A 288,358-nucleotide genomic window follows, 5' to 3' on the forward strand; every position below is an offset into this window, starting at 1 on the left:
TTTACTTACTTTTTTACTTACTTACTAATGGCTATTACATTTGTGTGTTTGAATAAAATAATTATGCCTTCCCTCCATTTATATTAGTGCTGAATTAGCAGTGAGTACCTCAATATTTTTGGCATTTAATCTATAACTATATTCAGATAATATTTTAACAATGCCTTATGAATGTGGTAAAATGTGCCTGTAAATGTCTTGGTTAAGGTTCAAGTATCGCATACAATGTTAATGAAGCAGAAACATCAACTTTATACCCTTGTATATCTGCGCCATCAGCCCCTCCGACCACCACCTATCATTCGCGCACACACCACTTTCATACTAGGCAATGTGGGTGAAGTGTCTTGCCTAAGGACACAATGACAGAAGTTGGTCTGAGCCGGACTTGATCCGCCGACCTTTGGGTTGGGGGACCAACACTCTAACCACTGAGCCACTGTCACCCCTGCTGAATAGCTAAAGAAACATTAAATCTATCAACTGGACAAAACATTGCAGGAGTGAAGAAGTTTGGCTGCTCATCCCAGCTGCTTCTTCAGTTCTGGTCAGATTACTGCTGGACACTGCCTTATATCTGTCTGAAGGAAGGAGCTAGCTACATTGAAACTCAAACCACCTATTGTTTCCAGTTTCCAGCTTGTACTGGAGATGCTAAGTGGCTAACTTGTTGACAGATCTTTTGCTGTATCATGGGTATATTGAGTCCATAAATCTGTTGTCTCTCGTGGGAACAGTTTGTGCAAGGCCATAAAAGAGGAAAAAGGAAAAAGGAAGAAAAAAAAAAACATTTATAAACTCATATAGACCTCACACAATCATCTCAGTTATTATACTATGAAATATACCAGTGCTGCACCAGGGACCCTCAGTTATTGGACAGAGCAGAAAGTTATCCATTACATGCTAACAGCTAACCAACCACTGCAGACTGCAATACTGAGGGAATTCTTCATGACCATAAACCCAGACCAAAGCATGAAACTGAGTGAAAAATACACTTCTATCACTATATCATGTAAACAATCACATGTTTAAATGATATAGTGCAGATATACATTTACTGAACAATTTATTATTCTTGAATTTATCTTAAGGATATGCAGACTTTGACTGTGATAATATTCAAACACCATCTAATTACACTTGACTGGTGTTTAAATAGGCACGTTTAAAGGTGGGGGACCAAACTTTATTCTTGTAAATGACATTTTGTGTTGTAATGTAACTATATGAAGGTATACATTTGTGGACCACTGTGTACTGTGTACTTTACTGACTGATTGCAAACCCAGAAGTAAGAGAACATACTTGTTTTTTGAAGATAAATTAGGCTTTTGTTGATTTGAAGTACAGCAGTCCCTCACTATATTGTGGTTTACCTTTCACGGTCTCGCTGTTTGGAAGATTTTTTTAGTGCAGTTATGCATGCTTTTTTTTTTACAGTGTATGAACGCACATTCTGTTCTGCATCCTAATTGGCTAACGGACTGTAGACCATTGTCAATCAATCTCCTCCGTGCCGTGTCTCCTGTACAGTACAGAATGCGTTCAGACAAATTTACATAAATGTTTGATCGGCACTACAGTGGAGTGAAGAGGAGTGGTCAGAAAAACTATGAAATACTATAATAATTAATTAAACAAGAGAGAAATGTGAGACACTGTTAATGTCTGTCTGAGAAAAGTGTATAAAGTGTGTGGTGAGGGGTACATATATAATAATTGTAAAAAAAAAATAAAGCTGACTACTTCGCGTATTTCGCCTATTGCGGGTTGTTTTTAGAATGTAACCCCTGCGATAAACGAGAGACCACTGTACTAAGACTATAGAAATACTTCAGGTATTCATTTTTACTACTGCTGCCACTCCTAGCACTATTATTCTAAACCATACAAAAACTATCCCAGAAAGGTCTTATTTTGTCATAACGGGTGGGGTTGGGAGGACCAAAGACCTGCAGACTTGGGGCAGATTTGCAGTGTTTATTTACAAAATGGTGAAATTCAGTTTTTAATAGTTCATTTAACACACACGGGGAGCAGGGAGCGGGAGGCAGACCAGACAGGAGTAGTGCAGAGCAGGGCACGGAGACAGCCAGGTCCGGAGCACGACGGGACCAGGGTCAGGGCCAGAGATGACCCAGCAGGAGTAATCCAGAGAGCGGGAGACCGGGCAGGAGACGGGAAGCAAGCCGGAGACCAAAACGGGACAGGAGGCAAGGCAGAGGGGTGGAATGAACCGGAACTGGAGCAGGACCGAGCGAGAGCAGGAATCTGGAAGGTGGTAAAAATTCAATGAGTAACAGGCATACAGGTAACAAAATGTCGTAACGGTGGGTGTAGCAGACCAAAGAGTGCAGACTCGGGGAATATTTACAGTGTTTATTGTACAGATGGAGACAAAATACAAAACTGAGGGTTGATCTGATGGTGAGCAGGAAACCAGGTGCGGGCCAGGATCCAGGAACGTGGAGTGCAGGGAAAAACCAAGACAGTACCAGGGCTGAGAAGCAGGGTCGGAGCAGGGTCGGAGCAGGGTAGAAGCAGGGTCGGAGCAGGGTCGGAGCAGGGTAGGAGCAGGGTCGGAGCAGGGTCGGAGCAGGGTCGGAGCAGGGTCGGAGCAGGGTCGGAGCAGGGTCAAAGGCACACATAGGATCTGGCACCAAACACAGATAGTCCAGTACGGAACAGAGTGAAGCAACACAGGCACGACAGGAACACAGGAACACAGGGAACAACAGGAATGAAGGGACGACGACACAGACAGGGTGAGGACACTCAGACGATCTCGCCCTGAGTGTCTTCTCCCAGCTCCTCTTATCCACGGCAGGTGTGGTGATTAGCCAGATGGACAGCAGGTGCACATGGGAGGAGCCGAGAGTTCAGTCCAGCTCCGGCAGGTGAGGGAGGGAAGGAGCAGGACAGGAGGTAAAACGTGGAGCGGACAGTGCAGATCATGACACAAAATTGCAAAAACTAAGCTGGAGCATCACGTTGACACGCGGACGATCTGGCAGCGAGTGTCTTCTCCCCGCTCCTCTTATCCACGGCAGGTGATGATGATTACCCTGATGGGACACAGGTGCACGCGGGAGGAGCCGAGAGTTCCGCCCAGTTCCAGGTTCAGGCAGGTGAGGGATGGGGGAGAGCACACAGGGAGGCAGAACAGGAGCAGAGATACATGCCTCATGACATATTTATTAGGCCTTATTTATTGAGTTTGCAGCAGCTGTGTAGCATGAATCAGTATTCAGTATTTATTCATTGTTCGAGCTGTACAATTTGGGAAAAATATATAGTAATATTTTAAACCCACCTAGAAGACTACAGCCCCTGGCTGCACTTTTAATGTAGAATAAGACATTTTGTTTGAAGATTTTGTAAATTCATTATTAGTCTACCCAGTACATTTTCTTATTGTCTAATCTTCCAATACTAGTAATACTTGTTACTTGCAGTAACAGTGACAGACGACTCCAGGTAGAAGTTTACAGGAAGCCTACACATACGGACCAATACCTGCTGTTTGATTTACACCATCCACTGTAGCACAAACTCGGAGTGATCTGGACACTACACCACAGAGCTCAAGTAGTGCCTACAAACACAGAGGGAAAAGTAAAGGAGGAGCAACATGTAGAGAAAGCCCTCTCTGCTTGTGGATATCCAAAATGGGCCTTCAATAGATCTAAGAGAGATTAAAAAACAAAACAAAACAGGACAACAGGCAATCTGAACCTAGAAGGAGAGGTGTTACCATCCCTTACACTGCGGGTGTGTCTGAAAAACTTCAGAGAATCTTCAGACAGTATGTGATTCCTGTCTTTTTCAAACCCACAAACACTTCAAGGCAAAAATTGGTTCACCCTAAGGACAAAACCCCGAGCCATAAACAAAGTAATGTAGTCTACTCCATTCAGTGTAGTGAAGAGTGCAGTGAGCGTTACATTGGAGAAACTAAACAGCTGCTCCATAAGAGGATGAACCAACACCGGCGGGAGAGTTCCTCTGGACCCCAGTCTGCTGTGCATCTCCATCTTAAAGCCACTAACCACTCCTTTGAACATAGTGAAGTTCAGATCTTAGCCAGAGAAAAGAAATGGTTTGAGAGAGGAGTTAAAGAAGGTATTTTTCTTAGGAAAGAGAATCCTTCCTTAAACAGAAATGGGGGCCTGAGACATAATCTCTCCCCCATCTACAACTCCATCCTCAGACCCAGAACAATGAGAACAATAGCAGGGTCGTTAAGGGCTAGGGTAGTTTCAGCTATAACTGGAGACAATAGTTGTTTACAGATTCAGGGTAGTTAGCCCCTCCCTTCAGATAGATTTAAAGGCAGTGGCCACCAGCATTCTGACCAGAACTGAAGAAGCAGCTTGGATGAGCAGCAAAACGTCTTCTCTCCTACAAGATTTGTCCAGTTGACAGATTTAACTTCGTTGTTTGCAATAACTACTTCCTGTTTTTTTTTTCCAAATTAGTTCCTTGAATCCTTTAGAGTTTTCCACATTGTTACTGACAAGTTCTTCAAATCCACAGCATCGTGACAGCGACAGTTGACAGTGAAAATACCACACAAACTATTTATTTTGAAGTATTTTTGACTTACTTTGACACATTGACACTGCAGAGGTGTGATTGGCACTTGTGCAGTTATTCTTGGTTGGTTCATAGTTCAACATCATAATCTGTTTTGATCAGTTTGAAGAGCCTTACTTAGCTTAGGTTTGTGGCTAAATATGATTATAGAGAATACACTGAAGTCATAATTAATATGCATGGGGGATACTGAGTCCAGATTAGCAGGAAAACAAGCCGAAGACAATACCAAATCATTTACTATGTGCTGATAATATGTAATACCCAGATACTAACTGATGCAAAACTAGTATTGATACTAAAAACACACACCCCCACGCGCGCGCGCACACACACACACACACACACACACCCCACACACACACATAAATAAGACATTTGAATAGTTTTTGCAAGATCTTGATCAAAAACAATGATAACATTAAATGGGTTGTGTGCAACTTCAAAAACTGGTATAGAGAATAAAAAAACAAGTTTGAAATTTTTTTTTTTTTTTTTTTTAATTTTATTTATTTTAATTAGGACAGTGCATATTAATCAACATGTCAACAAACAGCATCAATGTAAATATGCCGGAATTAGCACAATAGCTACTTTACACCCGTTGTCCTAAGGCAGGTCAAAAACAGGAAATTTAAAGAAACACAGACAAACCAAAAGTGCACATAGACATGACAACAAGTGAACCACAATAGACCATATTCCGAGTTTAAGATGTCCCAGGAAAAAAAAATAAAATAAAATAAAATAAAAAAATAAATAAAAATAATAATAATAAAATCTACATGTGTGAACATGTTTGATTATTTTTCAACCAGTGTTTCAGAGTGTTCTTGAAGGTTGAAAAGGAGCCACAGTTCCTGACATGGGCAGGTAATGTGTTCCATGACTGTGATCCTCTGACAGATGTCACCATTTGGCCAAACCTGGTCCTGCGTCTCTGTACGGTACAGTCTCCTCTGGTCAATGCTCTGGTATTAACTCGGTCAGTCGTTTTTTTACTTATAAAATCCATTAATGGTGGAGAAGCAAGTCCATTTAAAACTTTAAAAATAAGGCAAGCATCCATAAATACCTGATAACTTTCAAGATCCAGAATGTTATACTTACTTAAGATATTACAATAGTGATACTGTAGAGGCTTTTTATCCAGTGTTTTCAATGTTTTTTTGAAGAGGGACTTTAGGGGCTTCAGGGTGGCCTCTGATGTGTGAGACCATGTGGTATAGCAGTAAGACATGTGACTGAATATCATGGCATGCATATACGCCTTTGCTGATTCTGTCGTCAGATAAGGTCTTATGTAGTTTAGTATTTCATTTTCAAGGACTCAAGCTGAGGAGTAAAGTAAGTAAAGGGCCCATATTACATTATTTTCTGATCTCTGTTCTAATGCAATTTCCTCATCGCAAACAGACCTGCAGTTGTTTTGTTTCATTCACACATGTTTAACACACAAACCCTGCATATTTGACTGAGTTCTTCCACTGTGTGATGTCATCTGGTAATACAGGAAGTGCTCCACTGTGCTTATAAACTTCACACACCTTTACTAGAATCATTTGGATGATCTCAATTGAACAAAAGGTAAACGGAGCTGTTAACTAGAAGACTACCACTTCATGACATTACAAGATACAACAGAGCATTTTGAGCCTGAAGATGTAGACAGACTAATAATAAAAAGTTACTGAAATATGTGTGAATGAAACAAAACATAAATCCAGGTACGTCCTTGATGAGGTAACAACATTTTAACATTGCTAAAAAGTCAATTTTGTGTAATATAGGACCTTTAATATATAAATGTAAGAAAAAATTATTGAGATAATTAATAAGCATTGAGGGATATTAGGTTGGTTTGAGCAAGAAAACAAGCCTTTTTACTATGCAATGTTTTTTGTTTAATCAAAAGTAGTGATGATGTTAAAGAAACTACCATTCAACCATCAAAAATTGAATAAAATTTTAAGATTTAAATTGCAGAGCAACTGATTGGCGATACTCTGTGCCGCTATGTTCCTGTATTCCCCTTCAAACAACTAACCTTATAGTTTAGAACTGTACAAAAATATTCTGAAATGTGATTTTTTTTATTAGTTTGTCAGTTCAGATTTCATTATTTTTTTTTATCAATTCTTTCTGGACGTGTTTGAAATGTTAACTTTGAACAGAATCCTATTATTAAAACATACATTTTAAATCTAATCTTAATCTGAATAAATGCAATTGACACTTTGCAGTGACATCATGCTAGGGTGCTTCTGCATGTATGTGTTTGGAGGAATGTTTAGCAGTCACTATGGTGACATAAATTAGCAAACACTGGCAAAAAAGTTTGAAGATGAAAACTCAAGAAAAAACACAAAATGTATTCAAACACATTTTCAAGAGCCTGTGATAAAAGTTTAGGTGTTTCATTTTCATCAGAAATGGTGCGTGTGATGAACTGAAAAAAACATTGGCTAATGCTAGCTAGCGTTTGACTGCAATGTTATTTGAAAGAGAGATATTTAACAGTACTTAAGTCATTTCTTTCTATTCAGAGTGTGTTAAAAGAAACCTCAAATTAACGTCTAACTTGAGTAACAGAACTTCATACATAACATTGCCCTCAGCTAGCATCACACCCCTAGGGAATGTTGATGACATGAGCTGCAAAGTATCAGTTTTATTTTTATTTATTTTTTTCCAAATCGCTCAGCCTTAAAACATGATTGTCAGTCTACACTTTTATTTTCGCAACATAAGCAGGACTTGTATCCAGCCTCACCTATCCCTGAACTCTTGAACAGATGGAGAGGGCCTGGTTGGGTTTGTACCCACGGCGCTAACACGTTTTTGGGGCTAAAATGGGTGTCAGGGACCATAAACACAGCGGCTCCATGAAGATGACAGGTGCAGTCCTGCAGAGAGGACAGGTGTGACCCTGCAGGATCTCTGTCACACGGGCTAGCTACAAGAGTTCAAACAGGCTACAGGGAATACAGGCCACTGTTGCTTCAGCGCCACTGAATACTGTGATTTAATACATCCATCCATTTTCTTTGCTTATCTGAGACCGAGTCACGGGGGCAGCAGTCTAAGCAGGGACTTCCAGACTTACCTTACCCCAGACACGTCCTCCAGCTCCTCTGGTGGGACCCCAAGGCGTTCCCAGGCCAGCCGAGAGACAAAGTCCCTCCAGCGTGTTCCCTGGGGTCTCCTTCCAGTGGAACATGCCCGGAACACCTCCCTAGGGAGGCGTCCAGGAGGCATCCTGAGCAGATGCCCGAGCCGCCACAGCTGGCTCCTTTCGATGAGTAGGAGCAGCCTACTCTGAGCCCCTCCCATGTGACTGAGCTCACATGCGCACAGCCACTCTGTGGAGGAAACCCATTTCCGCCGCTTCTATCCGCAAATTTTCTCCTTTTGGTCATTACCCAAAGCTCATGACCATAGGTGAAGTTAGGAACGTAGATTGACCGGTAAATCGAGAGCTTTGCCTTTCGACTCAGCTCCTTTTTACCACAACAGGCCGATACAGCGACTGCAGACATTGCACCGATCCGCCTGTCTATCTCACACTCTATCCTTCCCTCACTCATGAACAAGACCACGAGATACTTGAACTCCTCCTACTTGAGGCAAGGACTCACCACCAACCCAGAGAAAGCAAGCCACCTTTTTCCGGTCGAGAACCATGGCCTTGGATTTGGAGCAGCTGATTTCCATCCCAGTTGCTTCACACTCAGCTGCAAACTGCCCCCAGCCTGCTGCAGGTCCTGGCTCGATGAAGCCATCAGGACAACATCGTCTGCAAACAGCAGAGATGAAATCCTGTGGTTCCTGAACCAGCCTCCAGTTCCCCTGTGGTTCCCCTCCAGCCCCTGGCTGCGCCTAGAAATTCTGTCCATAAATATAATGAGCAGAACAGCCCCTAGCAAAGGGTCCCAGACCCCATACTCCCAGAGCAACCCCCCAAAGGACACCACGAGGGACATGGTCGAATGCCTTCTCCAGATCCACAAAATACATGTGGACTGGTTGGGCAAATTCCCATGAACCCTTGAGGACCCGATGGAGAGTGCAGAGCTGGTTCATTGTTCCACGATGGGGACGAAAAACCACACTGCTCCTCCTGAATCCGAGTTTCGACTATCGGCCAGATTCTCCTCTCCAGTACTCTGGAGTAGACCTTACCGGGAAGGCTGAGAAGTGTGATTCCACTATAATTGGAACACACTCCAGTTGGTGCACTATCTAGTACCCCTCCCAGGGTCTCCACTCCCCACATCGCTCCTTTGGGCTGAGTCCGGCTAGGCCCCGTGGGGGAAGGCACCAGGCACTCGCTCTCGAGTACCCACCCCAAGCCTGGCTCCAGGGAGGGGCCCCGGTGACGCCGCTCGTCATAAAGGGCTTTTGAACCGCTCTTAGTCTACGTTGCCCGGCCAAAAAAGAAAGTCACCACCAAAAAATAAAAAGTCACACAGTCTAATATTTGTTTGGACAGCCTTTAGCTTTGATTACGGCACGCCTTCACTGTGGCATTGTTTTGATAAGCTTCTGCAATGTCACAAGATTTATTTCCATCCAGTGTTCATTCATTTTTCACCAAGATTGATTGATGATGGTAGAGTCTGACCGCTGCTCAAAGCGTTCTCCAGCACATCCCAAAGATTCTCAATGTGTGAAAATGATGACTCATGCTCCCTGAACCACTCATACTTTGAGACCGATGAATCCTGGCATTGTCATTTTGGAATATGCCCGTGCAATCAAGGAAGAAAAAAATTCATTGATGGAATAACCTGGTCACTATTCAGGTAGTCTGCTGACCTCATTCTTTGAGCACATACTGTTGCTGCGCCTAGACCAAACTCATATCTATAGGCTTGTACCTATTTGCTTAGTTAAATTCAGGTGGTGACTTTTTTTTTTTGGCCGGGCAGTGTTTGAAGTAGTTAAGTTAGTTACTGGTCATGGGTAAGTTACTGGTCATGGGTAATAGCAGGTTGTCACCTTCTTGTCTCCACAGAGATGGTGCAACCAGGCCAAGTTAAAAGTCAGATCTGTGGAGAGCTGAGCAGTAAAAATTGATTTTTTAAAAGGTATTTTTGAGCTAATAAAAAAGTCTAATGAAAAAATGCTAGATAGTTTAATGCCATGCTGTGGAATATTTGAAACAATGGAGACCAGCATTTCCAGGAACTGTTAAACTAATACAAAAATCCCATGCATTTCAGAACATGATTGTAGAGTCTAAACTGTTTTGCCATGTGTAAATTATGCTTTAATTTTATTACACACTGACCTGCCCCAGAAATCTGACCAAATCTCATTGAAATTCTGTTTACAAGTGAATTGCCTCTTGGGTGTTTAAACATGTGGCTAATTCTGTACATATGAATGGTCTCCTCTCATTCTGCTCATGGTTTTGTTTGTTTTGATTGTGAAATGTTGTTGTGGTCCGAAGTGTGAACAACATGTGTGTCACTGTTTTACTGTTTAAGAAAATAATTATTTGATTTTGTGAAATCAATATAATACAATTTTAATTTGGGTTTATCATCCAGGCGTATAGTTTGTCCCTCTCTGCGAAACGTATCCCTTACTCTTTTTCTCTCACCCTCTTTTTCTCACCTCCTCTCTTTCTCTCTCTTTCCCCTATGTCAGTCTCTTTTCCTCACCTTCTGTCTCTCTGTCTCTCTTGTCTCTGGCCCCCCTCTCTCTCACCTTTTCTCACTCTATCCTCTCTTGTCTCTGTCTTTCTCTCTTCCCCACTCTCTGTCTCTCCTTTCCCCTCTCTCTCACTCCCCCACCCTCTCCTTCTTTCTCCCCCCCTCCTTCTTTTCCCCCTCCCTCCTCCCTTTTTCTCTCTCTTCCCTGTTTGTCAACCCCCTTTTCCCTCCATCTCTTTCTCCCCCCTCCCTCTGTCTCACACTCTTTCCTCTCTCCCTCCCCCCTCCCTTTCTATCTGTCTTCCCTCTTTGTCAACCACCCCTTCCCTCACCCCAGTCTCCACCCCCCTTTCTTCCCCCATTTTTCTCTCTCCCATCACTCTGTCTCTCTTGTCTCTTCCCCCCTTTCTCTCTCTCTCCTCTCTCTCTGACCCACTTTGTACCTTTGAACCTGAGCAGTAGTGTTGGTCTCTCCTTGGCTGCTCCTCTGGGACCCAGGCTCTGAGTCTGTGGGTTTGTTGGCCTCAGTTAAAAGAGCGTTTGGTTTTACACATGGGATTATTGTGTCTGTGCATGCTACTACAGGAAAGAGAGAGAGGAGAGAGAGGAAACAGTGAGTAGAGTGGGAAGGGAGGAGAGAGGGGCAAGGGAAAGAGAAAGGAGATAGTTAGAGGAAGTGGGGAAGAAGGGACGGAGAGAGATGAGAGGGCAGAGCAGAGAAAGGAGGAAGGGAGAGAAGGGGGAGACGGGAGGAAGACATTGAGAAAGAGAGGGGAGAAGGGCAGAGAGAGGAGGAGGATGGAGGGAGAGAGGAGCAGGAGAGTTCAGTCATCCAGGTCATGGTTTAGTCTCACTAAATTTGACTAAACATGATTTTAAAATTATTATTGGAAGAATATTCATTTCTGGTGTATGCGTCAAAGAGGACCAAGAGTTTGAAACATAAAGTCAGAAGGGTTTTAATGAGTTCCACACTGGTAAAGTGAACAATGAAGTAACGGACTCTCCGGAAAGGATAGGAAGAGAGCCCTGAGATGTGCATGCTGACAGTTTTTATAGTGTCTCTCAATGTGTGTGTGTGTGTGTGTGGGGGGGGGGGGGGGGGGGGTCTGCATGCTGTTACACATTAAGAGACTTTAGGCAAGGTCGAACAAGGTGAGTGGTTTACAACCCTTTCAGAGTGGGGGTCACACATTCCTGAGATGTGGCTTTAACCAAAATGACCAGAACATAGCTGTTGTCTTATTGTCCACAGTCCTCGTAATTTCCCATGCTGGTCCCCATAGTGTTTTTGTGAGCCCCCACACATTCCATATCCACTGGTGGGCACATATTATTAGCATTAGTAAATCAAAATACCAGTTTGATGTAGTGCTGCACTGCTAGAAAATATTAATTGATATTAATTTATTTTTTTTGTTTCTTTCTAGACTTTTTTACACATAAGTAGACTGTTAAGACAAAATTAGTTGTGGATATTTCTTCCTCCAAAGTCTCTGGCCTGCTCTAAATCACATGACGTCACGGGGAAGATTTTAGACCTCTGCATTCAAAACCCCAAGCTGATCACTGACCATTGCAAATGATTAAAATTCTCTTAAATGCTAAATTATAAACCATATAGTTGCATTTATTACATGGATACTCTATACTATAGGTACTGAGGTACTATAAAAATGTTGTTCCTCTTCCTGTGTCTTGGTTACCTTTAACTTTGTTTGAAATGTGATACCACACTTTGCTATACTTTATAAGTATGTGCGTTGCATTGTGGGTAGGTTCACAGATGATGGATGGGTGCAGGCGTTGTACCTTTCCTTTTGAGTCCAGATGGTGCACACATTTCCTCTTTGGCTTTGACTTCTATTTTAATTGAACCAAAAACGTTTTTAAACCAAAAAAGTTATTGGAATTGTTCTCCATCAAACACATAGCCAGACTTTGATCACTGTAACCTGCACCTGGGTCAAATCAACAAGGAATTTGTGGGTTATTTTAAATTCAATTAGCATTTTTTAAAATTTTTTTATATTTTCCATAACATGATAAAAGTTGCCACGAGATAAAGTAGAGAGACACAGGAGGGAATACAGGGAGGGCCTTCGTCACACAGGGACATTTCAGAACATGGTTGCACAGATCTACACTACCGGGTTGATAGTAAACCGGACATTTTGTGGTACAGAAATTTCAGTCTTTGTGATTAATTCATCCATTCAAATTGTGAGTTTGCTTCGATTAGATTACAACACTGCTAAAGTTAAAGTTAGTTAGTTAGTACTTTATCCATGTGGGTATTTATTTTTTATTTTTTTTATAGATATTGAGAAATATTGAATTCACTGTGATGAGTTTAGAAGCTGTAATGTAGCTAGTGCATTACATGGGCCTATCCTTAAAGATCACGGAAAAGAAGACAATACACAAAGAAGTTTAAAATGTTTTATTCATCAAAGTGTTTGTGTATCAGCTAATTGCTTGTAATTGAATTGTTGAAGTTCAGCTTACCCATATTGTATGTCTAAGGTGTTGCGACAAAACGAGTCCCTGGGGAGCCAGAGTACCTTAAGAAGGTTCCAGGGCAGAAAACTGTGTGCTAACAAGGAGGGGTATCAAGTATTTTAGCTTTTTGTGTATCTAATTTGTGTTCATGATAAAACAGATAAATTTAATGTAGAGCTCTATTTTTACCAATCAATTTGATTGAATAAATATTTACACTGTTTTGTTAGAGCTAACTTTTAACTTTTGACTTTTTATTATTGAATGTGTGTAAAATTACCTGTGCTACCGAGTGCTATGGTCATTTCTTGGTGCACAAAGTTCAATGCTTCTCCTTCTGTATGCCGTTAGTTTAGCTGCTTTGATGGTTGTGCGGCTCAGACAGGATAAACACAGGCTCTGATCTGGCAACGCAAGGAGAGAGGGCCCCAAAGCTGGAAGGAAGAGAAACTATAAAACATTTGGTTTGAATATACGTGTATTAGCAGGGAAGGATGAAAAGCATAAGACAGGCTGGGGGAGGTGGTTAAAGATGTTCTAAGAACTAAATTAAAGGTACATTATGTAACTTGTCTTTTCCACGGAATCTGTGTGATTCCATGGAAATAGAAGTTAAAACCATACAGAACATTCTCCATGGAGATGGATACGCAAGAATCAGGTTTGTGGAGATGCAAGTCCGCTCAGAGTAATTCAATTCAATTCAATTCATTTTATTTTTGTAACGCCCAAAATCACAACAACAGTTGTCTCGAAGAGCGTTCATGTTTTGGTTGATGGGGGAAACCCGAGTACCCGGGGGAAACCCATGCAGACACGGGGAGAAACATGCAAAACTCCACACAGAAAGGCCTGGGCGACCTGGGGATCGAACCAAACCTTCTTGCTGTGAGGAATGAGTGTTGCCACTCACCCACCATGCTGCCTACACACAAAAACAAACAGGAAAATCAAACAACAGGAAAAATCAGACAAAACTAGAAAAATCGGCCAGGCGAGGAGGAGGGAGGGGGGCGGAGGAGGGCCAGGCGAGGAGGAGGAAGACCAGGCGAGGAGAAGGAGAGCCGGACGAGGAGGAGAAGAGCCAGGAGAGGGAGGCGGGTGGAGGAGGGCCAGGCGGGGAGGAGGAGGGCCAGGCGGGGAGGAGGAGAGGGTCCAGCTGTCATCGGGGCATCTGAAAGAGTTACACTCCACAGGGGGAGTGGGACAGGAGACAACATGTGAATAGCATTGCTGATGAGAAAATATGAGGAAGCAGTGGATAGTGCTCAGGTTGCCATACTTCCCCCAGCTTGTTATCTCCTACTGCAGCCTATCTTTTCCCGGGTTTTAATGTCACTCCCAGCCAATGTGGTCATAGTTAGTTCGGAGTGACATTAAACTAAGTAACCTGGTCATAAGCTATACCAAAGAGGAAGGTTTTAAGCCTGGTATTAAATACAGAGACTGTGGGGGCCTGTTTAACATCAGCAGGGAGTTGATTCCATAGCACAGGAGCTTGGTAACGGAATGCTCTCCCTCCCACTGTACTTTTGGACACTCTAGGAACCACTAATAGTCCTGCATTCTGAGAGCGGAGTGCTCTGTTTGGCTGGTACGGGACAATAGCATCTTGCAGATAGGATGGGGCCATACCGTTTAGGGCTTTGTATGTCAGGAGGAGGACTTTGAATTTGATTCTAAGTTCGACAGGAAGCCAGTGCAGATATTTTAGTACAGGACTGATGTGGTCTCTTCTTTTAGTTCCTGTTAGGACTCTGGCCACTGCATTTTGGACCAACTGGAGGCTCCTTATAGTACTTTTGGGGCAAGCGGCGAGCAGAGAATTACAGTAATCAAGCCTGGAAGTAACAAATGCATGGATGAGTTTTTCAGCATCATTTTTAGGTAAAATATTTCTAATTTTAGTTATATTTTGCAGGTGAAAGTATGCGGTTTTACAAGCTAGGTTTTTATGGGCTGTGAATGAGAGATTTTGATCAAATAGGACTCCAAGATTTTTTACAGTACAGAAGCTATACCCACATTGTCGAGTGAGATTATCTGGGCCGACAGAGAATCTCTTTGACCTTTGGGACCAACGACAATGACCTCTGTTTTTTCAGGATTTAAGAGCAGGTAATTCAAGGTCATCCAGGTTTTGATGTCCTTCACACAGGCACTGAGTTTATCTATTTGATCAGTCTGATTTGGTTTCATTGATAAGTACAGCTGAGTGTCATCAGCATAGCAGTGAAAATTAATGCCATGATTTCTAATAATGTTACCTAATGGCAACATATACAGAGTAAATAGGATTGGACCAAGCACAGATCCTTGTGGAACACCACAGGCTACCATTTGAGACCATTTGAGAGCGGTCCCTCTGATTCCAATGTCACATTCTAACCTCTGCGGTAGAATGTTGTGATCAATGGTGTCAAACGCTGCACTGAGGTCCAGTAGGACCAGGACTGAAGCCAGCCCATTATCAGCAGCTAGTAGTAAGTCATTTGTTACTTTAAGCAGTGCAGTCTCTGTGCTGTGGTGAGCTCGGAATCCTGATTTTCAAATATATTATTGTCCTGCAGGTGGCAGCAGCGCTATATCACCACAACTCGTTCTAGAATTTTTGAGAGGAAGGGAAGATTAGAGATAAGTCTGTAGTTGGCTAGTTCATCAGGATTTAGGTTAGGTTTTTTCAAAAGGGGTTTAATCACAGCATACTGAAAGGACTGAGGAATGTAGCCATTTTCTAATGACATATTTATTATGTTATGGATGGAATCTATTATTAGGGGCAGGGCTTCTTTGAGGAGTCTGATTGGAATAGGATCGAGCATACAGGTTGATGGTTTGGACGACATGATGGCTGAGGTAATCTCCACCTCATGAACAGGAGTAAATTTATCTAATATTATTAGAGGATCTATGTGGGATATTGGTATTACAGACTGGATTTGCTCAGAGCTGATTTTTGGAGTAATTTTGTTGATTTTGTCTCTAATGGTTGTAATTTTGTAATCGAAGAATTGAAGAAAGTCATCACAACTAATGTTCGAGGGGATAAGAGACTCATTAGCAGTGTGGGAGTTTGTCAGCCTGGCTACAGTGCTGAACAGTAATCTGGGGTTATTTTTGTTTACTTCTAGTAGATATGAATAGGTGAATCTGGTTCGGGCTTTCCGCAGAGCGGTGTTATAAGTGAGCAGGCAGAGCTTCCATGCCTTCAGAGACTGCTCAGTGCGCGAGCGGCGCCAAAGCTTCTCTGTGCGTCTTACATGTAGTTTGAGTGTCCTGAGCTGTAACGTATACCATGGAGCCGGAGGTCTTGGTTTAATGCTTTTCTGTTTTAGTGGAGCTACAACATCAAGAGCAGATTTTAAGGTGAGCATTTTTCTGTCAACCAATTGATCAGTGACTGAAACTTGTTAATATGTTAATATAAAACATGTTAATATGTTGTTTTGGGGCGAATATAGCATTTTCAAAACAATAAAAGGTAACATGGCGAAATGGTGTAAATATGTTATGTGTTAGCAGCCCCATAGAAGTAAAATAGCGTCTCTTTAACCATCTTGAATTGCAATGACGATATGCTTCCAGATTCTTATGATTTCCTTGTGATGTTTTCATGGTCCGATTGCTCAAAACTACAGCATATGTTGCACTGGGGACCGTCTGTGCTCTCCTCACGTGGACGCTAATTGCTTTGCTAAGTCACAGTCCGTAGCACAGTAACAAGCTAGTTACCTTCTTCTGCTAGCTAATACCTTCTTCTGTAAAAGAGACTTGTACCTGAGTATTATATGCCCCATTTATGCTCCCAAAATGTTGTCACCAAAATTAACAAGCTAGAATTTCACCAAAGAGAAAGCTAGAGGACATTTTGGGGACTTAACGATGCAACGTTAACTTTAGCCAACTTAGCTGTAATGACAAAAGCAGTAAGCCTAAAAATAAGCAATATGCCTAAAATTTATGGGATCCTTAATGGGATTTGGGATGTAGCAGAGTAAGACACTGTATTGTTGACAAAATTACAAATTAGACAGAAAATTCAGCATTTTAGACAAGTAAGGAATGACTAAAACCATTTAGGTCAAGGCCATGTTGTGCAGTTGTTAGAAGTTGCATAATAACTGGATGATTGTTAGTTTAAGTCCTACCAGAGACACTTGATTAGTACTATTTAGCATATCAGCTCAGACTTAAATCATTCATAGTTCAAGCCTATGTTTATTCAGATGAGTCTCTCTCTCTCTCTCTTTTTCTCTCCTTCCAAATTTTTCTTTGTCTCTTTCCTCTTTATCTCCCTCTGTCTTCTCTGAGCATCATTCTGTCTCGCTACCCCCCCCCCCCCCGCCTCCCCCTCTCCTGTATGTCTCACTATTCTTTACACTCCCCCCCTCTGCCGTCCTCTCTTTCTCTCTCCCTCTCTTTCTCTCACTCACTCTCCATCCTTTTCTCTCTCTCGCTCCCTCCCTCCCTCTCTTTCTCTCTTTTCTCTCTCTCCCCCTCTCTCACTCACTTGCCCTCCTTTTCTCACTCTCCCTTTCTCTCTCTCTCTCTCCCACTCGTTCTCTTTTCTGTCTCTTCCCCACTCTCTTTCTCTCCCTCTCTTTCTGTCACTCACTCTCCCTCCCTTTCTCTCTCTCTCTCCCTCACGCTCTTTCTCTCTTTTCTGTCTCTCCCCCACTTTCCCACCCCCTTTCTCTTCCAATCTCCCCACTCTCTTTCTCTCACTCCCTCTCTCTCCCTTTCTCTCTCTTTTTTTCCTTCTTTCTCTCCACATTGTGCGAGTGGCGCTGTGTTGTTTTTTTTTTTTTACTAAATCTTTGAAGTCTGCTCCTAAACTGGGTCTGGCTCAGGTCTACTTTAATGGGAGAGATGAGAGGATCTGAGCAGAAACCTTACTAATGTGGTAGTGACGGCTCCTCTGAGTATTTTTACTGCAATTAAAAAGTACAACTTCAAGTTTTGAAAGGAGTTTGTGGGTAATTGGGCACTAGGAAATGTTTAGTCGTTTCTTCTTCAGCACAATGAGAGCTAGTCAACAATGAGTAAAAAGTAAACCAAGAAATACAATCTGAATACAAATATTAGAATTAAAACTAAATAATTATTCATTGTTTAAACTTTTATAAAATATAAGTGGAAAGAAATGTGTGTGTTTTTTTACTAGCATTGATGAAAAAAAAAAAAAAAAAAAAGAAAAGAAATGGGACCATTGCCGAATCCGTATTATCTTTTTGTAATGGGTGGAACCACTTGGTGTCGCCCCTGACCCAGAGTGTTATCCCAGAGTGTTATCCCTGTTTGACAGTCGAATGCTAGGTTCCTGTGGGTGGCCAGGGCGTTAGTTGGGTTACTTATTTTTGATGATTGAGCCAACGTTGGTAAATATGTTTTTTTATATATTGACTGATTGATCCATTTTGTGTGATGAAGATGAATGAATGGGCATGGGAAGTGTGGCCTTTTAATGCTTTTATCCATCCAACTTCCTCTTCTTATCTGTTTGCGAGACCAGCAGACTTCCCAGACTTCCCCCACCCCAGACACTTCCTCCAGCTCATGGTGGGACCCCAAGGCGTTCCCAGGCCAGCTGAGAGACATAGTCCCTCCAGTGTGTTCTGGACCCGAAGGTCGGAGGATCGAGTCCCACTCGGACCAAGTTCTGTTGTTGTGTCCTTAGGCAAGACACTTCACCCACATTGCCTAGTATGAAAGTGGTGTGTGCTCGAATGATAGGTGGTGGTCGGAGGGGTCGATGGCGCAGATTGGCAGCCTCGCTTCTGTCAGTCTACCCCAGGGCAGCTGTGGCTACAATAGTAGTTTACCATCACCAAGTGTGGAAATGAATGAATAATGACTGTAGTGTAGCGCTTTGAGAGGCTTTGACAAGCCTGTAAAGCGCATTACAAGTGTAAGCCATTATTATTATATTATGCCTGATGTTGTTTTGAGTTAATTCATCTAATTCCAGTTCTTTTGTTGTGCATCTTATAGAAGTAGTAGAACGGACCTGTGTACAGTGTTTTCCAGCATCCTAGTCTATGTGTTTTGGATTTATTCAGATTGTTGCATAAATAATTTTAAAACACGAATGGATAAAAGTATAATGGATCTGCATCTAAATAACATGTTAATTTTTATTTTTATTATTAAAATTGTGAATGGGAAAAAGTCCTCAAAATGTTGTGTTGCATGTAACATGAATACTACTACTACTGCTACTATTACTACTACTACTACTACTACTACTACTACTACCACTACTATGTTACTAATCGATAATACTGCTAATAATACTTCTACTTACTAGGTCACAATAATTTCTATAATGACTGAAATAATATATTTTGGGGCTCAGTATTCATCATTTGTACATTTTCTTTGCTATAATGGGGAGATTCTTGCTATTTTTTATGTAAAAGAAAAAGTAGTAAATGGTAAATGGTCCCATATCTGTTACTTAAAGTGCATTGCTTTGAAAGTGGTAACTTCTATGGTTATTTATTTGTTCATTATGTTATTTTTCACAGCTCAGACCTTTTAGTGACCTTTTTATGCTTTACTGGAATTATCTTGCACTATTGTCAGTGGCATAAAGTAGTTTCAATATTATCATTTATCACAATATTGCACTATTGATTTGCAGTTTTGAGTAATTATAATACCTGCTGCTAGATAACTTTTCTGATGGAGGGCCCACTTTGCCTGCGTGCTCCCCGGTATGGTATTAAACTTGCCTATCCATGGTGACAAAGGTGATGCCAGCAGGCCAAGTTACAGGCTAAATCTGTGGAGAGGTGACCCCACTCACAGTAAGAATGCACGTTTTAAGGTATTTTTGGACAATAAAACACTTGTATTATGCTTATCTAACCTGCAGTTAATCAATTACAATACTGTGGAACATTATGGAAAAGTTCAATAATGCACCTTTAAGCATTGCATGTATTAATATTATCAGCAGTTTGTCAATATTGTACTATATTTCGTATATTAACATGGCCCAGTAATAGTGTTCTTCTTGAAGTTATAGACACAAATCCTCCGATGGTTTTGGTATAAATCCTTTATTAAATAATCATAACAATAATTATAATAACAATCATAAAAAGAGCATTTCTGTACAAAGCCCCTTTAAAACAAAACAGCAGTCTGAGCAGTGCGAAAAACAAGGGGGCGTGTGGTCCTTCCTCCCGCCACCAGGGGAAGGTGTCACTGTTTGTGTGTGTCCAATACTGGCTCTGAAGGCCTAGGCACTTTGATAGAGTCTGCGGGGTCCAGAGAAGAAGAGCAGGTCAAAAATATAATAAACCAAATGTGAAATTCAGGCCTCTCAGCAGCAAATGGTATCCATTCATTTGTAGAGCACCTCCTAGTGGTGTTTGTGAAGCTGGGTTAGGCACTGGAGTAGGGAAAATTTTATTTCATCAAAACATTCATTTAGAAATGTAAAAATCAATTAACAAGTCTTGATTAAAACTATGACTTTTTTTTCTTGGTTATTTGGTCAAAATTCAAAATAAATATATATTTTTTAATCTGCAATTGGCAAAAAGTAAAACAAAATGTGTGCATTTCAAATACATTGTCAATTTGTGGAAACTGGTTCATTTTAAGCAATGTCTAAATTAGGTTTTTTACATTTGTCAATCTTCCCCATCCCATCTGCATAACCCCAGCTTCCATTGACATGTTTCTTACTTTGTACATTTAAATCCACTGTGTTTATGAAATAAGGGGTCAGTGAACATGCGACACTCTCCTTCTCATGGCTTCAGTCCATTCAGAAGTTTGTGTTTCAAAAACGGTCCAAAATTATATAAAATCATCCCAAAATGTAGAATTTTTAGGGGTATAGGTCCTTACTTCCATGGCTTTTATATGCTCCACAGGAAACTAGTGTCTTTCCTTGTCACTCTAGGCTATTCCAACATTTTTGACTTTCCGATGTGCATTTTTCCATCTTAAGAAAAAAAAAAGAAGTCCATTTCACAATTTTATCGCAATCCATAGGTTGCAAAACTCTGTTAATCCGCCATTCTTTATAAACAAGACAGGGGACAAGGAACAACAGTCTCCAACAAAACAATTAAAAACATAAAATTGCTTTAAAAAATGTACAAAATGCCTCTCTTAAGTCTTTCTACCACATTGGCGCCAACATAAAACAGTGCAAGGAAAGTCTATAGACTAAAATTACCACAGAGGGTGAAGTTTCGATAGGTGTAATAACAAAAATGGCCACACAAAGGAGCTATCTAGGCCACTTTCGCTGACAATTTCTAACTTCTACCATCTTTCCAAAATAGCTTACAATATCCAAACATTATTAACACTTCCAGTACTTTGTGATTTCATTTGAGGCCTTAAATAGCTGACAATCTTTGTTTCTGTCTGTTGTACAAAGAACTGTCTACTTTTGAGGCTTGTTCGTTGAGGAGTTAACATATCGGTCCAGCTTGCCAACATTTAAGCTATGATAGCAGTGTCCACTTTTGCCCGATATTCGCTTCAAATTGTGATTGCGTACTTTGAAAATGGTTGCCGTTGTGTGTTTTGTATTACTGGTAATACTTTAACGTTTTGACATTTTTTATGTTTGTCTATCCAAAATACAGAAATACCACAAGTTTGCATGTTTCAAGCTCAGTTTTTGTTTTAATGGAAAGCCTTCATTCCCAAGGACAAGAGTCCAGATATTCTTTATTGATGTTGTAACCTTGTTGGCTGTAACTTAGTCCTGCATTGTGTAGTTTATCTATTCATAAAATGCCCATGTTTTTGTAAAAATAATAAAACTTTTTTCTTATAATTGTCACACTTGAATTGAATTTGAAGTTCAGATTAGATATTTGTTTTCATGCTGTGCAGTCGTGTATTTGGGCGAGATTGGCTGCAACTTCGTCCACCATTTTGTGGTTTGTCTATTTGGAATAATCAGAAGATTCAGAAGAAGTTTGACAAAATAGCCGCAATTTGAAGTCTAGATTTAATTTCTTTTCACACTATGCAGTCGTGTTGTTGGTTGAGATTGGCTAAAACTGCATCCATCATGTTGTTTATTGTTTTATCAGAAAATAACGCCGTTTTTTATGGATAGGCTTCACAAAATGGCCGCTGTTTCTTGTCCATGTTTTGACGTCTAGATTTAGTTGATCTTCATGCTTCTGTACAGGTAGTTGAGATTTTGTGGTTTGTCTGTTTAGGAAGTGATTTTACAATAATATTCCACAAAATAGCCGCTTTGTCCATCATGTTTTTGTCCAAATGTTAACATTAGTTTTTACCTCAAGTAATGCTAAAAAGAGGGAGCCACTATTTGTGTTCTACATTCTCAATTCCTTCATGCATCTGCGTTGTTGGTTGAGCTTTATCTGCCATTTTGTTTTTCCTCCATTAAGGAAGTAATCCATCTTTATAGATATATTTCCACAAAATGGCCACTGTGCCTTGTCCATATTTCTTGTCCTAATTTGGTATATTTTCATGCCTCTGAGCAGCAGTGTTGTTGTTTGAAATTGGCTAAAGTATCATCCATTTTGTGGTTTCTATACTCAGGAAGTGACTGTACAGAAATAGTGGATGGTACACAAAATGGATGTAATTTATTGTCCAAATTTTGTTTTTGTTCATTCCACCGTCCTGCAGCTTTGTTGGTTGACATTGGTTTAAACTCCATCTGCCATTTTGTACCTATTCAGAAAGGGTCGTTACAGTTATATTTCCACAAAATGGCAGGTGTTTCTGGTCCAGATTTTGTAAATTTTTAAGTTTTCGTACAGCAGCATTGTTGTGTTTTCTGCATTAAAAAAGTAATCTGTCTTTATAGATATAATTCCACATGTCTTGTCCTGATTTGGTCCATATTCATACCCCAGTACAGCATTGTTGTTGGTTGAGTTTGGATTAAGTAAACTTTGTTTTCCATTTTGTGTCTATTCATAAAGTGTCTCTTTACAGATATAGTTCCACAAAATGGCCGCTATGTCTTGTCAATCTTTCTTGTCCTGATTTAGTTCATTTTCACGCCTCTGTACAGCACCGTTGTTGGTTGAGCTTCACTTTGTGCTTGAGCCCATCGTACAATTCGAAGTTGTAGTTTTCAAGCGTTGTTGATGATCTTGATGACAGACCACTGTAGGAACATGTGCAGTAGAGGAGCAGACCTGCGCACACAGCTCCCAACAGGACTCCTAGAGATGACATGACGATGATGGTCACCAAAATAGGGTCCAGGGTATAGAGCCACGAGTTGTCCTTCTCTGAGACCAGTGTAACTGGAGGGTCTGAGGAGGGGGAGGGGGTGTTCCAGTCTGAGAACGGGAAACCTGCAAGAGAAATGAGTCACAAGTTAGGCTTGCATTGCTGAGCTTCAGATGACATCACACCATTTAGTTGTAATACAGGTAATTTTTGGATCTAGTCACTAATAGAAATCAACAGGTTCAACATTTGTGCATTTACCTTTTAAAGATTTCATGGCAAAGTACAATGTAAGCAATGGGAAAATCCATGCTTATAACGACTAATAAGATTAGTTGTTATAATATAGATCTATGGTTATAACTCACAGAAAATGTACGAGGAAGGTTGAAGTAAGAAGCTAGGCTAGGCTAAGACAGCAATTAGAGATATCTACACAACTCTAGTTTAAACTGAACTTGAGGACAGGTTAGAATTTTATGGTTGCCTCAGTATTTAAGCTGCTCTTGAGATTGAAAACTGTTCATGTAACAAGAAGTGTGCGGTTAGCATGCTGGCTGTTGTTATTCAGGCTCAGATTTTATTAAAAAATCCAAAAGTGGTGCCATTACAAAGACGTGATTGAAGCCATAAGATTAATATGACAAGTTTGTGGAGACAATCCTTAAAAAATAATGGTTCAACATTTATGGATCAGAAGTGCCAAAAAACTGTGAATCTCTCATAAAGTTATATAGGCCCCATACCCCCCATCTGAAATTATAACATCAAAGTCATATTTTGTGGAAAATGTACCTCCATTGAGTGAGTTTCTTCCACTGAAAAGTCGTCCATCTCCAGACTCCACTGGTTTTCTCACTTCTGGAAGAAAACAGAGTAGCACTTTATACCAGAAATGGCCAGATAAAACATTATGGGTTTTGTTGGGGAGAAAACTTGCAAACATACAGCACTTCAGAGTCACACTGTGATGGAACATTTATGTAAATTTGGCAGAAACCATTCTGTACTGTACAGGAGGCACAGCGCGGAGGAGATTGATTGACAATGGTCTACAGTCCCTTGGCCAATCAGGATGCAGAACACAATACGCGTTCATACACTCTGATAAAAGCATGCAAAATTGCACAAAAAAAATACACGAAACAGTGAGACTGCGAAAGGTGAACTGTGATATTGTGAGGGACAACTGTAATAAAATTTAAACTTGATTTCGATACTAAGGAATAAATTCGATACTCAATATCGAATCTGATGTCACAGTAATTAAAAACACACTTTCTTCAGACAATAGAAGTTGATTTTCAGCATTAAATGGTAGTACTTTCTTTTATATTAACATGTGGCATGTGTAATCTCTCAGTCGTTCAGGTAGGTTCCACAGTGGTCCATGGGCGTATATTAGTCAATGTGATCTTGTTCTGATACAGCTCAAGATAATTCTGAAGCTTTTCAGGAAAGGTTTATTACTGTCCTGTGAATGTGACTTTTTTAGTATCTGATTTTCAATAGTTTTAACAACCCTACTACACACATACCCATTTTTCCAATTCCCATAATAGTGATTACATTTTATATTTTGTAGTAATGACAAACAATTTTAATACAAAAATATGACTTTATTCATTGACAAAAGACTCTAGTGATCCATTTTAAGTCAAACACACCATCACATATTAACATAGTATGGCATAAGACTGTTCATTCAATAAGGATGCATTGAAATCAACATTTCACTCTTTCACAGTGTTACATGGACTTAGACTTATTTGGACAGTGGTTGTATTGAGGTCCTATATCACACATTTGTCTTGCTTTTTGAACTATGGCTGAAGGATTTGGGGAAAAATATCAATTTATGATTTTTCTGACAAGTATTGCAGATGTGATTAAATTCGTGATTTCAGTTTTAATAATGGGATTCTGTTCAAAGTTCACATTTAAACACATCCAAAAGAACTGACAAAATTACTGAAATATGAACTCACTAATACAATTTGATTATGATTAATCTTGCCAGCCTATTTTGGGCTATTCTGGACCTTGTAGCATTGTCATTTCTGTATTGTAATGTCAAAATAAAATGTGTTGGATTAATTTAAAAATCTTAATTGATATGAAATTGAAAAATGTCAGGAGAGAGTGCAAATACTATATTTTGGTGTGTTACAAAGAGTAGTAGTTTCTGTGGTGCTAAAAAATTGTAGCTAGCTTGTAGGGCTGTATAATTAATCAAATTTGAACGTAGAGGTTTACTTTTACTGTAAAAGCATGGAGCAGATGGAAAACATTGGAGGAAGAAATTTGGCTAGCCCAATTGGTAGCTATTATGTCATGGTTAAGTGCAAGCTAGATTAGCATAATATAGGACCTTTGAAAAGTAAAGTTTGCGTTTTTGTTGATGCACTTCCTGGCTTGAATTCAAAATGGTGGAAATGTTTTGGCAAGGCACAGGTCTAGATTGAGTAGTGAGGTCTCCAAAGGCCAATGCGTATATATTTTTACATCCCAGAGTAAGAAGAACGCTTGGCAACAGTTTTGGACCAAGTGTGGTATATATGGGACAGAAAAGTGCTTACTGTAGCTTTAAGAAATGTTATCAGCCCATTAACTAATTACTATGATTAGCGGCTTGGCGCGTGAGATGGGGGAAGGAGCTAGGTTTAAAAGCATTAAGCTAGAGGGTGCCAAAAGGAGTGTCTGAAGCTAAATGGGGACAAATTGAAATAGGTTTTTGCTGATAAAGAACAAGTGCAGTTTTGCTGACTGGTGCATAGTTCATATTTATTTTAGTTTCTGTAGTAAAGTATATTATAAAACCTGTAGCTTTAATTTACTAATGGTGTATTCATATGGTAAAGTAAAGAGGCATATTTGAAGTAAAAGATTAGGAAGCAAAATATATCTATTTTGTTTGGTTAATCATTTAAATGTGCAATATGTAACTTTTCTGGAGGACAGCACACCACCCACTAGTCTCTATGGTGAAGTTATTGCTTTGCCTGGAATGTTTCACAGTATGACATTAAACTTGATCTATCTTCATAAAGACAAGCGGGTTCTATCACAGAATTAATGCATGTTTTTCAAGGTACTTACTTAACAAGAGCAACATGGACAAATTTAATACCATACTGTGGAACACTTCTGACAGAGCAAATACATCTCCATGGAGACAAGCAAGCAGATCCTCTACCAGAAAAGTTACATAGTGCACAACTCAAAACTATTTAGGGCTGCAACTTACAATAATTTAGGTAGTCAACTAGTCAAATGATAATTTCTATTTGACAGTGAGACTTGTAAATACATTATCAACTAAATAAAGGTTGACATGATGACTGAAGGCTGAAGAATTAAGAATATTAATTAATTAAGAATATTTATGAATAATGTGTATTATTAATGAAAATCCACAGTTTATTCTTTTTTGCCATTTTGAATTAATGATGTCATGGTCTGTTATAAAAAGGTCTTTTTGTGTGTCTTTGAGTCTGTATAAGTTAACAATAGCAATTATTTTTTAGAGTAGACTAGTCGCAATTAGGGGCGCACGAATACAATACTGGTATCAGATATCTGTGCCAATATTGAACATTTTGTTGGATTGGATATCAGCTTCCAAGATATCAGTTCAATTGATATCCCATTGTGGTATATTAATTGGTGTAATAAGACGATTTACTTATCAGTACTAGTCCAAAATGTCTCTTAATATTAATATTTTTATAAGGCTCTACTATATTTATAAACATATTCCAAGATGATTCATCGGGCTCAAATAGTGAAAGAGTGGTTCAGGGAGCATGAGACATAATTTTCACACATGGACTGGCCCTTGGCCCTACCCTTGTCTCAGTTCATATTGAATATCTGCAGATACTTAAAGCCGAAGAACCGAAATTGGTATCGGAACAGAAAAACCTGGATTGGTGTGTCCCTAGTCACCACTGGTCAATTAATCATTGCTGCAATAAAGCACTGGACTATTGCATGTAAACTAGTCAAATTCGAACTTCAACCATTTTAACTTTTTAAACTTATGTATCCATGTTTCAGTTTATGTCATGTAGAAATTTAAAATGCTATAACTGTCTGCATCTCACACAAAGCCTCCTCCTCTAATCTATCAAACAGCTTGGGCTTTCACTGTTTCCTCTTGGCTCCTCTCTGAGTTTGCACATAACATCCTCCTTATGGCACCCAGCTGCTCCTGATGCATTGTGGGAGATGTAGGATTATAAATCAGCCACAGATGACAGCTCACAGTTGGAGATATTTACACCACCATCAAACCATAACAAGACCATATTCAAAAACGCAATGTACAATAGATTTTATGTGTTGAGCCAAAATGGCGGCTACATCCATCAAAGCCTGATAACTTTATTGCCAAAAAGACAAGACGATTGATCAAATGAAGTTGTTATTCAAATGCGTAGTAAGTGGTGTACTAGATTGAGGACATGCAGAATTTAAATTAATAATACAAATAAACAAACAAACAAAAAAAACAAAACACATTGGTAGTAGTAACAATAGGCTGTTTAGGCTGGTAGAGGATTTGAAGACATACTGGGGTTTGATAAATTTAAGCCAGATGTCCTTCCCTTGACATTTATCTATGCCAACTAAATATTCAAAATCTATGACAGCTTGTATAAATGCATTTCAAATAGCTGGCTTTCATATGAAATTACAACTTCTATATTTAAGTATATAGTGTGCTACCTGTTGTCTTCATATATTTATGCTAGCATATTTGGAAGGACACACACAAGCTAAATTCTAAAATTATCAGTTAACAGTTGAAAACCAGAATTGGGAATATTTCTTAAATAAATACCTTCTGAAAAAACTCTGATGTAATATTAATAAATGTTAAGTTTGATAAATATGTTGGTTAGCCCATTCAAATCGGTACAGCGTTTAAAATGTGTATGCTTATTATAAATATAAATTACAGTCTTATAGCAATCAAGAAGCAATTTGTGAAAATTATGGAATTCCCTGGTGTGATGTCATAATTAACATTTTAACCTTAAAAAAAAAAAAAAAGAGTTTGTGATAAGAAAAGTATTATAACATAGACCCAAAAAACAGCATAATATGTGTCCTTTAAGCCTGTATGGCCCTGCTCCTGTCTAGACTCTGAACCACTGCATCATTACAGCATTGCTTTGAGTTGCCATCACAGCACTAATTGTATTATTTGAGACATAATGTAAAAAACAAATAATATAGTTAACATCAACTGGGTCTGTCCAGTTGTTTGAATGGCTGTAATTATGTTATTGTCATGATGTCAGTTTCCCTGTCCTCCCGTGCTCTCTCCCCCTCCCCTACCTGTGTGTCTGGAGCTGGGTGGAGTGCCTGACTCCTCCCGTGCACACCTGGGGTGCATCAGCCTAATCACCACCACCTGCTGCTGAGTACAAGAAGGCTTGGCAGTCTACACTCGGTGCCAGACCGTCCGCGTGTAAAACGTGAATGTTTCTTGCTAAGCTTTGTTATATGGTACTTTCCGGCAAATGCTCATTTGGATTTATGCACCCTCCAGATTCCTGCCTCTACTCGCCCAGCTCCTGCCGCCACGTTCCAGTCCCGGTATCGCTTCCAGCTCGTCTTGTCTCCTGCTCGTCTCGTCCCCTGCTCGTCTCGTCTCCTGCTCGTCTCGTCTCCTGCTCGTCTCGTCTCCTGTCCGGTCCTGGTCTCTGGTTTGTCACCCGCTCCCCGCTCTGGTCTTCGTCTGATCCGCCTGCCCTGGTACCGCACCTGCTTCGATCCCCGTCCTGGTCCTGTCCTGCCCGCCTCTACCTGCACCGCACCCGCCTGACCCGTCTCCCGCTCCCCGGTTCCTGTACCTGCTCTTGTGACCTGTTTAAAGACTGCATTTTCACCGCTGTAAATAAACACTGTTAAAACTGCTCTGGTCTGCATCCTTTGGTCCTATCCGCACCGTTACGACAGTTATACAGGCAAAAGCAATGCATTTAAGAATGGACTTCCTATAAGCTGGACTCAAATAGAATCTAATGTAATATGGCCTTTCTTTAACAATCCATGGGGTTCAGAGTGATGGGAATATGGGACTATTGCTGTAGCGACAAACAGTTTAAAGCAAAATATTAGATCTTTTTGAATGGGAATAGATGAAACCAATTAATTTTATAAAGTTTAGCCACTGCAAGACACTGTAAAAATTAATGAATACAACTTTGAGAATTTGAGTTATTTTGGCAAGTATAACTTGTTTGACCTAGTATCTCAGATTGCAATAAGATGATTTTCTTTATTTTTTAAGGTTGGCCATATTGCTGAATGGAAGATCAGCTGATAAAGAAAAACAAATGGCGAACTTAAATGACTAAAATTGAAACCAGAATTGACCTAAAACATGTTCATTAATCTATAAAAATCTGAATTTAAAAAGGCACCACGCAAGTTTTTAGGTGGAGGGTTTTTTCTCTATGAAGATGTTGTTTTTGCTTGGAATGTCGCACTAGATGGCATTAAACAATCTCCATGGAAACAAGCAGGAGATTCTACCAAACCAAGTCTTTTTTTAGCCATGTGGCCACAACTAACGAGTAGTAATCGACTCAGTTTAATGCTATGTGGAACATCCCAGGCAAAGTAATAACATTCCTATGAGATAAGCAGGTGACAAAACCTCCACCAGAAAAGTTACACTGTGCAGCTTTAAATTATTCAAGACTGGTAGTTATTTGAACTCATATCGTCTATTTGTTTATTGCAGTGAATACCTCTATGTAGCTAGAGCTGAAAATAACTAGTCTAGCGGTTTGATGTTGACAGCTATTGCATAATAAGTTCTGGTTTGGGACCAAAATGGTGTCAGGAATCCTCTTCAGTGGTGCCAGTCTTAACATGTGACCGTTGTCGGTACATTTATTTTCCCACAATCCTTTACTCTGGTCTCAAGTGTCTTGATTTAGCCAGGTTTGGCAGAAATCCTCTTGTCTCCAAAAAGCAAATTTAACATTGATATTTGAAAAGGTAGGGTCCATCATGTTACCAGTTTTAGTCCTGGTTTAGTTTTCATTTAGACCTGGTTTATGTTGATTGAAATTAGTTGGAAATGAATTAAATCAACCAAAACATTCACACTGTTCGGTTCTTGCTAATTAATTTAAGAATTTGAACATAGGCAGCAGTAGTGTAGTCTTGTAAAGCAATTACTTAAACCAAACGGTGGCCAGTCCAGTTCTTGCCCAAATACATGCCATTGTTGTGTCATTGAGTAACTTATTGTCTGTACTCTAGTCATAGTAATATGACAGGTAATATGATTGTGACAGGTAGGGCATCAGGCTTAAATGAAAATCTGTCAAATCAGTATTCGACAATCTCTGATGAAATATGGAGCAGTTGAAGAAAAACAGAAAATTCAAAATATTAAACAATAATCAGGGTAGAACATGTCCTGTTTGGATACAACTGTTTAGAAAGGGCATCCGGGTTAGAATACAATCTAAAATCACCATCATGCAACCCAAAAAACGTGTTGTGATTTGTAGATCAATCTTAGAATAGAGTTGGGGAGGGCATCTGCCAAATCACCATGCAACAACACCTGACAGTTTTTAGCAGTGTGTCCAATGGCAATATCACATAGCTGGGAGGGCATTTGGTAAAAAACAAAACAAAAAAAACAATTCCAATTCAGGCATTACATGTGTCCTGACAGGGTTTTTTGTGGTGATATTGATTAGCTGGGAGGGCATCTGGTTTAAAACAAGCAGGCAAAATTATTTGAAGCCTTGTACATATTGGGAAGCTAATTTCAGAGGTTTCCAGTGGTGAGAGCACATAGATGAATGGGAATCTGGATTCATTTAGAAGATTTTAAGGGTACAATTTTATAGATAGCTTAGGAAAAAAAAATCAGCATATGTCCTCGTTTGTAGACCAATTTTAGCAGAGGGTGAGAGCAGATAGCTGGATGGGCATCTGGCTTAATTCTCCTAATTTTGGGGGGCAGTTTGTTTTAGCAAACTGTCCAGTGGCAATGGCAACTAGCTGACAGGGCATCTGACATAACATCTAACATAAAACATCCGATTGAAGCATCGCATATGTCCTTGTTGGTAGACCAATTTTAGCAGGTGTAGATTGCAGATAGTTGGATGGGCATCTGGCTTAATTGTCCTTGTTTGGGTGCAAACTTTTTTTAGCAGAGGGTTCGGTGACGATCGCGACTGTCCAATCTAACCGTTAGCACTGGTTCGACCCCTGGCGTAGCCATGCTAGAGGACCAATTAGCATACTGGAAGCACTGGGAGGAGCTGTGGTAGGCTACGGAGAGCTGGTTCTTCTTAGATGTTGCTAGGTGTTGTCGACAGCAGCACAGCGCCCTTACCAAGATGGCCGCCGCAAGGAGAAACAAGGCGCTCCCAGCAGCGATAATGTAATACCAGTGGATGGGTAAGGGAGGGACAGGCACACCTCCCCCTGGTGGAGAGAAGGAGAACAGTTGGCCAGAGGGATAAAGAGGAGTGTCGTGGGTACAGGCTGCAGGCAAAACACTGCAAAAGCCAATAGCTACATTGGGTTCAAATGACTTGAGTTAATTAACTTGGTTTTATTGATTTTCAACTAGGTATTTATCAGGTGATGATTTTTTTAAAATTCACTTCAAGCTTTAATGGAGGTGTGATTTGCTTTACCCGGAAAGTTCCACGGTATGTCATTAAGCCAGGATGCTGGTCAAAAACTAATGGCTATGAGTTCAAATGATTTGGATTTATTGAGTTGATTTGAATTGAGAAGTTCCAACTAACTTGATGTATTTATTGAGTGATGATTTAAAGTGCACTATGTAGCTTTTCTATATGGAGAAGTTCCACAGTATGGGCTAATGCCATCACCTGCTAGTTTCCATGGAGATGGACAAGACACTGGTACAAATTTGTGGAAAGCTCACAGTAAGAAGACTTTTAGGTATTTTTGAAAAAAACACAATAGGTTTTAATGTCATACTGTTGAACATTCCAGGAAACAAATGATTTCCATGGCATCAAGCTGAAAAGTTACATAGTGGATCTTCAATATACTTTAAAGACCATTTATCTGCCAGGATAAATGGTATTGTAATGGTAATGATATATTGGTTTTGGTATTGGTATTGGTAATGATATTTTTTTCTGGGTAACATTGAAAAAAGACTACAAAACTGTAATTGAAATAATAATATGTGTACCTTTTCATGAATAATTTTTGAAAGAAAATATTAAACATCTTTCAGAAATGTATTGAAACAAGATATTTTTTAAAGATAATAAAACAAGACAAATCTACTTAAAATTATCACTTAAGTAGCTATTTGTTTTAGCAGTGCAGGCATGCCGGGTGCAAAAATAAAAATAACATAAAAAATAAATTAAAAAATGCATCCAGTTTGTTGCAGGTCAGAGAGTTCAAACCAAAATCATAATCGAGATTGTTAAGTGATGATGTCACTTCTGGGCCCAACTGTCAACATCACAGCTGATTTCTAGCATTGTTTTTGACACTATGCCACGGTGCTGTTTACTTATTCACTGAACGAAATAATTACCTTTGAAAAACGTATGTTTAAGCACAAATTGTATCAGATATGTAAATAATCTACAAATACAGAATCACATAGGATTACCAGTGTGTATATCACACTAACTGCTGGTCACTGCTAATGCTAGCTTAGCCTTCTTACCTCAACACTTTCTGTCACACACCTTGCTAGCTTTAAGCAACTGCAATCCCTTTTATTTTTATTTATTTATTTTTTTGTAATGAGATGTGTTGTTACTAAAAAAAAGACAAAAAATTAAAAAATGTCAATTGTTTTTGATTCTTGGACCCAGAAGTGACATCACACTTAACAGCCATATTGATTTGAGTTCAGTCAAATGCAAGACTTGTTCCAATGTAAACCAGTGCATTTAAATGCATGACCAAAGGGTCTGAAAGGCATAGCCAGAATCATTAGTTTAAGCGTCTTTGTTGAGCCATGCACATCTGCACATCAGGCCAATGGAGATTCACTATTTAGTTAAGTTATTGTTTTGTTTCGTAATTTCCTTTAAATGGACACTCCTCTATATTATCTGCTTGCCAAATGTGTCTAACCACCAGTATACACTGTAAAAAATCTAAATAAGTTACAGTGAATTCAGATTTTTATTTGAGCAATTTGTACTAGCTGTCCCCTGCATTTATCAGTTGCTTCTGTATCTAATATATGGTATTTACATAAAAACACACACAGATAACACAATAGTTGAACCTGATATTAGCGACATTTTCCTATATTCATAAAACCATAAACCGCATCTCACCTGAGAGAAAAGAATTTAAAGATGCACTATGTAACTTTTCTGGTGGGGGGTCTGCCACCATAGAGATGTCTTTGTCCTATAATGTTCCACGGTATGGCATTAAACCTGGATATTTTGCATTCCTTTATTTAAGTGTTTTTTAAAAATATCAAAAATATCTTGGCTTGTAACTTGATAACATTACCTGCTTGCCAAGTAGGTGGCAGACCCTCCATGAGAAAAGTTATAGTGAAACTTTAAGTGAAAGCCTTTATGAAATCTCAAATGAATACATACAACTACTCAAACCAAGTTAATTTCAATTCAAGTCATTCTAACTTGTACCAGTATTCTTTTTTTGCAGTGCCAGGCCCCATCCTCCAAAACTTGGTACAGCACCAGCTAACCACTCTGCCGCAAAGCTTGCCAGAGCTGCTCAGGTCTGGTCTGAAGGAGGGGGGAGACGTCCATATGTGCCCCAGATCAGTGAGCCTTGGCAGGGGAGGGAGTGAGGCAAGCGGGGGGGGGGGGGGGGGGTATATTTTTTGGAGCATGTCACATAATTAAATGGTGCGTGGGTGGGTGCCTTCTCCAGGCAGTGATGGGAGGTGACTACTGCCTGCTGGAGCATTCAGTACAACTGATGTTTCATTTAATCATATGTAGAGACATGTTATCTTTAGGTTTTCAGACAGTATAATGTAGTGTCTTTCTCCCAGCATCATGTGTCCAAATAGTATGTCAGAAAGAAATGTCCAAAAATCCCTGATCATTTATTTCTGTTGGTGAGAGGGTAGTCAAAAGTGTCAAAAATCAGATACTAATAAATACTAAAACTAGTATTGAAACTAAAATCACATTCACAGGCCAGAAATGAACCTTTCCTGAATAGCTTTAGAGTGATCAGATCAAGTATAAGACCTCATAGGCTAGTATACAACCATGGACCACTGAGGGATTAAGACTACATGGTAATATAAAAGAAAGTACTACCATTTAATTTTGAAATTGTATTGTCTAAAGAGTGTTTTTTATTATCATTTTGGAATCAGTATTGAATATCGAGTAGTATCAAAACATCACTAATTAGTGACAAGATCCATTCTTGGCTATATTTATCCAACCACACCAACATCTACAGATTAGCTAGAGACAATTGACCTGCCCCCATCTCAATCTACCACTACAGGGATATAGGAGAATGGGAGGGCATCTGACACACAGGTAGAAATTTTCTGATGTCATCTGAACCCCAGAAAATACTTGTATACATATTGCATAGTACATGTAGCTTAGCAGTGTTTAGTTGAACAATGTTACGTAGCATACACGATGCACTAGGCATAGCTATATAATAGTGCTATAAAAAGCCAGTTGCCCCAAGATTTATACAATTGAAAGATTTAAGAGCAATCACAAAACTACGTTCAAAATCATGCATAAAGTTCAACAAAAATGTCACTTCAGACAATTTTTTTTAACAGTTTTTTTTTTTTTTTTTTTTTTTTTTCAAAGCTTAAATGCAATGCAAAAAATAATCCAAGATGCAACATAAAAAAAAACAAAAACTGTAGATTTTGAGATTTATGTTTAGTATAATCTTGTTCACATGCATTCGCTAATCTATTAAATGCTATTAATTAACATGACCAATGACCAATAGCCTGGCAGCCTCATTCTGTTGCAGCCAATCAAAACAGACCAGGAAGTAAGCAAGACAAAATAAGGGAGTTGTATTGTTAAACTCACCGGTGACTTCAGGAGAAAAGGCTGCGATTGGCTCTGTAAAAAATATGACACAGATAAAGTTTTAAGATGAGTAGAAAGTCAAAACCAAATGTCACCTAAATGCCACAGCATATCAAAAAGGGAAGAGGAAGTTTCTCAGAATTCCTCTGAAGGTTCAGAAAATGTATGGCCTTTACTGAAAACTGAAATTTTTTAAAGACGTGAGATTTTGAGGTTAATATAGTAGGTTATAGCTGGGTTTCAGATAACATCACAACATTCTACAAGCCAATGTTTAATATAGATGGAGGCAGTAAAAATTACTGTATTTTCCGGACTCACACTTTTTTTCATAGTTTGGCCGGGGGAGCGACTTATACTCAGATGTGATTTATATGTTATACTGTCACACTGACAACTGCTCGAGGTCACTCTAGGCTTGTGTACCAGTATGGAGTGGTGCTTCATCTACTTCCGGAGCAGGCGGAGTTGTTCAGAAGCGACACAGAGGATGAAACTGGTCAGCTTGTTTTTTATTCCATAGTTATCTGATTAACTGTTAATATCTTACATTAACATAGCAGACACAGATTCAGTTCACTGTCTATGCTTCATGTATGCCTTTACGAATGTGTTATGTAACGGCTGATTATACATGTTACAGTTCACTTGTTTGACCAATAGATGGTGTTGTTGTGTTTTGTAATACCTGTCAGAAAATGTACTTGACTCGTTTTCTTTTATACATTTCATATTTAATTTCCTGTTATTTATTTAAGACCATAAAGGTCATAATTTTTCATTTGGAATCAGGAGTGAAACTCTGTTTGGTCTAAGGGGGGGAAATAAATCAATAGAATTTGTTTTTTTGGCAGAGTTTGGTTCATATTATGTGTTAGCGTCCAAATTTACACACATACGCTGCAGACTGTGACTGAATGTGGATATTATTAAACACAACACTTTGACTGTGAGACACTGTAAAAGTCCCGCACTGGAGACACTTTCTTCACACATACACATACACATTTCAATACAATTCAATTATAAGACTAACAGGTCATCATTGACACTAGCAGTAAAATACACTTAATGTCCCCATGTCCAATACAGTATGTTTCCATGTTAATTCAATTGGCAGCATTTACGGTAATGTTTTATCTCAGAACACCCTGGTCACACTGACTGTGCAGCATCTTACGAGTTCAGATATTCTACCTAGCAAGCGTAAACTCATCATTTCCCACCAAACTGGAACAATATTGTAAATTATTATTATTAGTTTATTTTGTCATAAGTCTAGTTTAAGGTTATGAAAACTACTTCCTGTTTTCCGGTTCAGCCTTTTACGCTAATGTGAAGTCTTACCCGAGAGAGCACTATTTAAGAAACAATTGAAAAGTAAGTTTTCGATTCCCTGGTTTGTTTGCTAGCAGGCCAAAGTGGTATGTATATTTTCCAAGTGTTCATATGCAGTTTTGTGTGTATATGTAATATGAGTCAGAGCTTATGTTATATTTGATGTGTTTGCTAGTTCTACGGTGTGAACTGTGATAAAAAAAAAAAAAGAGTAAGACCACAGTAAACATCAGTGACAAGAACTCTCGTGTCTCTCGTCTTTGTGGTTACGTTAGCATAGCATATCTGATTAACTGTTGATATCTTACGTTAATATACAAGACAGTTCATTGTCATGTGTTACGTTAGCATGCTGTACTGCTATTCAGCCTGTTGTTGTCTATTTTTTGTTATTATTATACCTTGCCTTTAAAGATAAAATGTATGTAAATGTATGTAAATGTAAATATGTTCTTGGTCTCCGATTTTGTAAAATAAATTTCCCCAAAAATGCGGCTTATAGTCCAGTGCAACTTGTGTATTTTTTTTTCTTTATTACGCATTTTTTCGCTGGTGCGACTTATACTCCAGTATATGTATAGTCCGGAAAATACGGTAATATTGTTAAAATGTAGTAAGTTCTTGGGTCTAATCACTAATGGAAATGATCAGTTTCAGTATTTGTGCATTTACCTTTTGAGTATTTCATGGCAAAGTACAACGTAATCTATAGGGAAAACAGTCTCTTTCCCCCATCTGAGGGTATGACATCACATTCAAGATTCTGAAAATCACCCATTTTAAATTTGACCCAAGCTATATTTTTTAACTGTTTTAGCTAGTTGTAGTAGCATATTTGTGTACCCTTAAAATAGAAGATGTTTGGACAATGCCATTGCAAGTTCACGTTGGTAGAGTGGTACTTTGCTATGTTTTGATAAGTTGACACATAAAGGTCCACTATGCAACTCTTCTGGTAGGGTGTAAGTCTTCGAGATATTGCTTTGCCTGTAATGTTCTACAGTATGACATTAAACTGTGCAATTTAGCTTTTTGGTGTCACGTGCTTGTCTCCATAGAGGTAAGTTTAAAGCCATATTGTGTAATTTATAAAAGATTATAATAGAGTGCCACAGTAAATTTTAAATCTTTATCAACTGAAAAGTTTGATTGGATAAAATTCCTTCCAGATAGGCGTTAACCAAGCTCTACCCAGAACTAAACCAGGACTAAAACATTTCAATATACTCTCCTGATTCTATATTTTGCTGAGAGAATATCCAAGATAGCCAAACTACATTTTCCCTCAAAGAAGTAGGATCTGGGTTCGCGTGGGGGTGAAACTGTTATTTCAAGTTGTTTATCGTCCACGTCCAGTTTTTGACGCAAGAGAATTTTTTTGGCTGTTGACGCAAAACATAGCTTCAGACTTTGATGAGTTGGAATGCAAACAAGAAAAGGGTCTGCGCGTGTGAAGGGGAAATGAGAGGAAAAGTGTCCCGGGAACTGGCAACGCCAATGCTGTGTGAACAAAAAGTACTGCAACGCCTGATAAGAGACATCCCAGCATGCAGTGGGGGAGACATTAGGGAGGGAGGTAAAAAGGAGGTGGAGACAAGGAAGAAAGTGACGAGTTAAAGATAGAGTAGTAGAGAGAAAGGAGAGGGGGAGGTAAGATAGAATATCTTATGGGGGAGGGGGGAAAGAAGGGAGAGGAGGAAGGAAAGAATGATAGAAGCAGGGAGAGAGGAGGGATAGAATGGAGAGAGGAGGAATAAGAGATAAGGGAAGGAGGGATAGACAAAGAACATGGGGAGGATGAGAAGGGAACAAATGGTAGAGGGGATTGGTGTTAAAGGAGAGGGGGAAGGAAAAAATTATAGAGGTACAGAGAGGAAAGTAGGAACTGATAGAGAGAGCGAGGAGGAATATGGGATAAATAGGATGGAGGTAGGCCAGAGGGGTAGACAAGGATGAACAGGGGAGAAAGGAAAGAATGATAGAGAAGGGGAGATGGTTAAGAGTAAGATAGGATGAAGGGGGAGAGAAGGAGTGAGAGGGTTAAAGACAGAGGAAGAATAGGGGTGGGAAAGGAGAGGTACAGATGGTGGAGGGAGGGGGTAGAGAGAAGAGGGATAGGGGGAGAGAGAAGGAAGGAAAAATGCCAAATAGAGGTAGGGAGGAGTGAGTTAGGAAAGGGAGAGGAGGGAGGGCAAAATAGGATGGAATGAGGCAGGGAGGAGGTAGAGAAGTAGAGGAAGTGAGAAAGCTGTGGTGTTTGTAAGCAGTCCTCTCCAGATTGGCTTTAGTGAGTCATGATGCTGGAGAGGATGACATCGCTTTTGGAAACGAAAATACAACCAGTGAAAAATGGAGCTCTGGTTTTCAAATGCAAATACTTCAAATGACTCTGCATCTGGGCTTGCCAAATGTGATGGAAGCAATGCTCGCAAACTTTATATATTTTGTCACTATTTAAGTTCACATTTCAGTTCATGCAGTTTGGAAGGTTAATGTTTGTCAGTTGTGCAGATTTAGATGGTGTAATAATTCTTAAGTCTTCAAATAATGACTTTTTTTTTTTTTTTTTTAGGTATTTTCCATCATTTTCAAGGACATCAAGCAAGTCTAAAGCTATATTGTGGAACATTCCAAGCAAAGCAATGACATCTCCATGGAGACAAGCAGGTGGCAGACCCTCAACCAGAAAAGTTACTTAGTGCAACTTCAAGATAACGGAGAAACTAAATATTCAGAAAGTTATTTGGACAGTATTTTGTAACTATTGTAAATATTGAAAATAAACCTCCAATGTATAATACTTCTTTGTGCAATAGTGTGAAGTAAGTCATGGGCGAAGTAGGAGAAAGTAGAATAGTATAGTAAGTATTTTCAGATCGAGTAAAATGTTCACTTTTTGTTTTGACTTAAAGTATATTTAATATTTTTAACTGAAGTTTATTTCTAGTGCATAAGCTATCAGTACCAGTTTTTTTTTAGCAGCAATAATAGGTGTAGTAGCAGTATATTAATGTGTATTTGTACATTGTGAAAACTGTACTTACGTGTGCAGTCCTCTAGGGGGATTCCTGAGCTCATGTGGAGGTTGTCAATCCAGATGTGTCCCCGAGTGCCATGATCAAAGACGCCCTCCATCACCACCTGAGACAGGAGACTTGAGTTAGTCCTAGGTTAGGTCCTGGCTTATTTAGACCTGGTTTAGATCAATGTTCATCTTAGTAATGTTGGCCATAGTTTAGTCCTGGGTTTATTCTATTTTAGTCTTTTTTATGAATCATACATAGTCCTGGGTTAGGTCTAATTAAGTTCTGGTTTTGACCATTTTTATCAAGATTTAGTCCTGGGTTAATTTAATGTAATCAAAATACTCAATATAGTTGGCCATAATTACAACTGGGGCATACATACTTAAGTCCAAGTCTAATCCTGGTTTAGCCTTGGTTAATTTCTGGTTAAGTCTGATCATAATTTAGGCAGGCTTTGTCCTGGTTTAGACCTGTTTAGTCCTGGGTTAGTTCAAGGTCAAATCTTGTATATAGTTGGCGATAATAAGTCCTGGGCTCAGAAATAGTTTGGGCTTTGCTTCAGGTCTAGTCTTAATTTAAATCTAATTTAGTCCTGCTTCAGTCATGGTTTAGTTCTAGTTGGTCATGACTCAGTCCTGGCTGGATGGAGTAGTTCTAGTTAAATACTTAAAGCCAGTTAAAACATGCTAAAGTTCTTGTCATAGTCCTGGCTTAGATCTAGTTCAGTCCTGGTTTTCACAGGCTAGTCCTAGTTTAGCTGTGGCCTCCTTCTGGTTTAGTTACAGGTTTAATGTAGTTCACCCAGTTTAGTTCCATTTGTTGCGCTCTTTACCACTGGCATATCCTCCAGTCTCCATATAAAACTATAATTCTTACAATTGCTGGGTTTCAGATACATCACAACATTCTATAGGCCAATGATATTTAATAGAGACAGGAGCATCTGTAGCTGTAGTATTATCCAAAAGCAGTTTGTACTGTTGTAATACTGTGAGGTCTTGGGTTTAGTCACTAATAGAAATGATGACGTTCAACACTGGTGAATTTATCTTTTGGAAATTTCAAGTACAACATAATCAATAGGGAAGTCTGGCCTTTAGCCACCAGAATTTGATGAAAGTGTACCATTTCTTTTGAACATTTTTATGGCAAAACATTTTCTGCTACTTTCCATTCTGCCCTCTCTTTGTCTTGAAACCCCATTCAAAATCACATCTCGTCCCTGTTGGTTTTCATTTGTCAAACGCGTCAGCTCTTGTTAACTTCCTCCTAAAGACGTGGGACTCCCACAGAGATGATTGCTCTCCAAATCACAGACGCCATTTTGAAGTTTCATTTGGCTCCTTCTTGTCCCTCTTCTCCTGCCCTGGTTTCGGATTGGCGCTTACAAAGACCCATTTCATTTCCCTGTCTCTGTTGCATTGTGTTGGAGAGGTGTTTGAACATAGAAAAAGTTAAATTTGGTGCAAAGTTGCAAATAGGACAGAAATGGGACTAATACTGTTCTCCCTGTTCATTTTTCTATATATTGATTTATAGCTTTTCTGATGAAGAATACTCCACCTGCTGGACTCCATGGAGATGTTAATACTTTGCCCAAGTTCCACAGTATGACTTTAGTATGACTTACTGTATCTACCTATGGAGACAAGTAGGTGATGCCAAGGTCAAGTTACATGTCAGATGTATGGAGAGGCGACCACGGTCACATAAAGAATGCATGTTTTTCAAGACATTTCTTACCTATAAAACATCAGGAATTCAATACATGCAAAATAGGTTTAAAGTCTTAATGCCGTACTGCGAAAAGTTACACACACACCTTTAAAGAGCAACTAAACTCTAAATCCACAACAACAATTATCTACTATTTCTAGTCATTTCTGGATTAAGCACAACCTAGGTAAATTAGCAGATTTCTGCTGGAAAAGGTTTGTGCTGCTTCTGTAATTTCAAGTACTATATTACATCACAGAAGACTGCCCTGATTACAGCCTAGTGCAGGGGATGGCAACCCGTGGCTCCGGAGCCACATGTGGCTCTTTCGTCCTTATACTGCAGCTCCATGTGGCTTGGGAAAATGATGTGAAGTATTTAATAGAAGTGTTTTTTATTTGTATTAGTTATTTTTTTAATTGTAGTTATAAATTGGAAGATTATTGTGATGTTGAAATTGAAATATTAAAATAAAATAATATTTTTGTATTTTTGTCGCTCAAAATAAGCGTCACACTCGCGGAAGCCAGTACACCTGGGTGCTGTGCATTTATCGAAACTTTACCATCCCCGACACCAACATAAACCTGAAGAAATCTGTATTTAGAGTCCTGTCGATCTTCAGATCTGCATACGTATGTGAGCCACTATTCTTGACCATGAACTATATTAAAAACAAACAGCGCTCATGCCTCACAGACGACAATCCTGCGTAAAGATGAAAGTGACTTTGTACAGCCCTGATTTGCAAACGCTGTGCACAGAGATTCAGGATCAGAAGTCTCATTAACCAGATAAAATAAATATTTATGCAGATATTTTGCAAATACTATAGTTGTTTATACAAAGCGTAAAGGTCAAGATCTTCAATATCTTCATTATAGATGTCAAAAAGTATTTGTGGCTCCCAGTGTTTTCTTTTCCATGGAAACCGGGTCCAAATGGCTCTTTGGGTATTAAAGGTTTGCCGACCCCTGGCCTAGTGTTTCTGATCACAAACACCTGGGATAGTGTAGATACCTGTTAGACCAATTGCACTGTTCCTTATACATCCTTATACCTCACACCAAGTACTGCACAGTTTAGCAGCTGTATTTTAAATGTGGCTATGGTTTAGGTGTTTAGTCTTTAAACATAAATCGCAAATCTAATCACAATTGCAATACTCACAGTAAAATTTATTGTGCAACCCTAATATATAGGCTTTGTATTTACTTGGAAGTCTTTTGGAGATCGGGGCAGTACAGTCCTTCCCTCCTTCCACACTGGCCCCTGGTCATTGGTTAGGGTCCACAGTAGTGTCTCGTCCAGTTCGTTGTCTCGGAGTATGATGTTCAGATGCCCTTCCGCATCACCCCACATCTGATAGGAGAAGATGAGACAGAGGGGTCCAGTGTCAGCCCCCACCACTGGACTGAACAGACGAGCACGTTGTCTCTGGGTCTTCATGTTTGCGTCGATGTGCAGGTAGCTGTTCAACTCTGTAAATAAAATAAATTAGGAATTTAAGTAAAAAAAAAAGTATTTTGTTTTTATTGATAATATGTAAAAGGTCTTGGTTCAGTGCAGATTGTGTGGGGTGTTCCCAGTCTCCCTGATTTAGTCCTTGTCCAGACCTAGACCTTCAGTCCTGGTTTAGTCCTGCTTTAGTCCTGGTTTAGTCCTGGTTTAGCCATGGTTTAGCCATGGTTTAGCCATGGTTTAGCCCTGCTTTTTCACATTTTTCCACTGCACTATTTGGCAGTAAACTCTGTGGGATATTCTTGTGTTTATTTTTACAGCTAGAGTCTAGTACTATCTTGAGACCCAATCACCATTTGTCACCACAGTAATGTCCACTTATACTTCCATGGAAACAACTCCCTCCATGTAAAACAATGGGGCCATAATAATTATCTACAAACAGGATGGAACCACTTCAGTTCACAATACACCACTGTACTAAAGGGTATACAGTGTCATTTGTACTGTTTAAATCCCTAAGGACCAGTACTGTTCCGCTGGCTCACAAGTGAATGACTTTAAAGGAGGAAAAGGAACCAAAGGATGTTTAGTTTTACAAATTGGATGTTTCATTGTGAAGGGAAGCAGTGAGAATAGAGTCAAAAGGATTCTGCCAAGTGGAGCCAATGGGAAAATGGACTGAGATTTGAAGACTAAATATGATAAAATATTGTTTGAATCTCAGTAGAAGAAATACAGGTTGTTGTTGGTATTAGTAGCAAGTGTGAAAATTGACTGGGATTTGAAGATTAAATCGCCTGTTTTATCAAGATGACAAAGGATATATTTTGGAAGAAATATGAGTAGTAAATCTTAATCACAGTAGTAGCAGCAGTAGTAGTAGTAATGGTAGCAGTAGAAACAGTCAAAGGTTGTGGTAACAGTAATGGTTTGAGTACAAGGTAGCAAAAGGGAACATGGACCACGCCACATCTGCAGATTAAAAGGCCCTGTACACAATTTATGTGTTAGAGCAAAATGTGCCTTGCCCCAGTAGAGATATATTGTATAAGCAGCTCTTTAGGTCAAAAAAAGTCTGCTGTGTACTGCCTGCACCTAATTATAAAGGTGTTTTATTGTCCAATAATCAGGAAGTGCATGTTGTTATTCTAGTTGTTAGCTTTACCATCACGGCAAAACTCCACTCTGGTCTCTGAGAGATGTGAAAAGTGCTTATAAACTCACTGTGGTGAATAATTAGGATGCTCAGAATGCATAAGGTAAGTGAGGAATAACTTTGGAACACTGCAAACTGATAAAACGAACTAGCTCTATTTTTGATGTTTAAAAAATAAAAAATAAAAAATCACATACAGTGCCTTTAACGAGAGACATTTGACCCTGGCCCCATCTCAGCAGCTAAACAAAAATTATATATACAACCAAGCTAGCATTATTGCATTCATTTTAACTCCATCCATCCATCCATCCATTTTCTTCCGCTTATCGGGTCGCGGGCCGGGTCGCGGGGGCAGCAGTCTAAGCAGGGACTCCCAGACTTCCCCCACCCCGGACACCTCCTCCAGCTCCTCCGGTGGGACCCCAAGGCGTTCCCAGGCCAGCCGAGAGACATAGTCCCTCCAGCGTGTCCTGGGTCTTCCCCGGGGCCTCCTCCCGGTGGGACATGCCCAGAACACCTCCCTAGGGAGGCGTCCAGGAGGCATCTTGAGCAGATGCCCGAGCCACCTCAGCTGGTTCCTCTCAACGTGTAGGAGCAGCGGCTCTACTCTGAGCTCCTCCCGTGTGACCGAGCTCCTCACCCTATCCCTAAGGGTGCGCCCGGCCACTCTGCGGAGGAAGCCCATTTCAGCCGCTTGTATCCGCGATCTTGTCCTTTCGGTCATTACCCAGAGCTCATGACCATAGGTGAGGGTAGGAACGTAGATTGACCGGTAAATCGAGAGCTTCGCCTTCCAGCTCAGCTCCTTCTTTACCACAACGGACCGATACAGTGACCGCATCACTGCAGACGCTGCACCGATCCGCCTGTCAATCTCCCGCTCCATCCTTCCCTCACTCGTGAACAAGACCCCGAGATACTTGAACTCCTCCACTTGGGGCAGAGACTCACCACCCACCCGGAGAGAGCAAACCACCTTTTTCCGGTCAAGAACCATGGCCTCGGATTTGGAGGAGCTGATTCTCATCCCAGCCGCTTCACACTCGGCTGCAAACCGCCCCAGTGCCTGCTGCAGGTCCTGGCTCGAAGAAGCCATCAGGACAACATCATCTGCAAACAGCAGAGATGAAATCCTGTGGTTCCCAAACCAGGCCCCCTCCGGCCCCTGGCTGCGCCTAGAAATTCTGTCCATAAATATAATGAACAGAACCGGTGACAAAGGGCAGCCCTGGCGGAGTCCAACATGCACTGGGAACAGGTCTGACTTACTGCCGGCAATGCGAACACAGCTCCTGCTCCGGTCATACAGGGACCGGACAGCCCTTAGCAAAGAGCCCCGGACCCCATACTCCCAGAGCACCCCCCAAAGGACACCACGAGGGACACGGTCGAATGCTTTCTCCAGATCCACAAAACACATGTGGACTGGTTGGGCATACTCCCATGAGCCCTCAAGGACCCGATGGAGAGTATAGAGCTGGTCCAGTGTTCCACGACCAGGACGAAAACCACACTGCTCCTCCTGAATCCGAGGTTCGACTATCGGTCGGATTCTCCTCTCCAGTACCCTGGAATAGACCTTACCTCATTTTAACTCATCATATTAAAGTAGCATCTGTATTATTGCATTCCTTGTTTGCAGTCTGCTCATAATATGCTCCGTAAATAGCCTGAAAGTATTACGATTGGTTTCCACTGCGGGAAGTAGACAAAGGCGTCGTATGTGGCCCAGCAGGGGGTTTTCGACTCCAGTACAACAATACAGAGAGGTAATGTGCCACAATAGACTTTAATAGAGTGTGAAAGGCAATGCAAGAAATGTAGAGGAGGATGTTCAAGTGCATATGGAAGGTTTTCATGTTTTCCTAATTCTGACTTGGTTTGGTGGGATAGTACCTGTGGTCAACATTTATCATAGTTTTACATCAGTTAAGTGACAGTTTGTGAAGAAAAGATACAGTTAGCTAAATGTCATCAACAAAAGAAATTTCATCCAAAATGCAGAGACAATTTATGCACAAGGAAGACATTTTTTCTGACAGTTTAAACATGGTTTAAATACATAAAGGTGTTTATGAGGGGCGACAGTGGCTCAGTGGTTAGAGTGTTGGTCCCCCAACCCGAAGGTCGGAGGATTGAGTCCGGCCTTAGGCAAGACACTTCACCCACATAGTATGAATGTGGTGTGTGTGCGTGAATGATAGGTGGTGGTCGGTGGTCGTCAGTCTGCCCCAGGACAGCTGTGGCTACAATAGTAGCTTACCATCACCAAGTGTGGAAATGAATGAATAATGACTATAGTGTAGCGCTTTGAGAGGCTTTGAAAAAGCACATTACACGTGTAAGCCATTATTATTAATAAAGGTGTGGTCCTCTATTTTATTAGTCCAATCATAACTATTGGAATTTAGACAAGTTTTGGCTCTTATTTACATTATGGTTGCTAGGCCACAGTTGGAATTACCAACTATGCATGTCATATCTGCTGTCTGTGTCCAACCAGGAAGTAAAATCATAAACTTAAACTAAAAGTAACTTAAAAGAAACTTAACTTAACTTAAGTACTTACTCGCAGGAGAGAATGAATGCAGTGTATGTGACGTAGTTTAAGAAGAAGTATATCATGTATGGTGCAATTCATACAGAAAGTAATTCAAGTGCTAATTTACTAATAATGGTATATAGTCATGCTCACTAGTAACATCCATCCATCCATCCATTTTCTTCCGCTTATCCGGGGCCGGGTCGCGGGGGCAGCAGTCTAAGCAGGGACTCCCAGACTTCCCTCACCCCGGACACGTCCTCCAGCTCCTCCGGTGGGACCCCAAGGCGTTCCCAGGACAGCCGAGAGACATAGTCCCTCCAGCGTGTCCTGGGTCTTCCCCGGGGCCTCCTCCCGGTGGGACATGCCCAGAACACCTCCCTAGGGAGGCGTCCAGGAGGCATCCTGAGCAGATGCCCGAGCCACCTCAGCTGGTTCCTCTCAACGTGTAGGAGCAGCGGCTCTACTCCGAGCTCCTCCCGTGTGACCGAGCTCCTCACCCTATCCCTAAGGGTGCGCCCGGCCACTCTGCGGAGGAAGCCCATTTCAGCCGCTTGTATCCGCGATCTTGTCCTTTCGGTCATTACCCAAAGCTCATGACCATAGGTGAGGGTAGGAACGTAGATTGACCGGTAAATAGAGAGCTTCGCCTTCCGGCTCAGCTCCTTCTTTACCACAACGGACCGATACAGCGACCGCATCACTGCAGACGCTGCACCGATCCGCCTGTCAATCTCACGCTCCATCCTTCCCTCACTCGTGAACAAGACCCCGAGATACTTGAACTCCTCCACTTGGGGCAGAGACTCACCACCCACCCGGAGAGAGCAAACCACCTTTTTCCGGTCGAGAACCATGGCCTCGGATTTGGAGGAGCTGATTCTCATCCCAGCCGCTTCACACTCGGCTGCAAACCGCCCCAGTGCCTGCTGCAGGTCCTGGCTCGAAGAAGCCATCAGGACAACATCATCTGCAAACAGCAGAGATGAAATCCTGTGGTTCCCAAACCAGGCCCCCTCCGGCCCCTGGCTGCGCCTAGAAATTCTGTCCATAAATATAATGAACAGAACCGGTGACAAAGGGCAGCCCTGGCGGAGTCCAACATGCACTGGGAACAGGTCTGACTTACTGCCGGCAATGCGAACACAGCTCCTGCTCCGGTCATACAGGGACCGGACAGCCCTTAGCAAAGAGCCCCGGACCCCATACTCCCAGAGCACCCCCCAAAGGACACCACGAGGGACACGGTCGAATGCCTTCTCCAGATCCACAAAACACATGTGGACTGGTTGGGCATACTCCCATGAACCCTCGAGGACCCGATGGAGAGTATAGAGCTGGTCCAGTGTTCCACGACCAGGGCGAAAACCACACTGCTCCTCCTGAATCCGAGGTTCGACTATCGGTCGGATTCTCCTCTCCAGCACCCTGGAATAGACCTTACCGGGAAGGCTGAGGAGTGTGATTCCCCTGTAATTGGAACACACCCTCCGGTCCCCCTTCTTATACAGAGGGACCACCACCCCGGTCTGCCATTCCACAGGTACTGTCCCCGACCGCCACGCGATGTTGCAGAGACGTGTCAGCCAAGACAGTCCCACAACATCCAGAGACTTGAGGTACTCAGGACGGATCTCGTCCACCCCCGGAGCCTTGCCACCGAGGAGCTTGCCAACCACCTCAGTGACTTCAGCCAGGGTGATAGACGAGTCCGCCCCTGGGTCCCCAGTTTCTGCTTCCTCCTCGGAAGACGTGACAGTGGGATTGAGGAGATCCTCAAAGTATTCCTTCCACCGCCCGACAACATCCCCAGTCGAGGTCAGCAGCTCTCCACCCGCACTGTAAACAGTGTTGGTGAAGCACTGCTTTCCCCTCCTGAGGCGTCGGACGGTTTGCCAGAATCTCTTTGAGGCCGTCCGATAGTCCTCCTCCATGGCCTCCCCGAACTCCTCCCAACCCCGAGTTTTTGCCTCTGTGACTGCCCGAGCCGCGGCACGCTTGGCCCGCCGGTACTCATCAGCTGCCTCAGGAGTCCCATGAGCCAACAAGGCTCGATAGGACTCCTTCTTCAGCTTGACGGCATCCCTTACTTCCGGTGTCCACCACCGGGTTCGGGGATTGCCGTCGCGACAAGCACCACAGACCTTACGACCACAGCTACGAGCAGCCGCATCAACAATAGAGGTGGAGAACATGGCCCACTCGGAGTCCATGTCTCCAACCTCCCCCGGGATCAGGGAGAAGCTCTCCCGGAGGTGGGAGTTGAAGACCCCCCTGACAGAGGGCTCCGCCAGACGTTCCCAGCAGACCCTCACAATACGCTTGGGCCTGCCAGGTCTGTCCGGCTTCCTCCTCCGCCAGCGGATCCAACTCACCACCAGGTGGTGATCAGTTGACAGCTCAGCCCCTCTCTTCACCCGAGTGTCCAAGACACGCGGTCGGAGGTCAGATGACACGACAACAAAGTCGATCATCGACCTCCGACCTAGAGTGTCCTGGTGCCATGTGCACCGATGGACACCCTTGTGCTCGAACATGGTGTTTGTTATGGACAAGCTGTGACTAGCACAGAAGTCCAATAACAAAACACCGCTCGGGTTCAGATCGGGGAGGCCGTTCCTCCCAATCACGCCCCTCCAAGTGTCACTGTCGTTACCCACATGGGCGTTGAAGTCCCCCAGGAGAACAACGGAGTCCCCGGTTGGTGCACTGTCTAGTACCCCTCCCAGGGACTCCAAGAAGGCCGGGTACTCTGCACTGCTGTTTGGCCCGTAGGCCGACACAACAGTGAGAGACCTGTCCCCGACCCGAAGGCGCAGGGACGCGACCCTCTCGTTCACCGGAGTGAACCCCAACACGCAGCGGCTGAGCTGTGGGGCAATGAGCAAGCCCACACCAGCTCGCCGCCGCTCCCCGCGGGCAACGCCAGAGAAATGGAGAGTCCAACCCCTCTCAAGAAGTTGGGTTCCAGAGCCCAAGCTGTGCGTGGAGGTGAGGCCGACTATATCTAGCCGGTAACGCTCAACCTCCCGCACAAGCTCAGGCTCCTTCCCCCCCAGCGAGGTGACATTCCATGTCCCCAGAGCTAGTCTCCATGTCCGGAGATCCGGTCGTCGAGGTCTCCGCACCCGCCCCTCATGGCTCCTCCCGCAGGTGGTGGGTCCACGGGAGGACGGCCCCACGTCGTTTCTTCGGGCTGGGCCCGACCGGGCCCCGTGGGGAAAGGCCCGGCCACCAGGCGCTCGCTGCCGAGCACCCACCCCAGGCCTGGCTCCAGGGTGGGGCCCCGGTAACGCCAGTCCGGGCGACGTAACCGGCCTTGATCTTTTACTTTCCATGCTGGGCTTCTGAACCGCTCTTAGTCAGACCCGTCTCCCAGGACCTGTTTGCCATGGGTGACCCTACCAGGGGCATGAAGCCCCCGACAACATAGCTCCCAGGATCATTCGGGTGCTCAAACCCCTCCACCACGTTAAGGTGGCGGTTCGGGGAGGGGCTAGTAACATCACTTGTTAATTTATAATCTTATTTGTGTAATTGAGCACTGATTGCAATAGCTGAAATACATTGTAAGTAGTGGTAGTAGTAGTAGTAGCAGTAGAAGTAAAAAATGCAGTAGAAGTATTAGGAGATGTTGTACAGGTAGTGAATTATTTGAAGTAATAGTAATAGTAGTCATAGTACTAGCCATCTTCCATCTTTTTGAAATTATAACCACAATGACCCTATCCAAAATCAAAACTCGGTGTTAATGCTAAGAGTGCACAGGTCAAAAGGTTACAAGCTTTCGGTTTCTTTCACATCAAACAAAGGATTAAACGGCTAACTGAATGCGGTGGAGTTATAATCCTGTTTGGGACGGCGAGATCTTTGACCTTTGACCCCAGACATAGATATCAAAGCGCTGTGTTGTTGCGTGTCTAAAATTGCACACACATGAAAGATAAAGTTGGACTTATTCAAGAAATCCTCTCTCATCCATGAGAAACACAAGGAGCTTTGAACAGACCAGACGGAGCAGATATGGCCAAAATAGGTAAAAGGTTTGTGCCAAAATTCCAAGCAAAACTGGGTATATTGGATTATTTAGGCTTATTTAAAGGTGCACTGTGTCATTTTCTGATGGACGATGTGTGTGTGTAGGAGTAGTAGTAGTATCAGTCACTGTTTATAAAAAGCTAAATTAAAAGACATTTTGACTCCACATTGTACTGTCTGTCTCTGTCTCTCTCTCAGCTTTGGTCTTGTTGTTTTCCTTCTAAATGAGTCGGTTTCAATTTAAGGAATTATTTTAATCAAATCGAAAAAAAGATGAAATGCAATGAGGACACAGGCGAGAAATAGACGCCACTTAATTATGCCTCTGACCGAGGAGCGAGATAAAACAAACTAAGGCATTTGGGTCATTTTCCAAAGATGAGTTTTCTTCTCTGTGCAAATGCATTAAGATCTGTACACGACACCACAATCACACAACGTATACGGACACATTAAATCTCCAACTCCAAATTATATTCAAATTAAATGTTTGGTTCATTTAGAGCAAGAAAAATGGTACTGACAAACAAAAAGGCCGGACAACTTTAAAAGTGTGTTCATAAGTAGAAGTCTTGCTAAAGTCCAGTTCTAGACCTGGTTTAATTCAGTTCTAGTCCTGGTTCAGTTCTGGGTTTTGTCCTGTTTTGTCCTGGTTCAGTTCCAATTGTAGTTCCAGTTCTAGCACTGAGTTAATCCTTATCTAGTCTTGGTTAAGGTTTAGTCTTGGTTTAGCTCCAGGTATAGTTACTACTGACAAATGTTATTGTCCCAGATAATCTCAAAATATATTGGAAATTAAGCATTTTCAAAAGCAATTTACAAGAGAACAATAGGCTACGTAGCACCCAACTAACTCATCATTTATGAAGAAATTAATACTGGATAAATTAGGGTGCATATACTATATTTTAACCAGAAGTTTTAAACGCTGTAATAGTAATAGTAGTAGTAGTAGCAGTAGTAGTAGCGACAGTAGCATTAGTAGACTTACCATGACTATGTAGTGACCACATGAGAGGAGCGTTGGGGTCGTGCATCCATCCACACAGACCATGGTCGAAGTCACACACTTCATTTGTAGAGGGTGCTGTGGCTGCTGCAAAACACAAAAGACAACACTGTCAATTTACACATGATTATTTGTGCTATTCTCATGTTTAAAGAGGCACTATGTATGTAACCTGCTTGTCTCTATAGAGATCTCATTGCTTTGCCTGGGATGTTCCATAGTATGGCATTAAACATACCAACTTTGTATTTATCAATTATTTGTATACAGTAATTGATCCCCTCCCCGAACCGCCACCTTAACGTGGTGGAGGGGTTTGAGCACCCGAATGATCCTGGGAGCTATGTTGGCGGGGGCTTCATGCCCCTGGTAGCGTCACCCATGGCAAACAGGTCCTGGGAGACGGGTCTGACTAAGAGCGGTTCAGAAGCCCCCCATGGAAAGAAAAAGATCAAGGCCAGTTACGTCGCCCGGACTGGCGTTACCGGGGCCCCACCCTGGAGCCAGGCCTGGGGTGGGTGCTCGCCAGCGAGCGCCTGGTGGCCGGGCCTTTCCCCACGGGGCCCGGTCGGGCCCAGCCCGAAGGAACGACGTGGGGCCATCCTCCCGTGGACCCACCACCTGCGGGAGGAGCCATGCGGGGCGGGTGCAGAGAGATCCGGGCGGCAGTCGAAGGCGGGGACCTCGACGACCGGATCTCCGGACATGGAGACTAGCTCTGGGGACGTGGAACGTCACCTCACTGGGGGGGGGGGAAGGAGCCTGAGCTTGTGCGGGAGGTTGAGCGTTACCGGCTAGATATAGTCGGCCTCACCTCCACGCACAGCTCGGGCTCTGGAACCCAACTTCTTGAGAGGGGTTGGACACTCCATTTCTCTGGCGTTGCCCGCAGGGAGCAGCGGCGAGCTGGTGTGGGCTTGCTCATTGCCCCACAGCTCAGCCGCTGCGTGTTGGGGTTCACTCCGGTGAACGAGAGGGTCGCGTCCCTCCGCCTTCGGGTCGGGTACAGGTCTCTCACTGTTGTGTCGGCCTACGGGCCAAACAGCAGTGCAGAGTACCCGGCCTTCTTGGAGTCCCTGGGAGGGGTACTAGACAGTGCACCAACCGGGGACTCCGTTGTTCTCCTGGGGGACTTCAACGCCCATGTGGGTAACGACAGTGACACTTGGAGGGGCGTGATTGGGAGGAACGGCCTCCCCGATCTGAACCCGAGCGGTGTTTTGTTATTGGACTTCTGTGCTAGTCACAGCTTGTCCATAACAAACACCATGTTCGAGCACAAGGGTGTCCATTGGTGCACGTGGCACCAGGACACTCTAGGTCGGAAGTCGATGATCGACTTTGTTGTTGTGTCATCTGATCTCCGACCGCGTGTCTTGGACACTCGGGTGAAGAGAGGGGCTGAGCTGTCAACTGATCACCACCTGGTGGTGAGTTGGATCCGCTGGCGGAGGAGGAAGCCGGACAGACCTGGCAGGCCCAAGCGCATTGTGAGGGTCTGCTGGTAACGTCTGGCGGAGCCCTCTGTCAGGGGGGTCTTCAACTCCCACCTCCGGGAGAGCTTCTCCCTGATCCCGGGGGAGGTTGGAGACATTGCCCCCGAGTGGGCCATGTTCTCCACCTCTATTGTCGATGCGGCTGCTCGTAGCTGTGGTCGTAAGGTCTGTGGTGCTTGTCGCGGCGGCAATCCCCGAACCCGGTGGTGGACACCGGAAGTAAAGGATGCCGTCAAGCTGAAGAAGGAGTCCTATTGAGCCTTGTTGGCTCGTGGGACTCCTGAGGCAGCTGATGAGTACCGGCGGGCCAAGCGTGCCGCGGCTCGGGCAGTCACAGAGGCAAAAACTCGGGGTTGGGAGGAGTTCGGGGAGGCCATGGAGGAGGACTATCGGACGGCCTCAAAGAGATTCTGGCAAACCGTCCGACGCCTCAGGAGGGGGAAGCAGTGCTTCACCAACACTGTTTACAGTGCGGGTGGAGAGCTGCTGACCTCGACTGGGGATGTTGTCGGGCGGTGGAAGGAATACTTTGAGGATCTCCTCAATCCCACTGTCACGTCTTCCGAGGAGGAAGCAGAAACTGGGGACCCAGAGGCGGACTCGTCCATCACCCTGGCTGAAGTCACTGAGGTGATTGGCAAGCTCCTCGGTGGCAAGGATCCGGGGGTGGACGAGATCCGTCTTGAGTACCTCAAGTCTCTGGATGTTGTGGGGCTGTCTTGGCTGACACGTCTCTGCAACATCGCGTGGCGGTCGGGGACAGTACCTGTGGAATGGCAGACCGGGGTGGTGGTCCCTCTGTATAAGAAGGGGGACCGGAGGGTGTGTTCCAATTACAGGGGAATCACACTCCTCAGCCTTCCCGGTAAGGTCTATTCCAGGGTACTGGAGAGGAGAATCCGACCGATAGTCGAACCTCGGATTCAGGAGGAGCAGTGTGGTTTTCGTCCTGGTCGTGGAACACTGGACCAGCTCTATACTCTTCATCGGGTCCTCGAGGGTTCATGGGAGTATGCCCAACCAGTCCACATGTGTTTTGTGGATCTGGAGAAGGCATTCGACCGTGTCCCTCGTGGTGTCCTTTGGAGGGTGCTCTGGAAGTATGGGGTCCGGGGCTCTTTGCTAAGGGCTGTCCGGTCCCTGTATGACCGGAGCAGGAGCTGTGTTCGCATTGCCGGCAGTAAGTCAGACCTGTTCCCGGTGCATGTTGGACTCCGCCAGGGCTGCCCTTTGTCACCGGTTCTGTTCATTATATTTATGGACAGAATTTCTAGGCGCAGCCAGGGGCCGGAGGGGGCCTGGTTTGGGAACCACAGGATTTCATCTCTGCTGTTTGCAGATGATGTTGTCCTGATGGCTTCTTCGAGCCAGGACCTGCAGCAGGCACTGGGGCGGTTTGCAGCCGAGTGTGAAGCGGCTGGGATGAGAATCAGCTCCTCCAAATCCGAGGCCATGGTTCTCGACCGGAAAAAGGTGGTTTGCTCTCTCCGGGTGGGTGGTGAGTCTCTGCCCCAAGTGGAGGAGTTCAAGTATCTCGGGGTCTTGTTCACGAGTGAGGGAAGGATGGAGCGGGAGATTGACAGGCGGATCGGTGCAGCATCTGCAGTGATGCGGTCGCTGTATCGGTCCGTTGTGGTAAAGAAGGAGCTGAGCCGGAAGGCAAAGCTCTCGATTTACCGGTCAATCTACGTTCCTACCCTCACCTATGGTCATGAGCTCTGGGTAATGACCGAAAGGACAAGATCGCGGATACAAGCGGCCGAAATGGGCTTCCTCCGCAGAGTGGCCCTTAGGGATAGGGTGAGGAGCTCGGTCACACGGGAGGAGCTCGGAGTAGAGCCGCTGCTCCTACATGTTGAGAGGAACCAGTTGAGGTGGCTCGGGCATCTGCTCAGGATGCCTCCTGGACGCCTCCCTAGGGAGGTGTTCTGGGCATGTCCCACTGGGAGGAGGCCCCGGGGAAGACCCAGGACACGCTGGAGGGACTATGTCTCTCGGCTGGCCTGGGAACGCCTTGGGGTCCCACCGGAGGAGCTGGAGGAGGTGTCCGGGGTGGGGGAAGTCTGGGAGTCCCTGCTTAGACTGCTGCCCCCACGACCCGGCCCCGGATAAGCGGAAGAAAATGGATGGATGGATGGATGTATACAGTGGTCCCTCGTTTATCACGGAGGTTACGTTCTAAAAATAACCAGCAATAGGTGAAATCCGCAAAGTAGTCAGCTTTATTTTTTTACAATTATGATATATGTTTTAAGGCTGTAAAACCCCTCACCACACACTTTATACACTTTTCTCAGACAGGCATTAACATTTTCTCACATTTTTCTCTTGTTTAAACAGAATGCAGAACGCTTCATCGACATGTGTTGTGTGTTTTGTGTGTGTTTTGTTGGGGAGAAAACTTGCAAACATACAGCACTTCAGAGTCACACTGCGATCGAACATTTATGTAAATTTGTCTGAACGCATTCTGTACTATACAGGAGACACGGCACTGAGGAGACTGATTGACAATGGTCTACTGTCCCTAAGCCAATCAGAGCACAGAACACAAGACCGCGAAAGGTGAACGATGTTATAGTGAGGGAAAAATGTACTGGTTTTTATAGCTAAAAAATATCTCCTTCACAAGAAGGTGGCAGACCCTCAAACAGAAAATTTACACAGTGCACCTTTAATTTCTTTTAAATAGTGGTCCTTAAAGAGGAAGGTAATGTATCCATAAACATTCCCCCAAAAAATCATATATTTTATTTAAAGTATAATTAATTCAAATAGGTATTGAAATTTTTGGTCAAATAAATTAATAAAAATAATTTCACTTCCTGGTTTGTTGTTACGAAGATGGACACTCACCTGTTGTGGTCACGGGAATGCTAGTTGTCTCTGTGACCGGAGGCGGAGTAGGTGTCACTGTGTCAGCAGGAGTGGACAGTTCTGAGGAGAAAAGGTACAATTATTAGGTTAATTTAAAAATATATAAACATTTAACCCTTAAAAAAGTAAATGTATAGAGATGCAGAGATAACACATTATACACTTATTACTCGTTTAGACCTGGTTTAGACCAGGTTTAGTCCTGATTTATTGCTGGTTTAGTCCTGATTTAGTGCTGGTTTAGCCTTGGTTTAGTCCTGGTTTAGACTTGGTAAATGGTTACATTTTTATATAGCATTTTTGCACCTTCAAGACACTCAAAAGACTAGTCCTGATATACAAAATACCTAATTTAGTTCTGTTTAGTCCTGGTTTAGTCCTGGTCTAGTCCTGGTCTGGGCCCAATTTAGTCTTGCTTTAGGCTTACTTTATAGTGGACCTAATTTCACCTCATGCATACAGTACAACCCACATTAAAATAAATCTCCTTATTGCTACAGTGTTGACAGAAGGAATAAAGTATTTCTGGTTCGACACAAATACAGGAAGTGAATCTGTGAGAGTAGACATAATCCTTAGCACATTGTTCTTGGTGTTTTTAACACTGGCTAATATGCTACTGTCTGCCATGATACCGATGAGCAGTAAAAACAGATTAAAAACAAGATTAGAAAAGTAGGATAATGTTTGAACTAGTGTGATTCAAAAGATAGACAGATAGAGCTTGCCTTTTAATATGTTTTGTGTTGGTGGTTGATCAAAATCTTGAATTTCAGAAGAGAAGAGATGTGTAAATAAAATATCTGGCAATCAAGTCCTTTTTATGTCCCTATAAGGATTTTGATTGGACGAAATACTAGGAAATAGGTTGTTTAACGCTTGAAACATCCATATTATTCCAACAACAGCATATTACCTTATCGGGTAGTGCCTGTCCAAGAGTTTAACAGGTTTTTATCTACAACACATCACTTTTTATCTTCACTGTATTTTAACTATTTAAGCCATAAGACACCACATCATAATGACATCACCAAAGCTAATTCATTACTTTTGCTTCTTTGCACATAAAGTATAGTCTTAAAGCTACTTACTTACTACTACTACTACTACTGGTACTACCAATGTCACTTCAAGAACTAGTACAGCATGCTACTACTACATAACTACAACTGCTTTAACATATACTGGCTGTGACTAATACTTGTACTACTAATGCTACCTATTACTACAACAAATTTAAATTGTAATTCATTAACTTTTCATTAACCAACTACTAGTATAATAACCACTACTAATACTACTATATTTTAACCAATGCATAACTCATTTATACTAGCACAAGTAGTTCGGAAACAGTTAGATCACAGTCTATATCACTGCTCTGCGACCATCTTTATGACATCACTATAGCAATGGGTAAACAAATGCCCAACTGCCGTGAATGGAATACAGGGACTAGCTTCATTTAAAACACTGAAATAACTGATATCTGAGACATTTACAGACAGTGAACAGACTTCTCAGATTCACCAGTGAGATGTTTCAGTTGGTAGCCACGGTAACAGAACATTAAACAACTCTTCAAGGTTTTACTGGAACTACTACCACGACTACTACATACTGTAATTTTTGGACTATTGAGCACACCTGACTATAGGTCACACCAGCTAAATTTGAAAAGAAAAATACATTTTGTACATATATAAGCCACACTTGAATATAAGACACATGTTACAAATATGTTGTAACATAGGATATTTACGGAGGAAGACATGGAAGTTTTTGAGTTTTAATTTAAGACATGCTTTCTTTCAAACTGTTCGTGAAAATCGGGACCAACACGCCGTCAATACAGGATGAACATGACCTCAGATTTAGAAAATAAAACAGCACCACCACAGGCCATCTGCTTTTATTTCCTCTGAAATTGTCTTTTTACATTGACTAAGTTGTTTTCACTACCACCTCCAATGTCGCACCATCGCGCCAAACTTACGTGCAGTGGTTCTAATTCCTCCTTTGATGGTCAAGCTTATGTGCAGTGGCTCTATTTCCTTCTTTGATGGACAGACCCATTGCCTTTATCTTAAAAGCTGCATCATTGGCATTTTTTCGTGTGTGGATGAGAGTGTGTGCATGATGAGCAAAATGACAGTTTAAAATCAAAACTTGTCTGTCTCACTTTTGCATTTATTGCTAGAGAGTGCCCCCCGGTGGCCATTAGCCAGTAAAAATCTATAAATTAGCCGCACCATTGTATAGGCTGCAGGGTTCAAAGCATGGGAAAAAAGTAGCAGCTTATAGACTGAAATTTACGATAATTAAATAGTAGGCTAATTAATTCAATGTTTTAAGCAACATGTTTTGAAAGCCATTCATTCAGTGATTTCTACACATTTCTGGTGTGGTTTCTTTCTACTCTTGATTAACTTGCTGTATACATAACTGCAGCCCAATAGGAACCACACGTCAGACTATAGCCCACCCCACTCTCAGGGTCAGGGGGAGTTCCTTTGATCCATCCATCTCAGACCTCAGTCCAGACCTGGGATTGAGTCTGTGTTTGATTCCAGACTAGACCCTTATGCTTCCTCTTCCAGTCACAGTAAGACATAGTCTCCCATGGGCGCTCTGGGTGGGAACAACACTGTCTAATGTTGTTGTTGTTTTGGTAGTAGTAGCGGTATAAATAGTAGGACCTAGCAATACACAAACCAGGACTACCTTAGTAGTAATTGTAGTATAGTAGCAGTTACAGCAGTAGCAATAGTAATAGTAACAGTAGTAGTAGTAGTAGTAGTAGTATATTTTAAGACATGCTGTTTAGAGAAAGTTTAATTAAAAAAAAAAAAGTTTAGTAGCGGTTGGGGTAAATATTTTAAAGTTTAAACTGCAATATGGTTTGGTCCTGGTTTAGTCCTGGTTCAGTCCTGGTTTAGACCCATTTTAGATCAGAATATATGGGATTTAGGTCGTGTCAGTGCAACTTACTTCAACCACTGTAAGTAAATGACAGCTGTAAAAGTCATTATACTATAATATAAAATAACAACCAGGGTAAGCAGAGACTTAACCCAGTTTAAAAATAGATACTTATAAAGCCAAAATCATCACAAACCAGGATTAAACCCATAGAAAAGTCCACTATACAAGATTATTACATTATAGTTACATGAAGATAGCCCGTTTTTGATTTTCCATTTTGTGTGCCATGTCGTATGACCTCACTGGACTTCCACATCTCAAAGTTGTTCATCACAATTCTATATAATTCAAAGCGTTCATCTCCAATAAAGAAAAAATAAAATATGATTCACCCTTTCCCCAGTACACTCATCAATAGTGTCAGTGCTAACTCACAGCATATGTTAGCGATTAGCCTAGCGCGTTTGGAATGAGTTGTTGACTTTATAAATTGGCCACAAAAACAGATGGGAAAGAAAAGTTGCTTCCCTGGTTTATGTAGAAGATAGATTTGAGTTTTGATGATTAAACTCCCAGAATGCTTTGCAGTGGCCCATCTGGTCTCAATAACAGTAGAGGATTAGAACTGTGGTGTGTGCAACATGTGTCCACTGGTTTATAAGATGATAATTATATGGGTTAGAATACAAGGGAAAGTTACAAGTTACTTCAAGGTTGGAGTTTCAAAATAAAAGTCTTCTGTGGATTTTATATAAGAAATAAATAAAGACAACAACTACTACTACTATTACTACTACTACTACTGATAATATTGCTACTACTCGTCCAACTTCCAACATACTGTAACACTACTGCTGTTGCTGTTGCTTTCTGCGTGTTAGATGCCCTCCGATCTCCCTATATCCCTATGTGTCAGATGCCCTCCCAAATGTCTCCAGTTAATCTGCAGATGTTGAGGTGAGGTTGGATACTACTCCTACTACTAATTCAACCATACAACTATTACTGCTACTGCAACTACTATTGCTGTTGCCATTACTATATCCCTGTGTGTCAGATGCCCTCCCATCCCTCTATATCCCTGTGTGTCAGATGCTCTCCCATTTGAAAACAACCAATTCATTTCAATACGAAACAATTGTTTTCACTGGACACGATTACACACCCTATATATTAACATTCTGTGCAGCAATGAATCTAAAGGTTACGACTTGTCACTGCGTCTAAGTTTGACCTTTCAGTGTCACCGTAGCTAGCGCCCGGGCTAACGTGAGAAAAACATTGCATTTTTCTGTCTGTTTATGCTAGATCCAATATATGCAGTGTGCCATCGTTGCCCGCGGCAACCGTCTTGACATGTGATGGGGTTTTGACAGAGAAATTGCTCCTTTGGCGGTTTTAAATGACACATTTGTGCGTTCAGTCTGAAATGGGGTCAATGCTACGTTAGATCATGCTATTTCAAGGTCAAAATTTGCATTACAATTTGCCAAGGGCATATGTTTACATATATTTTAGCCATTAGATTGCTTATAGATGATGAACTTAAAGAGCTGTACACAATTTTTCCTGATGTATTTGAGCAAAATTTGTCTTTCTCCAGTACAGATATACATATATGCAGCTCAAAATAAGTCTGTTGTTAAACGTGTCTGCTCTGCGCTGTCTGCATTTAATTATAAAGCATTGTGGAGGCGACAGTGGCTCAGTGGTTAGAACTTTCGTCCCCCAAGCCAAAGGTCGGACGATCAAATCCCACTCGGACCAAGTTCTGTCGTAGTGTCCTTAGGCTAGACACTTCACCCACATTGCCTAGTATGAAAGTGGCATGTGCGTGAATGATTGGTGGTGGTCGGAGGGGCCGATGGCGCAGATTGGCTTGTTTCTGTCAGTCTGCCCCAGGGCAGCTGTGGCTACAATAGTAGCATACCATCGCCAAGTGTGGAAATGAATGAATAATGAGTCTAGTGTAGTGCTTTGAGAGGCTTTGACAAGCCTGTAAAGCGCATTAAAAGTGTAAGGCATTATTATTATTGTTTTATTGTCTGAGAATCAAGGAAGTGTGCTGTTGGCATGCTAGTTAGCTTTATTCTCAAGGCAAAATTGCACTCTAGTCTCTGAAAGTTGTGAAAAGTGCTTATAAACTCATCGTGGTGAAGAATTAGGACGCATAACTTTGGACCACTGCAAACTGTTCAAAATGAACTAGGTCTGTTTTTAACGTGTACAACTGTTAGCATAATTGGGATCTCTTTGCTAATACTCCACTTATAAAAACTTAAATATTTACCCAAGCTCAGTATGTTAATTCTATCTTCTTTGCATAATTCAAACCAGTCACATCTCTGTCAACACACTCTGGCCCCCAACCTCTTGCTGTATGCTAACCCTAAACGATAGCTGTATCTTTGCTCCCACGAGGCTAATATTCAAACAATAGCTGCTTGTCATTCCTATCACATCCTGGCCTGAGCTAGCATTTAGCCCTCCCCCTCTCTCCCTCGCTGCTACTCGGAGATTTACGTCAAGCTTTCTACATAATTGAAGATTTTTTTTCCCGTGTCGGACATTTTGCTGCGTCAGCATCTTGGAGTGACGGATGGGTTTAGCGAAAGGGAGGGGCTTTGTCACTAAATGTAAAATATCCATTATGGGTTTAGCCTCCTCACTGCTACAAGGCGTGCACAAAGAGCTGGGGTTGGTTTTAAGGCGTGTTTGATAAAAGATTAAAGCTGCAATACGCAATTTTTCTTATTGTGTCCAAGGAATATAGCTTTTGTTTTTTATAGCTTTGCCACGATATAGCACATATCTTGCATATCATATATTCACTGTCCCTCCTCTGTACCATATCTTAGGCCAAATCACAATTGTAAATCTCATTGTGAGCATGCCCAGATTAGGGCCATTTTAAATTCTAGTGGGGTGCCTCTGCAGTGGGTGTTGTCTTACATAATGTGGAGTGGAGCAGGTGAGTACACAGGAGAGAGAGGGAGGAAGAGAGGGACACAGGGGAGGGAGTGAGGAAGAGAGGGACACAGGAGAGAGAGGGAGGAAGAGAGGTGCACAAGATGGGAGTGAGGGGGCTAGGAAGAGAAATATAGACAGACAGATGGAGGAGGGGGAAGAGAGGGAGAGAAAAAAGGAAGGAGGGAGAGAGAGAGAGATAAAGAGAAAGAGAAAAAAATGGAAGAATAGAATGGAAGAGAGGGTGTAGTGCTTTTCATGCATAAGGTGTCCCACACTTAGAGCAGGTCCTGTGGGGAGAGCCTGGCTGGGTAATGGGTGCATGAGGTGCAGAGGGTGCAAAGGGTCCCTTGGGTGCACACAGACACATATACCACTGCCAAGGGCATATGTTTAAGCACATTACAATGCAAAGCTGCAGTTCCATTTGCCAACTATGGAGATGTGTGTGTGTGAGCTATCACCCCTCTGATCAAGGCTAGCAGTTTTAGTACTGCTTATATAAAAATGTAAACAATACTTATAGTATTTGGAGGGACTGAGAAAAAAAGATGAAAGTTAGAAGATTTGTTTTTTTCTATGTAATTTATATGCTTTGTTACATTTGATTCTTGGTTTCCTGTTTAGTCATTAAAACAAAATTTAAAGACACAATACGTAACTTTTCTAGTTGAGGGTACACCACCTAATCGTCTGAGATTGTATTGCTTTTAAGGCACACTTTATTGTCCCTGTAGGGAAATTTGTCCTCTGCATTTGGCCAAATCTTCAGTGTCTGCATCTCCTCAGGAGCAGTGAGCACCGTAGCTCCAAGATCTTGTTGCTAGTCTTGGTCAGGACTACCTCAGCGGGAGAATTTGACCTATGGTGCATGTTTTGGGTTGATGGGGGAAACCTGAGTGCCCAGAGGAAACCCAAGCCCTTCTGTTTGTAGTTTTGCATTTTCTCCCTGGGTGGATTTTCTCCAGGCACCACGGGTTCCCTCATCAACCCAAAACATGCACCATAGGTCAAATCCTCCAGCTAAGGTAGTTCTGACCAAGACTAGCTCAAGATCTGAAGATCTTATCTACATCCATGGAGAATGTCCCAAAGTGTGATTTTAACTTTCTATTTCCATGGAATCATACAGGTGACGTGCCACCTGCAGAAAGTTACATACTGTGGTTTTAAATCATTAGTTCCTTGAGTGTAGTTTTGGCTCCCCTACACTGTGGAAAAGTGTAATTTTGAATAAAATATTTATGAACTGAGAACATTGTAGTTTTGACCTTAACAGTTCCCTCTCCCACGCTATGTCACCTGGAAAATGTAAGTGAGCCACTTAGTACTCAAACAGCAGGAGTGGACTGGGTTTGGTCTGACAGAATGCCTCCCAAGGGTCGAAAAGAAAAGAGAGAGAAAGTAAAAGAGAGGAGAAAGACAGCGAGAGAGAGAGAGAGTGGACTGGTATTGGTCTAAGAGAATGCCTCCCCAGAGTCAAACAGGAGCAATGTTAATAGAAAAAAACAATATGGCCACTGACCAGATGTTGCTTTACATATGAGCTGCACCACTCAGCCACTCCTTCTATGACTCAATACAATGCCCTGGTTTCCAGCATGCTTTAAACACACCATGAAGAGACCTAAACGCAACCAACTTTTATTCACACACCCTAAACCACTAACCAGTAACAAGGAGCAAAGGACCATATATTTCAAGACCTGAAAGATTTACTGACTAGATTTGCAATGGACATTTTAAAGGTGCATTATGATGGTCATCGTTTCCATGAAGTAAGCTTTGGCCTCAGTTTAGCATTAAACATATCCATCTTTTTATTCAGTTTCTATTGCTCGGAAACACACATTCATACAGTAAGCATGCTCGCCTCTCCACAGATCTGGTGCTGTCACTTATTTGTCATAGATGAGTTTAATTACATCTCCACAGAGACAAAGAGGTTCAATTCAAAGTGCACATTTTAAACCTCATCCATTTGAGAGAAGAGTGAAATCTGAACTGCTAAACTAATCCAAGAATCCCATGCATTTCAGAACATATTTGTACAGGTCTAGTCTGCAGGGTTAGCAGCTTTTACACAGAATAAGAGCCCATGGAGACACAGGGAGGGCATCTGACACACAGGGACATTTAAGAACATGTTTGTAGAGGTCTACTCTACAGGGTTAGCAGCTTTTACACAGAATAAGACCCCATGGACACACAGGGACATTTAGCTCTCAAAGAGGACATCATATTACATAAATAATTCCAGTCCTGGTTTAAATTCTGGTCTAGTCCTGGTCTAATCCTGAAAAAGTCCTGGATTAATTCAGATTTTGGTCACTGTTTAGTCTTACTGGCATTGGTTTGCTCTGATTTAGATTTGGTTTAGTAATGGTGTAGTCCTGGTTTAGTCCTGGTCTGTCTCTGGTTTAGTCCTAGTTTAGTCCTGGTCTGGCTCTGGTTTAGTCCTGGGTTAGGCCTCATTTAGTCCTTGTTTAGTCTTTATTTGGCCCTGGTTTTGTCCTGGTTTAATCCTGGTTTTGTCTTGATTTAGTCCTGGTCTATTCCTGATTTAGTCTATCTGTCACCCATTTATGTCCTTTAGTTTGTCTTTTAGCCAATCTTGAACCAATTTATAACTAAAGAAATGGCATTTTCTTACACTTAATAACCAGTAGCATTGTTTTCACAGCTTGACGTATATTGCACAGGCCATAAATGTCGCTAGCTTCCACTACTACTGTTACCTGTCACCAACACCTTTTTTTATTATATCTCCTGTTCACCTCTCTCCCTCTATCTCTCTTTCCCCTCTCTCCTATCCCTTCCCCCTCTCTCTCTCCATCTCTCTCTCTCTCATCATTCTCCTCTCTCCCCCTTCTCTCTCCCTCTTCTCTCTCTCCTCACTCACCCCATTCTCCTCTCTCTCCTCATTCACTCTTTCTTTTTCTGCCAAGTTTTACGCTGTCAGAATTTTAATATTTATGAGGGGAGAAGGAAGTATTTCAAAGGATGCTAGAAAAATCCCCATCTTTGCTTTTTCAAGGTGGATAATTTTAGTTTTAGGAGGAAAAGTAAAGCGACACAACCATAAAACTTGTTACTATGGGATTCCTAGCTTCAGTAAAGGACACCATGAACTGAAAGACTAAAAATATGCCTTTGAAGATGTGAGAAAAAAAGAAGTTTGTCCCTTCTGAGCTCCTGCAGAATTGGCTAACTGTGGTGTATTGTGGTTGGAAATGGTAGCCCTATCATAAAATTACAGATAAACTGGTAAATACGGTAAATAAATGTATAAATTAATTAACAGGCCAAAGTTGCAATAACTAACTAGCTAGTCCATTCGGTAAAACGTCTTTACCAAACATATTTTAGATGGGGTCTCGTCATAAAATTTTGTGCAAAAAATACAATATTAAGGTATTTTCAACACATATTGTTAGTAATAGTGCTTTTATGAGATTTGAAAATGACTGATTTCTTATTACCATTTTCCCAATAGTATAAGATGCTTGTTTGTGCATAGAAAACAAACCAAGATTAAATCAGTTCTAAACCAAGACCAAAGCAAGACTACAAGAGGATTAAAAACCAAGACTACAACAGGAATACAACAGGATTAAAAAAAGGGCTAAACTAGGACTAAACTAAGACTATAACAGGACTAAACCAGGGCTACACCAGGATTAAACCAGGACTAAACCAAAATCAAACCAAGATCAAACAACACTAAAGACATTATCATAGAGGAATTATCATGAGTTATCTGTGCTCTTACCCGGAAGATCACATCCTAGGACCTCGACTCTCATTCCAATCCCAGCTGGAGACCACCGCTCTGGGTACAACCTCACATACTGAGCCACCACTTCCTCAAAGTGTCGGAGCTCAGGGGTGTCGTAGTGCAGGTTCCCTTCAAAAATCTGCAGACAAAAACACAAATATGAGGGACTTGATTTCAAAAATGTGTTAAAAAATTATATCTTGAGTTTATATATATATATTTACAAATATTGAAGAGTGAATAAATCTTACATTGTCAAAGATATCTGTTAGAGGTTAGTTTACCTTGGGCATGCTAGTCTTGCTGTCAGTGACAAAGTTCCAGTCTTTTCCGGTGACACTGTAGGCCACTTTATATTTACGGACGAAAGCGCGATTCTCTCCAGTGGCTCCACTCTCTGCGTCTGTTCCTCTGGCTCCCTGAGTGATCACCCCACGTACGGTTTTAGGAATGCCCAAGTCCACCTAAAGAATGGAAAATATAAGAGAAAATACTGTCATTTGTTTAAATGAAAGTAAAAAGTACAGAGCATCTACAAAATTGCAGTGCTTGTGAGGGTTCCCACTCTGCAGTGGCCATTATCTACTAGAGGTAGATACATAGGACTTTGGTTAGTCCTGGTTTAGACATGGTTGAGTCCTGGTTGAGTCCCAGCTGAGTCCTGGTTGAGTACTGGGTTAGTCCCACTTCAGATATGGTTAAAAAATTGTTTAGTTGTGGTTTAGTCTTATCTTAGTCCTTGATTTGAGCAGAGTTTGAGCAGAGTTAGATCTGCTTTAGTCCTGGTTTAGTTCCTGTTTGGTTCTGGTTTAGTTCCAGTTTCCTGGTTTAGTTCCAGTTTACTACTGTTTTAGTCCTAGTTGATGCTGGACACATTTTCAGGCATTTGACACATAGAGATATAGGAGCATGGGAGGGCATCTGACACACAGGGATACAGGACGTTGGAGGGGTATCCGCCACATTACAGGGTTATACATTGCCTGGCCAAAAAAAAAGTCACCATAGGTTGGGGTTGCTGCAGTTGGTCAGGTCTAGGTTCAGCAACAGTCTGTGCTCAAAGAATGAGGTCAGCTGACTACCTGAATATACTGAATGACTAGGTTTTTCCATCAATTGATTTTTTCTTCCCTGATGGCACGGGCATGTTCGAAGATGACAATGCCAGGATCCATCGGGCTCAAAATTTCAAAGAGTGGTTCAGACATCATTTTCACACATCTTGGTGAATTAATGCAACATTGGATGGAAATACATTGCAGAAGCTGCCCTGGGGCAGACTGACAGAAGAGAGGCTGCCAATCTGCACCATCGGCCCCTGCAACCACCACCTATCATTCACACGCACCACTTTCATACTAGGCAATGTGGGTGACACAACGACGTCCGAGCGGGGCGTCCTCCGACCTTCGGGTTGGGGGACCAACACTCTAACCACTGAGCCACTGTCGCCCCATATATATATATATATATATATATAATATATATATATATATATATATATATATATATATATATATATATATATATATATATATATATATATATATATATATATATATATATATACACATACATACATATACATACATATGTAGTGAGGCAAGTAAGTATTTGAACAGCCAGTGATTTTGCAAGTTCTTCCACTTAAAAATCATGAAGGGGTGTGTATATATATATATATATATATATATATATATATATATATATATATATATATATATATATATATATATATATATATATATATATATATATATATATATATATATATATATATATATATATATATATATATACACACAATATGCAAGTGCACTTAGAAATCATGAAGGGGTCTGAAATTTTCATCTCAGGTCAGGGGTTTCAGATTCGCGGCCGCGGGCCAATTGAGGCCTGGGGGCGCGGAGTTTGTGGCCCCCAAATTAATATAAAAGGTTAATGAACAAACCAATCACGGTGGGGTATATGGCTCTGGGGGCGGGACATTGGGCCTGATGCAGAGAAATATTTCTCAATGAGTGAAAGTTACAGAAGCGTTGTCATGTAGTGTTTTCTTCCGTGTCTGACTGGTGCCTCGTTTCTATTGGACACACGCGGACATTTGTCCCAACGCTACGTTCATTTCAAAAAAAGTTTTTTTTTTAAAGTTGCTGCCGAGCGGGACATTATACGTATATAAATGTGTATAACTGTACAAATATATTTATAGACACACATGAATGGGACTTAGAGAGTTAATATGAGGTTTCTCTCTCTCTCTCTGACAATATAAATCAAAGTGATACAGCGTGATAAAAGAAAAGTAAAGAGCTCAGTGCAGTGTGATGTGTCTGCAGTCGGTAACAGTCCCCGGTAACCTGGACCTAAGATGAAAATTTAACCATGCACCTAACCATGCACCTAAGATTAAAATTTCCTACCTCTCCATGATTTCTAAGTAGGAGAACTTGCAAAATCAATACTTATTTGCCTCATTGTATATATACATAGTGTCATGGGAGGGCATCTGATACATTAGCATTAGCCTCAATACCTGTAGCCACTCCTCTCCTGCAATGGGCTGCACTGATGCGGGGAACCACCCAGAACGGCTAGCCACGAGGCGGGTGGTGCCAGGGCTCCAGACCATGTCCCTGGACGAGGAGGCTGAGATTTGGGCATCAGGAAGGAGGCCGGAGAGCATTCCCTGGAGCTCGGAGCATGGGGCATCTGGAGAGAGGAGAGAACGGAAGCTCGAATTCAATTAGGGTTGCAAGATTAATCAAATTCACAAAAGCTGCAAACTAATTCCCAGTCTTATTCTGCATAAAAACTGCTAACCTTATAGTGTAGTTTAGATCTGTACAAACATGTTCTGAAATGTGAATCTTGTATTAGTTAGATTTCAGTCTTATTGTTAATTATCCTGGACGTGTTTAAAACTTTTAACACCATCTTATTTTTAAAACATAAATCACAAATCTAATTACAAACGCAATGTTGTTCAGTGTTCATGTTTGCCATCAATTGCATAAAGGCACCATACCTTTAATATAAAAAGACACATTTAGGTCGTATTCACACTAGCACTGGTTAGTATGCTTTAATCGAACTCTAGTTCTTTTGGCCACAAAGTCCGGTTCATTTGGTCAGGTGTGAATGCGCAATCGAACTCTGATACGGTCCAAAAAAGCGAACTCTGGTCCGCCAAAAAACCTAGGTCTCGGTCCGGTTGAAGTGAACTCTGGTACGGTTCGAATGCATATGTGAACGCCAAGCGGACCACAGGCCGCTCCAAAGACAGGAAGCAGATTACATGCAGAGCATTCTGGGTAAATAAAACCAAAACAAACACGGGTGCAAAGCTAGCGGAGCAGAGAAATGGCTCGTGGTCAGACGTGGAGTGAAGAGGAGGTAAAAGCCCTTATAGAAATATGGTCTGACGAAAATATATGTCAGTTACATTTCCCTGCGGAAAAGAAGTTGCGTTGTATTGACCAATAGACGAGCAGCGTTTCTTCTTCATGGTTTTTTGTCTTGTTTCCTTCCATGGTTTTTGGTACAGTGCCACCACATGTGAAGGATTAGACAAGCTTCTCAAAAGGTGTGGTTCGTTTGACAAAAAGCAGTGTGAAAGCAAACCGCTCCAGTTGAAAATGTTAACAATGTTTCAATTTTGGTCCCGAATCGAACCGAGTCTACTGGACTATTAGGTGTGAAAACGATCTTAGTATCAAAGCAGTACCACAGGGCTCTATAATGGGACCATTCATGTTGGTACAGAAATTGGAAAATGTATAGGAAAGATAATGCATTTAGTATCATTTAGGATGAAGCGGTCCATTTGAAAATTCTGATTTAGAACTGGTTTAATCCTACTTTAATCCTGGTTTAGTCCTGGTTTAGTCCTGGTTTAGTCTTGGTTTAATCCTGGTTTAATCCTGGTTTAATCCTGGTTTAGTCTTTGTTTAGTCCTGGTTTAGTCCTGGTTTAGTCCTGGTTTAATCCTGGTTTAGTCCTGGTTTAGTCCTGATTTAGTCCTGGTTTAGTTCAAACGTGGTCCTATTTTGTGGCTCATACAGGAATTGGTTTGCCCTAATTTGGGTTGGATTTAATCCTAGTTTATTCCTGGTTTAGTCCTGGTTTATGTGAGATCTGATTCCATCTCATTTAGTTCTAGCATTGATGCAATGACTTGGTGTAGACCTGGTTTAGTATTCGCTTAGTCCTGATTTAGTCCTGTGAGTTGGTTCTGAGTTTACTGGTTACTTTCACTCAGAATGCACTCATATATAACACTTTATTCAGTGGGTTAGAAAGTCTTAAGGTGTCTGTGCTTTTTAAGTGAGAAATTTGGAACACTGCAAACAGTTTACATTTATCCAATTCTGTTTTTCACATTTTTTAAGACAATAAAAAACAGGTACAGCTCCTTTAATATCCTCATTATGGTGTAGACGTTTAAGGTGTTTGCTGCAAGAATAAAACTGGAAAAGAAAATGGGTCCGTTTGTAACACGAGTGGGTGGAACAAAGTTAGCAGCAGAAGCTCTCCAACTCAAGTGCAGAATGAGTGGGTCTTTAAGATGTAAGTGCACCACTAGAGCCTATACAAAGGAATGCTATACCGTCAGATTAGACATGTCATTAATGTTAAAATATGGCTGTGTAAAGATAATTGCACATGAAATAAGAAAGTCTTGTTTTGACAGATTTGTTGCCATATTAAAGTTGTACTATGTATTTTTTCTAGTGGAGAGTCTGCCACCTGCTTGTCTTGGACTTGTTACTGCTTTGCCTTAAATGTTCCAAAATAAAACACATAGCATCTTGCAGCTGATCAAACAAACCTCGAAAAATATGCATTCTTACTGTGAGTGGGCTCGCCTCTCCACAGATCTGATCTGTAGCTTCGCCTGGTATTGTCACCTTCTTGTCTCCATGGAGACAGACAAGTTAAATGTCATACTGTGGAATATTCCAGGCAAAGCAATCGCATCTCCATAAAGACAATCGGGTGCCAGAGCCTCCATCAGAAAAGTTCCGAGTGCACCTTTAAATTTATTTACACATGCTCTATTCTCACTTCACTTGACAGGCACTTAAATTGGTTTGAAAAAACAAACAAACAAACAAAAAATATATATTAAGATTTGATTTATTTATTTATTTATTTATTTATCATGACCCAGAAACTAAATGAACTGAAATTAGTCTCCAAACTTAAATCAGTTTACTACATAATTCCATATATATTACATCACATACATACATGATATCTTTCATGTGTATAAAATGTAGAAAGTAGTAAACATAAAGAAAGAAACACTGAGAGGGTGTGTCCAAACTTTTGACTGGCAGCATAGACAACTCACTCCATTCACACACATGTATGTAATCTTGTTCTGGGTCTATTTTTAGCATAGATCTGAAAACCCTCCAATGAAACATTCAAGTCCCCCTCCTCCTGTCACTCACACACACACATTTCCATATGTTGTGCGGACATTGCACTGACTTCCATTCACTTCCTTGAGTCTGATCATAACCTTAAACATAGTCACTACTCGCCTAAACTTAACCTAAACCCTAATCTTAACCTATTTTAACCCATATCTGAACTTTAACACTTGTTGTTGATCAAATAATACAGAAATTACGTCATAGGGACCTGACCCCAAAAAATACTCGCACACACTGCTGCATATATACATTATTTACACCTCCAGTTTGTGACATAACGACATGAAAGTTTGATCTGCAAACTCTTAAACCGTCAGCACTACTAAATGTCTTCTGCAATCCCTATGTGCAGGCTTTTTCTATAGTTTTTTTTCTCCTCCTGTAGAATCAACAGCCTGGTGTTATCTCCTCTTGTGTTACTCTGAAAAGTAAAGTGTAAGAAGCTATTCGCTGATAAGACTGATTTGCCTGTACATTTAAAAGGCGCTTGGATGAGAACCATGAGGAAACAAATACCAGAGACAACCCAAAAATATATCAAGTTATTCTTTGTTTTTATTAAGGACAATAGATGGAACCAGATGGAACTAAACTGTAATGTTGTTCATTAAACAACAGTATGTAACTTCTTGAAGGTTGCACGTCACCCGCTTAATTACATGTTAAAACCATACTTCGAAATATCCTCCAATGAAAAATTATAGTCAATTGACAACATTTCCATGGAAACAAGTAGGAAGAGGCCCTCTTCCAGGCCAAATATAAGTGAGGTTTGTTGAGATGCAGTGCAATAAAAACAACTAAAATGAAAAACAAAATAAAAAAAATTTATGCATTTATATGACTATTTTTGTGGCTAAAAAGTTCCATACGGTGATTTTAATTTATACTGTCCAAATTAAATAAAATAACAGATAAGTCTTTACCTGTGATTTGGCATCCGTACAGCTCAAAGCGCAGTGCTATCCCGTTCTTCCAGGCCAGAGGTCTGATCCGTACAAAGCGTGCTAAGACAGGCTGAGGCACTCTGTTCAGCACCACCTCTGCTGGGTCTGTGTTAGCATGGAATGTCTGCAGAGAGAAAGCACATCAAGGACACATGTTAGAAGTATCAAAAATCAGATACTAATCGATACTAAAATTAGTATTGAAACTAAATACTAACTTTAGCAGGTATCGATACTAAATATGTCACATTCACAGGACAGAAATTAACCTTTCCCGAATAGCTTTAGAATGATCTTGAGCTGTATCAAAATAAGATCACTATAAGGCCACACAGACGATTTAATGTCGAAAATTACATTCTATTGTCTAAATAAGTTTTTTTTTAATATCATCCAGGTATCGGAACTCCATAAGATTTTGCTATCTGAAGATTTAAATAAGCCTGGATCATTTTGTGGAAGAGCCCTGTGATGTAGAAGTTGTTAAAACATTACATCACATTTTCATTATTCAATTTCAGGAACAAAAATATGTAGTCCAATGCCTTCCTTTATATCCTCACTATATAGATATCCAAGGCTGCATTTTCTTATCGAACTCTCAATGACACTTTTTCTCTCTCTGCCTCTCCTTCTATGTCCCCCTCTTTCTCTCTCTCTCCCTTTCATCCTGACCCCCATCTCTCTCGGCCTCTCTCTGTCCTCTCTCCTTTCTTTTCTATGTATCTGTTTCTCTCTCATTTCCTCTCTTCCCCCTCACACTCTCCTTCCCTTTCGTTTTCCCCCCTTTTCCTCTCTCTTTCCCCCACCCGCTGTGCTCATCTCGCTCTGCTTCACCCTCTGGACAACCCACATACAACCCAAACATGGATCAGGTGTCTCTGGCCCAGCTGTCTCCATGTTTTAGGGTCAAGAGTTTAGAGCAGATATCCTAAGTGCTGGATAGAAGAATGCCAACAAGAGATGCTAACGGGGAGGTTAGCATTAGCAGGCTAGTAGGAAGCAGCAGGACACGCGACACGACATGATTGGCTCATCCATCATTTGAAACAGGAAGTAACTCCAGGTGGCCAGGATGTAGGGCACATTCACTTGTGTAGGAACATTATATGGGAAAGACAGACCACACAAGAAAGCAGTCATATTATACTGAAGGGTCAACATTTTTGCCCCTAATTAAATTACAGAAAAAATTAAAAATAAATATACTTTTTTTAATATTAACTAATCTTGTTTTGAGTAACATTTTAGGTGTAGATTTAGTTAGTAATTAGATTTGTATGTATTTATTTAGTCAGTTAGTAACTAGTGGAGTAAGATTTATTACTTACATTTTTTTGCAAAAGGAAAACTTTGAATGCCATTGGTAGATAAGAGTTTGTGTTTCAATTATAAAAACTTGCTATAATACTGAAATGATCAATAATGATGCTAACTCTCTTATATTTAAGATAGACAGGACAACATCACAAAATGTTATGATGTTTTATATATAATTATCTCTATAAACAAGTGAAAGATTTTTGAGAACACAGTGAAGCTTTGTACACACATACAATTTGTGTTTTGTCAGTAAATTTCATGTATTTTAAAATCAAATCCAGTGGAATCCCTTTTTTCAATAGACTTAAATTGCATATTTCCAATACTAAAATAATATTAAAATAACAAATGGCTAAAATGTGTTGCTACCATTTTTTTTATTTTTTTATTTTAACTGTGCAAAAAGTATAATTATTATATAGGAAATCCCGGACAAAATCTCTACAATGTGACTGTATCTGGCCCCAACATGTGGTGAACAATGCTGCAATATTTACCACCTCCAAACATGAGAAGGTAAACAAAATGCGTTATCAGAACGAAATCCTTTTCTTCAATAGTTGGACCAAAAATTCCACATGTTTGCGGGCTGCCAAGTGGGCTTATGGAACTACCTACAAATATTTGTACATTAACAATAATGGATGGAAGCCCACATAGTCCAAAATTCAGCTCAAACTTTTGGAACCCGCCTATCGTATGTCCACCATCTGGATGCTTTGATCATTTAGGGACCTCAACCCAAAACAGGATGTAACCTGACCACCCGGGTTAGGATTAAACTTTGACCCGTTTTGTCCCACTCAGGCACCCATAACAGGGGATAAAGAAGGGAGTGGTCCAACACGGAGAGGCCATTCTGATCCTTCGACTGTGACAAAAAATGCAAATTAGTTGGGTATACTATCAAAATGTGAGTTAAGTCCTAGTTTAGTTCCTTTGTTAGTAGTTGTTCAGATATGGACTTAAGCATGGATTGTGCCGTCCTGGTTTAGTCCTGGTTTAGTCCTGGTTTAGTCCTGGTTTAGTCCTGGTTTAGTCGTAGTTTATACCTTGTTTAGACAATGTTTACACTATCTTTAGACCATGTTTACACAATGTTTAGACCATGTTTACACCTGGTTGAGTCCTGGTTTAGTCCTGGTTTACTCCTGGTTTAGTCGTAGTTTATACCTTGTTTAGACAATGTTTACACTATCTTTAGACCATGTTTACACAATGTTTAGACCATGTTTACACCTGGTTGAGTCCTAACTCCCAGAGGAGTCTCAGTTGAGTCTCAGTTGAGTCTCGGTTGTGTCCCGGTTGAGTCCAGGTTGAGTCCAGGTTGAGTCCCGGTTGAGTCCCGGTTGAGTCCTGGTTGAGTTACGGTTGAGTCCCGGTTGAGTTCCTGTTGAGTCCTGGTTGAGTTCCGGTTGAGTCCCGGTTGAGTCCCTGGTTTAGTTTTTCACGTTTTTTTGGACATTTTGAATTGACACATAACCCTGAATTGTAGATTGCAAAGTTTTCCATTTTTTCTTAATTTTAATCATTTGTGCATAATATTCTTACTGTCTAAAACATTTATAGAAAAAATACATTTGTTTTGCAAAGTTATAAATGCACACCTGATAAATAACACAAAGGTTAGAATTCCACTTGAAATGCATTACTCTTGTATCAATACACCATTTCCCATTTTTGTTTACATCAAAAGTACTATATGTATTGGTATTTCTAATGTGCTTTTAACTCAAAATCTGTTTACATCACACTTTATGAATCAATATGGCGGCACCACCCTTTTTTTCCACTTGTCCCAAATCTCCCAAAATGTGCTTTCAAGTCAATAATAGCTGGATCTAAGCATATAATGACAGAGTAGTGGAACTTTCTAGCGGTACAGTCCTGGTTTATCATTACGGAAGGCTTCCTCTGGGCTTGTTTACGCTAGCTTTTATGTAGCCACCTCCTGCTTCCTGTCTAAATCCCCCTTTGGAAGTTTGAAGTGCTATCTCTCCGCCTCCGCTAACTCCACTAAAGTCTTTTATTCTAGATTAACCTAACCACAAGCTCAGATAAGCAGAGCAGGGCTGCTCAGTGTCACTCATGGACTTTATCTTACGATAGATAGCAGACACCTGGTTTTTTGGTTCTTTTGCCGATGTAGTTCCAAATAGTTTTGGTCCTCGTTTAGTCCTGTTCAAGTCCTGGTTTAGTCCTGGTTTAGTCCTATGTTTACTTCTAGGTTTAGTCCTGATTTGGTTCTGGTTTAGTCTAGTCTTAGTTTATTCCTGGTTTCATACTGGCGAATCACAGTTCAGACATGATTTAGTCCAGTTTTAACCCGGTCCTTTTCTAGTACTGTTTTAGTCCATTCTCAGTCCTGGTTTAGTCCCAGTTTAGTCCAAGTTCTGCAATGGTAAATCCAACCTAGTCCTTTTCTAGCCCGGTTTAGTCCTTCTTTCAGCACTTTCTTTAATCCTGGTTAAATCCCGTTTTAGTCCTGGTTAATTTGTGTTTTTTCCTCCAGATTCCTAAAACCACAAGCCCAGATAAGCAGAGAGTATCTTTGTAAGCAGAGCGTGATCTGTAAAGTATCAGTCTATGTAGTTTCTCTCTGTGACACAGGCCTGACTCAAAATGAAACTTTTATACAACGGGCTCCCTACACGGATTGTCTTTTACTACAACATCGCGCTAACGTCTGCAAGGGAGAGCGGATGTATGTTTTAGACAAGAGATAAAAATAACAACATAAATTATTTAGAATTTAAAGGGTCTATAATGCAACATTTTCTGATCTATGTTACAATGTTGTTTCCTCATCACAAACAGACCTGGAGTTGTGTTTTGTTTCATTCACACACGTTTAACACACAAACTCTGCATATTGAGAGTTCTTCTCTCAAACAGAAAACACTCTGTTCCATCTTGTCATGTCATGTGGTAATACAGGACGTGCTCCACTGTGTTTTTACATAGTTGAGCACTAAAACCATTTGCATGATTTCATCTCTGGAATTGCCAATCTCTACTGAACTAATGGTAAATGGAGCTGTTAACGTGAAAACAACAGCTTCATGCCTGGAAAGTTCCACAGGTATTTTTGAGCAACATAATATTTGCAATTAAATAAATTCCAAATAGATAACTTGAATGCCGTACTGTGGAACCTGCCTATCCATGGAAAAAACAGATAGCAAACCTTTCTGCAGAAAAGTTATACAGTGCACCTTTAACTGAAAATGTCAGCAAGTTCAATATTGTCAGCAAACTCAATATTCACCAAGTTTTGAAGATACTTTCAAAAAGTGCATATTAAATTAAAAGTGCATATTAAATTAAACATAAATTATTATTTATTTATACAATCATTTTTATTGTTTTCAAATTTCATAGGTCTTTGAATGCATGTACAAAATGTTGTTGCACCCTGCTCTAATTTAGAGGTAGGCCTAATGGAGGCTGCCTTAACAAGTGTATTCTCAGTGCGTTTGCTATAATACAGTACATTTCAGTGTTCTAATTTTGCAGATTTAGGTGTAAAATTGACACAATTTGGCCAAAACCTTCAACATAAAAAACACTCTGCATACTGACAACTTTTTTCAAAATGCCCATCTGTTTCCAATGCTGTTCCCATTCCCTACTGTTATGATTCTCCTTGTCGTCCAAATGTGTGGGATGCCTTTAGGTTTTAGCATTAGCTGCTGCACATAGCCTAGCACGTGTGTGTGCTAGCTGGTGTAGGTGTTTATGTAGCCCCTATGCACTATTTAGCCCCTATGATAAACAAATGCTATCTATCTGTAAACATGGGACAGATAAAGCCAAGACGTCTTATCTCTCACACTCTTATTTGGTTGTACTAGCACTGAAGTCAATCAATGTGTATATCAAGTTCAAATATAAAATTTTCAATTCAAATAGCCTATGCTATGCGAGTATAAGGGTCAGTTAAATAAAATAAATTATGCAGGCGCTACGAGAATAAAGTCGTAGTGCTACAAGAATAAAGTCATAGCATTTTGACATTAAAGCCATAATATTACGAGAACAAAGATGTAATTTTATGAGAATATAGGCTGCTGTGCGTGAATGAGTGACCAGTGCATTATGAAGAATTTGGAGCATTTTGTTCAGATATAGCAATTTCTTCCAAATCTGTATGGTTCCTTCGATTAAACAAACTCAAATGCTTGCAGTGTCACTTCAAAGTACTTACACTGATGATAGTGTGGTGATGGTGGGCTAAAAGACACAGTATTTCATCGTGTGTAAACCCCAGTTGAAAGTTTATCTGAACAAAATGCTCCAAATTACGCATAACGCATTGGTCACTCATTCACACACAGCAGCCTATAGTCTCATAAAAATACAACATTATTCTCGTAATATTACGACTTTATTCTCATAATATTACAACTTTTTTCTCGTAATATTACGACTTTATTCTGATAATATTACGACTTTTTTCTCGTAATATTATGACTTTTTTCTCATAATATTACGTCTTTTTTCTCGTGATATTATGACTTTTTTCTCGTAATAGTATGACTTTTTCTGGCTTCGACTTTATTCTCGTAAAATTATGACTTTAATAATAACCGCATAATTTATTTTATTTAAGTGATCCTTATACTCCGTCGTAATGCTAAAAATATATAAATTGAAAATATTTATCGGAACTTTGATGTAGTACTTTTTGTTTTGTTTTGATTTGTTATGTTATTTCAACATAGTCCTGGTTTAATCCTGGTTAGGTCCGTGTTTAGCTCTGGTTTAGCCCTGGTTTAGTCCGGGTTAGGTCTGGGTAAGGTCTGGGTTTAGCCCTGGTTTAGTTCTGGTTTAGTCCTGGTTTAGTTCGGGTTAGGTCTGGGTTAGGTCTGGGTTTAGCCCTGGTTTAGTATTTGCTCACTCCTTGTTTACTCCTTGCTTATAAATTTTTCACTGATTCAGTTTATATTTTAATTATTTACATTTATTTACACTTCCATGGATCAGGTAGTCCGACTAAAATGGTTTTGGTTTGAAATAGTCCATGTTTTTGTTGCACTGAGGTTAAATTTGAGGAATGCCATTGGAAAAAAGACAAAACATCAAATTGTCCAAAATGGCCCTGCTTCAATTTTCCGTCTCTGTTGGAAAAAGAAAAACTTGCTCCTTTGCTCTCTTCTTCCTGTCTGCTGTTGTCCACATACCTGAGAAAGTACTTCCGGGTCAAAAGGTCAAGCACCTGGAGAAGCAAATGGCTGTTCATTGGCCACTTTCTTTTCATCCCTTACTTTTTCACCAATAAGGAATGCCAACTTCCCCAGCATGGTATTTTAAGCTATAAAGAGTTTCCTGTTGGTTTTAATAGTGTTATATTAAAACCTTGACATAGCTTAAAACCAAACAAAACAACAGAGATGTGAATTACTTCAAAACTGTACATAAATATTGCTTTGTCAAATAAAAAAATAAAAAATGAACTGGAATACATGCTAAATACTAAAAGCAAGATATGAAAGTTACATTATATTAACAGTAAAAAAAAAACAACACTTGACCCTAATCTGCCTGGCGACATCACACAGACTCCGCCCCTTCCCGTGTCATAATATTCAATAATTCAGGTTTTCATGTTGTGTCTCCCACTGTGAATTATCATTAAAAAATAAACACTTCCACTAGACTGCCCACTCTGTCCCCCCCACCCCACCCCACCCACCCCACTTTCCTCTCTCTTCCCCATTTCTCCAAACTTATTTCTCTCGTCTCTCTCTCCCCACTCCTTGTCCTTCTCTCTCTTCTTGCTCTCTCAATGTTTCCCTCCTCTATCCCTTTCGTCTCTCGCTCCTTACCCCTCTCCCTCCCTCTCTTGCTCCCTTCTCCCTCTGTGGTCTCCTGTCTACTCGGATTCAGCTCTCCGTACGGGACTGTCCAGACTCAAAGTGGACTAAGGAGGTACACAGTCCTGGAGCTTTTACTTTTTCATGAGCTCTGAGGAGAATCAGGTAGGGTCTGCTGGAGTAAACACTGACCAGAGGAGTACTACTCTGGTCCTAGTAGTAGTAGTAGGAATAGTAGGAATAGTAGTAGTAGTAGTAGTAGTAGTAGTAGTGGTGGTAGTAGTAGTAGTAGTAGTAGTAGTAGTAGTAGTAGTAGTAGTAGTAGTGGTAGTGGTATTAGTAGTGGTATAATAGTAGTGGAATAGTAGTAGGAATAGTAGTAGTAGAATAGCAGTAATAGGAATAGTAATAGTAGTAGTAGTAGTAGTAGTAGTAGTAGTAGTAGTAGTAGTAGTAGTAGTAGTAGTAGTAGAAATTTTAGTAGTGGAATAGTACTAGTAGTAGGAATAGAAGTAGTAGTGGTATTGTAGTAGTGGAATAGTAGTAGTATGAATAGTAGTAGTAGTAGTAGTAGTAGAAATAGTAGTAGCTGTAATAGTAGTAGTAATAGTATAGTAGTAGTGGAATAGTAGTAGTAGTAGGAATAGTAGTAGTAACACTAGGAATAGTAGTAGAAATAGTCGTAGTAGGATTAGTAGTAATAGTATCATAGTAGTGGAATACTAGTAGTACTAGTAGGAATAGTAGGAGTGGGAATAGTAAAAGTAATAGTATAGTAGTAGTATTAGGAATAGTAGTAGAAAGAGTAGTAGTAGGAATAGCAGTAGTAGTATAGTAGTAGTAGTAGGAATAGTAATAGAATTAGTAGCCCTATTAGTCGCCCTTCGAGACAACTGTTGTTGTGATTTTGGGCGTTACAAAAATAAATGAATTGAATTGAATAGTAGTAGTAGGAATACTAGTATAAACAGTAGTAGTGGAATAGTAAGATGGCCGCCAGGGTGCAGACACACAGTAAGGCAGGTCCTGTGTGTTTGTCAAAAAAAGACTCAAAAAACATCAAATTCCCTTGGATTGTGCCATCAACATATGTATTTGTTGTTGCTTTATGTTGCTACCTTTCTGGAGTTCGATGGGCCCTCGGAAAATGGATAATTCAACTCTATACCCAGCAAAGAGGAGTCAGTACCTCTTGTTCATAAAATTTCTTAATTTTGGATATGCCAGGCCACCCCCAGGCAAACTTGATCAATCAATCACATCTAGATCATCCCTGGGAGCTTTGGAACTTGTGTTAATGCTACTTTTAGCTGGTGATATTGAAATAAATCCTGGCCCAACATCTGAGCTAACCAGGCTACACTCACAGCTACCCTGGTTCCTACCTCAGATGTTTGGGTTACAGCTACAGCTAACCAGTTCTCCACCACCTGGGCTACAGTTAACCGGGCCTCCACCACCTGGGCTACAGCTATCTGGGCCTTCACCACCTGGGCTACAGCTAACCGGGCCTCCACCACCTGGGCTACGGCTAATCGGGCCTCCACCACCTGGGCTACAGCTAACCGGGCCTCCATCACCTGGGCTACAGCTAACCGGACCTCCACCACCTGGGCTACAGCTAACCGGGACTCCACCTCCTGGGCTACAGCTAACTGGGCCTCCACCACCTGGGCTACAGCTACAGCTTATGTATGATTTATTTAAAGATTTTTCAGAATATATACAACAGATAACAAAGAAAGGTGTAGTATCCAAGTCTAATATGAGAGATTATCAATTTTCAGTGTACACACCTTAAAACATATATACACACACAGCCCCCTCATAACAAACCCCTGACAGATGGATGAGAAAACAAACAAAAATATTAAAATAAAATAAAATAAAACAAAAACACACCAAGAATAAAAAACAAAAAACAGACAGAATATGCGCTACTCAAACACTTAGCATAGTTAGATCAGTCACTTGATATCCATGTATATGTGAAACAAAAGGCAGTTCATCGGGTTATCTCCAGTGTCAAAGACGTGACATGATCTAGAAAAGGTAGCCAGACTTCCGTGAATTTAGAATCAGAGCCTTTGAGAGAGTGCCTTATTTTCTCTAGTTTCATAAAAGAGAGGGCATCTTTTATCCATTGAGAGTGAGTAGTTGGGTGAGGGTCTTTCCAGTGCATCAGGATGGACCGCCTGGCCAACAATGTAAGAAAGGCAACAAGATCAACAAAACAGGGTGACAGGGAGTGATTGGCTGGAAGAATCCCAAAAAGAGCAGTCAGTGGGGACCGCCGAACTCTAGCATTGCAAATAACAGAAAGAGAGTCAAATATAGTGTCCCAATATGTGGATAAGGCAGGGCAGGTCAAAAACATGTGAGTGAGATTTGCTGGGCCTAGATTGCATTTTACACAGTTAAGATACACAGGGAAGATTCGGGCAAGCCTACTCTTAGACCAGTGTACTCTATGGACCACCTTACACTGAATGATACAATGCCGTGCACAGATTGAAGAGGAAAGAATACGCTTGAGAATGGACCTCCACTGTTCATCATCGATCACCACCTCGAGCTCCTCAGACCAGGCAATACGAAGATGAGCAGATGTGACATCGAGAGAGGAAAATAACAAGCTATATATTTTGGAGATTGCACCTTTCAGAGAAGGCTTGATTTCCATGATAGTATCGAAGATGGTAGCATCAGGAATACTAGGAGAGCAAGGAAAGTGTCTGCCAATAAAGTTTCGGGCTTGTAGAAACCTAAAGAAGTGGGTATTGGGCAGATTAAAGTTTGAAGATAGTTGGGTAAATGAAGCCAAAACCCCCTCCACATAAAAATCCTTTACAGAAGCCAATCCACAGCTCCTCCATATATCAAAAGTGCTATCAGTAAGTGATGGAGGAAACAGAGAATTAGAAGAGAAAGGGGACAGACGAGGGATTCCCTGAAATCCAAAATGTTCTTTAACCTGAGTCCAAATTTTAAGACAGTTCTTGAGTTCAGTTCTATAATATTATTAGAATAGGTTGTAGGTGATGATTTAAGAGGAAGGCACAAGAGGGAGAACAACGTAGCAGAATTACACGAAGTCTCCTCCATTGGCAACCAGACTGGCATGTCATCATTATTACGGCACCAAAATAACATTGACTGGATATTAACAGCCCAGTAATACAATAAAAAGTTGGGTAAGGCAAGGCCTCCATCCTCCCTGCCTTTTTGCAATGCAATCTTCCGTATTCTGGGAGGTTTTTTGTTCCATAGAAATTGTGCAATAGAGCTATCAAGTGATTGGAAAAAACGTTTAGGAATAAACACTGGTATGCATTGAAAAAGATAAAGAAATTTAGGTAGTATATTCATTTTGATGCAACTAATTCTACCTGCAAGAGAGAGAGAGGCAGCATGGACCAACGATGCAAGTCCTGAGTTAATTGGTCAAGCAGTGGATTAAAGTTGGTCTTAAAGAGATCCGAAAATTCCCTGGTTACGTAAATACCCAAATACCTGATACTCTGAGATAGAGATACTTTAAAAGGCAAGCTGGCAAGAGGGTATGTAATGGCAGCTGGATTGACAGGGAGGAGTTCGCTTTTATTAAGGTTTAATTTATAACCTGAAATCTCCCCAGCTACAGCTAACCAGGCCTCCACCACCTGGGCTACAGCTAACCGGGCCTTCACCACCTGGGCTACAGCTAACCGGGCCTCCACCACCTGGGCTACAGCTTATCGGGCCTCGACCACAAAAAAAGGATAGAAATCCTGTTTTCAACAAACATCGATCAGTCACAATGGTAAGGTACAGAAATCCAATAATGAAAAAGCATAGGAGTCTAAAAATATTTAATACATTAAATAATGCAAGAGCTGTTTGGGATCCATTGTTAAAGAAAAGTGGACTGTTCGGGGGCCATTTAAATGTCCGTAGTATGGTCTCTAAACATGAACAGTTAGAACATTTGATATGTAACTCTAACATAGATTATTTTGCCCTTTCTGAAATATGGTTACACAATTCCTCCCCTGACTCAGCGATATCCTTATCAGGCTTCAGTACTTTCAGGGAGGATAGGGACAAAGGTAAAGGAGGTGGTGTTATTGTATGTTTCAAATAAATACAAATGTAACCAAATTTTGTGGCCTAGTAATATCAAGTTAGAATGTGTGGGTGTAGATATCTTCCTTTCAGCTGAAATGTCACTCACTGTTATCTGTCTTTATCGAAAACCTTCTGCTAAAATAGACTTTTATGACCATTTTAAAGCCCTCCTAAATATGTGCAACCACAAAAAAGAAATAATTCTAATAGGAGATTTCAATATAAATTGGGATGATAAAAAAGGACAGGGAGAAACTCAAATTAATAACTGACCAATTTAATTTCACCCAGCTAATACAGCATCCCACAAGAGTTACTCATCATTCAGCATCCAGAATTGACCTGCTCTTCTCCAACAAACCTGAAAGAATCACTAAAACACAAAATGTATTGACTGGTCTTTCTGATCATAACGCAATCTTCTGTTTGAGAAAATTAAATAAACAACGTTTTGAAAATTCAATTACTAATCATTCAAATAAGCAGTCAAAATTCAATATTATACCAAAAAATCAAGAAAAAAATGTGGAAAGAGCATTAAATGACTTGAATTGGGGAAATTTGTTGTCAACTGATACTGACACTGACACCTGTTCAGAATTATTTCTTTAAAAAATTCAGGAAGTTACTCAGTCCTTCTCTAAAACCACAATTAATAGGAAAAAAAACTACAACTTTCTTCCATGGTTGAACTCAGTGTTTTAAATTAATGAAAATGAGGGATCAACTACTTAAAAAATGTATTAAATCAGGGTTAACCACTGATAGACTAAACTATACATCTGTAAGAAATAAAGTAACATCTAAATTGCGGAGAGCTAAAGCTAACTTTTTTATCACAATAATGGAAAATGCAAAAGGGAATGGGAAACAAATTTGGCAGAATATTAACAAACTAACCATGAGACAGAAAAATCAAGACATTAAAGATACAGAACTAAAGGTTAACAATCAGCTTGTCAATGATCCCGCTGTTTTAGCAGATGAGCTGAATCTGTCCTTCATACAATCTGTGGAAGAAATATCCAAGTTCTCCTATAGTCCTGAAAATGGTACTCAGCAAACTTTTAAAATTAGTCAGATAATGGCATCAGAAGTTATTAACATTATTAATGCAACGAAGAATAGCAAAGCTAAGGACAGTTACAATCTTGACATAGACTTTCTTAAAAAATATAAAGTGGCCTTATCATGCCCCATTGCTCATCTGATTAACTTATCAATAAAACACTCTGTGGTTCCAAGGGCCTGGAAGACTGCAACTGTGACGCCGATTTTTAAGTCAGGGGATATGACATGAAAAATTATAGGCCAATCAGCATAACACCAGTTTTTTCAAAGGTGCTTGAAAAGTGGGTTGCAAAGCAATTAATTGATCATATTGATAACAGCCAATCCCCCTTGCACCCCATGCAGTTTGGTTTCCGTACGTTACATTCCACTGAATCTGCAATAACAACATTCTTAGAAAAGGTTAAAGGTTATTTGGATAAAAAAAAACATATGTGGGAGCAGTTTTTTTAGATTTAACAAAAAGCGTTTGACAGCGTTCTCCTTCAACTTCTCTAACAAAACTATAAAATGGATATTTATCCAATAGAAAACAGTGTTCTGTGATAAATGGGGTGGAGTCCTCTTTTCGAGATTGCCCTCTAGGGGTTCCCCAAGGGTCAATTTTGGGCCCCCTTTTATTTTCCATTTACATTAATGACCTTCCAGACACTTGTAAAGATGTGGACATACAGCTTTATGCAGACGATGCTGTGCCCTTTACAAGTGGGAAAAATTTCGAAGAAAAGTATCTCAAATTCTTTCATCAGCATTAATACATGTTGAGAATTGATTCACCAGGTCCTGTCTCCTATTAAACACACAAAAAAACGTGTGTATGTTGTTTTTTTTTTCTAAGAAAAAAAATATATATAATCAGATCAAATGTGTATTTTAAAAGTCAAGAATTAAAATTAGTGAAGGAGTTTAAATATCTGGGAGTAATGTTGGACTCTGCACTTACATATAAAAACATGTTAAAACGGTGTCTAGAATAGTCAAATACAATCTATACAATTTTAATCAAATACGCAGGTCATTAACTGATGAAGCTGCAATGATGTTTTTACATTGTATGATCTTTTCTCACATTAGTTATTGTATAACCAGTTGGTCTTTGTCAGGTGTTACAACTCTTAAGCCAATAGAGTCCCTCTATAAAAAAGCTCTGAAAATATTGGACAAGAAATCCTTTACTTACCACAGTTGCAATGTTCTCTCCAAATACAATCTGTTGAGCTTTCAGAATTTCATCAAATTTAGAAATGCCTGTTTGATGTATAAGACTTTACATGGTTTAGCTTCACCCCCACTCAATGACTATATTAGGTACAGGTCAACTCTTTCATCTCGCTCCACCAGGGCCACAACCAGAGGTGACTGTGAGGTGCCTGACAGAAAAACCTCTTTTAGTCAAAATGTGTTTTCATATAAGGGCAGTGTTCTGTGGAACAGTTTACCACCTGCAGTAAGAGACTCCCCCAGCTTCACTACTTTTAAAGGCCATTTAAAGACATGGCTCAGGTCAACACAGGTGTGTGATCATGTACAATAGTTTATAATGTGCAATTGGCAATATGCAATATATTATTTATTAATTAATGATTTATTAATATTTTACTTACGGACAGCAGAATATGCAATATACTAATGAATTTTACCTTTGAGGGCACATGCAATATATTGTAGAATAGCACTATATAAGACGGATTATTTAGCAATTTCACCTTGCACCTTATCTAAGTCTGTGATCTTGAGACTGACCATCTCTTTATGTCTGTTTGTTTTATTGTGTTGTCTCTCTGGTGTATTGTTTTTACTGTGTGCATTTGTTTTATGATTGCATCAACCTGTCTAGGGACAGCAGATGGAAATTAGCCTTGGGCTACAATCTGACAACATATTTACATATCTTGTATATGTTCATTAATGTGTTTGTCCCTATTTAAAAATAAATACATAAATAAATAAAATAAATAAATAGTAGTAGGAATAGTAGTATAAACAGTAGTAGTGGAATAGTAGTAATAGGCATAGTAGTAGTAGAATAGTAGTAGTAGTAGTTTAGTAATAGTAGTACAAGTGGGAATAGTAGTAGAAATTAGAAATAGTAGTAGTAAGAATAGTAGGAACAGTAATAGTAGTACAGTAGGAATAGTAGCAGTAGTATAGTAGTAGTAGTAGTAGTAGTAGTAGTAGTAGTAGTAGTAGTAGTAGTAGTAGTGTAGTAGTAGTGTAGTAGTTGTGGAATAGTAGTAGTAGAAATAGCAGTTTCAGTCATCAACTCAATACAGTATATAGAATACTTTTACCAAAATAATATGAAAGCAATTTTGCATGGTACTAACAAAGATAGATTCTAAAGCTAGTAGTAGTAGTACCACTGGTTGTATAGTAGTAGTAGTAGCCACTGTAGTAGTAGTAGTAGTAGTAGTAGTAGTAGTAGTAGTAGTAGTAGTAGTAGTAGTAGTATTTATATTTACACACACAATAGCGCTCAAAGCATCCACTACACTTCCACTACAATGAAATACAGAGTAACAGTAGTAGTAGTATCTCCAAACAACTGAATTAAAAGTATATAATGCACAATTATAAACTTTCATTTTTGCCATTGATCAAACTGTAAAATGGCATCATATCCACGGTTGATTTGAAACCTTCCTTCCTCTATCCTGTGCTCATAACCTGATTCTGCACTCACATATGGATCTCTTATTAGACCTCATCTCTGGGAATAATTATTCAAATGAAATCTTCTGACAAGGAGATGGAGGAGAGGATTCAAACTGCTGCGTCTCTGCTTTTAACGTTCACACAGAGCTCAAGAAATGGGGAAACTTTTTCAAATTGTCAAAAAAAAAAAAAAAAGAATTGTGATTTAAAAGTGCAAGTTTTAACAAGTCATGAGTTAATTAGGCGCATATGTGGAGAGTGCTGTTTGGAATTAGCAACAGGATTTTGGTGTGAAAAAGTGTGCAAAAACAAGCTTAGAGGTAGCACCAAAATGACTAGTGCGACTCACGTGTTTGAAGTGTGGGGAAAACAATTTCAAACTAGTATTAATCTTTATATGGATTGATATGCCAGGCCACATTTGAGTTAAATTACATTATATTATCAGTTTATATATTTCTACATTATACACTATTTCTACTTTAGACTAGGTTTTAGTCCAAGTTTGGATCAGGTTAGACCTTGTTTAGATAATGTTTGTCCCGATTTTAACTAGATTTATTTCTAGTTGTAGTCTTTGGTTCTGGTTAAATTTAACTTTAGCCCAGGTTTAGTCCTGGTTTAGTCTGTCACTGTACCATGACTGTAAAGCAGACCAGATAAGGACCCCTCAACCCCCTGTCTATGGGACCCCTGATGAGAGCAAGCTTTCCCCACTTAAAGACTGCACAGGGGGTTTAGGGCGCACTAAACCATGACTACACAGGGATTATCAGTCACGCAAGAGTCAAATTAACATGGACTATGTAATCTAAGACATTAGAAAGCAGCACTTTTAGCTATGATAAATTCTGATTATTTACAGCTAAAAGTTTTAGTACAATTATAACAGGATTAAGTGGTTGTCAAATCACCCAAACAACTACTGTATTCCCTCCTAGTTTAGGACATCCATCTTGTCCTTAAACTAATTTCATTTTTCCCCTAGCAACCATGCACGGCAATGCAATCCCCACGCATTGTAGGGTCTGTCTGAAAAATGTCTCTTCAACAGATTAGAGGCATCCGATTACAAGCTAGCCCCAGACGCGTCGTTACAAGCTAGCAGTCCAGACAGGCCGAGTTTAGCCTGGGGTATTTAAAGTGGAGGCCAGATTGGTGCATGTAAAGCTATAGAAGATAGAAGCCCTGGGAGAGACAGGGAATTTATACAGATCAAAAAGACTATGGATTATCTCACAGTCAGTGCAATGTTGTGCTCCTCTAATAAGATGGGCTATAGTTGAAAGAGAAAGTTAACAGAATTCTAAGCATTTTTGATGAATAAAATTGGCTCTGTGCACAACAGCGCCCAGCTAGCCTACTGTTAGCATCACTATTTCCTATCCAATTATAACTCTATGGGATTTTCATCAAGTCACACTAAAATTCAGAATACTTAATTGACCATTTCTGTGTTTAGAAAAGGAGATGTTCATTTTGAGACATAATAAATATTAAAACAATGCCACAAACTGAAGTAATCTACATATATTACTTAAATTCTTTGTAATAGTTTGTTTATTTAAAATGTTAAACATTTGATAAAAGCATTAGCTTTGAGACACAGTGAGCTAGCTAGCGTGCTGCTGTGCACGGAGCCTTGATGATAAAATCCATTTTTAGTTGTAGAATAGACCTAGTTGTAGAATAGACCTTTTTTGGCATTGAGTTTCAGCCTCCTGAATATGCAACATTTTCAGGACTTTTTCCTGTTCAAATTATATAATATTTAGTTTTAAATTGTTAAACACTATGGCAATGGTCCTAATTTTTCAGCACTCTGGAACTCATGGATAGCTTGATATAGCATTACAGTTGTGCGGTTTTCTTTAGTTTAAAACATATTTGAATGATTTGTGTATTTTTAAACATTTACTACTTTTACTTACTATTGAACTGACTATAATAATACATAAATTCCATCTCATTTGGACTTCCTTGTTAATCCTAGATACCCCACACTGGTTAGAACAATCACAGCAGGATGCACTGGTAATGGGACTGTACTGGATTATCTCCCTCACACACACACACACACACACACACACACACACACACACACACACACACACATCCCTTTAATACCTACCCTTTAATACCTCCCCCTTTAATGTCACTCTTTTGGCTTAGAATCCCAAATTACCTTAACCCAGATGGAGGGGTGAAAGTTCAAATCCCCTCCAGACATGTCCATACAGTAGACTGCAAAACAACAACGTGCAGTGGTATAAGTCCTGGTCTTTGGTTAGACCTGGTTTACACCAGGTTTAGTCCTGGTTGAGTCCTGGTTGAGTCCTGGTTGAGTCCTGGTGTAGTCTCGGCTGACTTCTAGTTTTAGACCAGGTTTAGTCCTTTTCAATATCTGATTCAATTTCTAGTTTAGTCCCTGTTTCAATCTTAGAACATTTCAGACACATTTTATGCACCAGAATCTAGTAGGAAACAGACTTGAACTTTGTGTACTTGCCCTCTAAACCACATTTCATAATCGGAACATTTGTTTAGATGTGCTGGTGAGAGAAAAATGATGAATAGTTTTACAGATAACACTGCATAGAAGAGTGCATTGTCCTCTTACCCTCCTTTCTCCTCGCTATCTAATGTCGGCCATTTTGACTCCTGTTTTTCTGGCCCCTGTCTCATGACTTTTGGTCACGCATCGTAAACTTTTTCAAGGCAGAGTGCTTAGAGTGAGGAATCTGCTGATAAAGCTACAGGATGTACCGAGGAGAAAGAAGTTATGGCTAAAATGTGCAGAAAAGCAGAGAGACAGAGAAGTTTTTACGCAATCAAACATAAGAAAGAACTGCCACAAGAAGCTATATGAAGTTGGTTAAAGCGGACCTATTCTGCAAAATTGACTTTTCAGAGCTTTTAACTATGTTATAGTATAGCAGTATTTAATCACTTATTTTCAAGACACTATATTGACGATCAACACCCATTTTCACCACCAGAAGTGCACACCCACTGCTCTTTACGCACTACTTCGTTCTCCAGTTTTCATTTTCTTAATTGGTAATACTTGTAGGATTCCACAAATGAGGACATTCGTTCTATTGAATAATGATTTGCAGAAACTACTTATCAAGTGCCTGAACACAGCAACAAGTGTCCTGAGTGTAAAAACAATTGTGCCTCTTGGAATTTGAAGTGTTGATAAGAGGTGCAAGAAGACATATGCCTTTACAAAATAAATAAATAAATAAGTAAAAAATATTCTGAACATTAAAAATATTCAAAATTGAACATTTTGCATTGTTGCTGTTCTTCTTCTAAAAAATGTGTTCTCCTCATTTGTGGAAGCCAGGTCCTAGGAGGTTAAAATGTCCAAATTATAACAGCAATCCATGGATGTCATAGATTATAACTATAGAGCAGACACAAGCACAATATGTGTTCTTTGAGAACAATCACCACTAAATACTACCAATGGAATAAGTCTTAAAATAATGCATGAATGCATAAGGTAAGTGAGGAATAACTTTAGACCACTGTAAACTGTTTAAAAGAACTAAAAGAGAAGCCAGCATGGACAAACTAGTGCTTAATGAAGGTTGATATTTTAAAATAATCTTAAATTTGACACTGAATTAATACCAAGGGAAGTATGTTGCCCTAAAGGTCATCCAAATTGCATATTATTATTATTATAAGTTTTTCTACTGTCAGTCAATCATAGTCTAGTATCGTAGCCTCTCCACCAATCTCTTAATCCATTAATATAAATGCGCGCTCTCGCTCCTCCCACTCCTTCTCTGTCACATCTCCTTTGCAGCAGCAAAACCATCAGCCTCGCCATCTCCTCCTCTTCACCTCCACTAGTGTTCCATTTAGGGTTGTCAAAAGAATCGAAAATAAGATACTAATCTATGCTAAAACTTGTATTGAAACTAGATACTCATTTGTCCTTTTTTATTATCATTGTGGTATCGGAATCAGTATCACGTACAGTCTATTCCTTAGTATCAAAATCGAGTTTGAAATTTTTATATCATGACAACATACTCCATCTCCATCTGATCACTGACCTCTCTATCTGCTGCTCTTTAACTGCTAAAGTCTATCAATAAACTATTCATTGTCCTCTAAAAAACAATGCCATCAAACCAGTTTTCAACCATCGCTGTGGGAAACCACCATGAAATTCCAGTCCAGTGAATTGCTGCTACATTTACCTTGTGGCTCTTGCCGTGGCGATAAACCATCCAGTCCTCTCCGTTGGTGCTGACCTCTAGTTTGAATGATGTTACAAAGTAGGACTTTTGCGTCTCCTTGGAAACAGCCCCCTGTGTCGCGATCCCGGTCAGGACTTTGAGGAAGTGAAGATCCACCTGGAGAGACAAAGAAGGATTATCTTAATTCTAATTGACTTTCTAGAGCTTTTAACTATGTTATAATTGTTTCCCTCTCATTTGCTCACTCAAAGTTGTATTTAGAGGGATTCATGCATGTTTGAATAATCTTTATGCTCCTGTATTCAAAATCTCATTGCTCCGATCCATTTTTTCACAACCACTGGCATACTGCCACAGTGACATATTTTTGTTTCCTTAATCTGTGATACACAGAGAATTTGTGATTTATTTCTTCTATTATGTCATTTTATATATTAAATATAAATTATATATATATATATATATATATATATATATATATATATATATATATATATATATTTATATATATATATATATATATATATATATATATATATATATATATATATATATATATATATATATATATATATTTATATATATATATTATATATTCCAATTTTAAATGTCCAAAATAAAACAATAATGCTGGGTTTCATATATCATACCTATAGCTGACAAAAATATGCACACATGTTTTTTAACTATCACTGTTTTGAGTTGTTGTGCTTAAATGTTTGGGTTTGGATTGTTTAGTCATCACAGTTTCTATTCTGTTTGTATATTATTTTTGTTTTGTTAAAAATATATTTTTAAAAACTACCATGACAATAATATACAAGATAAATGATTATTGTATGAATACATACAAAATTGGTTTAGCTGTCTACATTTTATTTATCAATACTACTCAATGCCTTTAGGAGACTTGCTCCAAGCTACAAACACTTTGATAATAAACTGTCTATATATAAACTGACTATAACTTTTTGGAAAATGGAGAGTGAATTTGAAACTACATTTACACAGTTAAAAAAAGATGATTTATGTAAAAAACGTATACGCTGTATTACCAAAATACAATTTTTTGCAAAGTTCAAATCTGTTAAGGTGAATTCTGCCTAGCAACACATATTGTGTAAACATGTGCGCATTAGTGCATAGACAGTTTATAGCTCTACCTAAAGCCTTTAGTGTCTGCAGACAGGATTATTGAACTGTCCAGATGTTTACACACGCACAACAGCTGTACAGAACTCTATGAGGGCACCATACATGGTTTGATCACATTTTAAGCTGGTTCAAAATGTTTTTATAAGTTGCTTCACATCCATAGTTTGAATATGAAAAGTAAAAACATTGTATATCAACAAAAATAGTTAGAATGTGGTTGCAGATATGATTATTAAAATATTCATAGCTTTAGCCGTAACATAATGTAAGTATTTTTAGAACAGGTTGAACATTTAGGTTTATTTACCTTTATTTATTCATTTATTTATTTATTCATGTTTTTATTTTTTATTTTATTTTATTTTTTTTTTACATTAAAATACTTAAGAATATGTAGTTGCACACAGGATTATTGAACTATTCAGATGTTGGCGTAGACATAACAGCTGTGTAGGATCCAGTGGGGGACGGACAGCATTTGCCCCCCACGCCAGAGAAGCCACTGGGGCATCGACAGTTAGATGTCTGTGTTTCTTCTTCTTATAGAGCCTAAGATCAATGTCTCTAATGCTAGAATCCATCCTCACAGATGACATCATCTATCAAAGTGTGCTCCTACGTGCTGCAGTTTGAGACAGAGGAGATGGAGAGAGGAGGAGAGAGCCTTATCACAAGTCTACACAGCGCTTCACTGACTTTGAATGGTGGCCTACAGTACCAAGATGGAGGCTAAAGCTGCTATCTGCAGTGACTAAATACATAAAGAGTTGTAAATAAACAGCTACGAAAATACATGTAGAAAGACTGAGGTCTGGGTTAGTCCTGGTTTAGTCCTGGTTTAGTCCTAGTTTAGTCATGGTTTAGTCCTGGTTTAATCCTGGTTTAGTCCTGGTTTAGTCCTGGTTTAGTCCTTGTCCAGACCTGGTTCAGACCTGCTCTGTAATCCAGTTACGGCATAGTCTTGGTCTATCAGTCCTGGGTGAGTTAGATCTAGTCCTGACTTACACTAGTCCCTCTTTCCTCCTGATTCAGTTCTGGTTTAGACCTATGACCTTATATCTGTGTAATCCCTCAGTGGTCCAGGGAGGTTCTATAGTGGTCCATGGGCGTATATGAATCTATATGATCTGATACAGCTCAAGATCATTCTAAAAATATTCAAGAAAGGTTCATTTCTGTCTCATGAATGGGACTTTTTTAGTATATATAGTATAGTATATTTGCTCAAATGAGTATCTAGTTTCGAGGCTTGTTTTAGTAGTGATTAATCTGATTTGTGCCGTGGTGGAGGGGCTCAATCCAAATGAATCCATATTTTACTGTACACATACCCTTTTTTGTATTTTTATTTTTTGTATGAGCAGTGACTATTTCAAACGTTGCACCACTGTTATAATAAACGAGCTGAATCTCATTTGCATTGATGTTTATGGGGGAAAATCCTGACTACCGGACCATTACCGGGATTAGAACAGATTACCATTTTAAACAGACATTAATCGTGCATTGATATGATTTACATGTACATTTATTCTATAGCAGCAAAGGGCGAGTCTACTGGCATTTTGAATAATATGCAAATCTAACAATTTATTTAAACAGGCGTCGGTCCATAGACAAATATACATATAACAGCTTTGGTGTGCGCGTCTTTAGTTATGCAAGCGAAGCCATTATTTTACATTTCCAACTGGATTTAACACAAACATAGGAACAATTATCTCTCCCATCTATACTCTATACCCATCTATACTCTCTGGTACTGTTCGTCCCGTCTCCGTCTCAGCTACTCACGCTCTGTCCCTGGACCACGACAAACACCTCGCTCCTGATGCACCAATTGATCTATCGTCATTTTTGCACTTGCACTCCTGTAAATAAACACTGTTAAACCTTTCCCCGAGTTCTGTCTTTTTGGTCCCTCCTGTCAGATGTTACGACATGTTTGTTTTTTTCCCCAAATTCTTGTTGCTCTCTGATGGTTCTGTTTCAGGGTTGCCAGAATTAAAAACAGCTTCTGGATGGGAGTCAAAAAGTCTTGATTTCAAAAACAGTATCCAGATTACCTTTTATACCTTGTATTGTAAATATACCTATAAACTGACCTGTATAAACTCCTTGTTGCTGTCCTCCGATGGCGTCCAGGCGTTGTCATCGTTGTTGAGCCGAGCTTGCCGTGGCAACCAACGACTGTCATAAAAAGTGGTAGATGCTGAAATCTGGTCGTCACTGATTTTCCCCGACTCCATCCCCAACGGCATACTGCAGTGAAAGGCTGAGGAAGCACAAGGTACAAGGGTTAGGGGAGGGAGTAGGAGTAGAATTAGAATTAGAGTTGTTAATATTTGCAGATTGTACAAGCAGAACTTTATTCATCCATTTTCTTCCACTTATCCGGGGCCGGGTAGCGGGGGCAGCAGTCTAAGCAGAGACTCCCAGACTTCCCTCACCCCGGACATATCCTCCAGCTCCTCCAGTTGGACCCCAAGGCCATAGTTGCATTATGTTTTGGAACTATAGTAGTAGTAGTGGTGGTAGTGGTAGTACTAGTAATAGTAGTAGGAGTAACAGGAATTGTAAATTTAGAGTTGTCAATATTTATTTATTTATTTTTATTTATTTATTTCGAGCACATGTACCAGGTACACTTACAGCACATTTCACAAATTAATCCTTATATAAGCTCAAAAAGAAGTGGGAATAAGAAAACTTATTAAATCCCACCCCTGTCTTCATTTAAGACATAATTCAATGCTTTGTTTAAGCTTCCTATTCAGTTGAAAAAGAAAAAAAAGCAAGAAAAAAAAAAAGCAAATATATACACACACACAATTACATTATTTTTGGAACGGGATTAGTAGTAGTAATGGTGGTGGTAGCACCAAAGGCTATAGAAGTAGTAGGCTTAAACAATTGCAATATTAGTAATGCTAATAATACAGCACAATTATTTTATTACTCCACTATAGACTGTTGCCATTTTCAAGTTTGTTTTTACCATAGCATGTCATAACATTCCCACTTAATCTATACCTTTCTTTTTCCCCTTAAATAATGCCTCACTCCCTCACGTTCTCCTCTCTAAAGCTTATAGTGTTGTATGTGCAAATTTAAATTAACTTCACCTCAATCTTACCTGGTCTCACCTGAGGGATGACCTGCCTGCCCTTTGTCTCCCCGTAACCCTGTTTAAAAACATTATTCTACATTGTACTCTTAAGACTTATCTCAATGACTTTCAAAAATTTAAATCTACTTACTTATTTTACAGCTTGGCCAAAGTATTGCCCTTATTCTATACTGTTTGAGAATCAGGAAGTGTGTTGTTGCTAGTTGTTGTTAGCAAAACTCCACTCTGGTGTCTGGGAGTTGTGAAAAGCACTTATGAATCGTGGATGCTCTAAATGCATAAGGTAACTGAGGAATAACTTTGGACCATTACAAACCATAAATAATAAAATATATCCACAATCTAGTTTAGTCCTATCTTAGTTCTGGTTTGGTCATTGTTATGTTCTGGTGTAGGCTACTGGTTTAGGCTTACTTTAGTCCACATTTAGTCCTGTATAAAACCAAGTTTAAACTTGGTTTAGTCATAATTTAGTCCAGGTTAAGTTCTGGTGTATTCCACTAGTTTAGACCTATAATTTGTTCCACATTTGGTCCTGCATACGACCAGATTTAGTCATGGGTTAGACCTGGTTAAGTCTAAGTATAGTCCTTGTTAAGCTCTGCTGTAGTCTATTGGTTTAGGCCTACTTTAGTCCAAATTAGTCCTGTATAAACCAGGTTTAGCCTTAGTTTAGACCTGGTTTAGTCTTGGTTAAGTTCTGGGGTTGTCTACTGGTTCAGGCTTAGTTTATGCCACATTTAGTCTTGTATAACACCAGGTTTAGTCTTGGTCTAGACCTGGTTAAATTCTGGTGTAGTCTACTGGTTTAGGTCTATAATTCAGTCCACATTTAATACTGTATAAGACCTAGTTTAGTTCATCTTTTGTTTTGGACCTTCTCTTAGACCATTCACCAGCAAAGTTCCATAGTACAATTTTAAATAAATAAATAATAATATATACTCACAATCACTGACTTCCTTGTGTGTCATGTTATAGCGCGCAGAGAAGCCATCTTTAGCGACTGCCATGTCCGTGTGGAAGGAAAGGGAGAGGAGACCCGATGAAGAGCGGATCTCAGGAGGGATCTTAGTACCACAGTATCGACCAATCAGAGGAGAGACTGAAAACAAACCAGAAGTGAAGGTTAGGAATACTGAGGCATAGGTTAGACCTGATTCAAATCTAGTTCAGTCCTCTTAGGGTTTAGACCGGGTTAAGACTGGGTTAAGACTGGGTTTAGACTGGGTTTAGACTGGGTTTAGACTTGGTATAGACTGGGTATAGACCTCATTTAGACCTAGTTTAGACCTGGGTAATACCTGGTTTGATGGTTGTTTACTTCAGGTCGGTTTAGTCCTGATTTAAACATAATTTAGATGGTTTAGTTCTGATTTAGACTTGGGTTTAGACCTGGTTTCATTCTGGTTTCATCCTGGTTTCATCCTGGATTCATCCTGGTGTGACGATATGTTAGTCTTGATATATTGATGTACATCTGGGTTTAGTCCTGCTTTACTCATGCTTTTGTCCTGGTTTAGTCCTGGATTAGACCTGCATTAGACCTGCATTAGACCTGCATTAGACCTGCATTAGACCTGCATTAGACCTGGATTAGACCTGCATTAGACCTGGTTTAGACCTGGTTTAGTCCTGGTTTAGTCCTGGTTTAGACCTGATACAGAGCTCGCACAAATCCATTACTTATACCACTGTACCAATTTGAACCTGACATTTCAAACTAAACGTAAAGAAAGCGAGACTAATTTGTGTTTGTGCATTTTCCTCTGAGTAAATAGGACCTTTTGTATCTGTAGTGTTTCTGTCTTTGAGTAAAACTAAATCTGGACCAAAGCCAAACCCGGAGAGCTTCACTGACCTTTGTGAGCGCAGGACTTTAGCTGCGCTTCTTTATAATTAATACGCCATAAACACAAAACCACTACTTTAAATCAAACAGGCACTTTCTACAGCAAGAACCCAAATGCTTTCTATTTGCTCTATGCCCAAAAACACTTTATATCTACCATTACTGCTGCTGCTGCTGCTACTGCTGCTACTACAGCTACTGCTGCTGCTGCTGCTATTACTATTACTACTACTACTAGTGAAAATGTCAGCTAAAATATTATTTAGGCCTTATTTGCGGCCAAACAAGGAATAAACTAATAGAATCCAGGTCTAAACTTGGTCTAAACTATGTGAAAATCAAGTCTGATCCAGATCTTAACCAAGTCTAAACCAAGACTAAACAAGATCTAAATCCACTCAGGCCTATTGCTTTAAATAAAATGTCTCAAATTATAGTCCAGATTGTCTTGGGGGATTATCTGTAGAACAGTGTGAGCCCTGTAGTCCTCCTCTCTGACACAGTCCAAACACAGACCTCCATCTGTCCACAGAGCTAAGCCATAACCCCAACTGGATATATATATAGATATATACACGTCTCTACAACATCGCGTGGCAGTCAGGGAATTATAGGGGAATCACACTCCTCAGCCTTCCCAGTAAGGTCTATTGCACGGTACTGGTGAGGAGAATCCAGCCGATAGTCAAATCTCTGATTCAGGAGGAGCAGTGCGGTTTTCGTCCCGGTCGTGGAACACTGGACCAGCTCTATACTCTCCATCGGGTCCTCAAGGGTTCATGGGAGTTTGCCCAACTAGTCCATATGTGTTTTATGGATCTGGAGAAGGCGTTCGACCGTGTCCCTTGTCGTGTCCTTTGGCGGGTGCTCCGAGAGTATGAGGTCCGGGGCCCAGGGCTGCCCTTTGTCACTGGTTCTGTTCATTATATTTATGGACAGAATTTCTAGGCGCAGCCTATCTCTAAGGTGCTCCCTTAGAGATAGGGTGGGGAGCTCAGTCATACAGGAAGAGCTCGGAGTGGATCCGCTGCTCCTCATTGATCTCCTGAGGATGCCTCCTGGACGCCTCCCCAAGGAGGTGTTCTGGGCATGTCCCACCGGGAGGAGACCCCAGGGAAGACCCAGGACACGCTGGAGGGACTATGTCTCTCAGCTAGCCTGGGAATGCCTTGGGGTCATACTGGAGGAGCTGGAGGATGTGTCTGGGGTGAGGGAAGTGGAAAAGAGGGTATGAGACCAACCGCAGAGGGTGAGAAGGATAAAAAATAAAAAAATAAAAGTTTAGTCCCGTTTCAGTCAGTATGAGGATGAGGATTGCAAGTATTCTCAGGAGCCTTCTTCACCCTAAACCCCAAATCGGATCTTGTCTCTTCGCCTCAAGCTCTCTCTCTAACTGGGTTACTTTTATCCTCATAATTCCCTCTTTAAACGGGATCAATTGTTTTGGAGCCTTCCGAATTCACAACTATAATTGGAATTTTAAATCCTATCTTTCTTTTTTCATTTTTGAATAATTAGGGCAATATCGTCCGTCAGTGTTTAACAAAGGAAAGTGAGGAATTCTTGAGAACAGCAGACATTTGAAATTGTTATTAAATATAGAAAATGTGAAGTTGGTACAAAGGCCACATATAGTGTAATAGTGACAGGTTTAGTGACAAACTGACAACAGAATGAGTAAAGTTGAGATTAGGTTAAGGTTTATTGATCCCTATGGGACAGTCATTCAATGTTGTTTGTGTCATGATCCGCAGTGTCCACTCCTGGTTTTCCTCCCTGCGTGCTCCTTCCCTCCCTCACCTGCCAGATCTGGGCTGGGCTCCTGGCTCCTCCCGCGCGCACCTGCAGCCCATCAGTGCAATCAACATGCCTGCTGGGCATAAAAGGAGCTGGGAGAGGAGACTCAGCGCGGGAGCATTGTTGTGTTCACTTCTTCCCTGTTGTGTTCACGTCATCCCTGTTGTGTCTCTACCTTCCTGGCTGTTCCGTGTTCCCGTGTTCCGGCCCTGGATGTCTCCTGCCTGCTCTGCCCTATGCCCGTCTGGTCTGCCTGTTGTCCTGTGGTCCCTTCATGTCCTCGGTCCCTGTGTTTCCTGTGTTCCTGCTCACCTGCTCACCTCCGGATCACCCACTGGTTGTACATTGTCCTATTATTACAATAAATCCTGTAAATATTCCCCGAGTCTGCATCCTTTGGTCCGCTACACTCACCCGTTACGACAGAACGATCCCGCCAACTATGGACCAAGCAGACTCGGGGTCATCGGACAAGACTACCAGCCCACCCTGCTTACCTGTTTGTCTCCGGTTCACGGGCCTATTCCCCATTGGCCGTCCTGCACCAGCCGGTCCACTCCCAACCTGTCTGCTCCTCGCCTGGACCGTTGTGGCTCCGCTGGACACCGTTTCCCGTCCAGGGACCTCCTCGTTCCTTCTGAACCTTGTCTGGACCGTGGTAGCTCCGCTGGACACCGTTTCCCGTCCAGGGACCGCCTCGTGTCCTCTGCTCCCTCGTCAGGACAGTCGCAGCTCCACTGAACATCATGCTCCGTCCAGGGACCTCTTCTTGTCCTCTGCCCCCTCGGTGGGACCCTCGCAGCTCCGCTGGACTCAGCTTTCCGTCGAGGGACCTCGTGGTGTCGTCCGCCCGTTCCCCGGACCGTTGTTGCCCCTCTGGACAGTCTACCGGCCCGCACCAGTGACATTTTTGCCCTCCGTCCGGCTCCCCTCCGCCCACCCGTATCAATTTTTGGGCCACCAGGAGGTGGCCCTTGGGGGGGGTACTGTCATGATCCGCAGTGTCCACTCCTGGTTTTCCTCCCTGCGTGCTCCTTCCCTCCCTCACCTGCCAGATCTGGGCTGGGCTCCTGGCTCCTCCTGCGCGCACCTGCAGCCCATCAGTGCAATCAACATGCCTGCTGGGCATAAAAGGAGCTGGGAGAGGAGACTCAGCACGGGATCATTGTTGTGTTCACTTCTTCCCTGTCGTGTTCACGTCATCCCTGTTGTGTCTCTACCTTCCTGTCGTCCCTGCATTCCTGGCTGTTCCGTGTTCCCATGTTCTGGCCCTGGATGTCTCCTGCCTGCTCTGCCCTACGCCCGTCTGGTCTGCCTGTCGTCCTGTGGTCCCTTCATGTCCTCGGTCCCTGCCTGTGTTTCCTGTGTACCTGCTCACCTCCGGATCACCCACTGGTTGTACATTGTCCTATTATTACAATAAATCCTGTAAATATTCCCCGAGTCTGCATCCTTTGGTCCGCTACACTCACCCGTTACGACAGTTTGATTAGTTTATGGTCTATATATAGACTGGTCTGGTTCACTTTTAGCCTTAGTTTTTACATTCTTTATATCTGGTTTAGTCCTAGTTTAGACCTGTTTAAGAATTTGTTTCGATCTGGTTTAATTTTATTTAAGTCCCGGTTTTGTCCTGGTTTATACCTGGTTTAGTTCATGTTCGCTTCCTATTGGTCCAAACTACAAACCCAGAACCCAATCCCAGACTTTCAGTTGAACCTTTAAGGTTGAAGGAAATAAGGAGATAAGGAAAGGATGTTGTTAAGGAGGTAGGATGCAGTGTTAAGTATTTCCTTCTTGTAAACAAATACAGGAAGTCGGAAACCTTCAAAGACTAAATATGTCTGAGCAGGAAATTTAAAAGTCCAGATTTGTGAATGGAGAATGTGAGATAGTTTAAGGAATGCTTTGTGTCCCATTAGCTCATTATCAGGAATTAATAAGATTAAGGAAGACCAGACTTCCTGGTTAGACACAGGCAGCAGATATGACATATGCAGAGGTAATTCCATAACAGTTACCTAGAAACAATAATGTTAACAAGCACCAAAACATGTCTACATTGCACAATGTTATGATTAGATTGCTGTATTTATGTGGTCCTTACTGGAATAATACTGGAATTCCCCCACTGTGGGACTAATAAAGGCTTATCTTAGGAACTAGGGATTCTGAGATGAATGTTGAGGTTGAGACAGGTAAGAGTTGTTGCTGTTGGCCTACTCAAAAGCTAAATGTTATTTGTTTGCTTTAGTTAGTTACTGTTAATTAACTAGCAGTTCTAGTGTTGGATTTTTCATGCGCAGATCTGATAACAGGCAACTTTCTAAACCTGTAAATGTTGTAACGTTTAGTGAAAGAGAACAAAGCAGCTGTGGAAGTTAGGCAAAAGGTTTGGCTGACTTTCATAGGACTTGAGCTGCGTTCATGTGCATTTTTCAACTCAGAAAAACATTTCCCCCAAGTTTACAACAAACTCATGAACGCAGCATAAAAATAAATGATACCTTCATAAATGCCTTCCTTGTGTGTAAATTGTCCCTGTATTTTGGATGATGTAGGTGCAGGGATTCAGTTTTAGAAGTCACTGCTACTTCCTGTTACTCATTTCCCACAACTGCCCCTTAACTGATGTAAAACTATGATAAACCAAACCAAGTCAGAATAAGAAATCTATATCATTATAGCAATGGTCTTAGGTTCTCATCCTTCTTACCCTGTGGCAGGCCGTCCCACACGTCCAGCCAGTCGTACTTGCAGTCACCCTCTCCCACCTGCAGGGGGTCGTTCTCCAGGTCAAAGGTCATGAAGGTGAGTGTGATGTCCATGAGGGGAGGGGCTATAATCATGTACGAGCATTCCAGGTTGTGCGGGTATTTGTCAGGAAAACCCGGAGACTCGATCATTCCCGACGGACTGCTGAAGTTACGAAAGCAAAACTCTGAACCTGGAAAAACAAAAACAAGAAAAAAAAAAGTTTGGGTTCATGTGAAATTCTAATTGTCAGACTGCAAATGCGTTGACCTGGTTTATGGTTAATATCTCTGTGATCACTGGACCTATCCACATGGAACAAAAACTGACACAATATTCAGGGTCTTCGCTGTCAGTTTAAATAAACAAAAGTCAAATGATTTTTTTCACAATATCTTCAGAAAGTGATGCCATTACTCAACCCCAAATACACGATTGCTGTCAGAAGACCTTTAAACCATAAAATTTATATGACAAATTTTTGGAGCCAATCCAAACAAATAATGAGAAGGTTCAACATTTGTGGATCAGAGGTTTTGGAGATTTCTTTCAAAAAGAGTGACAGCTTTTTGGCAATACAGTACAAAAAAAAAAAAAAAATCCACTTTTGTTTATTTAAACTGACAGAGAAGACATTTTTGTTTGTTTTGCATTTGGATAGGCCCATTGATTACAGAGATATTAACCATAAACCAGTTCCACACATATGCATTCTAAGCATCTAGTATTCATGGGTTTCCAGGTGATTAAAAATGAGCATCATAGCCATAGCGATTGACGGTTCAAAACAAAAATATTATATCTTTTGAATTACCAAAATGTCACCTATAAACAAGATATCCAAAAGTCAAATCAACAAATGTTTTCTCTGATCATTTCTATTAATGACAAGCTCCATTCTCATATTTATCCAACCACACAACAAATTAAAACTTAAAATTAAATTCATAAACCCGATGACTTTCAGAGTCAGAGATTTTGGAATAAATAATAGATGAAACGGGTCAGTTTGAGCGATAAAATGAGACTCTATAGATCATTGGTCTATCTAATCGCTCTTGGGGAGGTTGCTGTACAAAGCCATGCATCACTGACACATAATAGGACACAACACCGTGATAACATTGAGCCTGGTTTCATAAAAATACAGCAGTAGTGGAGAACAAATGCACAAATGCTCAAGATGCCAAAAGGAATGGTGCATGATGGGAATGAAAAGACGAATGATTTAATAAAGTTCAGTGAATTTGAAGACAACAATAACAAAATAACTACGCAAGACTTGTAACCAATCAGGTGCGGACCCTGGGGTTAAGAGTTACATTCATTTCAAAGAAGACAGTTATCCATTTCTCACTTCTTCTCTACCCCTCTTTCCATCTCTCTTGTTCCATTTTCTCTCTCTCTCTGCCTTCTCTCTCTATCTCTCCTCCTTTCTCTTTTTCTTCTTCCTCTCTCACTCCCCCCTTTTCTTACCTTCCTCTTTATTCCCCCCTCTTCCTCTTTTCTTCACTCTCTCCTCCTTTCTCTTAACCTCTCTCCCCCCCTTCCTATCCTTCTCCCTCTTTTCTCGCCCTCTCTAGTGTCCTCTCTCTGTCTCTCCCCACTCCCTCTCTCTGCTCCTTTCTGTCACACTCCTCTTCATCACTTCCTCTCCCCCTTCCACTTTCCTCTCCTCCTCTGCCCCCCGCTCTCCCGTCCTCTCTGGGACTCAGGTCTAACTACTCTAAATGTACCCTGGGCATCTCTCTTCATTACATATGCAGATTTATGCAGCGAGTCACAGACCTGTGCTTAAGGCTCTTAAACGATCCGGGGAGATTGCTCATTCATGTTTCTGTGATACATTTTGGAGGTAAAGAAATTATTGTAAAATCTAACTGTAAATCCAAGTTAAAGTTACCTGTTTGTCTCCATGGAGACGTTATTCCTTTGCTTGAAATGTACAGTATGTCATTTAACTTAACTCTCCAAGCAGGTGACGCCTCCAGGTCATATTTGTGGAGAGGCGAGTCCGCTCACTGTAAGAATGCATGTTTTTTATGTATTTTTGAGCAATAATAACACCTACTGTATAATTGAATAAATGCCAGATAAATGTAATGTCATACTGTGGAACATCCCATTCAAAGGAATAATATTTCCAAGGAGATGAGCAGGTGACAGGTGACAATTACTACTGCCACTCCTAAACTAATACTACTGCTGCTACTACTATTACTACTACTTCTAAATATTTGGTTTATGTATTCTCCAAACAGAACTGATCAAACAGTACCATTTTTGAAAAATACAGAGAACAGGTAAGAGACTGAATCCAGTGTTAAATATGACCAAGTGGATGAGTCATGGACATGTCTCTGTCTCTTTCTCTGTCTCTCCATGTGTCTCTCTCTCTCTTTTCTCTCTGTGGCGTTCTCTTTCTCTCTCTCTGTGCTGCTGCTGATTGGGGTCAGAAGTCTCTCCATTTATCTCCCCTCTTCTCCCCTCTCTCTGTCCCTTTCTTTGTGTTTTCCCCCTTCCTCTGTCTCACTCTCTCTTTCTAGGCACCTCCCTCTCCCATTCTCCCTGTCTCTCCCTCCTCACCGTCTCTCATTCTCACTTTATTCTTCCTTCTCTCTCTCCCTCCCACCTCTCTCCCTCTCTTCTCTCTCCACTCTCATGTAATTGTGTCCTCTCTCCCTCCTTCTTCTCTCGTCCTCTTTCCTTCTTATTCCCCCTTACCTTCTCCTCCTCTCCCTCCTCCCTCTCTCCTTTTATAGAGGCTGATAATAAGGCCTGGTGCCAACAGGAATGCACGTCGTCTGTCGTGTGGAGGTGGGAGAGGAAGTCAACAGTTCTGTATAAACTACTGCGGGCCGTCTAAAATCAGCACGTAGTTCATTTATTGACTTTTTATTATAGCTGTAGTACCAATATCGTACCTATTCCTCAGTATCAAAATGGAATTACAAATTTACTATCACGTCCTCACACACAGGCAGTTAAACAAAGAGCTAATAAAGTGTGTGTGTGTGTATTTAAAGCAGCAGATCACATGAACACATTTGAGTAAAAATAGAACCCAGAGGAGGAGGAGACACACTAAAGTTAGACCAGCCACAGGAGCAGAGAAGGAGAGAAACTAAAGTTAGACAAGCCACGGGAGGAGAGGAGGAGAGACACTGAAGTTAGCCCGGCCACAGGAACAGAGGAGGGAGAGAGACACTGAAGTTAGACCAGCCACAGGAGCAGAGGAGGAGGAGAGACACTGACGTTAGCCCGACCACAGGAGCAGAGGAGGAGGAGAGACACTGAAGTTAGCCCGGCCACAGGAGCAGAGGAGGGAAGAGAAGAGACACTGAAGTTAGCACGGCCACAGGAGCAGAGGAGGAGAGACACTGAAGTTAGCCTGGCCATAGGAGTAGAGGAGGGGGAGAGATACTGAAGTTAGCCCAGCCACAGGAGTAGAGGAGGAAAAACCCTGAAGTTAGCCCAACACGGATCAATATGAAATTGTGTTTTTGAAAATACTGAAAGAAATTTTGACAATTTTCCCACCATTTTATTTGTATGTGCACTACTCCACATGTATGTACACTCTCCATCAGGTGCTCGAGGGTTAAGGGGAGTTTGTCCAACTAGTCCACATGTGCTTTGTGGATCTGGAGAAGGCATTCGATCATGTCTTTCGCTGTGTCCTTTGGTCAGGTTCGGGAACCACAGGATCTCATCTCTGCTGTTTGCAGATGATGTTGTCCTGATGGCTTCATCGAGCCAAGACCTGCAGCATGCACTGGAGTGATTTTCAGCCGAGTGTGAAGCAGCTGGGATGAGAATCAGCTCCTCCAAATCTGAGGCCAGGGCCAGGAAAAAGGTGGCTTGCCCTCTCCAAGTGAATGGAGAGACTTGCCTCAAGTGGAGGAGTTCAAGTATCTCTGGGTTTTGAGTGAGGGAAGGATGGAGCATGAGATTGATAGGCTGATCGGTGCAGACTCTGCTGTATCAGACTGCTGTGGTAAAGGAGCTGAGCTCTGTCAGGCTACATTCCTACCTTCACCTGTGGTCATGAGCTTTGGTTAATGACCAAAAGGACAACATACAACATACGCAGAGTGGCTAAGAGATACAGTGAGGGGCTCAGGCATCTGTTTCAGACGCCTCCTGGATACCTCCATGAGGAGGAGTTCTGGGTATGTCCCACCAGGAGGCCCCAGGGAAGACCCAGGACACACTGGAGGGACAATGTCTCTCAGCTGGCCTAGGAACATCTTGGGGTCCCATCGGAGGAGCTGGAGGACGTGTCTGGGGTGAGGGAAGTCTGGGAGTCCCTTCTTAGATTGCTGCCCCTGCAACCTGTCCCTGGATAAGCGGAAAAAATTGATATATGGATACCTACACTGCATTATTGCTGCTACTACTAGGCCTACTACTGTTATTACTATGTCTACAGCTACTACTACTGCTACTGCTAATACTACTACCATCTATTGCTACTACTGCCAATTGTGCTACCAACTACCACATCTTCTACTGAGGTTCAAGTTGTATAATCTACTCATAAACTACCATTCCCATTTTTTGTGAAGGAGGGTCCTGCTCCTCTCCATGGAGATGTTATTGCCTGGCATGAAAAGTTCCACAGTAGGGCATGATACTTATCTACACTCACCTAAAGGTGGAACGGGAGCTTCGTGCCCTGGATGTGCATCCCACAAATCTCCATCAACTGCAAGATGTTATCCTATCAATATGGGCCAACATTTCTAAAGAATGCTTTCAGCACCTTGTTCAATCAATGCCACGTAGAATTAAGGCAGTTCTGAAGGCGAAAGGGGGTCAAACACCATATTAGTATGGTGTTCCTAATAATCCTTCAGGTGAGTGTATTTCTATGAAGGCGCCATCAGGTCAAGTTGTAGGTCAGGTCTGTGGAGAGGTGACACCGCTAAGACTGCAGGTTTTTCAAAGATTTTTTTAGCACTAAATATAACCGGAATGAAATAAATGCTAGATAGATAAGTTTAATGCCATTCTGTGGAACATTCTAGATAAAGAATAAAGCCTTTATGGAAATGTTTCTCTCTTTCTTTCTTTCTTTCTTTATTTGTCCATGTACAAATTAAATAATCTTACAAAAGAAAAGATGATTTGTGCCAAATTTAGCTACTGTTACTTTCCCTGTGCAAGTCAACACACATTAAAATGCACATTTCATTACAATAACATTATAAGACTATCAGTTCATCATTAACATTAGAAATAAAATACAATAAAATGTCTCATGTACAGTCCATGATGTTTCCTACAGTCCAAACCAGTATGAAAAATCATTATGTGCAGGTTTTTACAGTGAAACACAACATTACAAATGAACCAATGTGGACACATTTGATTATATAAAATGCACAAATTTCTAGTAAAATTATTCAAATCTAGAGACAATTTCAGAGTCTCGGGCTGATTCTCTGTCTGATGGTTTGAAATGAAAAGGCGCCTCAGCAAAGGCACAGGATCTTTTTGGAACTATGCAATTTCGGTTCACAGAGACCGAGCGTCAGTGTTCAGAACAAAGATTAATACATGTTATCAGTGTAGGCAGAGCTGCATTATTAATAATTTTGAATACATAATGTACATAAAACACATAATGTTTTGAATTGTGTCTCTGTCTCCTCTTTGCATGTTGAATCATTGTGGTGGCTGTAGTTCCATTTGCATTCGAGTGTTGTTTTTGCCTCTGAATACATTAAACTCCAATATGTGATGTTAAAACGCATCTCAAGCTCTGGGGCTGCCACCCACGCACACAACCATCAAAGCACTCACTGCCTACACACGCACACAAAATATTCTTGAAAATAAATACTGAAAATTGGGACATTATTATGCTCTGCTTTGGGCTCACACTGCATAGTGCATCTTCAAAATATATGAAAATAAATCATTACTATGCATTCCTGATTTTTCTAGATTTTAGATTTAAAGTGCGTATGATGGGTTTTTGTGATCCTCCAATTTTGATTTACTTTGGTGGGATAAAATATGTTGAAAATATAAATTATACTTTTTCACCAATGAAGAAGTAGGTTGTGAAGAAAAGTTGAAAAATATGTTGAAAATTACAGGAAGTAGTTCTATTCAGAGAGTCCCACAATGATGACATCAGGGTACAGGGAGAATTCTGTCCAAAGTTTGGCCATTTACACACGAAACACATTATAACACATTATTAAACAATAAATGTTTTCTTACTATTGTATTTGTCCAACAAAGTAACAAGAAAATTTAAACCAAATTTTTGTTTAATAATAATAATAATAACTGCGTAAAAATGTTAAATCTTTAGCAAAACCCTTAATATAATCATATTAACTGTAAAATGAGTAGTCTAAACTAGGTCTATGCACTTTAGGTACATTAACAGGACCACTGTAAGTTGAATTGTGTAGAAATACTAAAATGTTGTATTCATTAATCATGATTTAAAGTACTTAAGGATTATTAAAATGGCTCTGATGCATTTGAATAGTGCTCTGTTAAACTCCAGGGGGGATGCAGAGGCTTTGGGAGAGGGTGGGGCTCTTGTTTTGAACTTGTTCATTGACTGAGCACTAATCAGGACTCACTCATGCATATGCGATACTGCTATGGCGCTTGCAGGAAAACATACTTAAACTACTATTGCTACTACTACTACTACTACTACTACTACTACTACTACTGCATTTGGGGGCATAGTACTTATGTTGTGTTCTTATTAAAGTATTTAGGCAATGCTGTGACAAGTGAACTAGTGGAGAAGGTGGTTAGCATGTTATAATGTAATGTAAAGGTGCTTCTATGCTAATATCGTCAGCATAAGATTTTACATATGAAATATTTTTATGATAGTAGTTACCACCAGGGCACAGGAGGACATTTCAGTTAAGGTAAAAATACCATTGTTTATTTGATTACTTAATTTTAAAATATGCTAGTGGGTGAATATTAATAAAGGTAGCAAGAAGATACATTAGAAAAATCATCTGAAGAAAGCTGTTTGGCCAAATTCTAATATAGCGGAATTCTAATATTGACTTTTAAAAACTTGGTATTTGAATTTATTTTTTTTATTCTTCAAATTTCAAATAATTTGGTGGTAATATGTATATAATCTGCATAATTAGTTTAATACCTATATATTGAAAAATATATTATTCTCTGCAGTGTAAGCCCTAGTAATTGTAGCATCATCAGTTTCAAAAAATATAATATAACATTTTTGAATGGGAAAATGTCCTCAGACTGTTGCATAGAACAGGAAATTGAAACCCATGAAAAGTAGTAGTAGTAGTAGTAGTAGCAGTGCTTGAAGTAGTAGTTCAATACCATCCTTTTGCACCTATCCTCTTATACTGTATATCTTGATAACAAGAGAAGTAGCAGTAGTGGTGGTGGTAGTAGTAGTAGCAGGAACAGTACAAGTAATTGCAGTAATAGTAGTCTTAATAGTAATAGCATTCGACACCATCCTCTTGCCCCTATCCTCTTGTATACCTTTAATAGCGGTAGTAGTTGTAGTAGTAGTAGTAGCAGTAGCAGGAGTATTTGACAACATTCTTCTACCTCCATCTTCTTGTTTACATGTGCCATTTGGTGAGACATGTCTTCTGGCTACACTTGGTCAGGGTGATAGTGGGGGGAGTGTCAGTGGAGAGAGAAGGAGGGAGAGGGGGGTGGGTTGCTGGGTAGACTCCACTGGCATAGACCCCTGTACATGTCTGAGGAGAGAGGGAGGAGGAGGGGAAGGAGGAAGAGGAGGAGGAAGAGGAGGGCAGAAGGAGAAGAGGATGGCCCTGTCACTATCTTCATATCTCCATTGCCTACCCCAGAAGCATTATGCCAAGTCTAGTTCAGTCAGGATAGAATCCCAAGGTGGTACGGATACTACTACTACCAGTACTACTACGTACAACAGAGGATTTACTTTTCAAATAGTTTCCCTTGAAAGTTTTTAAAACCAGAATGACACATTTGTAATGTTCAGTGATCACAGTGAGTGTTTTTTAAAGGAGAGTTATATAGTCTACTTTGGAGGAACAAATAAAAAAAATGCTCTGACTGGATTATGTTCAGGAAATCAACATTGAAAGCCATTGTAATGTGTTTTAACAAAATGAAATAAAATACAAATTTGTGATCAATACATAAAAAAGTGAAAATGGTTTATCATAAAAAACTGCCATCTTCAAGCAGATATTTCCATGTGTATATTTTTAGTCCCAAAATTCACATTACAATTCTGAAAAAATTTGAAGTTTAATGTCATATTGTCATACCATTTTTTTCCCCATGTATTTGAGTAAATTGTGTCTTGCTCCAGTACAAATGTATTGCCTGAGCAGCTCTTGAAGCCAAAATAAGTATGCTGTGTACTGTCTGCACTAAATATCAGAAAGCGTGTGTTAGCATGCTAGTTGCTGTCAGCTTTATCGTGATGAGTTGAATCATTAGGCCTCATTAGAGCCTTTTCTGCGCCATTGTTTTTGACACAAATCTGAAATCCTCCTGCTTCACCTGTCAAGACCTGTTTACACCTCTGTCTACACCTGTCTGCTCCCACTTCACCTGTCTACACCTGTGTATACCTGTCTACACCTGTGTAAACCTGAAAGAGAGAGAGGAGAAGAAATGATAAATAGAAAATGGGGAGAGAGAGAGAGAGAGAGAGAGAGAGAGAAAGAAAGAGAGAGGATGGCAGAGAGAAAAGGGGGAGAATATAGAGAAAAAGAGAGGGGGGAGAGAGAGATGGGGGAGCAGGTTTAAACACAATACTGGGACAGAAGGAGAGAGAGAAGGGGGGGAGAGAAAGAAAAGAGAAAGAAAACACAAACACTCCTGGGACAGAGCGCAGGAGATAGAGGGAAAGAAAGAAATAAAACAGATGCTTAGAGAGGCGAAGAGAAGGAAAGAAATATAAACACAACAGATCTGGGACAGAGAAATAGAGGGGAGAACAAGAAAGGATAGAGAGAAACAGAAAAGGGGTGAGAAAATAGAAGGGAGGGACAAAAAGAGGGAGGGAGAGAGACAGAGAATGAGAAAGAGAGAGAGATGAGAGAAGAAGAAAGGAGAAAAAGAGAGGGAGGGAGAGTGAGGTGAAAGAGGCACTGAAGAGAGAAAGACGAGACTGAGAGAGGGAGGAACATATCTTTGTAAACTGCTAGCTAATAGAGACACACCGATTCAGCTTTTTCAGTTCTGATCCCGATCCCAATACTAAAGCTTTAAGTATCTGCCAATAGCGATATCAGCCAATACAATGCAAAGACTGAAAACAGCTTGTATTACTTAAAAAAAAAAAAAAGGAAAATAAAATAAGACCAAACTGATCCAAATGTGTCATGTAGCTGTTATTTATTTCTCAAGTAATTACAGAAGAGTATAAATAACAGTTTAAACATTCTGAAAATTTCTGGGCCGACAACCAGCAAATAGTCTCATGAAAACAATGTAGATCTCCAACTAGGATATCGGCTGAACCGATATTTGGAAGCCGATATCCAAATCAACAATTGTGCATCCCTTTTAGTTACTACTAGTACCTGATTATTTTCCATTTGTTTTCTACATAAAAATTCTCTGTATAAAACTGTACCAGGCTGTTGATTTCTGTGACTCCATTTTAAATACTCATCATCTCATTTACCTTCATTTATTTATTTTTTTATTAGCGTTGTGCAACTTCCAGCTTGCAGCTTCCTGGAAAAAACAAGCTGCGCACATCCTCAACCAATCGGCTCCAACAAAATCTGTCCAATCAGCAAGATAGCATCAGAAGCTAATCTTGTTTTTTACTTTAAAATGGGTGGGGGAACGACGCCGCTAGCCATGACCCCGCCGTGACCCCAGGATGCCAGTAGGAGGTGCTCTTCAAACCTATGTGTTGTTAAAGTGAAGTGACAAGGACCAAGGAAGGATGGAGTGAATCCTACTAACTAAATGGGAATTTTAAATGGGTTAGTAAGGAAAAAAAATATAGAAAAAAATAAATATAAATAAATAAATAAATAAATATATATATATATATATATATATATATATATATATATATATATATATATATATACTTTTTTTTTCTTTTTCAATTTTGTCCAGTCCATCAATTCATAAAAAAACATTAAAAAACATCAACAAAAGACTGATTATAAGATAACAAATAGGAGGAAAATCTAAAACTAAACAGGACTGAAACAGGACTGAACCGGGACTGAACCGGGACTGAACCAGACATAAAAAACAACGCTGAACCAGAACTAACTTCCGACTAAACAAGGACTAAAGCAAGACTGCAGTAGGACTAAACCAAGATTAAATGAGAACTACACCATGCATCAGCCAGGATTTAAACCTGAACAGAAACTGGACTAAGCCAGGAATCAAACAGGTCTAAACTGAAAGAGGACTAAATTGCAGAACTAAACCAGGACCAAATTTTAAGACTAACAGGTCTAAAGCAAATTTAAACCAGGACTAAACTAATCTATCCATCTGCAGTATTTACTACTACTACTTATTACTACCAATACTACTTTTACTTAACCTATACAATTAAGCTATCTAGTTCTGCAGCTTCTACTACCTTCTCAACCACAACTACCACGACCACCACCACTACTACTCCTACCACTACCACCCCTAAGTATTTTCTTTTCAGATGCTAGCAGACAATGCCCAGAGTGGTCTGAGGGTTCAACCTCCGCTGCACACCCAGGATTGGTGCACTGTGATGGGGCAGTCTGTTGTCTTCCCCCCTGGCCCCTGGTAACAGCGTCATAGAGGAGGGTGAATAAAGGGTTAAGCATGCATGGGGCAAAAGTAGGGCACAATAAGAGAGAGAGGAGGGGCTAGGGGGGTAGGGGGCATCTGTGCTGAAAGATGAATGTACAAGATTTGAGGTAGAATAGACTTATTAGATAGATTATTTATTTACATTTTTGGTTGGATCCTAGATCTGGGTGAGTGGTTGCAAATCTTAGTACTAGAATTTTGAATTTTTGTTTTTGGTGGTAAAACATAGCATAGGAATATAATAATATTTATATTTATTTGAGATAGGATCATGATGAACTGGGCCAAAACCAGGTCTAACCCAAGACTAAACGTGGATTAAATGTGGTTTAAACCAGGTCTAAACCAGAACTAAAACCTGGTCTAAACTTGCACCAATTAAGAAATTATAGGGGATGAATAAACCAAGTTGAGATTGAGCAAAACCAAGTCCAAGCAAGGACTAAACATGAACTAAACCACGACAATGTCAAGTGTAACACAGATCTAAAACAGGACTAAACCAGGCCTATGTCATGTATAAACTAGATCTAAACAGGATGAAACCAGGTCTAAACCAGGTTTAAACCAGCACTAAGCTGGGACTAAGACAGGTCTAAACCAGGTGTAAACTCGGTCTAAGACAGGACTAAACCAGGACTAAGACAGGTCTAAAACAGGTCTAAACCAGAACTAAACCGGGACTAAGACAGGTCTAAGCCAGGTCTAAACTCGGTCTAAAACAGGACTAAACCAGGACTAAGACAGGTCTAAAACAGGTCTAAGCTAGGTCTAAACCAGGACTAAGCCAGGTCTAAACCAGGTCTAAATCAGGTCTAAACCAGGTCTAAGCCAGGACTAAACCAGTACTAAACCAAGACTAAACCAGGGCTAAGACAGGTCTAAACCAGATCAAAGTCACGTCTAAACCAGGACTAAACCAGGACTAAGCCAGGTCTAAACCAGGTCAAAGCCAGGTCTAAGCCAGGAGTAAACTAGGACTAAATCAGGCCTGACGCACATCCCTACACTAGATCAAGGTCCATAATGAATTGCAGCACCCATGTGTTGCTGGATACTGTTATTAGGGGCAGTATTTGACCTCTTTTCCCCCAAGAGCAACAGAAAAGGGAGGGGTGGGTCCTCAAAATGGATGCCGTACCACACAAAATAATTAGCTTTGCTGTGTCCTGTATCCTGCACACAGTCGATACGCTTCTCCAAATGTAGGTCCCTGGAGTGGCTTATGTAATCGCATTGAATGGACAAAAACAATAACAAAGAAATGCAATTTAGAGAAAGGTGGGTGGGGCTGCAACAGTGAACCAAAATGAAATTTAAGACAAAATAGAAATTTAAAAGGCCAAAATTGGCTAACTCTCAACGGCAGAAATTATTTAAACTTTAGACTTGGTTTGGTCTTGATTTAGTCCCGGTTGGGTCCTGGTTTAGCCCTGGTTTAGTCAAAGTTCAATAGATCTGGTTTGGCCCTGGTTCGGTCCTGGTTCTGTCCTGGTTTGGCCCTGGTTGGGTCTTGGTCTAGTCCTTTAGCACTCTTTGAGACCCTGTGTCTCCCTGGGGTCTTATTCTGTGTGAAAGCTGCTAACCCAGTAGTTTAGACCTCTACAAACATGTTATGAAATGCATAGGATTCTTGGATTAGTGTAACAGTTCAGATTTCAGTCTTATCTCAAATGTTCTGGTTAAAATTTGCACTATGAACAGAATTTTCAGTCTAAAAATAGATTGTCAAATAACTCCCAGCTGTTTAAAATCGCACAGAAGCAGGACTAGCACACACCTCGTAGCTGTGTCCAGAGATTGCTATCAAAGTGGGGACGCACCCTTTAAAAACACACACAGACACACACACACCAACCCCCCCCCCCCCCCCCCCCCACACAAACACACCCACACACACACACCACACACACACACACACACACTAGCACATTTACATAACAACACACAACCTTTTGGTCTTAATATGTTTAAAGTTTGAGAACACAACCCAAATAACATGCTAGGAGCTACTCAAGTTAATTACAAGTCAAAACATGGTGATTCTATTAGGAAATCTGCAAATAGCCTACTCAAAAACATGCAAGATAAGATTCCAAATGTTAAAAGCCAGTTTACTTTGTGGCAGTCCCAGTTTTGGATAAATAGAATGGTAGGGCATCTGGCTTAAAACCTATAAGCCAATACAAATATCACAATTAATTGAGATCTAAATGCTACAATTGCAACTCAGGCAGTTTGTAAATAGTATATTCAAAAAATATATATATTATATAAAATCACAGCATAAACTAGGAGGCATAGGAATTGTACCCCAACCAACATTTAAGGAAATACTAACTGCTAGAAACATTTTGAAAATTGTTACAAATTTTCTCGAGGCAACGTTTTATCTAACTTAGTTTTTGCTTGTTTTGGATTTTAATTGTAATGGTTTTTATGGCGTATTTTGCACCAGTTTCAGATCTGTTTGCCCACCAGGCATTGCCAGGTTCTTGCCTCACGAGGTTTGTGTCAGATTTGGTGTTTTGAGAAAGCTTCACTGCAAAACATATCTATGACTTGATTTTTATTTTGGTTAATGTAACTTATTGGAGCTACATAGTAGGGATGCAGCAATTTGGCTTTTTCAGTCCCGAAGGTATCAATACTTTGGCATTTGGTATCTTTTAATGACTAATATTAAACAATACTAGTGTAGGGAATGAAAAGGGCATTTGAAACACAGTAAATAATAATAATAATGCCTTACACTTGTAATGCGCTTTACAGGCTTGTCAAAGCCTCTCAAAGCGCTACATAGTCATTATTCATTCATTTCCACACTTGGTGATGGTAAGCTACTATTGTAGCCACAGCTGCCCTGGGGAGACTGACAGAAGCGAGGCTGCCAATCTGCACCACCGGCCCCTCCGACCGCCACCTATCATTCACGCACACACCACTTTCATACTAGGCAATGTGGGTGAAGTGTCTTGCCTAAGGACACAACGACAGAACTTGGTCTGAGCAGGACTCGATCCTCCGACCTTCGGGTTGGGGGAACCAACACTCTAACCACTGAGCCACTGTCGCCCCTTAATACAAAATGGATCCAACCTGTTGCACAGCTCTGTATGAAACATTCAACAAAAAAATTGCCTGTAAATAAATGACATTCAGTTAAAGGCCCAACCAGGACATTGGCTGAACCGATGTCACACAGCCAACACCTGATTCATACCCAATCTAATGGCATTTGGATTTGACAGCAGTACTTGTGCATCTCTAGTACACTGTTCATATATTTTAGTATATATTGAACTGTTTTTAAAGCTGCACTGCCCAACTTGCTTGTCTCTATCAATATGATATTGCTTTGCTAAAAATTGTTCACAGTATGGCTTTAAACATATCTCCAGATATCTCCAGATGATACCACTAAGTCAGATCTCTGGAGAGGCAACCTCACTCACTGTTCACTCACTCGTTTTTCAACTTATTATGGCATAAAAAATGCTTGTGATTTAATAAATGTAAGATAGAAAAGTTTAATGCCAAACTGTGGAACATTCCAGGCAAAGCCATAACATTTCCATGGAGACAGCAGGTGACAGACCCTCACCCAGAAAAGTGATATAATGCAGCTTTAACATATTTTTTTACAAACTGAATGCTCTGGCAATGTAATTTAACTAACTGTGTTTTTTCAGACAAATTAGATTAGTTTCGTGATTGAAGTTCACATTTTAAACATGTCCAGAAGAATCGACAAAAAAGCATGAGAAACTAATACAAGACTCACATTTCAACATGTTAGTACAGATCTTAAATACAGGGTTAGCAGTTTATATGTAGAATAAGACAGGAGATTTTGGTTGTTTGGAGGAAATGACGGGATTTTCTGATTTGTTAATTGTGTCCGTTCAAATTGTGATTTGGATTGGATTGCAGCCCTAATGTTGAACACAAACACTGGTCGTAATTACCATGTAACCCTTCAGCTCAGCCTACATACTAGGCATTTACCAACACTGTTATCTTATGTATACACTTATTTGCATATGCACTGTAAAACTACTAACCCATTCAAGTCAAACTAACTGGAAAAGCAATACACAAAGATCTTTAATTGCTTATTTTAAAGATATCATATTGCCATTTTTCACTGCCACTGGTAATCAGTGATGCATGTACGATTTACTACTCACTAGTGTGTTCTGCAGCTATCCATAGGAGGGGCCAATTCCACGGCGACGTTACAGCGACGTCAGTTCCTATTTGACACCATAGTTTTCAAACTCAGAACTCAGCGGACTTGTTTCTTTTATTAAGTTGTTGAATATTGTGATTAAAAATGCGCACAATATAATCCGAAAATTTTATAAATTATAACTGTAAAGAGCAGATGCAAGCACAATTGGTCGTTTTGAATTATGTACCTTATTTTATATGTAAATGAACAAGCACAGTAAAAAGTGACAAAATATTAACTATAAACTTCAATCTTATAATAATTTGTTCAGAATAATATTTAAAAAAAAAAAAAAAAAATCAGCATGACATGATACAAACAACAATCTCTTATTACCTCCTTATGTCACATGATGTATTTTTACAGTGCACCCGCTCCTCTCCTCCCACACACAGAACACACTTACAGACATATAGAGCTAATCTGGCACAACAAGCAGAGTATAGCCACCCACACACACTTTTGACACCTTCTCCCAGAAAAATGAGTTTATATTGAGCTCTTGTTAAAACCATGGCAACGGCACCCATCTCCTGTCCCATCTACACCATCTCTGCACTATCGGTCACTCCAATATGGCTGACAGAGAGTGGTAAAGTAAAAGAAATATTAGATCTGGTTTAGCGCTGGTTTCGCACTGGTTCAGTCTTGGTTCAGTCCTGGTTCAGTCCTGGTTGAGTCCTGGTTGAGTCCTGGTTCAGTCCTGGTTTGGTCCTGGTTCGGTCCAGGTTCAGTTCTGGTTCAGTCCAGGTTCAGACCTCACTTAGACCTGTTTTAAACTTGTCTTAGACCTGGCTTAGACCTGGTCAAGCTTTAGTTAAACCCTGGTTTAGCTTTGGTTTTTAGTTCTGGTGTTTTCCTGGCTTAGACCTGGTTTAGTCCAGGTTCAGCTCTAGTATCAGGGATTACCTGGTATTTAGACCTGGTTTAATATTATATTCAAAGGATCATTACCATGGAAACAAAATGGAAGAGGCCCTCCTCCAGACCAAGTCAGGTTTGTGAAGATGTACGCCTACTCAGAGTAAAGATGCATGTTTTTCATTTTTTTTCAAAATGAAAAAAAAAGCGACATTGTCAACATTTAAATTTGTATTTAGTATTTGTGGTATTGCAATCCTTTGTTAGCTAAATCATTTTCTTCAATTTAACACAACCATTTGTGTTGGGAGGTTAGCTAAAATGAATACTTCCCGTTGACACATTTCTCATCCTGGTCTTTTCAAAGTTTATCCTCCTCTGACAGTAACCAACACTGCGGCGCTGTCCTTCCATTTCCTTGTGAAACATTCAGCTGAAAAAGTGCTACAATCTCAGGGACAATCACCCGTGAGCTCCCATAAACATAAATCTGAAGACTAGCTCAAGGCTAACGTTACGCTACCCCCAGCTATTACTCCACTGCACTCTAAAACTAATATACTGGACACAATATGACCTGTGCACACTTCAACCATCAGACAAGACTAAACTATTTTATGTTAAGTTTATATCATTGTTTTAATACAGTCACCTAAAACAGAAATAAGTTGGCTGTACATTTAAAATGTATAAGACTGAAGTTTTTGAATTGTAAGTATGTGGTATTTCCATGTTTATAAAATGTAATTATTAATTTTGTTTCATTAGGGTCTACTGTAATTTATCACAAGGAGTTTAAATTAATCTTTTAAGCATTTTTAATTCACTATAAGGTCTAAATCAGTACTAAAGTAGAACTAAACCAGGTCCAAAGCAGGTCTAAACTCTTATTATGTCTAAATTAGGTTGAATCCAGGACCAAGCAGGACTATACTAGGTCTAAAGCAGGTTTAAACAATGAGTAAACCGGGTCTATGGTAGTTCTAAACCAGATCAGAGATTTGCAATATTTTCTGTGAATGTTTTTATATTCAAATAATTTAAATATCTTAATTGGTAAAATAGCACCTCATTGATTGGACATAAAGCAGATCTAAATAGAAACTAAACTGGGACTAAACCAGGTTTATCAGAGAACTAAACCAGGGAGGACCAAGATTACGCATAGTCTAATTTAAGATCCAAGTAAGATGTCAACAGGTCTAAACCAAGTTCAAACCGGGACTAAAACATGTCTAACCCAGGTTTAACCAGGACTAAACTTTTAACATAAACACTACTGAATGACAGCTGGAGTCTAATGCTATCACTAGCTCTGTCTCCCTGATGCTCTAAAACAAATATAGACTTTATGACCTCACCTGCAAAGTGCACTACAGATGCAGCCTTGAGAAAAATACCAGTCACTTTACGCACTTACCCATAAATCCCTGAGATAGTGCTTGAACTTTGCCCTTTTTGGTCACTTTAGAGCCCCGTAGATCATGGTAGCACCTACATCTGTGTATAGCATTTAGTGTAGAGGAGCTGGCTGGAGCAACAAAATGAAGACATGAATACCACATTTATTCTTAGTTTTGGTGAAGTAAAAATGTATGATGTTTTATTGTATTAAGGATTTGAATCTAAAGTAAAAAAAAAAAATAAATAACTCCAGAAAGTTTAGTCCCAGTTTAGTCCCAGTTTAGTCCCAGTTTAGTCCCAGTTTAGTCCCAGTTTAGTCTTGTTTTAGTCCCTGTTTAGTCCCTGTTTAGTCCCGATTTAGTTTTGACCTTTGACCTGGTTCAGTCTTAGTTTGGTCCTGGTTTAGTCCTGGTTTAGTCCTGATTTAGTCCTGGTTTAAACCTGGTTTAGCCCTGGTTTAGAGTTCCAGTTCCAGATTTTCAATGCATTTTTAAGTTCTATAATTGCAAAATACCTTTACCATTTTATTAGGACCATTATATAAAATATAAGAAAAATAATTAAATTTAACCATGTATCTTTCCTAGCAGACCTTCTTTAAACCACAAAACTAAGCCTTTAATTAGCTGTTAGCTGTGGCTGCAATGTGGCTAAAGCACTAAACCAAGCTAGCTAATCTACTTAAATGGTTTTAGTAGCTTACTCTGACTTAGCTACACAGTAATCTGTTTATACTCACTTGGCTAAATGGCTAATTTAGCCAGCTGCAATCATGCTACCTGCCCCAAACCTGGATAAAATATAAAACAAAGATGACTAAAATTGGCCACTAAATACTCCTATAATCCAGTATTGTTCAAATAAATGGACATAATCGCTATCATAAATGACAAAATTCAAAGTTTGTGGATTTTCCAAATTCACAAAATCCCCAAATCAACCATGGCAATAGAGAAAGTTCATGACAACTTGATCCTACATCAAATTTTCCCCATGTATTTTAAGCAAAATGTGTCTTGCCCCGGTATTTTGATCTCAAATAGCTCTTGAGGTCAAAGCCCACTGTGTACTGTCTGTATCTAATTATAAAGTGTTAGGAATCAGGTAGTGCATATTGGCATACTAGTTGTTGTTAGCTATAGTGGGACAACAAAACTCCACTCTAGTCTCTGAAAGCTAAGAAAAGCGCTTATAAACTCAGTGCAGTGAATCATTAGAATGCTCTGAATGCATAAGTTAAGTGAGGAATAACTTTGAACCACTGCAAACCGGTTAAAATGAATTAGTTATGTTTTTCACATTTTTAAGATGGTATAAATCAGGTAAAGTGCTTTTAAAGAAGATCAAATTTATCTCTTGATTCCCTGCAACTTCCTGTTCAAAGTAGCCTAAACTTTATTAGCATGAACAAAGCAAGCCTCCTTTGTGACTCTCCTTGGAGTTAATGTTTTAGGCACTTCCTATAGCGTGCCTTGTTAATGACCCAGAACTTGTGATCACTCAAGCTAACGCAGCAGCACTGTTCACACCACACTAGGCACTTTTGCAGCATAAACAAACCAGACGATTTTTATAGTTTTTCAGATCCGCCTTAAAACTCGACAGGAATGCAGTTTAAATTGACTGTTACATGCACTTCCTCTGCGGGGCCATGGGTTCTATAGAAAATAGCTGAGAATATAAGGGGCATGTTCTGCTAAACCGGTTTTAAAATCTACTTTTTGAGCTTTTACTTGTAATGTTGATTCCATTTAAATAATATCTGGAGTTGATTTGTTTCATTCACACATGTATTGTATTGGCTGATTTCAAACTGTGTCCTGATTTAGTCCTGGTTTAGCCATGATTCAACCAGGTTCAGTCCTGATCTAGACCTGGTCTAGACCTGGTCTAGACCTGGTCTACTCCTGGTATGACCATGGTTTAATCCGAGTTTAGTCCGGATTTAGTCCTATTCTAGTCCTGGTCAAGTCCAGGTTTAACTCTGGTTAAGTCCTGTTTTAGACTTGGCTTGGTTCTAGGTTTAGTCATGTTCTAGCCCTGTTCGAGTACTGGTCTAGTCCTGCTCTAGCCCTAGTCTAGCCCTGATCTAGCCCTGGTCTAGCCCTGGTCTAACCCTGGGTCTGTCCTGGTTTAGCCCTGGTTTAGGCCTAATGTAGACTTGATTCTAGGTTTAGTCCTGTTCTAGACCTGTCCTATTCCAGCTATAGTCCTGGTCTAGCCCTGGCCTAATCCTAGTATTGATGTAATGTGAAATCAGCCTCCAGCTCCTCCTCCCACTGGAGGAGCTGGAGTTATAGCTAAATGATCACACCAAACGATTCACGTTTTCAACTCAAAAATAAACAGCAATTATACAATAGTTAGCCTTAGCATGTTAGTTATTAACATGTAGCAAAGTAAAAATGAGGAGAGAGATTCTTACCAGTTTTGTAAATCTCGTAGCGCAGAGAGAAGCCTGCCCCCTGGTGGGCATAGTCAGACACAAAACGGATTTGCAGAGCAGGTCCAGACGAGATGATTGGAGGAGGAGCGATGTTGCTACAGTGACGCCCCAAAACATCTGCATTTTCCAAAGTCCCATCTCGGATCTCGATAAAGTCATACCTACAAGTCAAATGATGATTGATTAAGATTATCAGCAAGACAATTTGAACTATATAACCTTGTAGTAAATAAATAAATGAGATGACTAGTAAGGACTACATGATGAGGGCATCTGGATTAAAAACTTTTGCCATATAAATTTTAATATCATTGTACACTAACGTCCAAAAAAACCCAAAATGGATGCCAAATATAGTCAGTCCTTTTATATCCCTGTGTGTCACAGGCCCTTCCATCCTCTTATGTCCCTGTATGTTATATGTTCTCCCATCCTACTCTATCCCTGTGTGTCAGATGAATTTCCATCCTCCTATATCTCTGTGTGTCAGATGCCATTCCATCCTCCTATATCCCAGTGTGTCAGATGCTGTTCCATCCTCCTATATCCCAGTGTGTCAGATGCCCTGTAAAATGCAGTCCGCTGATGACTTTTTAAGATGGCACTCATCTGTTTTTGCAAATGAACTCTTCAAATGTTGACGTTGTGTGGTGGAATAATAATAGCTGGACAGTTCTGGCTGGGTCCCATCTCCTCTTCTCAGGACAGAGCAGGGTGTCCAAGTGAAACATTTGGGACATCAGCACAAGCAAATGCGACGTGCGCCATTTTGGCTCTGAGTCAAGCCCTGTACTCCTGTACCTGCTGTTTCCACACGTGCTGCATTTAATAAACCTAAACCAGGGTTATAGTATGAATATGACCTAGATAAGCACTTGACATTAAAATAGCTACACTAATGATGGAATAACGGTACAAAATTAAGGTTAAAGGCATAGTATGTAGCCTGCATGATTCCATGGAAAAAACACACTTTCTTCATTGTCCATGGGCATACTTCAGTTTAATCCCATACTGTGGAACATTATGGCCGAAGGACAACATTGCCATGGAAACAAGCAGGAAGAGCATTTCCTTTAGGACAAATATGAGTCAGGTTTGTGGAGATGCAAGCCCACTCACAATGAGGATGTGTGTTTTTGAAGCTTTTCGGTGCAATAAAAATAGTAGGAGTAGTACATATATTATTATTATTATTATTATTATTATTATTATTATTATTATTATTATTATTATTATTATTATTATTATTTGTACTACTCCAACTTGCAGTGTTCTTGCAAAACAGATTCTATTTATATATTATTTATTATGGAAAAGTTATAATTTATTTAAACAATCGAGTATGAGAAAAGGCCATAGTCTGGTCACTGCAACCGCAAAGACATTTCTACAATCCTGGATAAAAAACAAGGTTATGTAGCTCTTTTTATTAATGATAACAAACACTATTGGCAAATTTAATACCAATGTTAAATAAAAGTACAATTTGAGATTTTTAAGTTGATAATATGTCATATATTTTGTCAGCTAAAATAACAACTAATAATAGTTTCATGGAAATTTGGCTGAACTACATAACCTAGGATGCACCAAGCTTCCAACAGATTAAAAGGGAACCAAGGGATCTGGCTTAAAGTATATATAGAAAGGTATACAGTTTGCAAAATTTTTAAACAAAATTAATAACTTGTCAAAAGCAATTACATATTTAATACTAAAAATCTAAATTAAAGGCATCCCTCTAGAATCCCCATTTTGTACCAAGCTGTGACAGATAAGTTTTGCTAGCACTAGCTTGTTGTTTCACACATTAGCAGGAGGTGAGAAATGCCTGTTCTGTGCATCAAAGCACCATCACGCAAATTATCATCACGCTAATTAGCATAAGTCCACTATCCCTGGTGTTTTCGGCAGCTGACTGTAACTCATTTAGATTTGAGTTTTTGGAGAGAACCACCCGCAGAGAGACAGCTAGCTACAGCATGACAAAGATAAATTATAGTGGAAATTATACTCTAGACTGTCAAGTTATGCAACACAAAGTACACATTTGAACAGGCGAGGAGCAGGCAAGACCGCTACAACAATAATAAGCAAAGTTTGAGTCCAAAAATGTAATTATGAACTTTGGCAAACTAAATCATATCAACACTGTCGCGCCTTCATTTGTGATCGGTAATTAAAGAAAAAGGGACTCGAGCAAAACTGCTATTTTGACAAAATGGAGGAGGCTGCAAAATATTATGAGGTAAATACAGAGCTCAATAGTGCTGGAAAATTCCACTTAAAATAACTGAGGGTTGAATTGGTGTTTTTGTCCAATTTTGATCCAATTGCTCAAGTAACAAGTAGCATTCGTGCACAACCAAAAGAACAAAACTGAACCAAATATTATAATTTTAAGGATTTATTTATTTTAAAGGTGAAAATTGTGCATTGAATTGCATATTGTTCAAGTAATGCACAAATAACATAGAATAGAATAGCCTAGACAACAAAAAAAAAACTGCCTGTAACTTAAAAAAATTTAAAGGTCTAGTCTGGAAATGATCCATCTCCATGGTCACAAACAGCTGGTGCCATCAGGCAAAGTTAAAGGTCAAATCCGTGAAGAGGCAATCCCACTCACGGTAAGAATGCATGTTTCTGAACGTTAAAAACACCTGTAAACTCCTCCAAAAAAGTTAGATAGTGCAGCTTTAAGGAGGACAAATAAAAGTCTATAGGTTCCTAAAATTTGTAGTGAGGTACACAGGCTGATCAGTCTCCCATATTTTAAACCTAAAGCCCATCCAGACTACCTTTATATTAGATTAAAACAGGAATAGAGTTTTTTGAACAATATTAAATGTGTGTGTGTGTGTGTGTGTGTGTGTGTGTGTGTGTGTGTGTGTGTATATATATATATATATATATATATATCATACACTATATACTATGGTCCTGTTAAAATTGCTAAATATTTAAACCAAATGCCCTCCCTGACGCAACTCTCTCAATTTATATTAGACTAGAACAGGGGTCGGCAACCCGTGGCTCCGGAGCCGCATGCGGCTCATTCATCCTTATACTGCGGCTCTGCGTGGCTTGGGAAAATACATTTTAAGTATTTAATTGAAGTGTATTTTATTTGTGTTAGTTCTTTTTTATTGTAGTTTAAATTGGAAGATTATTATGATCTTGAAATATTAAAATAAAATTATATTTTCTTATTTTTCGTTGATCAAAATAAGCGTCACACTCGCAGAACAATGACACTAACACCGTTCACGCCTCACAGACACAGCTCACAGTCCTGTGTAAAGACACAGCCCTGATTTTCAGATGCTGTGAAGAGGTTCAGGAGCAGGAGGACGCAGTAATAAACTCGTTCATAGATACATTATGAAAATCCTGAGGAAATCGCCACAGAAATCTATTTGATGTAGTGTTAAGTTTATTATCTGCTCTTGTCTCCGCGATGACGTATCATGCGTAACACATCAGACACGACGCACAAAAGTAGAGCCACAAGCAAGTGAAAATGACCCAAAACAAAAGTCTTTGGAGAGCTTTTTAACAAAGGGGAAAAAGCCAACTGAGGAACCAGAAGAGGAGCCTACGACCTCAAAGCAAAAGAAAGATAAATTTAACAGACAACACCAGGAGTCCTACTTAAAATATGGGTTTGTCGCTACAGGTGAGGCTCACGCGCAGAGTCCGCTCTGCGTAATATGCAGAGGAAAAGCGAATTAGGCAATGAAACCTTCAAAACTGCTTTGGCACATGGAGACTAAGCATCTGGGATTAAAAGATAAGATTTAGAGTTTTTTAAAGAAACAAACGTGAACAAGAAGGAAAGAAGAAATAAGTGCAGGGCTCACTGATGCAGCGGTTTGGTGAGTTGTATTTTTTATGCACTTAACTTATTTTTGCCATATTTATCTGCCACGCATAGAAGGCTTGTCCGTGAAAATAAAACTACATTATTCTGTTATTATTATTATTATTATTATTATTATTATTATTATTATTATTATTATTATTATACACAGTGTTATCTTCATTTTAGATGTCAAAAAGTATTTGCGGCTCCCAGTGTTTTATTTTCTGTGGAAACTGGGTCCAAATGGCTCTTTGCGTGTTAAAGGTTGCCGACCCCTGGACTAGAATATGAAGAGAGGGATTTTGCACAGTACTAAGTGTATATATTTGTAGGTCTGCATCATAAACACTGATATAGTTTGGTCAAAATTGGTGTATACTTTAAACCAGATGCCCTCCCATGTGTATAAATATAGTTGTGCATATTATAAACACTGATATAGTTTGGCCATGTTTAAAAATAGCCTCTTGTTACTTGTCTGACTGTGCACTGAGGAATGGGACAAGGGTAAATATGGAACCACCAGGTGCACTCTCTCTTTCTCTCTCTCCTTTATTTCTTTCTCTCTTTCTTCTTTCTATACACTTCTCCTCCCACCCCCTTTCTTCTTGGTCTCCTCTCTCTATTCTGTCTTTGTTCATTTCCCATCCCTCCCTTCCTCTTTTTGTCTCTTGTTCACTTTTTTTTTGTCACTTTTACCTCTTTAAATTCTCTTTCTCTCCCCTCTGTCACTTTCTTGCTCTCTGGATATCTTTCTCTCACTCCCTCTTTTTATCTACCACTCCCCTATTTTTATCTCCTCCCTCTTGTTCCCTCCTCTGCTCTTTTTCCTTCTCTCTCTTTCTCTCTTCCTCTCTCCATCATTCTCTCTTCTTGCCTCTCTCCTCCCCCTCAGTTTTCCATCTTCCTCCCTCTTCTCTCATCTTTCCATCTTTCCTCTCCATCTATTCTACCCCGCCCTCTTTCTCTTCTGTCTTCCTCTCCTCTTTCTCTGTCCCTCCTTCAGACAGACAGCTGACACTGAAGAATTTGCTTTTATCATTTGGGGTCAGTTAGCTCAAGTTCAAAGGTCATGCTGAGTCTAAATCCAGACAGTTAAAGCCAGACGCATGGTGCATTTGGTCTAATCTGCTCCTCACAGACAGCTCTGTTAAAACTCTATTTATAATCCCATAATCTGACTCGTGATTTCGCTTTATAACAATATATATATATATATATATATATATATATATATATATATATATATATATATATATATATATATATATATATATATATAAAGAGAGAGAGAGAGATGAAATGCCGATATTGCAGTATTGGCCGGTGTATAATTCCAAATCAAAATTTAAATAAAATAAATACACTAATAAAAAGAAAATTGAAAATAAATTGAATATGGAACAAAAGGGCAAATTGTATTCACAATCTTAGCCTGTATAAAGAAGTGGACTAAGTCAAATGAAGCTCATCGAGGCTAGTAGTTATAGCGGCCAATCTGGAGCTGATTTGAATATTAGGAATTCCGACAGCAAGTATCATAACAACCAAAGAGCCAATCCGGAGCTAGGCAGTTGAAGGGAACTCTCCTTCCCACCCGCGCCGCTGGTTTAGCAGAGAGAGTGTGTTTAGCGACGCTGTCAATCAAACACACAAGCAGGAAGAAACTCTGGGAAAGAAGGCGCCTGATTTGTCTGTTTTTGATCTTGATTTAGTGCCCCTAAATCAGGATCATGTAGAGTGGGTCAGTAGGAACAGTTTAAGATCAAAATGATGAGTCTGACAGCAGCAGTTACAGAGACAGGGGCCACAGTTTTTCAATAGAAAGTGAATTGGAGCCAGGGTCGATGGAGCCGGAAGTGCGCCCAAGATCACTTCCTGTTTGGAACGTGGCTGCTAACAGTTTAGCTATGTCCATTTAAATATACAGTCTATCGTCATAATGAGATGATTAAAGTAAGTCTAAAATAAGTATAACCTAAAGATAGGTATAACTGTGATGAGAAGGTTAAAGATACACTATTAACTTTTCTAGAAGCTCGTCTCCATGGAGATGGAAATGTCTTGCCTGGAATGTTCCGCAGGATGGTAATTAAACGTATTCATCTCCATGAAGACAAGCAGATGACATCACCAGGCCAAGTTACAGGTTAGATCTGTGGAGAGGCGACTCCATTCACAGTAAGAAACAATGCAAATTTAAATTAAAGGTATTTTTGAGCAATAAAACACATGTAATTAAATAAATTGGTTAAATACCATATGATGGAACATACCAGGCCCAGTGATAACATCTCCATGGACACAAGCAAATGATGTACTCTCTCTCTCTTTCTCTCTCTCTCACTTTCTATCTCCCTCTCTCTCTCTCTGTCTCCCTCTCTCTCTCTGTCTCTCTTTCTCTCTGTCTCTCTCTCCCTCTGTCTCTGTCTTGTTCTTTCTCTCTCTGTCTCCTATCGCTCTCCCTCTCTCTTTTGCTCTCTCTCTCTCTCTCTCCCCTGCTGGAAGAATCTGACACACAGCAAAGGTGTGAACAACAATTAGCTGTATTTGTGTTTGATGGATGAGAAGGAGAGAGGGGACAGGCCTGGGCTGGTCCTGGGTTACTACTCCCCTGGGAGCTAGAGTTTCCTTAACCCCCCACCCCCCTTTCTCTCTATCCTCAGAGGGGTCCCCATAATGGCTCCCAGACAGGTCCTGGAGAGAGACAGGGGCAAACAAGAGATGTGGGGGGGGGGGGGGGGGGGTCAACACACAAAAACAAGGCTAATGTACTCTCTATGGGACCAGGACTGTATGAGTGTTACAAGTGTGTGTGTGTGTGAGTGTGTTTTTTAAGGTACTACAACCCCAATTCCAATGAAGTTTGGATGCTGTGTAAAACTTAAAAAAAATACAGAATACAATGATTTGAAAAATCCTTTTCAACCTATATTGAACTGAATAAACTACAAAGATATGATATTTAATGTTAAAACAGTACCATGCAAAGTGAAAGTCATATATCAACAACACCCAGAAACGCCACCGGCTTTTCTGTTCACCTGAGATGGACTGACGCAAAGTGGAAAAGTGTGCTGTGGTCTGACGAGTCCATATTTCAAATTGTTTTTGGAAGTCATGGACATCGTGTCCTGTGGGCCAAAGAGGAAAAGGGCCATCCGGATTGTTATCAGCTCAAAGTTCAAAATCCAGCATGTGTGATGGTACTGGGGTGTGTTAGTGCCCATGGCATGGGTAACTTGCAGATCTGTGAAGGCACCATTAATGCTGAAAGGTACATACAGGTTTTGGAGCAACATATGCTGCCATCCAAGCAACGTCTTTTTCAGGGACGTCCCTGCTTATTTCAGCAAAACAATGCCAAGCCACATTCTGCACGTGTTACAACAGCGTGGCTTCGTAGTAAAAGAGTCCAGACCTGAAGCGCAAAATACGACAACGGAGTAACTGAAGTTGTACATTCAGCAAGAATGTGAAAATATTCCTCCTGCAAAGCTTCAACAATTAGTGTCCTCAGTTCCCAAATGCGTATTGATTATTGTTAAAAGGAAAGGTGATGTAACACAGTGGTAAATATGCCCCTGTCCCAGCTTTATTGGAACGTGTTGCAGACATCAAATTGAAAATGTGTGAATATTTGCATAAAAACAATACATTTTATCAGTTTGAATGTTAAATATCATGTTTTTGTAGTTTATTCAGTTCAATATAAGTTGAAAAGCATTTGCAAATCATTGTATTCTGTTTTTTTTGTTTTTTTTGTTTTTTTACACAGTGTCCCAACTTCATTGGAATTGGGGTTGTACAATCAAAACTGATCCTGTGTGTGCAGACCTTTAACCTGCAGATGGAGGACACATACAAGTGTGTCTCATTCTCAGTATATGGACAGGCCTCATGTGAAAGCTCATCACTTCCAGAATTCACTCACTGAGATGCAGAGGCTGCACTAGCACTGACTCATGATTGGTTGCAGGTGCTGGGGTTTATGTAGAGAGATGCCTTTTAGGTTTAAACCAGTTGGATTTCCAGTTTAAACCAGTTGGATAATCATCTTGAATCAAAACACCAAATTATAACGTAAACAACTTGTCCATCATGTCCAGTGTTTTTGTCATTAAGAATAAATCAGAATTGTTATCAATATAAGTTATATTTGATTTGAACATGTTTACTTCATACCTTTAATACCATAGTGTAGCATTTTAAATTTAAAATATGTTAATGGTGTAAGAATTGTGTTGCAGAGATAAAATAAATAAATAAAAGGAATTGAATGAACTAAAGTGACCATGACCCTTTGCTGTTTCAGTGTAGGATAACCAGGATACTCTGCCACAGTAACACAGGGAGGACATGCATACTCCACTTCTGAGAGATCAGGAGTCTAACCCTCAACCTCCTCACTGAGAGGAGGAGACAGGATAACCACTCAGCCACATTTAAAGTCTAGAATTTTAGGCCTAGAAAATGGAGTCTTTAGCCTTAGAACACATTAGCAGTAAGCAACATTAGCTTTCACACATAAGGACTCATGCATGTATTCATAAGAGCCCAGGGAGAGGCTAAGCAGGTCAATATTCCCCTCTGAAGCTACGCTAATCCACAACGGCTAACGCTCACAGAAGCATTCGGAAATCAATTAAAAGCTAATTAACACTGGCCTTTTATCCTTGGAGTTGACGAGACACTGCTACGATTTGTTTTGCACAGATTTTCCCATAGGCAGGCGAGTAGCGAGAGTTTAAACCAATGCACTTGAACACATCGCAGTGGGTAGCTAATGCTAAACCAGGATTACAACAGAGGAGTGACAAATGGGCGCATCCAAAACCTCTCCATCTGAAAAGAGGACACTTGACTTCAACAAGGAAATAAGTGGGTGTCAATAGAAAATAAACAAAGGGATTATGTTTTAAGAACTGGTGTAATGTGTAGCCTGTTTTTACATTTTTTAACACTACATTTTACAATCCTCTCCTCAAATGAACCCTGTCAAACTGAAATTTCACTTTAATGTTAAGAATATTGACAAATTATACAAATCTAATAGGCAGCCACAACCCTGTCATTTGGCCTTGGGGCAGCTGTGGCTTTAAAAGGAGGTTGCTTGAATGAACCAACTACCATTATCATACATATTTTATTATTACTCCTATTATTACACCTTTAATATTATGTTAAAGGTGTACTATGTAACTTTTCTGGTGGAGGGTATTTGCTTGTCTCCACGGAGATGTAATTTCTTTGCCTGGAATGTTTCACAGTATGGCATTGAACAAATCTCTAGCATTTATTCAATTACATTACATAACAATTCTGACTACGGGGTCACCTCTCCACAGATCTGACCTATAACCTTGATTCACCTGCTTGTTTTCGTTGAGATAGACATTGTTAAATACTGTGGGACGTTCTAGGAAAAGCAGTAATCTCCATGGATACTAACAGTTGCCGTAATTTTCACTAAAAAGTTACTACACCTTTAAGAATATCTATAGATTTTACATTGTATATTTATTTAAACAATGCAAGAATCACTAGCCCATTTTATAGTTCGACTCACCTACATGGTCTGAGTCAGTTTAGATGAGTCAAATGAATTACAATTGTCTAGTATATTTTCATTGTAACGTGAATAGTGAACACAACGATAACTATTCTAAATTCTTGTCATTTTAACTTACCGTAAATTTCGGACTATAAGCAGCTACTTTTTTCCCACACTTTTAACCCTGCGGCCTATACAATGGTACAGCTAATTTATACATTTTTAGACAGAGACAGACGTGGGGAAAGATTGTGTGCTGAAGAATATACTAGTTTTGATTTTGTATTGTCATTTTGCGCATCATGCACACACCTCATCATGGAAAATACAGAAAGAAATGCAAATGATGCAGCTTGTAAGATAAAGGCAATGGATCTGTCCATCAAAGAAGAAAATAGAGCCACTGCATGTACGTTTGACCATCAATGAATCGGTGGGTCGAAGTTGGCGGTGGCAGCGGGAAGAACTTAGTCAATGTGAAAAGACGACAAATGCTTTCAGAGGAAATAAAAGCAGTTGGCCTGTGTTGGTGCTGTTTTATTTTCTAAACATGCAGGTACATTCATCCCGTGTTGATGGCGTGTTGGTGTCAATTTTCAGGCACAGTTGGAAAAAAAGCATGTCTTAAATTAAAACTCAAAAAAACTCTGTGTACTGTCTTTCTGTGTAAATATCTCATGATAGAACATATATGCAGCTTATATTCAACATATGTTCAAATTTTATTTTCTTTAAAATTTAGCAGTTGCGCTCAATAACCCAAAATATACAGTATTTTTGCAATAGTTTTGAAGTGTTTAGATCTATAGAACCAGAACTCAAACTTGGCCTGTATCTTGGTCCTCTCTGCTACTTATTTCAAACTGGTTTGACTTCCATTTAGGTGAACTACATTGCATTGCTGCTTCTCTTTTCTCCTGACAATTCTGAGTGAGGGAGCGAGAAAAAGGGGTCCCTAATATGGAGTAAGTGCTTTTGAAATATTAACTAGGAGCTGGGAGGCAAAAATCCCATAGATCCATAGCTACTGTCAACTCCAATCTGTCCTATAAACAAATAGTGTCCAGTGTATGACGTATCTGTACTTACACATGAGCAACCACCAACCGCAACCAGTCTAGACCTCCATTGATTCGAAACTGCAGACGGAACTAAAGTGGAGGTGGAAGCAAGTGAGGGAAAAAGCCAGATGCCCCACCAAGACGCAGCTCAGTCAATCAATGTATATGTAGTTACAGCAGGAGGTAATGGAAGGCAATTCATATACACTTTTATGGGTCGATGGTAAGGTTAAGACTCAATCTGAAACCAATATGAGTTTTCTGAAGTAAGCGCGCTGCTTTAAAAATAACAGTCTATAAATGAATAGCTTATTAGACATGCAAAATCAGGTTCAATAATTAAAGTAAATACATAGGATTGAATCATACTATGAGGCATAATACAGTGTTCCCTCGTTCAACGTGAGGGATACGTTCCAAAAATAACCCTCAATAAACGAAATCCGCAAAGTAGAAAACGTTATTTTTTACAATTATTATATATATTTTAAGGCTCTAAAACCCCTAAGAACATATTTTATACACTTTTCTCAGACAGGCGTTAACATTTTCTCACATTTCTCTCTTGTTTAAACACTCTCAAAGTTCAAATCTTCCTAGTATTATAGAACGAAACCAAATACTATACTGTACTGTAAATAAAAAAGACACCTTTTAGAAATACTGGAACAAATTTAATTTTAATGATCAACCTACAAGGTTGACCACATAAGAAATAATTAATAGGGACTCAGGAGTATTTCACAGTTCCTCTGACCGCGCCTCTTTGTTCTGGCGCCGCTCCGCTGTAATGTCTCGTAATGTTCGTTTTCCTGCAGTCACTGATCCACAAAGCTAAAACAGACTCCATCCGCACGATGGTCTTGTTACAGTTACAACCATTTTTTTGTATCCTTGTTAATACTTATTTGCTGCTGTTGTCCTTATATTACTTTCCTCCTTCTTTATGTTGAGTTCACATGCAAAGTCTCCAACGTCAGAGCAGGGTGAATCTGGTGTTGAAGCGGTGTATCTTGAGCGTTCAGGCTCCGTTTCTGTGTCCAAACGTTGAAAAAGCCTCCAGAGCGTCCATGACGCACATCGGACGCATCTGCCCTCAAATGTAAAGGCGTCAAACTAAAGGTGTCCAACTAGAGCTAGATTTGTAATTATATATATATATATATATATATATATATATATATATATATATATATATATATATATATATATATATATATATATATATATATATATATATATATATATACACTTAAATACCGAGGACTTAAGGAGGCCGAGGACTAGTGAGTGTGAGAGCGACAGTCCAGGATGAAACATCCAAGATCCATAAGTACATCAAGGACAAGGCCCCAACAGATGATGTGCTCAGCAAATGTCTCAGACAGTAGAGTGCAGAGGAAGAGGTGCTGGAGGAACCATAATGGAAGGACAAGCCCCTGCATGGGATGTACCACCGGAACATAACTGAGGTGGCTGATATCAAGAAACCCTACCAATGACTTGAGAAAGCTGGACTGAAAGACAGCACAGAGGCACTCATCTTGGCTGCACAGGAGCAGGCCTTGAGCCCCAGAGCGATTGAGGCCCAGATCTACCACACCAGACAAGACCCAAGGTGTAGGCTGTGCAGAGAGGCCCCTGAGACAATCCAGCACATAACTGCAGGGTGTAAGATGCTGGCAGGAAAAGCATACATGGAATGGCATAACCAAGTGGCGGGCAGAGTGTACATAAACATCTTTGCAGAGTACGGACTGGAAACCCAAGGTGGGAAACACCTCCAAAAGTAGTGGAGAATGATCGAGCCAAGATCCTGTGGGACTTCCAGATACAAACAGAGAGAGACAGAATGGTGATGGCGAACCAATCGGACATTGTGGTGGTGGATAAACAACAGAGCAAAGCCGTTGTGGTGGACATCGCAGTACCAAGTGATGGGAACATCAGGAAAAAGGAACATGAGAAACTAGAGAAATAACAGGGGCTCAAAGAAGAGCTGGAGAAGGCCTGGAAGGTGAAGGTATCAGTGGTGCCCGTGGTCATCGGAGCACTCAGGGCAGTGATCCACAAACTGGAGGATATATATATATATATATATATATATATATATATATATATATATATATATATATATATATATATATATATATATATATATATATATATATATATATATATATATATATATATATATATGGCTGACGTCATTTCCGGGTGAGTGCATTCTGTTTTGCGAGTTGTATATCTAGCGTATCTAGCTTCTCTCTCCTGAAATTGTTAATCCACGAATCTTTACAATTTTAAAAAGCAGTTTCAAACATCTACACTAGTGCCTGAATACTTCGCTAAACCACCGAAGTTTCATTCAGCATCTATTGCTCCGCACTTCGCGGATTAATCCCCTCTATCTCTCGGTTCAGCCTGAACTAGCCTAGCCGACTAGCATCATGGCTAAACCTTCCCCCTCTTCTCTCGCTTTTCCCTGCCCTGGTTGCCATATGTGGAGTGATGACCCTGGCTTATTTGAGTTACAGTCAGATAGCAGCAGTAGGGACCGCGGACCGCAGTAGCTTTAGCGTAACTAGTGAGACTAGCCCCCCAGCGCAACCCGTGCAGCCGGGGTCAGACCAGGACAGGTTTGTGACAGTTAGAAGAAAGCGTAGGACAGGCCAGGGACACAGGGCTGAGAATAGGACTGTAGCAGACCGGGGACACAGGGTTGAGAGTAGAGAGCTCCCCGTCCAGAACAGGTTTGCTCCCCTGAACTGGACCCGGGACACTTTAGTCATAGGGAGCTCCATAGTCAGGGACGTGGAACTGCCTGCAGCTTCCACGCGGTGTTACCCTGGAGCCAGACTGGGTGACATCGAGGGGAATCTTAGGCTTTTAAAGAAAAGTAAGAATAGGTACCGCCGGATCGTTATACACGCGGGGGGTAACGATACTCGGCGCGGTCAGTCAGAGGTGGTTAAGTTACAGATAGCTGCAGTCTGTCAATTGGCTAAGTCAATGTCGGAGTCCGTGTACTTCTCTGGCCCCCTCCCAACCTATACCAATTGTGAAATGTACAGCCGCTTTTCAGCAGTCAACCAGTGGTTGACCAATTGGTGCCCGCAGAATGGTGTCGTCTTCATAGATAATTGGAGGGCATTTGAGGGGAAGCCTAGGCTTATATGTAGAGACGGCATCCATCCCACGCAGGCTGGCTCCGCCCTATTAGCTCAGAATATGATTGCTAGTCTAGATTGACCAGGTAAGAAGCACAGTGATAGTGACGTTAGGGAGCAGTTTAGACCAGTGAAGCACAGCTTAGTCAGAGGGAACAGCTCCAAGCAGACAGAGACTGTGTGTGCCCCACGTACAAAAAGCACAAATAAAACACCCCTAAACTCTGACAAGGAAGCTGTCAGATCTCATAACTTAACAAAAATAAATAAATGTGCTGCAAATAAACAAAATGATAAGTGTGTAAAATGTGGACTGCTAAACATCAGGTCTCTTTCCTCCAAATCTCTTTTAATAAGTGAACTAATTGGCGACATTAATATTGATCTGTTAGCCCTAACTGAAACATGGCTTCGGGAAAATGATTATGTTAGACTAAATGAATCTACACCATCAAGTCACATGAACTTTCAGAGTGCCCGGAGCACAGGTCGAGGTGGTGGTGTGGCCGTCATCTCTCATTCTAGTCTAATTCTCAGCCCCAAACCCAACTATACTTACCTCTCCTTTGAAAGCCTCGCACTCTCCATTACGTGCCCCAATTGGAAAAACCAAAAAGCTGTTATATTTATAATAATTTATCGACCTCCTGGTCCATATGCCGACTTCCTGACAGAGTTTTCTGATTTCATCTCAAGTTTAGTCTTGAACTGGGAAAGGATTGTTATAGTTGGAGATTTCAACATTCATGTAGATAACGGCAGTGATTGCCTCAGTAATGCTTTTGGTGCATTCCTGGATGGGATCGGTTTCACCCAGAGTGTGAATAAGCCGACTCACTGTCACAATCACACTCTAGATCTCGTTCTAACCTATGGTATTGAGATTAATGATTGTCCTTCCTCAAAACCCTATACTCTCTGACCATTTCTTAATTACCTTTCAATTTATACTAAAAGACTATCCAGCCCCACAGAAAAAAACTATAATGAAAAGAACATTATCAGATAAATCGGTTACAGAGTTTAAAGAAATTATTGAGCCATTACTGAAAGATATGTCATGTGACAATGACAATAATTTTAATCCAATTGTCACTGATCAATTGGTTGACAGAACAATGCTCACCTTAAAATCTGCTCTCGATGTTGTAGCTCCGCTAAAACAGAAAAGCATTAAACCAAGACCTCCGGCTCCATGGTACACGTTACAGCTCAGGACACTCAAACAACATGTAAGACGCACAGAGAAGCTTTGGCGCCGCTCGCGCTCTGAGCAGTCTCTGAAGGCATGGAAGCTCTGCCTGCTCACTTATAAGGCCGCTCTGCGGAAAGCCCGAACTAGATACTATTCAAATCTAATAGAAGTAAACAAAAATAACCCCAGATTTTTGTTCAGCACTGTAGCCAGGCTGACAAACTCCCACACTGCTAATGAGTCTCTTATCCCCTCGAACATTAGTTGTGATGACTTTCTTCACTTCTTCGATTACAAAATCACAACCATTAGAGACAAAATTAACAAAGCTACTCCAAAAATCAGCTCTGAGCTAATCCAGTATGTAATGTCCCACATGGATCCTCTAATAATATTAGATAAATTTACTGCTGTTGATGAGGTGGAGATTACCTCAGTCATCATGTCGTCAAAACCATCAACCTGTTTGCTCGACCCTATTCCAATCAGACTCCTCAAAGAAGCCCTCCCCCTAATAATAGATTCCATCCATAACATAATAAATATGTCGTTAGAAAATGGCTACGTTCCTCAGTCCTTTAAGTATGCTGTGATTAAACCCCTTTTGAAAAAACCTAACCTAAATCCTGATGAATTAGTCAACTATAGACCTATCTCTAATCTTCCCTTCCTCTCAAAAATTCTAGAACGAGTTGTGGTGAAACAGCTCTGCCGCCACCTGCAGGACAATAATATATTTGAAAAATTTCAATCTGGATTCAGAGCTCACCACAGCACAGAGACTGCACTGCTTAAAGTAACAAATGATTTACTATTAGCTGCTGATAACGGGCTGGCTTCAGTCCTGGTCCTACTGGACCTCAGTGCAGCGTTTGACACCATTGATCACAACATTCTACTGCAGAGGTTAGAATGTGACATTGGAATCAGAGGGACCGCCCTCAAATGGTTTAAATCCTATCTATCAGATAGGTACCAGTTTGTTAGTATAAACCAGAGCACCTCTCCCTGTTCTAAAGTAGCCTGTGGTGTTCCACAAGGATCTGTGCTTGGTCCAATCCTATTTACTCTGTATATGTTGCCATTGGGTAACATTATCAGAAAACATGGCATTAATTTTCACTGCTACGCTGATGACACTCAGCTGTACTTATCAATGAAACCAAATCAGACTGATCAAATAGATAAACTCAGTGCCTGTGTGAAGGACATCAAAACCTGGATGACCTTGAATTACCTGCTCTTAAATCCTGAAAAAACAGAGGTCATTGTCGTTGGTCCCAAAGGTCAAAGAGATTCTCTGTCAGACCAGATAATCTCACTCGACAATGTGAGTATAGCTTCTAGCCCTACTGTAAAAAATCTTGGAGTCCTATTTGATCAAAATCTCTCATTCACAGCCCATGTAAACCTAGCTTGTAAAACCGCATACTTTCACCTGCGAAATATAACTAAAATTAGAAATATTTTACCTAAAAACGATGCTGAAAAACTCATCCATGCATTTGTTACTTCCAGACTTGATTACTGTAATTCCCTGCTTGCCGCCTGCCCCAAAAGTACTATAAGGAGCCTCCAGCTGGTCCAAAATGCAGCGGCCAGAGTCCTAACAGGAACTAAAAGAAGAGACCACATTAGTCCTGTACTAAAATATCTGCACTGGCTTCCTGTTGAGCTTAGAATCAAATTCAAAGTCCTCCTCCTGACATACAAAGCCCTAAACGGTATGGCCCCATCCTATCTGCAAGATGCTATTGTCCCGTACCAGCCAAACAGAGCACTCCGCTCTCAGAATGCAGGACTATTAGTGGTTCCTAGAGTGTCCAAAAGTACAGTGGGAGGGAGAGCATTCAGTTACCAAGCTCCTGTGCTATGGAATCAACTCCCTGCTGATGTTAAACAGGCCCCCACAGTCTCTGTATTTAAGACCAGGCTTAAAACCTTCCTCTTCGGTATAGCGTATGACCAGGTTACTTAGTGAGGGAGTTAGGGTTATTAAAACCCGGGATAAGATAAGCTGCAGTAGGAGTAACTAGCTGGGGGAAGTATGGCAACCTGAGCACTATCCTCTACTTTGTCCTATTTTCTCATCAGCAATGCTATTCACATGTTGTCCCCTGTCCCACTCCCCCTGTGGAGTGTATCTCTTTCAGACGCCCCAATGACAGCTGGACCTCCTCCTTGCCTGGCTCTCCTCCTCCTCGTCTGGTCTTCCTCCCCCTCGCCTGGCCGATTTCTTATGTTGTCTGATTTTTCCTGTTGTGTCTGATTTTTCCTGTTGTGTCTGATTTTTCCTGTTGTTTTGTTTTTTGTGTCTTGGCGGCACAGTGACTGAGTGGCATCACTCATGTCTCACAGCAAGAAGGTTTGTTCGATCCCCGGGTCACCAGGCCTTTCTGTGTGGAGTTTTTCATGTTTCTCCCCGTGTCTGGATGGGTTTCCTCCGGGTACTCCGGTTTCCCCCATCAACCAAAACATGAACGCCCTTCGAGACAACTGTTGTTGTGATTTTGGGCGTTACAAAAATAAATGAATTGAATTTAAAATATATATATATATATATATATATATATATATATATATATATATATATATATATATATATATATATATATATATATATATATATATATATATATATATATATATATATATATGTTTGTTTTTGTTCTGTTTTCAATTTGGATTTTGCATCATGCATCATATGCATCATTACTGTGAGCGGCTTACATTTCAAATTGTGATTTTAAAATGTGAAATAATTCTTCCAAATATTCTCAATTTAACAAATCAGATCTTAAAGTAGCAAACAAGTAAATTTTAATTCTAAATTAGCATTTTGGTTTTTTTTCTGCTATAATTCACAATTCAATTAATTTTCTCTTCATGTCCCTCCAGAGCCACCGTAGTCTCTTCTGTACCCTGCAGCCTCATGTTTTCATCTCGCCTCATTATAAACACAGACTTATAGACATTCTGCTGTAATGGCCAAACTGACCATGATACTGAACTTGAGTACATATCAAATATACACCCCCCCCCACCCCCCCGCCCCGGGCCTGATCACATATCGATTTGCCATTACAAGCATTGATCTGGCCTCTCTGCGCTGCCTCCGGTGGTCATAAAGAGGTGATATCACTGAAGTGAGAGGAGCCTGGATCATGTTATGTCCAGGCAATTTAGGCTCTGGGTTATGGCCACATTAAGTCATAGCTTTATTTAGCTTAAGACCTGGTTTGGACCTGGTTCAGATGTGGTTCAGATCCAGTTCAGACCTGGTTCAATCCTGGTTGTTCTGGTTTAGACCTGGTTCAGACCTGATTCAGACCTCGTTCAGACCTCATTTATACCTGGTTTATATCAAGTTTATATCAGGATTAGACCTGGTTTGGACCTGGTTAAGACCTGGTTTAGACCTAGTTTAGACCTCATTCAGACCTGGTTTACACCTGGTTTAGGTGAGAGGAATGGGGAACAAGTTCCATCAAATATAGACAAAACATGTTTTAGCAAATCAAATAAACTTATGGATGGTAAATTTATAGAGTGGGTGGGGAACAACAGAGAAGAAGAAATTGCATGACCCCACAGTGAGACAAAAGTTAAATTTTACACAACAAAAGCTCCATTCATTCTGAAGGAATGTACCAGGACAACTAATGACTTTATATGGTCATACCCAATCTGCCTCTGCCCTACCAAAACAAATAACCAAAACTGCAGCCACATCTCCAGAATCTCAGAATACATCTTGTGAATGGCTTGGTTTCATATTTAATACCAAAGAAACGCCCAAGGGCAGAAAACCACAATGAAAAACGGTCAGGCGTATATGAGAGTTTCCATTGAGAAGCACGTAACATATTGCATTAGCGGTATGGCCCCTATATTTCAAGCTAGCTTTATTACATTTAGTGCACATCAAGCGGCTACAGCTAGCAGCCTGGAGGTGTTTGGCACTCAGCTGGCCCACCACCGCTAGAAACAAAACTAGAATTATAGAGAGGGAGGGATGGAGGGAAAGAGGGAGAGAGAGAGAAAGAGAGGGGGAGAAGGAGAGAGGAAAAAAGGGAGAAAGAAAAAAAGTTGGAGGGAAGGAGAGAAGGAAAGAGGAAAGAGAGGGGAAGGATGGAGGTAGAGAGGTACAAAAAGGGGAGGGAAGGAGAGGAAGGAGGGGAGAGAAGAAGAGAGAGGCAAATAAGAGGGGGAAAGTGAGATGGAGAGAAGGAAAGGAGGAAGAGAGAGACAAATAAGAGAGGGTAGAGAAGGGTTGAGGGGGAATGGAGGAAAGGAGAAAGGAAAAGAGAGACTAATAAGATAGGGAGGGAGAGAGGGGGAAGAAGGATGGAGGAAGAGTGAGAGAGAGAAAGGAAGGAAGGGGAAAATGTAGGAAAGCAAAAGACAGAGAGAAAAAAGGAGAAGTGGGGAAAGTGAGAGAGAGAATCAGAAAGACCAGAAGGGAGGTAGCGAGAACAGCAGGGGGGAGAGAGAGGGAATAAATAAAAGAAAGAAGTCTAGACTAGCCGAGGAGGTATTACTGCAGCAACATGAGGACAATTTGGCAACTCAGCATTGTGCAAGAGGAAAAATGTTTGAACCAAAAAAATATATATATATAAACACTAAAACCACCCATGTGGTGCAGACTAGGATATGACCCAGCGATCTGAGCTTCTACAGAGGAGAGCAGAGATACGAGAGGAGGAGAACTTTGCACCGGCTTCACCATAAGGAAAAATCTTGTTTAGGGCGACAAAATGTCCCCATTGACCCAGGATAGTACCAGTTTTGAGTCCAGCAGATTTACTCAAAACCAGTGATTTGTCCCAGTTTCATACAAGCCGTGTGCCAGGGCTCCCTATTGATCCCCACCAGCTGTAAAGAGGGGAATATATTGTCGTTTGTTTAGCTAAAATAAAAAAACACGCTTGAAAATGAGGCCAAAAAATGCACGGAAAGAAGTTCCTCGGATTCTGGCTGATACAAGTGAGTAGAGAATGGATAATTTTTACCCAATTTTATTTATGCCAGACATGCCAACCCAGGTGTGTCCCAGTTTTGAATTTTGAAAATCTGGTCCCCTCTGTTCTTGTGGTTACCTGCTAACCTGGCTAATTAGACTGATATGTGTAGCGCATTTTCAATCTGGTCTGGCTCTCACTGAAAACACCGGTCAAACAAATACTCGGAACAAGTTTGAGAAACCAACTTTGTGCTTTTCTCTCAATTGAATTTAAACAGACATCTTTCTCACCAGAAATGCACAAACGCTTCCCTCTGCACCATTTTACAATCTAAATAGTCAGTACTCATGATGAGATGTGAGATTTAAGCCATGTTATAATGCTGTTACATCACAACCATACCTGAAGTTGTGTTTTGTTTCATTCATGCATGTTTGAGTAATCTTGCAATATTAGTCTGTCTACATCTCCAAAGCTCAAAATGCTCTGTTCCACCTTGTGATCTCACAAAGTGGTAGTTTTCAAGTTAACTGCAACATTATACCTTTTGTTCAGTACAGTTTGGCAATTCCAGGTCTGAAATTATCCAAATGATTCTAGTGAAAGTGTATGGAGTTTTAAAACACAGGAGCACTTCCTGTATTACCATCACAAGGTGGAACAGTGTTTTCTGTTTGAGAGAACAACTCCTAAATATGCAGAGTTTGTGTGTTAAAAATGTGTGAATAAACAAAACAACTCCAGGTCTGTTTGTGATAAGGAAACAACATTAGAACATAGATTTAAAAAAAAAACAACAACTGCGTAATATGGGCCATTTAAGTTAGGTTGAAATTAACTTATTCTGGCTGTATCTTAATATATCATTTTTATAAACGTCCTCACGGTGTTACTCATTCTGGACACCCACTCGTTCAGACTTTTATACCCAGGACAAGTGCACGAAGGCTGGGTGCGTGGGCGAGGGTCAGGGAGGTGGCCTGGTTCACGCTTCTCTCCCTAAGGCGCCCATAAAGAATAGAACTCACTCTCCAATAAAAAACAGTGCAGAAAGAGTCATTTGTGCTGCTTAGGCCCTAAGGCGGTGCAGTTTGAACCAGACGGATTTGTAAAGGGGAAGTCCACTGCGCTTACACCAAAACAGGAACAGATTGAACCGAAAGAAAGTACAGGAAAAATGGCAAAATACAGAAACTTGTCTAAACAGAGAAGTGAAAGTCTCAAAGTCTCAGTGATGACAGTGGTAAATTACATACGAAATGACACCCAACCAGGCCCGTCAACAGAAATTTGGGGGCATGGGACAAGAAACTGCACATCGGCATCCCTCTAATATAAATTAGTAGGAAGAGGGTCCAATTCTGGGTGACAACGACCCTGGACAACTGAGGCTTCTGCATGCAAGTAAAGTGTAAGCTTGGTAAATATTTTAAATTTAGCAGTGATGAACAAGCCCACTAACCAACAAGACCAAGACTAGACCAGGACTAAACCAAGACTAAACCTGGACTAAACCAGGATCCACCAATCCAGTACTGGTATCATCAGCGCAGATACTGAAAAATGTGTTACATCAGATATCGACTTCCAAATATCAGTTCAGCCAATATCCTGGTTGGACATACATATTGATGTAATAAGACTATTTACTGGTCGTAGTCAGCTCAGAAAGTCTCATATGTTTGAACTTTTATTTATACAAAGTTTATATTAAGATAAATAACAGCTCCATAACACACTTTGGTTCAGTTTTGGTTTTAGCTTTAAGGAAATATATTCTGTTTTCAGTCTCTCAACTGGCATCAGTTGATATCTGGTATCGGTAGATCCTTAAAGTCAAAGAAAACGGTATCGGAAATGAAAAAGCGGGATCAGTGCATACCAAATCCGGACTAAACAGGACTAAACCAAGACTCATAAACCGGGTCTGAATCAGTTCATAACCAGTTCAGAACCAGGACTAAACCTGGACTGTCCATGTTACCTGGCTCAAAGCTCAAGCAGCAGATTACAATTAACATCCACGTCGGATTTTTTTCTTTCAGATAAACGACTCTTTGTTCCTGTATTGTGTAACCCACGGCGACGTCTTCCTCTGCTCAAAAACAAAGGCACATATGAAGTGGATTACTTTTGCTCTGAGAACGGAAACTACCACAGCTGCCTCAAATTTGAACTTTTCTCTAAAATATTTACTGGAAATTCAAACAGCAAGAATTCTTTTTTCATTTTGTCGCTCAAAATCTGTCTGGCATTTGAGTATTAGATAGAGAGGATTATGGGAATGTCAAATGATTTCAAAAGATAAAATAAATTATTTCTGGGTTAAATTAAGGTTGTGAGGATTTGAACACATCTACTGGGTTTAGTCCCAGGTTTAGTGCCGGGTTTAGTCCCGGGTTTAGTCCCACAGTTAGTCTCACGTTTAGTCCCACGTTTAGTCCCACGTTTAGTCCCACGTTTAGTCCCACGTTTAGTCCCACATTTAGTCCCACTTTAGTCTATGTTCAGTCCTGGTTCAGTCCTGGTTCAGTCCTTGTCTTTGACAAGTTTAGGTTTAGGTTTCTCCCACTTTTTTCCCTCCTAAGGATTCAAAATGTGCTTAAGACCTGGTTTAATTTTTGTTCAATCTTAATTCATTTTAGTTTGGTCCACTTTCATTCATTCTTTATCAACAATTGCCCATGCATAAACTGTATATGTTTTTTTACTTTAACCACAACACTACTTGACATTGTCCACTGCTCCTTTGACCCCATATTTGAGTTTCCTAAATAAGTCTCTGGCCCAGCTGACATGCCCTTCCTCAAGGGCATGTCACCATAAAATATTTTGTGGCCACTCTGGGCTTCCACAGAAATGCAAACGTGTAAAAGAGAAAGGGACTGTTGAATATACCAGTAATTATGGTCATAATGAGATTACCACAGCACATGAAATGGTGTGTGGGGGGTTTGGATAATGCTGGTCTAGTCCTGGTCTCATCCTAGTCCAGTCTTAGCATGGTCTGGTCCAGTCTGGTCTTGGTGTAGTCCTGGTTTAGCCCTGGTTTAGCCCTGGTTTAGTCCTTTTTCAGACCTGCTATAGTCCTGGTTTCAGTTCTGGTTTCAGTCCTGCTATAGTCCTGGTTTAGTCCTGGGTCAGCCCTGGTTTAGCACTGGTTTAGTCCGGGTTTAGTCCTGGTTCAGCCCAAGTTTAGTCCTGGTTTAGTCCTGGTTTTGTCAGGGTTTAGTCCTGGTTTAGTCCCTGGTTTAGTCCTGGTTTAGTCCCAGTATCACACATAACCAGCTCTTACTTGCAGTCGAGTCTCTCGATCTCAAAGTGTGGGTTGAAGTTGAGTGCGATGCGTTGGGTGGGCTCGGGTGCTGTGACAACCCAGTGACAGTTCTGATGGGGCGGGTACTCTAGAGGGTACCCGGGCGAAGTTATGTACCCAGCTTCGCTGGCATCCAACATTCCCCCACACTCTGGAACTAAGGGAGAGAGGGAACACATTGAGTTTTCAATTTAAGAAGAAATTGGTTTTATATTTTCTATTTAGGTAAGAGACAAAGATGTATTACTTGCTAAAATCCAAATTAAAACGCCTGTACATAACTTTTTAGCCACAAAAGAGATTAAAATAAAAGCATGTGTTTTTTTTCCATTTTGTTTGCTTTTATTGCGCTGAAAACACCCTAATATGAGCTATGGCAACTTTTCATCATTCTGAAACCCATGAATAGCAGTAATGTTACGAAGACAGGTGGCACCAACAGGCCAAGTTACAGGTCAGATCTGCGGAGAAGTAAGCCAGTGCACAATAAAACAATTAAATGTAAGATGGATACTGTGGAACTTTCTAAGCAAAGCAAACATCTCTATGGACACAAACAGCACCAAAACACTTCTAAATTTAAATACTCTACACTGTTTATTTCGAGCCATATTAGATTAAATTCTTTACAGCTTAAACTATTCTATTCTGTCTGTAACTACACATCTGCTCCAGCGACGCTCCCAAACAACTGTAAAACTACAGAAAAGCAATTTGTGCCGGAAAACTGGGAAAAACTCAACATGTCCATTGTGTGTTGTGAATATGAGCAATTAAAACTATAAAATATCATCGTGGCGCTTTTCTCTGGATTACACTCAAAATGAGATCCTCCTCTATGCCCTGCTCCCAGCGCCTCCTATGGGAGTCTGAATGTAATTGTTACTCGGGCAAAACCAATCTGCAAACATGGGACACTTTCACCCATGCTATCTGGCTCCCCATCGCAACAATAATGTCAATAGTGCAGCTAGCTAGCATCGCCGCACAAATAATGTAGTCAGGAAGTCTATAGCATATTGCAAAAAATCTACTTAAAATAAGTTAAAATAAAGTTACATTTACTTGATATCAGAATATGAATGGAGTTGATTATAGATGAAGCCTACACTGTATATATAAATGGACATAGCTAACCCGCTAACCCCTGTGTTCCAAATAGGAAGTGATCATGGGCTCCATCAACTCTGGCTCCAATTCACTTTATTGAAAACCAATTAACTTTATTGGCCTCTCTACTGCTGCTGTCAGGTTCACCATTTTGGTCTTAAAATGACAGCATTAACCCGTTTTTATTTGGCTATTGTGTCTCTAAATCAAGGTATGAACATTAATAACAGACAAATCGGGTAATTTCCTTCCCCGAGGTTGCTAGCGTTAGCAACAAGTTTGATTGACGGCGTTGCTAGGTGCCCACTTCCTGGTAAACCAGCCTTCAACAGCCTCACTCTAGTTTGGCTCTTTGGTTGTTACGATACTCTGGGTCGGAATTCCAAATATGGAACTTGCCTCCAAATTGGCTCCTATAACTTCTGGCCTCAATGAGCTTCATTTGACTGGTGCCTCAGGCCATGGATGACATCACGCTCCCTTAGTTCATTTCTTTACACAGGCTATGGGACGGAGTTAAGAATGATGACAAACTAAGACTGTTGCTGTTGCAATTGTTTAAAGGCACAGTGTGTGTAACTAAGTGGTACGTCACCTACACGATTCTACGGAAATAGAGTTACAGGCAAAATAAAAATTAAAAAAATGCTTTTTTTGTGCTAAAAAGCTGTATACTGAAACTAAAGATTTGGAATGGTGAAAAGTCCTCAAGATGTCTATTACAAGATGAAACCCATTAGGCAAGGCAAGTTTATTTGTATAGCACAATTGGTACACAAAGTAATTCAAATTGCTTTACAGAATAAGAAAAACATTAAAATCACAATAGAAAACAAATCAAAACATAAATAATCATCATAAAAAGAACATTAAAAGAGTGCAGAATAACGCCCTTTCAATCATATACACAGATAAACAGAACCGTGTGGAGCGTGGATTTATCATTGTCAGAGGCCTGTCACACATCTTCAGGAAGACTGTTCCAGGTTTTAGCTGGACAAAACTCAAACGCTGATTTTGACATGATCAAAAATAAAATGTTGACTTTAGATAAATATTTCCTTTTTCCCCCCCAAAAAGTTTTAAAATAATCCATTTCCAATAGCCCTATCTTTAATTTAACACGTAATTAAATTTAAAGGTGCATCATGTAACTTTTTGAAAGGAGGGTCTGCTGTCTACTTGTCCATAGAGATGTTATAGCTTTGGCTACAGTGTTTCCCAGCATGGCATTAAAATGATCTCTATGAAAACACCACCGGGTCAAGTCACAGGTCAGATCTGTGGAGAGGTGACCCTTAGAAATATCATGAAAAAACTTAATAAATGAGTTTTAGTATTAGTAATAACATAATCTATAATTTTATATATTGCCTACTCATAATTCATAAGGCATCATAATTCATAAGTGAAGGGGGTTTGCAGTGCATGACAGGGTCTCACTATGGTTGCCCACAAAGTTATCTGATACTAACATGCTAATGTTAATGTGGCCTGTATGTGGACAATAGGAGGTTTCATATCTGATGCTAACATGCTAACCCTAACATGGCCTGTATATGGACAATAGGAGGTTTCATTCGCTAACAATGCCTGTGTTTATTACTGTGGTAGTGGAGAAGATTGGCACACATTATTATTCTTTACAGCAGCGAAGCCTAAACGTGATCGCCATGACAACAGGACAGTTCATTTTGCAATTCTCTATAAAATACAAATGCATGTGTGAGTGCATATGTGTGTGTGTATGTGTGTAAGATGCATTGGGTTCAGTTTAATATTATGAGAGGTATAAGGCAGGAAAGATACTAGCTATTGTTAAAGACTCTATTATGCAATATTCAAGCTACTATAACTACTACTTTTGGACATCTAAACTATTGTATTTTATGTTTTGTTACTTAAAGTGACAATTTAGACTACTCATTTAACTAAAAATAGAGTACATGATTACATTTAATATATCTTAGCCAGACAAAGATTACTCAAAAATGCTTGAATCACTCCAAATACAACTTTGATGGGTAAATGAGGAGGGAACACAAAACATGGTAAACATTCTTAAAAGTCTATACTTATATTATAATCTATGACCCCTGTGGATCATTATTTTATAATTTGTACGTTATAGTAGTATAGTAGTCATCTAATAGTTACATAGTCATCTAAAACAACTTTATAAAAGAAACAAGTCCGCTGACTTCACGTTAGAAAACTGCGGTGCCCAATGGGAGCTGACGTCGCCGTAAACATGAATACAACAAAGCACCTTATGCTACCGGTGCCCCCTATGGATAGCTGTACATCACACTAGTGAGCAAATTTTTTATTTATTTTTTTATTTGTACGAGAATGATTATGCGACACTGGCAAATCATGTATCACCAATTAAAAAAAATAAAATTAGAGAACGGGTTAGAGAGCGGATGCGTACCGGTGGAGGTGGAAATGGGGATTAATCTGCAATATGGCTTCTTGAAAATAGGCGATTTAAAGATTACTCAGATGTGCATGAATCACTCCAAAAACAAGTTTGAGAGGGTAAATGAGAAGGAAACAACACATCGTTAAAACATTGTTAAAAAAAAGTCAATTTTGCAGAAGGTCTGATTTAATTTCAGTGGTCATACTAGCTGACGGACAGGAATTGAAAATGTATAGAATACACTTTTTTTGCTACTAAACTGTGTATATGACATTTTAATATCAACTGTTTCTCATCATTTTTGGGGTGAATTTTAATGCAAACTAGATATCAAAAACTGTAATGCCTATGGTGGCCAATGTAACTTCAATTACTACATGACATCACACAAGACTGCCCTGATTACAGCCATGTGTTCTGATTATAAACACCTGGCTGCAGGAGTTTGAAGTGTTAGACCAATGACATTGTTGTACACATGCTTATACCTCCAGACGCCCTCCATCCCCCGCACTATATTCTTTAGTCATCCCAGCACTGCCAAATTTAGCAGCTCTATTTGAAATGTGGTTGTGGGAGGAGTTTAGGTGTTTAGTCCCACTTTAAATGCCTTATTTTGTCTTTTTTCAATATCAATAAGTATGACAGGTATCACATTTTTGACAACTACCTCAGATACAAAAATAAACAGCTAATTTATTTAACTCAAAACAGTAGATGTATTAGCAGTCCATTGGCTCTCACAGCTCTGATCCTTCTGCCCTCCACTCTCTCCTCTTAAATGTCCTGCTATTTGGCTTTATTCCTTTGAAGGCATCACTATGGTGGCCGCGGGGACCAATGCTGTAATATGTCCTTCTTGAGTTGACATTTGGAGCTCCTATTGTTTTTAAAAGGTAGAGCTGAAGATTTGATGGAGCGTGGTGACTTCCTGACTTCTATTCACAAACAGACTCAATAAACCATGAGAGGCTTGTCAGTCAATGCTCAGGGAGGAAGGGTACAAAATTTAAGATTTTACATGTAAAATTAAGGTGAAAAATTCCAATATAAACAGATATAGACGTTTTGAATTATTTTTAATAAGTACATTTATTTAAAGCAAATAGTTTTACGCACTCACTGTTTATTTTGGTGGCTTGAATAGGGCTATAGTGGCAGTAGTAGTAGTTCTGGTAGGAGTGATAATAGCAGTAATGACAGCAGTGTCACAGTAGTAGAATTAAGAGCAGTGGTAGCTGCAGTAGTAGTTGTTTAAGTAGCAGTAGAGGTTGATTAAGCAGTGTTATTAGTAGATTAAGTAGTAGTAGTTATGGATGGGACGATAAACAATAATATTGTTTATAGTGATAAAAAAGCTTGAGCCTCATTTGTGGCACTTTTTATATAATCATGATAATCGCTAACAAAGATAATCGCCATTGTATCACCTGAATATGCAGAAAAAAAATTCTCCCTGACAATCTCCTGTAGATCACTGTCATTTTCACTTTAACAACTTTAACAGTTGTTTAGATATGGAACCTATTCATAAAATTTAAATTTTAATTATTCATATCAAGAACATTTTTAAACTGTCAGCAACAATAATTATCGTGATATAATCATTAATCACAATTATTTTGGCCATGGTAATCGTGACACCAAATTTCAGTATCGCCCCAGACCTAGTAGAAATAGTAGTAGCAGACAATTTGACAACTATAATTGTTCAACTATCCTAGATAATTCTGTATTTCAAAATATGCAATACAATTTGAAGTACTCATTTGATGATTTCAAGTAACATGCCTGTAGTAGCAGTGGTAGTAGTATTAGCAGCATTAGTAGCAGCAGTAGCAGTAGTAGTAGTAAAAGTAGCAGTAATGGTCAGGAGCAGTGTAGTGTTGAGGTGCAGGGGTCAGTGGGATTAAGACATACTCAGAGAAATGCTGCTGCAGACAGTTTGAGTTTGTCTTTCCCCCGAGGAGAGAGGGATTAGGAAGAGAGGAGAGAGGAGGAGGGGGTGGAGGAGACAAGGAAAGAGAAGAGACAAGGAGGGAGGAGAGAAGGAGGAGGGGGATAGGAGCAGCGAGAGAGAGGGGGAGACAGAGATGAGGAGAGAAGGAGGAAAAAGGAGGAGAGACAGATTAGGAAAGAGAGCATACCATGAAACAAGGAGGAGAGAGGGTGAAACAGACAAGAGAGGGGTAGAAAGAGGAACAAGAGAGCAGAGAAGGAGAGGAGAAGAGAGAGGGATTAGGAAGGAGAGGAGACAAGGAGAGGAAAGAAAAGGGGGAAAGAAAGATAAAGAGAGAGTGAGAAAGTGGAGGAGGGGGGATTAGACAGGATGTAGACGACAAGGAAACAAGGAGGAAAAGGAGGAAGAGGAGGAAGAGGAGAAATAGGAGAAAGAGGAAGAGACAATACGAGGAGAGAGAGAAGAAAGACACAGGAGAGGAGGAGCAGATGAGACAAGGAAAAAAGGAGGGAGGAGAAAGAAGAGTGAGGAATGAAGGAGGGTAGAAAAGGGATTAGGAAGGAAGGAGAGGAAAGGAGAGGCAAAGAAAAGGTTGATAAGAAGAGAGAGGAGACAAGGAAAAAGAGACAGAAAAAAGGTGAGAGAGAGACACAGGAGGGGGGACAGAGACGGGGGCAGGGATTGAAAGGAGAGATGTATTGCAGAGGGGTGGGGTAAAATGTAATAGTGAAGGAAGTATAGGGACCAAACTGAATGAACCTGATCTATAGATAAATGTGTCTGTTCTCTGCACACTTTAAAATAAATATACAATCACATAAAAGACTGAATTAAAATGTATGTAAAAATGCATAGAAAATACGCATGTGCTTCTTGTATAGCATTGATGAATTTGTCCTGTTGAGGCTTCCATATCAGTTCAAAGAAACAGTATTTAACTTTTCTGGAGTAGTAGTTGTACTATTGGCTCCCCTGTTGTAGTTCCAGTTAGTCCTTTATGGCCAGATTGTGTTGAAACAAAGCTCAAATTACAGTCTAATTTGAGTCACAGAGCTTCAGACAGAGCAGTGCATCTAGTTAGCAGCACACTCCCTAGGAATGCTGATGACATCACCACCAAAATATCAATACTTAATTTACTAAAAAGTGACATCTAAAACAATGCTTCCAATATAAAATTGAAAATACAGTTCCTGTTTTGGACATAGACTACAGACATATTTAAAGTGAAACCATATTGGCAATATGCTAATGCTAACAGATTGATTTGGACGTCTGTTTTTCATTTGGAGTTTTGACAACATGGCTTCACGCTCCGCCCTAAACAAACTGCTGACAACTACGACATTATACATATTGTGTTAATTTCAGATGTTTCAAATCTGGATCCTGGCTGTGCGTCCTCCGAAGAGAAGACAGAGGAAACATAAAGAGGAGAATTACACTGGTCCAACTGTCAGATTGGCATTTTGCATTGACATTTCAGTAACATTTAAGCAGATGGTTTTGGTGCAGAATTCTCACAACGAGGACAACGACTTACTAAAAAGTGCAGTAACTGCATTGTATTTTTGACTTATAGAGAAATAGTAGTAGTAGTAGTAGTAGTAGTAGTAGTAGTAGTAGTAGTAGTAGAGGTTTTAGTGGTAATACTGAATAATTAGCAATAGATGTAACAGTAGCATGATTCAAGATGTTGAGCTAGTAGCAGTGCAGCACTAGTAGCAATAGCAGTAATAGCAGTAGCAGAACTAAACCAGGACTAAACCAGGACTAAACCATTTTTACGCCAGTGATGGACCTATTAGTTTGAATCATTATCACTTGATTCGTTCATATAATAAATGTATTACTATTACAATATTGTACAAATCCATTTAAATTATGCATCTAATTCTCTCTCTCTTTTACACACCTTTCTCCCCCTTCCCTTCTGCCCTCCTCCCTTCCTCTCCCTCCCCCCTTCCTCTCCCTCCCCTCCCTCTCTCTCCTTCTCCCCTTCTCTCTCCCTGTCCTCCCTCTGTCTCTCTCTCCCTTTCTCTCCCTCTCCCCATTCTCTCCCTCTCCCCTTCTCTCTCCCTCCACCCTCCCTCTCTCTCCCTCTCTCCTTCTCTCTCCCTCTCCTCCCTCTCTCTCCCTCTTCCCTTTTCTCTCCCTCTCCCCTTCTCACTCCCTCCCTCTCTCCCCCTATAGGAAATTTTTAATTATCACACAGTAGAAATGAGAGCAGGATTATCGGCTTGCCCGTTCACACTTGTCGTATCCCGCGGCCATATACTTCTCTGTGATAAGGCTCTAATTGTGATGAGGCTGGACAGTGGTGTGAGACATGCACACATAGGCATTTTATTTCAAATCAGCCAGAACATTACAACTACTCACAATTTCAAACTTAATTTCAATAACAATGAAAAAACTTGATACCACAGTTATACACAAAGAAAAACAGAAAACTGTACTTTATAATTTTACCACATGGCTTATAGTTCTGATCAAATTAATTCAAAAACTACTCAGAAAAAGTAAAATTTTTGTCCTATTTTGGATTTTTGAAAATGTGATATTTGTTTAAATGAGTTTCAAGTTTCAATACTAGTTTTACTAGTATTGAGTACTAGTACTGTACTGTACTGTACCTAAGTGGTTCCTTTTACTTTTACTTCAGTACATTTGAGACCAGGTATCCATACTTTCTACTCCACTACATTTTTTTAACTGGACTGAAAAGTAAAACTGTTTATAATTATTGTCTGAGATCTGCTGAAAAGGCTTTGTTTACTCTTACTTGAGTATTATTATTATTTTTTATTTTTTTTGCTCCATTATCTGTACTTTTACTTAAGTAACAAAATTGAGTACATCTTCCACCACTGTCTACCAGACAATATATTTAGTCAGGGGCTCTTACAGATTATTTCATTGCAGCAGAAAAAAGTGCATAGACCATAATACGTCTATGTCAGATAAGTTTACAGTTATACTATGGAACATTTCAGGCAAACCATCATTTTACTAAATCTGGACTAAACCAGAAATAAACCAGGACTAACACAAGGCCAAACCAAATCCACAACAGGACTAAACCTGGACTAAAACCAGGACTAAACCCGGAATAAACCAGGACCAAACCAGGACCAACCCATGACCAAACCAGGACTAAACCAGGACCAAACAAGGGCCAACCCATGACCAAACCAGGACTAAACCAGGCCCAAACCAGGACCAACCCATGACCAAACCAGGACTAAACCAGGCCCAAACCAGGAACAACCCATGACCAAACCAGGACCAAACCAAGACCAACCCATAACCAAACCATGACTAAACCAGGACCAAACCAAGACCAATCCATGACCAAACCAGGACTAAAACAGGACCAAACCAGGACCAACCCATGACTAAACCAGGGCTAAACCAGGACCAAACAAAGACCAACCCATGACCAAACAGGACCAAACCATGACCAAACCAGGACTGAACTGGGGTCAAACAGAATAAATACATTGAACACAGTCTTAAACCCTGATAGTTAAAGTGGTTACCCCTTTAATTTCTCAACATTGAGGTTGAGGTGGGTCCAATTCCTAACGTTCAAAGACTTAAACATATATAAATGCAACAATATCCCATTTTGCAGTTAGAGTTCAAATTTTAGTAATGCTAGCAACATGTGGCCCATCTAGCATCTAACTCAATTACCCACAATGCAACACAGGACAACAATAGCGTATTGTTTAACTAATGTGTTTAAGAAGAGGGATTTCTTTGCCTTTTAAGACACTTGAAAAGGTGGCTAAAGTCCAAAAATCCTCTTTAGCTCTTGGTTAGATCCCCATTCTTCCTCCTCCCTAACCCCTAGCCCGCTAACAGGATAAGTGCCCCATGCTAATCAGCTAATGCACACTGCTAGCCACACTGATCAATGCCTTTCGATGGATCAATCAAGTTAGCAGATGGTGGCTAGCAGCAGTAGCAGGGGGGCTAGGTTAATCCGTTTCTACCTGACAACAGTATCAGGTCTCCTCCCCATGTGTTCGCTGAGTGGTTTGTTTTGGGTTTGGAGCTCTGGTATCGAATGTCAACCAAAACAAAGAAAAGTGACCAATGAAAATCTTTAGATTTAAGGGTTCTATATTATGCAAAAGGAGGACTTTCTGTATTACCATCTGATGACATCACAAGGTGGAACAGAGTGTTTTCTGTTTGAGAGAAAAACTCAGCCTGAATATGCAGGGTTTGTTTGTTAAACATGTGTGAATGAAACAAAACACAACTGAGTGTTTTTAATCTCCATACACCTGCTGAGCTCCACTGAACTAAAAGTGAAATAAACTGTTAACTTGAAAACTACCACTTCATGCCATCACAAAGTGGAACAGAGCATTTTGAGCTTTGGAGATGTAGACAGACTAATAATAAAGGGTTACTCAAACAAACCACAACTTGGTTTGCCACAGAAACAGAAATTAGATGAATATGTAAATGAGGTGGGGTTAAAGCGAATCTAAACCAGGTCTGAACCAGGTCTGAACCAGGTCTAAACCAGGTCTAAACCAAGACTAGATTAAGAAACACATTTGAGAAATTGAAATGAGACTGACTTCATAAATATGCAAATGAGCTGTAATCAGAATATTCATGTCTCTGGAGAGAAGTAATTAAAGTGTATGTCAAAGTGTTAAACTGTTGGGATCATGAGACGAGTGATCCCACAAGACCTGGAAAACATGGAAAGTCACGGATTTGTCCTGGGAAATGACTGGAATTTTACCAAAATGTTTGGAAAACTATTGAAAATTTTACTTGGAGAATTTGATGACGAAAGACAATTGAATCAATATTGACATTCCACTTGTCCAAAGACTTAGTTTTAATAATAAGATTCTGCTAAAATTTCACATTTGAAACACATTCAAACCCACATCCATTCATGCAGAATAGAATAGAGGAAATGATGGTACTTCAGATATCGCAGCCTTTGTCATTTTGCTAATTGTGTCCATTCAAATTGTGATTCCGATTTGCACTACCCTCTCATTCGATGTTTAGATTTTTAGTGATGATTTTTAATGCTTTCTACATTTTATATACATACAGAAGACATCAAATAAATGAAGAAAGATATGTGGAGTTACGTAGTAAAGGAACCAATAAATATTTCAACAAATACTTTGAGGATTTGACTATAAGATATAAATCAAATTTGTATTTACCTTTTTTTCTTTGCTACATAATTCCATATATCTTACTTCATATCTGTCTTCTGTATGTATCTAAAATGTAGAAAGTAGTAAAAAAAAAAACATCAAATGAAAAGGTGTGTCCATACTTGACTGGTCGTGTTTCTCAGCTTTAATAAAACATACTCCATGTAAACATGGTGTAAATGTCTACAGAAGTGAATATTTTTAATGGGCTTGGACCCCTCGGCTCAGCACAGATGGGTGCGTGAAAAATGAAATTCTTTTGAAAAACATGAGGCAGAAACATAGAGAAATGTTCAAGATACAAACTCTACAGATCATTTAAACAGCTCTGTGCCCCAGGCGACGTGCTCAGGGAGGATTGGATTAGGGCTGGACCAGGACTGGATCAGGGCTAGATCAGGGCTGCACTAGGGCTGCACCAGGACTGGATCAGGACTGGATCAGGGCTGGACCGGGACTGGATCAGGGCTGAATCAGGGCTGGACCGGGACTGAACCAGGGCTGGACCGGGACTGGATCAGGCTGGACCGGGACTGGACCAGGAGTGGACAGGAACTGAACTAGGGCTGGACCAGGGCTGAACCAGGGCTGAACTAGGGCTGAACCAGAACTGGACCGGGACTGGATCAAGGCTAGACCGGGACTAGATCAAGAGTGGACCAGGACTGGACCGGGACTGGACTAGGGCTGAATCAGGGCTAGACCGGGACTGGACCAGGGCTGGACCAGGGCTGAACCAGGGCTAAAAACTACACCTGGACTGAACCAGGACTAAACCATGACTAAAACAGGACAAAAACAGAACAAGGATTTAAAAATTGAACTTTGTAAACAGCAGAGACTGATCGCCATTTTGAAGGAAAATCTCTCAGAACATTTCATTATCTGCAGAAATGCAAAAGAGGTCTCAAAAGCGGTTATGTTATTAAGAGACAAAAACAGCTTTGAGCAATGATCAAACAGATTTATCAAATGGATACTAGCACACAACTGGAAATGGGTTATTCCTCATGTGCAATGGACCAACAGCATAAATGTAAATATCTTTCAATATCAAATTTAGCTCTACGTAATGCACTAGAAAGCTAGTGGTAAACAGTGGTAGTAGTAGTAGGTAGTAATAGTAGTGTTGTAGTACTAGTGAAAATATACTATACTCGAAAATATACAGATACTAATCAATACTAAAATAATATCGAACCTAGAAACTCATTTGAGCAGGTATTAATACTAAAAGAGTCCAACTGACAGGATAGAAATGAACTTTTCCTGAATAGCTTTAGCTTTTTTGAGCTGTATCAGAACAAGTATAAAACCACATAGACTAGTATACACCCATGGACCACTATGGAACCTACCTGGATCACTAAGGGATTACACAGACATAAGGCCATATAGTAATATAAAAGAAAGTACTACAATTTAATGTTGAAAATCACATTCTATTGTCTAAATCAGTGGTTCTAACCTGTGTTCGATCGAACCCTAGGGGTTCGGTGAGTCAGTCTCAGGGGTTCGGCGGAGATCAAGACACGCCAAGTCCAATATGATTCATGGACTGTGAGCGCCTCCAGATGCTGGACGTGTCCATCTTTGAGGGACCACGGAAGCACATTACCGAAATTAGGTGATGGGTGTGTGTTAAAATGTTAAAAATAATAAATTGCATAAATACAATAAGTTCATTATTGGAATACATAAGATTAAAAATTAAAATAATTTCAGTGTGGTAGTATTAAAAAAGGTCATGTATTCGTGAAAAGGTATGTATGTAATTTGTTGTGAGTTCATGCACTGTATTGGTTTTATTCTTTGAACACAGTGATGTTAATGCACGGTTCATTTTGTGCACCAGTAAAACATACATATGTCTTGAGTTTGAAAAAAAATTTTTTTTTTTTCAATAAACAAGGGTTTGGTGAATGTGCATATGAAAGTGGTGGGGTTCAGGACCTCCAACAAGGTTAAGAACCACTGGTCTAAATAAAGAGTGTTTTTATTAGCATCGTGGTATCGAGTGTCCAGTCTATTCCTTACTATTGAAATCCAGTTTGAAATTTTAGTATTGTGACAAAATTAGTAGTAATTGCAGTAGTAGTGGTCTTGGTAATAAAACAAAAATGCTGTAATAAGTTGATTAAAAATTTAAATGGAAAATCACCTATACAGAGCATAAAGTTATTATTGTACATTCAAACCAAGGACTAACCCAGGATCAAATAAGGCCTAAACCAGGACTCAGCGCTTCCACACCTACTAGAACTGGACCGGGACTGGACCGAGACTAAACCGGGACTAAAGCAGATGCTGACAGTACCACATAGTCACGGTCACTCTATAAACTTTACAGTCACTGTGCTTCAAGACAAAACCACTTTTATCTTATTCAAATCAAGGATTAAACCAGGTCGAAACCAGGCCAAAGCCAGGTCAAAACTTGATCTAGAGTCATTCTGAAGTGTTGCCAGTCCTACAGTCATGATCACTCTATATGTTCCTCAACCACATGTGGCTCAGCCTAAACACAAACGCATAGAGATTTTTATGGTGAATTTAAACTAAAGCCAAACCCACCAATGATGATCACTGCTGCAAGCTTCTCTGATCTGATACAGATGTTCACCCTCTTTCCCCCTATTTCTCTTTTCTCTCGCCTTTCTTTTTCCCCCTTCTTTTAACCCCCTCTCCTTCTCTCTCGCTCACTCCTCTTCTTTCTCTTTTGTTCTGCTTTTTTCTCCATGCTTCTCTTTTTCTCCTCCTTTCCCCCATCTCTCTCTCTTCCCTCTCTCTGCCCTACTCCCTCTTTTCTTCCCCCACTCTCTCCATTTCCCCCCTCCTCCTCTCTCTTTCCCTCCCTCTCTCTCTTCTTTCTTTCCCTATCTTCTCTTCCCTCTCTGTTTTTCCCTCCCTCTCTCTTTTCTCTTCCCTCTCTTTCACTCTTGCCAAAAACCTGTGCCACATATTTTGGATGAGAGAGCCACTTTACGCATATGGCAAAGAGTGGAGAGGAGAAGAGAGGAGAGAATAATGTGATATGAAGGAGGGAGAGAGAAGGAGGGAGAGAAGGAGAGAGGTGAACACTCTGAAGATGATATGAAGGAGGGAGAGAGGAGGGAGGTGAACACCCTGAAGATTATATGGAGAGGGAGAGAAGGAGGGAGAGAAGAAGGAAGGTGAATACCCTGAAGATTATATGAAGGAGAGAGAGAGAAAGGAGGGAGAGAAGGAGGGAGGTGGACACTGATTTATATAGGCTTCTAGGGAGAGAATATGTACAAATAAAATGTATTGTCATAAAAGCTTCTCTGACACATGTTTTAGACTGTTTAGTCCAGATTACGATCACAATCATCAAAATACAACTACAGTTTTGTTTTTTACAGTATACTAGTCACAATGAGTCGATGAATCATTACAACCTGCTTTGAGAATTAAAAGAAAAAACTAAGTGTTTTGACATATACAAAAGGTACATGTCTAAATCCGCCAAATTGTGTAGAAGCAGAAATGCACCAATTCAATGCAATCATTACTCCATTATGATTTCCTTATTCAAAACAACAGAGGTCAGAATGAACCAACTTCATTGAAAAACACAGGCTGCAATGGCCATTTGCAAGATATAAAAATAATTCTAGCAGCCAATGGATTCAGAATTTTGACATTCATACAATATCAAGTTGTGGTATTTCCATATTTTTTGCCTATTTAAAGTCACAGTATGTAACTTTGTGAAGATGGCAAATCACCTGAGTGATTCCATGGAAGTTAAAGCCACATTTTGAAATATTCTAGATACATATTATGCCATTCTGTTGAAGATTATAAAGGCAAAGGAACAACATTTGAATGGAAACAAGAAGGAGAACAAATAAGAGTCAGGTTTGTGGAGATGTAAGATCATGCACAGTTTAATTCTGATTAAGTCCTTCTAACGTTTTCCAGTTCAAATAAACACAACTAAAATTAACTGTAAACATGTTTATCCATCCATCCATATTCTTCTGCTTATCCGGGGCCAGGTTGCGGAAGCAGCAGTCTATGCAGGGACTTCCAGACTTCCCTCACCCCAGACACATCCTCCAGCTCCTCTGGTGAGACTTCAAGACATTCCCAGGCCAGAGAGACATAATCCCTTCAGAATGTCCTCGGTCCTCCCACATTTATATTTTAGTCTATTTTTTGGCTAAAAAGTTACACACTCTGGCTTTAAACAAGACATGACAGAAACAACAGACTTCTCTCAAACTGCTTTGGGGGTAAAATCAGGTACAGACCTTTTAGACACACACATGGTGCAAACACTTCGACACTCAAGTCAAACAAAAGTGAAAAACTTCAGAAGTGAGTCCAAGAAACAAGTCATCACTTTTCAAATATTCAAACCGCGCTTGTCTGTGCGTAAAAACCCCACCTGGCAACAAGCAGTGAAAAGTGGGGCTATCATAAAATATACAAGTGCAACCCGAGAGACAAGAATGCTGTTAGGGTGAGTTAGGAGGACATGTGCCGTATGCACCACTCAAGTTACTCTGCCAATTTAAAAGAACTACTTTTAAGTGCATATGGTTTTCATGTGTATTTCTAATTGTGACTTGGTTTGGTTGGGATAGTACCTGTTATCAATATGTATCATAGTTTTGCATCAGTTAATTGATAGTTTGCGTGAAAAAAAAAAGTACAAAAACACAGGCAGGCCCAGTCCAGCCTATAGGCAGACTAAGCAACTGCTTTGGGCCCCAAAGCCACCAGAGGGCCCCCAAGAGCCCATACATTTATATTGAAAATAATATAATATATCAAGTTTTATTGTGCACAGGGCTTGTGTGTTTACAGCACCCTAAATATTCCTCTAAAACAATTACATTTGTTTTATATCTATAGTAGCAAAATATCTACTACTGCCTACGTTCGTTTTTGAGCCGGGCATAAGTTAGGGCAGCTATGTGTTTACACCGGTGCAAGGACCCTAATGTAAAAGTAAGCCCACTGTCGCCAACTGAAACACATTAAAATCCACCAGAAACAAAGAAAATATGTCTAGAATTTTAAAAATCTTGACCCTCCCCTTATATGTTCTGTTCTTGTGACTGGTAGTTGTGACATTCTGGATATTTTCAGTCATATAATTGGTCATAGAAACACAAATACAACTGGTCAAGGTCATGAGAGCAGAGTCATAAAGTTGTCAAATGTGAATCAACAATAGCTGAGCCAGAAGGAATCCGCTGCCAGGGCCCCCAGAGACAAATTCAGTTTAGAGCCCCATGAAAGCTAGGGCCGGCCCTGAATACAGGAATTAGCGGTAGTAGAGTTCTAAGACTATCTTCCAATGTCACAGGAAAATGCAGGCACAATTTACGCACAAGAAAGGCATTTTTCTGACAGTTTGAACCTCCATTTAACTAAATAAAATCGTTGTCGTTTATTTGTATTAGTCTAATCATAACTATTGCGTAATTTAGACACGTTTTGGTCCCCTTTTTCGCTCTTGTTTACATTATAGCAACAGTTGTACAATCACCTCTACGCATGTCTACGCTGCCTGTGTCCAACCAGAAAGTATAAACCGAAAAACTAGATAAACTCGAGCAAGATTTTTTGTGAAATCTTAAACAGAGTCGAGCTTTAGTGAAATGGGCAGTCTAACCTGTCATATGCACTTTAATATAAATGCGTAAAAATGATCAAAAATGGACAAAACCTGCATTAACTCTCGCGGGAAAAATGTGTAATATGACATAACTGGGTGTGATTGGCACCGTAACCAAGACTTCGCTGGGCACGTACTACGTAAACAAACATAGAATGTGCACATAAACTCAGATAAGCAACATGCCTACGGGCTGAGTAACCGAGGACCACCATCCGCGTCTCGTCATCGGATTTACCGCAAGCACTTGAATAGGCCGTGTTCGGTGCCAAAACGCGCCTGTACCTCTCACATAACTGTGAATGTTAACGTGCTGTATACAGGACCGTAAAGCGCGTTTCAATTCGAGACGTCGCTGTATCACATTTGAGTGTAAAAATTGTTGTTTTAATGAGTTTACGAGTTTACTTACATTTTCTTTCAATATTCTTACACATGTTACGGTGTGATCAGTTTGAGAAAGCAAACTTTGTTGAGGTGCCACAAACAGACAAAAATAATAAACCACTTTACATAAATTATCCTTTTTTTTGGAGAACAGATATTACTTTTTGTTTTTAGTGTCACTATTATTATTTTTATATTTTACGATTAATGAATAATCGATTCACCTGATAATCCGGACATCTCTAATTTCAATATGTTGTCAAATGCGTAAAAAATTGCTAAATTATCGGTGAATATAAGGTATTAAAAAGAAACCACTTCACCATATTTAGTGCCAAACCCGTAACGCACAATAGCGGCATAATATGACCTGATTTGTGTCATTGTTACACGTTCAATTGTGCAAACGCTAAAATTATCCGCAAAAACGCCACTGTTGCGTCTCAAATAGCGCTTCCATGCCTCGTAGAGCGCCGTAATCTGCACCTTATTGTTGGTTGATTGCTGAGCGCGGCACCAGCTTCCAGCCACAGCGGCGGCAAGTCAGGACCCTCGTGCCCTCCTCTGTCTCTCCCTCCGCACGCGCGCGCAGACAAGAGAAGCACGAGGAGGGGATTGTAACTGCCAGCCGGGAGGAGGACACCCGCTCGCACTGGTGAACGTGATTATAATAATAGGCATGATTTGGATCGTAAAAGCGCAACGTTTAAGTATAGGTTTTACGCACGGCTTTGGGGGAGATTGTGGATACGGGAAAGCGCGTGTATAGCCCACCCTTGATTCTCGCTTTTGGTGAATCTAATCTACGGTGGCCAATTGTCCATGCTAAATCATGAAAACGAAATGGAAACAACAATTGGAAACGATGTCTGAAAACGAAAATTTACGGGTCAGTGAACTAGAAAACAAGTGGGTGTAATTGTAGACACCAGAATATCATTATCATTACGCATATGGTGCAAACTGGTGTCGTTTTGACAAAAGCGGATTCCTGGTTAAGTTGGCACACGCATGTCTCCATATGGCTACAGAGAATGAGATGTACACGAGTTGACAGGGATGCTTAGTGTGCGTAAAACTGACGTATCTATTTAAACAGTACACTGCTCACAGTTCAGCTAACGTGCAGTCCGCCGACTTGAACTATATGTTTTAGAACGTAAACTTACCGTCTTCACCGCTGATTCTTAACACGAGATGTAATAGCAAAAATCCAAGAAAAGATGAAACGCAATCCATGTTTGCCAAAAAACTTTAACAGTTCCCACGCGATATTTTACGTATACAAAAAATTCCAGCAAAAAATAAAATTAAAATTCCACTCCCCGTACTGGGGCCAAAACTATGCTTCAGTGATAATCCAAGACACGATCATTGGGAATCAAATTGTTGAAGGCCAAGTCATTGAAGCGACGCAGATGTGTGCTCGCCTTTAAACAGAGCAGAGCCAACTTGATGAGTTTCCAAAAGTCATGAGATTAAACTTCCAGATCACAGTTAAAGTTAAGTCCGAATCCTTGAGCGCTCCTTTAACTGCAACCCCCCTTTTTACGCACACGAGGTCCGGTGTAAAACAACCAAGCGTGCAAACTTGTCCAAAAACGTCACAATCTCATCTCCATTTGGGAATAAGTCACAGATTAGATCCTCCGCGGCTGTATGTTCATGTCTCGTGTGTTTTGGCCGTGCTCTGGAGTGGTTGGAGAGGCGTGCGTGCTGTGCCAGCGTCACTCAGAGCGAGTGTGTGGAGAGAGGCGCGAGGGGAGGCGGCTTTTAGGGGGCTCCGAGCTATCACGTTACAGTCACGGCTCCAGGGCTCCACCCCCTCGCTGCAGCCGGAGAGCCGAGTACAGCTGGGAGGGAGAGCGGCAGGGAAATCATGGGGTTTCGGCTCTTTTATTGGATCCGAATCTTCAAAAGCTGTTTATGTATGTATGTATGTATGTATGTATGTATGTATGTATGTATGTATGTATGTATGTATGTATTTATTTATTTATTTATTTATTTATTTATTTATTTATTTATTTATTTATTTATTTATATGACAGTCACAGACGCCACAAGATGATAAGGCTCAGATTTGTTTAAAATGGCTCAAACTGAGACCAGGAGTGTGCTTGCTCTTTGATACCATGCATAATCTAAATAAAACGTTGCCCTACAATAATAATAATATAATACTAATGAAAAAGCGAACCTCTCACTCGTGCTCTGCTTCTGCGCCGTTTCTTCTGTTGGTTCGGCGTTAATCAGTGTAAAAGTGCATCAAAATTCGAAAGGAAAAGATTCGGTTCTTTGAAAAAAATTAATCACGTTAAGGAACCGTTCAAAGGAGCCGACTCGTTCACAAACGTCACATCTGGAAGAGCAGAGAGAGAGAGAGTCGGAGGGAAAGAGGGACAGAGGGAAGGGAGAGAAGAGAAGAGAGAGCCGGTGCTGTGGTGGTTTACACACAGACGGGCAGCAGACACCCCCAGACTGATCTAAGCGGATAAGAGAGACAGATAATGCCTGACTGTCACGGTACAAAGATCGGGCAGAGGCTCCTGATAGAGCCGTGAGGAGAGAAGAATCCCCCCGCGGAGAAAAGGAGAGATATCCTAATGCGGCTGCCAATCATCAAATTGTTTATTTAGAATTACTTTTGGAATAACGACTATATATGAGTTGATTAAAATAAAAACGTTTTGGCAACTAAGACCTACTACTACTATAATATTAAGTGGAAATACTAGACTAAAGAATTAGACTCGTGGTGTCAAGTAAGAGTATAAAATAATTGAGTAAAGTACCACTCAAGTGATGTAATCAAAACATTAAAGGTCCTATAGCACACAAAAGTGACTTGTGAGCTCTAAGCCATATTCTAATGTTGTTACCTCCTCAAAAACAGACCTGGAGTTGTGTTTTGTTTCATTCACACATGTTTGAGTAAACCTTTATTATTTTCTATATCTTCAAAGCTCAAAATGCTCTGTTCCACCTTGTGATTGTAGAGAGTAGAGAGTGGCAATCCTAGGATTGAAATCATCAAAATGATTCTAGTGAAGGTGTATGGAGTTTAAAAACACAGAGAAGAACTCTGCCTAAACATGTGAACAAAACAAAGCACAACTCTAGGTCTGCTTGTGATGAGGAAACAACATTAGAACAGAGATCAGAAAGTAGTGTAATATGGGTCCTTTAAATGATGCACAAAATCATAAAACTAAATCAGCCCATCTGGTACAACCCCAGTGCAGATATATTGTATAAGCGGTTGTTGAGGTCAGAATAAGTCCTTTGTGTGTTAAGTTGTGTTTTAAGTCTGAATCTAAAACTGTCCGATAATCAGGAAGTGCACATTAGTATGCTAGTTGTTGCATTACAGTGGCAAAACTCGTCTCTGGCCTCTCAAAGTTATGTAGATAGATATTCCCTTAAGCATAGCTGCAGGACAGACTGCAGTGCTCCATCCAAACGAGAAGAGGTAAAAAAGTCAATTAAGCACAAATCATTTTTAAATGGTAATGTCAAGCTGCTTTGGGCCTAAGGCGGGGCACATTGTAAACAATAGACAGTTAATGGTAACACAGACATTCACTCAGTTTTATTATAGTGCTGTTTAGTTTAGTGCAGCAAAATAATAAAAACTATGTACTATAGATGATGGGTTACTAAATCAAAAGCAGGAGAAAAAGGACAGTTGACTTGATGTTTGGGGATAATATAACTTTTATTTATTTATTTATTTTTACCAATATAGGCTAAAATAAAAGCTTTTTTGTTGCATTTATTGCATTGAAAAACATCTGTCCTTGCTGTGAGTGGGCTCCAACTGTTGGAAATGTTGTTCTTTTGGCTATAATCCTCCACCATATAGCATAAAACCTACCTATGCCCATGGAGAATGCTCTGAAGTGTGGTTTTAATTTTCTATTTCTATGGAATCATCAATTTCTGGAGATGACATTCCACCTCCAGACAATTACACACTCATACATACATACCTTTAATTTGCATGACTGAAAAAAGTATTGGAATGCATTAGGAATCTTGATTCCATATTCCTTGATACATTATTTATTAGTATATGATATATTTACATGTTTTGGTGGCTATGGGAGTAATGGAGGGACATACTGTAGTGTGTAGCTTATGGATAACCAACAAACATTAAAGGTGCACTATGTAACTTTTGGTAGAGGTCTGCCACCTCTTTGTCTCCACAGAGATGTTATTTCTTTGCTTGGAATGTTCCACAGTATGTTTTGTAATGTATCAATCTTTCAGTCCTTGTGACTGGCTTAGTGGTGTCACCTGCCGTATAATTAGATGGATACAGTACACAGCAGATTAGTTTTGACCTTAAGAGGTTCTTATACAATATATCTGCACCGGGGCAAAACATAAGTTGCTCGAATACATGGAAACAAATCTGGTACAGGTGCTTTAATGTAACATTTTTATGAAAAAGTTATCATTATTCCTGTATGTTTCCCATACATTTCCCTTTTACTCTCTCTCTCTCTGCCTTTCCCAAAACCTCCACCTCAATAAAGGGGAGCACCCACCCCGCCTATCCCAGCAACAGGCCACAATCTTGGGTATAACTAGAGAGCGCTCTGGCCTCTAATGACATAGTATGGAGCTAAAAATGCTCAGTGAGTACGCCCGCTGCTGCTGGCTACAGTGTGATCTAATGGAGTGTATATGACACAGACATCTTTATTTGGGACAATGCACTGCCCATATGGGCCACTATACAATATACTGTCTCCGCACCTGCACAAGGAGGGAGACAAATGAGAAGAAGAACACCTGGACAAGGCTAAAACATGCAAGCTAGGTAGTATCATAGACTGTATAAAAAAGTGAACTAAGTGAGTGTGACGTCACACACAGCGTTCGGCTCCAGTCTATTGAAACTTACCAAGGCTAGCAGTTATAGGGGTTAATTTGGAGCAGAGTCCCATGTAGGAATTCCAATCGCGAGTATTATAACAACCAGAGTCAATCCAAGAGCAAGGCTGTTGAAGGTAACGCCCCTTCCCACCTGCACATATGGTTTAGCAGGGAGCAGGAGCTTAGCAACATTGTCAATCAAACCTGTTGCTAACGCTAGCGAGAGCGAACTCAGATAAAGAAGCCATCTGATTTGTCTCTTATTAATTGTTCATATCTTGTTGCGGACACAATAGCTAAATAAAAATACCAGTATCAGAGCGGGTTCATATGAACATTTGAAAACCAAAATGATGAGTCTGACAGCAGCAGTTACAGAGAGAGGCCACAGTTTTCCAATGTAAAGTGAATTGGAGCCAGAGTCGATGTAACCGGAATTGCGCCCATGCTCACTTTCCATTTGTAATGCAGTGGCTTGTAGGTTAGCTATGTTGATTTATATATACAGTTTATGGGTAGTAAATATATATTTACAGGCAGTTCACTACTATATGGCCTGGATTTAAGGGGTTTGTTAGGGAGGGCATCTGATATACAACATAAAAGAAAAAAAAATTAAGTCACAATTTTAACTTGGTAGGCAAAGCAAGATTATTTGCATAGCACAATTCATATACATGGTAATTCAAAGTGCTTTACAGAATAAGAAAGACATTAGAATCATAATACAACAAATCAAAACATAAATAATAATCATAAAATGAACATTAAAAGAGGAAAGTGCAGAATAAAACCCTTTCAGTCATATGCACAGGCATTTTGAGCCTGGATTTGTCAAAGTAGAGGCCTGTCTCACATCTTCAGAAAGACTGTTCCAGGTTTTAGTTGCATAAAACAAACGCTGATTACTCATGTTTAGTCCTGACTCTGGGCACTAGCAGGAGGTTGGTCCCTGAAGTCCTCAGAGTGTGAGATGGTTCACATGGCACTAACATGTGGGAGTTGTACTTTGCTGCTGGTCCATGGAGAGACTTGTTCACAAGCAGAGCTGCTGTAAAGTCTATTCTCTGAGCCACGGGAAGCCAGTAGGTAGACTTCAGTATACTGGCCAAATTGCCTGGAATAAAGGTTTATACTAGGGAGGGCATCTGATGTAAAATCTAAAATAAAGGAGTGACATGCTGAGGCAGGATATGAAAACAAATCCCATAATTAGTTTTAAGTATTAATATCTTTGTAATTTACTGGACAAATTCCTCTACTACTATTTGTACTAGCTAGGGTTACTACATGTACTGCACCTACTGCTACTAGTTTACTGCACTTATTGCAACTGCTATCTACTTGAGCTACAAGGGAAACTGATGCCATCTATTACTATTGCTGCAAATACCAGACATACTACTTACTCCTCTCGATTACTACTACTATAGGTACAACATACTTTGAAAGGACTTTAAGCCATAGGATTAACATGACACGTTTGTGGAGCCAATCCCAAGCAAATAAGAAAGTTCAACATTTGTGGAGCAGATATATAGACCCCGCCCTCCAACAAGTGTTTACCAGTGTTTAGCATTTACCACAATAACAAACAAATGACATAAGTTTTCAATTACCTTCAACGTCTAAACTGTTTTGGTGTTTGGGTCGATTTCACACGACACCAATTTGACGATTACACAATTTGTACCAAAATCATAACTCGACGTGTCACGATAATCACAACTTTGATTTATTGTTCTATAAATGAAGAATGGAACAATATGTTTTGGGGGTCAATATTTATTGAGGATACCTTTTCTTTGTAGTGAGAAAGTTGTTGATATTTTTCTGTTCTATGATAAGATTTGAGCTGAAAAGGATTGAATAAATAACTTCTATGACTCATTACATGTAAACTACTAAAGTGTTTCATTATGATGTTACCTTTTTACAGCTCATGTTTTTAAAGAGGGGGTACTTTACTTCTATGTGGTATTAACTGCTAACACATAACATATTTAGATCACCATGTTACCTTTTATTGTTCAAAATGCTATTGCTAATCGCACAAAACAATGTATTAATATATTTTGCCAGTTTCACTTTAATTTTTGGCACTCTGAGTTTCTCCTTCCTTTGCCCTCCTAACCCTCCGTACTAAGTCATCCCCCCTTCAGAACGCTATCACAACACAATCAGCGTGTATCACATGAGGTTGCTGTGTACAGTTTGTATCATCCATCCATTTTCTTCCACTTATCTGGAACTGGGTCGCAGGGGCAGCAGTCTAAGCAGGGACTCCCAGACGTCCCTCACCCCAGACACGTCCTCCAGCTCCTCCGGTGAGACCCTAAGGCGTTCCCAGACCAGCCAAGAGATATAGTCCCTCCACCGTGTCCTGGGTCTTCCCTAGGGCCTCCTCCCGGTGGGACATGCCCAGAATACTTCCCTAGGGAGGTGTCCAGGAGGCATCCAGAAGTGTTGTATCATGTTTTTGTATATTTATGGAGAATTGTCGTGTGGAGCATGATGACGTACATGGTGGGCTTGTGGAGAATTGGATAGCATCATACAGCTTGCCGAAAGGAGTGTTTGAATAGGGCCCGGGAGAGATCGCTATATTACTCAAACATTCATGGACAGTGTTGGGGATGTAACTGAATACATGTATCGAGCATACATATTCAGAGTACACATTTTGAGTATTCTGGTACAGTTGCTTTTTCATTTGGTGGTATTCAGAGTATAGTTACTTAGTGATAAAAATATAAAACTTCTGGTGAGTGCAGGTGAAATTTTTCATTCTCCGATGAGTGATAACAAATGCTGCATAAAGCTGTTTTTAATCCTATGCTGCATCTTTACACTATAATATAATGCAAGTCGGGGGAAAAGTATTCAGAATACAGTACTCTTTTGGCCCATGTAATAGAATACATTACAAAATACATTTTAATGCAGGTATTCAGTAACTAAATACATTTTCAAAGTGTTCTTTCTGTCACTGTGCCGGTGACATCTGAAATCTCTTAAGGCATGTTTGTGATGAGGGAACAATGTTTATAACATGGGAGAACGCTCAGAAAAATCTATTTTGCATAATACCCCCTGTCTAACAATACTGTACATTTTGGATAGTCTTGGGATGATACTGCTTCAGGGTTTATGTGGGGTAAAGTAGTTTCAACATCATTGTATATTGTCTATGTTTTCTTCAAAATGTGTTAGCGTGACTAGTCATACTGAAAAATCCAGAGAGGCCAGTTTGAGACAGCTGGACAGAAAGCAGATATTAGAGAGTTCAGAGCCGCAGTAGTGTAGTCTCACCCGTCTGTGTAATTATACTGTGGGCACGGCATGAACATGGGTGGCCCTGAGAACACAGGGGGAGGGGCCACACTCAAAATTACATATGTCAGGAATCTGGATAAGTGTTCCAGGAAATACACTCATTTAATGAATATGAATCAATTAAAGGGTTACTATATAACTTTTCTAATAGAGGCTCTACAACCTGCTTGGAGATGTTATTGCTTAGAATGTTACACAGTTTGTTTTATAGTTTGTCCAGGGGTGCGACTTATACTCAGATGTGATGTATATGTGAAATTATTCAAGTACAGTGGTCATTGGTTTATCGCGGGGGTTAGAATAAAGAATTCAATCGATTTAGTGATTTGGAGTGAGATCGAGAGTAAACTTGTTAGGTTGTTTTTATGCTTTAGTTATCTGATTAACTGTTAATATCTTACATTAACATACAAGACACATATTCAGTTCATTGTCTATACTTCATGTAGTTAAATAAATATGTGTTATGTAATGGTTGATTATACATACCCTTCACTTGTTTGACTAATACATAGCGCTGATGTGTTTGTAATACCTGTAAGAAAATTTTCTTTATTTTATACATGTCATACTTAATTTCCCCTTATTTATTTCCCCTTCATTTATGAGAACTCAAAGGTGATCATTTTTCATTTGGAATAATATTGTAAATGTTTAGTTTGTCATAAGTCTAGTTTCAGGTCGTGAAAACTACTTCCTATTTTCCGGTTCAGCTTTTTATGCTAATGTGAAGTCTTAACCGACTGAGAACAATTTAAGAAATAAGTGAAAAGCAAAATATAAATTATTCGGTTCACCAGTTTGTTTACTAGCAGACCAAAGTGGTATGTATATTTTCCATGTGTTGATGTGCAGTTTTGTGTGTATTTGATGTGTTTTTGTTTTTGTGTGTAGGCAGCACGGTGGCTGAGTGGCAACACTCATGCCTCACAGCAAGAAGGTTGGTTCGATCCCCGGGTCGCCCAGGCCTTTCTGTGTGGAGTTTTTCATGTTTCTCCCCGTGTAAGATGGGTTTCCTCCGGGCACTCCGGTTTCCCCCATCAACCAAAACATGAACGCCCTTCGAGACAACTTTTTGTTGTGATTTTCTGCGTTACAAAAATAAATACATTGAATTGAAATTGTTTGCTAGTTCTACAGTGTGAACTGTGATGAAGAAGTAAGATCACAGTAAATATCAGTGAAAAGAATCAGTTTGCTGTCTATTCATGTAGCTGAATAAATATAAATGTGTTACGTTAGCATGCTGTACTGCTATTCAGCCTGTTGTTCTCTATTTTATTGTTATTATTATAATAACTTAACTTTAAAGATAAAATGTCTGTTCTTAGTCTCGGATTTTGTAAAATAAATTTCCCCCAAAAATGCAATTTATAGTCCAGTGCGATTTATATGTTTTTTTCAAGTGACATCACTAAGCCCCTCCCCGAACCGCCACCTTAACGTGGTGGAGGGGTTTGAGCACCCAAATGATCCTGGGAGCTATGTTGTCGGGGGCTTCATGCCCCTGGTAGGGTCACCCATGGCAAACAGGTCCTGGGAGACGGGTCTGACTAAGAGCGGTTCAGAAGCCCTACATGAGGAGAGAGACAGCAAGGCCAGTTACGTCACCCAGACTGGCGCTACCGGGGCCCCACCCTGGAGCCAGGCCTGGGGTGGGTGCTCGGCAGCGAGTGCCTGGTAGCCGGGCCTTTCCCCACGGGGCCCGGTCGGGCCCAGCCCGAAGGAACGACGTGGGGCCGTCCTACCGTGGACCCACCACCTGCGGGAGAGAGATCCGGGCGGCAGTCTAAGGCGGGGACCTCGATGACCGGGTCTCCGGACATGGAGACTAGCTCTGGGGACATGGAATGTCACCTCGCTGGGGGGGAAGGAGCCTGAGCTTGTGCGGGAGGTTGAGCGTTACCGGCTAGATATAGTCGGCCTCACCTCCACGCACAGCTTGGGCTCTGGAACCCAACTCCTTGAGAGGGTTTGGACTCTCCATTTCTCTGGCGCTGCCCGTGGGGAGCGGCGGCGACCTGGTGTGGGATTGCTCATTGCCCCACAGCTCAGCCGCCACGTGTTGGAGTTTACCCCGGTGAACGAGAGGGTCGCGTGCCTGCGGCTTCGGGTCGGGGACAGGTCTCTCACTGTTGTGTTGGCTACGAGGCAAACAGCAGTGCAGAGTACCCGGCCTTCTTGGAGTCCCTGGGAGGGGTACTAGACAGTGCACCAACCGGGGACTCCGTTGTTCTCCTGGGGGACTTCAATGCCCATGTGGGTAATGACAGTGACACTTGGAGGGGCGTGATTGGGAGGAATGACCTCCCCGATCTGAACCCGAGTGGTGTTTTGTTATTGGACTTCTGTGCTAGCCACAGTTGGTCCATAACAAAATAATGTTCGAGCACAAGGGTGTCCATCGGTGCACGTGGCACCAGGACACTCTAGGTCTGAGGTCGATGATCGACTTTGTTGTCGTGTCATCTGACCTCCGACCGCGTGTCTTGGACACTCGGGTGAAGAGAGGGGCTGAGCTGTCAACTGATCACCACCTGGTGGTGAGTTGGATCCGCTGGCGGAGGAGGAAGCCGGACAGACCTGGCAGGCCCAAGCGCATCGTGAGGGTCTGCTGGGAACGTCTGGCGGTGCCCTCTGTCAGAGGGGTCTTCAACTCACATCTCCGAGAGAGCTTCTCCCTGGGGAGGCTGGGGACATGGACTCTGAGTGGGCAATGTTCTCCACCTCTATTGTCGATGCGGCTGATCATAGTTGTGGTCGTAAGGTCTGCGGTGCTTGTCACGACTGGGGATGTGGTCGGGCGGTGGAAGGAATACTTTGAGGATCTCCTCAATCCCACTGTCACGTCTTCCGAAGAGGAGGCAGAGACTGGGGACCCGGAGGCGGACTCGTCCATCACCCTGGCTGTAGTCACTGAGGTGGTTGGCAAGCTCCTCGGTGGCAAGGCTCCAGGGGTGGACAAGATCCGTCCTGAGTACCTCAAGTCTCTGGATGTTGTGGGGCTGTCTTGGCTGATACGTCTCTGCAATATCGCGTGGCGTTCGTGGACAGTACCTGTGGAATGGCAGACTGGGGTGGTGGTCCCTCTGTATAAGAAGGGGGACCGGAGGATGTGTTCCAATTACAGGGGAATCACACTCCTCAGCCTTCCCGGTAAGGTCTATTTCAGGGTACTGGAAAGGAGAATCCGACCGATAGTCGAACCTCGGATTCAGGAGGAGCAGTGTGGTTTTCGTCCTGGTCGCGGAACACTGGACCAGCTCTATACTCTCCATCGGGTCCTTGAGGGTTCAGGGGAGTTTGCCCAACCAGTTCACATGTGTTTTGTGGATCTGGAGAAGGCATTCGACCGTGTCCCTCTTAGTGTCCTTTGGAGGGTGCTCTGGGAGTATGAGGTCTGGGGCTCTTTGCTAAGGGCTGTCTGACCTGTATGACCAGAGCAGGAGCTGTGTTCACATTGCCGGCAGTAAGTTCGCGGTGCATGTTGGACTCCGCCAGGGCTGCCCTTTGTCACCGGTTTTGTTCATTATATTTATGGACAGAATTTCTAGGCGCAGCCCGAAGGGGGTCTGGTTTGGGAACCACAGGATTTAATCTCTGCTGTTTCCAAATGATGTTGTCCTGATGGCTTCTTCGAGCCAGGACCTGCTGCAGGCACTGGGGTGGTTTGCAGCCGAGTGTGAAGCGGCTGGGATGAGAATCAGCTCCTCCAAATCCATGGTTCTCGACCGGAAAAAGGTGGTTTGCCCTCTCCGGGTGGGTGGTGAGTCTCTGCCTCAAGTGTTGGAGTTCAAGTATCTTGGGGTCTTGTTCACGAGTGAGGGAAGGATGGAGCGTGAGATTGATAGGCGGATCGGTGCAGCATCTGCAGTGATGCGGTCTCTGTATCGGTCCGTTGTGGTGAAGAAGGAGCTGAGCCGGAAGGCAAAGCTCTCGATTTACCGGTCAATCTACGTTCCTACCCTCACCTATAGTCATTAGCTCTGGGTAATGACCGAAAGGACAAGGTCGCGGATACAAGCGGCTGAAAAAGGGTTTCCTCCGTAGGGTGGCCGGGCGCACCCTTAGGGATAGGGTGAGGAGCTCAGTCACACGGGTGGAGCTCGGAGAAGAGCCGCTGCTCCTACACGTTGAGAGGAACCAGTTGAGGTGGCTCGGGCATCTGCTCAGGATGCCTCCTGGACGCCTCCATAGGGAGGTGTTCTGGGCATGTCCCACCGGGAGGAGGCCCCGGGGAAGACCCAGGACACGCTGGAGGGACTATGTCTCTCGGCTGGCCTGGGAATGCCTTGGGGTACCACCGGAGGAGCTGGTGGACGTGTCCGGGGTGAGGGAAGTCTGGGAGTCCCTGCTTAGACTGCTGCCCCCGCGACCCGGCCCCGGATAAGCGGAAGAAAATGCATTGATGGATGGACATCACTAAGCCAAGTTACGGGTCAGATCAGTGGAGAGGCATCCAGAAAATATACTGATCTTCAACTAATATGAACCAATTTAAAGGCACACTATGGAACGCGTTTAATAGAGGGTCTACTACCTGTTTGTTCCCATAGAGATGTTACTGCCTTGTCTGGAATGTTACATAGTATGGCATTAAAGCAGGTGACGCCACTGAGCCATGTTAGGGGTCAGACCTGTGGAGAGGTGTCCAGGAAATATAATGATCTTCAACTAATATGAACCAATTTAAAGATGCAATTTTTCTAGAAGAGGGTCCGCCCCTTCTTGTCCCCATGCAGATGTTTTTGTCTGTTCCACAGTATGGCATTTCATTTTATATTCACGGCTGAAAAATACCATAAAAAAATGCATTCTGTGAGTGGGGTCGCCTCTCCTCATCGAATCTGGCCTAGTGTTGTCACCGGCTTGTCTCCATGGCAACAAGCAGGTGATGCCACTAAAGGCGAGGTTACAGGTCAGATCTGTGGAGACGTCCCCACTCATAGGGGGGTTTTAAAAGCAATAAATATACTGGTAATCAGGTAAAGATAGATACTTTAATACAATAGAGTGCAACAGACAAAAGCAATAACATCTCCATGGGGAAAGTAGGCAAAGTAGTAACACCTCTGGAGACAAATACACAAAAACTGTGTAGTAGCACTGAAAGCCATACAAGTTATAATGGGGGGTAATAGTAGTAATAGTGATACAAGAAGTTGAGTAATATTAGTAGTACAAAGTATAAAGCAGTGTTCGTATTACTAGTAGTAGCAGCCAGCGAAAGCAGCAGCAGTAGTAGTAGTAGTAGTAGCAACAGCAGTAGTAGTAGTAGTAGTGGTAGTAGTAGCAGCAAATTTAGCAGCAGCAAAAGTAGCAATATAATAGTGGCAGTAGTAGTAGTAGCAGCAAAAGTAGTAGTAGTGGCAGTAGCAGCAGCAGCAGTAGTAGTAGTAGTAGCAGTAGTAGTAGTAGTAGTAGTAGTAGTAGTAGTAGTACTAGCAGTCACAAAAGTAGCAATACTAATAGTGGCAGTAGTAGTAGGAGCAGCAAAAGTAGCAGTAGCAGCATTGGTAGTAGTAGTAGTAGTAAAAGTACCAGTAGTAGTAGAAGTAGTAGTAGTAGTAATAGTAATAGTAGTAGTAGTAGTAGTAGCAGTAGCAAAAGTAGCAGTAGTAGCATTAGTAATAGTAATAGTAGTAGTGGTAGTAGTAATAGTAGTAGCAATAGTAGTAGTAGTAGCAGCAGCAGCAGCAAAAGTTGCAGGAGTAGCAGTAGTAATTGTAGCAGTAGCAGTAGTAGCATTAGCAGTAGCAGTAGCAATAGCAGTAAACAGGGTAAGAACAGAGCAGGAAATGGTATATTTGAGTATATTTGAGAGGCAGTGACATATGGATTTAATCTGTATATGTCCCTGGGGTTTGGATGGTGCTGTATTCATACTAAATGTGTTTCATAGACTTTAATAAAAACACTTTATACAGTATCGGCCGGTCACTGGGAGGTCACACAGTAATAACAATATAATGTTATTTAATACAGAGAAAGGAGAGGGCATCCAATATGGCGCCCGGGAAACACTTGTATTGAATAAAACATCTAGGGAGATAAATGGTTTCAATACTTAAAGCAACAATATGTATTTTTTCTACTAGCACTGACATTGCTGCAATGTCAGTGCATATATATATATATATATATATATATATATATATATATATATATATATATATATATATATATATATATATATATACATATATATATACACTTCCCTCTCCACACCCACTTCCTCCAGCTCTTCCAAGAGGATCCCAAGGCATTCTCAGGCCAGCCGAGAGACATTGTCCCTCCAGCGTGTCCTGGGTCTTCCCCGAGGCCTCCTGGGAAGTGCCCAGAACAATACCCAGGAGGCATCCGGAATAGATGCCCAAGCCACCTCAACTGGCTACTCTCGACATGGAGGAGCAGCGGCTCTAATCTGAACTCCTCTCGTGTGACTGAACTCCTCACCCTATCTCTAAGGGAGCACCCATCCACCCTGCGGAGGAAACTCATTTCGACCGCTTGTATCTGTGATCTTGTCCTTTCGGTCATTAGCCAACGCTCATGACCATAGGTGAGGGTAGAAACGTAGATTGACTGGTAAATCAAAAGACATCCAGTGTAGCCACTGCATCATTGCAGATGCTGCACCGATCTGCCTGTCAATCTCACGCTCCATCCTTCCCTCACTCGTGAACAAGACCCCGAGATACTTGAACTCCTCCACTTGAGGCAAGGACTCTCCACCCACCCGGAGAGGGCAAACCACCTTTTTCCAGTTGAGAACCATGGCCTCAGATTGGGAGGTGCTGGTTTTCATCCCACTTCACACTCAGCTGCAAACCACCCCAGTGCCTGTTACAGGTCCTCGCTCGATGAAGCCATCAGGACAACATCATCTGCAAACAGCAGCGATGAGATCCTGTGGTTCCCGAACCAGACCCCCTCCGGCCCCTGACTGCGCCTAGAAATTCTGTCCATAAATATAATGAACAGAACCAGTGACAAAGGCCAGCCCTGGCGGAGTCCAACATGCACCAGGAACAGGTCTGACTTACTGCCGGAAATGCAAACACAGCTCCTGCTCCAGTCATATAGGGAGGTCCTTTGCTAAGGGCCCCAGACCCCATAATCCCTGAGCACCCCCCAAAGGACACCATGAGGGACACGGTCGAATGCCTTTTCCAGGTCCACATGTGGACTGGTTGGGCAAACTCCCATGAGCCCTCAAGCACCTGATGGAGAGTATAGAGTTGGTCCAGTGTTCCGTGACCAGGGCGAAAACCACACTGCTCCTCCTGGATCCAAGGTTCGACTATCGGTCGGATTCTCCTCTCCAGTACCCTGTAATAGACCTTACCGCGAAGGCTGAGGAGTGTGATTTCCCTGTAGTTGGAACACACCCTCCGGTCCTCCTTCTTAAACAGTGGGACCACCACCCCGGTCTGCCATTCCACAAGTACTGTCCCAGACAATCACACGATGTTGCAAAGGCATGTCAGCCAAGACAGCCCCACAACATCGAGAGATTTAAGATACTCAGGATGGATCTCATCTACCCCTGGAGCCTTGCCACCGATAAGCTTGCCAACCACCTCAGTGACTTCACCCAGAGTGATGGACGAGTCCACTTCTGAGTCCTTAAACATTCCTTCTCTTCAAAAGACGTTACAGTTGGATTGAGTAGATCCTCAAAGTATTCTTTCCATTGTCCAATAACGTCCCCAGTTGAGGTCAGCATCAGCACTGCTTCCCCCTCCTGAGGCGTCGGACGGTTTGCCAGAATTTCTTTGAGGCCATCCGATAGCACTCCTTCATGGCCTCCCCAAACTCCTCCCGGCTCTGAGTTTTTTCATCTATGACTGCATGGGTTGTGGCACAATTGGCCTGCCAGTACCTTTCGGCTGCTTCAGGAGTCCCACAAGCCAACAGGGCCTGATAGGCTCCTTCTTCAGTTCTTTACTCTCATCCTTTACTTCCAGCGTCCACCAACGGGTTCAGGGATTGCCACTGGGATAGGCACCAGAGACCTTGCAACCACAGGTACGTGCAGCTGCATCGACAATGGAGATGGAGAACATGGCCCTCTCGGACTCTATGTCTCCAACCTCCCCTGGGATATGGGAGAAGTTCTCCCAGAGGCGTGAGTTGAAAACCCTGCTGACAGACGTTCCCAACAGACCCTCATGATACGCTTGGGTCTTCCAGGTCTGTCCCGCTTTCTCCTCTGCCAGCGGATCCAACTCACAACCAGGTGGTGATCAGTGGATAGCTTTGCCCCTCTTTTCACCCAAGTGTCCAAGACACACGGCAGGAGGTCAGAGGACACTACGACAAAGTTGATCATCGACCTCCGACCTAGTGCCATGTGCACTGATGGACACCCATGTGTTTGAACATGGTGTTTGTTATGGACAAACTGTGACTGGCACAGAAGTCCAATAACAACACCCCTCTGGTTCAGATCAGGGAGACCATTCTTTCTGATCATGCACCACCAGGTGTCAATGGTGTTGCCCATGTGAGTGTTCAAGTCCCCCCAGTAGACACTGGAGTCCCCAGTAGGTGCACTGTTTAGTACGCCTCCCAGGGGTACGACTGGAAAAATGTTGCCTGGTCTGATGAGTCTCGATTTCTGTTGAGACATTCAAATGGTAGAGTCAGAATTTGGCATAAACAGAATGAGAACATGGATCCATCATGCCTTGTTACCACTGTGGTGGTGGTGTAATGGTGTGGGGGATGTTTTCTTGGCACACTTTAGGTCCCTTAGTGCCAATTGGGCATCGTTTAAATGCCACGGGCTACCTGAACATTGTTTCTGACCATGTCCATCCCTTCATGACCACCATGTACCCATCCTCTGATGGCTACTTCCAGCAGGATAATGCACCATGTCATAAAGCTCGAATCATTTCAAATTGGTTTCTTGAACATGACAATGAGTTCACCATACTACAATAGCCCCCACAGTCACCAGATCTCAACCCGATAGAGCATCTTTGGGATGTGGTGGAACGGGAGCTTCGTGCCCTGGATGTGCATCCCACAAATCTCCATCAACTGCAAGATGCTATCCTATCAATATGGGCTAACATTTTTAAAGAATGCTTTCGGCACCTTGTTGAATCAATGCAGGCAAGGCAGTTCTGAAGGTGAAAGGGGGGTCAAACACCGTATTAGTATGGTGTTCGTAATAATCCTTCAGGTGAGTATATATATATGTGTGTGTGTGTATATATATATATATATATATATATATATATATATATATATATATATATATATATATATATACACACTCACCTGAAGGATTATATATATTTTGTAAGTTACACTATGTGTGTGTGTGTGTATATATATATATATATATATATATATATATATATATATATATATATATATATATATATATATATATAGTGTAACTTACAAAATCCAAAGACGATTTTGAGTTTTAAACCATTTACATTTCTTGTTCCTATAGCGACAGGAGACGCATTGTTGCTTTGGCGTCTGTTTTAAACTGTATTATCCGTAACAGTGGTTGTAAAAGTGAAGCATTGGAGATGTCACTTCGAAAATAGAAAAACAGAGTCATAAAACTCTTTAGGGCACTTTCCATTGGCACCTCCCCCTGGTTTAGCCACGCCCCAAACACAAACATAAATAAACTAGTGAGTAAATAAACAAGAGATTATCCATTCACAGCTGTCAACATATACACTGTTATTCTTCAGCATGGTGAGGACCGTAACTTCCCATCTGAGTCACAAGAGATCCAGACCCCATACTTTTACTCCTACTTGGGTAATATATAGTGCAGTGCAACATACTCTTACTTGAGTAAAGGTTGTGCTTCCTCTTCCTAAAGTAAGTCTAAAGTGACTTGAGCTTTATGTCACAATATGAAATGATTTGAACTTTTGTGTTTCTTGTTCCTTCAGATATTATTTAGTTATGATATGACTCAGTTTTGTGTTTCTTTGAAAATGTCATATTTTTTGCATTATTTCATATTTGGTCCGTCACATTCAACAAAATTATAAACCAGATGTTATTATTTTTCTACTTCTCTCCTCCTCCTCTTCCCTGTCTCCTCCTCTTCCCTCTTTCTCTCTTCCTTCTCTTCCCTCTTTTTCTCCTCTTCCCACTCTCTCTTCCTCCTCCTCCTCTCTCTCTTTCCTACTCCTCTTCCCTCTCCTCCTTCTCTTCCTCCTCTCCTCTTCTCTCTTCCTCTTCTTCCCTCTTTTTCTCCTCTTCCCACTCTCTCTTCCTCCTCCTCTTCCCTCTTTGTCCTCCTCCTGTTCCCTCTTTCTCTCCTCCTTCTCTTTCCTCTCTCTCCTCCCTCTCTTCTCTCTCTATCCTCCTCCTCTTCCCACTCTCCCCTCTGACTCTCTGTATTCCCCCGACATAACAAAAACAGACAAAAAAGTCAACAAAAAATGTCAGAACACCAAGGACTCCTCTCTCCATCCACTTCTCCCCTCTCCTCCCTTCTCCATCTCTCTCCTCTTCCACCTCTCTGCTCCTCCCTGCTTTGATGGTTGTATCCCTGTATTCCCCTGCCTCCTCCCCCTCTCCTCCTCCTCTCTTTCTCCTCCACTGTTTCTCCTCCTCTCCTCCTTCCTTTAATGGCTGTATCCCTGTATTACCCTGCCTCCTCCCTCTCTCCTCCCTCTCTCCTCCTCTCTTTCTCCTCCTCTCCTCCCTCCTTTAATGGCGGTATCACTGTTTTCCCCCCTCTCCACCCCCTTTCTTTCTCCTCCTCTCCTCCCTCCTTTAATGGCTGTATCCCTGTATTCCCCTGTGTCCTCCCCCTCTCCTCTTCTCCTCTCCTCCCTCCTTTAATAGCTATATCCCTGTATTTCCCTGCCTCCTCCCCCTTTCTTTCTCATCTTCTCTTTCTCCTCCTCTCCTCCCTCCTTTAATGGCTGTGTCCCTGTATTCCCCTGCCTCCTCCCCCTCTCCTACTCCTCTCTTTCTCCTCCTCCTCCCTCCTTTAACGGTTGTATCCCTGTATTTCCCTGCCTCTTCCCCCTCTCCTCCTCTTCTCTTTCTCCTCCTCTCCTCCTTCCTTTAATGGCTGTATCCCTGTATTCCCCTGCCTCCTCCCCCTCTCCTCTTCTCTTTTTCCTCCTCTCCTCCCTCCTTTAATGGCTGTATCCCTGTATTCCCCTGCCTCCTCCCCCTCCTCCTCCTCCTCCTCCTCCTCTCTTTCTCCTCCTCCTCCCTCCTTTAATGGCTGCATCCCTGTATTCCCCTGCCTTCTCCCCCTCTCCTCCTCTCTTTCTCCTCCTCTCCTCCTTCCTTTAATGGCTGTATCCCTGTATTCCACTGCCTCCTCTCCCTCTCCTCCTCCTCTCTTTCTCCTCCTCTTCTCCCTCCTTTAATGGCTGTATTCCCCTGCCTCCACCCCCTCTCTTTCTCCTCCTCTCCCCCTACTTTAACGGCTGTATCTCTGTATTCCCCTGCATCCTCCTCTCTCCTCTTCTCTTTCTCCTCCTCTCCTCCCTCCTTTAATAGCTGTATCCCTGTATTCCCCAGCCCCTTCTGTCTCCTCCTCCTCCTGTCTTTCTCCTCCTCTCCTCCCTCCTTTAATGGCTGTATCCCTATATTCCCCTGCCTCCTCCCTGTTTCCTCCTCCTCTCTTCTCCTCCTCTCCTGCCTCCTTTAATGGCTGTATCCCTGTATTCCCCTGCCTCCTCCCTGTTTCCTCCTCCTCTCTTCTCCTCCTCTCCTGCCTCCTTTAATGGCTGTATCCCTGTATTCCCCTGCCTCCTCCCCATTTCCTCCTCCTCTCTTTCTCCTCCTCTCTTGCCTCCTTTAATGGCTGTATCCCTATATTCCCCTGCCTCCTCCCCATTTCCTCCTCCTCTCTTTCTCCTCCTCTCCTGCCTCCTTTAATGGCTATATCCCTGTATTTCCCTGCCTCCTCCCCATTTCCTCCTCCTCTCTTTCTCCTCCTCTCTTGCCTCCTTTAATGGCTGTATCCATGTATTCCCCTGCCTCCTCCCCATTTCCTCCTCCTCTCTTTCTCCTCCTCTCCTGCCTCCTTTAATGGCTGTATCCCTGTATTCCCCTGCCTCCTATGTTTATGATACAGGATCATTATCCCTCAGCTCTGGCTCTGGGACCATAATGCATTTTTCCTCTGTTTTTCTCCATCAAATCTCTTTGCTTTCATCTACTCTGGACCGGCTCGCTGCTGTGGCACTTCAAAGCGACCCTCGCGACCCCCCTCCCCTCGCGACCCCCCTCCCATTTCAGTCCATTCAAAAAGAGAAAAGCGGAGGAGTAGAAATAGATAAATAGACATAGAGACCAATTACACAAACAGGAGTACACGGCAAAAACAAAACAATTCTTAAAATGTATCCCATACTTTGAGTAGTTTTTAGTTTGTTTGTTTTTTAAGTTGGGACTCCCTTTGAACCCCCTCCCATTTGAGTCCATTCAAAAAGAAAAAAGTGCGTAGAAAAAAGAGTACGAAATAGATTAATAAATAAGAGTAGAAATAGATTAATAGAATAAATTAGAGTAGAAATAGATTAATAAATATACAAACAGGAGTACACTGCAAAAGAAAAACTGTACTTAAAATGCATCTCATAATTCGAGTAGTTTTGACCCTCCTCCCATTTTAGTCCAAAAAAAAAACTAAAGAAAATGCAAAAAAGTGGAGTAGAAATAGATCCATAGATGGCAATGCTATTGCCTGGAATGTTCCAGAGTATGGTTTTAAACTTGTTCATCTCCATGGAGACAGAATCACCCCACTAGCATAAGCTATAGGTCAGATCTGTGCAGAGGCAAATACACACTCAATAAGAATCCAAGATTTTCAAGGAAATACCATCACCTCTATGAAACCTCTATGACATGTATGACAGATTCGTTTAAAGACTGCTCAACCTGCTTGTCTTCATGGAAAGGATTTTTGCTTTGCCTAGAATGTTCCACAGTATAAGTTACATAATGGCCCTTTAGATGGACTTTTAACGCTCCTATCTTTTCCATTACAGCACTTTTAATTGTGTTTGGAGCTCTAAAAATAGTTTTGCAGTGCCCTAGAAATTAAAAAAACAAAATCACAGCCAGTCAAAAATACACTGAAAAAAGTCAGAAAAAAAATTATATAAAATAAAATAAATAATGAAATTTAAGTATTTTTAAATCTGTTTTTGTTTGTTGCAGTGCACGAGTGTGGACGAGTCAAGCCACCAAAGGAAGAGGAGCTGGAATGTGGCCTTTGTCTTATCTTTATCTTTATCGCATCTGTGTGGACATAAAGAGAAAGTGGTCTCACAAAGAGGACACAGGTTTGGTCCACTTCGGATACAAACACGGAAAGATCATGTTTGCAAATGGAATGCCAATTGACCAACTGCAGCTACATTACTGTCTGTTATGCACCTTGTTTAAATTTCTTTTAAATGTAGTAAAATTATGTAGTACTTTAAAATGCTACTGCTCTCGTAAAAAGGCCTGATTGGCTTAAATGTGTAAAGGCTGGCCAAATGCTTGTCTCCATGGAGGATTTTTTAAAGTATATTTGAGCAATAAAAAGATCCTTACTTGAATAAATGTTGAATAAATGTTGAGAATAAAAGTTTGGTTACTTATACAGGCACGTAACAGTATATTACTTCAGTATGAAAAAAATATGTGACAGTTTTTGCCCTTTTTCTTGGGCCTCTTTTGTATAATTGTGAAATAAACCTGGTTGACCTGGGCAAAGAGAGAACATTTGTGCAAATGACTGCACTTAACCAAGATGGCTGATGTTTAACTAGCTACATCTTTGCTAGCTGTAATACAGTTTCCCATTGTGCAGCCACATTAGCATGCTAATCTTATCAATACTGTTCGTGTGGCAGACAGCTAGGCCCTGGGACCCATTAGTGAAAGGTAATTGACTTAGGCAGCAGTGACCACAAGCTAACATCTGCCTTGGTGTTAGCGTTACAGCATGCTAAAGGACATTTGGTTTGGTGTTTTTTGTATACATTTAACCTTCTTGTGTCCTGGTGATGAGGTGTACATATATATGGACCAAGTTAGGATCCCCCTGAGTTATAATGAGGAAGTGCGCATTAGCATGCTAGTTGTTGTTAGCATTACTGTGATGGTAAAATTTTGCTCTGGTCTCTGGAAGTTGTGAAAAGTGGTTACAAAGTCACGGTCAGTAAATAGGTTCTGTTTTTCACATTTTTAAAGCAATAAAAAACAAGTACATTGGGGGGGATTATGTTCTAAAAATAACCCGTAATAGGCGAAATTCGCAAAGTAGTCAGCTGTATTTTTTACAATTATTACATATGTTTTAAGACTGTAAAACCCCTCACCACACTCTTTATACACTTTTCTCAGAGAGGCATTAACAGGACTGTACAGTGCCTTCAAATAGTTACTTGATTTGAATAGTTTTTAATAAACAATTTCATTATTAATTTAATCGTTGTTCATGCTTTCTTAATTAAAGTGTCGTATAATAACGACACTTATATGGGTATCATTTGGGTCCATTTTGTGTAATATAGGAGCTTCAGCGTTAACGTCACTATTAGCTCCAAAACAGTGTAAATACTTGATATTACTTTAGACATTGGACACGTCTTTACCCTGCACCTCTGGCGAAGATTAGTTTCAAGTTTGAGTGGACAGACAGGTGACAGCATTTTGTCATTATTTATCCTCAGGGAGCGCAAATCAAATGTCCCACTGGAGCTGCCTCTATACACACCGGCTCTTATTCAAAATGACTAATACATTCTTTTATGATGGACGACATACAAAATGGGACATGTGTTGACAGTCCATCTCCCCAAATCCAATACGTGGGCTCCCCTGTTAGCTTATAGTTAATCAATGGAAGCGCAGCGCCGTAACAAATCACCATATCTCTGTCAATATGCGTCACTCACACAAATACCTCAGCTGTCAGAGATCATCAAGGGAAGGCTCGCAAGGTACTAGTGGCAATCCAGGTTAGAAAAAAAACCCACATATTTAATGACGCTCTATGTAACTTTTCTTGTTTTCTACATGGAGATGTTATTGTACCAGATGACATGTCATATCTGTGGAGAGGTGATCCGCTCACAGTATGAATGCATGTTTATCAAAATATTTTTCACCAGTAAAAACACTTGTAGTTTCATATGCAAGTTTAATGCTATACTGTGGAACATTCCATTAAGTAAGTAACATTCTCCATAAAGATGATCAGGTGTGGACCCCCAACCAGAAAACCCTTTAAGGACTGAACACATTATAGACCATAATAGCTTGCCTAGATTTTTTTCTTTTCAGTCATAAAAATCATGTTAAACGAGGTATCGGCATTTACTTTTTACTTTTTTCACACAACTACCTCTATTTTACATATCCGTCCTTATTTTATTTTATTTTTTTATTATTTTTTCCTGTAATCCCAGTTTAAATAGTGACGAAATATAAAAACAAATGTAGTTTTGAGTAACTTTTATGCACGCAAACAATGAAAAAACTATATCTGGTCAGCTCAGAAACACTTTAAATTAAATATTTGAGCAATAATCAACATTTATACAAGAGATTATGCATATTGTACTTAGGGTTAGGTTTTTACAGCCCTTCCTATAAAAAATGTCAGGCATTTAAGTGTCTAAGACATTGATCTTGCCAGGTCATATTTTTTGTAATGTCTGTTAACTATTTGACCATATAACATTTTGTAGCAGTAGTAGTAATAGTAGTGCAATATACTTGCTCTGCTGTCCCAATTTTTTGCATATTTTTCAGCCAAATTTGTCTTGCCTGTACAGATATATTTTAAAAGCAGCTCTTGTGGTCAAAATGAGACCACTGCGAGCTGTCTGCTAGTAGTAGGAGTAGTAGCAGTAGTAGTAGCAGTAGTAGGAGGAGGAGGAGTAGGTGTAGTAGTAGGAGCAGTAGTAGCAGTAGTAGATGTAAGGCTGCACAATAGTAGTAAGTATTGCTTTGGTGAATAACAAAATGATGTAATCGAAATAACTGCAGTTAAGTGATAGCTGCTTCTTTCAAAATTAAGTAAAGGCAAATGCTAAATGCCACCTACTACCCTACATCACAAGGTGGAACCACACATTTTGGGCCCTAGATGATATAATACAAGAACCAAGTTTAATTTAAACTTGGGTCTAGATGGGACTAAATCATCTTAACCTGCAAAAATCATCTTAACCCGCAAAACCTCTATAACAAGGGTGTCAAACATATTTTCACTGGGGGTCACACCAGGAAAATGGTTGCTCTCAAAGGGCCAGATGTAATGTAAAATAAATGTAACATTTTTTTTTAACTTGTTCATAAACTTTCTGTATTTATTACTTATTCAATTTACAAATATTGCATATTTCCATTGTTGTAAAAAATATGGCTGTATAACTTGCTATCTCTTGATAAACTGACATTTTAAGACAGTCATACCTTTTAATTTACCTTGTTGTGGGCCATAAAAAATGACATGGCAGGCCACGTTTGGCTCGTGGGCCTTGAGTTTGACACATGTGCTCTATAACAAAAACACCAGTTTGTAGGCTTAGTTCTATCTAGTTCAACTATTTTGCAGTTGTGTCTGTCTGATTGAGTTAGGTATGCAGTGTTGTGATGTGGGTCCTTGGTGGTCTCTCTGTTTTGTGTAGCAGAGGATATAAGGATTAAAAGAAAGATAGAGGAGGGGTTGAAGGAGAGATAGGGGAGAGTGTGAAACAGCCCTGTACCATGAGGTGAGGGAGGGGACAGTTATGCATGACGGGCCAAACACAGCAAACAAGTTTATCTAAGGACTGCTCACACCTTTAAACAGAACCAAGTGTGAATACTACAAAGAGCAAGAGATGAACTAACTGTACTAGACATTATGGGGTTATACTGTTTAAAGAGACTATATTCTGATGTTTTTGATCTGTTATAATGTTGAATCCTCATAAAAAAAACCTGGAGTTGTGCTTTAGTTCATTCACGCATGTTTAATACACAAATCCTGCATATTCTTCTCTCAAACATCATCAAGTGGTAATACAGGAAGTGCTCCACTGTGTTTTTAATTCCATACACCTTCACTAGAACCATTTGGATACTTTCAGCCCTGGATTTGTCTAACTTTGAAGCTACAGCTATTGTTTTAGCCTCAATGAAACTGCTTCACACTAAATAACTTTTTGTTTGACTAAAGACATGTCGTGCCAATCAATTGGTCGACTAAAAAGGGGCGTGGCAAAAGCTTTTAAAAACTATTACTTCTCTCTTTGTATCTGACCCAAACTGCACTCACCAGACTACAGCTGCAGGGGGGGTTCATGCAAAAACTACTATTTATGCAGAAAAAAGTACTAAGAAACAATGTATTTACATAAAAACAGGATAAACTCATGAGTGTAACCGGACTTCTTACATATAAATAGCAAAACACACTAAATCTTCAGCCAACTCACTAACTTCTCCTTTCTGCTATTGTCTCTACTACCACTGATACTACATTTGATATACTCTATCATTATTACTACCCCTCCTCCTCTGCTGTTTCTCTAGGGTTCTGTATTCAAAGCAGCTCAGACGTGTGATGCCCTGCTCTTGCTCCGCGTCGAGGTGTTAAAACATACTGTCTGCAGCCTGCATTTAAATTGCTAGGTCGCTAATTAGCAAACAGGGAGCTAACGAACTCGGGGTAATAAACAAGCCAGTCATTTTAATTAGAGGCTGCCTATGCTCAGTACAAAATGTGGTTAGAAAATACAGGCTGCTTCTACTCATGTATTTTGGGGAAGTTATGGATAATTATAAAAAAAAATAAAAATAAAAAAAAAATTGTATTGTGAAGTATAGATGTATTTTAAATGGTAACCAAGGAAATATACCTGGAATTTGATGAGATATGAATGGAGCAGATGTTATAATTTTTTTAAGTGGTAGTATGTAACTTTCAGGAGGTGGAAAGTGAACTACATGATTCCATGGAAATAGATGTGTTTTATGCCACACTGTGGAATATTAGAGGTAAAGGAACAACATTTCCATGGAAACAAATAGGAAGAGGCCCCCCTCCAAGCCAAATAAGAGTCATGTTTGTGGAGATGCAAGTCTGCTCACGGTGAGGAATTAACTACAATTAGTAAATATGATTATAAATGTTAAATGTCATGAAGTGAATTCATAGTGCATAGAAGGCAAAAATCTTGTGTCCTTTGACAATAGTAAGCTAAATGTATATGAAATGATGCTAAGGAAAGACACACATAATAGTTTGAACATATGAAATTTTCACTACACATTTTGATGAGAAAATAGGTTGATATTTGTCTAAACTATTATGCATTTATATTTATTTTATATCAAATAGTGTATATACATTTTTTTTAATTTTTTTTTTGGAAAAAAAAATGTTTAAAGATTTTAAACATATAAGTTACATATTGTATGTTTAAAATCTTTAAATATTTTTTTTTTCCATTAAAAAAAAAAAATTAGACCTCAAATTTATCTGTCTATATTTTCCACATGATTACAATCTTTTAACAGTCACATTCAGCCTCACACTTGCTGACACATTTTCAGTTGAAATCGAGCTGACGTCGCTACGCTAACTCTAAAAATAGCATTGGTGTAAACATGACTGGTTTAGCCTTGACTAACAGACAGTCTGTTAGCTCCCATTAAAAATCCATTCATTTCAGTGTGCTAGTTCTAGGTCGTTGGGTCTATAGTAGAAGATGCCGTGGGTACACGCGGTGAACGAGCAATTAATTGATAATTTATAGTGAAATCAAAGCCATTATTGTTCCTGATGAGTGACCCCAGGGTAGACCCCCATGGTTTAGAGTCTCATTTGATCTGACTGATTTCTGCTGAAGCTAAATGAACCAGGGGAAATGGGGGATGACTACAGTGAGTACTAAAGGTATTGGATAAATGGAGAAATTAGATTGTTACTGCTACCAGTACTACTGCTACCACCTACTAATACCTCTAGCAATATTACTACTGACTACTAACACTAACTATTAACACTTAATACTACCACCTAACACCTACTACTTTAACTATAACTGCTTTAACTACAACTACTGCAACTACCACCTCCTACTTATACCACCTACTACTACTCCTACCATTATCAATACTACCACCTAATACCTACTATTTTAAATACTACCCCTACACTCCACTACTACTAATAATACTACTACCACTACCAACTACCATCTGCTGCTACAACTCACTACTACCACTATGCATTATAATTTTACTAGTGTGGATGCTACTAATACTACAGTAGTTGGTCAGCTATTCATGGGTTTCAGCTTTCTGTTCTATGCAACATTTGAGGATTTTTTTTCCTCATTCAAAAGATATAATATTATATATTATTGCAGCTGCTATAACCAGAAGTTATAGTACAAGTACCAGCCCAGTTGTAGTAGTAGTAGTAGTAGTAGTAGTAGTAGTAGTAGTAGTAGTAGTAGTAGTAGTAGTAGAAGACCCATTATTTTCTATTATAAATATTAACAGCTGCAAAAGTAGAAGCTAACATCTGATGATGAAGGTGGCAGTCTTAGTATCCTAAAACATCACAACAAAGGGCGCCCCCTATGGCATTGACAGCTTTCACAAAGGTTGCTTTTTGTAGGAATTCAAACCTCATTCAAAGGCTATTCTCAAAGCTTCTAAAGTTAGCATTTGTAAGATTTATCCTAGCCATGCTCTGAGCCCCGTGCTAGTGCCACTTTAGTACCTATCACTCTGATTGGTCAGAACTGATCACGCAGTCACGTTTCTAACTTCACATGTTGGGTAGTGCTAGGCCAGTATTCACAAAGTAATGTGGAAGATTTTATTTTACATTTCACGCCAATGAGCTGAGGCCATTGAAAACAACACCACCATCTTTGGTTTATTTTTTTTCAGATCTTATTATACTTCCATGATGCTGCTGCTGAATCCTACTGCGTGTCACTGATTAAGAAAATAAAATTGAAGAACCAAGTAAGTAAAGAGCAGTGGGTGTATACCAGTGAAGGTGAAAACGTCAAAATGGCATCTTGAAAAAAAAACGATTAAAGATTACTCAAGCGTGAATCACTCGAAATATAACTTCAGGGGTTCAATGAGAAGAAACAACTAGAACATGGATAAAAGCTCTGAAAAGTCCAGTTTGCAAAATGGGTCTGATTTCAAAACACTGCTACTAGTTTTACTGAAAATCATAGCATTTGTAATTAATCTATGCATAGCTCCAATTACTTGCTAATAGTGCTTCATTAACAAAACTAATTATGAAACACATGGCATCGTTAACATGCTGTTAGGCACAAACATGCAAACCATAATTAGACAAATGAGTCAAAGATAGAAAATAATGATATGGAGAAATGCATCACCAGTTCATAGTCTGATAATGAGAGAAAGTAGTTAGGACCAGCCATAACCAAAGCACAGTATGTTTAGTTCATCTAGCGCTCAGAGAAATGTGTTAGTTTGAATTCATGATAATACTGTTCATGAGAATGTGCACATGATGTGTTAGATATCATTACATTTAAAATGTTTTATTAAATACCTTGTTTTTCTCTGGAGTGAGGGAAGTCTGGGAGTCCATGCTCAGACTGTTGCCCCCGCGACCTGGCCCCGGATAAGCGGAAGAAAATGGATGGATGGGTTTTTCTCTAGTTTTGTCCAATCATAATTTTGGTGAAATTTATCATTTGACTTGCTTGGACACAGGCAGCAGATGTGACATATGTAAAGGTAATACTTCCATAACTGTTACCAAGCAACCATAATGTAGTTTTGATTAGACTTATCAAACTTTATTTAGTTAAATGAAGGTTTGAAGTGACAGAAAAATGTCTTCCTTGTTTGTAAACTGTCTGCGCATTTGCTGACATAAGCATTTCTTCTCAACTTTTTTCCTCAAACTCTCACTTAACTGATATAAATCTATGATAAAATTTCCCACCAAACCAAGTCAGAATTAGAAAACATGAAAACCTGTCCGATGCACTTTAAACTCTTCACTTTCTCAAACCAGCTCCTAATGCTGTATTTTGTTCATCAAATCAGATAATATATCTATCAATTCAAGTTATTTTCAGTCTTGCGGCTAATGCTAAGTGCTAACAGTTTTGACACGTCTCCTTCTCACCAGTGCCTCGTGTGGAAAGCTTTCATTTATCTGTCCATCTCAGTTCACACTTCACCAGGAGAACGTCACTGGATATTTAACAGGGTTTACCAATGAAATCAACTGTTGGCTCAGATGTGTCTACAAACGTGAGAAGATGAGGAATGGGCTATAGGAAGAAAGCTGAATTTATATTTGGCGATGTTATCAAGAAACATTTTTAAAGTGGACCTATTCTGCAAAATTGACTTTTTAGAACTCTGAACAATGTTATAGTGGTTTCCCTTCTCATTTACCCTCTGACGTTGTTTTTGGAGTGATTTGTGCAGTAATCTTTATGCTCCTGTATTCAAGACGACATTGCTCCGATCTACCCCAGTTTTCACCTCCACCGGTTCACGGCCATTGTGACGTACACGCCCACTGTGACGCACACGCCCACTGTGACGTACACGCCCACTGTGACATACACATTCCGTTCACCAATTTCATTTTCTTAACCCTATTGTGGCAGATGTGCTGCTCTAGTGTGATGTGCAGGTATCCATAGGGGGCGCTGACAGCATGCTTTGGTGCTTTGTTGTAATGACGTTTATGGTTTATCAGCTCCCATCAGGCTCGGCAGGTTTCTAATACAGACGCTGGTGGACTTGTTTCTTTTATTAACTTGTTTTAGATGAATATTGGGATTTAAAATTTGCAAATTATGAAATAATGATTCACGGGTGTCAGGGATGAGAACTATACAGAGACACAACCATGATATCTCTAATTTAATATGGTGGTTATAAGGACAGTGTTGGGTTATGGACTGGAGATTGGTTGGTTAGAAGATGGATCACTATTAAGTGCTAGCTAATTGCTATGCTAGTTAGTGGTCATTCAGCTTTTTTTTTTTTTTTTTTAATAAAGCTCTTACTGAAATGTTTTTGTTCAAAATCTACTGCTGTACTACTAGTGCAACTACTACTACTACTCCTATCACTGTAGCTTATACCCTTTCACTAAATCAGCGTTCTCTATTTTTTATGAGTCAGTGGAATAGTTTGCCAAATGAGATTATAACATACACAAATTTTTAAACACACACATGTAACAAATAAATGGCTTGTATCAAAGCAAGTTTGCACCCATTAGTGAATGTGTATGAAAGAGTGTATATCTGAAATTGAGTGATTGTGTGCGTGCATGTGTGTGAATAATAATAATAATAATAATAATATATTTTAATTATATAGCGCTTTTCAAGATACTCAAAGACACTTTACATAGAAGAACAATAAAAAAAAATACAAATATACAAACATTTAAAATTATATTAATTATAAAGTGTTTTATCCTCCAAGAATCAGGAATTGCATATTAGCATGGTTGTTGTTGTTGTTAGACAATAGAATATGATTTTTAACATTAAATAATAGTACCTTCTTTAGTCCTAATGCTAAAGCTATTTTATTTTGATATAAAAAAATAGACTCATTGCTCAATACCGATTCCACTACGAGAATGATAATAAAAACACAAAAGAATGTGATTTTCAACATTAAATTGTAATAGGACAAGGGCAAGTTTATTTGTATAGCACAGTTCATACACAAAGTAATTCAAAGTGCTTTACAGAATAAGAAAGACATTAAAATCACACAAATCAAAACACAAATAGTCACAAATAATCATCATAAAATTATCATTAAAACAGAAGAGTGCAGAATAAAAACCCTTTCAGTCATATGCACAGCTAAACAGAACTGTTTTGAGCCTGGATTTAAACATTGTCAAAGTAGAGGCCTGTCTCACATCTTCAGGAAGACTGTTCCAGGATTTAGCTGCATAAAACTGAAATTCCAATTCCCCATGTTTAGTCCTGACTCTGGGCACCAGCAGGAGGCCTGTCCCTGAAGTCCTCAGAGTGCCAGATGGTTCATATGGCACTACCATTTCATAATTTTCATATTCAATTCATAATACTTTTTATTATCACTTGGCCTTATATCAGGTAGGTTCCATAGTGGTCCATGGGTGTATACTACTATGTATGTTCTTATACTTTTGCCAATAGGTCTTAAAGATTTTTTGAAAACTTTTTAACACACAAATTTTCTGACAAATGTAGTAAATCAATTTCTGTTTTAAAATGAAAATTCAGTGCACATTTTAAACCTGTCCGGGAGCATTCACATTGAAATCTGAACTGCTAAACTAATCCAAGAATCCCATGTATTTCAGAACATGTTTGTAGAGGTCTAAACTATAGGGTTAGCAGAATTGACACAGAATAAGACCCCATGGAGACACAGGGAGGGCATCTGACACACAGGGACATTTAGTTCTCAAAGAGGACATTAGATTACATAAATAACTGCAGTTGTTGCTCATTGCAATTATTAAAATTGTGATTTAGATTAGATTGTGATGACTAAATCAGGGACTAAACCAGGAACTAAAACAGGAACTAAACCAGGAACTAAACCAGGGACTAACACAGGAACTAAACCAGGGACCAAAAACAAGGGACTAAACTAGGGACTAAATCAGGGTCTAAACCAATGAAGACTAAACCAGGAACTAAGCCAGGAACTAACACAGGAATTAAACCAGGGACAAAACCAGGGACTAAATCAGGGTCTAAAACAATGAAGACTAAGAGCGGTTCAGAAGCCTTCCATGATGAGCACAACCAAGGCCAGTTACATCACCCGGACTGGCGTTATTGTGGCCCCACCCTTGAGACAGGCCTGGAGTGGGTACTCACCGTCCATGGATCCCACCACCTGCAGGAGGATCCATGGAAGCCTGGTGCAAGGAGTTTTGGGTGGCAATCGAAGGCTGGGAACGTCTGACAGAGCCCTCTGTCAAGGGGGTCTTCAACTCGCATCTCCAGAAGAGCTTATCCTAGATCCCGGGGGAAGGCTGGGGACATGGATTCTGAGTGGGCCATGTTATCTGCCTCTATTGCCGGTGTGGCGACTCATACTTGTGGTCATAAGGTCTGTGCTGCTTGTTGCGGCGGCAATCCATGAACCTGGTGGTGGACACCAGAAATAAGCGATGCCTTCAGGTACCCTCCCCCTGCGCCCTCTGACCCCAGGAAGGAGACCTATCCAGCCTTGTTATTGGGACTCCTGAAGCAGCTGACAAGTACCGGCCGGCCAAGCATGTTCATGCTGTCGCCGTGGCAAAAACTCGGGGTTGGAAGAAGTTCAGGGAGGCCATGGAGGAGGACTATCGAACAACCTCAAAGAAATTCTGGCAAACTGTCCGACGCCTCAGGAGGTGGAAGCAGCACGGTGTGGGTGGAGAGCTACTGACCTTGTCTAGGGATGTTGTCGGACGATGGAAGTTATACTCCTCAATCTCAAGGAAATCTCCTCAATCCCAATGTCACGTGTTCTGAGGAGAAAGCAAAGACTGGCGACCCGGAGGCGAACTCGTCCATCACCCTGGCTAAAGTCACTGAAATGGTTGACAAGCTCCTCAGTGGCAAGGCCCCGGGGTTGGACGAGATCCATCCCGAGTACCTTAAGGGACAAACACATGAACTAAACCAAGGACCAAACCAGGAACTAAACCGGGGACTAAACCAGAAACTAAACCAGGGACTAACACAGGAAATAAACCAGGGACCAAACCAGGGACTAAACTAGGGACTAAACCAGGGAATAAACCAGGAACTAAATGAGAAACTAAACCAGGGGACCAAACCAATGAAGACTAAACCAGAGACTAAACCAGGGACTAAACCAGGAATTAAACCAGAAACTAAACCAGGGACCAAACCAGGGTCTAAACCAATGAAAACTAATCCAGGAACTAAACCAGGGACTAAACCAGGGACTAACACAGGTACTAAACCAGGAACTAAACCAGGAACTAAACCAGGGACTAAACCAGGAAGTAAACCAGGCACTAAACCAGGAACTAAACCAGGGACTAAACCAGGAACTAAACCAGGAACTAAACCAGGGACTAAACTAGGACTAAATCAGGGACTAAACCAGGGACTAAACCAGGAAGTAAACCAGGGACTAAACCAGGGTCAAACCAGGGACTAAACCAGGAAGTACACCAGGAACAAAACCAGGGACTAAACCAGGGACCAAACCAATGAGGACTAAACCAGGACTAAACCAGGAACTAAACCAGGAACTAAACCAGGAATTAAACCAGGACTAAACCAGGGACTAAACCAGGAACTAAACCAGGAATTAAACCAGGACTAAACCAGGAACTAAACCAGGGACTAAACCAGGAACAAAACCAGGGACTAAACCAGGGACCAAACCTATGAGGACTAAACCAGGAACTAAACCAGGACTAAACCAGGGACTAAACCAGGGACCAAACCAATGAGGACTAAACCAGGAACTAAACCAGGACTAAACCAGGGACAAAACAAGGGACTAAACCAGGGACCAAACCAATGAAGACTAAATAAGGGTCTAAACCAATGAGGACGAATGACATAGCTAAGCAATACTTGTTTAGCTTTTAAAATACATTATCTGTAAGATTTTTGACAGGGAAATCCACAAATCGCTTTAGCCAACTCTATCTTCATAAATCACATTTGTATCATCATGAGACATGACCTGAACAGACTGTGAACTAAGTGGGTGTATAGAGAATCCGCGCCCAAATCTGGCAACCCACCTCAAAGCCGGTGCTATGTTTTCATATTGATTTTAACATTAATTACAATGTTACTATTACTACTGCCAAAAATCTGCTTTCGACTCGTGTTTTTGACCCAGATAAGCAGTCTTTTGGCTTGTGAAATGTTCCTGTGAAGTGGGTGACATTTCAAACGCAGGTGAGGAGGCAGGAGCGAGGCTTTTTTTTTAAACATCAGTGGAGAGCGCATTTTGCATGTTAACATAAGGGAACATTTCAACGAGACAGGTTAGCAACAAGAGGTACAGGCTTAACGTAGCAGTGGTATCAAGATATGAAGAGGCATCTCATCTCTTTGTTGAGACTTCTGACAACCCTACAATCAGATAGTAATCAATACTAAAAATAGTAGTATCAGAACCTATGAGGTATGGAACCTACCTGGACGACTGAGGGATTACACAGATATAAGGCCACGTGGGAATATAAAAGAAAGCTCTATCATTTAATGTTGAAAATATCTTTTATCTAAATAAAGAGTGTTTGGTTTGGTGGTGTTTAGTTGTTTGTTTGTTTTTGTTTTTTTTTTGTTTTTTTTGCTGCCTAAACCTTCTTAGCAGTTTCAGTCCAGATCAGAATAATTAATATACATAAGATAGCTCATTAAAAAAAAAAAAAATAATCTTGCAAATTGTGGAACATTTGAGACAAAAATAAATAAATAAATAAATAAATAAATAAATAAAAAATCACATCTCTGTGGAAACAATCAGAAACTCTACTAGAAAAATTACAAAGTGGACCTTTAGTTCTAGGGTATATTTTAAGGAAATAATTGTAAATGTAATCTTATTCATTGACTTCAGTTACTGTGAGTGGGGTTGCATCTCCTCACACTTGATTATTATTTGGCAATTTTCCAAGGAAATGTTGTTCCTATGGTTATAATCTTCATCAGTGTGGCCTAAAACATATCTATCTTTATAGAGAATGTTCCAGAGTATGATTTTAACTTTCTATTTCCATGGAATCATGCCACATCCACAAAGTTGCACTACTTCAGTTTGCCATGATATAGTGCAGTCTAAATTTAAATGAAACCCTTGCGTGCTTTATATTATATTATATTACATCAAAAACTTCATTACCAACTTTGGCACGTATGAATATATGGTTAACATTTTCACACAAAGATAGATACATTTAAAAAGTTATTGATCAGACTACAGAACACTTTTACAATGGCCAAAACCAGATTTTGGGTAAACAGCCTAGCAACAACATGTGCTAACAAAAAGTGTTGAAACTGACACCTGTATAAATAATACAGCACTGAGTTTCACTAGCATTTCATGGCCTAGCACACTTACTACAGAACTTTAAAGGGCCTGTTTCTTCCCATGGATAGCAAAATGTTCCTCAGTGCATATATATATATATATATATATATATATATATATATATATATATATATATATATATATATATATATATATATATATATATATATATATATATATATATATATATATATATATATATATATATATATATATATATACAGAGAGAGAGAGAGTGTTTTATCCTCTGAGAATCAGGAATTGCACATTTGCATGCTTGTTGTTTTTAGCTTTAATGTGAAGACAAAACTCCACTGCTTATGAATTCATCATAGTGAATAATGTAAGTAAAGATGTTTTTAAGACAATAAGACAATACAAATCAAGTACAGTAATCTAAAATAACTACGACTAAAACAGAACTAAACCAGGACTAAACCTAAACTAGGACTAAAGAGGGACTAAACCAAGACTAATAAACCAGCTAAATTTATCACTACAAGTAAATGGTACCTACACCACAACTTGAAAACCCCTTAGTTTCATTGAGTACCCCACCCACATAATGCCCTGTCCTATCCTAAATGCCTAATATCAACTCTTCTAAATAAATGGTGAATGAGCTAATTGAAGCGAACGTGCTAATCTAATAGAGTTTCAATATGAGCCTGCTAGCTCTGTCATGTGTCCTCCTCTGTCCTCTTTGAAATCTAAACAATAGGATCATTAATGGTCCATGGGGGGTCCTGTTTTGAATGGTCAGTTTAACATGGCCTGGGGTCAGAGGGAGCAGGGGGAGGGTACCAAGACCTATTAGGGTCAAATGGTGAATGGACAACCTTATCTCCCACTTGGCCCATTTCAATAGAGAAGAGGGATTATTGTAGATTAGGATGTCAACAAGGCTCAGAGCACGTTAGGCAATATTATTTGGTATATTTTAAGAACATTAAATCAATATTTGTGTGTGAACTCATCTATGGAATATAAAACAATTTAATGTGAACTTGACAGTATGTATGTGTATGCATTGATGTATTTTTAAGTAAAAACAAAAGGTTCAAATAAATTGCATAGTCTTGTTTTATGTCTGTGCATTTTACATATTGTTCTTTTGCAACAGTTCTGCCCTCAACATGACGAAACGGACAAAACAAAGGAACTACGTGATCCCAGACACTGTGGATGTTTGTGCTAAACTATGCTAGAGGCAACCTGGAGCGGTTTGTGGCAAAGAATGAAGATTCTGTAATGGACTCAGGAGTAGAGAACCTTATCTTTTGATGGAAGTATATGTACAGTATGTGTATGTGTACCTGTATATGTATATGTATGTGTATGAGCAAGCAGCTGGTTAGCTCATCTGGTAAGTCATCTGACTTTCGAACCGAAGACCTGGGTTCGAAACCCCCGTCCCCAAGGGTGCAATGAGCAATCACCAACAACCAGGGAAAAAGAGGCTTTGCATGAATGAATGGGCGGGGCCAAGTGTGAATGCTGTCAGAGTAAAAGGGCGGGACTTATCGTGAATCGATAAGCATGCCTTAGCTAACCCTTATAGAAAAGGGTTAGCATGAATAACATGATGACACAACAGCCACAGAGGAAAGAGGAAAGAGGTGTGAATTATGTGACTGTTGGAGAGAAAGGGGCGGGGCCTATCATGAATCACACGACTCTCACAGAGAAAGAAGCGGGGCTAAGCGTGAATCATGATAAGCATGTCTTAGCATGATGACAAAACAGTCACAGAGGAAAGGGGCGGGGCTTAGCGTGAATCACGTGACTGTTGGAGAGAAATGGGCGGGGCTTAGCGTGAATCACGTGACTGTTGGAGAGAAATGGGCGGGGCTTAGCGTGAATCACGTGACTGTTGGAGAGAAAGGGGCGGGGCCTAGCGTGAATTACACGTTAATGGCATCAGAGAAAAAGGGCGGGGTTTAGAGTGAATCATACAAGAAAAAGGCTAGTATGAATGGTGTCAGACAAAAAGGGCAGGAATTAGCGCAAACTGTCACAGAGAAAAGGGGCAGGGCCTGCTGTGAATCACACAACTGTTGGAAGGAAAGGGGCAGGGCCAAGCGTGAATCACATGACAGTTTCTGGGGAAAGGGGCAGGGCTTAGCATGAATCACACGACAGTCGCAGAGAAAGGGGCGGGGCCAAGCGTGAATCATATGAGAAAAGGGGCGGGGCCTGCCGTGAATCACATGACAGTTGCAGATAAAGGGGCGGGGCCTGCCGTGAATCACACAACTGTTGGAGAGAAAGGGGCGGGGCCAAACGTGAATCACACGACTGTTGGAGAGAAAGGGGCGGGGCCAAACGTGAATCACACAACAGTTGCAGAGAAAGGGGCAGGGCCAAGCGTGAATCACACAACAGTTGCAGAGAAAGAGGCGGGGCCAAGCGTGAATCATGCGACAGTCACAGCAAAAAGGGGTGAGGCCTAGCGTGAATCACATGACAGTCGCAGAGGAAAGGGGCGGGGCTTAGCGTGAATCACGCGACAGTCGCAGAGGAAAGGGCTTAGCATGAGTCACAAGACAGTTGCAGAGAAAAGGGGCGGGGGTTAGTGTGAATCACACAACAGTCGCAGAGAAAAGGGGCGGGGCCTGCCATGAATGACACGACTGTCACAGAGAAAAAGGGCAGGGTTTAGAATGAATCACACAGCTGTCGCAGAGGAAAGGGGCGGGACTTAGCGTGAATCACACAGCTGTCACAGAGGAAAGGGGCATAGACTTAATGTGACTCACATGACTGTCACAGAGAAAAGGGGCGTGGCTTAGCGTGAATGATGTCATAGAAAAGTGTTAGCATGAGTCACATGACAAGCGTTAAAAGCATCAGAGAAAAAGGGCGGGGCTTAGAGTGAATCATACAAGAAAAGGGGCGGGGCCTAGCATGAATCACATGACTGTCGCAGAGAAAGAGGCGGGGCCAAGCATGAATCGCGTCAGAGAAAAAGGGCGAGAATTAACGCAAATCACACCACCGTCACAAAGAAAAGGGGTGGGGCTGGGGCCTAGCATGAATCACACGACTGTTGCAGAGAAAGAGGCGGGGCCAAGCGTGAATGGCGTCAGAGCTTGCTTGTCTCAACAGAGATGTTCTTACTTTGCCTGGAATGTTCCACATTATGGTATTAAACTTATCTTTCATGTATTTAATTACTATTATTAGATATCAATGTCAAAACAAGGTAACAATGACTCTATTTTGTAAACATAAAAAATATATATATAATATTTTGTTTTCAACTGTTGTTTCCCACTGAAACTGAACAAGGCTCCTGGAGAGTAAAAGAGCTGGAGTTTAAACTGCAGACTGAGAAAAGCCCACAGCTTTGAGTGACCACAGTGAAATGTAAATGTTTATGTGAACCAGAGGATCAGAGGACGAGAGGAGCAGAGGAGCAGAGGAGACTAAAGCCACGCCCATGTTTGAGACCACAGTAAACACCAAACTAATGTGGAAAATAGGTTGCGTAAGAGAAAGTCATTTGAATCTGTGTAACCGGTTCATATATATGTATAATTCATGTATAATTACACAAAATGCTGCTTTTGTTTGTCACAGTTTTGTCCATACCTGGTGTTTTGATTTTATGTGCAGCCTTGGTCCTCCAGCCGCTTCTTCTTTGTTTTTCTTTCTTCTTCGTGTGTCCCTCGCCTTGCTCCTGGTATAAATTCGGGGTTTGACTCCCGCCTCCTCCCTTTGCAAACCCGTATTGGGAAGAGGTCAGTCATTCATTGTAATCCCAAGTGTCCTCTTTTAATTGTCTTTATCTTTGTATACATCTGTGGTTATATTTTATTTGTATTTAAGTTAATATTGATCTCCTGTGTCGTTTCGTTGTTTTTGTTTGTTCATGTGAGCAAGTGCGGGAAGATGTTGATATTCTCTATTGTCTTTTGTTGTATAGTGTGGGCTGGACCGATGTGTAGCGGCACGTGTTCATAAAGTTTTATGCTTTTTATTGAACAGGTATGTTGTTGTTAGCCCCTTTGCAAACCCGTATTGAGAAGAGTGTGGGCTGGACCGATGTGTAGCGGCACGTGTTCATAAAGTTTTATGCTTTTTATTGAACAGATTAAAGGTTCAAAAGTCCCCGCTGTGTCTTGTGGCTCCATAGCACCCTTACAACACAACGCAGAAGTTCACCGGTCACATCTGTCTAAACATCAGATTAATACATAGAATTATTTCTCACAAGCGTTCAGGAAGAAAGCCTCAAGTTACATTCAAACTATAGAGGAGAGGAAAACTTTTCCTCAAAATTGTCAAAATAAAACAAAACTTAAAATGATTTACCAATCAAAGCACTACTGCTATTGATACTACAACTCCACTACAGCTACTACTACTACTACGACTACTGCAGTTATTACTACTATTACTGCTACTACAGCAACTATTACATTAACTACTGCTTCTTACTCTACTACTACTACTACTACTACTTATATATACTACTACTAACCCATCTTCTACTACTACTACTACTATTATATATACTACTACTAACCCATCTACTACTACTACTATATATACTACTACTAACCCATCTATATGTACTACTACTACTTTTATTACACATACTACTACTAAGCGACATGGGGCCATGCTCCCATGGACCCACCACTTACGGGAGGATCCGTGAGGGGCAGGTGCACAGAGATCTGGCTCCGACCAAGGACTCCGTTGTTCTCTTGGGGGACTTCAATGCCCATGTGGGCAATGACAGTGACACCTGGAGGGGCGTGAACAGGAGGAAAGACCTTCCTGATCTGAACCCGAGCGGTGTTCTGTTATTGGACTTCTGTGCTAGCCATAGTTTGTCCATAACAAACACCATGTTCGAGCACAAGGGTGTCCATCAGTGTACATGGCACCAGGACACCCTAGGTTGGAGGCTGATGATCGACTTTGTCATCTGACCTCCGGCCAAGTGTCTTGAACACTTGGGTGAAGAGAGGGGCAGAGCTGTCAACCGATCACCACCTGGTGGTGAGTTGGATCCGCTGGCGGAGGAGGAAGCCAGACAGACCTGGCAGGCCCAAGCGTACTGTGAGGGTCTGTTGGGAATGCCTGGCGGAGCCCTCTATCAAGAGGGTCTTCAACTCGCACCTCCGGGAGAGCTTCTGCCAGATCCTGGGGGAGGTTAGGGACATGGATTCTGAGTGGGCCATGTTCTTTGCCTCTATTGTCGATATGGCTGCTCATAGCTGTGGTCGTAAGGTCCGCGGTGCTTGTCGTAGCAGCAACATTTGAACCCAGTGGTGGACACCAGAACCGTCAGGCTGAAGAAGGAGTCATATCGAGCCTTGTTGGCTCGTGGGACTCCTGAGGCAGTTGACAAGTACCACCAGGCCAAGCGTGCCGCGGCTCATGCAGTCCGATAGCGGTGCTTCCCCTACACTATTTACAGTGTGGGCGGAGAGCTGCTGACCTCGACTGGGGATGTTGTCAGACAGTGGAAGGAATGCTCTGAGGATCTCCTCAATCCCACCATCACATCTTCTGAGGAGGAAGCAGAGACTAGGGAACCGGAGGCGGACTCGTCCATCACCCTGGCTGAAGTCACTGAGGTGGCAAGCTCCTCAGTGGCAAGGCTCCAGTGGTGGATGAGATCCGTCTCGAGTACCTTAAATCTCTGCATGTTGTGGTGCTGTCTTGGCTGACACGTCTCTGCAACATGGATTGGAAGTCGGGGACAGTACAGCTGGATTGGGAGAGCGGGTTGGTGGTCCCTCTGTATAAGAAGGGGGACTGGAGGGTGTGTTCCATTACAGGGGAATCTCACTCCTCAGCCTTCCCAGTAAGGGCTATTCCAGGGTACTAGAGAGGAGAATGTCTCCGATAGTCGAAAATCGGAAGGCATTCAACCGTGTCACTCGTGGTACCCTTTGGGGGGTGCTCCGGGAGTATGGGGTCTGGGGCCCTTTGCTAAGGGTTGTCCAGTCCTTATATGGCCGGAGCAGGAGCTGTGTTCGCAGTAAGTCAGACCTGTTCCCAGTGCACGTTGGACTCCGTCCGGGCTGCCCTTTGTCACTGGTTCTCTTCATTGTATTTATGGACAGAATTTTGCCCTCTTCAGGTGGGTGGGGATTCTCTGCCTCAAGTGAGTTCAAGCATCAGGGTCTTGTTCATGAGTGAGGGAAGGATGAAGCGCGAGATTGACAGTGATGCGGTCACTGTATGAGTCCGTTGTGGTAAAGAAGGAGCTCAGCCAAAAGGCAAAGCTCTTGATTTACCGGTCAATCTATGTTCCTTTTTGGGTAATAACTGAAAGGACAAGATTGCGGATACAAGCGGCTGAAATGGGTTTCCTCCGCAGGGTGGCTGGGCACTCCCTTACAGATAGGGTGAGGAGCTGTGTCACACAGAAGGAGCTCAGAGTAGAGCCGCTGCTCCTCCACGTCGAGAGGAGCCAGCTGAGGTGTTCGGGATGCCTCCTGGACACTGGAGGGACTATGTCTCTCAGCTGGCCTGGGAACGCCTTGGGATCCCATCGGAGGAGCTGGAGGATGTGTCTGGGGTGAGGGGGAAGTGTAGGAGTCCCTGATTAAACTGCTCCCCCAAACGACCCAGCCCTGGATAAGCGGAAGAAAATTGATGGATGGATGGACTACTAACCCATCTACTACTACTACTACTACTACTACTATTACTACTACTACCTACTACAACTAGGTCACTGAGTTTGCCTAAATCCCTTTTTGACCGTTGACCTTCTCTCATACAGAGTGTATAGATAGAATAAAACTGTATCGTTTAATTTGCATGTTACAGAGAAACTTGGCTGAGAGCAGCAGCTGCAGTGCAGGGGCCAGTGCCAACTCTCTCACACCGAGCTGCAGCAGAGGGCGGCCATTTTTGATCAGTTTCAAGCCTCCTAATGTGTATAAATGTTAACTGGAGATACATTATAGATTATTTAGGCCTTACATTGACATTTCATTTAAAACACCAATGGAAAAAGTTTGATGTAGCAAGATTTTAAAATAGTGAACAGATGTGGTTTACTCCCTGGTCCTATTTTTAACCCCGATTGATCCAGATTTAAACAGATGTATGCTTTGTACTTAACCTGTCTCATGCAAGATTGATATGTGTAGAACTCAGCACTGACTTCTACACATTTATGAAACTGGAACGGCCCTTGCTGAAAGCGATAGGGGAAATGTGAATATGATTGGTCGAAGCGTCACTACAGCGGAACAAGCAGAGAACTCAAAGCACAGACAGCGCCCCTCCACAAAAGCACAACATGCTTCTCTCTGCACCATTTCACAAACTAGTCTGTGCAAGGTTAGCTTTGTTATATAGTGCGCTCATTTTTTATCCCCAAATTCAATGCCATACTGTGGAATATTCCAGACGCAGAGTAGAAATAAAGCACTCAGAGGAGGAGAGAGGAGCGAGAGAAGAAGAGACAGGGGAGAGAGGGGGAGAGAGAGAGGAGAGACAGGGGAGAGAAAGGGGAAAGAGAATAGAGATGGAGGGAGAGAGGAGGAAAGACAGGGGAGAAAGAGGAGGGGAGACAGGGGAGAGATAGGAGGAGAGAGAGGAGAGATGGGAGAGAGGAGAAGAGAGAGGAGAGACAGAGGAGAGAGAGGAGAGATGGGGAAGAGAGGAGGAAAAAGAGGAGAGACAGGAGTGAGAGAGAAGGAGAGACAGGGGGAGAGAGAAGAGGAGAGAGGAGGAGAGAGAGGAAAGACAGGGGAGAGAGAGGATGAGAGAGGAGGCGAGAGGAGGAGAGACAGGGAGGAGAGAGGAGGAGAAACAAGAGAGACAGGGGAGAGAAAAGAGGAAAGACAGGAGAGACAGGGAAGAAAGAGGAGGAGAGAGGAGAGACAGGGGAGAGAGAGGAGGATAGAGAGGAGGAGGAGAGAGGAGAAGTGGGAGGGCTCTGTGTGTTTTGCATATCTGAGCTGCAGCAAAACAATTGAATGATTTATGAAGATTTCCGTCTCCGAATGTGAATTTCAAATGACAATGAGCAGATTAGTCTGTTTGGTTTGGAAAATAGGCTGAGGGAGAGAGGGCAGATATTTCAAAGGACATTTAATATTTTGAGATAATATAACTTAAATAGTGGCTTCTACTCTGCTTCAAAATGTATGAACTCGTATGAAGAAAGTGTGTTAAAGGTTCCACAGTATGGCATTAAGCTGATCTAAACAGCATTTATTAATTAGGTGCTTTGAATGCATGTTTACCTTTATAAAACAGTCACCTCTTCACAGATCTGACGTGTAACTTGCTCAATATCGTCTTGATAAATAAATACTTCGAAACATTTCAGGCAAAGCAGTACCATCTCCAGGGAAACAAGCAGGGAAATTACACGGTGCAACTTTAGTTACTGAATAACTAATTACGTCATAGAAGGACTAGAATCCCACTCAAAACACAAATACAGCTCTATTTGAAGTGTTATAGTTTGTTATATTCATTCCATCAACTTAAATAATCTTGGATCGAAAGGACTTTTATGATTATTATTAATTCATGTGGTTTTCAAGAAGTTAAATAAAATAGTACATTTTCTTGGTCTGTATTATTTAAGCCAATCGCTGGATGAGCACACACGGAGCAGCCAACAGGAGGACAGTGCCATACATTAAGGATAAAAATGGCAGGTGTTGTCTCATATAATTTCACAACAGAAGGTGGATGTTAGGGTGGCATAGAACTGGACTACAGCAAAAGAAAGCCAACTGCACTCTCCATATTATGCATAATTTCAATTATAATAAAACTAAAACGTACATGCTTATGTACAGATGTACATGCTTATCTACAGAAATTCTGTCAAAATAAATACTTCGTCCAAAACTAGAACTAAAACAAGGCTAATTTCGGACTAAATAAAGAAAATCATGGATAAAATCAGCTTTACATTTCATATTATCAGATGAGAACCTTGGTGTCAATGCAGTATATTTAGTTGGTTGCAGTACTGATTATTGTGTCAGCCAATATAGAGATATCAGTACTTTGTGATATACTGAACAGCCCTAAATGTTATTATTGGTGGTTTTCAGATTGTAGAACATGATGATGTCATGATGATGGGACAGAGAAAGTTTTATCTATTGACTAAATAGTACTTTGCCATGAAATATCCTGAAATATCCAAAACGTCAATTCACAAACGTCGAACCTGATAATTTCTGTTAGCGACAAGATTCAAGGACTGTTGGTATAAGAACACAAATCTGCATTTGAACAAGATTCATTTTCTCCATCCTCATCTGTATTAAATATGATTGGCCTGTAGAATGTGGTGATGTCATCCGAAACCCAGTGATGTGTTTTACCTCTGTAGGTAAAAGTTAACTATGTGAAATGTCATTATGCTAAAAGCAGCATGCGAGTATGGACTGAAAGATAACATTTCTTAATTTTTTGCTATTTTCAAACAACAATAGCCCATAATTATCCTCTCACAATGTGTTTTTCCACCGTGCATTCTCACTATTGACTCCCCTTATCTCATTGTAGACTTATTAAAAATCTGCCTCAGCCTCCTCTTGGACCAATAGCTTTTAATGAATTGGCATCTATCCAACACACTCACTCAAAACAATACATGCTAACTGCTAAACGCTAACTTCTAACTGTTTGCCATGTACCCCAACACGTTAGCTAGTCCCTAGTGTTTATCTTAGTGTCTCCATCTTGACATGAACGTTTTGGAGGCAATTAAACATGTGTACACCGTGAAGCCATGTTGTCAAAAGGCAATTAAAGTGACAGTGTCCTCTACGGGGAGCAGGATGGGCCAAATCTGATTAATGTGTGGAAAGAGAAAGGGAGAGAGAGAGAGGGAGAACTGGGGAAGCTAAAATCCGAAGTGTTGCAGAGAGGAGACAAATGGTTTTCTAATTGATGCGCTGTGTTTCATTATTTAAAGGCTGTGCTAATTGTGCTAGCATTTGGCAGGGCATGTACAGTAGAGCAGAGAAACAAATATGAAAGAAAGACAAAATAAATACAGATTTTTTTTTTTATTATAATCTTTTTATTAAAGTTTTTCATCATAATAGTTGGTAATAACCTTATGTATGTGTTATCAATATAGCTTAACACAAAACAGGTAAAATAAATCTATATATAAAATTTCAAATATATATATTTAAAAATGCATAAATAAGACAACAGACAAATATAATACAATTAATTAAATAAAATAAATAAATAAAAATATAGGAGGGGGTGGGGTTCAGGTAACATACTTTATACTTGCATATTCATCTGTTTGTCAAAGTACTCCAGCAACATATCTCATGTGAAGAATGTCCACTTTTCCTCAAAGTTCAAATTCATTTTTTTGTCATGTTTCATTGCATCATACAATAGATGAGTTTTTTTGTTTTTGTTTTTTTCCCAATTCAATAAGATAAGTCTTCTAGTCAATAATGTTACAAATTTGACAAATTATTTTAGTTCATTCTGAAGATTTGTAGTAACTGGGGATACACCAAAAAGAGCAAGCTCAGGATCAGGACCAAACTGTCATTGACAAACATTTGTCAGCATATGAAATATTTTTGTCCAATAGGGGAACATTTTTAGACAACTCCAAAAGGTATGAGTGAGTGAGGCTTGGTTCCGGCCACAATGGTCACAAGCTGTGTCCACTCCAGGGCACATTTTGTAGAGTCACCTTTAACAGATGTAGTATTTTTTTTCTTTTTTAAATTGCAGTAGACTATGACGGGTGCAAACTAAAGAAGAGTGGACATTGTCTTGGGTTTTGTACATTGAATATCAGTGATCTTCACGCCAGTGCCTTGTTGCCAAGCTTCCTTTAGATGGTCCAGTATCGGCACATTTTCCAAACAGGCCATTGCAGATTTTAGATTTTCAGTGGATCTTTCAAAAGCATAGTATCAAGTTCATACTCAGGAGGCTGAGAGGGGAACGATGGGAACATTGTTTTTACAAAGCTGCAAATTTGTAAATATTTGAAGAAGTCTCTCTTTCCTATTTTATATTTTCCACAGAGGTGATCCAAAGCTGCAAACGATCTTTGGATAAACAGATCCCGTAAGGAATTAATTCCTATGATTGCCCATTGATTGAAAGATATTTGCTGAAGTACACTTGTGATTATGTATTATTGGCGTTAATGTTGAAATATCTTTCCATTTAAAGTTTTTTCTAATTTGGTGCAATTTTTTACTGAATGGGAAACAATACAATTCTTAAATTTGAATTTAAAAAAAAAAAAGATGCATAAGTGAGTTGTTGGTGAGATACTGTTTTCTTCAGTCTCAACCCAATAAGCATTACACCAAAACGACAAAGATCATATGTTACACGACTAGAATTCAAATCTGAGGCAAGACAATCTCCTCATGTCTTTAGGTCTTTGTAAAAAAAGATTTCTTAATCCTTAATCTTTTTATTCCTAAATGAACTGTGTCCAATCTAATTTGTAAAAACATGATTTGGTAATGAAATAAGGTATGTATTTGAATAAAAATACAAACTTGGGCAAAACATTCATCCTTATAATGTTAATTCTCCCCGCCAGAGAAACTGGAAGATTCCATTTATCCAAGTTTTGTTTCATTTGTTCATACAAAGTTTAAACATTGTGTTTAAAAAGACCACAGAACTCTTGTGTCACATTAATACCCAAGTATTTAAATGAATACTGGATGATAAAATAAGAAGGGGACAGGACTGTGTAGATGTTCTCTTAATTAAAAAAGGGTACTTTTAGAAAAATGTATTTTATATCCCAATAATATCTCAAAGTTCTTCAGCACTGACATGAGAGGCTGGGAGTGTTTAGCATTTGATACATCAACAACAATTTATCGGCATACAAAGATACCTTATGTTCATATATACAGACATTTTAAACAACGTCAAAACATTTAGTTTTCACTTAAAAAAAAATCTATATTAAAGGCCCAGTATGTAACTTTCTGGAGGTGGCCCATCATCAGGATGATTCCATGGAAACACAAAGTTAAAACCATATTTTGGAACATTCTATATGGAGACAGAAACGTTTTATGTCATACTGTGTAACATTAGAGCCAGAGGAAGAACATTTCCATGGAAAGAAGCACGACACAAAATGATAATAATTGAAAGTAAATCATACTATCATACAGGAGTTCTGCAAGAAACACAAATGTTCAAATCATTTCATATCATTAACATAAAGCTTTTGTTACTCAAGTTACTCAAGTAACTTTAACTGAGTACTGCCTACCCCAGGAGTGTGGTTTTTCTTCCCTCGTTCTGTGCTAGTATTCCGTCCTCTCTCTATCTGTGTGTTTACATAGCAGCTGTGTGAGTGAATGGGGCTGATAAGACTTTAACAGCACTGAGACTGTGGGTGGGCTCAGATAACGCTCATATTTACACCAAAGTCCATTTAGGAGACAAGGATTCTGATTTACGACAAATGTGAGGGACTTGAACGCAGCACCATCACTTTCACTGACATGTTTGGAGGATATGACCTCGGATGTGAAATGCTTTCCCCATTTCAAGTTGTCACTGAAAATCCTATGTTTTCTATTGTTGATTAAGTTAAGTTTTCTTTACAATCTTGTTTAGAGCAGTTTTTGAAAAGCTTAATCTTATTGATAAGTAGACAAAGATTATTTGACTTCTTTGAATATATTTTTCAAGTTTGAGTATCTATTTGTAATTGTTGATCAGTGGATGAAGAAAAGTGCACTTAACTAGTCAACTTAAAGGAGCACTACGTAACTTTTCTAGTTGTGGTTCCATCATTTTACCTGCTTGTTTCCATGGAGATGCCTTTGATTTGCCTGGAATGTTTCACAGTATAGCATGCATTTTTACTGTGAGCAGGGTCGCCTTGCCACAGATCTGACCTGTAATTTGGCCATGTGCTGTTTCCTGCATCAAAACGGGACCCCTCACTCACCTCTCTCCTTTTCTCCTTTTGCCTGCCCCTTGTGGTCAGGAGTGAAACTACACCTGTGTTTCCCATCTGCAGTGTGCCCGGGGGTTATCTCGTCCTCTTTACACTGGTCTCTCCGTTCACACTACAGCAGCTCCTCTCAGCACAAACTTTTACAAAACTGTGAAACTTGAGCTGCTCATCCCCCGCAGCTCAGGCTCTGAACTAGTGATTGCCTCCAGACAAATCCAACTAGGCCTGAGCGAAATACAGAGATACACTATTACTGCCCTGGTTTAGACGGCATTACAAGTTTGTCAGATGCCCTCCCATTCTCCTATATCTCTGTGTGTCAGATGCCCTCCCATCTTCCTCCATCCAGATCTGTGGAGAGGCAAGCCTCTCTCTGATCCCGCTCTGTGAACCCGCTCTGCAAACCCGCTCTCTCTCTCTGAACCTGTTCTCTTTCTAAACCCGCTTGCTCTCTAAACCCGCTCTGTGAACCCTCTCTTTTTCTCTGAACCTGCTCTGTGAACCCAGTCTCTCTCTAAACCCGCTCTGTGAACCTGCTCTGTGAATCAGCTCTCTCTGTGAACCCGCTCTCTGCACCCACCATGTGGCTCTCATTTTGTCTGTGAGCTGTGAAATTGAAAGGCACACTCTTTGCTCATATTGTAAATGACCTGATCAGATGTGACGCTCACAGCGGCAGTAGCAGCAGCAGCAGCATTCTTGTGGTTTGTTAGACCTTTGTTTTTGGTTAATGTTTACACAAATGGAAAAGTTACATGTAAGTATAAGCAAATCTGAAATAAAGGTGCACTGATGCCTAGCTACCTGCTTGTGTCCATGGAGATATTATTGCTTTGCTTGGAATGTTCCCTAATGTATAATTCAACTCACCTATCCTGGATTGAATCAAATACAGCTGGTGTAATAGCTCAAAAATACATTTTAAAAAATGCATTCTTACTGTTAGTGGGATCGCCTCTTCACAGATCTGACCTGTAACTTGGCCTGCAGGTGTTGATTGTAATTAATGAGTTTAATGCCATACTATGGAACAACAACTACTTTCTATGTAACTGTATAGAACTGAATGTTGTCATAATCTCAGATGGAGGGCGGGGCCTATTTAACTCTGGGGGAGAATCACTGTTTCTATAGAAATCTCCGTGGAAATAAAGAGGGGAGAGAGGGGGGAGATGGAAAGAGAGAGAGCAAGTGGAGAGTCAGAGAAGGAGAGAGGGAAAGAGAGTGGAGAGAGCGAGACAGAGAGAGAGGGAGTGGCGAGTCAGAGAGAGAGAGGGGAGAGTCAGAGAAGGAGAGAGGAAAAGCGAGAGAGAGGGGAGAGAGAGGGGAGAGGGGGGTCAGAGAGAGAGGGGAGAGTCAGCGAGAGAGAGGAAAGAGAGAGAGAAAGGGGAGAGTCAGAGATGGAGAGAGGCAAAGAGCGAGAGACTGAGGGATAGGGGAGAGACAAAAGAGAGAGAGAGGGGAGAGTCAGAGAAAGAAGGAAAGAGAGAAGGGGGAGAGAGCGAGCGGTAAGTCAGAGAGATACGGAAAGAGAGAGAGAGGGGAGAGACAGAAAGAGAGAGAGAGAGAGTGGGGTCAGAGAGAGAGAGAGACGGTGAGAGACAGAGAGAGAGGGAGAGGGGAGAGTCAGAGAAGGAGAGAGGGAAAGAAAGACAGAGAGAGAGGGGGAGAGGGAGAAAGAGAGGGGGAGAGTCAGAGAAGGAGAGAGGGAAAGAGCGAGAGATAGAGGGAGAGGGGAGAGACAGAAAGAGAGAGGGGGAGACAGAAAGAGAGAGAGACAGAGAGAGGGAGAGATGGAAGGACAGAGAGAGAGAGGGGAGAGTCAGAGAAAGAGGGAGAGAGAGAGAGGGGGGAGAGGGAGAGAGCGAGAGAGAGAGAGAGAGAGAGAGGAGAATCAGAAAAAGAGACAGGAAAAGAGAGAGGAGAGAGAAAGAGGGGATCAAGACCCTCCTATTTCTTCTCCATCACCCGGATCCGGCGACCGTCACCATGACAACCCCCGGCGATGCGGTTGGCACGGTAACCCTCCTTAAAAGCTGATGACATCGTCGCAGCCAACAATGAAACGGCTCCCGCTCCATCCGTCCATTATATTCAAAGAGGGGAGGGGGTCTGTCATCAGGATGTTCGTAATGTGTTTCAAATCCTGCTTGAAAAGAGCTTTAACCTGTGGCACAAAGATCAGGGAAAAATCTGGCAAAAATCTGGGAAAATAGCTGTTGAAATAGCAAGTATACAGAATCTATGCCTTAGACTGAGATCTCTCTGTAGTTTTTCATACAGGGGGATATCAGTCTGGTCCCCAGACTGTACTTTCTGCTCCACTACTTTTTTTAACTCGACTGAAAGTTGTTGTTTTTTTTTCATGTGATACTTATACTTTACCCGTTTTTTTGCTCTGATATCTGTACTTTTACTTAAGTAACAAAATAGTATACTTCTTCAACTAGTGTATATGATATTATTGGAAGGATAGACTTGGGGCGCCATGCTTCATTTGAAAAGTCAAGGCCAAGATAACAGAGTCAAGAATCTCAGGTTTTAGACTAAATATAAATATGTAAAAGTGAATGGTGAGAGTTTAGTCTGAACTGGAGACAGGTCAAAATTCTCAGGTGGAATTTGCAGATTGCAAATGTGTCGACCTGGTATATAGTTAATATCTGTCACAAAGTTCAGTGTCTTCTCTGTCAGTTTAAATAAACAAAAGTCAAATGATTCTTTTCAGTATAGCTTCAGAAAGTGGAGCCATTATTCAACCCGAAAGATGTGATTGTCATCAGCTGAACGGACTTTAGCCAATCCCAAACTAATGATGAGAAGGTTCAACATTTGTGGAGCAGAAGTTTGGAAATTTTATACGTTACATAAATAAGAGCCCATGTTTGACCCGTGCCCTGTGTCCTGCTCTGTGTCTTCATTATAAAAGCACTGCAGCGCATTAGCTCCATGTCCTCCTGTCCTTCACCTACTGCCATGCATTTAAATACGCTACGACAGAGAAGAGAGAAAGAGAGAAAGAGGGAGTGTGGGAGAGAGAGATAGAGTAGGAGAGAAGCAAAGACGGAGGGAGAGAGACAGAGAGAGAGGGAGAAAGAGAGAAGACAGAGAAGAAGAGGAGAGAGGGAAAGAGAGAAAAGACAGAGGGAAAGGAGGAAGAGGAGAGAGGGAGAAAGAGAAGACAGAGAAGGACAGGAGGGAGAGAAGAGAGACAGAGAAAGAGACAGAGAAAGCAAGAAAAGAGAGAGAGGGAAAGGAGAGAGAGGAGGAAGAGGCGAGAGAGAGAGTGGGGGAAGGAGAGAGAAGACAGAAGGAGAGAAGGGAGAAAAAAGTGACAAAGAAAGAGATGAGGAGAGAGGGAAAGCAAGAAGAGAGAGAGAGAGGGAAAGGAGAGAGAGGAGGAAGAGGAAAGAGAGTGCAAAAAAAGACAGAAGAGAGTAGATTCCTCATTTAATTGTGCAGTTCATTAGAAAGAAATGCCCCCAAGATCTGTGGTACCCTGCAAAAGGCCAGTTCCATTAAATACTTTAATTTTTCCAGTTTGGATTATTTACTTTAATTTAGCTGTTCTGCCAGTGGAGTTAAAGTGAATCACCTTTTTCTGTTATGGACACCATTTTGAGGATTACAGGACAAATCTAACAATTGCTAAAGGGCAAAACAAACAAACAAACAAACAAACAAAACAAAAACAGCATACCAGTTTCATCATAACATGGAACAGCCTGGAGATTTGAAATAAATTTACAATACTTTAAATTGCTAAACCAATTAACATAAAAGTAGATTGTCTGAACAGTTTTAAATGTTTTGTGAATAAACTGAGGTAAGTGCATTTTGCAGTGAACCCTCCTGAGGTCTCACACAGTCAAATCGGTACTAGCCAACGCGTCATATGGATTAACGCTAATGTTAGCATGCCCTTCACCTGCCCCACTGGCTCATGGTTCATTTATCAGGAGAGAGGAGAGAGACATGGAGAGAATGATGGAGAGATGAAGAGAGAGATTGGATGATGGAGGGATGAAGAGAGACTGGATGATGAAGGGATGAAGAGAGACTGGATGATAGAGGGATGAAGAGAGACTGGATGATGGAGGGATAAAGAGAGACGGAATGGTAGAGGGATGAAGAGAGACTGGATGATGGAGAGATGAAGAGAGTGACTGGATGATGGAGGGATGAAGAGAGACTGGATGATGAAGGGATGAAGAGAGAGACTGGATGATAGAGGGATGAAGAGAGACTGAATGATGGAGGGATGACAAAAGAGACTGGATGATGGAGGGAGGAAGAGAGACTGGATGATGGAGGGATGATGTGAGACTGAATGATGGAGAGATGAAGAGAGTGACTGGATGATGGAGGGATGAAGAGAGACTGGATGATGAAGGGATGAAGAGAGAGACTGGATGATAGAGGGATGAAGAGAGACTGGATGATGGAGGGATGACAAGAGAGACTGGATGATGGAGGGATGAAGAGAGACTGGATGATGGAGGGATAAAGAGAGACGGAATGGTAGAGGGATGAAGAGAGACTGGATGATGGAGGGAGGAAGAGAGACTGGATGATGGAGGGATGAAGTGAGACTGAATGATGGAGAGATGAAGAGAGAGACTGGATGATGGAGGGATGAAGAGAGACTGAATGATGGAGGGATGACGAGAGAGACTGGATGATGGAGGGATGAAGAGAGACTGAATGATGGAGAGATGAAGAGAGAGACTGGATGATGGAGGGATGAAGAGAGACTGGATGATGAAGGGATGAAGAGAGAGACTGGATGATAGAGGGATGAAGAGAGACTGGATGATGGAGGGATAAAGAGAGACGGAATGGTAGGGGGATGAAGAGAGACTGGATGGTGGAGGGATGAAGTGAGACTGAATGATAGAGAAATGAAGAGAGAGACTGGATGATGGAGGGATGAAGAGAGACTGAATGATGGAGGGATGATGAGAGAGACTGGATGATGGAGGAATGAAGAGAGACTGAATGATGGAGAGATGAAGAGAGAGACTGGATGATGGAGGGATGAAGAGAGACTGAATGATGGAGGGATGAAAAGAGAGACTGGATGATAGAGGGATGAAGAGAGACTGGGTGATGGAGGGATGAAGAGAGACTGAATGATGGAGGGATGATGAGAGAGACTGGATGATGGAGGGATGAAGAGAGACTGAATGATGGAGGGATGAAAAGAGAGACTGGATGATAGAGGGATGAAGAGAGACTGGATGATGGAGGGATGAAGAGAGACTGGATGATGAGGGATGAAGAGAGAAAGAGACTGAATGATGGTGGGATGAAGAGAAAGACTAAATGATGGAGAGATGAAGAGAGACAGACTGGATGATAGAGGGATGAAGAGAAAGAGCCTAGATGATGGAGGGATGAGATCACCATCTCCAGCCCTCCATAAAGGAGTAGAATTGTCTTTGCTTCAGGCTCTGTAAAAGAAGGAAGTTACACCCAGTAGATTTTGACAATGTCATATTTTGATATAGATCTAGATCTGTGTAAATATATATAAATAACAGATCTATATCTGTGTAAATGACATAAAAGTGAAGTTGGATTTTCAAACGCTGGCTCTGTGGCATTTTCATACATTTTTGTGACATTTAGTATTTCATCAAAAGTCAGTCTTTTTCAAAATGGGATAATACTTTGGGGAAAAAAATGTTTCAAAATACATTCAAATTTACATTAAAGCAATTGAGGTGGCACGTGACCTGCATGATTTCATGGAAACAGAAAGTTAAAACCATACTTTTAGAACATTCTCCAGAGATAGATATGTTGTGTGCCATACTGTGGAATATTATAACCAAAGGAACAACATTTCCATGGAAATAAGCAGGAGGCAAATGAGGAGGTTTGCAAGCTTGCTCAGAGTTCGTTTTTTTTTTCTTCACATACATACACATACCTTAGTCTATTTTTCCCCTAAAAAGTTTCACGGTGGGGCTTTAATGACAAGTGGTAAAGCTAAATGAGATCTGACTACTTCAAACATATTGGACAACATAAAACATAAAATCCAGTTACACCAATTTTTCAAATAGCTAGCTAGAATTTAAAATAACTTTGTAATTAGTGCTACGATTAAACCCAATTCTCCAGTTAACCCTTGGTCCCCTGCTCGGTGCCCTCTCTTCTTTTCTCAGCCTGTTTTGGAAAGATAAATGTGGCTACACTCCACTGTGTTCTCCCTGGAGTGGATTCGTTTGATTGACACATGCTAACAAGCTAACAGGTGAGAGACAGGGGCGCGGGAGGAATGGCTAATGCTAATGCTACGTAGCTAGGGAATTGACAATGGAGGAAAGGGGTAGAGGAAGAGAAGGGGAGGAGGAAGAGAGATGAGAGAGGAGGAGGAGGGATTTTGGGAGATGGTACAAGGATGCATTGGCTAAAGTGTGTGCCTGATTTTGTATGCAAGCAAACAATGCCCTGTGATAGAATTTTTTTAAATAAAAACATTTAGTTTAGAATCTGTTTAGTTATTTGTCACTATTAAAACTTGGTAACTTGCGTCTTCATTTTTTGCTTCGTGTTGTTTTTCAAAATCTAGTTGGTGAAGGCTTTTAGTCTTGGTTTAGTTTTGGTTTGTCTTGGTTTAGTCCTCCTTCAGCTCTGGTTCGGTCCTTATACGGTCCTGGATTCTAATCTTGGTTTAGTTCTAGTTTAGTCCTGGTTAAGTCCTAGTTAAAATCCATGGTTACACATCACACTGAGTCTCTGTGAGGCCCTATAGTGATTATGAATTTAAACCAAAATGTTATCTCTTTTGAATGAGAAAAAGTCGTTGAAGTAATGGAAGGAAGTCAAGAAAAGCTTTAGTTAATCTAATATGCAAAATACAATTCATTTGATTGGAGTATTTAGTAGATTTAGTTGTATTCTGGATGCAATTAAAGTGATAAGGAACAAATACAGTAAAATAATTTACTCAATAATTAGAAAACCACAGAAGACTTATCAATACATTTTAGTAATTGTCTGGGACTAGTAATAGTGGTAATGTATAGTAGTTATGGACCTAGAAGGTGGTATGTAGTAGTAGTAGTATGTAGTAGTATGTTGTTGTGGAAGTAGTAGTAGTAATTTTAGTAGTAGTAGTAGTAGTAGCCTGTAAAGTGCAAGTGTAAGGCATTGTTAGTAGTAGTAGTATGTAGTAGTAGTAGTGGTATGTTGTAGTAGTGGTTGTGGTAATAGTTTGTAGTAGTAGTAGCAGCAGCTGTAGTAGTATCAGATCAATTCAAATAACTTTATTTGTCCCCAAGGGACTGTAGAGCAGTTGTGGTAGTAGTAAAGGAAGAGTACAAGTAGAATAGTAATAGTATTAATAGTTATACATAGCAGCCATTGTAGAAGTAGTAATATAGTAGCTGTATACTAGTAGCTGAAATTGTGGTAGTAGCAGTAATATTCAAATATCATGTGAAAAATGAAATAAGTTAAAAAAAAAAAAAAACACATTAAAAAATTACATCATTTTTAAAACAATAATTACAATAATAACTACAATAATTTTTAGGAAAGCAAAAGCAGATCTTCCCGTTTGTGTCTCCGGAGCAGATCTGGGATCTGCCTTAACCTCCTAGAACCTGGCGTCCACATGAAATATTTTTAATAGTTTAGAAGGTTCAGAATATTACTTCTTTTTTTTTTTTTTTTTTTTTTTTGTGAAGGCACATGTCTTCCTGCACCTGTCAGCAGCACTTCAGGGACACATTGTTCCAAGAGGCACAATTGTTGTTTCTCATTTTGTTTTTACATTCAAGACAATTATTGCTTAGTAAATATTTTTTTGCAAATCATTATTCAAACATTTTATCAAACTTATTAAAATGTCCACATATGAGGACATTCATTTTATCACTTTTCTCTGAAACTCCATAATGTAAAAAGATAATTCTTTGTTTTTACACTCATCAGGTCCCAGTCAGCCTAAATAACAAAGAGAAATTAATAAAGCATGTCATGCAAGAGCTCGGGTCTTAGGAGGTTAAAAACTAATTGTTGTCATTTTCCATGAATACTTTCCAAAAATTCTTGTCCGTAAGTGATTCTAGTGTTTCTCTGGACTCAATTAAACATGATAATGATGTGGTTTATTTATGTCTGAATAACAGCTGTAGTTTATAACAGTCACATGCTGCTTGAAATGAGCTTTATTTGTTATCCGAGGCCATGGTTCTCGACCGGAAAAAGGTGGTTTGCTCTCTCCGGGTGGGTGGTGAGTCTCTGCCCCAAGTGGAGGAGTTCAAGTATCTCGGGGTCTTGTTCAGTTGTGGTAAAGAAGGAGCTGAGCCGGAAGGCGAAGCTCTCGATTTACCGGTCAATCTACGTTCCTACCCTCACCTATGGTCATGAGCTCTGGGTAATGACCGAAAGGACAAGATCGCGGATACAAGCGGCCGAAATGGGCTTCCTCCGCAGAGTGGCCGGGGGCACCCTTAGGGATAGGGTGAGGAGCTCGGTCACACGGGAGGAGCTCGGAGTAGAGCCGCTGCTCCTACACGTTGAGAGGAACCAGCTGAGGTGGCTCGGGCATCTGCTCAGGATGCCTCCTGGACGCCTCCCTAGGGAGGTGTTCTGGGCATGTCACACCGGGAGGAGGCCCCGGGGAAGACCCAGGACACGCTGGAGGGACTATGTCTCTCGGCTGGCCTGGGAACGCCTTGGGGTCCCACCGGAGGAGCTGGAGGACGTGTCCGGGGTGAGGGAAGTCTGGGAGTCCCTGCTTAGACTGCTGCCCCCGCGACCCGGCCCCGGATAAAGCGGAAGAAGATGGATGGATGGATGGGTAAAAAACATGTTTCGTTCAGCAAGTTTTCAATACACTATGTGTCAAATAACTAAGTTAAAGGTGCTGTACCTGATTTTTACCATCTCAGAAAATGAAAAACAGAATTAGTTTATTTTAAACAGTTTGCAGTTACTCCTCATTTACCTTATACCAAGGGTGTCCAAATTTTCTTCATCAGTGGCAATAAATCAAAACACAGAAGAAGCGGAGAACTGATCGGGAGCCATGGACTGCTATCAGTGCAGTGAATAGTTCTGTGCAATTAGAACAGGTTCGACTGGGCTACGAGACCTTCATTCATGCTTAGATCCTCAATAGCTGACGTCTAATATTTAACATTGGCTTTATGGTGGGAGACTTTCAGAAACCTGCTGTAGAAGTAGTCCTTTAGGTAATGTGCACCAACTGGAAGCCTGAAGGGCAAGAAAAGCTTGTCTGAGGTCCACATTTGGTCCCCGGACCATAGTTTGGACATGCCTGCCTTATGCATTCTGAACATCCTAATCGGTCACCACAATGAGTTTGTAAGCACATTCCACAACTTTCACTCAGCATACAGTGGACTTATTTTGACCTCAAGAGCTGCTCAATGTATCTCTCCTTAGGCAAGACACATTTTGCTCAAATAGATGGGGAGAGTCAGGTACAGCCCCTTTAATTAGTTTTGTAAAAAGGAGATCATGATTAAAAACTTACAAGACAAAAACGACTTATTTATTTCAAACATGCTTGAGAGCAGAGGAGTTCAATACTGCTTTTTGGAATCAGACCATCCCCGGAGCGTGACTTAATACTGTGTGCGTGCATGCATTGCTATAATTGTGAACTAAATACATAATATTTAAAGGGCACAACTGTTTATCTGCTGGGAAGTTCCACAGTATGACATGAAACCAATTTATCTTGCATTTATTCAATTACAGCTGTTTTCATGGATCAAAAATAACTAGAAAAACATGCATTCTTACCGAGAGAGGAGTCGCCTATTCACAGATCTGACCTATAACTTGGTCTGGTGGCGTCATATGGTTGTCTCTGGAGATAGATATGTTTAAAGCCATTACTGCGAAACATGCAGGCAAATCAGTAACATCTCCATGGAGACAAGAAATTGTCAGACCACTCGACTAGAAAAATGTCATAATGTAGCTTTAAACACTGTAACATACCCCCAACAAGAGCTGAACATCCATTTAAACATCAGGGGGTTTTCTGGTCATTTGTCACCACAGGATAAGCCACAGACACTCTTTCCTCCACCTGTTTGTACAGCTTAGTCCATTGTACACCCACATCCCTCTTATATAAATTTTTAGCACAAAGTTTTGTCTAAAAATGACAAAATCTAATGAGGGAGCCATTTTTTATCTGCTCCTATTCTGATAGCGATCAACAAGCTAGGCGTCTACTCTTCTGGTTGCTAATTAAAGGGTTATCTCGCCTTTCCCCATGTGTCATGTCCCAGTACAGAAAAATTGCATAAGCAGCTCTTCAGGTCAAAATAAATGTGCTGTGTTCTGTCTACATCCAGTTATAAAGCGTTTTATTGTCAGAGAATCAGGAAGTGCATTTTAATTCAATTCATTTATTTTTGTAACGCCCAAAATCACAACAACAGTTGTCTCCAAGGGCGTTCATGTTTTGGTTGATGGGGAAACCCATCCAGACACGGGGAGAAACATGAAAAACTCCACACAGAAAGGCCTGGGCGACCCAGGGATCGAACCAACCTTCTTGCTGTGAGGCATGAATGTTGCCACTCAGCCACCGTGCTGCCTACACACAAAAACAAACAGGAAAAATCAAACACAAACAGGAAAAATCAAACAACAGGAAATCAGACAAAAAAAGAAAAATCGGCCAGGCGAGGAGGAGGGAGGGGGGCGGAGGAGGGCCAGGCGAGGAGGAGGAAGACCAGGCGAGCAGAAGGAGAGCCGGGCGAGGAGGAGGAGAGCCGGGCGAGGAGGAGGAGAGCCAGGTGGGGAGGAGGAGAGGGTCCAGCTGTCATCAGGGCATCTGAAAGAGTTACACTCCACAGGGGGAGTGGGACAGCTAGCTTTAGCGTGCTAGTTGTTGTTAGCTCTGCTCTGGTCTCTGAAAGTTGCTTATAAACTCATTGTGGTGAATAATTAGGATGCTCTGAATGCATAAGATAAGTGAGAAATAGCTTTGGACCACTGCAAACTGCTTAAAATGAACTTGTTCAGTTTTTCACGGTTTTAAGACAGTAAAAATCGGGTAAAGCACCTTTAAACAGAACTCTTTCCATACTAATTATTCACATTTTAAGTCTAAATCTGTCCACCATCTTCATTTAAATGCACAAATTGGCGAGTAATCATTTTCTAGCTGAGATTTCCTGGACGCTAATTGTCAGGAATTAATAAGCTGTTATCAAAACGCAGGCTCTCCTTATCAGTCATCTTATAGGGCAAATCTATCTCAAGACCCAAGCAATTAATCTTCAAATAGATGAATCATGACTTTAAGGCATTGTACCTGATTTTTACGGTCGTGAAAAACATAACTAGCTCATTTTCAACATTTTGCAGCAGTCCAAAGTTATTCCTCACTTACCTTATGCATTCAGAGCATTCTAATTATTCATCACGATGAATTTATAAGCACTTTTCATAAGATTCAGAGACCACACAGATGACATGCAGGCAGTACACAGCTGACTTATTTTAACCTCAAGAGCTGCTTATACAATATATCTGTACTGGGACAATACACATTTTGCTCAAATGCATGGAGAAAAAACCTGGTACAGGTCCTGGACACTTTATAACACCGGTCACTTCAATAAGTCATGTTTGCACTGTTGTTCTGATGCTGTTGTTGTATATATTTTCTACCTTTAAGTATTTTATTTTATTTTTAAGCATATCTTTTTTAACTTCGTGCATGCCCTTATTTGTATTTGTATTTATTCAGTGTGTTTTATGTTGCACTTTATCACCAAAATAAGTTCCTAGTTTGTGAACTGTGTTCACAAATAATGGCAATAAAAGGATTCTGATTAACATGTAATAAATAAGGGGTAAAAGCAAATAAACCTAGAACAAAGTAGAGGTCTTAATATTTAATGCAAAAAATGTGTAAAAAACATGCAACAGACACATGGCAAATCCGAACCCCAAGAACACATTGGCTACAGTAGCAGTATAAGTTTCATAGTTTATACAATATACAGGTTTTATTCAAACACCACACAAAAAGCGTTGACAAATATATTATCAATTTATACGTAATAAAAATGTCAAAAACACACAGGAGGGATTTAACATCAAGGACAAATGGAGGCTTTGAAGTTGGGCATACTACTTCCTGCTTCCTGTTTGTCATCTTCTACTTCCTGTGTCTACTTCCTGGTTGTATGTTGTGACAGGAACGTGTCTGCTTCCTCTCTGCAAACTCAGCAAGGCCTTCCAACCCGGATTTGACTTTACAGTACAAAATATGGCTTCCACTAAATTATCTATTTTGATAATCTATGTTAAATTAATAAATTGTAAAGATATGTACATTATCAGTGCTCAATGTAAAAAATATATTAACTTCAATCTAACGACAAAAGTCCCTATCATTCCCCAATTTGAGTCGTACCAAATTTGCATGCTAGTCGTTAGCTTGATTATATTATTTTACTAATCGGAAACTGTTAAAAATGTTGTCTGTCAGTTGAAACCTTAGTTTGCCTTCATTTAAGTTAAATAGAGTTCACAATGAGAGAGAGGTTTATTTTGAGGATAACACTGATCAAATCCTGCATCGCTGTAATATATAATAATAATAAAATGAAATATTTCACTCTGATCAGTTCCTCCATGGGTCTCTACACTCATCTGTTTTCCCAGGCTTTTTAGCACTTAAATGTGCTGTTAACATAAATGTTGGGTTTATACTTAACTTCAAATGAACACATTTAAAGAATTAAAAAATCAATAGTATTACATGTAGTACTGCATGACGTGTATGAGTGTTTGTAATTCTGCTCTCAGATTGGGGAATAACAGTCTCTATTCTCTTATAGTTATTTACAATGCATTGGAATAACAGTATTATAGGCTTTTGAAACTGGCAGTTTACGGAAAATTTGGAGAAACTTTTAAAGATGCACTGTGTAATTTTTATACTGTAGGGAATTAGGAATGTATTGCTTTGACTGGAATATTCCACCGTATGGCGTTAAATTTATGTCAAGCTGTTATTGCAAAAAAATACCTTGGTGAACATACATTCCTACAGTGAGAGGGGTCATAGTGTGGAACATCCCAGGAAAAACAATTCAATTTCCAGCCACTGGACCCCTCACCAGAAAAGTTACATAGTGGACCTTTAGCTATGCAATGTCATTTGAATTGAATTTCTTCCAACTGGTCTTACTGAAATGGTAAAGTTTATAGTTCAGAAAAAGTACTGTTTTAGGGAAAAGATGCTTTGAAAAATTGTAACATCGATCTGTTTTTGTTCCATTTTCAGTGTCTTTTAGATTTCATTCACATCTGGACCATGGCCTCGTTTGATCCTGTTCTAGTCCTTTTCTAGTCCAGGTTGAGTTCTGGTCTAGTCCTAGTCTAGTGCAGGTTTAATCCTAATTTAGTCCTAATTTAGTCCAGATTTAGTCCAGATTTGATTTTTAGTCCTTGTCTAGTACAGGTTTAGCCCTGGTCTAGCCCTGGTTTAGTTCTGGTCTAGTTCAGGCTTAGTCCTGGGATAGCTCTGGTTTACTTCTGGTCTAGTACAGGTTTAGTCTTGGTTTAATGCAGGCTTAGATCTGGTCTAGCACTGATTTAGTTCTGGTCTAATACAGGCTTAGTCCTGATCTAGTACAGGTAGTCCCGGACTAGCACTGGTTTAGTTCTAATCCAGCACTGGTTTAGTCCTGGTCTAGTACAGATTTAGTCCTGGTTTAGTCCTAGTCTAGCACTGGTTTAGTTATGGTCTAGTACAGGCTTAGTACAGGTTTAGTCTTGGTCTAGTTCTGGTCTAGTACAGATTTAGTCCTGGTCTAGTCCTGGTTTAGTTCTGGTCTTGTTCAGGTTTACTTCTGATCCCAACACACCCCAAAGTCCAAAATGTAGTCTTGTGTCTAGATAATTAGGAACAAATTTAAAATACAACATCTAGCTCGGTTTGTCATTTTTCTAAGAGTTTAATTCAGTGTCACATGTGTATTGATAAACTCTATTATATTTCTCCAACTCACCCTAAATGTCCCTGACTGTGCTTTAAATATTCTACCTTCAGACTGCGCCTATAACTGGATTCTTTCTCCGTGGATCTGGCTGCCTCCTGTCTGCGTATTCATAGCGATCATCAATGTAGCGTCCCGGGCTAGCTTGTCTGTAGCCGTCTCTCTTAGCAGGCTCGTATTGCTGCTGGCGCCCCCTCTGGTCAATGCGGTTCTGGTGTGGGGAGGAAGGATAACGCTGGTTGGAGGAGGGGCCCGGTTGGTGGGAGGATTGGGGCAGAGGTAGGCGTTCCCTGGTTACATTTGGGTCGTAGTAGCCTGGGTCGTTGGAGATGGGTCTTGGATAGTCATATGGGTCCCTCCTAAAAAAGAAACAAATATATATTTTAAAGGTCCTACATTAAACAAAAATACTTTCTCATCAGCTTCATGTTATAATGTTGTTACCACCTCAGAAACATACCTTCATTCACACAGGTTTGACTAATCCTTTATTGTGAGGCTATCTACATCTCTAAAGCTAAAAGTGCTCTGTTCCATCTTATGATGTCATGGAGGAGTAGTTTTCAAGTTAACAGCTCTTTTTATCTTTAGTTCAGTAGAGATTAGCAATTCAAGGCCTGAAATGATAAATATTGATTCAAATGAAGGAGTTTAAAAACACATTGGAACACTTCCTGTACCACATGACATCACAAGGTGAAAAGGGTGAAAAACAGAGTGTTTGCTGTTTCAGAAAAGAACTCCTAAATATGCAGGGTTCATGTTAATGAAACAAAACACTAGTCCCGGTATGATTTTGATGTGAAAGCAATATTATAAACAGATCAGAAAAAAGCAGGGGCTCTTTAATCTATAGAATAAACTTTTTGAGCCAGTGTATGGATAAATTGTCAGGAGGGGCATCTGATATAAAATCTCTGCCAAATTAATTAAAATTAATTAATTAATTTTAATGACTACAGTTGAAACCAGAAGTATACATACACTATATATGTACATATGTTTTTTTTCTCACTGTCTGCCATAAAACAGTAAAAGTTTAGTCTGTTTTCATGTCAGTTAGGTTTACCAAAATTATTTCTATTTGCTATAGGCCAGAATAACGAGAGAAGGATTTTTTTTTTGACAATTTTTGGCAATCTTTGTCTTTGTGTGCATTTGCAAGCTGCAGTCTGGCTTTTTAATGTTTCTTTTGGCTTCTTCCTGGCAGGGTGATCTTTCAACCCATGTCGGTACAGTACTTGTTTCACTGTGGATAATGATCCACTCTTACCAGCTTTAGCAGCATCTTCACAAGGTCTTTTGCTTTTGTTCTTGGGTTAATATGCACATTCATCTCGGGGACACAGAACCTGTCTCCTTCCTGAGAGGTATGATGGCTGGACATTCCCATGGTCTTTATACTTGTGCATAATTGTTTAAACAGATGAATGTGGCACCTTCAGGCATCTGGAAATTGCACCCAAGGATGAACCAGACTTGTGCAGTGTGTTTCAAGTGTGCTTTCAAATACATACACAGGTGTGTCTCTAATTAACTCAAATGTTGTCAATAAATGTATCAGAAGCTTCCAAAGACATAACATTGTCATCTGGGTTTTCATAAATGATTTAAATATATAGTAATCTTACTATATGTAAACTTCTGATTTCGAAGAAAGTCATGAAAAATTGTCTTTAAAAATCCTTCTCTCATTATTCTGGCATTTAGCAAATAGAAATAATTTTGGTAAACCTAATTGACCTAAAACAGGGAAAGTTTAGTCTAATTTCATATCAGACAGTGAGAAAAAATCAATCAAACAAACAAACAAACAAACAAAAATGTATATGTGTCTTTTTATATAGTGTATGGTTTCAGCTGTATTCTTTACTTTAGTGGCAATCATCTGAACTCATCAGTGACCAGACTCACATCTTCATAAAGTATTCGAGAAGTGTGTGTTCTTTTCTAAAATATGGCTTATGTATGTGAAATGAGAATTGAGAATTGAATCCTGCACTTTCACTGGCACCCTCACCACTCCCAACTCAGACCCCCTCCTCCACTGTCCGCCTGGGTTTACCCCTAATCACCTAAAGCTCCAGTTGTCCTCTCGTCACTGAACACCACAAGACTTAAATTCCTCTGTCCAGAAGCGCAGATGTGATAACTTTATTATTACATATGGCATCACCGCACCAGACAGACTCTTTCAGAGCTCATTATAATCCAATAGTACTTACAGTGGCTTGCAAAAGTATTCATCCACCCGGAACTTTTTCACATATTGTCACATCACAATCACAAATTTAAATACATTTTCTCAGTATTTTATGTGAATGAGCAACACAAAATAACACACAAGTGTGAAGTGGAAGAAAATATTTTACAAGATTTCCAAATTTTTTAAAACTAAAACCTATAGCAGTGCAGCGTGCAAAAATATTCAGCCACTTTTTCTTGAATGCAACCAATTGCTTTTAGAAGTTGCCTGGTGATTTTGGAAAGATTGAATGTTGACCTATTGACTAAAAAACAGTTCACCTGTGTGTAATCTTGTCTCAGTAGAAATGTAGCTGTGCCTGTGAAGGCCACAGAAGTTTGTTAAGAGAGTGTTGGGGAGCAAACCACAAAATGAAGTCAAAGGAGCACGCCAAACATATCAGAGAAGTTGTGAAGTTTAAAGTGGGGCTTGGATCTAAAAAGATTTCCCAAGCGTTGAACATCTCAAGAAGCACTGTTCAATCCATCATCTGGAAATGGAAAGAGTATGGCACAACTGCAAACCTACCTAGTTTTGGTGGACCTTGGCTGTCCACCAAAACTTACAGAACGAACAAGAAGAGCACTCATCAGAGATGCAGCCAGGAGGCCCATGGTGACTCTGCAGAAATCCACAGCTCAGGTAGGGAAATCTGTTCCCAGGACAACTGTTAGTCGTGCACTACACAAATTTGGTCTTTATGGAAGAGTGGCAAGAAGAAAGCCATTGTTGAAAACCATCCATAAGAAGTCCTATTTACAGTTCACTAGAAGTCATCTGGAGGACAGAGCAAACATGTGGCAGAAGACCAAAATCGAACTTTTTGGCCTAAAAGCAAAACGCTACGTGTGGAGGAAAACTAACCCTGCACATCACTCTGAACACACCATCCTCACAGTCAAACACGATGGTGGTGTCAGCATCATGCTGTGGGGTTGCTTTTCTTCAGCTGGAACAGGGAAGCTGGTCAGAGTTGATGGGAAGATGGATGGAGCTAAATACAGGGCAATCTGGGAAGAAAACCTGTTGGAGTCTGCAAAAGACTTGAGACTGGGGTGGAAGTTCACCTTCCAGAAAGACAACAATCCTAAACATAAAGCCAAAGCAACAATGGAATGGTTTAAAGCAAAACATATTCATGTGTTAGAATGACCCAGTCAAAGTCCGGACCAAAATCCAACTGAGAATCTGTGTTTGTTGTATTTTATTTTTATTTTTTTCTGGAAATGATGTATAATTTCCTTTCTACTTCACACTTATGTACGATTTTGTGTTCTTTATTCACATAAAAATGCAAATGAAAAAATATTTAAATTTGTGGTTGTGACTCGACAAAATTTTAAAAAGTCTCAGGGGGATGAATACTTTTGCAAGCCACTGTATATTATAGTATTTTTATGTATGTGCAAGAAAAATGCCTTTAAGTCAAATATGTGAAATACAGACAAGCTAATACTAAGCTAATTTAGGGGAAAAATGTGATTAGGTTTGAGGTATTCAGTTCAAAGTGCACATTGTAAAAAAACTCCAGGGGCATTTAAATGAAATCTGAACTGAAAAAATATTCCAAGAATTCCTTAGTCAATAGTCAAAAGTCAAAAGGATGTTGTAACAGATCCACCACCAGAAAAGTTACACAATGCAGCTTTAGCTAAACTGGCTGTAATCTAGGACTAAACTTAGACTAAATGATAGAACTAGACCTATTATATTCCATTAGAGATTCTACTGCACCAGCTCGTATATGCTTACCCATGATTCTTTGCTGTCTGGCATCTCTCCCAGGCTCTCTCTTTCTCTCTACCTCCTTCTTCTCCTTTCTATTGGTTGCATAGAATATGATGATGTCCTAATCAATGTCCTCTCCCTCGCTTTCTCTCTCTTTTCTCTTCCCCTCTTTCCACACCCCCCTCTCTCTTCCATGTCCCAATAATTTTGTTTGTTCTGTTTCCCCCATCTCTTACTGTCTGAATCTCCTCTTTATTTCTCTCTTTCCACCTTGCTTCCCTCAGTGCTGTCTCTATCTTTTCCTATCCCTTCTTCTTACCTGCTTTCTCTCATTCTCCCCCCCAACCTCCCTCTATCTCTGAGCGGGTGCTACCAAGGCCAGTCCCCCCACCCCCCTCCCTCTCTCTCTCTCTCTGAGCGGGTGCTGTGAAGGCCACAGTCTCTCTCCCCTCTTCTGTCTCTCCTTCTCCCTCCCACACCCTCTCTCTCATTCCTCTCCCCCCGCCCGCCCGTCCCTCCCTCTCTCTCTCTCTCTGAGCGGGTAGGTGCTGCCAAGGCCACAGTGTCTCTCTGTAAACTGGATCACTCTTGAGGCTTAGGGCCAAATGTGCTGTAGGTCCTGTGCTCTAAACCAGTCTGATCCGGACTTAAACTGTCTTCACTGCGATAAAAACACTGAGCACTTATTCCACAAAACCAAGCAGAAATTTTTGGAAATATAGTATGCAGAATTGACATTTTAGAGCTTTTAAGGAGAGGGTATTTTACTACCCCAGTTCCAATGAAGTTGAGATGCTGTCTAAAACTTAAAAAAATGTTCAAACTGATAAACTTTATTGTTTTTATGCAAATATTCACTCATTTTCAATTTGATGTCTGCAACACTTCCAATAAAGCTGGGACAGGGCATGTTTACCACTGTGTTACATCACCTTTGTTTTTAATAACAATCAATAAGCGTTTGGGAACTGAGGACACCAATTGTTGAAGCTTTGCAGGAGGAATCCTTTCCCATTCTTGCTGAACGTACAACTTCAGTTGCTCTGCAGTCCGAGGTCTCTGTTGTCGTATTTTGTGCTTCATAATGTGCCACACATTTTCAATAGGAGACAGGTCTGGACTGCAAGCATGCCATGGGCACTAACACACCCCCATACCATCACATGCTGGCTTTTGAACTGATAACAATCCGGATGGCCCTTTTTCTCTTTGGCCCGCAGGACACGACGGCCATGATTTCCAAAAACAATTTGAAATGTGGACTCGTCAGACCACAGCACACTTTTACACTTTGCGTCAGTCCATCTCAGGTGAACTCGGGCTCAGAAAAGCCGGCGGCGTTTCTGGGTGTTGTTGATATAAGGCTTTCGCTTTGCATGGTACAGTTAATTTGCACTTGAAAGTGTAGTGATGAACTGTGTTAACTGACAGTGGATTACTGAAGTGTTCCTGAGCCCATGTGGTAATATCCTTTACAAATTCATGTTTGTTTTTAATACAGTACCGCCTGAGGGATCGAAGGTCAAAGACATTGAATGTTGGTATTCGGCCTTGCCATTTATGTGTAGATTTCTGCAGATTCTCTGAATCTTTTGATGATATGGATTATAGATATGGATATAGATTATGGACCGTAGATGATGAAACCCCTACCCCTACATTTACTACTCCTGCTTCTGAAGAATGGAGATGCAAACCTTGCTTGCTCCTACTGCTTCCTTTTTTACTTTCTTTTTAATCATTTTACCTCTTCCAGTGCTGGAAGATTTTTTTGTTATGATTTTCTTTTACGTAAACCAAGACTAACCAAGAAAACCATTTTTAAAATTCTAAAATTTTCTAACAAAATTTCTGATGAGCCAGCGACATGTCCGGGGGAAGAAACCAAGGCAATTCTTTCTGTGAACGCTGTTGGAACTCAACAACAAATTAATGAGCTACAAGCACGGACACTTGTTTAAAAATCAGAAAAAGGACTTCGCCGAAGACTCCCTGTGAATTCCAGTGGTAAGCAACCCACAGCTACTTTCAGAGAAGAAGGTGAATAAACTGCTACTTTCAACTTAAACCTGAGTGTCTTTTCCAAGTCTTTGTATGACAAGAATGCCAAGACAAGACAACAAGTGATAAAAGACAGTGTTAATATCACCCAAAATACAGATTACAAACAGATTTTTTACCACTGTCACAGACTGATGTTAACATACAAACAGAAAATGGATTTTTGTCTCAAAACAAGAGCAATGAAGTTGGCAAAAGAGCAGCGGCAGACATGCGATCTGTGCCAGACGTCAAGGTCAGAGATACGCTGCTGTTAGGAGATGGTGTTATCAGAGATATGAGTCACAGAAGAATTAAAACTTGCTCTTATCCCAGTCACACTGTTTCTGAGACTACAAAACTCCTGCCAAAAGTTTTGTCGACACACCGAGGAGCTAAACAGCTGATTGTGCATGTGGGTGCAGTTGACACCGGAATGAATCAGACTGAAATCTTGAAAAAGAATTTCATTGAATTATTTGAGGAGCTTGATAAAGTGGTGGTTAAGACATTCATCAGTGGACTTCTTCCTAGCATGGACAGAAGGAAGATAAACAAATTTACCCTGCTGTTTCAGCTGTTCAACGAATGTGCAGCCAGAGGACTGCACTACATTGAGAACTTTGATCTATTCTTGAAACAAGAGGACCTGTTCAAGGGAAATGGCCCGCACCTAAGAAGAGGTGGAGTGTGTATATATATATATATATATATATATATATATATATATATATATATATATATATATAAAACGTTATAATATGTTTGCTAATTAGCCTCAGATCAGGTCTTACTCTGGAATTGGGTCTAAATATGAGACTGACCTAGAGACTAGACCTAGACACTAGCCCTAGACACTAGACCTCGACATTAGACTTAGAGACCAGAGACCAGTGACCAAAGAGCAGACTGCAGAAACCTGACCAGAGGTCAAAGACCAGAGACCAGACAGCAGAGACCAGACCAGAGACCAGAGACCAATGATTAGATCAGAGACCAGAGGCTGGACCAAAAACCAAAGACCAGAGACCAGACTCCAGACACCAGGCCAGAGACCAGAGACCAGACGAGACCAGACAGCAGAGACCAGACCAGAGACCAGACCAAACACTAGACCAGAAATCAGAAACCAGCGAGCAGAGAGCAGTCCAGAGACCAAAGACCAGACCAGAGAGCAGAGAGCAGAGGACCAGACACCAGAGACCAGACCAGAGTAACAATAAACACATTTAAACCATTTAATCCCTCTAAAGATGAGCAATGAGAATATGTTATTGGCTTAAAGGTTCCATAATACATCATACAAACCCTGTATATTTAGGCTGAGTTTTTGTCTCAAACAGAAAACACTCTGTTCCACCTTGGGATGTCATGTGGCAATACAGGAAGTGCTCCACAATGGTTTTAAACTCTATACAACTTCACTAGAATAATTTCAGAAATATCAGTCCTGAAACCACCCAATCTCTACTAAACTAAAAAGTACCACTTCAAGACATCACAAGGTGGAACAGAGCATTTACAGCTTTGGAGATGTAGACAGACTAATAATAAAGGGTTACTCAAACCTGTGTGAGTGTAACAAAACACAACTCCAGGTATGTTTTTGAGGAGGTAACAACATTATTGCAAGGCTCAAAGCTCAGTCAGTTTTATGTGTTGTAAGACGTTTAAATCATATCGTCCCATCAACAAAATGCACAATTCACTTCTTTCTGCATTTAAACTAAATGTATTTATTAATTTGACAGAAACACAACATATGGAACATTTGTAAAATAACATGTTAAAATGTGATTTTATTCTTATTACTTTGTCAGTTCAGATTTCAATATTTTTGTCAATTCTTCTGAACATGTTTAAAATGTGAACTTTAAACAGAATTAAAACATTATTAAAACATAAATCATAAATCTCATCACAGTCGCAATACAAGCGCAAATAGAGTTTTTCCCCAAATCGTTCACACTTCGTCCATAGTCTGTATTTCTGGTAAAATATGTCTAATTACTTGTCTCTTCTGTTGCCTTGTTTGTTTAGTTCCTTTGTCAGCAATTTCAGACAGTCCGATAGAGAAATGTTTTTTCAATGACCTCTGCTGCTGCTGTGACATTGAAAAGAGTCTTTACACAAAGGTCCAACAACAGTGAACTCACCAAGGCTACTGTGCTCATTAACTAAGGTGAAGGAGATACAACTACAGGAAGACTCCATTATCACAGGGAGGGGTAGTCCTGGTTCAGCCCTGGTTCAATTCTAGTTCTGTACTGGTTCAGTCCTGGTTTATACTTGGTTTATACTTGGTTTGGTCCTAGTTTAGACCTGATTTTGTCCAGTTTTAATACTAGTTTAGTCCTGGTTAAGTTCTGGTTTAATCTTGGTCTAGTCCTAGTCTAATCCTGCTTGGACCAAGGACCACCCACGGACCAGGTTTTTGTATGGGTCTAGTTTCACTCTATCACCAAGAGGATTAGGCTCATTTAAACCCTCACATTCTTATAAATGACTTATGGGGCTGAAGTTACAAGAATGCCGTTATGCAGGAATGTCAATGAAAATTCATTAAAATCATTTATTTTTATAGCTATGAACCAGGACAAAACCAGGAGTAAACTAAGAATAAAAGAGGACTAAACTAATACTAAACCAGGATTAAACTAAGATTAAACCAGAACTAAACTAGGACTAAACTAAGCCTAAACCAGGAGTAAAATCAGACTAAAAGAGGAATAAACTAAAACTAAACCAGATCTAAACTAGGACTAAACTAAGACTAAACCAGCAGTAAACTAAGACTAAAAGAGGACTAAACTAATACTAAACTAGAAATAAACTAGGACTAAACTAATACTAAACCAGATCTAAACTGGGACTAAACTAAGACTAAACCAGGAGTAAACTAAGACTAAAAGAGAACTATACTAATACTAAACCAGAACTAAACCAGGACTAAACTAAGACTAAACCAGGACTAAACCAGGAGTAAATGAAGACTAAACCGGGACTAAACCAGGGCTAAGTCAGAACTAAACCAGGTGTAAACCAGGACTAAACCAGAACTAATGGAGGACCAAACCAGAACTAAATCAGGACTAAACCAGGACTAAACAAGTTCCACTAGTTCTAAATGCATCTTAAACCAGAATTAATTCATGATATAACTAGTAGTAAAGCAGGACTGAAACAAGATTCAAATTACATCTAAAGAAACTAGGGACTAACCAGCAATAAACCAAGACCAAAACCAGCCCAGTTAATATTACTACTGCTCTGCTGTGCCTATAGAACATGATCTAACTGAAATCGTAAAAGCAAGCTGTTGTATTTTCAGTCACTGTAGTTTATGGCATAAGCTTTTAACAGTGATTATTAATGACCATGAGGTCATATAGAAGTGTCCAGGGCATCTGACTCATTTGATGGAGCAGTCAAACAGCACTCAGATCTGATTTATATTTGATGTATAGAACGCGTAATCCTATGTCCACTCATAATGCCAATCTGTGATTTAATGCATTTTACACCTGGTTTGGCTCTAGATTAGTTCTAGTTCAGTCCTAGTTCAGCCCTGGTTTAGTAATAACAGAGAAAAATCCACAATCGACAAAAACCCCAGATATAATTAAATCACTAGTGAGACTGAATGATCAGAGCATTCTAAATGAACCTAAAGACTGAATTAGCACAGAGACTAGTGTAAAAACATGAAAAAAAAGGAAAACTCTGAGGATGAAACCACATTTGGGTTCATTTATGACAGTTACTACAGAGCTGTCAGTTGTGCTAATCTCCTCCGTACGAAGACAACATGACAACAACACGTTCTCCTGTCATGCTCTATTCAAACCATTCACCAAACCATTCAAAAAAGATTCAAATGTGTGAGAAAAATTATGGGAATTAGAGGAGAAATTATCTGAATGAGACAGTAACATGTGTATTATTTATGAAAGTGAGATACACAAGGTAATTTTCAAGTTCTCGACCTGTGAAGAATACTAATAAATAACTAATAAATCAAACAAAAAAACACTAACAGAAACACAGTAATTAACTGTAACATAAGGGCGGTTGAGAAGAAGATTGTAATGTAATGCTTTTTTTTAATGTAATGCGTGCTTGCAGCATCTCAAATGATTCATTACAAATGGATATACAAATGTTATTTTAAAACAAGTTTGGTAAGAAGTATCTAGACGATGGTTGGCATGTATTGTTCAACATTTGTCTCATTTATGCCAATGTTTCAAAGATCATTTTTGCAATTTACAAAGTCCTTGGGAGTTGGTTCTATAACATCTGTTTCTTTGTGTTAAAATTTATGGTGTATATATAAAAAAGTAGCAAAGCTCAGCAATGTGATGATGCAGAAGTCAATCATAAAGGTTTGGTGTTGTCTACATTTGACAGTGAAGAATTCAGTTCATAAGGGCTGGCCAGTCTTGCACCTGCCGATAGGAACCAGGAAATTACTACCCCACCCCCCTTACCCCCAAATAGCCCCCTCATTTACCCCCATACACACATGCACATTTCCGCACACACATGCACAGGCACACACATACAGGACTTGTTCATATTAGAGAGGCTTAGAATAACTGCAGACAGCTGGAGCTACCATCTGTGTATACTAGTGAAGACGTTTCCTTTCTTCACAACAAGATTAATCACAATTGAATTAAAATGCAAATGGTCAATTAGCAAAAAACTGAAATTATGTATGTAATATAATGTTATCTTTGAGGGCTAAATGTCCCTGTGTGTCAGATGCCTTCCCTGTGTCTCCGAGGGGTCTTATTCTGTGTAAAAGCTGCTAACCGTGTAGTTTAGTAGTCTACAAACATGTTCTGAAATGCATGGGATTCTTGGATTAGTTTTTAGTCTTCTGATATTTCAGCATAATTAAATAGGATATTTAACTGTAGTAGTAGTAGTAGTAGTAGTAGTAGTAGTAGTAGTAGTAGTAGTAGTAGTAGTAGTAGTATGAGTAGTATGAGTAGTAGTAGTATGAGCAGTAGTAGTAGTAGTATGAGTAGTAGTAGTAGTAGTAGTAGTAGTAGTACCAGTAACAGTAGTTTCATATTTGCTAGGCCATCTGATGTTGTGGCTGAAGCGTGGCCTGTGGTTTTTGGTACAGCCAAGTTGCAGTACTAGTAGTATTAGTAGTAGTATTTCTAGCAGTAGTAGTAGTTTTATATTTGCTAGGCCATCTGATGTTGTGGCCGAAGCGTGGGCTGGGGGCCTTGGTACAGTGTTGTCGCAGTAGCAGCAGTAGTGTATTTAGCCTGAGAGATGGAGGCCAGGTGTTAGACAGGTGCGTGTACATATGCATCAGTTCCATGTAAATGCAGATGTGATTTAAACTGGAGGAGGAGAGGGGCTTTACTCAGGCTGTTTACAGATGTGTACTGTGCCTGGATGTGGCTAATTACCACCAAAAGCATAACAAGTAGATGACACCAGCAGAGTCAATGAAAAACACACTTTGGGATTTGTGAAATTAACTACTGTGGCTAGAACTACTCCAATTTGTGATACTACTACTACTATCACTACTGCTACTACTGTCACTGCTACTATTGCTACTACTACTACTATTGCTGCTACTTCTACTCCTTCCGCTACTACTACTACTTTACTAAGTCGTTACTCATTTGAGAGAAAACTGAAATTTGATCTTTGAACTAATCCAAGAATCCCATGCTTTTCAGAACATGTTTGTAAAGGTCTCAACTACAGGGTTAGCAGCTTTCACACGAAATAAGAACCAATGAAGACATTTAGCTCTCAAAGATGACATAATAATTATACAGAATAGTACTCTTTGTTATTTGCTAATTGCGGCAATTCAAACTGCAATTTCGATTCAATTTCAACTATTTGTTCATCTCTGTGTCAGCAAAATCCTGCTTCAATGTCTCTTAAACTTAGATTTGTCTCTCCTCTCTGGCACCCTGCTTCATCTGTTATTCCAAAGTGTTTATTTAAGTAATGTAACTCCACTCGACGCGTTCATTAGCGATGATGTATTCACCACAATCTGCAGATCAATCCTTGTCTAAAGCACAAATGATGATACGGCTAATGGAGGAGAGGGAGGACTAAAACAGGACTAAAGCATAACTAAACCAGGACTGAAGCAGGACTGAACCAGGACTAAACCAGGACTAAACCAGGACTGAACCAGGACTAAACTATGACTAAAGTAGGATTAAACTGGGACTGAAACAAGACTGAAACAGGACTGAATCAGGGACTAAAGCAGGACTGAAGTAAGACCAAAGCAGGAATGAAGAAGGACTAAACTAGGACTAAAGCAGGACTAAATCATGGGCTAAACCAGGACTGAACCTGGGGCTGAACCAAGCACTAAACCACGACTGAACCAAGGCTAAACCAGAACCATACCAGGACTAAACTAAAGTTCATATCTGTGCCATCTGGCTAATTGGTGCACTATGCAACTTTTCAGGCAGGCTTCACCTCTCTGGAGAAGTCACCAATGTTCTGTGTTGATGACATAGCTAGTGTAAAAGTATTTAGCACCAACAAACCCCGTTAGATTAAGATTAACCATTAGAAAAAGATGCAAACCTGCCATACCAACTTTAAACTGCAGCTCTTAGTTGAACAAACCAGTTTGTACACAGAAAGCCTGCATTACACAGTAGAGCTAGAACCCGTTTATAGCTCCAATGGATTTTCAATGGCCGATTTAGCTTTAGCCGCCAAATATCAGAAACTATATATATAAAAAAAAAAAAAAAAGAGCTGTTTTGGCGACTGACAACAACTCGACCACATGTGAGTAACACCAGAGCCTCAGCAGAAAACATTACCATATGCAGCAATGTTAGCAATTGTAATAAACATATCTTAAGTCTAATGTTATGCTGGACAATAATGCAACAAAAAATAATGCAATGCAATTCATTTTAGTTTTATTTTACCAAGCTCCACAAATCCTGCAGACATTAGTGAACTTAGAAACAAGCTGGACGTTAGATTTTGACTGGTATTACTCCCCCTGGAGGTTGTAGGAACACAGAGAACAAGAGGAAGGGCCCTGAAACTGGATCTGATGACTCTACCTGGTGAGCTGCACGGAGACTTGTGTCTATTATTATTGTATTTTACTGCTTAATGAGCTTAACCTGTCCTTCGGGACAGTATAGTGATTTTGATTGATTTCATTGATATAAACAACAACCACCTTCTACAAATATCAAAACATATGTTTTTATTTTGCTGTCTCATTAGTGTTTTATCCCATTAATTTTAATATCAATAAAGGGCTGTGTGCGAGGCAATTCCAAGTCATTCCTGGAAGGGTCTACAGTCCCGTCTAACACTGGAAAGCCCCTGTGCTGACTCAGTGTAAAACCATGAGGGTCAGAAGGACAGTTGGACAGGACCACAACTCAGTGAAATGGAGAGGCATTTGGGACTGACCCTAAACCTCAGAGAGAATAAGCACTAAAGCACATGGACAACACACTACTTCACTGGCGGTTCAAATACAGTTTAGTACATGGTCTTATATTCAACATCTGTGAAAAAAAGTTTGTTTTACTACTACTGCTTGCAACAACTGTAAATTCTGTTATTACTACTTCTGTAATGACTGCCAGAACTAATGCATTGACTACACTCCACTACTACTAGCATCACTAACTCAACAACAGCCACTACAAAAAACACTACTACTACCACCACGACTACCACTACTACTATTACTTCCAAGTACGTGGACTACTACTCCTGTTCTGACTATCATAAGTACTGCATTGACAATGACTAAGACTACTACTACAACTTCTTCCATAACTTTTACTTTAACTATTTCTCCTGTACACTGCTGCCAGAAGTTGCACTCCTTAATTTTCCTCCTCCTCCTACTACTACATCTGCTACAAACAAGTAGTAATGCATTGGATTTATATAGTTCAACAAATCCAAGGCACTTAAAATTGTACAATTACTACTAGTACTGCTATTACTACTACTCTGTTGCTTATTAGACAAGCTACTTATTATTACATACTACAACAACAATGGTCAATGCTTACAAATGCAGGTAATGGTACAAGTTCTACAACACACTTAATCTTTACCATTGCAAGATTCAATACCTTGGCAGGGGTCTCTCCATATAATTGTCCCCCCTATTAATGATAATATATTTATTAATTTTTAACATAAGCACACATCTTTTTAAAAATCATCCCTGATCCATTCCACCCCCTGTGTGTATTGTACTATAGAAGTTGGCAGTGACTTGTGTCACACACTGAGGGTTCAAATACAGTTCAACGTATAGTTTGGTATTCAACATCTATGAGAGGAACAGCTTGTATTACTGTAACTACTACTACTATGTACAACTACTACTACTGCTGTACTCTGAATATTACTCCTGCACTCCTTTGCTGCTCCTACAACTACAGCCACAGCCACAACCACTACGACCACTACCACTACTACTACTACTACTACTACTACTACTACTACAGCCACAATGAAAACCACTGCTACTACTACAACTGCAATAGCTAATGCTAACAATTGACATTAATGGTATAAAATATTGCGAGATATTCTATGGCCTCTTTTCCACTGGCACAGTTCACTTGGGTCCGCCTTAATGCGGAAGAGTTGGGGTGGGGTGCACCCCCACCTGGGTAGTGTTTCCATTATAATCGGCCCTGGCCGCTTTAAGTGTGACACAGGTCTATGCATGACATAGGCTTGCGTGGTCAGAATGCGCAGGACAGCAGTATCGACACTCATGGACAGACGTACAACGAGCAGAGTTTGCGTGTCATGCTTCTGTTCAGTCACCTAGCGCCAGAAGCAGAGGCAACAACAAACATGTGAATGCTCCAAATGTTCCTGCAAAGCAGCGATACATAGTCAGTGCCATAGAAGGACACTTTAGCCTCTTTTCCATTGACAAAATCATATATATATATATATATATATATTTTTTTTTTCAAAATTTGTTTATTTGGCTTGTACAGAAATTGTACAATGTACATTCACATATCACAAATAGCGAGAAAGTAAAAAGATATTCTGCACAATCTCCTTTTATAACACAATGATACACACGCAAAAACAAAAACACCACACTAACATTCTCCATCCAAATGACAAAAAAGAAAAAATGCAGTTACCCGTCCTGACCATGCATATACATACATACACCCATAGATACACGTACATATGCATATACATAAATATACATACTGAAGTGAGAACCCATGAACCTAGATGACATAGGAGATGAGCAATTATATAAATAGCTAGATAAATTTGGGGAAAGAAGGAAAGGGCCTCCAGAAAAAAAGGGTTAATCAGGAATAGAAGGGAAGTTAATTTGTTGTACTATTTGGAACAGTGGATGCGATATTTGTGCAAACCTATCAGAGGAGCCATGAAGTGTCAATCTTATCTTCTCAAGTTTAAGAAAATAGAGTATATCCCTGAGCCACTGTATAAATGATGGAGGCTGTGGGGACTTCCATTTCAATAAAATTACCCTCCTTGCAAGAAGGGTCATATAAGCAAGGGAGTTCCTCTGGGAGTTGGAAAGAGAAGGTGGCCCTACAAAAATCCCAAATAAGGCACTCAAAGGATTTGGGTGAATTTTCTTGTCAATAGCACTTGAGATTATTGAAAAAAATTCGGTCCAATAACCATAGAGTCGTGGACATAGCCAAAATGTATGAATCAGGTTTCCTGTTGATTGTTGGCACCGGTCACATGTTGGGGAAATATTGGGGTATATTTTGGATAAGCGTGATTTTGTATAATAAACTCGGTGAACAAGTTTGCACTGTATAAGACTGTGCCTAGCAGGCAAAATCATATTTGAATTATACTCGGAATCATAAGGCTGATTTCAGCCATTACAAAAAGACATTTAGTTTGTGGCTGAAGTTAGTGTAAACACAAACTTTTTCTGGTTTATCATCAGCTTGTTCTGCATATCCTTCACTTCTCTGCGCCTCTATGGCACACTTTAACCTCTTTAAGTAATGCATTGGGATTGGCTCATGTTAGATGCACTTGACATATTATATTTTCAATCTTTATATTGCCATGCATCCATAAACAGGAAATAGCTGTTGCATTTGTGCTTTGTTTTGCAATGGAGATTGGCTCAAAATATAAAGTTGCCATAGCTGGAAATATGGCATCAAGTCAGCATTTGGTGAGACTTTGGTGAGACTGGTGAGACTTATTATTTTCTTCTTGCTTTTTGCCACCTCGAACCGCGGTGGTATGGTTCACTTTAGACAGTGGAGACACTTGTGGGCCATACCGATCCACTCCAAAAGCGAACCAGTGGAAATGAGGCTAAAGCCTTGGCAGGGGTCTCTCCAAGTAATTTTCTTCCCTATTAATTATGGATAACTGTTTTTTACATGAACATACTGCAACATACTATCTTAAAATACAATTACTACTACAATTAGAACTACATACTACTACAGCTACTACCACTACTACTACCACTACTACTCAAATGGCAAATGGTAACAATTTACATCATTGGTAATCGTACACTCGTCATACACACTAAAATACTGTTGCGAGATAGATTCAATGCCTTGTCAAGGGTCTCTCCAAATCATGATCTCCCCTTTTAATTATGCATATAATTTTAAAGCATAAACATATCCGTTCTGTCTTTACTGTGACAGGAGCTGAAGCTGGCACTGACTTGTGTACTTGTCCACTTAGATTTGCCTATCCATGTTTTTCTGCCTCAAACACATTTTTCTTTTATATTTTTAGGCTCAAAGCACAGGGCCTTCAGAGGACAAGTTATGTTTTATTTATGTAGCTGTCATCTTGTACCTGTACAAGCGTGGGAGAGGAGGAGAGTGTGAGAAAGGGGAGGAGAGGGAAAGGAAGGGAGAGGGAGAGGAGGAGTGTGGAAGAGGAGTGGGAGAGGAGGAGCGTGTGGGAGGGGAGTGGGAGAGGAGGAGAGAGAGACCATAGGAGAGAAGAATGTGTGGGAGGGGAGAGCAAGAAGAGACAGAGGGAGGGAGAGGAGAGGGGAGGAAGAGAGAGGAGAGAGAGCGAAAGAGAGAGAGAGAAAAGAAAAGGGGGAGAGAGGGGGAAGAGAGGGATAAAAGGGAGAGGGGAGAGAATGAGGATAGAGGCGGATGGAGAGAGAGAGACAAAGTGAGGGGGGGTGAGAAAAAGAGGTAGGATAGGAGGGAGAGAGGAAGGGAAAGAGGGAGGGAAAGAGTAGGAGAGAGGAGGAGAGGGAGGGAGAGCGAGAGTGAAGTATGGAGCAGAGAGGGAAGAAGAAAGAAGGCAAAGATGGGGAGAGAGGGTGGAGACAGGATGAGAGAGGGCGTGAGGAGAAGAGGAGGAAAGAGGAAAGGGAGAGGGGAGAGAAAGAGGAGAAAAGACTGAGCGAGAAAAGAAAAGAGAAAGAATGGTGACTAAAAAAGAAGCAGAAAAAAATATATTTATAAACCTGACACCTGACACACAGAAGCAGTTGTAGTAGTAGCAGTAGTAGTAGCAACAACAACTGTAGAACTAACAATGATATATTTTTTTCTTGTTACTACCCAACCTGTGCCAAAAACCCATTATAACCAATAGTGCCAATAGTGCCACCAAGCTAACTTTAGCCCTCTCAAGTCCACCTCTCTCTCCTACACTGTCCATTGTTTAGGGCCAAACACTTTGCACTATACATCTCCAAACATATGAAAAAGGCCAATATCTCTCATGGGAAATCAAAACAATCCCAAATAATACAACCGCTTCACCTTTTAAACCAATCAGAGTGAAAATACCAGCAAGTCCAATGTGCATGAAGGCATAAAAAATTATAAACTAGTATATTGGTCGCTGTGTGCTAAGCTAAACATGTTATAGTGAAAGAAAGTGAGTTACTGGACATCTGGAGACTGCAGGAGGGATAAAGTGGAGCAAAAATGTCTTTTAATAAATGTGTAGATGGCAGTTTTGAGTCGACCTTGAACATGCCGTAGAGATTCGTAACAATATTAGGCAGCCCACCCGATAACAGTTTTAATACAATACAGCGAGAGGAAGCCGTTCAAGAGATAATATGATGGTGAAAGGACGGAGAGAAAAACTGTACTGTGTTGATAAGTAAAGCTTCTAAACCAGGACTAAACCAGGTCTAAAAGCCTAAAGACAGACTAAACTAGGTCTAAACCAGGACTAAACCAGGCATAAAGACCTAAAAACAAATTAAACCAGGTCTAAACCAGGACTAAGCCAGGTCTAAAGGCCTAAAAACAGATTAAACCAGGTCTAAACTAGGACTAAACCAGGTCTAATCCTGGTCTTCATGCTAACCAAGGACAAAGGCAGGTCTAAATCGGGACTAAGTCAGGTCTAAACTAAACAAGGAGTTAAACCATGACTAACCTAGTTCTAAACAAGTACTAAACCAGGACTAAATCAGAATGAAACCTAGTTCAAACCAGGCTAAATTAAAACTAAATAAATATAAGCTAAGATATATTTGACATAATCTATAATACTTCATCATAAGGGTTAAAGTGGTACTATGTGAAGAGACCTTAAAAGCAGGACAAGTATGCAGCTAAACTTATGAGGAGGGTACTTCAAATGTCTGAGGACACTTACACTTCTTTGGACAATCAAGAAATCTGTGGTTACTTTGAAAAGTACTTGATAAAAAATGTCAAGAGTTTTGAGACAAGTCTGAGTCGCCATTTTGACAGGACAGACATTAAAGGTCCTGTATCTGGTTTCTTCCCATGTATATGAGCAAAATGTGTCTTTCCCCAGTACAGCTATATTGTATAAGCATCTCTTGAGGTAATAATATCAGCTGTGTACTGTCTGCAGCTATTTATAAAGCAACTTATTGTCCTAGAATCAGGAAGTGTGGTGTTAGCATGCTAGCTGTTGTTAGCCTTACTGTAACAGCAAACTCTGCTCTGGTCTCTGAAAGTTGTGAAAAGTGATTACAAACTCACGGTGAAAAAATAGGATGCTCTGAATGTGTAAAGTAAGTGAGGAATAACTTTGGACCACTGCAAACTGTTTAAAATGAACTACTTCTGTTTTTCATGTTTTTAAGAGAAGAAAATCTGGTACAGCACCTTTAAAATTTCCAAATTGAAATCCAAGAAGCTGAGGTAGTGTTTAAATGTGTCCAAGAATCACAAGTTTGAAGGTTTTCTGGCTTTGAATCTTGGCATTTTACTCTGTTGTGGACAAAATTCCCCAAAACGGTTCTACAAAGTTTATCAAAACAAGATTGGTTTTAACTTTGGGGAGCAACATGACGAGATCAGCTTACACAGTCAGACACATGCTGCATGTTTGGAAAGAACTGACCTGGAAAAAGTGAGTGTTGACAGCTATTGTAATGTATTTTAGCCAAGAACAATGGATTCCAAATTTACATGTAATTTTCCATTTAGATCCATATGATTTTTTGTTATTTAGTAACTGCTAAACAAAATGTATTCACTTTTAAAGCTACAGTATGTAACTTTCTAGTGGTGACCATGGAAATGGAAAATTAAAACCAAACTCCGGGACATTCTCCGTGGAGATAGATGCATTTTATGCCATGCTGAATATTATAGACAATAGAACACCATTTCCATGGAAACAAGGAGGTAGAGGCCCTCCTAAAGGCCGAAAAGACTCAGGTTTGTGGAGATGCAAGCTCGAATGATGGATGTTTATCATGTTTTTTGGTGCAATAAACACAAATAAAATGAAAACTGATTTTAGTCTATTTTTAGCTAAAAAGTTGCATACTGGGGCTTTAACATTTTGAATTAAAACATAATACATATAAGGACCACCAAATTCTCTATTAGCCTAATGTTAGACCAATGGAGATTTTAAGATGTTAAAGGCCCACTGTAACTGTTGTTATTGTTTTGCCTGGAATTTTCCACACTATGGCATTAAACATATCCATCTCTATAGAGAAAATTAGTTGACACCACTAGATCTGTGGAGAGGCAAGCTAGCTCAAGTTTTCCTTTAAAAAAAAATACACTGCCTGGCCCCCCAAAAAAGTTGCCACTAAAAAAATATAAAAATAAATAAAAACTCACATACTATCTGGTTGGACCACCTTTAGCTTTAATTACGGCACACTTTTGCTGTGGCACTGTTTCGATCAGCTTCTGCAATGTCACAAGATTTATTTACATCCAGTGTTGCATTACATTTTCATTAATCTTGCATTAAATAATGCAAGATCTTTCTTGCATTGATGATGGTAGAGTCTGACCGCCACACAAAGCCTTCTGCAGCACATCCCAAAGATTCTCCATGGGGTTAAGGTCTGGACTCTGTGGTGGTCAATCCATGTGTGAAAATGATGTCTCGCGCTCCCTGAACCACTCTTTCACAAATTGGGCCCAATGAATCCTGGCATTTTCATCTTGGAATATGCCCGTGCCATCAGGGAGGAAAAAAATCCCCTGATGGAATAACCTGGTCATTCAGTATATTCGGGTAGTCAGCTGACCTCATTCTTTGAGCACATCCTGTTACTGAACCTAGACCTGACCAAATGCTGCAACCCCCACCTATTTGCTTAGTTCAGGGGTCAGCAACCTGCGTCTCTTTCATCCTTAAACTGCGGCTCTGCGTGGCTTGGGAAAATACATTTTAAGTATTTAATTGAAGTGTATTTTATTTATGTTACTTCTTTCTTATTGTAGTTTAAATTGGAAGATTATTGTGATTTTGAAATATTAAAATACATTTATATTTTCTTATTTTTCATTGATCAAAATAAGCATCACACTCACGGAACAATGTTAAAAACAAACACCACTCACACCTGACAGACCGCAGCTTACAGTCCTGTGTAAAGACACAGCCCCGATTTTCAGACACTGTGCAGAGGTTCAGGAGCAGGAGGATCTTCTCCGACGTAACTTTCGCCGTCGTTCGTGACACACTAATAAGCTTGTTCGTAAATATCTAATGAAAATCCTGATAGAAAATCGCCACAGAAATCCATGTGATATAATGGCAAGTATATTAGATCTGTGCTAGATCTGCTCTTGTCCTCCGCGATGACGTATCACGTATAATGTATCAGACACACTGTCCAAAAGAAGAGCCACAAGCTAGCGAAAATGAGCCAAAAACAAAAGTCTTTGGAGAAGTTATTTGCAGAGGGGAAAAGGCCAACTGAGGGGCCAACTGAGGAGCCAGAAGAGGAGCCTACAACCTCCAAGAAAAAGAAAGCTACATTTAACAGACAATACCAGGAGTCCTACTTAAAATATGGGTTTGTCACTACAAGGGACTCTCATGCGCCAAGTCCGCTCTGTGTAATATGAAGATATGAGATATGAGAAAAGTGAATGAGGCAATGGAACCTTCAAAACTGCTTCGACACATGGAGACTAAATACCCTGGATTAAAAGATAAGCCTTTAGAGTTTTTGGAAATAAATTGTGGAGCAGACATAAGAAACACAATGCGGGAGTCATTGTCTCCCATCACTCCTCGATGGAACCACCTCATCGCAAAGAAACAAGGGCAGGGCTCCCACTAATTCAGCAGTATAGTGAAGGCCAGCCTGTGAAAATAAAACCTACATTATTCTGGTCCATGGTGTAAAAAAGCTTCGGGACCCCTGTCATACGCACACTGTAGTTGTTTACACAAAGCGTAACGGTAAAAAAAAAAAACAAAAAAACAATATATACAGTGTCATCTTCATTTTAGATGTCAAAAAATATTTGCGGTTCCCAGTGTTTTTTTTTTTAATTTTTTCGTGGAAACCGCGTCCAAATGGCTCTTTGGGTGTTAAAGGTTGCCGACCCATGGCTTATTTAAATCCAGGTGCTGACTTTTTGGCCAGGCAGTTTAAAACACCCATAACTGAATACATGCAAGACAGATAAATTGAACCCAAACCAACATCTCCATGGAGACAAACAGGTAGCGGGACTTTAGTCCTGGATTAGTCCTTGTTTAGGCTTGGTTTAGTCTTGGTTTAGTCCTGGTTTAGTCCTGGTTTAGTCCCTGTTCAGTAGCTTAAACTCTTAAATATAAAAAAAGGATTTCACTTTTTTGTTCAGGATGCCAATCTTTGTGAATAATTGTAAAAATGCAAAATTCTTCTCACTATATTTGTAACACTAAAATTTTATATGTCCTGCACTCAAGTTCTCCTTAAAACCGAGTCCATTGGGATGCCAGATTGCACCTCCTGCATGCTCCTTTTTAGTAACCAGATTACCTCTGATGTATTGTTGTTTTGGCTCTATCTTTTTCCTGTTTGCTTTGCCCTTCCCAAAATGGCTGCCCCTTGGCTACACATAAATCACCCAATTATCAGCTCAGAGCAGCGCCTCTGTCCAGCCAAGTGCGCCCTAATCCAATCACCTTTTGGCACAGGGTCACGGAGGGCTGTGATTGGATAACCCAGGGAAGGGGAGGGGTTAAACACCATAGCTAGAGTATAATCAGTTCCTTTCACTTGAGTAACGTTTTAACAACTATTACTAGTCAACTAGTTGACTGCTCTTATCCCTACTACTACACCAACCATTTGATTACTATTATTGATACTACTAGAGTGTACTAGATTTAAACTACTACTATTAACTTCTACTAACTATTATTAATACTACTACTACAAAAACCCTTAAACAACTACTAATACTAAATGACTACTATTACTATACATATTGCTACAATATTACTACTACTACTAATACTACCAGTACCGATACTTCTACCACCACTACTGCCACATACTATGAGATGACTACTGCTACTTCCAGATAACTACTTCTAATACTAGATGACTACTGCTGCTACAGAAATGGTGAGGAGGGGGTGGTCACGCTGTGTTGACCTGTGCGCTCTGAATTGGTAATGAGTTAATGTGGACCATATGGTTGTTCTAAAAGGGTCTGTGGTCAGCCTAATGAACCGAGGAGGAGAGAAGAGACCTGGGGTGAAGCTCTGTACCCGCCCCGGGGCAGAAACCACTTCAAAGCCTGCCGCTACACTGAAAGTGCCAAAGACAAGCGCCAGCCAATAGACAATAGCAGTGTTGTGGTACAATACTGTGGTCCATGTATCATTGGAGGCACGTGGGCTGCCTGCAGTTTGAATATTTCTTTCATTTAGAGACAAATCTATTTGTGTGTGTTCTTTTCTGGTAACTTTCTTCTGTCCATGGAGATGTTATTGCTTTGTCTGAAATGTTCCACAGTATGGCATTAAATTTATCAAACTTGCATTTATTCTCCATTACAGGTGTTTTTATTGTCCAAAATAAAATGTGAATTTTTAATTGGGAACACCTCTCCACAGATCTGACTTGTAACTTAACCTGGTGGGATTACAAACTTGTATCAACGGAAATAGATATGTCATAGTGAGGAACACTCCAGGCAATTAAATCTCCAAAGAGACCAGAGACATACTTATGTCACATACTTAAGTGACATACTTATGTCACTTTTCTCGCCACAATTTTGAAAAGATAATGGTAAAATGAAACAAAACAAAACAAAATTAGCAAAAGCCATTTTATGAAACACTGACAGTTGTGTATTTTTGCTAATCAAGCTAATCGCTACCAAATGACCAAATAAATCCTGTTTCCTATAATTATCTTATTAAAAAGTGCTAATTTAAGTTTACAATGAATCAAGTTGAAATATTTACCGCTACATTTTACTCGCAGTACAATTAGCTCCAACGTCTGAATTATTAGTGTTAATTTTAAGGGGATATTATGCATAATCGACTTTTCTGGAGCTTTCTACCATGTTATTACATTGCTTCCTCATTAATAATATGCCTGAAGAGGTTTTAGATGTCATCTATGCATGTTTGAGTAATTTAGCAATCTCTCCCGGGCCCTGCCCAAACTCTCCTTACAGTTAGCTGTAAGATTCTGTACAAGGCTCTGACCGCAAGCCCGTCACCCATGCTCCCACATGACAATTCAACATGAATATACAAAAACATGATACAAAACTGCATATAGCAAATTAGCGGGATTGTGCTCTGAATGGGGAGTGATATAGCACATGTAGCAAAGGGAGGGGGGACTTTGAGCATCAGAAACGAAAATTAAGCTCATAAAACATGTTAATATTTGTTTTGGACGAATATAGCATTTTCAAAACAGTACACAGTAACATGGCTATCTAAATATGTTATGGGTTAGTAGAAGTAAAATACCCCCTCTAAGTCGAACTGTTTATTTTTCTATTTGAGATTTTAATTCACACATATGGGCCGTTTCAAATCCTTTTAAAACCCAAATGTGTTTGATAGTAATAATTCACAAATGCTATTATAACTTCACAGTGTGCTCTTTCTAAAGGGTAGAGGCAGGTGTTTTGGGCCTCCTGGGTTCTCATGCAAAAGCTGACAACCATCCATCATTTACTATTGTCCAAGAAAACGCACTGAAAACCATTAAGGCCAATTGACAATGTTGAGATCGTTTAACAAAGATGTCAAATGAAATTTTTAAAACAAAACATGTTTTTGTTTATTTGTAAAAATGCTCAGAAATACATATTAAAATCTTGCTATCTGAACCTGTTTGTTTTTTAATCTATGGTGCCATAAATAGGTTGTGGGTTCAATTTCTGACGTTGTTATGTCATTAAACTTGATGTTTTTATTCATTTCCAGATGCTTTGTTATTGCTAATTCGGTTCAATATTCTGCATGTCCCCATAGAGACAAGAACATTGTGGAAACATCCACCAGAAAAATTACACAGTACACATTTAAATGTGTGATGAATGTTCTGTGAATTATGAAATAGAGACCCTGGATTATTTTAGTCCTGTGTTTAGTTAAGGGTTTAGTCCTGCTTTAGACCCACTTTAGTCCTGGTCTAGTGAGAGTTATTTTGCAATATTCCTCTGTGTAGTTTTACTGGGAGAATCCTAAATGTTTGTCGGCATGTGCACAGATTGTGTTGTTCATCTGACACAGATCTTTATGTATGAAAGAGCTGCCTGCTGTTTCCATATGGTTCTCGTACACCACAGGGAAATCAGGACTAAACCAGGACTAGAACAGGACTAGAACCAGGACTAAACCCTGACTAGACCGGAACAAGGACCAAGATGGGACTAATGCAAGACACCAAACCAAAGTGGGAACACAGCCAAACTCTGCGCCAGTGACAATCTTAACAGTTAATCTTGATTTATGTTTAGTCTTGGTTTACATTTAGTCCAGGTGTATTCCAAGTGTAGTCCAGGTGTAGCCCAGGTATAGTCCAAGTGTAGTCCAGGTGCAGGTTTAGTCTATGATCCTGGTTTAGTCCATTGGTTTAATCCTGGTGTAGGCCCAGTTTAGTTTTTTTTTTTTTTTCCTGGTTTAGTCCTGGTTTAGCCTTGGATTAGCCTTGGATTAGCCTTAGTTTAGCCTTGGTTTAGTCCTGGTTTAGCCCCGGTTTAGCCCTGGTTTAGTCCTGGTTTAGCCTTGCTTTAGTCCTGGTTTAAGACCAGTTTAGCCTTGGTTTAGCTCTGGTTTAGCCTTGGTTTAATCCTGATTTAATCCCAGTTTAGTCCCGGTTTAGCGTTGGTTTAGCCCTGGTTTAGTCCCAGTTTAGCCTTGGTTTAGCCTTGGTTTAGCCTTGGTTCAGTACTAGTTCAGTCCTGGTTCAGTCCTGCTCAGTAGATTAAATGCACCATTACTGTGGTGTATAATAGACTAGAATGATTTGTCAGTATCAATAATTTCTCCAGCATTTGAGTGGCTCTGCTCCCACTGCAAATATATTACCGGAATCTACTCCTCTCTTTTTTGGGATGGACTGGGGGAGGGAGGGACGGATAGACAGAGAAAGAGGAGACAGTGTTTAATAGAGTATATGGATGTATAAAGTACATGAATATAGATAGACAGATAGATAGATAGATAGATAGAGGCGAGGGAGCAAAGGGAGAGATATAGGGAGTGAGAGATAGAGAGAGAGACAAGTAAAAAAGAGGAAACACAGAGTGTTTAATAGAGTGCATTGATAGATAAAGGAGACAAGAGAGGGAGCAAAGAAAGTGATAGAGGGAGCGGGAGATAGAGATAGAGAGCGAGGGGAGACAGAGAGGCAGAAATAAAAAAGAGGAGAGACAGAGCATAGAACAGAGAGTAGATTTTTCCTCTGCTGCTGAACTTCGCAGCTCTCCCTCAGGGCGACATTATTGAAAACCATTTCCTCCAAATGAGGCTCTGCTCCGGCCCGGCTCTCATTAGCATACACCCACTCACACACACACACACACCCACACACACACACCCACGTGCACTGACACTTTCAGACACATATATATATATACACACGCACACATGCAGTCGCACACACATACATATACACACACATGCACTCAGTCATGCGCACTTGCACACCCAACCCACACCTATACACACACATATAAACACACAAAAGGCACACACACACACACATATATATATATATATATATATATATATATATATATATATATATATATATATATACACACACATATATATATATATACATACACAGACACACGTGTAACAGCCCTAGGTTCTTTTCTTTTGTTATTATTTGTCTGTTATATTAGTGTCATGTATTTGTAAAATATGTTTCTTTTGTTTAAACTTTGCAAGTTACCTTCTGTTTAAATATTTTAGATCGCTTTTACTTAGTTCACCTTTTACAACCCTGTTCATTAAAATACTTCTTTAACATTTTTCCATCTTGGTTTATATATATATATATATATATATATATATATATATATATATATATATATATATATATATATATATATATATATATATATATATATATACACACATATATATACACATATATACATATATATATACACATATATACATATATATATACACATATATACATATATATATATATATACACATATATACATATATATATACACATATATACATATATATACACATATATACACATATATATATATATATATATATATATATATATATATATATATATATATATATATATATATATAAAAACTTGTGTATCATGAGTTTCTGAATCTGACTTTTTACATATAAATACCAAAAAATACAAACCTTCAGCTCACTCACTCACTCTCTAACATCTTTCTGCTGTTGACCTGTAGAAATCCTCAAAATCTAAATAACATTATTCACCTAATGCACATTTTGGTTGACTAAGACTCCATCAACTGATTAACTCTTTAAATGATTAAAGGACTGTAGTCGATTAATCAACTACACACATGCATACATTTTATACCTTTGGTGGAAGATGTACTCAGTGTTAGAGTATGAGGGAAAGTAAAGTAAAAGTTTGAATAATTAATCTACTTAAAGAGGGGGTATTTTACTTCTATGAGGTATTAAAGAGGAGATATTTTACTTCTGTGGGGTATTAACTGCTAACACATAACATATTTAGATCACCATGTGACCACCATTTATTGTTTTGGTTTCTGTGTAAACTCTGCACACCAGACCAGGCGGCAGGTACGTTGGAGGAGAGGCACTTGACTGAAATGTTTTAAGAAGAGTCACTCTTGGTTGACTTTTATTAGTACAACATTTCAGTCACTCTGACCTTCGTCAGGTATGAGGACAGACCCTTCCGCTCCCCTTATATAAGTTAAGGGACTGCCCCCTTAAGAGTAATCAACCAATCATGACAGTGAAAAAATACATTCACAATAGCACCCCAATGTAACTGCAATGTTTGTATTTGTACAATTGTATTCCATTAATCTGACATTTTTTAACAAAATAAGTGATGCATCGTAGAGTTTCTATGAACCTCCCTCATGGCCCAGACGGAGAGTTTACGTGAACCTCCCTCGTAGCTCAGAGGGAGAGTTTAAATGAACCTCCCTCACGGCTCAGAGGGAGAGTTTATGTGAACCTCCCTCACGGCTCAGAGGGAGAGTTTACGTGAACCTCACTCACGGCTCAGAGGGAGAGTTTACGTGAACCTCACTCACGGCTCAGAGGGAGGGCAAACAAATGTGTGCTATTAATTACACCTTTTTGATGTCATAATATTACATTAAACACAAATGTATCATTTAAGCGTTTTGGGCTAAGAGTTTGTAAAATAAAAATCCAAGAGGTTTTGCGTCTTTTTAACACACGCTCGTGGTCACCCCCTCTTGGCAGGGCAGGCACCTGTTTGATCCCACATAAACGAAGCGAAGACACGTCACGTTAAAGCTGATTAAAATGAACAGCAACAGGAGAGTCTGCGTCTTATTGCGCTTCTGTGATCACTTATGCGGATTTTGACTTTTTGTGTCGTCTTTCCAACATACACAAGACTGAATGGGCAGCGCAGGTAAATTACATGGGTTGATGGGCATGTGATGACAATCCTAATGGGGAACTTCTTTCTGGTAGAAGGGTGACAGAAATGAGAAATCTTGGTGTTGTCATGGCACTGAGTGTAACTGCCACATCTATAATTGCCATTATGAAAAGGGACAAGGCAAGTTTGCACGTTTGGTGTATTCCTGCCATGGGAGAAGTCTAAATGTACCAAGGAATCTCTCAGGCTTCTGCCTCTTCTGTAAGTAAATATAGGTGACTCTTTAAATATTTGAGTCAATTCTAGCCCCTTAACTTATATAAGGGGAGTGGAAGGAGCTGTGCTCATACCTGATGAAGGTGAGAGGGACCTAAACTTTGTTCTAATAAAAGTGAATCAAGACACAGTGTGCAGGAGTCTTTCTAAAACTTTTTATTGCTGTGAAAATGCCATATTTGCTATGCTACATTTGGTATATTTAACATGTTTTATAATTTTCACTTTTGTTTCTGACGCTCTGAGTCAAAAGTCACTCTCCCCTTCAGAGCACACTACAATCAGTGTGCATCCTGTTAATGAAACTGCATCACATCAGGTTTGTGAAGTTGTAGTGTTTGTATCATGTTTTTGCATATTTATGGAGAATTGTCACGTGGGAGCATGGGTGTTGTAGGCTTGTGGGCGGAGCATTGGACAGAATCTTACAGCTCAGACTGCATGCAGTGCAGTATTCCGTACAGTAAAAAATACAAGAGTGGCTCAGATGGCACGCTGTATGGTGGTGCCAGTGTAAATGCCGCTGCACTCTGGATTAAATACGCCGCAAGCCTTTTCCCTGAATAAATAAATGGCCTTGCTTCAAAGGCGGTGAACACAGCACAGCAGAGCCTCCGGTTCTTGTGTGAGTGTCACACTGCAACTAAACCGGTCTGACACAGGAGTCACAGCTGGACCAGGCGCTGTTGGAGTGAGGCGTAAGAATGTTTGAATAAGGCCTGGGACAGATCGCTAAAATACTCAAACATGGATGGATGACATTTAAAACCTTCAGGCATGTTTTGATGAGGGAACATCACCATAACACGGTAGAAAGATTCAAAAAGATAATATTGCATAATAAGTATACAAAAATTAAGAGTAAAAAGTAAAAATATTTCACAGTCTGTGTAATGAACTGATTTTGAAACAACTGAATTCCACCAGTTTTTTTTTGGTATATTCCTTCATGTTACCTGTTATCAGTGATATTGATACTTTGCAGCTAATATCATCAATATTCCCTCAGGTGTGATGCTAACTAGAGGCACCACTGTGCCTGAAGCTCTGTTGCTAAAGTTACACTTTAATCTGAGCTTTATTTTAACACAATCTGACCATAAATAACTGACTTATCTGGACTACAACAGGTGAGTTGATTTGTGCTGTTAAACAAATCCCTCTCAAATAACATTACAGTCACAAGCTAGCAAAATCAGACTCCTAAACAGAACCTCCTTGTATTGAGTTTTCAGACAATCTTAAAACTTTTTTGTCAGTGGAGGGAATGTTGCTAATGACACAGTGCACGTATGAGCAACATTCCCCCTAAAGACATATATGTAGAACCACCCAGCGTGATGTCACTGCAAAATATCAATTGCAGGATTTTCACAGATATCGGTATTGGTCAGATATTAGGCACTGATAGATTTAATGCCACTGTGGAACATTCCAGGCAACATGTAGAATGGCAGACTGCCCCCCCCCCACTAGAAAAGTTCCACATTTTCCCTTTAAACTAATGCGTGTCAGTTTGACCTCCATGGCTTTAGCTCCATCGTCTCCATTTCTCTCTCATGTCTGTGCTCTCTGTGCTTGTCACATCACTGCACCCAATAACCCGTGAAATCACTCCTCTCTCTCTTCTCTCTCTTTCTGTTTCTCATTTCTATATCTCCCCCTCTTGTCCTCTTTTTTCACTTTCTCTCTGGTCCTCCCTCCCTCTGTCCCTTCATCTCCTCCTCCGTAACTTCCCCTTTCCTTCCTCTACTCTCTCTGTTCTCTCTCTCTCTCCCCATCTCTATACACCCTCTCTCATCTCCCTTCTCTACCTCTGTCATTCTCTCTATCCTTCTCCTCAGCCTCTTCTCCTCTTTCTTGTCTCCACCCCCCCTTCTCTCCCTCTTTCTCTCTCCCTCTTGTATCTCTCTCCTTCTCCCCGTCTCTCGCGAGAGCTTTCATCTCTCCTCTCCCTCTTCCCTCTTGTTCTATTTTCTCTCTCTTCCTCCATTTCTGTCTCTCCCTCTTTCCCTCTCTCTCACCCGCTGTTCTCTCCTCTCTTCTCCTCTCCCCATTAGAGCAGCAATTCACACACACAACACCAGATTATGTCTGCTGTCAGTACATTGTATGTTTGAAACATAAGCTGATATTATCTAAAGTATCTAAAGGTACTTATCCATACAAATTAATGTAGTTAATGTGAATGTTTATAAGTTGAGTAGAAGGTACACTAAAATAATACTATTATTGGAACTGTGTGTAAGACGAGAGTTAAAATTCCCATGAACCCATGAACTTGACCTAACTACATCAAGATATGATGTAAACAAATCACATATAGCTGTTACTGATTACAATAATACTGATTTATTCTTAATTACAAAAACATTGGACATGTTACAGTTCTTCTTGGTCGACTAAAGACCAGTGCATGGATTAATTGGATCTCACATTAAAAAAAACTCTTTAGTTCTAGCAGACAGCGTTGTCATACCAGTAAAAACACCTCCATGCTCCTTTGGCTGTTGTGCATAGAAATCCTTATAATCCCATTAAAATCATTTGTGAACTTATAAAAACCTGGTGGACTCCATCAACCAATTACTCATCTGAATGACTGAAGGACTACAGCAGTACTCCACGAGTCAAACCCCAGACCCCAGTCTTACCCCTGACCCCAGTCTTACCCCAGACCCCAGTCTTACCCCTGACCCCAGTCTTACCCCAGACCCCAGTCTTACCCCAGACCCCAGTCTTACCTGAGCTGTGCCATAAACTGTCCGTCTATCTCCTCGTAGTGGTGAGAAGGGCGGATCTCATTGGATCTTGGTGCCATCTACAAAACACAAACCAGAGGAGAGAGAAAAAATAAATAAAAAATGTGTTACATTCTTTCTGAAAATATTAACAATACAAGCCATGGAAGCAAAACAAGATGGCTTCACATCACATACATTACCCAGATTACCAAAAAGTGGAGTTGTTGTAGTTGTTTTAGTCCTGGTCAAGTCCTGGTTAAGTCCTGGTTTAAGCCTTTTTAGGCCTCTTAGTCCTAATTTAGACCTATTTTAGTCGATAGATGCAGTCTTGGCTTAGACCTGGTTTAGACCTGGTTTTATTAAATGCAAAAAAAACATACAACACAATATTTATTTTGACAACATCAGAACCCTCTGTTTTCTAAATACATAAACTATGCCGTGTTAAAAGGCCCGTACCCGTACCTGAAAATAAGTCCACTGTGTACTGTCTGAGTATTAGGTATTAGTGCACTGTTTGTATTAGGTATTAGTGCACTAGTATGCTTATAAACTCATCGTGGTGAATAATTAGGATGCTCTGAATGCATTAGGTAAATGAGGAATAACTTTGGACCACTGCAAACTTTTTAAAATGAACTAGTTCTGTTTTTTTTTTTTTAAGACTATAAAAATCAGGTACATAACCTCAAAACACCTTGTATTCCCCCATAGAGTAGTATTTGTCCATAAGTTAAGAGAAGTAATCTTTTAAGCACTGGTCTAAGGAGTGAAATATGCTTTCCTTTTAACTAAATGAAAACCCTGACGTCAGTACAGCAGTGAATATACTGTAAATGTAATAAGACTAGTGCCAATCTATCAATAACGCTTTATACAACCCTAGACCTCCCATTCCCCAAACAATATTACTTTTTTCTATATTATATTTTAACCATTTAATTTTAAAAGTCATATATTACACAGAATTGACTCTTGTGAGCTTTTTTTTTGCTCAGTAGAGATTGACAATTCCAAGGCTGAAATTATCCAAATGATTCTAGTGAAGGTGTATGGAGTTTAAAAACACAGTGGAGCACTTCCTGTATTACCACATGACATCACAAGGTGGAACAGAGTGCTTTCCATTTGAATGAAGAACTCTTCTTAAATATGCAGCATATGCAGTTTCCATTTTATGACCCTTATAACCCCCTCCCCGAACCGCCACCTTAACGTGGTGGAGGGGTTTGAGCACCCGAATGATCCTGGGAGCTATGTTGTCGGGGGCTCCATGCCCCTGGTAGGGTCACCCATGGCAAACAGGTCCTTGGAGACGGGTCTGAATAAGAGCGGTTCAGAAGCCCCCATGAAGAGTAATACAACAAGGCGAGTTACATCGCCCGGACTGGCGTTACTGGGGCCCCACCCTGGAGCCAGGCCTGGGGTGGGTGCTCGCCAGCGAGCGCCTGGTGGCCGGGCCTTTCCCCACGGGGCCCGGCCGGGCCCAGCCCGAAGGAACGACATGGGGCCGTCCTCCCGTGGACCCACCACCTGCGAGAGGAGCCATGAGGGGCGGGTGCTGAGAGATCTGGGTGGCAGGCGAAGGCGGGGACCTCGACGACTGGATCTCCGGACATGGAGACTAGCTCTGGGGACATGGAATGTCACCTCGCTGGGGGGGAAGGAGCCTGAGCTTGAGCGGGAGGTTGAGCGTTACCGGTTAGATATAGTCGGTCTCACCTCCATGCAGAGCTTGGGCTCTGGAACCCAACTCGAGAGAGGGATTGGACTCTGCATTTCTCTGGCGTTGCCTGCGGGGAGCGGCAGCGAGCTGGTGGGGCTCGCTCATTGCTCAGCTCAGCTGCCACGTGTTGGAGTTCACCCCGGTGAAGGAGAGGGTCGCGTCCCTGCGCCTTCGGGTCGGGGACAGGTCTCTCACTGTTGTGTCGGCCTACGGGCCAAACAGCAGTGCGGAGTACCCGGCCTTCTTGGAGTCCCTGGGAGAGGTACTAGACAGTGCACCAACCGGGGACTCCGTTGTTCTCCTGGGGGACTTCAACGCCCATGTGGGTAACGACAGTGACACTTGGAGGGGCGTGATTGGGAGGAATGGCCTCCCCGATCTGAACCCGAGTGGTGTTTTGTTATTGGACTTCTGTGCTAGTCACAGTTTGTCCATAACAAACACCATGTTCGAGCATAAGGGTGTCCATCGGTGCACGTGGCACCAGGACACTCTAGGTCGGAGGTCGATGATCGACTTTGTTGTCGTGTCATCTGATCTCCGACCGCATGTCTTGGACACTCGGGTGAAGAGAGGGACTGAGCTGTCAACTGATCACCACCTGGTGGTGAGTTGGATCCGCTGGCGGAGGAGGAAGCCGGACAGACCTGGCAGGCCCAAGTGCATCGTGAGGGTCTGTTGGGAACGTCTGGCAGAGCCCTCTGTCAGAGGGGTCTTCAACTCCCACCTCCGGGAGAGCTTCTCCCTGATCCCGGGGGAGGTTGAAGACATGGACTCCGAGTGGGCCATGTTCTCCACCTCTATTGTTGATGCGGCTGCTCGTAGTTGTGGTCGTAAGGTCTGCGGTGCTTGTCGCGGCGGCAATCCCCGAACCCGGTGATGGACACCGGAAGTAAGGGTGGCCGTCAAGCTGAAGAAGGATTCCTATCGAGCCTTGTTGGCTCGTGGGACTCCTGAGGCAGCTGATGAGTACCGGCGGGCCAAGCGTACCGCGGCTCGGGCAGTCACAGAGGCAAAAACTCGGGGTTGGGAGGAGTTCGGGGAGGCCATGGAGGAGGACTATCGGACGGCCTCAAAGAGATTCTGGCAAACCATCCGACGCTTCAGGAGGGGGAAGCAGTGCTTCACCAACACTGTTTACAGTGCGGGTGGAGAGCTGCTGACCTCGACTGGGGATGTGGTTGGGCAGTGGAAGGAATACTTTGAGGATCTCCTCAATCCCACTGTCACGTCTTCCGAGGAGGAGGCAGAGACTGGGGACCCGGAGGCTGACTCGTCTATCACCCTGGCTGAAGTCACTGAGGTGGTTGGCAAGCTCCTCGGTGGCAAGGCTCCAGGGGTGGACGAGATCCGTCCTGAGTACCTCAAGTCTCTGGATGTTGTGGGGCTGTCTTGGCTGACACGTCTCTGCAACATCGCGTGGCGTTCGGGGACAGTACCTGTAGAATGGCAGACTGGGGTGGTGGTCCCTCTGTACAAGAAGGGGGACTGAAGGGTGTGTTCCAATTACAGGGGAATCACACTCCTCAGTCTTCCCGGTAAGGTCTATTCCAGGGTACTGGAGAGGAGAATCTGACCGATAGTCGAACCTCGGATTCAGGAGGAGCAGTGTGGTTTTCGTCCTGGTCGCGGAACACTGGACCAGCTCTATACTCTCCATCGGGTCCTTGAGGGTTCATGGGAGTATGCCCAACCAGTCCACATGTGTTTTGTGGATCTGGAGAAGGCATTCGACCGTGTCCCTCGTGGTGTCCTTTGGGGGGTGCTCTGGGAGTATGGGGTCCGGGGCTCTTTGCTAAAGGCTGTCCGGTCCCTGTATGACCGGAGCAGGAGCTGTGTTCGCATTGCCGGCAGTAAGTCAGACCTGTTCCCGGTGCATGTTGGACTCCGCCAGGGCTGCCCTTTGTCACCGGTTCTGTTCATTATATTTATGGACAGAATTTCTAGGCGCAGCCAGGGGCCGGAGGGGGTCTGGTTTGGGAACCACAGGATTTCATCTCTGCTGTTTGCAGATGATGTTGTCCTGATGGCTTCTTCGAGCCAGGACCTGCAGCAGGCACTGGGGCGGTTTGCAGCCGAGTGTGAAGCGGCTGGGATGAGAATCAGCTCCTCCAAATCCAAGGCCATGGTTCTCGACCAGAAAAAGGTGGTTTGCCCTCTCCGGGTGGGTGGTGAGTCTCTGCCTCAAGTGGAGGAGTTCAAGTATCTCGGGGTCGTGTTCACGAGTGAGGGAAGGATGGAGCGTGAGATTGACAGGCGGATCAGTGCAGCGTCTGCAGTGTCGCTGTATCGGTCCGTTGTGGTGAAGAAGGAGCTGAGCCCAAAAGCAAAGCTCTCAATTTACCGCTCAATCTACGTTCCTACCCTCATCTATGGTCATGAGCTCTGGGTAATGACCGAAAGGACAAGGTCGCGGATACAAGCGGCCGAAATGGGTTTCCTCCGCAGTAGAGCTGCTGCTCCTACACGTCGAGAGGAACCAGTTGAGGTGGCTCAGGCATCTGCTTAGGATGCCTCCTGGACGCCTCCCTAGGGAGGTGTTCTGGGCATGTCCCACCGGGAGGAGGCCCCGGGGAAGACCCAGGACACGCTGGAGGGACTATGTCTCTAGGCTGGCCTGGGAACGCCTTGGGGTCCCACCGAAGGAGCTGGAGGACGTGTCCGGGGTGGGAAAGTCTGGGAGTCCCTGCTTAGACTGCTGCCCCCGCGACCCGGCCCCGGATAATCGGAAGAAAAGGGATGGATGGATGGACCCTTATAACTTTTACTTAAAGATGCACTATGGAAATTTTCTGGTGGAGGGGCCGTCACCTACTTGACTCTTGAATGTGCCACAACATTAAACTTAAAGGGACAGTATGTAACTGTGATTCCAGATTCCATAGAAGTTAAAATGATATTCTGGAATATTCTCCATGGAGATGGTTACGTTTTATCCCATATTGTGTAAAATTATAGCGAAAGGAACAACATTTCCATGGAAACAAGAATTAGGTTTGTGGAGATGCAAGCCCACTCAAAGCAAGGATGCATGTTTTTGTACATTTTTCAGTGTAATAAACACAAAAACAACAACAACACTAAAAACAGAAAGCCAAGTTACAAGTCAGAACAATTTAAATCTGTAATAAAATAAAACTTGACAGATTCCAGGCAAAGCAATACCATCTAAACCTTATCCAATTGTCTCACTACTAAATCCCATCTCGACACAAGAAGTTAAGACAACACATTTTGACAAGCCTAACCCAATATGCAACAAATGGAAAGAAGAAAAGCATGCATTTTCAATTATGTACAATTTGGGGTCCAACTTCTGCCTTCTCACATCCAAGGAGGACTTTATATCAACATGGAAGTCTCAGTCATCTCAAACTGTACACTGCTATAGGAAAACATAAACAAATGCTTAGCTAGTGCACGAATGCCCTATAGTGTCACTGTATGCTAGCATGCATGCGTAAACACAATCAGAATTTTAAACAAACCTTGTTTGAAGTGGACTGAGAGTAAACACAAAGTCATCGGGTGAAGAATGGGCTTGTAAAACTGTAGTTTGAGGCAAGGACATTTCTGATGTTGAAAAGAATTTGACTGGTAATTCAATACAGGACTGAACATTTGGCCAAAAGCAGCATGGAAGTTTGGCAAGTTTAGTATGACCACATATTACAAAAACAAAACAATAACATCTTTATCTTTGTGTCTTTAGGCAAGACACTTCACCCACATTGCTTAGTTAGTGAGTGTTTGTAGTGGTCGGAGAGACCAATAGTGCAAATTGGCAGCCTCGCTCCCGTCTACCTCAGGGCAGCTGTAGCTACAAAAGTTGTTTACCATGAAGTATAGAATTAATTAAAAAATGCAAGAAATTACTCTGAGAGACTAGAAAAGCAATGTAAGATTAATTAATTTCTGTAATTCATTTAGAGACATTTTAAAACAGTTATATTAAAGGTACACTACATATCTTTTTTCTGTTCCATGGAAATAGAAAGATGAAGCCTACTTGGGAATATTCTCTGTGGAGATAGATCAGTTTTATTGTCATTGTGGAGGAAAATTGTAGCCAAAGGAACAACATTTCCATGGAAACAAGCAGAAGGTGGCCTTCTAATCTACATAAGAGTCAGGTTTGCGGAGATGCAAGCCCATTGACAGTAAGGACGCATTCTTTTCAGTGCAATAAATGCAAAAAAAAAAAAAAAAAACACGCTTTAATTTTTTATTTTTGTCTTAAAAGTTACATACTGTGGAATTAACTTGTTAAATAAATACATTTATGCTACCCAAAGTGTTTTGTTTTTTTTTTTTCCTTCAGCAAACCAGAGGTTCCTACTCACTGTTCAGCTCCTTACTATACTGTACAAAATAGATAATGAAAAAATAGGCTAGTGGTTAGTAGCAGCAGTATTATAGTAGTAGTAGCAATTAGTAGTATTTGTTGTAGAAGTAGTAGTAATGGTAGTGAGTGCAGTCAAAATGCTACAGACCTAGATAGAGGCCAGTGCCATCCCAATACAAGTCTATGGCGTTGTTTCCCATATTCTGCAAGTCAATAGAGCAATAGCACATTACAAATATTATTACCATCTTTAGCTCATGTCTTTAGATTAGAATCTGCAACACTGAACCTCATTTTGGGCTATATTAACTCCTTTATGTCTTATCTATGCTAATATTGTGGTAGCATGTGTAGCTAGCTGGCGTTTTTAATATCACGGCTGCTTGCGAATGCTCTCCTCTTTCTTTATGGATTGAAAAATTATACAAAAAGATGTCCATTATGAGCTAAAATGAAGCATTGCAAAACGCCCAGGTGGGGGTCCTTTGTGAACAGTGTAATATTTCATTGGACAATGCACAAACAAGAATGGTCGAACAAAATGGCTTCTTTGTCCACTGATTGTATTAACATAACAGCTCCAGGCCATGGGTTTGTTCTTTGGTTAGTTTCCTTTATGAAGCAGGTCTAAATTGTATGGGGCAACCAGTAGTGTTGTCACAATACTAAAATTTCAAAGTCAATTTCGATACTAAGAAAGAGATTCAATATTCAATAATGATTCCGATACCGCAATAATAAAAAAAGTATTTATTTAGACAACAGAATGTGATTTTCAACCTTAAATTGTACTACTTTTATGTTATCACATGGCCTTATATCTGTGTAATCCTGTGTAATCTAGTTTCAATACTAGTTTTAGTGATGAATTGAATTGAATTGATATCTGAATTTCGACCTGCTCGTCACCATGGAGGATTATATTGCTTTGCCTAAAATGTTGCCTGGCAAGTCTAATGAAGGTGATTGGACTTTACAACAAAAATCAGACAAGTAAACGCTGTCTGCATCTAATTATAAAACATTATATTTACTTCAAACTTGAGCCATCAGCGTCACTATATGACTCTTTGGACTGAGAGCTGATTGGCTGTCCAAGGGTGGTCCACCAGCTTCACTTTTCTGTCTGAAAAAGCGGTTTTAAAAGATGTGCCAGTGGCCAAAATAATCCATGCATGTGAATACTAGTGATTTGCCAAGAAGTTTGTCAGAGCAGGACCAGTTTGATAGATTTAAATACATGTATGCCCTTCGATACAACTGTTGTTGTGATTTTGGGTGTTACAAGAATAAAATGAATTGAATTGAATGTATCACAGCTTTAATATGTAGAACTGTTAAAAAACAGAAACAAAAAATTGCTAACTGGAACATAATTTTGAGAACCACCACCCTAATATTTGAGATTAATTAAGGCATACTATCTCTTTGTGGAAGATTTGACAATCTATCATGAATAAATCAAACGATACATCTGTGCATTTAAAACCCTGTAATGAAATTCCCTAATATCAGCATTGAAAACATCTCTAGATCTAATGTTTATTTATATCTCCTGTTTTGGCTCATTATTTTTCTAAGCAGGATCCTCTACCAACTTCTTTTTCTTCTCCTCTTCCTCCCATGTCTTTGTGCTGTCCAATTAATTACAAACTTTCCATCAACACAAAGAAAAATACGTACAATCTTTAAAGTAGACATTGAGCTTGTGTCTGCTATGCAATAATAATCTTTGGCTCCCGTGCGTCATTATGTTATATTTTGGACATTTTAAATCACAATATTTATCTATATGGACTTAAAAGTCCTATATTATACAAAATTGACTTTTAAAGTGAAATTTTAACCCTGTTATAATGCAGTTACTTCCTCAAAAACATACCTGGAGTTGTGTTTTGTTTCATTCACACATGTTTGAGTAACTATTATTAGTTTTAATTACTAGTTTTTACGTTATGTACAGTAGTGTTAGAAAACTGTGATGTTCAATGGGAGCTGACATCTGCAGATCACTATAGGGAGCAGCACATATTTTTTTCATCTTACCAAAATGGCGACGCTGCCGAATTCTACAAGTATCACCGATTAAATCACCGATAAAATTAAACAACAAAGTGCATACGACACAGTGGGTGTGTACCGGTGAGCAATGATGTTTTGAATACAGGACCATAAAGATCACTCAAAAATGCAAAAATCACTCTCAGAAAAATTCAGAGGGTAAGTTAGAAGAGGAAGCTATTGTAACATGGTTAAAAACACTGAAAAGTACATTTTTGCATAATAGGTCCACTTTAAAAAATGAATTCTACTGTTTTGTATAGGGGTAGATTTGATAGGGAGCAGATGTGGCAAAGGGGGAGGTGCACGCTAGGCTAATGTCAGGCTAATGTCAGAGTTAATCGGGTTAGCATGTGCCATGTGTTTTTGAATGTAGCACCGGCGCTATGCTAATGATGTGGAAGCATCATCAGTCACTGTGGCGATCCCTTTGGTCTTTGTTTGGGCGTCAATGTAAACACACCCAGATGCTGCACAGTGATTTACAGAGAAACGGACATTTGATCAGATGTTTTCTACCATTTTGTGTTAAATGAGCTCAGTTCTGAATAAATACAACGTGTTCAAGTGCATGTGACAGGTTTCATGTTTTTATAATTGTGACTTTGGTGGGATGGTACCTGGGGTCAATATTCACCAGTTTTACATCAGTTAAGTGTCAGTTTATAGAAAAAAAAGGTGAGAAGTATTTGTAAAACAAAACCAGAACTGAAGAACTGACTTGAATGAGCAGCAAAACATCTGCACTCATACAACGATTTGTCCAGTTGACAGATTTAACTTTTGTTATGGATCAGAGGGATGACTGACAGATTACACAGACAAAATTATAAAACAGAATACCTCTACGTATGTCATGAACACCAAAAATTCCACCCAAAATAATGCACCACAATGCAGTCAATGTTCTGCACAATTGCACCATATTAACCTAAATTCAGTTTTGAACCAAAACTGAATGGGCGAGTTTTCATTAGCATCAATATTGCAAAATAAAATCAACAAAGTTCTAAACAAATTATAATCTAAGATTATCAGAGTATAGCTATTAAAGTACATATGACAGGTTAGAGTACTTTTTCACAAAAACATAGTTCACATCATTAGTTTAGACCCCCCCCCCCCCCCACACACACACAAACACATATAGTCTAATCATAACTATTGTGTAATTTAGGCAATCTTTATTTACTTTATTTAGTTGAATGAAGGTTTAAAGAGTTTTCTGTGTTGATGATATAGGCAGAGGAATTCAGTTTTATAATTCAGTGCTGCTTTTTTGTATTTTTGTACTTTTCTTCACATTTTTTTCTCTAAACTGATGTAGAACTATGACAAATATTGAGCACAGATACTATCCAGTCAGAATTAGAAAAACATGAAGAGCTGTTGTAAGTATGAAAGCATGCACATCTGCTAAACTAAAGTCAGCTATGTATGTATATGAGCCCTTACTTTGAGCCCTGTACAGTATATTCTTGGGGCTGGTGTAAATCAAAACTGCAGCTCTCTCAGACTCACATTTTACAGTTGACGTTTATGAGGTAACACGCCACAATCACATAAATTCACTGACCGCAGCACAACTTCAAAGTCTAGCTCTGTTTCTATGTTGTTTCTACGGTCATGCTGAGATTAGCCTGAAAACCACACAAGCAAAAGTTACTAAAATACATGATACAGAAAGTACTAGAATTGCTGACTAAAAATTTAACTTTTTACATGATATACAAGGGTTAAACCAGGGCAAGACTAAAGATCTTAATGAGAACAGACGTTGGACTGACCAAGGACCAAACCAGGACTAAAACTTAACTAAAGCAGAACTAATGCAGGGCTACATGAGGGTTAAAACTGGACTAAAACTAAACAAAACCAAGGCAAAAGCTGACTACACTAGTACTGAACTAGAACTAAATATATGATAAAAACTGGAACTTAATCCAGAGTAAACAAGAACCAAACCAGGACTACAAAAGGAAAGACTAACACTGCTATAAACCTGGACTAATCAAGGACTACACGGACCAAAAAAGTTGACGTGTTGCCATTATGGTAATGGTAACAACTAGCATGCTAACGCACACTTCCTGACTTTCTGAGAAGAAAACACATTATTATTACTGTATCGCAGACAGTACACAGAGGAGATATTTTGACCTCAGGAGCTGTTTCTACATTATGTCTGTACTGGGACAAATACATGGGAATAGGGCCTTTAACATGACTTTACATAACCTTCTACATGGCATATCAGAAAACATCATTTTTTGTTTATACCTCATCTTAGTTTGATTCACTTTTTTTATCTCATTCCATCCAGCCATCATGTCCGCCCTCCTCCTGGGACATTTAGCTACAAGCTCCTCCATCTGCCCCCTCCCCTTTTCCTATCTAACATTTCACACTCACGTAGTCACCTTTTTCTTGTTCACTTCGCAAAGTCGCAATGATCAATTCTACCCACGGACCCTCTCCTCCGCTCCCTCTGTCCTTGCCTCAGATTTGGTCCCCCAGGCTCGCCTTTGCTTGTTTTAAGTCGTTCCATTGCGATGCTATCCGCGCCTCTAGCTAGCCTCCTCCCCTCTCTGCTAGCTTAAGCCTAAGGGGACTGGTTTTGTAGCGTTAGCAAGCCCAGAGGCGAACAGAAAAAAGCATGTCTGTGCCCTGGATCATTCGCTCTCCTCTCAAATGTTTCAAAGAAGTCTCCAGTATAATAGTGGACTTCAGATGACAAGGTTACACAGGTCAAAATGGTGATGTTTCGTATTGGGAATCAAAAAGAAAAGAAAAGAAAAACAGGACTAAATTAGAACTAAATTAGAACTAAACCAGGACTAAAACCAAGACTAAAGGTGCATTCACACTTAGTTTGGTCCTGGTGAGCTCAGCCCCTTGGCTTAGCCCTGATGGTAGACTTGGTTAGGTTCTATTCTAGTCCTGGTTTAGTCCTGGTCTAGTCAGTGTAAACACACCCTAAACAGGGAGGGTCTAAACCAGGACTAAACCAAAACTGAACAGGATTAAACAAAGTCTAAACCAGGACTAAACCAGAATCGAATAGGATTAAACCAAGTCTAAACCGGGACTAAACTAGAGCTTGCACTTATAGGCTTATACATATAGGTTTAAAGGTGCACTACGTCAAACCAGGACAAAACAGGGACTAAATCATACTATATACAAAAAGGCACACTGTGTAACTTTTCTGGTCTCCATGGAGGTGTTACTACTTTGCCTGAAATGTTAAACCAGGACTAAAACAAGGCTTATCACATGCAAGGACTAAACCAGAACTGAACCAGGATCAAAATAGGACTAAACCAGAACTTGCTCATAGTATATACTTAAAGATATACTATGTTACTTTTTTCTTGTCTCCATGGAGATGTTATTGCTTTGATTGTAATGTGAAACCAGGCCTAAATAAGGGCTAACTACATGGAGAGACTAAACCAGGACTAACCCAGAAGTTGTTCATAGTATATACTTAAAGATACGCTTTGTAACTTTTCTTGTCTCCATAGAGATTTTATTGCTTTGCCTGGAATGTTATGCAGTATGGCATCAAACTTATCTATCTTGTATTTATTCTGTTACTGTTACTATTCTGTTATGATCCAACCTGTAACTTGGAGATCGATACATTTAATGCCATACTGTGGAACATTCTTGCATGTCTGAGTAATCTCATATCTTGCATTTGAGACTAGTTGTAAAAGTTCTGAAAGCGTTCAAGGTGAAAGTGAAAGCCCATATGCAGCCCTGTTTACTGCTAGCATGCTGATTATTTGGCAGAAGTTGTGTCAAACTATTAAAGTACCTGATTTGCTCAACCTCCCATTTTTTTCTACAGGATTTTGAAAAACTGGAGCTGAAAAATGACTCATCAAAGTCCCCCCCCCCCTTTGTGCACAAATCTATTACTAAACAGACATTAACTTACATGTTGAGGTCTCAGGGAAATGGCAGGGATGCACTACTTTGATACAGTATAGTTAAATAAATCCAGATTCAGTTCACAAAGCACATTTTAAAGCCACACTACATAACTTTTAGCTAACAAAAAGGACTGATAAAAGAGTTTGTTTTTAATTACACTGAAAAATATAGAAAACATGCATCCCTACTGTGAGAGAGCTTCTCCATAAACCTGATCCTTACTTGGCCTGGTTTCGATGGAGAATGTTCCAAAGTATGGTTTTAACTTTCTATTTCCATGGAATCATGCCGGTGATGTGCCACCTCCAGAAACACACTGTACCTTTAAACCCATCCAGAAGCATTGACATTACAGAGAAGACTGAAATCTAAACTGCTAATCTAATCTAAGAATCCCATACATTTCAGAACATGTTTGTGGAGGTCTAAACTCCAGGGTAAGCAGCTTTTACACAGAATAAGACCCCATGGGGACACAGGGAGGGCATCTGACACACAGGGAAATTTAGCTCTCAAAGAGGACATCATATTAAATCAATGTTGAGATATTTTCCATTCTCCTGTCTCTTTCTATCACATAAACGAGACAATATTTTTGGAGTTTGCTGTAGTTTCCTGGCTAGCTTGCACTTGCTAGCTCAGAGGGAAAAGGATGTTATTTCAGTGATCAGCAGGAGGGCAAGCTAACACAAATCGGGAGCAGGGAACCAGGACACAAGCCCCGCAGAGCATAAACAACCACCAGCGACCACACACGCTAACCGCTAACAGGCTAACAGGCTAACATATGGAACAGGTTTGAACAAGTGATTACATACACGTCTGGAAACAAAACACACTGCATTCAGTAGAACTTGGCCTAGGTGGATTACTACATTAAAAATAGTATCTCAATGCTGCAGTATGCGAAACAAACAACAAGCATGTTGTTCAGTATGAACAGTGATGGGAAGAATAGTTTGAAAGTGTATTTAGCTACAGAATACTGAATACCTGAATTAAAATGTGTTTTGTAACGTGTTCTGTCACATGGGTCAATCAGTGTACTGTGTACTGAATACTAAGAAAATTATAGAAAAAAAAAACAACATGGCGATTATAAACAGGTTTAGTTTTGTTGCACTATTTGTTAGGCATTAATCTATGTCTAATTAGAGACTCACAAAACTCACAAATTTTCTTTTTTTTATCACTAATACTGTGCAGTTAAAGTCAATATTGTGTGATCAAGTACTGAAATATATTCCTTTGATTTTAGGAAAATAACTATTCTGAATATTGCCATATGTAAAAAATAACTGTACCGGAATACAGTTACTCAAAATGAGTATTTAGAACACGTATTTTCAGTACATGTATTTAGTTACTTCCCAACACAGATGATGGATGCATTTATGGCACTTGCATCTCCACACTTTAAATGCTTGTATTAATTCTATGGAGCTGTTCTAATGGAACCACCTGCTTGTCTGCATGGAGAGATTTTGCTTTTTTCTGCAATGTTCCACCTTATACTAGATATAGAATATGATCTAATTAGCATATTTTCTTGACTATAAGTCACACTTTTTTTCATAGTTTGGCTGGAGGTGTGACTTATACTCAGATTCGACTTATATGTGAAATTACTAAAGAGTATAATTTCACATCTTCCTTACTGTCACACTGACAACATGTGCGAGTGCACTCTAGGCTTGTGTGCCAGTATTACAGCCACGCAGAAGCGGCGCTTCATCTACTTCCGGAGCAGATGAGTTGTTCAGAGGGGACACAGAGGATGAAGAATTCAATGGATTTAGTGATTTGAGTGAGATCGAGAGTAAACTTGTTAGCTTGATTTTATGCTTTATTTATCGGAATAACTGTTAATATCTTACATTAACATACCAGACACGTACTCAGTTCACTGTCTATGCTTCACGTAGCTATAAATATGTGTTATGTAATGGTTGATTATATATGTCACAGTTCACTTGTTTGACTAATAGATGGCACTGGTGTGTTTGTAAGAAAATTGACTCATTTTCTTTTATACATTTCATACTTAATTTCCCCTTATTTATGTCCCCTTCATTTATAAGACCATAAAGGTGATCATTTTTCACTTGGGACAATATTGTAAATGTTTAGTTTGTCATAAGTCTAGTTTAAGGTGGTGAAAATGACTTCCTGTTTTCTGGTTCAGCCTTTCATGCTAATGTGAAGTCTTACCCGACTGAGCACTATTTAAGAAACAATTGAAAAGTAAAATATAAAGTTTTGGGTTCATCGGCTTCTTTGCCAGCAGGCCAAAGTGGCATGTATACCAGCCAGAGCTTATGTTGTGCAAAGCTTATGATTTTTCTATGCTGTGATGAAGAAGTGAAACCACAGTAAACATCAGTGAAATGAACTCTCATGTCTCTCATATTTGTGGACAACCCAGCATACTGTTAATATCTTACGTAAATATACCAGAAAGATGTTCAGTTCATTGCCTATGTGTTACGTTGCGTGCTGTACTGCTATTCAGCCTGTTGTTCTCTATTTTATGTTATCATTATAACTTGCCTTTACAGATAAAATGTGTCTGATTTTGTAAAATAAATTTCCCCAAAATCTGAGACTTATAGTCAAGTGTGACTTACATGTTTTTTTTCTTCATTATTATGCATATTTTCGCTGGTAGGACTTATACTCCGGAGCAACGTATAGTCGAGAAAACACAATATAATGATTGGATTAAGCTGTGTTTTCTCAAATTATTGTTAATTTATTTTTTATATTCTGGTAAATTAGATCATTTCTAACTCAACAATGTAACTCTAGAACGAATATTGACATGCCCATATTTTCCCATTTACTTCAAGAGTTTACAAGAGCTTTGCTAATACCTGCTAGCTTCCACCTGTATCTGAACTCTAGATTTATCTCTATTCAATTCAATTCAATTCATTTTATTTTTGTAACACCCAAAATCACAACAACAGTTGTCTCGAATTGCGTTCATGTTTTGGTTGATGGGGGAAACCGGAGTACCCGGAGGAAACCCATCCAGACACGGGAAGAAACATGCAAAACTCCACACAAAAAGGCCTGGGCGACCCGGGGATTGAACCAAACCTTGCTGTGAGGCATGAGTGTTGCCACTCAGCCACGTGCTGCCTACACACACTTTATGCAAATGTACAGGCGGCCACTTTGGTCAGGTCACAAGTTCAGGCCCAAACAATGCCTAACTATGCTGCCAATTAGCTGTGGGTTGGCCTCTTGCTAGCATAGCCTAGGTTAGGGTTAAGGTTAGCTAAGATAACCTTTTGATTCACCCCAGTACATTTGGCACAATGGTTAGCTGTTAACAAGCTAGTTTTGTTGGTGCGTGGGCGTTCAGTGCACCCAAGGGCAAAAAACTTTAAAATTTAATGATGTTGTAATGTCCGAAGCTATAACACACGATTACACAATAGAAAAAGCTACAAAATATGTAAGAATTGATTGGTAGTTGGAAGAATAACTAAGCTGTAATTTATAGAAGTGTGGTTCGCTTTTGCACATTCTACCTCTGTCTATGTGGGTTTCTAATCTTTATTTGTTAGTAGTAGTTTTGCATGTTCTAACTCTGCCTGGGTAGGTATTGGAGGATAAGGGACATTCAACTTTCTTTGTGGTAATAGTAGGCATTTAACATAGGCTAGATTATACAAAATGGACCCGTGTGAGCTTTAAGCCATGTGAGAATGTCCTAGCCTACAAACAATAGCTGTTTTCAGTTTCAGTGTAGTTAACTCCTCTCTTCAGATGGATATAAGGCCGTGTCCAGCAGTAATCTGAAGGGGTCTGAAGAAGCGGCTTGAATGAGCAGCAAAATGTCTTCACTCCTACAATTTTTTGTCCAGTTGAAAGATTTTACTTTTGACTTTTACTATGGATCAGACCTGGATGACTAAAGGGTTACACATGACATGAAATGTTAGAAAGTTTATTACTTCATCAAAAAACATACCTGGAGTTGTGTTTTGTTTCATTCACACAGGTTTGAGCAGTCTTTTATTATTAGTCTCTAAAGGTGAAAATGCTCCATTCCACCTTGTGATGTCATGAAGTGGCAGTTTTCAAGTTTACAGCTCCTTTTACCTTTAGCTCAGCAGAGATCAGCAATTCCAGGACTAAAATCATCCAAATGATTTTATGGTGTATGGAGTTTAAAAACACAATGGAGCACTACCTGTACAACCATTTGATGACATCACAAGGTGATCGGTTTCTGTGTGAGAGAAGACCTCAGTGTAAATATGCAGGGTGTGTTAAACATGTGTGAATGAAACAAAACAACTCCAGGTTTGTGGCAGCTTTTTGCATGTTCTACCTGTGTTTGGGCACCTTTCCAAGGACAAGAGAGAGTGAATGGCATGAATAAAAATCTGACTAGAAAATTGGAAGAAAACAGTTGCATTAAATAAACAGAGAAAACAGAAGAATAAACATTTGTGGAACTAAACTCCTGTGACGTAATTTTCAAAGTTTGACAAGTTTGAAATCTTCGCAAAGACAAACTTTTACATGTGTACATAACAGATATTCTTTCTATTTTCCCACACACACTCTCTCCCACGCACTCACCCTCTGTCTCTCCCTCCGTCTCTCTCCTCTTCTTTTCTATCCTCCTCTCTCTCTTCCTCCATACTCTTGGTCTTTCTCTCTTTTCCCTCCCTCTCTAACCCTCCTCTTTCTGTCAGTTCTCTCTCCATCTTTGATCTTTCTCTCCCTCACTCCCACCCCTGATTCCACCCTCTTCTCTCCACCTCTCTTCCTCCTACCTGTTACTCCTTTTCTCTGCACTCCATCTCCCCGCTCCTTTCTCCCATTCTTCCTCCTTTCTATCCCTTGCCTCTCCCCCTCTGTTTTTGTCCCCCACCCCTCCCTCATCTCTCTCTATCCCTCTCCTCCTCTCACTTGTCTCCTCCCTCCCTCCTCACTTTCTCTCTCTATGCCCCTCCTCCTCTCTCGTCTCCTCTCTCACGCCTCTATCTCTCTCTATCCCTCCCTCTCCTCCTCTCTCTGATCTCCTCACTCCCTCCCAGCTCTCTATCCCTCTCCTCCTCTCGTCTCCTCCCTCCCGCCTCTCTCTCAATCCCTCTCCTCTTCCTCTCTCTCAATCCCTCTCCTCTACCTCTCTCTTATCTCCTCTCTCCCTCCTCGCTCTCTCTTGTCTTCTCACTCCCTCCTTCACTCTCCATCCCTCTCCTCCTCTCTCTTGCCTCCTCTCTCCCTCTTGCCTCTCTCTATTTCTATCCCTCTCCTCCTCTCTCGTCTCCTCCCTACCTCTTCTCTCTCTCTTTACTCCTCCTCTCTCTTGTCTCCTCCCTCCCACCTCTCTCTCTCTATCCCTCTCCTCCTCCTCTCATCTCCTCATTCCCTCTCTCCTCTGTCTCTATCCCTCTCCTCCTCCTCCCTCCCTCCCTCCTCTCTTTCCCTCTCCTCCTCCTTTCTTGTCTTCTCCCCCCACCTCTCTCTCTATCCCTCTACTCCTCCTCTCTCTTGTCTCCTCTACCCCCCTTCTCTCTCTCTTTCTCTATCCCTCTCCTCCTCCTCTCTCTCGTCTCCTCCCTCCCTCCTGTCTCTCTTTTTCTATCCCTCTCCTTGTCCTCCTCTCTCTTGTCTCCTCGTTGCCTCTCTCCAGTGTTATCAGTTTGTGTGTGAAGGCTAAATCTGGGATTTGGCTGCACTGGTCAAAGGCTGGTCTGAAGTTTTTCTGTGTTTCTGCCAACACCATCTGAGACTCTGGTTTAATGAGGCTTGGAGGAGGATACAGAGAGGAGAGGGGGGGAGGAAGAGGAGAGCGAGGGATGGAGAAAGTGATACAGAAAACAGATAGAAGGAGGTAGAGGGAGGAGTGGGTGAAAGAGGGAGGAGGGAGGGAGGGAGGGAGGAAGGAAGGAGGGAAGGAAGGAAGGAGGGAGAGGAGTAAAAGGAGGGAGAGAGATAGGAGGGGGTGAAGAGGGATTGAGAGGGAGGGAGAAGAGAGGTGGGAAAGGAGGGAGAGAAAGGACAGAGGAGAAAGGAGGGAGATGAGAAGGAGAGAGGGAGCAAGAGGAGGAAGGAATAGAGAAGAGAGGGACAGAGAGGAGGGAGGAAGTATGGAGAGAGGGAAGGATATAGGGAAAGGAAAGGAGAGAGGGAGAAAAAGAAGGAATAGACAAAATACAGGAGGAGAATTATGCACACTGCAAACTGGAAAGCACCGATAAATCTCCAAATTGTTTTCCCTGATCATTTCTGTCAGGCTCCATTCTCCCACTGTGTGTATCCAACCACACCACAACATCTGGGAGGGCATCTGACACACCACAACATCTGCACATTAACTACAGACAGCTACAATTTCGCATTACTAAAAGGATTATAGGAGGTTGTGATGCAATACAAAACTCATATTGTTACTATTGTTACATACTGTTGTACATATTTTCTCCCTTTAAGTATTTCATTAGATTTTTTTAAGCATATCTTTTTAACTTTGTGCATGCCCTTATTTGTATTTGTATTTATTCAGTGTGTTTATGTTGCACTTTTTCACCGAATCAAGTTCCTAGTTTGTGAACTGTGTTCACAGACTATGGCAATAAAAGTCTTCTGATTCTGATTCTGATATTTGACTAACGCCTTGGCAGAGGTCTATGCTGTTCCCAAAAACATCAACATTTGAGAGAAAATTTAAATCTGAACTTGAAACTAATCCAAGAATCCCTTGCACTTCAGAATATGTTTGTAGAGGTCTAAACTCCAGGGTTAGCAGCTTTACGGTCAGTGGAGCCTACAGAGCCGTGCCCCGCGCTGCTCTAGGATTCTCTGATCACATCATGGTTCACCTCATCCCTGCTTACAAACAACGGCTGAAACTCTCCAAACCTGCTGTGAGGACTTCTAAGAAGTGGACCAGTGAGGCTGTGGAGGAGCTTCGCACGTGTTTGGACACTACAGACTGGGATGTGTTCAAGGCCACAGACAGTTTGGATGAGTACACAGACAATATGACGTCATAATGCCTACAGGAGGGAGGTGAACCGGCTGGTGTCCTGGTGCAGCAGCAACAACCTGGAGCTTAACACCCAGAAGACAGTGGAGATGATGGTGGACTTCAGGAAAGTCACAGCCCCCCTGCCTCCCTCACCCTGACGGACTCCCCCATCACCACTGTGGACTCTTTCCGCTTCCTGGGCACCTGCATCACCCAGGATCTCAAGTGGGAGCCGACCATCAGCTCCCTCATCAAGAAAGCCCATCACAGGATGTTCCACCTGCGGCAGCTGGTGAAACGCAAGCTGCCGGTCCAGATGATGGTGCAGTTTTGCACGGCCATCATTGAGTCCATCCTCACCTCCTCCATCACTGTGTGGTTCGTTGGGGCCACTGCCAGGGACAGACAGAGACTGCAGCGCATTGTGCGCTCTGCTGAGAAGGTGATTGGCTGCAGCCTTCCATCTATACAGGACCTGTATGTCTCCAGGACTCGGGGGCGAGCAGGCCGTATAGCAGCTGACACCTCTCACCCTGGACTATTTGAGCCACTTCCCTCTGGCAGGAGGCTACGGTCCATTGGGACCAGAACCTCTCATCATAAGAACAGTTTCTTTCCCTCTGCCGTTTGTCTCATGAACACTTTATAATATTTGCACAAAACTAGACACTTTATAACACCGGTCACTTTAATAAGTCATGTTTGTTGTTCTGATGCTGTTGTTGTATATATTTTCTACCTTTAAGTATTTGATTTGATTTTTAAGCATATCTTTTTTTTACTTCGTGCATGTCCTTATTTGTATTTGTATTTATTCAGTGTGTTTTATGCTTTATGTTGCACTTTATCACCAAAATAAGTTCCTAGTTTGTGAACTAGGTTCACAAACGATGGCAATAAAAGGATTCTGATTCTGATTTTACACAGAATAAGACCCAATGGAGACACAGGGAGGGCATCTGACACACAGGGGCATTTAGCTCTCAAAGAGGATTACTTAAAAGGTGCACTTTTCACAACTCTCAGAGACAAGAGCGGCGTTTTGCTGTCATGATAAAGCTAACAACAATCAGCATGCTAACACATACTTCCTGATTCTTGGAAAATAAAATGCTAATTAAATGCAACAGACTTATTTTGACCTCAAAAGCTACTTACACAATATATCTTTAATGGGGTAAGACACAGATACCTGGGGAAAATTCAGGTACATGACCATTAAATACATGCAGAAAATTCTGACCATTGTTTTTTTTTTTTTTAAATACCAATACCAGTTTTATTTTCTTAATAGTATCATCGATTAAGAAAATAAAAGTGGAGAAGGAAGTGTGTGCATGTCACAGCAGGCGAGTACGTCTCAGTGGGCGCATGCGTCACACTGGGCGTGCACTGATGGAGGTGAAAACGGGGGTAGATCTGAGCAATGTCGTCTTGAATACAGGAGAATAAATATTGCTCAAACATGCATGAATCACTCTAAAAACAACTTCAGAGAATAAATGAGAACTATAACATGATTAAAAGCTCTAAAATGTCCATTTTGCAGAATAGGTCTGACTTAAAGTCCTAAATTCTTCTTTTTCCTCTTTTTGCATTGCTTTGTATTGTACAGTATATAAGCATTGCAAATTCCCACAAAACCATTTCCGGTGAGCTGGCGATGAAAGGGACAGCTGCAGAGGCTGGTGAAATCTAGTCTGTTCCATCATCTGGCTCTGTGCTAGAAAAACAGCTTCATTTGTAAAAAACGAGAGCACGATTCTGTCAGTGAGTCCCGTAATTACGAGCTTTAGAGAGAAGAGACGACGAGATGTACTTCAACTCATCTGCTCCATCTAATGGGAAAGTATTCACAATCTGACAGGACGAGATGGGGCCATTTCAGCACAGATTATTTAAAAGGCTATGGTTTAAAAAAGGTAGAATAACGAAAATAGAATAACGATGAGGCTACAGGAAGTAGTGTTACGATATGAACATTTCAAACTCCATTTTCATACTAAGGAACACACTCAATACTCAATACAACATTTACATTGTGACAAGCAAGAAGAAGCCTTCCTCCAGGCCAAATAAGGTCAGGTTTGTGGAGAAGCAAGCCTGCTCAAAGTAAGAATGCATTTTTTTATATGTTTTTCTGTGCAATAAATGCAACCAAAATAACATGGAAAAGATATTTTGGATAAAATGTTACACACTGTGGCTTTAGTGACCACAATTAGCAAATGAAAAAGTCTGAAAAGTTCCACATTATAGCTGTAAACTTAGCTATCTACATGGAGACAAGCAGGTAATGCCAAGTTGCAAATCATATCTATGGAGAGATGTTTTAGCAACAGAAACACTACATAATCACATGAATGCAAAATTTATGTTTAATGCCCTAGTGTGGGACATCAGTAGCACAGCAGTAAAATCTCCATGGAGAAAAGCAGAAAGTAAGATTACATATTAGATATTTAACTTTCCCACAGTCCTGTACAAACTGACACATTCATGATAATATAAGATCCAATGATTTTACCACATGGCACTTTAAATGGCAACTTTCCCATCGTCCAGTGTCATGTGTGGTTTAGAGACATCCAGAGAAAATCAGGATCTGTCTCTACGCCCTTCACTGCTCCCCTCTATGCTCCTGTCTCTACGCCCGTCACTGCTCCCGTCTATGCTCCTGTCTCTACGCCCGTCACTGTTCCCCTCTATGCTCCTGTCTCTACGCCCGTCACTGCTCCCGTCTATGCTCCTGTCTCTACGCCCTTCAGTGCTCCCCTCTATGCTCCTGTCTCTATGCCCGTCACTGCTCCCTGCTCCTCTCTATGCTCCTGTCTCTACGCCCGTCACTGCTCCTCTCTATGCTCCCATCTCTGCTCCCCTCTATCCTCCTGTCTCTACACCCATCACTGCTCCTCTCTATGCTCCCATCTCTGCTCCCCTCTATGCTCCTGTCTCTACGCCCATCACTGCTCCTCTCTCTGCTCCTGTCCCTGCTCCTCTATATTCTCTCGTCTCTGCTCCCATCTCTGCCCGTCTCTGCTCCCATCTCTGCTCCCTGCTCCTGCGTCTGCCCATGTCTCTGCTCCCGTCTCTGCTTCTCTCTATGCTCCCGTCTCTGCTCCTGTCTCTTCTCCCTGCTCCTCTCTATGCTCTTGTCTCTGCTCCCTGCTCCTCTCTATACTCCCGTCTTTCCCCCTCTCTCTGCTCCCATCTCTGCTCCCATCTCTGCAAAACTCATTACCTGCTCTACATGTGCTCATGTGGTTTGTCAGAGCTTTATGATATCACCAGATGTGGATTCACGTTCATGATTCTCACTTTGTAACATGTGATGTTTGGAGTTATGGAAAACCGGAAAACCGTGATCTAAAGTTCTGAAGGTTGAAAAACTCAAGAGTAATGACTTCTTCATAAATTAGATAACCATTTGGCTTTGCAATAAATCCAATTTAAAATCAAATCAAAATCAAGTCATTTCTAATCCTCAGTGATCAGCTTGGGTGTTTTTCAAGCTGTACTATGTAACTTTTCTGGCTTCTTTACCATGAATGTTCCATTAAAGCTATCTGTCTAGAATGCATCCAGAAAGAATCATTTTTTTTCAATAAAAACACCTGTTTCCAAAGGTTCTTTCCTTCTTGATCTTGAATTCTAAACAAAAACAGTGCCAGTAACCATGGAAACCCCCAGTCAACAGAAGCACAGCATAAACAGACTTCAGAACATGTGAGAGAGTGGACATTTGAACCACGTCAAACTCTCATATCTGCCTCATGTTTTTGGAGGGTTTTCTGTCTTTCTTTATCATTCTTCATGTGACAGTGCATTCAAGTATATGCTGTTAGTTATTTTGTACTGCTGCTTTTGTTTCTACAAAAATATCAAATCTACAATTGATCTTATTGTACGTGACACAAAAAATAATGTGAACAACTCAATACCCTGAAATGCATTATTTAAAGTCATAGTATGTAACTTTTTAACAGAAAATAGACTACAATAGTGAACATGTCCTCACTGTGAGCAGGCTCCACAAACCTGACTCTTATGTTGTTCCTTTGGATAGAATATTCCACAGCATGGAGAATGTTTCAGAGTATGGTTTTAACTTTCTAGAGGTGGCATGTCACCTGCATGATTTCATGGAAATAGAAAGTTACTTAATGTATCTTTAACGCAATATATCTAGAAAAATACCACCAATATATAATTCATCATATGATAATTAATACCCAGATAATAACTGATAATAAAACTAGTATCAAAAATAGATACCACATTGCAGAACTATCAGTACTGCATTTAAAATAAAAAGCCTAAACATTTTAACCATGATTAAAAATTTTTTCAAAAGATTCTAGTGAAGGTTTGTGGGGTTTAAAAACACAGTGGAGGACTTCCTGTATCACCACATATCATCACAAGGTGGAACAGAGTGTTTTAAGTTTGAGAGCGTAACTCGGTCTAAATCTGCAGGGTTTGTGTGTTAAACATGTGTGAATGAAACAAAACACAACTCCAGGTCTGTTTGTGACGAGGAAACCACATTACATCAGAGATCAGAGAATAGTGTAATATGGGCCCTTTAAAACTATTTAACCTGAGCCCTTTAAAATGGTGTAGCATGGGCCCTTTAAAAACAGTGTAGCATGGGCCCTTTAAAAACAGTGTAGCATGGGTCCTTTAAAACGGTATAACATGGGCCCTTTAAAACAGTGTAACATGGGCCCTTTAAAACTGTAATATGGGCCCTTTAAGGTCACTATTGTTCACACAGTCCAGTCTTCTAAAGCTAATGTATTCTTTAGTCCAGCTGTGGGCATTGGTCTATAGAGGGCCTCCTCTTTGCCTCCGGGCACCCCCCACACACCCGTCTTTATACCCCCGTTACCTCCCCCAAAGCCCCAGGAGTGACGGAGAATACCCATCTATCAACGGGACAGGCTCAGGGCATGTTTACTTAATGATGTGAGTCATTATTTATGAACTGAGAAGAGAGGGAGGAGGCAAGAAAGAGAGATGGAGAGATAGAGAGAGGATAAGAGTTAAAGAAAGAGAGGGAGAGAGAAAGACAGAGAAGGGTGAGAGAGATAGAGAGAAACAGAGGGGAGCAGGGAGGAAAAGAGGGATGAAGAGATAGAGAAAAAAGAGGAGGAAACAGAGAGAAAGAAGAGGAGACAGAGAGAGAGAGGGGAGGAGATAGAGAGAAAGTAGAGGAGGAGACACAGAGGGAAAGGGAGAGAAAAAGGAGAGGGGAAGACACAGGGGAAGAGAAGGAGACAGAGGGAGAGAGAGAAAGAAGAAGAGACACGGGAAGAGAAGGAGAAAGAAGAAAAGGAGACACATAGGGAGAAAGAAGAGGAAGAGACACAGGGGTAGAGAGGGAGAAAGAAGAGAAGGAGACACAGAGGGAGAAAGAAAAAGAAGAGGTGGAGACAGCGGAACAGAATAAGAAATAAGAGAAGCAGACACAGAGGAGGAGAGAGAAAAAGAGGAGGAGACACAGGGGAAGAGAGGGAGAAAGAAGAGAAGGAGACAGAGGGAGAGAGAGAAAGAGGAGGAGGAGACAAACTGGAAGAGAGGGAGAAAGAGATAAGGAGACACAGAAGGAGAGAGAGAAAGAGGAGGAGACACAGGGGAAGAGAGGGAGAGCCGTAGGAAGTTGCATTAAAACATCATCAATGTGATTTATGTGGACAAACACAACATTAGAGACAGAAAGTAGCAGCTGCAGTGTGACTCGTTCTGTGTGCGCTCGTTTAATGAGCAGAGCCGGAGACGGATCGACTCCTGTCAATAAACAAATATATAAACATATAAGGAAACATATTGTAAGATTATGTGGAATAGTTTGCGTTCACGTTCTAGCATTAGATTAAAGAAAGACGGGGTATTATGCAAAATTGACTTTCTGAAGCTTTCTACCATGTTATAACGTTCCCTCATCAAAAACCCCATTAGTAGTTCCAGTAGTGGGATGCAGGTGATTGTATTGTGAAGGGGAGTGACTTTTGACTCAGACCATCAAAAACAAAAAAAAAACACGTTAATACATTGTTTTGGGTGAATATAACATTTTCAAAACAATAAGGAAACATTGTGATCTAAATATGTTATGTGTTACAGTTAATACCCTATAGAAGTAAAATACCCCCTCTTTAAGACATAATTTCAGTTGGAGGACAGGGCCCCAAATTTCTGATTCGCAAATGTTGAAGCTTGGCTCCACAAACTCGTCATATTTATCTTATGGCTTAAAGTCCTTTGACGACACTCACGTCTTTGGAGCAGAATAATGGCTCCACTTTCTGAAGATATTGTGAAAAAATAATTTGACTTTTGTTTATTTAAACTGAGAAGACATTAAACTTTGTGTCAGTTTTTGTTCCCATTGATCACAGCGATATGAACCATAAACCAGGTCCACACATGTGCAGTCTGACAGTTAGACAGCACCGAAATGTTTTGTCAATATTACTAAAGCTAATTAAGCTGCATGTGCCATCACAAATGACTACAGTAATATTAATTAGCTAATGATGACAGCAATTAAGATAATTTAATTTTGTGACAATTTATGAGAGAAGTTGTTGTTACTGGACATAACGACATGGTTAAGCGTGTCTTAATTGGCAACAAATGCATTATTTTCTACAGACATTTTTTTATTAGGAGTTAAACTTTAAAGAGTCTTACTCATTTACTAATTAATAAAAGTTTGAGCTACAATTCAATTCACTGCTCAAGTCATACACTATATGGTTGAATTTGATGCAAGCTAACTAGTACTAATGCTACTAACTAGCCTATTAAACGTGTATGTTACTCAATATGTTAACACTTTATAAGACTTACAGCCACAGCACCGACATGGTTTGGCGAGGTTATGCATGTAAATGCTGACGTGTGCAGTGTGTTTGGGCTTTTAAGGGTGTTAAAGGAGAACGGACAAATTATTCAATTGACCCCAGAGAAAATTCAGTGCCACGTTTTGCTCTCAGTCAAAACAATAAAAAAAGATATTTTTGCTACATTTTGACAAGTCCAACATAGCAATTGGTCAAATAGTGTTTGTTCAGCACAGTGATGGAAAACAATAGTTACAGCACATTCTGAGGTTCAGTACACTAGACTCAAGAAAGAAAATAGAGCTTGAAATGTGCAATGCAAATGAACTATTGCTATCATTATAAAGTTATGTAATACACCTTTAATTTTAGCGCAAAAATGTAAAATAAAAAAATCCCCATATTCCATCCATCCATCCATCCATTTTCTTCCGCTTATCCGGGGCCGGGTCGCGGGGGCAGCAGTCTAAGCAGGGACTCCCAGACTTCCCTCACCCCGGACACGTCCTCCAGCTCCTCCGGTGGGACCCCAAGGCGTTCCCAGGCCAGCCAAGAGACATAGTCCCTCCAGCGTGTCCTGGGTCTTCCCCGGGGCCTCCTCCCGGTGGGACATGCCCAGAACACCTCCCTAGGGAGGCGTCCAGGAGGCATCCTGAGCAGATGCCCGAGCCACCTCAGCTGGTTCCTCTCAACGTGTAGGAGCAGCGGCTCTACTCCGAGCTCCTCCCGTGTGACCGAGCTCCTCACCCTATCCCTAAGGGTGCGCCCGGCCACTCTGCGGAGGAAGCCCATTTCAGCCGCTTGTATCCGCGATCTTGTCCTTTCGGTCATTACCCAAAGCTCATGACCATAGGTGAGGGTAGGAACGTAGATTGACCGGTAAATCGAGAGCTTTGCCTTCCGGCTCAGCTCCTTCTTTACCACAACGGACCGATACAGCGACCGCATCACTGCAGACGCTGCACCGATCCGCCTGTCAATCTCACGCTCCATCCTTCCCTCACTCGTGAACAAGACCCCGAGATACTTGAACTCCTCCACTTGGGGCAGAGACTCACCACCCACCCGGAGAGAGCAAACCACCTTTTTCCGGTCGAGAACCATGGCCTCGGATTTGGAGGAGCTGATTCTCATCCCAGCCGCTTCACACTCGGCTGCAAACCGCCCCAGTGCCTGCTGCAGGTCCTGGCTCGAAGAAGCCATCAGGACAACATCATCTGCAAACAGCAGAGATGAAATCCTGTGGTTCCCAAACCAGGCCCCCTCCGGCCCCTGACTGCGCCTAGAAATTCTGTCCATAAATATAATGAACAGAACCGGTGACAAAGGGCAGCCCTGGCGGAGTCCAACATGCACTGGGAACAGGTCTGACTTACTGCCGGCAATGCGAACACAGCTCCTGCTCCGGTCATACAGGGACCGGACAGTCATTAGCAAAGAGCCCCGGACCCCATACTCCCAGAGCACCCCCCAAAGGACACCACGAGGGACACGGTCGAATGCCTTCTCCAGATCCACAAAACACATGTGGACTGGTTGGGCATACTCCCATGAGCCAGTGTTCCACGACCAGGACGAAAACCACACTGCTCCTCCTGAATCCGAGGTTCGACTATCGGTCGGATTCTCCTCTCCAGCACCCTGGAATAGACCTTACCGGGAAGGCTGAGGAGTGTGATTCCCCTGTAATTGGAACACACCCTCCGGTCCCCCTTTTTATACAGAGGGACCACCACCCCGGTCTGCCATTCCACAGGTACTGTCCCCGACCGCCACGCGATGTTGCAGAGACGTGTCAGCCAAGACAGTCCCACAACATCCAGAGACTTGAGGTACTCAGGACGGATCTCATCCACCCCCGGAGCCTTGCCACCGAGGAGCTTGCCAACCACCTCAGTGACTTCAGCCAGGGTGATGGACGAGTCCGCCTCTGGGTCCCCAGTTTCTGCTTCCTCCTCGGAAGACGTGACAGTGGGATTGAGGAGATCCTCAAAGTATTCCTTCCACCGCCCGACAACATCCCCAGTCGAGGTCAGCAGCTCTCCACCCGCACTGTAAACAGTGTTGGTGAAGCACTGCTTTCCCCTCCTGAGGCGTCGGACGGTTTGCCAGAATCTCTTTGAGGCCGTCCGATAGTCCTCCTCCATGGCCTCCCCGAACTCCTCCCAACCCCGAGTTTTTGCCTCTGTGACTGCCCGAGCCGCGGCACGCTTGGCCTGCCGGTACTCATCAGCTGCCTCAGGAGTCCCACGAGCCAACAAGGCTCGATAGGACTCCTTCTTCAGCTTGACGGCATCCCTTACTTCCGGTGTCCACCACCGGGTTCGGGGATTGCCGCCGCGACAAGCACCACAGACCTTACGACCACAGCTACGAGCAGCCGCATCAACAATTGAGGTGGAGAACATGGCCCACTCGGAGTCCATGTCTCCAACCTCCCCCGGGATCAGGGAGAAGCTCTCCCGGAGGCGGGAGTTGAAGACCCCCCTGACAGAGGGCTCCGCCAGACGTTCCCAGCAGACCCTCACAATACGCTTGGGCCTGCCAGGTCTGTCCGGCTTCCTCCTCCGCCAGCGGATCCAACTCACCACCAGGTGGTGATCAGTTGACAGCTCAGCCCCTCTCTTCACCCGAGTGTCCAAGACACGCGGTCGGAGGTCAGATGACACGACAACAAAGTCGATCATCGACCTCCGACCTAGAGTGTCCTGGTGCCATGTGCACCGATGGACACCCTTGTGCTCGAACATGGTGTTTGTTATGGACAAGCTGTGACTAGCACAGAAGTCCAATAACAAAACACCGCTCGGGTTCAGATCGGGGAGGCCGTTCCTCCCAATCACGCCCCTCCAAGTGTCACTGTCGTTACCCACATGGGCGTTGAAGTCCCCCAGGAGAACAACGGAGTCCCCGGTTGGTGCACTGTCTAGTACCCCTCCCAGGGACTCCAAGAAGGCCGGGTACTCTGCACTGCTGTTTGGCCCGTAGGCCGACACAACAGTGAGAGACCTGTCCCCGACCCGAAGGCGCAGGGACGCGACCCTCTCGTTCACCGGAGTGAACCCCAACACGCAGTGGCTGAGCTGTGGGGCAATGAGCAAGCCCACACCAGCTCGCCGCCGCTCCCCGCGGGCAACACCAGAGAAATGGAGAGTCCAACCCCTCTCAAGTAGATGGGTTCCAGAGCCCAAGCTGTGCGTGGAGGTGAGGCCGACTATATCTAGCCGGTAACGCTCAACCTCCCGCACAAGCTCAGGCTCCTTCCCCCCCAGCGAGGTGACATTCCATGTCCCCAGAGCTAGTCTCCATGTCCGGAGATCCGGTCGTCGAGGTCCCCGCCTTCGACTGCTACCCGGATCTCTCCGCACCCGCCCCAAATCCCCATATTATCCATTTTAAAAATCATGACATTTTCATGCTTTTTAAGGCTATTTAAGGTGTGTTACCAAAGATACATAGTACATCTTTAATCTTAGTGAATTTTTTAATTTGTTTCTATTTTTTCCATATTTTTTAAGAGTGTTTTAGCATTGTATTCAGTGGCTCACCTCCTCTCACCTGTTAGCTGTTCTTTTATAAACAGTCTGAATGAGCCACTCCAGTCTTCTCTCAGCTCTGACCTTGTTTCATTCATACGTTTACTCTTTTTCTTCCATTGTTGCGCTTTAAAAAAAAAAAAAAAGATTTCCGCAGCTACAACATTTAAGAGACTGTTTTATTCTCTCAAGGACAGGATCACCGCGCAGAGGGCTTTGAAATGTGGCCTATGCAAACCTAAGCAAACCTAAGGTAGCATAAATAACACACAGGATAAAACGGGCTATGCTAGTGCTTAGCTTTTCAAGATTGGTTTACTGTTACAAGTAAAATAGAAAAAAAAACCTGACTGATCCAGGTCTAAACCAGGCCTTACCCATGAAGGACCTAACCCTTTAAGGACTGAGCACACTATAGACCAGTATAGCTCATGTAGACTTTTATTCTTTTTTTAGCCATAAAAATAGTATGAGAATTTACTGCATTTTTTCACACAACTACCTCTATTTTACATATCCATCCGTATTTTTTCTTTTACACATCGAATAAGTGACTGGGAAAAACACTGCAGCGCTCTCATTCGTTACCTTCGAGGGATGGAGGCAGATTACCGTAATGACGGTAAAATATTTAAATAGCCCCATGCCTGCTTTGAGACGTCTTTTGAATTTACATGATAGCACAACTGGTTGCGGAGTTATGGTACTGGAAAGTCCGGCGACGACAGCATCCGAGGGTTAACCAGGACCAAACTATAGACCTAGTTTGGACCTGGTTTAGCAAATTGACAATTACTGAGAAGTGAAGACCAGGAACACAAAAAAGAGTGGCACTAAACCAGTACTAAACCAGTACTAAAGCAGTACTAAAGCAGCACTACATCAGGACAAAACCATGACTAAACCAGGACTAAACCAGAAGTTAACCAGGATTTAACCAGGACTAAAAGACTAAACCAGAACTTATCCAACCCTATGCCAGGTCTAAACCAGAAATAAATCAGGACTGAAACACTTCAGGTCTCCACCAGGACTAAACCAGGTCTAACCCAGGACTAAGGATAAAAACAGGTAGCCTATAAACCAAACCAGGTGTAACTAAAGACTAAACCAGGTTTAACCCAGATCTAGATTAAAGGATTGTGACAGACCAGGAAAATCCCACAACAGCTGCCTAAACCAGGTCTAAACAACTTGTAAACCAGGACTAAACAAGAACTAAACAAACGCTAAACACATTAGGAACACATTTTTTCCAGCTACTTTTGAGCAATAAAAGAACTTGTAATTGAAAATCCAATGTAAAAAGAACTATAACTTTTATGCCACACTGTGGAGCATTCTACCACACTGTGGAGCATTCGACCACACTGTGGAGCATTCGACCACACTGTGGAGCATTCAACCACACGGTAGAGCATTCTACCACACGGTAGAGCATTCTACCACACTGTGGAGCAGTCTACCACACTGTGGAGCATTCTACCACACTGTGGAGGATTTGGAGGTAATTTTAGACCTTCTTTCCTCCTAACATGTCAAACCTTCACTTAACCCATAGTTCAGTGACTATGAATAGGCCAACGCTCTGTCCATAGATCTTCATGCCTGTGTTTAATAATGAAGATGTGCCGTGCTTTGACCCCCAATTAAACCACAACACAAGCTTCACCTTTAGACTCCTACATGACAGCGGTCACCTTATGACCTGTGTGAAATGCCATCTTAAAATGTAAATATCTGAGCGTCAGTCAAACTGTACTAATGGTGAATTCTGATGGCTGAAATTAGAGAGAATCTGACACACTTGGAAGATTTTGCATATTTTCCCCAATATATAATTTGAACTGTCTTTATGCCAGTAAAAGTTGAGATGATACAAGCAGGTTTATAATGAGTAGCCCTATTAAGACCATTTAAACTGTAGAGTACAGGTTTGAACTTTTTTAGACACAACACAGGATGACTTGTGACCTCTTTGAAATGTCAGATGAAAATGGATGAAGCCAGGACTAAACAAGGACTAAGCCAGGACTAAGCCAGAGCTACACCAGGTTTTAAGCACAAAGGACTAAAAAAAAAAGTTTAAGCTATGAAGAACTAAACTAGGTCTACATCAGGTCTAAAAGAGAATCAAACCAGGTCTAAACCAGGACCAAGCCATGATGGACTAAATTGGGTCTAAATCAGGTCTAAATCAGGGCTACACCAGGGCTGCACCAGGGCTACACCAGAGCTACACCAGGGCTACACCAGGGCTACACCAGGGCTGCACCAAGGCCGCACCAGGGCCGCACCAGGGCCGCACCAGGGCCGCACCAGGGCCGCACCAGGGCCGCACCAGGGCCGCACCACGGCTGCACCAGGGCCGCACCAGGGCTACACGAGGTCCAAATCAGGTTTAAACCAGATCTAAACCAGGCTAAAGCAGGGCTAACTATGAAGGATCAAACCAGGTCTCTAACAGGACTAAACCAAGTTTAAACAAGAACTAAACCAGGAACAAAATAGGTATAAACCGGACTTCCGGGCGGGTTACAGACATGGCGGCAGGCTGGGGAGAGTGCTCCCCGACTAAAGTTTTAAAAAAACCCTCGAGGACCGTTTTTTCTGATTTTACTAAACCAAATGTTGAATAGCACCAAAGGGGACATTACTATGACAAGAGGGAGATCAAAGAGGACTGAACATAACACAGGAGAAGACGTCGAAGAAGTTGCGAAGCCAGATAAGCTAGCAGCTGCAACGCTAACAGCGGAAACCACGTTAGCGGCCAAGGGACACATACCTGATAATATGTCAGATCTACAAACCATACTCCGTGAAATAAAAGATTTTCGGCGTGAACACGCAGAAACATTCAAGGAGCTGAAAGATGACATCAAAAAGACAAACACTCGCATCGCAGAAGCAGAGGAACGCATAATGGAGTCGGAGGAGCGTATTCAAAATATAGAGGACGCAACTCAGGAGCTGTTTAAAATACAGAAGCAGTTCATGGACAGGCTGACAGACCAAGAGGGACGCTCCAGAAGGGATAATATCAGAATTCACGGTGTGAAGGAAGGGTCAGAAGATGGAGCCCAGTCAATGATTTCCTTTATTGAGTCCCTCCTAAAAGAGAACCTGGGCTTTGAGCCATTACGTGAACTCAACATCGAAAGAGCCCACCGCGCGGGGGTCGCGAGACCACCTGAAGACGCCCCACCAAGATCGATAGTGGTAAAGCTGTTAAGTTACAGAAGCAAAGAAGCGATCATTACGGCAGCGTGGCAGAAACGGGGCTTCATGTATGAGGGGAGGAGAGTAATCATTGATCATGATTATGCACCGGAGATTTTGAGGCAGCGGAAAGAATATACGGAGGCAAAGAAAGTGCTCAAGGAAAGGAAAATACGATTCCAAACGCCATTTCCAGCAAGGCTCCGGGTGTTCTATGATGAGGGGACACAGACGTACGGCACAGCGGCGGAGGCGACCAAGGATATGGCAGCGAGGGGCTACCAGGTGACTGTGGTGACACCGGTGGAGGACGTGTTTGAGAGGATGAAGTGTTTAACGTGGCGCGCGAGCGGAGCAGCGAGTGGAGGACAACAGGTGGATGCAAGACAGAGGTTTAAACAAAAACTGGACGCTTTTAGGAGATCACCAACGGCCCTGGTAGAGTGAATGTTCTTATTGGCTCAAAACAAAGTGAATCAAGGTGAGATGTAAAATACATACATTGTTTTATTCATTATAAATCTCCATTGGTAAGATATAGTCGGGAGTTATTTTCTCTGACCTGTAAATAAATGTAAGTGGAATTTTATTTTTTTACATCATGGGGGCCCTCTGGTGGTTTAGATCCAGAGGCTATTCCCCCGAGCCTTTGAAGGGCTCCTTTAGGGTCAAGGAAAAGACCTCATGGATGGAAGTTACTTTATTTTTGATTTATGCTTCAAAGCAAAGTTATGTTGAAGTTGATTTGGTTATGTTCTTTGTTCAGTGTT

The 288,358-nt window shown here is 40.8% G+C and overlaps 2 protein-coding genes across 3 annotated transcripts in view; both read right to left on the reverse strand.

The window, feature by feature from the left end:
- Positions 1 to 19,815: 19,815 nt before the first annotated feature.
- On the reverse strand, positions 19,816 to 163,004 carry nrp2a (neuropilin 2a). 2 transcript variants are annotated; one of them, XM_033980416.2, is made up of 18 exons: positions 162,441 to 163,004; positions 144,509 to 144,686; positions 121,378 to 121,559; positions 101,604 to 101,834; positions 96,188 to 96,343; positions 94,214 to 94,383; positions 90,954 to 91,109; positions 71,741 to 71,885; positions 67,907 to 68,082; positions 65,655 to 65,834; positions 65,365 to 65,509; positions 55,677 to 55,757; positions 51,307 to 51,411; positions 42,328 to 42,593; positions 39,415 to 39,511; positions 35,033 to 35,065; positions 23,760 to 23,825; positions 19,816 to 23,089 (listed from the first exon to the last, which is right to left on the reverse strand). In XM_033980416.2, the coding sequence occupies exons 1-18, from the start codon at positions 162,508 to 162,510 to the stop codon at positions 22,785 to 22,787; spliced, it is 2,742 nt and encodes a 913-aa protein (XP_033836307.1). In that variant the 5' UTR covers positions 162,511 to 163,004; the 3' UTR covers positions 19,816 to 22,784. The 2 variants fall into 2 exon arrangements, with proteins under 2 accessions (XP_033836307.1, XP_055083785.1); XM_055227810.1 differs by lacking the exon at positions 35,033 to 35,065 and having other exon boundaries at positions 162,441 to 162,998.
- A 58,419-nt stretch (positions 163,005 to 221,423) lies between these two features.
- Positions 221,424 to 288,358, reverse strand: part of LOC117381323 (partitioning defective 3 homolog B-like) — a 235,094-nt gene continuing 168,159 nt past the window's right edge. Inside the window, exons 21-22 of the mRNA XM_033978278.2 lie at positions 254,912 to 254,988; positions 221,424 to 223,901 (exon numbers count right to left, since the gene is read on the reverse strand). Coding sequence (XP_033834169.2) covers positions 223,592 to 223,901; positions 254,912 to 254,988 — 387 coding nt within the window. The 3' untranslated portion in view covers positions 221,424 to 223,591. The remainder of the gene's footprint in view (positions 223,902 to 254,911; positions 254,989 to 288,358) is intronic.

The sequence above is a fragment of the Periophthalmus magnuspinnatus genome, chromosome 2 (assembly GCF_009829125.3).
Source record: "Periophthalmus magnuspinnatus isolate fPerMag1 chromosome 2, fPerMag1.2.pri, whole genome shotgun sequence".
In the NCBI taxonomy this organism is placed as follows: domain Eukaryota; kingdom Metazoa; phylum Chordata; class Actinopteri; order Gobiiformes; family Gobiidae; genus Periophthalmus; species Periophthalmus magnuspinnatus.

Coding starts and splice junctions, on each gene's coding strand:
- nrp2a (XM_033980416.2), bottom strand. CDS start 162,510: ATGGATTGCGTTTCATCTTTTCTTGGATTTTTGCTATTACATCTCGTG. Junction 51,412..55,676: donor CATTCCCGTGACCACAACAG/GTGAGTGTCCAT, acceptor TGTGTTTTGCAG/CAGCCACAGCACCCTCTACA. Junction 23,090..23,759: donor AAGAAACTCACTCAATGGAG/GTACATTTTCCA, acceptor TTTCTCTTGCAG/GTTTCCCGTTCTCAGACTGG.